The following is a 244,326-nucleotide window of genomic DNA, read 5'->3' as shown; positions in this document are numbered from 1 at the left end:
GTCTGGACATTGTGGCTAAATCACTTCTAGCATGTTTATTTGCTGGGAGCTGTTTTCTGGGCACTGCAGCAGGTTCATTAAGAAGACATACTGTATTAGGATTCAAGGAAACAACCAGCTCCCATTCTCCCCTTCTCTGTTTTATATTTATTAAAAAAAAATCTACAAATAATGAAGTAAAATACAGAATTCCTTTTATAAGGAAAACAATTTCTCTCATGGCCCTGAAATAGCTTAAAAATAAATCTTGTATTGAATATCTCACTACACAGCATTAGACCACCTTTAATGACTGTAACTGGCTTTTAATATCTAGTGTGTACATGGCAATCTATTTCTGACTAAGAGTAAATTACAGCAGAATATTAGGGAAACTCTTCCTTCACCCTTCAAAGAAAAAAACCTCTTGAAAAACAAAATTTTAAAAGTAGTATTTGTTTTAGATGAGAGACTTTTCAATGTGTTTTGAAAGAGAAAAACCTCGTTTAGAGAGAAATATCTCTCTTAAGCAGTCTCAAACCAGATTAATGGATTAAAATTGCACACTTGAATAATTTGACCAAATTTAAAATCTCTACATGGCTCTCTTCCATTAATTTTTTATCCTTCATACTAATCTTTAATGTGTTGCTCTGATATGGTTTCATATTTCCAAACTGAGCTAAAATGGAAATGACAGATTTTCAGCTATATAAAAATAGCAATGAAGTGCCAGGAAAAATACATTGTGAACAAAATAATCTTTAGAAAAGATATGAAAGGAGAATATTTTTCAAAGCATGATATGGATCCAATAATAGAAGCATATTTGTGGCAGTTATATAAATTTTTAAAATTTGAAAACTGCTTAAAAATTAAGGCACTAAATGCTAAGCTATAGTGTGTTTTCAGCCTTAGTATACTTCCATTAGAATTAAACTGTAATCAATATAGAGTATTTATTGCTATAATTCACAGCCTCAGAGGAAGTAAAGGATGGTATGCTTAGAACTCAAAATTCTCTCCTATCTTTTAGGAAAAGGGGAAAAAGTTTTAGGAATGGACTGATCTTTACTTTAATCACAGTTACTACACTGTACCATATTCCTTTACCAAAAGAGTATAGTAATGAAAATACATTATGAAAGCAATAATTTTCTAGTAAAGTTTAAGATGGCAAAATAAACTTCCATTATAGGAAACAAATAATAACAGGTATGTAATATGACTATTTTTAAGTTAATGGAACTGATTAATGGCTCAAAAGAATCAAGGACTATTACAAAGCACTATTTTAAAGAGAAGTGCTAAAAATTAACTCTATACCATAATGACATTATCAAATACACTATTGGAATTATATATAGCATAACATTACAGATGGTAATTGCTAGGCTAAATAATGGAATCATTCATGATGCTGTATGATAACAAATATATTTAATAATCTTAAATAAACTCAAACTTACTCTGATATCCATACTTCTAAGTAATTCAAGACATGAGAAATGAATTTTTAAAAAATCAGATCATGAAAGCCATTATTATTTGAAGGAATATGCTCAATTTTTTTAGATAATTTAAATTATTTAAGAGTCCTTTGCATTTTTCATTAGCTTTGCCTAAAGTTATAACATTAAAGCATTAAGGTTATATGTAATGAGGTTTCTGCTTTGCCCTTATTTCTAAGTCCTATATTTTCACAAACTACAAATGAAAATTAGTGCTAAATTACAAGGCTAATTTGATCAAACAAAATTGTCTCATTCTTAGATATGCATCTGAAGAAAATATTTAACCACAAAGTATGTGGTTAACAATCAGGCAAACAATCACAGATAACATCTGGGAGAAACAGTTCATAGAGAGAGTGGATATGGGTCTAATGTACAAACATTTTCCTTAAGGTGTCTGTTAAAAAAAATTCTCTGCTAATTCCAACCAACTACACACAATACTTAACCAAAGTCTATGATTCAGATGGATGGTTTTAAACAGCAAAAGTTCATTTAAAAAATTCACAAACAGAAGTAACATCTTTGCTTTAGAAACCTCCAGTAAAGAAAATGACCATAGAGAGTTTGGAAACCAATCAATGGCTTGATTCAAAAATGTATTTAATATTATAGAGGAATTTAATCCCAAACTCCTCTAGGATGTCTGACATTAATGCTCATTAGAAAGTAACAAAACCAACAGCTCACTAACATTACTCCAAGCAGCATTATAGCTAATACTGAGCATTAAAAAAAAAACTTTTTTTCCTTGCTTGCTTTTGGTGTGAGGGAGAAATTTTTATTTCCACCAGTCGTTGCATATCTGTTCTCATATCCTCCAATTCAGAAAAGCCATGTTTACACTGTTTTGGGGTTTTTAAGGCACCTTCAAATATAATCTCACTTAAGCAGAACCACAGCCTGTGAGGGAGACAGAACAACGCTGCTGGCATCTTGCAGGCGAGGAAACTTATTCTAGAGCACAATGTATCCGAGAACTGAAACTAGAAATTTTGCTTGACTTCAATTCCAGTGATCTTCTCCTACCCACTCTCAGTTGAACACCGCTGGTACAGCCCTACTCCTGACTAAAGGTAAAGGGTACTTTCTCCTAAAGGGATAGGGATATAATTTCTCCTAAAGAGATAGAATATAATTCCAGAATTATATTTACTATGATTGGCAGCAACTCTGTGAATACGCTCACATTACTCATGCCCACCTCTTTGGTTCCCCTCGCAATTCGGTAGCTATAAGCATTTCAGAAAATTTCAAAAAATGTATTTTTTCATCTGAACTAGCATTGAAACCCTTGCACTGGCCCTCCCTTCTGCACATTAAAATATATGAGAAGGGATCCCAGTTTGCTTCCCAGGTAGTCTCCTACGTTCAGACGTAACAAAGTCAGAAAGTATTTCCTTTTATGTCTTGGGACACTGGTACTGACCGAACTTGCTAAGCATCATACAAGGAGGAGGCTACCTGGGGCTATTTCTTTCCTGAGTTTATGTCCTGTCTATTTCTCTTAGGCTAACAGTCTGCCTGGGAACGACTGTGTCGAAGTCTATGCTTAAAATGCTCCTAGCATACTGTTGGCACTTAAATGTAATTATTCAAAATGGAATCATTTAATTAGATAGGAAGAGAAATAGCAAGCCTTGAGATAATAATAAAGAATAAAGCAAATATGCTGACCAACTGAAGCAAAGCAACAGATACATACCAACACACACTCACAAAATAGTTACATTTCAGCTTTTCAATTCAAGGTGCAGGTAACGGGATACACATACGGTTATATGCCTTGCTTTTGCTGGGTTCATAGAAAACAGAGACCACGACTGATATCCATAACTTCCTAGAGGGATAAGAATTACCTGTCTCATGCCTCATATGACTTGGGAAAGCTGGGGGAGGAGGAAAGTGGTAGAAGGCAATGGAAGCAGGGAGCGATGGAGACTCCACAGGCCATAGATGCTTGAACAGGGAATTAGGGATGAGTCATGTATCCATCTAGATGGGACAGGTTACTTTACACCAGCAAAATCTACTTGGTGGGAGACCAGGACAATGTGAAGTCATTTACTCCCTGTCCTTTAGAAGCATGGTATTATGGGTACCAAGCATGGAAACATTTCAGAGTACTCTATAGAGTCAAATACACCCTGGAAACTGACCCTCAGTGCACCCTCTTCTTTGGGGCTATGAAACGGCCAACACCTCAGGGTGCACTTTAGATGATGAGAAAGTCCAGTCTTATCTTCCTCTGGCTAAATTCCAGAGCCCGCTAATGAATGTTAGTTCTTAACTTATCTTCTGCCCTCCCACTTCCAGCCCCCAACCACTGAGGTACAAAGACTTAAATTTTTTTGTTGTTCACAAAACACAACAGAACACTATCATGTTATGAAGGCTTGCGCAAGGCACCATGTAGATGCCTAAGGGATTAGACTTCATACTCAGGTGCCAGATATTCCAATAAAAGTTCTCCTTAAATAAATTCACATCTCAACAAGTAAAAAATGTCTTAGGTCAGACACTGCCAGCATCTCTTACAAAATTACTTAAGTTTTATCATGAAGTTTGCTTATTGATTGTAAAGGGCTGAACAATTTAATATTTTTTAAACTGGTTTTTAGAAAACCTTATCCATTTAAACACCACCCCACAAAAAGCAACTAACTGAAAACTTTGAGACAGAAGCTGCCAGCTTTGAAGTCCTCTCCAAGGCTTCCTTGCCTGCTCAGTGTCCTTGGGCTTGACTTGAGGAGATGGAAAGAATAGAAAAGATTGCTCAAAAAGGGTCTCTTTCGCATTGTGTCCTCTCTCAACTCTCTGCTGCCTTGACTTTCTATTTTCTAGACTGAAGGCTCACAGACAGAAATGATTTAGCACTGAAGTTTCTTCTCCATTGTGGACTAACTGCTGGGGGTTCAACAGAGTCACCACGGTCTGCTTTACAACTACAGAAGATAAATTCCGGCTGTCCAATTCTTGAACTATTCTTTTCACACTCCAGACTATTTTATAAGAATGGTGCCGTCATCAGTGGTCAATAGGTTTTAATGAGTGCCTACTATATGCAAAGATTAGAATTAAGTATTTGGTCTGAAGTCACTACAGTATTGGGAAGCAGAATGGCACTGAATTCAAGTGGGGGAGGCTGGGTAACTTGTTAGCCCTGGACCTTGGGACAAATTGCTTAACCTCAGTTTTCTAATCAGGAAAATTGGAATAAACAACAGAATTTGCCTTCTAGGGTTTTTAGAAGGACTGAATGAAAAGGACACAGCATAACAAGTAGTAAACCCTCAGTTTATATTAGTTGTTGCTATTACTATCTTAAATTATTTTCATCATTTTGACGTGACAGTGAAAGAACACAAGGTTTTCTAAGTGGGCTCCTAAGGGAGCTGGGGAGGGGGAGACAGTGAATGGGAATCTGCTTATTTGCTGGAATTTTCTCTTCCTCCAAAGCAGTCACGTTTAATTGGCATACATTGGTAGCATTAATTTTCTCCTTTGAGAGTACCTGCGTAACACTTTCCTCAAACAAGAGCTAAATTGCTGCTCAAGCCTCAAAACGGCACCTGCTTTTACTCCAGCAGGAATGATGTTTTTCTATTACAAAGCTGAGGTCAATAAACAGAAAACACAAGTGCTGTTCTATATTACCTCTCTGAGTAATGGATAATAAAAAAACGGAGTGAAAATAGAAGAGAAACCTAAGGAAACACTTTCCAAGGTTCCAATATTAAGAAACACACTTACCAGATAGGCTTTTGGGGCAATTTATATTTTCACATCTTTGCACATATTCACAAGATTTTTGACTGCTCAACTTCCACCCCCTTTCCCAACCTTACAGACCTAAGCTGAGCACTGGTACGGCTACAGCGACTCTCTGCACCTGCGGATCCTTTCATCTTGGGACTCAGAGCACTCAAGTTAACATAACCATACAACTTAAAAGAAATAGGAAATCAAAGTTTTTTAAAAAGACAAAAATTGAATTATGGTTGGAGTTGGCAACAACTGTGAAACTTCCCACTTTCACAAATTCCTTTTTGATTCATTCAACGCAACAGCTAGAATGCTTCCAAGATCAGAAAGCTTCTCTGATATTGCCCAAGTGGATGCAGGGCGGCAGTGATATGGGGAGTCTAACTAGATCACTTGCCCCACACTGCCTATGCTGCCTGTAACTTCTCTGAAAGAGTGAAAACGCTGAATCTAGGAAAGGAACGGAAGAAACATCTCAAAGCTGGCTGCCACGTTCAACTTTCCTGTTACTCACCATCTCGCTCAATTCTGTTACCAACAATCTAATCCAATTCACTTATTGATGGTATAATGAGGACAATGAAATTGCTTTTAAAGAATCAGTACACGGGACTGATTTTTTTTTTTATTAAAAGAACGCTGTCAGTCAGAAAGTGGATGAACTAAATGATAAAAGGATTTTTCTCCACCAGGTATAAAGAAGTCAAGCTCTTTTCTTCTTAAATCTCAGATACTGTGGGATGGCACACCAGTTAATTAACAAACATTTACTGGATACACACCATATACTCTGAAGTACCATGCCAGCAATAAATCATGTTTCTGATCAAGCAATGATAGAGCAGATTCTGCTAAGGAAAACAAGAAAAAGCCCCTGGAAAGTAGTGTTAATGAAATGTCATTGCAGGTTACAAAATTACAAATAGTTGTGTAAATATTTATTTCATCATAAGCAAAATGTTACATTATCAGAGGTCCTAACAAATATTCTCAAAGAGTTCAACTACAAGGCAGTGGATGACGATGTTGGCTGAAGCTGAGGATGTCCAGAAATTGCTTGTTCCCAATCCAGAGGATCAACTGTTTAAGTTATGCATCTGAATGTAGGTTACGTTCGTAGAGAGATAATTTAAAAATATATACCACTTATTTCTCTGAATTTCAGAATACTCAGGATTTTTCAAACTAAGCCATTTTAACAAATGTTTTTATGTTATATATCGATTACATTCCTTCAAGTTCTGAGTGAACCTATGTTTTCTATGGTATGGTCATATTTTAATCTTCACCACCTCTTTCTTTACCATATGGATTGCTCTTCAATATCCTTGAGTCTACTGAACTCGAGAAGTAAAAGTGACCTCTATGCAGTTTGTGTCTATAAATTTGTTCAATAACTGAAATATAAATAACTGATTTATCTGAAATGTAGAGGTACTTTGCATGATTCAAAAATTCGTACAATGCTTTACTCAGTCTCACTGATGAAGTTCAACATTTTAAACTACATGTATGTTAGGGTAAGTTTTCTTATAGTGGCTGAACTACAAATCTGGATCTTTAATATATAACATATATAACTCAGCTCTGGGTTCTATTTTTAATCATGACCCTGGCTGGGGGTAGGAACCAGACTCTATGAAGTGAGTAGCAATAGCTTACACTGAAGAAATCATAGGAAAAGTGGAATCATAAGAACTACAAGAGTTTTGTCTAGAAATATTTAGAAACAACTGAATGGAATCTCTAAGACTATATTCAATACCAATAGCAAAAAAACCCTCCATATACAGAGATTTCACCTACAGATGGTTGAAAAGTGATTTTCTATGATCCCATAATACTTTATATAATTATCTGTAATTAAATTAGCACAAGATAAAAATAATCTACTTAAAATAATATAAAGTATTCAAAACAATTGCTAGGCGAAACAACATTCTTTTTCATAAAAGGAACTGTCATATATAACCAAGTGGCAAAACAGAATGGAGTGAGCTGTGGTTAAATGTAAATCCTATAGCAATGAAGTCATTTGTATTATCCCTACTTCTTTGAATAAATTCAGATGACAGTCCTATTTCATTTCTTCATTCAGTTTGGAGGCCAGATGGCATTAGAATCATTTACTTCACCTTGTTGTGCTTAATTACTACAATCAACACACTATTTTCCAAATTAATCATAACAAAGTAATTTCATTAGTAACACAGCAGGCTGTTGAATTATTAGCATCATAACAGTTTGCAAACAATTAAACTTTATTTGAACCTTAAAAATTTGCAGAGTGGAACATTATTGTAAGATCTAATGGCAATAGAGTACAAATTCAGTACAGAGCAAATAATCAAGCAAAATGCTATGTAAAATATGACTTACAATCACCTTTGAAAAAAATTAGCTCTCTAAATGTTCATAGAAAAACAAATAAAAGCTAAGCAAACATAATGGGAACATAGCAATTAGCATATTTTCTAACAAGCAATGTTGTTTAAATTCACATTAATGATATTATGATGATCTTAGAAAGTGTGTGATATATTGTCAAGGGTGTAAAGAAAACTTTCTCCCTCCTACGATACAAACGATTTCACCAGATGAATTTAAAGGAGTCACGAGTTGAAAGTAATGATTGTTTTTCCTGTCATTCCAATTAAAATTTTTTTGTTTCTTTTCTTATCTCCCACCTGTATGCAACTAAAAAGGAACAAAGGGCAGAGGAGCTCTGGACACAACTTAACACTTTTTTTTTCTGTATTGTCACCATTCACAGAGACTGTCTGGCATCAGTTGGCAAAGGACTCCCTCTCCTGGATTAACTGTAAAAGGAGGCAGTAATCTTCTAAATACTTTACATTTGGAGTGAGTCCGTGCCGGAGTGGGGGAGGGGTTTCCAAGTGGGTTCCTATGCAATGAAAAGCTGCTGCCATCTACTGGCCCAGGACTAAAATCTTCACTTGGATCAGAAGCACAAAACGTATACCTTACAAGGAAGTCTACATTTACAGTGGAACCCACAATTGCTTTCACTTTTCAATCTCTCAGGTCTTGAAAACAATCCACTACATTCATCCTTGGTTGTCTCACTTTTGCCAAGACGATTTCAATCTATTCCAATGGTTCTATATTAGAACAAGATTAACAAGTGCACAAATTAATTTCTGAAAGCTTTAACTTGATAATGTCTAATTAATTGATATAAACTAGAATTTACCTACAATCTCCCAAATTAATAGATATATTTTTATATGTGAAATCAGATAATCACATGAAGGTGATAATCACATGGGTTAGGGAGGGGCTAACAGTAAAATATAAACTCTGAAATATTATTTGTAGATAATTTTTATAAATAATAGAGGTTTTTAAATATTATCAACTCGTTTGCATGTTTAGAATCTTTATCTTTAAAGCAAAGATCTGAAAAGTTCCATAAAAGTAGTATCTTCTAATCAATGATTCATTATTAGCAGATTATATTTACTCCAAATAATTATCCAATCAGTAGTATATTTTGATATATATACATCACAGTGGTACCTTGTAGACATTTAAAATACCTTTGATTTCAACCATACATAAAAAAGTAATACTATAATTCCACAAACCTTGCTCTGGAGTACAATTTACACCTCCTGTGTCAGACTGACACCAACCTTCCACTCACCTGTTGGTACATGTTCCCACCATGATTTCCACACCCTCCTCTCTGAGCCTTCCTTCTCTTCTCATTGCTTTGAGAAGTTCAGAGCTGTACTTCTCAAGTCTGTACTAGTAGTTTCGTGGTAGGACTTCAATAGCATAGGAAGGATCAGGCAAAGTAAAAGTACTCGGTTATGCCTTCTGATTTTGACAATACATTGAGATTCTTTATGCCATTTCATTCGTGGCAGAATGGGGCCTCAGGTAAATTTTTTGTTTTATTAAATTTAAAGAAAACTACAGTAGAAAATGTTGGCAAGCCCATTATATAACCAGGGTATTTATTACTGGTAAAGGGCTTTGTACAAACCATGATTCTGGTCTGCACATGTGTTGCAGAAGGTGACAGAATTTGCAATTCTACCATTTTTCTTTCTCATGGCTATATTCAACATAAAGTAAACTTGCCAATCAGTAAAAATTCTTCCATGAAAACATGTTACTACTATGTGAAAAATAAATACTAAGATGACTCATCTACAAAGTTTTAACAAAGCTACATTCTTTAGATAGCATTTATCAAAAACTTGTGAGATATATTCTATCAAAGTTTCTTGAAATTATATTTTACATTATAAAAACATTGATATCCAGTATTAAGAGAAATTACAACTCATACTAGTAGTAGCAATGACTGTGATACATACAAAACAGTGCTGAATTCCTCACATCAATCAAATGAGTAAATAAAAACTATTGATTTATTTCTTTGCAAAATAGCAACAGGTACAACTTTACTGCTTACTTCTAATTTACATTAATATCCTTCATTTAATTTCACATCAGAGGAATATTATAATGAACGCATAAAACAACAAAGACAAATGATGCTCAACAAAACAAAGAAAGGTTATGAACTGTCATTCATGCTTTTACAGTGATTCTCAATCCAAAAGATTTGCAGACTAGCAGAGGAATCTTCCTTTTTTGCGAGCAGAAAGAGAAAGCTGCATTTTAATTTTTCTCTTCAGACAAAATGTTGATTTTTCCCTGCCTAGAAAAAAATGACATGTTTAGCCAAGGAAAGAAAATGAATGTTTACTCAATATTTTGTCAGTTCAGCTCCTCAGAAAGACCATGAGTGGTATTTTACTAAAGAGGCGGAGGTTGTGAAAACAGCTGGTTATTAACAAAGGGACTCTAAGTAATCTATTTCCAAAGTAAATTCTATGAAGTTATTTTAAAAAAACTAAACCAGATTTTGTAAAACAAGATAATGATTTGGGAGTATAATCTTTGTGTTATCAGAAAACTACAAAGACTTTTTAAAAAGCAAAGACTCATAACGCAGAGACCAAGAGAACATATGAGCTATTACAGAATATTGGATTAAAATGTACTTACCCAGGACTCTCAAATATCATACATCTCCATTATGTAGGCTTTCGGCACCAAGCCAATGGCTCCCTTCATTTCTCCTACCCACCAGCCATATCTATTGTATTCCTAATTGAAAACAATATGCAATATTAACCTTTAGACTGTTGTAAGTACAATGTCCTTTGTATGCAACTTCTTAGAAATGTTATTTCTTTTTATAAAGTTATAAGAGCTTTAGCTGCAAATTCAAACATTTTAATCTTTTTTGTTTCCGGACACTTTAAAAATGCTGTTAGGCAAAGATTTAAATTAACATATAAGACAAAGCCTGTTTATTTCATGGTGTAGAATAGAAACAGTCACTTAGGATAGGAACCTGGTAAATGAAACTACATAAGGAAATGGGCTCTCTGGGCCCCTTTCCCTTCTCTCTCCCCATGTCTGTCTGTCTATCTGTCTGTCTGTCTGTCTCTCTCTCTCTCTCTCTCACACACACACACACACACACACACACACACACACACACAGAGCCTGGGGGACACCTTTTTATATGCAAACCACAGTGTTAGAGGCTCCTAGATCACTGCCAGGATCCTTGGGAAACTATCTTTGCCTTCAAGGAGCTTATCATCTAGCAAGGACAGCATTTATTTTTTTTCTCTCACAATAAATGACTTAATTCCTAGTTAAACTCATACGACCAAAAATTATTTAGAATGCAGAAGTATGCTCTTTCTCAGGAAAATGTAATACATGAGTGTAGCCATTTTAAACAGATAAATTAGAGAATTAGGAAACACTAATAAGATATCTCCAAACCGGCTTTCCAACAGAATTTACAAAAGGGTTCCTTTTCAGAAGCTTCCTGAAGGCATTTATTGTTCCTCTGATTGATCACAAACTACATTAGGTAAAGGATGAGTAGAAGGAATTTAAAGGTGGTGTTAGATTCACCCTTATGGGGAGGATCAATAGGAAATAAAAGTATCTCAAGTTATAATGGCAAAATATTAATCCAGCTGTAAAAAAACGTGACTGATGAGTCACTTTCACATTTATTTTGCTTGTGAGCTGAACCTGGGCCTCCTTTTCTTCCCTTTGCTCCACTGAAGACACACCACTGGCTCCAGGCATCGTGAAAACTGTACCTAATGTTCATTTGTCTGCCAGATTGACTAATGTATTTTTATCTGAAATTTATTTATGTTTAGTGAGATACAAACAAAGTAAAATGAATTACAAGTTTCAAGAATAATATCTTCCAAAAGCAATACTCTGAAAAGGCACCACAGGACCCAAATTTAATTTTTCATAGAAGATAAATTTTTAAAATCAATCCCCAAAGTAATTCAATAGGCTATGATTTCCAACATCTGAGTCACAGATAAATGTGCATATGCATATCAAGTTATATGTGGGGAGGGAATGTTAATACCCAGGACAGACTTAATATTTGTATTGATGACTAACTATTGTATTGTATTGATGACTAACTATGCTATTGACCATCAGAAAGGACAACCATACAATTCTTCCATACAAATGTAGAAATTCCTAGGTGTGTACTGATATGTAGTCTATCAGTAAAGAGATTACAGGATTAAAATCTATAAGTACTTTTAAAACAATGGGATGTATCAGAATTAGGTTTTTTCTGTAACAATAAGATGGAAGGAAAAGGCTGGGGAGAGGAAGGGAAGACCTGATTCTAATGAGGGCACAGTTCTGGTTTATGAAACAGTAGACTCAAGATTTTAAGTTCAAAAGTTTCCTGATAAGTGTGAACTTAGTTGACAAAATTCTCTAAACAATGAAAATAGTCTTAAGCCCGGAACTCAATGATAATGACTATAATCTGTGCAGAATATATTTATCAGAAGAAAATACCAACTTACTGAAAGCTATGATTAGCAACCATTATATCCTAATAGGTACCTAATAAAACTGCCCTTTTCAATTTTTAAGGCAATGAATACAATTAGAGCCTAATGCTTAACAAAACAAATGTATTTCACCTTGCAGAGGCCAAAGGCCCACAGTGTAAGATTTCAAAATGAATACTTAACAGAGTAAGTCTAAGTGTGAAAGCTCTTATCCAATGCCTATCTAAGTTTTTCCCAACTGATTATTTGGAAAGTGTAAAGGAACTAGGCCCCCAAAGGGTAGAAACAGAAAAAGAATACATTTAGTGAGACGGTACAGTATGACTCAATCCTGCCTTCAGAGAATAGCCTGCAATCTGGATTTCAATGTTTAGATTCAAGTTATAAACCAGAAAATTCATATTACTATATAATTGAAATTGCTTTGAAATTATAATCTGTACTCTCAATTAAGTATGTATTATTGTTCTCAAAAAACTCACTCGCATTCAAATTTAAGAAACTGATTTCCAACAAATCACTTCAACAAAGGACTTCACACATGAGAGAATTTTACATGACAGTAACTGAGAAGATTCATTAAATAGAGTATAGTAGTAAACATCAGAGGAGTTTATTCAGCTGTAAACACATCCCTTAAAAGTCACATTCTAGGAAAAATGTAAGTTTTAGGCTAAAATAATCCTAAATGCTTCACTTAATTAATTTAAAATAATTGAAAAGCCTATGAAATACACACCTTGTAGAAGTACTCTAAAATATCACAGGTTTAAATCAGAAAAGAGTAAAAATAAAAAACCAGAATGTTTATTACTCTACATTTGTAAAGAATTCCATATAGCACTCCTGTGTGGAATTAAGAGGTAAGATAAAATATAGTGAGGTAAAAATCTAGTAGGCAAATTTATGGATTTACACTGCAGCCATTAAGGTATGTCAGTGAGACTGCAAACACAGACGCTTTTACTTTTATCATTACCATCCTCTGTATGAGCCTCCTGAGCAACATGAATCCCAATTAAACCATTTGCAGCCTATAAACTGGAATGAAGATGCTTCTTGGAGTATGGTATCCTAAACTTCAGCCTGCAGATTCAATAGCACACACGATTTTCTTGGGAGGAAGAAAATATGCCTTCCTCTGCCTTCCCTGTTTGCTGCCCCCGAACAAATGTGATTATGAATGATATATTACTTACAGTGGAAAATAATGCAATCCATACAATGTTGTCCTGCTGTCCACATACTAACTGAAGTACTGGTTTAAAAGTCACAGGTGGGTCATGAAAAAAAAACAACAACAACAACAAAAACCAGCCCTCAAACCTCATCTTGTTAATAAACAAAAAATAAAGAGACAAAAATCATACCAGGCTGCCATCTAAATCTCTGAAAGGTTAGGGAGCATCATGTCATCTTGATGGCACATGAACGAGATCTCAGGTACAAGAAGGTCTGCCATCTGGTATCCTTCACCCTCTGCGGCTCTTAACATCAACTGAAATGCTAACATAGGCAAGTGACTGTACTTCAGGAGGACTGATAAAATAATGAAGAGTCCTTTAATCTACAGGAAACCATTCTAGTCAATTTATAAGAAATATTGCATCCCTTTGTAGGACGTGTAATTATTTTCTATTAATCATGTGCTATAAAGCTACATTATGCGGTTATTCTGTTATCACTAGAAAGAGGCCTGCAGTCAGCTTCTGACAATGTTAGGTAATTACTAACACAAAGCTTCTTTCTCCTCCCGCGGTAATGCTATCAAGATCCAGAGGTGTAGTGATGCTTAGTGTATAAAAATAGTACTCAAAAGAAATTCAATATCTGTAAAATGGATGGCTTCAAGGCAAAAATGTAATGTGGCAGTCACAGAAGCAAAAGCACCAAACTTGCCCAGTAATTCGAGAAAATAATGAGAAAGCAACACTGAACAGTTGGGATCCAATGCCTCCATTTTCAGTTTTCACATCATTAAAAGAGTTTTTATTTTGTAGTTAAAATTTTATGCCCCAAATAATCATTTTAAGCAATAAATTAAGGTGATTATGTAAAAAGGTAGGAAAAAAGGACTAGTTTTGATAAAAAATAGAGACTTTATCCAACACAATAGCAAAGGTATGTCTGTCTGTGTTTAATTATTAACTAAATCTTCTCTCTCTGCTGTTTTATTTTACACTTACATAAGAACCCCCCTGCCCCAATAAGACCCCAGCATTTCCTTAAATCCTTTTCAGCACCATGATTCTCATTTCTCAAGCATGCTAATCCACTTTCTACAAACCATATGGTAAAAGAATGCTGCCTTTAACAGAAACTTGGAACATTAATAAGATTTTGTGATGTACCACCCCTTTCAGAAAGGAGTTACCAATCTATCTGAAAGCAACAGGTGTTAGAAAGGTTAAAAGACTATATTCCTTTCTCCAAACATATATCTGTGCTTAAAAGCATGCCAGTCTTGTGCAGAAATAAAGGTAATTTTATTCACAAAATATAAACTACACTGAGTTTCAGAACGAGTGGACTTTACCATTGTTTTCCAACTATTCACTGTGATACTTTCAATTTTTCAAATTGTTTGTGAACACTGTGGTATCATGAAAACTAGGTAACTATTCAAAATATGGAAATATTTTTTCTTCAAGGCTACCTCTTCAATCTCTTCCTTTTTACTGTTTCCGATTAGAAACTTTATAAGAATCATTTCTTGTACATCCATCATTTCAAAAGTTCTCTTAAAATGCACAACAGGAACTTAACAACCTCGACATTTTACTATTATTACCTACACATTAATTGCTTGACTCTTAGTCTCCTAACCTCATTCCTTAAATGAGGAAATGGACACTAACAATCTCTAAGCTCCTCCATTATGTTTGAAAATCACCATTCATGAACCTGCTTTAACACCCTAAGTCTCTCAGCAACTTACAGAAACCAACCTCATTACTTAATAATTTACTATGCAGCTGTGAGTCTGAGTTACTCTAATTCAAGGAATTCCTATTTTTTTTCTCCAGGCACAGCAAATCCATTTTTAAAGCAAGAGAGATAGAAGACAAGCAAGAAAGGTGATAGTAAGGACTTAATTCCTGTGATCAATTTTAGTTTATGTTCCAGAGTCAAGACACATTTAATTCAAATTTCTACCCAGTCAACATTTACAATACCATAAAGTAAAAACTGATATGCAGACTGATGATTTGTAGATACCGTTAGGCAAAGAAAGAGCACATCGCGCTCGCAGATGGCCTGGGAACTCAGTGTATACACCAACCAATACACGACTCTGTAACTCTTCTAGTTCAGACCTCCATCACCTTCCCTGGATTACTGTGTCGACGACTCTGCTTCTCTATTCTTCCTAGAAATTGCTTTTGTCAGCTTACCTGGCTGCTCAAGAATGTATACTAACCACTGCCCCATCCAGTGCGTTAACTACAAACCCCTCAGCTTGCTTTCTTCCTACCCTGTGGGATGAAAGGGTATGGATGTGCAGGCAGCCACATCCTCCTCCCATCGCTCTGGTCCTGAGGCCCAACCTTGCACGCTGTACGCAGTCCCACCTCTGTATGAGTTGCTCCCTTCCCAGGTGATGTCTCCCCTCCCTCATCCAAAACCTATCTAGTGACTAAAGCCTGACTCAGGTTATCCAGATTTCATCAACTTTTCTTTGAATTATCTAACCCATACTTATATCCCCCATTTCAAGCTGAGTATGTATTCGTCAGTGGAGTTTATGTACTTTAGCTTTGTCCCTTCAACTAATAAGTACGAATTCACTGAGATCATGGCAATGTTTAACACTTCGCCTGTGTGCCCCACACTCCAGGACATGTAAATGATGTTCAATAAATATTTCCTGCATGATGAAACATGCTTTCTCTTCATTTTGGATGACACACCAGTTGACTGTTCTACATGTTTTCTTAAGACGTGTCATTTCCAATAGGAGTATCGTTTCTTTGTGTACACGGGACATACTTGAAGAATTTTAGTGATGACTAAACAAATATTTGTTCTGAAGTATGTTTAGCTTCACAGTTTGTTGTTTCTACTTATGGCTGGTTGTTGCCTATCACATTTTCCAACATGCTGTATAGGATATCTTGTCTAAAGAGCCTAAATTTCACTTACAGAAAGAAAGACACCCATTCCCCTGCAGAACTGAGACCACAATTCTAATTCTTTGAAGAAATAGCTTCAGTTGAATTTACTGTAAGTACTGAAGAGGTTAAGACAGAAGCCTAAAAGGCAGAAACAGTTTGGCATATCTGATGGAAAGCCTGCTGTTTTTTCAGTTTCTTTTTCTTGTGATTATTTTTTCAGAAAATATAGTCTCCAGCTTGTTACTAACCAGGTATGTGACCTTAGGCAATCTCCAGGTTCTTTAAGGGAAGATTGTTTTCACATATATATCACTTTTGAGACTCCACAATAATTCAGTTAGATACTTAATATAAATTAATGTCTATTTATTATACACTTTGGAGAAGGCAATGGCACCCCACTCCAGTACTCTTGCCTGGAAAATCCCATGGACGGAGGAGGCTGGTGGGCTGCGGTCTATGGGGTCTCGAAGAGTCAGACACGACTGAGCGACTTCACTTTCACTTTCATGCATTGGAGAAGGAAATGGCAACCCACTCCAGTGTTCTTGCCTGGAGAATCCCAGGGACTGGGGAGCCTGGTGGGCTGCTGTCTATGGGGTCACACAGAGTCGGACATGACTGAAGTGACTTAGCAGCAGCAGCAGCAGCATTATACACTTGCACCCTCACAGAATTTTTTTTGGTTGCTAACTCATGTCCAACTCTTTTGCAACCCCATGAACTGTAGCTCCCCAGGCTCCTCTGTCCATGGGATTTCCCAGGCAAGAATATTGAAATGGGTTGCTGTTTCCTTCTCCAAGGGATCTTACCGAGCTAGGGATCGAACTCGCATCTCCTACACTAGCAGGCGGATTCTTTATCACTGAGTCACCTGGGAAGCCCTTCACAGAATTACCTCTATGGAATCTCTTGTTATATTATATTTACTATAAATTTTTTTGTCTGAGGGTAATCTGACACTGTCATTCTTATTACATAAAGTTGTTGTGGTCAGATAATCAGTGAAGATTCTAGAAATTCATCTCATTTTTTTTTTTAAGTAGCCAGTGCTGGGAAAAGCCAAGCTTCCTCCTTTACAATTAACATTAGCTCCTTGTCTCTCCCCTTTCCAGTCTGACTGCCAAGAAGCTCAGGAAGTTCAAGTGCAGAAACTCCATTGTCTTTTAAGATCTCCACAGAGGCAGTCTTTTTTCCATTCGTCTTTTATTTATTTTCCTCCAATTATGTGGAGCCTTAAGATCTATAAAGTTAGCACTAAGGTTCCCCCATCTCTATGATTCTAAATTCTTTCAAGAAGTTCAGGATTACCTCCTATTTTTAACTATATTTTCATAAACATGTATTAAACATCTATCTGTCATGATGTTAGATATTGGGATTCAAAAATACTTAAGACACAGTATCAACCTCAAGGAATGGAGAGAGGGAAATGAATAATCCCAGTCACGGCCCACTTACTGAGGTGGAGCAAAACGGAAAGAGCAAAGCCTTCAGAGTCAGATCTGCACTGATTCCAGGAGAAGGTACTCCCTAGCTGGTATCCTCGGGTGATCTACATAATAAGCTTACTGAGCATTAGTTTTCTCATCTGCAAAATTATAATACTTTACCCTTCACAGGGTTATCATAGGAATCAGAGAAGCGAAAACATATTGAGTGCCTAGAACAGGGCACTGGAGGTATGCAACGAGTATTTTTTAATCCCCTCCCTCTGCCTTCCCACTAACTGGTACAGCAAAATACCAGGACAATAAAAAACAGCATTTTGGAGCACGCTCTAAGCAACCTAGGTTTCCCTGGTGGCTCAGACGGTAAAGAATCCGCCTGCAATGCAGGAGACCTGGGTTCTATCCCTGGGTTGGGAAGATCCCCTTGGAGGAGGGCATGGCAACCCACTGCAGTATTCTTGCCTGGAGAATCCTCATGGACAGAGGAGCCTGGTGGGCTGCAGTCCATGGGGTTGCAAAGGGTCGGACACGACTGAGCACAGCACACATAAGGCAACCTGATTACAACGGGCTGTTCCAAAGGGAATCTGACCTTTAAAGGGGTACGGTGGGAGATGTCTTAAAGAATAAGAGTGTGCCATATAGACATTGAGTGGGCTCTTGATTTTTTTGTGTGCGGACAACAGAAGTGTATAACAAATCATGGATTTTTCCATTTAAGTTTTTTTTAAATTAACAACACGGTACTTTGCTTTACTGTTGTTCTGTTTTGTTCCTGAAAAGCCTTTGCTTATTCCATGCAGCATTAAAGCACGACAGCCCCTCCACTGCCATCTCTGGGCACCCTGCCTCTCTGACATGGCCCTCTGGTTTCTCCTTTACCCCTCAAACCACTACTGGGGCCTGATGGCCTACCTCCCGTAGGCACCTTCCCCTTTCATCTGTCAACATTTTCCTGGAATGAAGGATGAGAGAACATTAGGAAGTACTGGGGCATGGTTTTTGTGAGTGGGTCACAAGAGGAGTCCCATGAGTGGGATGAGAACATCTGACGTAGTGTGTTTCCATACCCTGCTGACCACCACTAGGGAGAGCTGGGCCTGCCCATGAGACAGCGCCGTGCCCCGGCCCACAAGATGCCCAGGTGGACAGCACAGAAACTAAATGCCATCAGATCTAAACAACCAGCAACAAGTACAAATGCTTCTCCTCCTTCCCCAAAGACCGTAACATATGATAACATTGGGGAGCTAGCTCAACATCACCACGAATATCCTATATTGAGATGTCCTAGTTACTCTTCTGCAGGAGTTTGCTATTTATGGCACACCCGGGTCAGACAGTCACAAAGGAAAAAACTAACTAAAGCCAAAAAGTAACTCTGCATTTCCCTCCGCCAGTAGAGCTCAGCAAGACTTTCATTTTATTTATTTTTCTGGTACATCTAAAGCCAAAATAGCCCTAGTAACAGAATCTTTACATTTTCACAATGCATAGCAAAAGATCAGTGACAGTTACAGTTCACCAATCACTGGAAAAAGTCATAGATACAAAGGGAGGCAATGCTTGAAACTCTAAACAATGCACACTAAAAAATGCCCTTTTACTGTATATTAGTGAACACTGACAATCTACATTTCCTGTTTTGACTTAATAAAAAAAAGTCTCAAAAAGCCCAAGTCACATTTGTCGTAAACAAGATGAAATTTTCCAGGATTCTTAACTCTCTTTATTTTTCTGTTAATAGCAGACAAAGCAGCATGCCTCTTTCCTGCTGAAGCATAGCTCTTCTGTCATTAAGTCTCCAAAAATAATTTATTGCCTTAAAAGTAAGAATAGGAATGTGGTTAGCAATTTACTGGTGAGTACAGATTGAAAGATAAACTAACAGCGATGTAAATCCAGAACAGCAAGTAGAATAACATAACCCAAGAGGTATGTAGCATGGAATATGCCTACAGCTATATAACCTGGATCCTGCTATCAAAATTATAAAACTTTATACATAAATACAGTTTTAGGATAAAACTATTAATTATAATATTATGTCTATTTAAGGTGATAACAAAATTGAAATGCAAACCAGTAGAAGGATTTAGCACAATTTTAAACAAACTGATTCATAAAAATAATAAAAAATAAAAAGATTTTCAACCTCCAATATTATTTTCCCCATCTAATAAATCTGAAACTAGGTTTTGTGTTTCAGAATAACTTCACTAACAAGGCAGTTGTCACTGTCGTTCAGTCGCTAAGTCATGTCCTACTCTTTGCGACCCACGGACTATAGCACACCAGGCTCCTTGTCCCCCACTATCTCCCAGAGTTTGTTCAAGTTCATGTCCATTGAGTTGGTCATGCTACCTAACCATCTCATAAAAATACGTACTTCACTTTAATTCATCCCTATAAATATCTTTCACTTTAGGGAGGAGGGAAAAAGACTTCAAAATCTCCACTGAACTACTGAAGTATATAAAATGTTTTAACACATTAAAAAAACAGCAGTGATGTTACATGAAAAGAATTGTAAGCAACACAGTCTTGTGTTTTTAGGCAAGCAGTATTTGAATTTATTATTAGCGAGGTTCAAAGGTTAAAACTAAGAAAATGCCAGACACTTTGAAGGAGGGCTGGCTCAGCCAGGGGTCACGGGACAGCTACTAATTGGAAAATGTTAAAAAGGGAAGGGGGAAGGGCAGAGTATCTGCCTTCTCTGCCTTCTTTATTGTAACATTTGATTTTTACCAGAAGAAAAAAAGAAAGCTAAGATTTGCATAACTCTCAAAAGAGGCTTGAAATAAATAAATCACCCACAGCAGACACCCCATCAAGGCTTCCTTGCAGTAATAGGAAAAACAAAAACCCGAAAAGGCTGAATTTTAAAATCAAACTATACTGGAGAATTTTAATAAAGCAAGCCTGATTGTCAAAGTAGCTAAACTGTTTTGTCATTATATTTACAAAATTAAAATACTCTTGATTATAGTACATGCCATTTTATTTCTTGATTTGTCTAAATATTTATATTGAAAAGAATGAATCTTTTAAACTATCTTGTGCGCCTTTTTTAAAAGACTGTTTTCAGAACTGACAATCTTCCAGAAGGTAAGTCAAATCAATGATAATTATATACTGCAAACTACAGATCAGTTAATCATAGAAAGCAACTTATATTTCTTTGAAATCTTTTAAATGATATTTTTTATTAGACAAGTCATGGAACTAATTTTTTTAACTAAGTACACATTTTTTATGTCTCTATAAATATTGTCAGACTCCTTAAAATGCATTCTTCCTTAAGTATACAATTTTTACATTTAATTCAGAATGATGAAAAGAATTTTCATGATTAATGCTTATACTTTATTGACATGAGATAGGAAAGTAATAACCCATAGCTAGATTTAAAGTTGGATTTATGACATCATTTTGCTTGTGCACATTAGCTGCAATTACCTGCACCACTCATTCTGAGCCACTAGATGGTGTAAAAAATAAATTTAAATGGTAAAATTTCATTTCATCACCATGAAATCTAAATATAACTGAGAAAGATTAAACAAATTTCTAGGTATATAATAATGCTAGTGATTTGTATTATCTACTGTACTTTAAAAAAAAACTACTAATACACAGCATCAGCTCCACCTTGATCTAGAAACAAGTCCTTTTGAGCAATTTCTCTCTCTACTAAGGACCTTGAGATCTGAATTTATAATGATACTCAGTACTCAAACTGCTGTCATCATTCATGTATTAAATAAATTTATTATATTAAACTATGGTCTACGTTTGCCGAAATTTTGATAAAAACTGAAAGACAAAGCAAATATAAAATTAGAGAATCACCAGAGGTTCCTATCTGAACTCACCCAAAGCCAAATGGGGAAGTAAAAGTCTTCACAAATATATCCTGAACCTCAAGGCAACCTGACAACAAATAGCTAAGATGCTCATTAATAGCCCTGAATGTGTTCAAATTCCACTGAGAGAAAACTAAGTGTCCTTTCTTTCACCCTCACTAAGACCAACCTGGTTGATTCTACGAGGTCCACAGCTGGGTAAATATGGGTATTTACTCATCCAGCCAATGGTGACAATGTGCTAGCTAACAAAGTCTTGTCTCTTCTTTCAAAAGAGTTCCAGAAAATGAGTTCCAGAAAAAATGCCCACCTCCAGAAGGCATCTCAGAAAATGCTGACGGTGGCACTTTAAACTGTGTGAAAGGTTGATAAAGGAAGTATTTTTGGTCAGCCCAAATAACAGCATTTAGAAATTTTAGATGGGAGAATATTCTCGCTATGCATGAGTTTGAGCAAACTCCAGGAGATAGTGAAGGACAGGGAAGCCTGGAGTGCTGCAGTCCATGAGGTCACAAAGAGCTGGACACGACTGAGCAACTGGACAACAACATTCTTATGAGCTGGACTTTAACCACCTAACTTAGCCTTACGACGTGCATGCGTGTGTGTGCTAAGTCGCTTCAGTCGTGTCCAACTCTCTGCGACCCTGTGGACTGTAGCCCACCAGGCTCCTCCGTCCACAGGATTCTCCAGGCAAGAATACTGGAGTGGGTTGCTGGGTCCTCCTCCGGGGGAGTCTTCCCAACCCAGGGATGGAAACTGCGCCTCTTATGTCTCCCGCATTGGCAGGCAAGGCTCATTACCACGAGCACTACCTAAAATTACCATCTCCACAGAACAGGTTTGGGAGAACAGGAATGACTTCCCCCAGAATCCTAAATATATGATACACACCCATAAGTGTATTTTCAATTTCACATTCACAGAAAATGATTTTCTGAGGCAATGGCAGAAATAAGACAAGCCTATGGGGGCACTGCTTGCTTCACAGCCTGTCCCAGAGGCTGGTACTCGGAGGCTTTCAGCAACAAAGACAACTTGATTCATAAAGAAACCTTCAAGAACAAACCCACATGGGCTTTTAAGTTTCATATTTTACCACACAAATATAATGGCTGCATGCCATTTATCCCTACAGTCTGAAATTCCAAGTGGAAGCTCATCAACCTTTTAATTTTATATGCAATTTTACACACAATTGAATTTTATGCAGCTAAATTGGTGAAAGAAAACTGTGAGCTAAGTAAATTTGAGGAATGATTCCAAGAAAGTTTCTTGTCAAGAACTGAAACTAATCAGTTTGCTTTCTATATTAAGTAACTGACTCAAAAAGCTGTCATTTTAACACGAACTATTGAAAGCTCTGTAGTAGGCTTAATCCAACAGTTGTGACATGGCTGTTTATAGCTTCCAAGAACTGAAAACATCCTTCTAAAAAAAACAAAAAACTTACACTACTGAGCAGAGGACTGTGAGAAATAAGAAACAGGTCTTACTTGGGCACCTGAGCTAGCAATGATCACAGCTGTCTGTATTTACTTAATATTTTCACCCAGTAATCTATAAGTGTTTATATCTCATTTCTTTTGGATTCCTGGTGCCTAGAATGGGCCCTTGCATATTTTAGGTACTTTATGATGGTTACAAATTAAATACAAGTAAGGATAGAAGGGGAGTGGGGGAGAAGGGAGGGGGAAAGGTAGGAAGATTGAAGCACAAGACAAAAAGCAAGAGCAGAAAGCCCTGGTCTGGGAGTCAAGACGCCTGGTTAAAGGACTGGCTCTGGTACTTCCCTGATACAAGTTCACTTATCGGTGAAACCGAGGACAGACAGATGAGCCCAAAGGCCTCTCACGCCTATGTTCTGATTCTCTGTGTATGATTTTACACACCAGTCAACTAGTGTTTAAATTCAATAAGTGATCTTATTTCCAAACTCTCCTCTGTATCTAATAAGTCATACTACCTTGCCAAAAGGTTAAAAATATTTCTCTAATGGGGACTGATGTTGAAGCTGAAACTCCAATACTTTGGCCACCTGATGCAAAGAGCTGACTCATTTGAAAAGACCCTGATGCTGGGAAAGATTGAGGGCAGGAGGAGAAGGGGACGGCAGAGGATGAGATGGTTGGATGGCATCACTGACTCAATGGACATGAGTTTGGGTGAACTCCGGGAGTTGGTGATGGACAGGGAGGAATGGCATGCTGCAGTTCATGGGGTCGCAGAGTCAGACACGACTGAGCGACTGAACTGAACTGAACTGAATCAACAAAGAACACTAAACTTCTAAACTTGTAATTTATATAATATTTCTCTATCTATATTTAAATAGTTTCTATATATTGTTTGTTTCTAAAGTGGCCTCATGAAGCAGACTGAGGGAGATATTTTTAATTCCCATATTATAGCAGGCAAAGTTAAAATATGGAAAACTAAAGTAACCCATTCATGTCTTTAGAAGTGTAATCAATTAAGAAACTCGGCTTTTAGATAGATCTAAGGACAGAAAGATTTTGAATAATCCAGTGTCTTAAGAGGCAGAAACAATGATTTTTTTTTTTTAATATATGAGGATGAGTTCATAGCAATACACTTTGCTATTATGTTTACAAATACAATTATGCTAAACTTAAAAAAATTACCTATACCTGTCTGAATAGAAGAGTATTGCTTTTAAATTGTCGGAACACCCGATGTATTTACATAAAGATGAAAAACTTGTTCTATAAACACAGTGTTTCCAGTAGTGAATGGCAGACAAAATCAGAATAAGCACACAGAAGAATAAAAAGGAAGAGGAAAGAAAAACATAATAAATAACCCAATACCTTACAATGTTAACTTTCACATAAGTATATTGTTTCTGGAGAAGGCAGTATGTGGATTGGAGCCAAAGGCTGAAGTGATAGGTAAACACACTGTTAAGTTGAATCCTGTTATCTGATTGTGTTTAAAATTTGATTATATTTCACTTGACAAAATAATTAATTATGGTGAACTCCCAATTGTTAACAGGGATCTAGAAGAATTCCAGTTGGCATTTTTCCCCAGTGTCCTCGATCCAAATAGATAAAAATCCAGCTCTGTAGTCACCCTTTACAGTTGTCATACTGGGGTATCTGCTTACCTTGCTAAGAATGTAAATCACATCACCACGTTTAAATGACAATTCATCAGAAAGAGCTCCTGTGCAGTCCCACAAACCCTGGTAAAAATTAGCATAATCGGTGCTTTTATCTCCTGGGAAGAAGAAAGAGAAAACAAGAGTTAGTTTTCCTGTAATGGGCCCCCATTTTTAAATGAACCAATAGTAATTAAAGGGCCAAAACGGCCTTAAGAAAAAAAAAATCTGTCCTCATTCAAAGAACACTTCATTACATCCACAAAAGAATCCTACTTCTTGCTCTCATCTAAGAATCCTTTTCAAAAAGATCTGATTTTGAATGTCTCTTTTTTCCTCTCTCCCTCTCTTGTTCTTACCTAAAACTTGCAACTGCAGTAAGCTTCTTCAAACCAGCACCTAAGTTACTTCCCACCTATTTTCCATAACAAACAAGCCCACTTGCAATATGTTTTGAAGGTAAGTCAGTTTTCCTGCATAATGAACAATACGCATGAGATATGATAAACAGGCTGTAAAATAAGCATTGGACAGAATTTGTACTGAAACTACAGAACTAAGCACAGGGCATAATAATAATAATAAAGAGATAAGATACAAATATAAACAAACAAGATAACACACAAAAACAATTTTTTTAAGTTTTTTAAAATGCAAAACTAGTTAAAGGAAGAGAATAAACTGAAAGTGATCTAACAGATAATTCCAGCTCTTATCTTTGAGGACTTTTGTACCCAAAGCCTCTCAAAGTTATTTCCAAACTATTTTAGCAACTTTGAAATTGCCAGTGCTGAAGGTGCATTTTTCAAGATTTCTGTTAGCCCTAGTTTAGGACATTAGACTCTGAATAAACACGCGACATACACTGGAGTTATCAGCTCATCCTTCTCACAGCATAAGCACAATGGATGCGATGTGCTCAAACTGCCATACAGACCATTAACTGATTGATTATTTAGCGCTCTCCATTCTGTAATACCACAATAAACTGGGTAATAAATGCTTTTCACTTATACAATGTGGGTTGCCTGAAACAGCGCAGAGTTAAACACACTGGCTGCTTTTGTTACACTGAGAACTGTTTCCTGTTTTTAATTTCATGATAATTGAGTTTTGATGAGTTAACGCAAGAAGAATGCAAGTAATATCAATAAGATGTCCGTGTATTCACTAACCAGGCAGAACATACATGTGCTGACAACTTCCCTCACTGGAATGTCATCTTTGAATTCTGAGGGGATAACTGTGGAGATGCATGGTGGATCGGGGTTGTCATCTTAGTTTTGTTATATGACTCTCAGACAGCAGGCTCCTTGGCAATTCCAACACAGTCGGTCATATTAGCGTGTCATGAAGGCATTCATCTTATTACACATAGTTTTGTGATTTACACAAAGTCTTAGGTTTATTAGAAATTTAAAAAATTCTTTTTAGTATTGGAAACATTTTTTTAAGCCCCAAAGAAAACCTGAATAATACGGAGTCTATTTAGGAAGTAAGACACTACTTTTTCATTATATTTATATTATAAATAAGGACCAGAATACACAACCAGAAAAAAATCCTCTTATTAAATTTTTCCCCTTGTTTTTTAAGGATTAAAAAAAGGAGAAAAGGAAAGGTGGGAGAGAAGGAAGAAGGGAGACAGAGAGACAGACACCTTACTGACTTCGCTCTTGCATGTGGGCACTCATCACTGAAGCCAGCAGGGGCGTACACCTGCCCAGGAATCCAACCAAGAACTAACAATGCTCTGTGGCCACCCTTATTGCATTTTTCCCCTCAAAGCATGTATTAAGGAAATTCTATGAATGGACACTAGAGGGCACTCTGGCTGGACAGATCACTCCAAACATTGTCAAAATGTTTTTTAGAAAAAAATTACTTAATAATAAAGTGACTGATTTCCTTTAAAAACCACTTATTTAGACAAATAGGGATTTAGAAGTTGAAACATTCTAGTCAGATTAAATCAACTGCTAACTGGGTCAAATGTTGCGCCCCGTGCCGTCCGTCAGTGTCAGTTTAAAAGTCAAGGAATTAGAGCAAAGACAGGATGACATCATTTCACAGGCGAGGCCCTCCCCGACAGCCACTGGCCAGGAGGTAAAAGGACTAAATAGCTGGTTGCCCCCGTGGAGGGTTCTGTGTGTTCCCCATGCTGCTCAGCCTTAGGCTCGATCCCAAAAGGTTGAAGAAAGAAAACTTGGGCTAAAAACAAGAGAAGTTTTGGCTTAGCTGGCACATCTCAGTGGGTTCTTCAGCTGTTCAGCCTGCTGCCTAATCTTTCCTTTTTCAGATTTTCTCAGAACAATTTTTCATTCAGTAGATTTTCAAAAGGTGGGGTGATGGGGAGAAGGAGGGGAAAAAAAGTATATGGTGATTTCTAACACATAATCCTTATCACTTTGGGGTCTTTCTTCCCCTCGATGCACTTGGTGAAACCCCCATTAACACTAATGGGAGTTACAGGAGCGCAGGAGGAGAAGAGAGACCCCCACCGTGCGCAAGATGCATTGCTCCCGAGATGTGCATCACGGGCATTTCATTAAATCTCACTGCTGTAAAGAGGCAACAGAGCCAGCGATCTGGCAATCCTGCGAACAAGAGGCATTTTCTACTTTGCTTTCTGTAATCTTTATGATGTTATCCAAAGACCAATCTCATTTCTGTGTCCCATATGTGAGCTCTGTTAAAGAATAATAAGTTGTTTATGTCACATGGCTACATGTATACACAATTGACTATTCTTTCTATTTCAGCATGCAATATTAGTTATGATGTAGAAGAATCCACAACTGGGGAGATAACCTGGCAGTGTGTGTTAATTAGCCTTAGTCTCTTTAGGAAAGCAATGTCAAAATTCTTAGTATGAATTCTAGACATAAAAATTAAGAACTATCTTGCTCCTTAGAGAGCAGCAAGCTCTCTAATTTTTTTTCTGTACTAGATTTTTATTCATTTCCTCTTCAGTGTATTTTTTTCTCTTTATAATTTATTTATTTTTAATTGGAGGATAATTGCTTTACAACATTGTATTGGTTTCTGCCTACTATTCTAAATTTTAAGTGTGGCTAAACATACACAAAAAATTGCACATCGATATCCTTGGAAGCACTGTGGGTTCACAAAGGTTAACACCACTTGTACATTGAAAAAAATAACGCATGTGAGATGTGTTTTTTGCAAACAACAACAAAAAATGGAATGGAGTACAATGTCATAAACCACCACCAATAAGCTTACTTTCTGAATACAACTTAAATCTGTTTAGTTTTTACTGCATACATTAATTTTTATATTCTAAATTAGTTTTCTGATTCTATCCACGTCATGATCAACATCTTCAAAATTACCAAAAATAATCACCTCCTTATGTTTCTTGTCTTGAGAGGCATATATGGTTAAAAGAAGAAGGTAAAGAAAGAAAATAACATTCTAAACTAGCCAGCTTGTGAAAGATTTAAACAATGTACTTGCACCTGTAAGTTAAACTAGCAAAAACAGAACACTGGGTAATAAAAACAGAAGTGTTACGAAAGTACAAGCTAAATATTGGAGATATTTAGTTTTGCAAAAATGAAAGGATTTTTAAAACATGATGACAATAGGTGGAACACACAATGATAGATAATGAAGAATGTCTTCTTGAGTAGTGGTAAAGGTTTAAAAACTATTTTAGAAAAATAAGCATATTATACAAAGTTCAAAAAAATCACATGGAATCTTTTTTCATATATATAAAAATAAATGCAAGCTTAAGCATGAAAGAACTTGTAAGAAATATAAGATTAATTCTGTTTTTGCTTACATATTTCACATTAGTCTGAATTTTTTTTTTTTTTTTACTAAAATCAGTCAATGTGAAAAATATATAACATTCTTGAGTAAGGTTAGAAGTTCACATCATGTGATGCTCAGCAAGATAGTAATACCCTTGTCAACTCACTGCCCTGCACGGCAAACAAACTTCTAGTGTTACGTCTTTGACAGCCTGGGGAGAGCAAAGGTCACTGCTATGCAAAAGCATTAAAACTGTTGCTTGAAAAGAATTTCGTGTCACTAAAGATAAGAATTATTGCAGTGCTTTATAGCTATTGCATGAAAAGCTAGATCTCCTTATTGCATTCCTTTGAGAAAAAACATTTGTTTTTCCTTCCCTCAAAGGCAAAAATTTGGGAGAGAGTTACTTTAAAAGGATTTTTGAAAAATACAATTGCTTTAAACCAAAACACTTATATTTATGGGAAAAATATCTGTATGTGTCCAGTTTCCACACCTGCACTGAAATTTAAAAAAAGAAAATGACATGCTTTTAGCAGAAGCTTCATGACAGCAAAACATATGTACTTCCACTGCCATTGAATGCTGTCCTCAAGGTTTTGCTCAGACATGATGTTTATAGCTGCATTTTGCAGGAACAGAGGACTCCCATCTAATGACTTCGTCCTCACTTCCTTTCTGAAAAAAGCACACCCAAACCTCATGCACCAACCTGTTCCTGCTTTCCTGTCCAGGTCCGGAAGTCAGGCCTGTTTCCTTTCCACATGTCACAGTAGGAAGGACTCTGGAAAGCTACTTCCTGAACACACACTTCTTGTCCACCCTGCCCCTGACAGCTTGAAAGAGTGATGTATGGCCATATCAGCAAGGGGAGGCGACCCCCATCTACAGCTCTTTGCAGGACATGGGATGATATGGCAGACCTTGCCCCAGCTGACATGTGGCTATGAAGAGGTGTAAAGTCCTGATAAGAAGGCAGTCCTTCTCTTCTTTCCGTGTAAAATAATTGCTGATTTATCAAAACTAACCTCATGCCTGCACTACAGATATGGTTTATCTCCTGCTATTTGGAAATAACAACCAGCAAGAAAAGTTGCTTGTATCATGTGATTCTGTACAGAGCATATATAGCTATTTTTCCAGTCTCAGTCATAATTAGCACTTGGGGCCACGTGCCAAGTGGAAATGGATAAGTGGAATATCCTTCCTAGCCTTCTAGGCCACCAGTGTCCTTTTCCCATTTTTAAGCTGCTGTCACTGGACTCTGGCATTTCTTACCCAATTCATTTGCTTTCTGTGTTAATCATATGCAATGAAGATATGCATGGCCAACATTTAAACAGGCTGCAGATCAATTAGCGGTCTTAAGTTTATCTGATTTTTATCAAAGAAGACAGAGCTGTGGGTCGATTGTCAGAGCCTGTGTCAAGTTGACCTTTTCAGAGATGTCTACATTGCTAGTCCCCTGGGCAACTTGTTGTCCCCTGTTAGTCTCTGAATGGCAGAAGTCTGTTCTGCTCAAGCACAAAGTATACACAGATGTCTATATTACATTCTTATAGGTTTGACAGCAACTGCATGTTGTATCTATAAACTGTCCTTTAGCAGTGACACTTCCTCAATGATGATAAGCTAATTTATGCAACTAAATCTCCTTTGTGCAGAAATGAAAGCTAATTGAGTCATTACAAAGTAATTCAGGAAGGAATACCTTGTATAAATTGGCTTACTTTATAAATCCTTCTCAAGTGGTTTTCATGCATCCTAAATGGGTCTAAGCAGCTTATCAGCTATAAGAGATCCAGACCCAAGGACCCAACCTCAGGGAGCTGAGGACACATCTTTAGAGTAGGGAGAAAGTGATGAAAAGGAAAGTGAACAAGACCAAAACAAGCTTTTCCCAACTCATTACCTGTGGTGTAGTGAACACTGTCCTGACTCATCTTCCTTTGTTCCTCCACTTTGATCAGAGCTCCGTCCTCCTCCTCTTCTGTAAATAAACAACAAATGGAACGCTGAAGTCCAGTATGAACAACACAGTACTCACTCCATCTTAAGAGCAAAACTAAAAGTTTAAAACACATAAATAATCCTTTTCAAAGAATGAAACCACTCAACATCCACATTCCTTTTTCAATAACCTAAAGTTGAACAAATGAATCTATAGCTATATCCAAATAGCAACCTGACCAGTTGACTTGATAAAATTTAAGGTGTGTACTAACGTTTCACAATTTTGTTTTAAATGCTCACAGAAATTCATCTGGAACAATCTTAAATCCAGAAAAGCCCTAAAAATCCAGTAAAATGATACCCAGAATTATATGGATTAACCACATTATGCTGTGGCATGAATACATAATAAAATCACTGTCCCTAAAATATCAACAGAACAGAGAAAATGTGTGATATAAAATAGTTAACCTGTAAGTCATTTATGGAGTATCAGATACTTCCTATTTCAGATACTTACAGAGAGATACTAGAATGATCCTCACCATTCAAGGTAATTCCCCCCAAATTATACTCAGGACCTACTATGTGTCATACACTATAACAGATGTCAAGATTTTATAGATAAACCATTTTAAATCCTTATTTTACAGAGAAATAAGTTGAGGTTCAAAAAGGTAAAGAAACTTCCAATGTTTGTTATTCAAATTTAGATTGTGATTCCAAAGTCCATACTCTTTATCTTGATATGTTCATATGTATCCTTATATCATTTCTACACTCCCCACCACACTCCTTCTTCAAGTAATAGGAGAAAGAAAATGATATGATTAAATACTGCTGCTGCTGCTAAGTTGCTTCAGTCATGTCTGACTCTGTGCGACCCCACAGACGGCAGCCCACCAGGCTCCCCCGTCCCTGGGATTCTCCAGGCAAGAACACTGGAGTGGGTTGCCATTTCCTTCTCCAATGCAGGAAAGTGAAAGGTGAAAGTAAATTTGCTCAGTCGTGTCCGACTCTTAGTGACCCCATGGACTGCAGCCCACCAGGCTCCTCCATCCATGGGATTTTCCAGGTAAGAGTACTGCAGTGGGTTGCCATTGCCTTCTCCGAAAATTAAATGAGAAGAGTTTTAAACAAAGTCAATAGACTATTCAATTCTTTAACTCACAAAGGAATATTTATTACATGACCACTTCCTTCACTGAAAGATTTATATGAAATTTAGAAATATTTAAGGCAGGACATAGGAACAAAATGGCATGTCAAGGAAAAAGCTGGGTTCAAAAAGAATCACAATTTCAAGAAAAATCATAATTTTAAAGAAAAATATGCAAAAAATACAAATATAGTCTATCACTATTAAATAATTTAGCAAATAAATCTTCATTGAGCATTAACTACTTGTAAGAGAGAGGGTCTACCAGACAGGAGGAGAGGCATGGACAAGAGGACAAGGCACAGGCATATTCATTTTGGATAAAGAATGTGGTGCTGGCAGAGGAAGAGCAGGATAGGAAATAATGGTAGTCGTTTGGGCAAATTGTTGATAAGTCGTGAACATTCGGCTAGGGACTTCAGACGCTTCCATGTTTGGTGAGGAGTAAGAGCTCCCCGCCACCACCACCACCACCCCCCACCACCCCCAAATTTCTGAAGTGAGAAAGGGCAGGACTGAAATTGCTCGAGCAATGTCCATCTGATCTCATTGTTCCAGTCAACGGAGAGAAGGGGCACGGAAGCCAGTCCCAGTCTGGCTAAAGGGGAAGTCAGTCCTGAGCTGGAGGGGCAGAGAACATGGAGCGGAGATGATTACAAGGGGGGAAGGAGCTAGGATAGACAAACTCTGCCTGACTGGATGTGGAGGGCTAAGGGAAAAGAACAAGCAACGAAGGATGACTCACGTTGTGAGTTTAGTTAACTGAGAAGTGGAAACATCATTACTAAAAAGAGTAGAGCCAAGATAACTGTTGTCCTGGGTGGCGGGGAGGGGGAAACCACAAGCAGTTGTGTTTCTGGCACTAGAGATTTAACATAGGGGCGGGGCAGCCCAGGGGAGACTGGAAAGTTTGGTAAAGAGATCAACAATGCATATGTGAATTGAGACATCTCATGCAGATTTTAAAGTGGTGATAAATAAAAACCAGCATTTAAATCAAGCTTGAGAGTTTACAATTATAACTGTTTCAAATTTTTGTAACTCAATTCCAACTAAAGAATGAAAGGTCCAATACGGAACAGCTGGAAACCATTGGCACATTATACGGATTAACTTAAACCTAAAATTGTCAATTTAATATAGTCAGTCAAATAGTAATGAGTACACAGAAGACCTAACAAAAACTCTAATACTAAATCCTGTCTCTTTTCAACAATTGCCTCATTTATGCTAACCCTCAAGGACTAGCTAACATAAATGGGTTAATAGGGTGTTTTAATATAAAATTTAAAGGTTTTAGGGACATTTACAGTCATGTAGTCCAAGCATCTCATTTTACAAATCATTCATGTTTTTAAGGTGAAGGAGAAGGCTTTCTGTACTTTTCACACTTTCTCTCCCCAGTACTCTCTCTCTTCCAATTTGGTCACAAATTCAATGTTGCTGCTGCTGCTGCTAAATCACTTCAGTCGTGTCCGACTCTGTGTGACCCCATAGACTGCAGCCCACCAGGCTCTGCTGTCCCTAGGATTCTCCAGGCAAGAACACTGGAGTGGGTTGCCATTTCCTTCTCCAGTGCATGAAAGTGAAAAGTGAAAGTGAAGTCGCTCAGTTGTGTCTGACTCTTAACGACCCCATGGACTGCAGCCCATAGGCTCCTCCGTCCATGGGATTTTCCAGGCAAGAGTACTGGAGTGGGGTGCCATTGCCTTCTCCACACAAATTCAATAGTAAGAAGTAAATTGAAAAACAGTTAAGGGTGCTTATCCTGAAGTCAAAAGCTATAACCACATCAGTATACAAAGTACTATTCCTGGCTCTTAAGAAGACACTATGGGATTTAGACTCACCACCCAAAGTCAGGGTCAAGATATTATAAAAACTAATTATAATAATTTAGCGGGAAAATCTCTGCTCTTGGCAAAGTTGTCAATGAATTTAGAATTTACTCCTAAGAACTGTTCTTATTTTATTAAAATGTGTCTATAATGTGTACAATATATTCTTAAATTATCAGAATGATATTCAAAATATTTACTTAACTATCAATATTTTCTGTGAGGTATCCAAATTGAAATCCATGTGAGATGTTTAATAAGAAGTATTTTAGAGGATAGGATCAGGATTAAAAACATTTCCTTTCTCCTTTTCAAACCTAGTACTGATATCTTCAGGGCAGAGCCTTCTGTGTTTCATATGTCAATTTTTCTTAACAACAGTCAAGCAACTCATTTTATCTTGGGCTAACAGTACGGTTTCCACATAAAAGACAACAAAATCAAATTTGGGGAGTATGTGTTCTTTTCTAGCCTTACAAAAAAACAACTCAGACTGAATCTTGAATAGAATCTGGTACAAGGGAGATATTCAATAAATATCAAGTAAAAAAAATGGGTTCCAAAATCATGAAAATAAATCTTATTACTATAATCATTTACTAACAGAGCAAAACTCTCCACATAATCCAAAAAATATATATGGACAAGTGACCAAATTCTAGGTTATAATCAACTTTATAATATATTAGATATATACATGTTTTATTGAGGTTTGTTATTAAACATATTTTATTTGGGGGTTGAGGCACAATGTCATTATACAATACTAATTAATATCTCAAATAGTCAATGTTTGTGGGTTAATATATTCCATTCAACATTTTAATAACAGTAAACAAAAACAGCTCAGCTATGCACTAAAATCCATCAAACCACACAGATGGTTATAAGGTTTTCATTAAGTGGTTTCCATAGCAATCATATTGCAAATCTGGAAGCTTCTTGCAAATAAGCAGCTTGTATTTACATGCCTCTCAGCTGCAGCACAAAACTCTTCAGCATGTGAAGTTATTATTCCAACCACACATTGTTAGGAGAATCATTGGGAGATTTTTTTTTTTTTATCAGACAGGATGAAAATAATAATAAAGTGAACTAATTGCAGAAGATAACTCAAGCATAGTTATACATTTACTAAACTAACCAATGAGTCTTAAAAATATTCTGATATTGCTTCTCAGCCTTTTGGCTAAGATCACATGTAAAAACGTTCTGATAGTCACTGAAAGGTTTTAACATTAAACCCTGTCAAAAACATGAGACCTCCGGGAACAACCAGACCCTGCTGAATCTAAAAGCTTGAACTCTACTCTCTCTCTTTTTTTTTTTTTTTTGGATAGATATTTAGTCTTTTTTCTGAGGTGAGCAAAAAGAGAAGGAATAGCAGAGAACTGAGTTTTCCCAAATCTTTTTTTCAGGATGACTACCATTTGAGGAAATGCTTACTGTGGGAAAAGTCAAGAGCCTTTTTTTCCCCTGCTAGATTAATCAATTTAATTTACAAATTGATCCAGTTCCATAACAGATGGATTATTACCCTAATAAGGATCAAAGATATGTCTAGCTATGCAGTTTTTACAAAATGGGCTATTTCTGGCTTGCTAATGTTCTTTTTTAAGGTTAAATAACCAAAAAAGAAAAGTGATAAGCCAATGACATGTTTATCTGACAATGCTTGAAAAAGGCTAAAGACAATTTGTCAGAACCAAAACAGGGTGCGTGATGTTCACAGCAGGGCTAAAGAATGATATTATAATGTTTTCCAGGAAGAAGAGGGTAAGTCGACTTATCCTCTGAGTTAGTCCCTCAGTCCTGTCTGACTTTGCAATCCCATGGACTGTAGCCTGCAAGCGCCTCTGTCCATGGGAGTTCCCAGGCAAGAATACTGGAGTGGGTTGCCATTCCCTTCTCCAGGGAATGTTGCCGGCCCAGGGATCAAACCCAGGTTGCCTGCACTGCAGGCAGATTCTTTACTGTCTGAGCCACCAGGGAACATTATATACATTTATATTCATCATGTAACTAAATCCTCCTAACAATTCTAAGAGGCAACAATAGGAACTTTCATCCTCTTTATGTATGCAAAAGTGACAAGTACAGAGCTTAATTAACTTGTCCAGGTTCACACAACCAGTTAGAACAAGAGTTGGGATTTAAACTTCCACATCTGTCACTGAAGCCCCAGCTCTAAGCCATGGGACCACTGCCTTGATTTTCATTAAAATCTTTAGTTTATAGATACATTTTTTTTGCTAAAATTTCATTTGAATATTGGCTGCTTGTAGACTTGGAAAACATTTTCACAAAAGTGGGTAGCTTCTCTCCTACCATAGCACTGTATTTGAGGTACATCTTAGGTTAAGCAGTTCTCTCAGTGATGATTTAGAAACCCAATTTCAAGTTGGGATGCCCCAAACATGTATCTTTTCCATTCTCTTCCCCACTCCTTTCTAACCTTTAACATTCTACACACTCAACTGCCCCTAAAGCCAGCACACAGTATTTGATACTTTGTAAAGGTCTCTAAGGCAACTCACATATTTAGAATGCTGGAGTGGGTAGTCTTTTCCTTCTCCAGAGGATCTTCCCAACCCAGGGATCAAACCCAGGTCTCCCGCATTGCAGGAGGATTCTTTACCAGCTGAGCCACAAGGGAAGCCCCGTGTGCTTATTTAACTTATATGCAGAGTACATCATGCAAAATGCTGGGCTGGATGAAGCACAAGCTGGAATCAAGATTTCCGGGAGAAATATCAATAACCTCAGACATGCAGATGACACTACCCTTATGGCAGAAAGTGAAGAAGAACTAAAGAGCCTCTTGTTGAAAGTGAAAGAGGAGAGTGAAAAAGTTGGCTTAAAGCTCAACATTTAGAAAACTAAGATCATGGCATCTGGTCCCATCACTTCATGGCAAATAGATGGGGGAACAATGAAAACAGTGACAGACTTTATTATTTTGAGCTCCAAAATCACTGCAGATGGTGACTGCAGCCATGAAATTAAAAGACACTTGCTCCTTGGAAGAAAAGTTATGACAAACCTAGACAGCATATTAAAACACAGAGACATTATTTTGCCAGCAAAGGTCCATCTACGCAAAGCCTTGGTTTTTCCAGTAGTCATGTACAGACGTGAGATTTGGACTATAAAGAAAGCTGAGCACCAAAGAATTGATGCTTTTGAATTGTGGTGTTGAAGAAGACTCTTGAGAGTCACTTGCACTGCAAGATCAAACCAGTCAATCCTAAAGGAAATCAATCCTGAATATTCATTGGAAGGACTGATGCTGAAGCTGAAACTCCAACACTTTGGCCACCTGATGTGAAGAACTGGTCCATTAGAAAAGACCCTGATGCTGGGCAAGATTGAAGGCAGGAGGAGAAGAGGATGACAGAGGATGAGAGAGTTGGATGGTATCACCAATTCGATGGACATGAGTTTGAGCAAGCTCTGAGAGTTGTTGATGGACAGGGAAGCCTGGCATGCTGCTGCCCACGGGGTCACAGAGTTGGACGTGACTGAACTGAACTGAACTGAACTGAAGGCAACTCACAAATGAAAATGGATTTATTTCTGAGGGCAGTCAGCTTTTCTTTTTCAATTTATTTCAGTAAGAAAAACATGGTTAAATGTAGATGGTAAAGGTAAGCCTTTCTACATAGATCGGAAAGAGGTTCACCTACATTTCAGAGCAACAGACTACCCATCACATTTCATCAATGGCTCAGGTTCCAGGGAGTTGCAAGCAAGATGCCCCAAAGTAGGAGGAGATGGAGCAGATGGGATGGGGAACTGGAGTCTAGTCCTGGCAGTAAGATGAAAATGCAGGAAGGATTTATACAAATGGCCCCTTACCCCGTCTTCTCTCTCAAGACTTGAGCCAAGTTCTGAAGTTGGTGGAAGGGCCAGGGAAGTAGAAGAAGAATCCCAAAGGGATATCAGTGAGGGAATTAAAAATTATGACAATGCAGAAAAGTGAGTTCCTTAAGGGCTTATAGATCCTGGACTACTGAGAGCTTAAAATATGGTACTTCTAAAGGACTCTTCTATCTATTTAATAATCTGACATCTAGTTTATAGCAATAAAAGATATACTTTGATAAAGACATAAGCAAGTGCCTTTTAGTAGTATCAGTCAGTTAAATGAACAGAAAGATAAAGATGCTTGAAATGGCATAGAATCATGTTTACTACCCTGGATATTAGGCAAACTAGGTCCTATGCTTAAATGTCTAGTTATTTATGCAACCTTGACACTGTTTCTTAATTCTCAATGTCTTCTCTATAAAGTAGAAAGAATAACGTCTATCCTATAGCACCCTGACAAGATTTGGGGAGGACAATGGGATAATCGAATTTCTCAAGGAAAAAAAATGCACAGTCAGCATGCAGTATCAAGTTCATTACCTGAGGAGGTAGGTGTTTTGCATCCACTTATTAATTTAGGAATATGATTAATTATGCTTATGGTTAATATGGTTAATATCATATAGGGTTACTATGATATAAAAGACAATAAAATAATCAATGGTTGTCTAATCATACAACCTAATTTTCAACTCTGACATTCTATTCTCATGGTTTAATATGAAAAAGGTTATCAAAAGTTACTGATATCAAAGGTTATTCAAAAGCAAAAAGAAATACCATTAGAGTACCGGGAATTTCTTTACTATAATATTGAAATTCACAATTTATACACAAACCTGAAAATGCAAAAATAATGATTTTTTTCACAGACATTAAACTTGTTAACATCATGGTTGGGATGTTGGGGGGAAAACCTCAAATTCAGGCAAGGATCTCTTTTGACAGAATTGGGGGAACTCTTAGAAAGGAAAGGTACCTTAGCTACCATCTAGTTCAATTTCGTTCTTTCATTCAAGGGGAACTGAACTGGAGTGCTGAATGAGTGGACCAAGGTCATGGCACTTCCTCCCTGCTCTTCTCTTCCTGCACTGCCTTCTCTGCAACATGCACTTCTCTGCAACTTCTGCTGCTCTAGACGTACTTCTCTACTCAGGAGCAGAAGCAGTCTTACAGAGACTTGACCATCTACAGGCAACTACGACAGGCAAAGAAAGCAAGTAGGTTAAATATTAAGCTTTACTAGGCCAGATTCCATGTCAGAAGTGACTGTGAGTAGGAAAATGACTGTGCTCCTAAAGCGTACCAGACATGGCAAAATTACGTGACTCTGCCTTTTACTATAGTCAGTGATATTCTTCTATTCCAAATCCTTAGCTTTTTAATTGAAGTGTATAATAAATTCTGCAACATTAAAATTCTTTTAATCCACAAAAGGTCCAAATTAAATTATTTCTCAGTTGTAGTAACCTCTACCTGGTTGTGGATTTCTGGTACAATAAAGTTTGTGACATGTAAGTTCTTCTTTTACTTTAGATTAGATTTTTTTCTTATTATTCTTGCTACTAAAGCACTATCTGTTCATGGCTAGAAGCCAGAAAGTAGACATAAGCAAAAAAGAAAAAAAATTTTAAGTCACTGAAGACCTATCCATAAATATTATAGGCATCTCCTTTTAGACAACCTTTATTCAGTTTCTGCTTTTTCTTTATTCTCATTTTTAATAAGAATATGCCAAATGTATATATATTCATTATAAACTGTTTTGAAGCCATCCCATTTTTAGAAATTAAAATTTTTCATCTCAACTTAGATTTTGGTTTTAAATTTTATTCTGTAAAAAATACTATCTAATATACATAAACTGGTGTTAAGATCACTCAATTGTAACATGACTGTTTTATTAGGAACGGTTCCCCATAGCCTCAGGAGAAAGGCAGATCTACGAATGCAGAGCTCATTTGTTACAGGCTTGGCTCTGTTTCCACCGCCTGCTTATGCAAATACACTCCTCCTCTTCAAGTGTGGTGCACCTTAACCTCATTTTCAAGAATCCAAGAAAGAAAAATCACAGGCCTGTAAGAGGAACCATCACCCAGTTGACTTATTGGTTCTATAATCCCTTATACCAGCAGAGGTTTTCAAGACCCTTTCAGGGCATAGAGGATCTATGAGGTCAAAACTATTTTCATAATAAAATTAAGATATTTGCTTTTTTTTATTGTGTTAACATTTGCACTGATGCTGCAGAGCAATGATGGGTGGTAAACTGCTGACATCTCAGCATAAATCAACACAGTGGCACCAAGCTGTCACTGCCCTGCACTAGCATTAAAAACAAACAAAAAAACCAGTTTCACCTAAGAATGTCCTTGATGATCAATTATTATTTTCATTTAATGTCAACCTTGAGTACATGTCTCTTTAATATTCTGTGAGACAAAATCAGAAGACTGCATGAAACACGGCTGCTGCATCTCCAGATGGACGAGTTTGAGTGGTAAATGCAACTAGCTGTTTTTAACACCATCTTTACTTGAAAGAACGAACGACTGACAGACAAACTATGGTTACTCAGACTTCAGAATCTGGCAGACATTTTCCCAAAACTGAAATAAGTGAGTTTGCTATTTTAATAAAAACAACTGACATTTATTGCCGATGATAAAGCTTGAGCTTTCAAGCAAAAATTAAAATTTTAGAAACTTCTATCTTGGGATATAGTTTGACCACTCCTCAGTATTTAAGGAAACTTTTCTAATGAGATCAGTGGTGATATTAATGAATGTGGTGTTTTAATTGTACCATAATTGTGTCAATATTTGGAAGTTTTGCATAATGTAATAAATCAGTATTTTCTAGCTGATCAATGCATGATGTTACAAAAGCACACATGGGTAAAAGATCCATTCAAAGTACAAGACAGTCCTCTGAATTTTGCTGTAACACTGTATGAAAAGTTCATTGATACAGTTTTGGATTCTGCATTGCAACTAATCTTTACCATCTGTCAAGTTTGGGTATAGTAACAAGAAAGAATCTCTACAATTACCTGCAAGGACTATTAAAATACTTCCTTTTCCCACTAGTATACATCTGTATGAGGCTGGATTTTCTTCACAGACTGATTGTACTTAAATTAAACAACATATAACAACAGAGTAAAGATAGAAGCAGATATGATTGTCTAGACATCTCCTATTAAGACAGACATTGAAAAGATCTGCAAAAACGTAAACCATGCCACTTTTCACACTCGTATTTGGGAAAAATATCTATTTTTCAAATAAAATATGGTATTTATGTTCACAGGTAATGGGTTTATCATTATAACTTTTAAATTCATTAATAAACATTTTTAACATTTCTAAGTTTTAATTTCTAACATACGAAATATTAAGAGGCATAATCCTCATAAACAAAAGTTTTTGGGAATCCTCAATAATTTTCAAGATTGAAAAGGGTTCCTCATTATAGGGGGCTTGAGTTCAATCCCTGGTTAAGGAACTAAGATCCTCCAGGCTGTGGCATGGCAAAAAAAAAAATACCACCTAAACAAACAAATGAAAAAACAAACAGAAAAGGCCTCTCGAGATTAAAAAGTGTGAGAATCATTGTCTTGTACTTTCTAGGGCAGTTTTAGTTAAAAACCTAAATATTATTGATACACAACATGAAAGATTGGCATCTTGCTAACCCAGAACACTGGTTGCTAATTATCTTATATTTCCAAAGCACACAGTCTAAGAATTGAATCTAATTACTGTTGACTCATATTGAGCTGCTGACAGAAATTCCTATGTGTTTTACCCATTTTTTGTGGAGCCAAGTCTTTCGAATACTTCTGCAGTTAGATTTTTAGAGCAAGTAGGACATCCTATTTTATCTTGTTAGATTTGATCCACCATTTTGGTCTGCTGAGAGTATAGCCTGTTTATATTTACCGAAGGCATTCATGAACATGGGGGCTTCTCTGGTGGCTCAGACAGTAAAGAATCTGCCTGTGATGCCAGTGACTGGGGTTCAATTCTTGGGTCAAGAAGGTCCCCTGGAGAAGGGTATGGCAACTCACTCCAGTATTCTTGCCTGGGAAATCCCATGGACAGAGGAGCCTGGCAGGCAACAGACCATGGGGTTGCAAAGAGTTGGACACGACTGAGTGACTAACACTTCATGAAAATGATCGTATGATGATGTTGAGAACTAAGCCATAAGGTATTTACAAAATCAACTGGTCAACACCCTATGGCCACTGCGGACTATATAGTCAGTTATCCAGTGGTCTTTAAACTACAAAGACTTCATAAGAATCCTGGCCAAATGCCTCACCGAAAGTATTATCTTTGTTATATGTCTGTCATTTCCTTGCAACCATGTTGGGTTTGAGTCTATAATCATTATTTCATCTTCTAGATGGCATAGAAGATTCTCTTTGATACCTTATTTTAAAAGCTTCTCTGGAGTCCACTTTAAAATATTTTCTGGGTCAGAAGACAAACTAAATTCCTACTTATCTTGAAGACAGGGCTGAAGTGTGTCCCCCAATTTAGAATGCTCTTCCCAACCCCTCCAGACAGCTGGCCACTGTCCCTTGTCTGCTCTCTCAGCCTTGGTTAGTACAGAGCACTACATATAAATATTTGTCACTCGTCTACTTTCCCCTAAGTGTGAACTCCCCAAGGGCATATTTACACTACAGCAGCCTAACACAGGGGCTGGAACAAAAAAAAAAAATGTTTTCCATGAATATTTGTTGAATAAAAAACAACTGATTTTGGTTAGTTATTCTAATAGAATCTCTTTGTATTATAGTAGGATCTCTTTGCCCATCCTGGACTTCTGCTATCTCTTACCAATATCATCAATTAGAGGATATTTCTTGACAGAAAGGGAACAAATAAAATAGAAATTAAATTGTTTTCCCTGAATGACTGCCTGCCCCTAATAAATTCCAAAAGCAGCAAAACCAGACAGCAATTATACACCTTTTGTTGTCTTTAGTATAATTTATACATTTTAACTATTTTCATATTTTCTTTGGTTATTTAGCCATTTCAATGGCTAATATATGTCCCTTTAAAAGTTATATTTGTTGGATAGATTCTAGCACAAGAACATGACATAGTTTAGTTTCTCTCCCTTCTTTTCCTCATTGGGATCCCTTGAGATTAAATGGTATTTTAAAATACTTATCTTTTTTAATATTTATTTGGTTGCATCAGTCTTAGTTGTGGCACAAGGGCCCTTTGATCTCTGTTGCAGCATAAAGAATCTTTTTAGAAGCATGTGATGTGAGATCTAGTTCCCTGACCAAGGATCAAACCCAGGCCCCCTCCATTGGGAGTGTTGAGTCTTAGCCATTGGACCATAAGAGAAGTCCCTAAAATACTTGTCTTTAATACCATACATTGTGTCTATTCTTTTCTCCGAGTTTTCTGAAATATGCCTTTCAAAATTGCAGCCAAATATGTCTAGCAGAGGCCAGATTTTTCCCTCACTGGCTGTGATGAATTCAAAGATGACAACTACTTTTGTCTAATTTTTCCCCACAATGAAATCTGAGTATAGTAGCAGTTTCCCTATTTACTTCCTAAGTCCTTCAGTCTTACTCATTTTTTAATGTACTACTTCCACACTTAAACTATATCTGAAGAAAGAAAAAGAGGCAATGGTAATGACTGTTTATTGATTTTCCTCCCTCTCCATATTCTTGGTCAGTCCCTCTTAGTTGAAGAGTCCTTGTTAAATACTAAAAATAAAACTAACCACCCTGACCCCTGGCTCAGTGGGTCCCAGACCTAAGAAGCAGAGAGGCTGGGAAGAGAACCATCCTCAATCCCCCTCATCACTTGTCTTCAAATACCACTTGCCTTTTAAACTTCTAAATATAGGCATATTTCACTAAATAATAATGTAATTAATAAAATGAATTATAATGGAATCAGAAATTAACCCCATATTAATCCCAAAAGATACAATGGAACTACAGAAATGCAAATAAAATTACTATGCCAGAAGGTTATATTCTCCTCTTTCACCAGCTATATAAACTGAGACAAGCTAATTAAACTCTGAGCCTCAATTCTCAATCTGGAAAATACAAAGATAAAATATACTTTAAATAATTATTGTGAGAATGAAAAGCTGAAGTGACCAATACAATACTCATTGCATACTGATTTTTAATAACAATGATTAGAATATAAATCTAAGAGTTTACTGTGTATTTAGCACCATGCTAGCCATGACACTATACACAGAAATCCCACTCATCCTCAAAAACCTATGAGGAAGGTATTGCTGTTATTCCCATTTTCAGATGAAGAAACACAGTCATAGAAATGTTTAAGTTAATTTGCACAGCATAGCACAGATATAAGAAGTTGCATCAGGGAATTTCCCTGGTGGTCCAGTGGTTAAGACTTTACTTTCCAATGCAGGGAGATGGGGTTTGATCCCTAGTTGGAAAACTGGGATCCCACATGCCTTGTGGCCAAAAACCCAAACATAAACGACAGAAGTAATACTGTCAGAAAACTAAGATCATGGCATCTGGTCCCATCACTTCATGGCAAATAAATGGAGAAAAAATGGAAACAGTGACAGACTTTATTTTGGGGGCTCCAAAATCATTGCAGATGGTGACTGCAGCCATGAAATTAAAAGCCACTTGCTCCTTGGAAGAAAAGTTATGACAAACCTAAATGGCATATTAAAATGCAGAGACATTACTTTGCCAACAAAGGTCCGTCTAGGCAAAGCTTTGGTTTTTTTCCAGTAGTCATGTATGGATGTGAGATTTGGACTATGAAGAAAGCTGAGCACCGAAGAACTGATGCTTTTGAACTGTGGTGTTAGGGAAGACTCTTGAGAGTCCCTTGGACTGCAAGGAGATTCAACCAGTCCATCCTAACGGAGATCAGTCCTAAATATTCATTGGAAGGACTGATACTAAAGCTGAAACTGCAATCCTTTGGCCACCTGATGCGAAGAACTGACTTATTTGAAAAGACCCTGATGCTGGGAATGACTGAAGGCGGGAGAAGAAGGGGACGACAAAGGATGAGACGGTTGGATGGCATCACCAACTCAATGGACATGAGTTTGAGTAAACTCTGGGAATTGGTAATAGACAGGGAAGCCTGGCGTACTGCAGTCTATGGGGTCACAAAGAGTCAGACACAACTGAGCGACTGAACTGAACTGAACTGAAATAAAAACCTTAAAAAAAAACAAAAAAGAATTAGTGTCAGGATGACACTTTGGATCCAGGCCGTCTTCTTCCAGAGCCCAAGTTCAGAAGCATCCTGAATGAGAAAAAGCACACTTTTTCTTCTCATTCAACGAACACCTTGCATAGATCACTTCTTTCTGTATTTGTTAAATAGCACTTTAATATACTGCCATAACATGCAACTTCTGAGAAAGTTAATATTCATGATGTCATACAGACATATATGTTTAGATCAATGACAAAATAACTTGGCTAAGTCTAACATCCTAAAAAAAAAATAGTTCTCTTGAAAAATAGTATACACTGCTGAAAAACAGGAGAAGAGTCATGTTTGTAATGGCCACAGAAAGTAAAAGCTTAGCATCTGCCCCCTCCATTTTTCTTTCAGTTGGAAGGCAGCTTGCAAATGGAAAAATCATTTCCCATCACCTCCCTCTCAGAGACTGAATATGATGAAAAAACAGAATAAGGCCAACCCCTGAAGCAAGCAGAGCTGAGAGTCGCTTCTGTCCTAGCCAGGAGCCCAAGAAGATTGATTAATCCTGAATAAGATAGTTATAGCTCCTCACCAGATCTGACTGTGATAATGCATGAAAAATGCAGCAAATTAAAGCACTTTACATACTACAGACAGAATGACACTCTCAAAATACAAATTTTCATGTACCCATGAGGGGCTGTGCACTGACATTCAGAATTATGTTTTTAAAGCATTTTCAATTCTGAGGTCAGAGGTTTTTTTGACACACAAATTTATGATAAAATATGTTACAGGGTCTAGAAAAGAAGATATCTTCTAGAACTAGGATGTTTCTATAGAGAGGAGTCACCAGAAGAAGCAAGGTAGAACCTGCAGGGGAAAGCGAGGCGAGGCACACAAAGTTCCAGTGATGGAGGTCTTGACGTTCATTACTGCAAAATATTGATAGTATTTGGTGTTCCTCAAAGTACATAAGAATAAAAACTTGAGCTTAAAAAAACAACACATTTGCTCAGTCTGGGCCTCCTAAAGGTATGAATGAACTCTCATTTGCAAAGTGTCTCTTTGACACTTTGAGATTGCAAACCTAAGCCAGCATAAACAAGATGCCTGCTCTTGTGAACAAGAGTCAGGGTGTTTTTAATGCACTTGGCAGACAAACCAGATCTTACTCTTTTAAGGTCTCACCCAACAGCATCCCAGCATAGCAGACAGAGTAACTATATCCATTCTGAAAAGACAAATCCCTGTCACTATAGAGGCCTAGAGGCCAGGCAGTGTCACTGCTCCAAGACTAACTCCTCCTAGCCTATTCTCCATATGACAAAGTATTCTTGTTTTCTCATCTCCAATCTGCAACTACTCAGATTTTTTTAAAGTTAAATATGACATTTTATAAACTTTCCCTGGTGATTGTTAGTTAAGACTGATGTTATGCTGTAATTGTATATATTAATAATGCAATTTAGGATTTATTTCTATCTAATTAAATAATGCAATCAAACATGTAAATTTAATGGCATACTCATCTATAGTACTTAAAGCGTCACTCAACGTCTGTTGTGCTTCCTTAAGAGTAAATCATTGATTTAAAGAGAGACTACAAAAAAATAACTAAATAAATAAAGAGAGACTACATGAAATGACATGTGAACTTTCCTGAATGGTCTAACTAGGAGAATAATGTTAACTATCTAAATGAAGTTTAACTAAATGACTTATTTACATCTACTCTAACTAAACAGAAGTAATTCTCAATCAGCTATTATAGAATTCAGGTAGTTATAAACAATTTTATCATATGATCCTCCCTTAGCTTTGAAAATAATTTCTGAATTTGAAAAATTCAAGAAGAAAAATTATCTCAATATAGTTCTCTTCAGTGAGGAAATACAATACACTACTTGGCATGTGTCCACAGGAAAAGTCTGGCTCCCAGATGCTCCTTGCCAGACCACAGTGGATTCAATAATGTTTAAACAACTGACAATGTGCACTCATAGCGCTGCTGACACAGTGACCAGAAACTCAGCAGGAGCCTGTCTCATGGGCGTATTCACAAATCGAAAAGTAATATCAAACAAAACAAATCCTTGACATACTTCACAAATATAAAAGATTCAACTCAATTCAGTTAGGTTTTTTTAAAAATACATGTCACCAAAATCACATAAAAATGTGTAAATAAGACTTTTTATGCCTCTGCAAGAGATATAAATAAACAGATATCAATTTTTTATTGGTGTTCTTGAAAATGAGGAATGTAAACTCTAATTTGCTTCCTACATCTAAAGTCCAACAACTCTTTCCAGCAATCAATTAGCTATATCCAAAGCTCATTCATTATAATCACACAATTTAAATTAATATCCATGATTTCCTAAACCCATATTTGTTGGTAACAATTGTCTCCATTAGTTTGGTACCAAATGAAATTTCCAATAATTTACCACTTCTGATCTCCAGAAACAATAACTTTATAGGATTCAGGGGAGAAATAAAACTTCAAAATTTTGACACCAAAGTGGTAGCTCAATTTTCTTAGATACACAGCATCTATTGTCTTTACAACTGGCCTGCAAGTGTATCATTTATTGCAATGATACACTTTCTAACCAGAAAGGTTCTGAGTAAAATCTACATCCTACTGTAGCACATTCAAGCATAAACAAAATACTGTTAATATTTAATATGAAATCAGCTGTCACAAATGTAGCCAACAGTGAAAAAGCCAGGATACAAATAAAATTACTTTGTGTGATTTTCCCTATTTCCAGATGACAAGTTACTGTGAGGTGATATCCTCTCTCTTAATAACAAACAACTTCTGTCACATAATGTTTATGTCATGTAAGTTTTGTAAATCAATAGTGTAAAAACTGGTTTGACTTTCTGGGAGAGAAAATGATTGATTGGCACAGGGAATAAAATACATTATTTAAATTAGAAGGACTTCATTTGATTGGAATGCCAACCCCATTTTTAAGTAATACCCTCATATAACCACATTAACCTCACTTGACATGACCTCAAATGCAAATATGTATTATTGTTGGCTTATAAAACCAAAGTCTACATTTGGATCTTGATGGATCTCTACCTTGAGTACTTCTCCACATATACAATCGTCATTTTTTCCCTAAATAAGAATAGGATCATTAACTTCATAGATTCAGGAGCCATTTAAAATCTCTTCTGTCATATATTCAACAAAATTTCTTGTCAAGAAGTAATTAATATTAAGTATAAAGCCCAGAAGGCAGGATATTAGACTCCAGCATGGAATCTTGCCTACAGTGTATACTCAGATTTTTGTTTATTCGACCTGAATTAGTTGATAAGTCAAACACTTAAAATTAAGCCAAGTCTCTACTGTAGTGGTTTTGGAGTAACTGATTACTTATAACTGAGAATTCAACCTCTAACAACATGGCCAACCAGGCTGAAACAGACCTGTCTGTCCCACTTGGTCAAAGAGGAATACTGATCCTCTATAGGGTGCAGGGGAGGCTGGAGTTTTAACCACTTCACAGATACAGGAGACACGGCCTTGGGCCCACGGAAAGCAAGGAGCTCGAAGTAAGACCTCCACCAGCTTGGAGGAGCCACAAGGAAGCTTTTTGTCTTCCCAGGGCACTGGATGACAGTGGTCAGAGCGGGAGGGGGAAGAGGAGGGTTTCCTGTGAGAAACCAAACCTCACAGCCTGTACAATGTGAGATCCAAACATATACTATCCTCAAGTAGTATTTTCAAGTCAAGAAATTTAACATGAAAACTGTGAAACTCCTGGGGCTCTGCAAAACCACTGTGTAGGAACATTTCCACAACCCAGAGCACAGGGCATTCCTGCAGGGGCAGGAAGAAAAGCCGATAGGCTCGTGATACTCGGAGTTGGCAGCAAAGACGCCCGAGTAAACAGGTAATCCCGCAGTCGCCGGCCCTAACACGGGTCAACACAGTGCTGCCAGAGCCCAGGGGAGCTAAGAAATTAAGGGAAAGTTCAGAGAAAAGTAAATCTTTATTCTCCTAGCGCTGCTAAGCTAGAGGTTCAAAACACAAACCACAGTGGTCTGGTTCCTTCGCTTTCACCCAGTGAAGGATTAATCCCGCGTGAATGTTTTCCAGGGCTTTGGACCATCTGGTTTTTAATGTCTCAAGCAATGGGGTTTCTTCTACCACTTCCTTTGAAAAGTCTTTTTTTGTTGTGGTGAGGTGAAAAAAAAAAAAGTTTAAATGCTAGGGGAACTTGGCAATTGTTAAAGTTCTTTTTATTTCTTGTTATCTCTTTCTAAATCCTTTCATGAATATAAACTCTCCTCTTTCCCTATGACATGAATATACTATAATCTGTCCTCTTCCCAATAAACCAAGTTACCCACCTGAACATTTTTTAAGGGTTTGTTTACAGTCTCCCTTACCGTAATCATTTTACTTTCATCTTCAGAATGTTCTTTAGGTGGTGTTCAAACCACGTTTTGTTCCTTGAATTTGATAGCAATGAATAAAGGGGTAGGTCTTTTCTGATATTTCTTCTATTAGCATAGAATTTGATCTTTGCTTCTCATCAGTCTCTTTTTAGTCTCTGATTACTTTTCAAAATTAGCCTTTATTGAATATTAGCTATATTTTATATTTCTATTTAACAAACTCTGAGTTATATTGGTCAACACTGCACTCCCCAGCGCCAAGCACAGTGCCTAACATATAATAGCTGCTTAATTAATATCGGATGTATAAATAATTAATAATTTCTTGAAAGAATAATGACTACTTACATGAAAGTTGGGGTGTTTTTTCTCATTTCATGTTGCATTTTCTTCACCCCTTTCAGTTCTTTCATTAAAAATTTAAATGATTTGAAAGCTTCAGAATATCTCCAAATTAATGCTGGACTCCCAAGAAATATTAAATAAACAACTAGGCTAAAAATGCACATATTTTAAAGTGTCTACACATGTATATCTACATGCTTGGGGGTTACTCTCTTACAGTTATGTCTTAAGCCATATAGGGAGAGAGAATGTTTTATTATGAGTATAGATGACCTTCACCTTGACCCATGTAATCAAGCTAGGTTTCCAGGAAGAACTGAGATGTAAAGTAATTTGTGAAAGAAAACATAAGCTGCCCAGGGAAGTGAAATGAGGTTATCTGGTGTATGAGAGAGTGTAATAGGCAATGTGAAATCGGGAGCAGGACATGTAAACAGTGGGCTGAGGAAAGGAGCTTGCTTAATTGAAGGAAAGGGTGTGGAATGGAGAAGGAAACAAGGGTAATATAAGTCACAGCTGGGACTAGAAGTGAGCAAGCTGAATCCTGACCACAGCCTTCCTCTGTCCTAGATCAGTGACTCCTCCAAATGCCCACTGAATCCAAGTAGGGGCTTGAAAGATAATTTTTAAACACTTTCCCCAAGCACCTGCCTAATCATTAATTCTTAACTTTTGTTCCCCCATCCTTTAAGCTGCTAGTGCAACTTTCCAGATGTGAGATTATTTTTAAACATGAAGCTCCTCATTTTTTTTTTACCAGTTACTCTGGTTACCAGCTTTTTGTCCTTGTGGATGTCAGCTTTAAAAAAAATCATAGTTATGATCCTGTGCTCTTTAGACCTACTTTACCTGTGGTCTTCAATGAATGAGTGCAAGCAAAGGAGAATGTCATTTCCTGGGAAATGTCTTGCTTAAGATGACTAACCTACCATAGGGAACTGGTAACTCAAGTTGGTCCTATTGCTTACAGTAGATGATCTATCTTTAATAGCACAAAAGATGGATGATATTAGAGCTTTTCATCACTCAATGTATTACATTTCACAAGTTTATTTATTTGAGACCATGCTCACTGGAAAAGTAATGTTAGATTTTAATGAGGTTTTGTAAGATTGGTCATACTTCAATATACCACTGATAGTATTCCAAGTATAATCACTCTTTTAGGATTCTGTAGTCACTGGTGTTATTAGGAAAAGAATCATCATAGAGCAAGAATTTCTCTGACTTTAACTAATGGGCCCCTCTAACTGAAGACTACATTATTCAGGTATTATTTATTGACTTTGAAAGAAGAAAACACTGGCCTAAGTACTCTGGGGGATGTCAAGAAACAAGAGATTTGATCCCTGCCCTCAAGGAGTTTGTAAAGGTAAGTTATAATGATCCATCCATTTGCTTGTTTGCCGAATAAATAATCCCATGAAAAGTAAAATATGAATATAAGATTTACAGAACAGTAGATAACAACTTTGGGTAAACTCTGAGAGTTGGTGATGGACAGGGAGGCCTGGCATGCTGTGGGTCAATGGGGTTGCTCAGACACGACTGAGCGACTGAACTGAACTGAACTGAAGTAACAAGACCGTCACAAAGTTTTATGTCATTAATTTTCAAACGCATGGTGCTACAGAAATTCAGGGAAGCAGAGATAACTTCATGCTGAGATGGACAGAAGAGGCTTTCTGGGGAGACAGGATTTGACATGGACGTGGAATGTAGCAAGGAACTAGTTCAAAACTGAACTAAGACCACTTCATACAGATGAAGTATAAGAACAGAAACATGAGGCTGGAAAAGTAGCGGATGTTTGGGAGAATGAAGAGTAAGTTGTCTGTTGAAATAGGAGAGTTGGTGCAGTGTAATAGAGGCTGACCTAGAATGTTCCAGTGAGCCTGTAGAAGACCTTTCTTTGAATGTCCAGGTATGGAGCTTGGGCCTTATCTATCCTACAGGAAGTGAAGAGCTATTCAACATTTTGAAACAGTGGAACTATATGACTTAAGAAACTTCTGAAATCTGTTTTTTTGAAAAATATTTTCTTCACTAAATGAAAAAGGTATTAATTAGCTTAAAAAGGAGGTTTTGGATTCTTTTATATACATTGTCTCTTATATCAAATGAGATATTCCTGATAAAAGTATTAATGCTCAAAAAGGTGGAGGACATGATAATACTATACTGTGTTTAGTAATATACCACTCTATGCTTATAAAAATACTGTACTGTGTCCAATAGATAGACATAACCTTCAAGTGTATTTTAATTGTTTCTAATGGAATAACTACAAATAATTCACCTAAACAAGTTTAGAGAAAATACTATATAAACCAATACTGTACAATGGTGTAAGGGATAAACAGAATTAACAAATTAATATTTTCATTGTTTCTGATGGGGGACTACAAAGGTTCTACATGTGTGGCTAGGAAAAATATGGCGAAGGTATACAGCAATACTATTGTACTCTGGGATTGGTCGAGTATGGGGTGGGTAGATGTAGATATATAGACAGATAGACGGACAGACAGGTAATGTTGATAGATCTTTCTATTTATATATGTTTAGCTTTTTTGTTTTTTTATAGTTAAATATTCATATACCGATTTCTCTGATTAAATCACCACATATTTGAGGACGGGGTGTTCATCATCTCACTATCCACTCTGTATCTTGTAGATAACGAAATATACTAGAAAATATGTTAGAGTTGATCATGGACTCTATGAATGGAAAAATGAGAAACTTAACCAAAAGTTTTGTCTATATGTTATTTTTGTCCTTTAATTACTTCATTAGTTCAGCATATTGATTTAGACAAGGCATCGAGTGCAATGTAGGTAATGAAGGCACTAAGATGAAGCACAGAGCATTAATAAGTATGGTTAAGAGTTCAGTTTGCCTGGAGCATACGGAGTCTGAGCAGCACTGAAAAGGTAAACGTGAATCAGATGAGAGAAGCGGTCTGGGGCTGACCAAACTTGGCAGTGGAGACCCATAACGGTTATTGAACAAGGGATTAATTTGACTATGCTGCGTTTTAGGAAGATCAATATGCTGGCAGGGCACAGAATCGATTATTGGGTTAGTTGATGAGAAAGAGAGACACTCACAGGAAGTGGGGAGAGCACTTCGGAGCTTTATAACACTGCACGGAAGAAATCATCAGAGCCTGACTGAGTGAAAAACAGAGGATGAATGTGGCTTTAGAGAGAGAATCACTAGCTACTGAGTGAAGATGTTTTACTTTGCTCCAACCATACGCCTATAAGTGTAGTCATACTTGAAGGTATAAAGTTGCCCAGGGAGAGAGTGTGAAGAGAGAAAGAACTTCCAAATCCAAATTTTTCATCATACAGGACCATTAAATGGCATTTGATGTACATGGACAACCTCATATAATTAAACACTGCAGCCTCACGTGAGTAACTCAGCACACATCTTCCAGGTGCTATTTGTGCACATAAGATCACAAGAAACGTCAATTCTGGTATGCAGAGGTCCTGCTTACCAGAGACCTGGCTTTTGCCTAGCTCTCCAATTTCATTCTAACCTCTCTCCACATAGCTACCTATGGCCTTCCTTTCTGGTTCCGGAATATCCCAGCACTCTCCAGCTCAGGGTCTTGGCACTGTGTCCCTTGTGCCTAGAAGGTGCTTCGTTCTGCTTTTTGCATTAACGTTTACCAGTTTCAGCCAAGAGTTTTCAGCTTAAATGTTACCTCTTCGTTGACCACGGAGTATTAAATACCTGCTCTTCTCACATGATCCACTTATCTTTGTAGCATCTGTAATTATCTTACTAGAAACCAGGTCTGTCCTTTTTATGCCTAAACTCTCAACAGCCAGAACAGAATTGAACATGTATTGGGCTTTCAAAAAATATTTCTTCAATCAATTAATTAAATGCATAATAATAAGAACTTACAATGAGAAAATAAGATAAGGTAGAAACAAAAAGCTCCTCCATTAAAGAAATAAAGGGTAAACAGGAAAACAATTTGAAATAATCAGCAAGCATTAGGAAATGAGAAAATCTAAAATAGGGCCAAGAAGCTTAATTATAAATATTATATGTAACAAGAAAATATAATTATATTTTATTTATGTTTATATAACAAGAAATTATGTAAGAAAAGAATGGGAAAGGCCAAAGGACAAAACAGTTTCCAAAAGAAAGGGGTTTCCAGTCAAACAAAATTTCCAGTGATGCATTTGAGGACAGAGATTGATGACTGGGAGAGACTAGTGACTCTGAGGGAGCTGTTTAAGTTAAGGGACCAGGGCACGTGCACTCAGTCCCTCAGTTGTGTGACTCTTTGTGACCCCATGGACTGTAGCCCACCAGGCTCCTCTGTCCATGGAATTCTCTAGGCAAGAATATTAGAGCAGGTTACCATTTCCTACTCCAGGGGATCTTCCTGATCCAGGGATTGAACCCATGTCTCATGTGTCTCCTCCACTGGCAGGAAGAGAAAGAGAATAGAAATTAAGCTGTGGCTCCTTGAACTGTGATCAGGAATGTGGAAACAGGCCCAGACTAGGAGGCAGGAGACTTGGGATCCAGTTCCAACAAGAGCTCCACAATACCACTCTGCAAATGCATTTTCTTATTCATCTATGAGAAAAGTTTTCTCAATTCCTGTAATAGGGGATAAACGGGTTAATGGATAAATAGGTAAAAGGAGTGGTCATTTCTTGGTAAGAATTTTAGTGAAGTTCTAAAAAGGAGGAAAAAATCTATAGAGGACTGTTTTATTTGAAACAAAATCAAGGTCAAATTTCACTTGAGCTTAATAAACTCAGACTGGATTTCCCCACCCCTACCCCCCTGCCTCAACCCTCCCGCTTTGTTAAAGGCCTTGCATTGCTCAACTGCAGAACTTGTGAGGCCAGATATGAAGAGTGCTTATATTTACCACTGACATTTTGTTGAATCCTGTCCATACTTATTAATCATTGCTTTAAACTAAGCAGCTGAGGACTCTTAGGAAGTTGATTTCCCCAGCTGACCTATCTGCAAAAATAGTGAAGCCTGATGCTCTCCTGCAACAGACTGTCTCTACAGATGTCTGTCCATGGAGAAATACACTTACATGTGTATAGTTCCCTAGGCAATGGAAATATAAATAGATGAGTCTGAAAATTTGGTTGTTAAATATTCTAAAACATCAAGAATTTCTAGTAATTCTATTTGGTTCTTTAAAAAAGAAATCTGATCTTTTTTAATAGGGTCGTCTCTTGTTAAAGTTTCTATTCCTTCCTTTATTTCTTTAATATTAATAATTTTAAATGATTAATTTTATATTCTTTGTTTTTCAAATTGTTCTCTCATCTCCAATTCACTAGGGATTTACCCTCTCATTTGTCTTATTCCTCATCATATTCCTCCAAATATGTTTTAAAGCACTATGCCACAAGTTTTTATCTGTACTATTTTCATCCTTTCTGAACTATATATTTTGTAATTTCCTCTGTGATTCTCTCTTTTAACTCAAGAGCTATTTAGAAGTTAATTTTTTCACCTTCAAACACAGGAACTTGGGTATTTTAAACTATCTTTTCAGTGTCTAATTAAATTTCATTGTAGTTAAAGAACATAGTCTATATGATACAGATTCATTGAAATTTCTTGAGATTTCAACTACAGACTTATATACTATAGTCAATTTCTATGAATATTCTATGTGCACTGAAAAAAACATATATCTTTGCAGATAGATAAGTCAATCAAAATATTTTTTTGATTCAAATCTTCCATATAGTTACTAACTTTTTGCCTCCTTGGTCTACCAGTTTCTAAGAGTGGTAAGTTAAAATCTCCCACAGTCATTTAGGATTTGTCAAGTCAGCTTTTTATTTATAGATTTCAAAATTATGTAGTTAGAGATGCATTTAAACTTTATCTTCTTTTACTATTATTATACACTGACATTTGCAGTCCTAATATTGCTTTATGGCTTACATTCTATATTATCTGATGTTAACACTACTGTAGTAGCTTTCTTTCACTAGGATTATCTGGTATATTCATTTTCATTCCCTTACTCTGAAAATTTTATGTGGTTTGTTTCAGGAATATCTTCTCTAAAAATGCTGCTATATTTTTTTAAAAAATTCGATGTGATAATTTCTTTTAATAGATTAGTTTAATCAAGCTATGCTTTTGTTGTAATTATTCTTATATTTGGGCTTTTTATATTTTATAAAATATACAAATTTTATTTTTATATTTTCTCTTTGCTCCTTTATTTCCTGCCTTCTTCTGAATTAAAATGTTTTTCTGTGATCACCTTTTATTTCCCTTCTGTTGCTTTGGAAACCCTAAGATTGTATTCCTAGGCTTCCCTGGTAGGTCAGCTGGTAAAGAATCCACCTGCAATGCAGGAGACCCCAGTTCAATTCCTGTGTCAAGAAGATCCCCTGGAGAAAGGACAGGCTACTCACTCCAGTATTCCTGGGCTTCCCTGGTGGCTCAGATGGTAAAGAATCCACCTGCAATGCGGGAGACCTGGGTTCAATCCCTGGGTTGGAAAGATCTCCTGGAGGAGGGCAAGGCAACCCACTCCAGTATTCATGCCTGGAGAATCCCCATAAACAGAGGAGCCTGGCAAAGATGTTCATGGGGCTGCAGAGTCAGGCATGACTGAGGCACTAAGCAGAGCATACTGTATTCCTACTTGTTTAGCACTTACTCTGAAATTTTAACACACACTTCCTAACAAGGACTACCACTACTCAGTATTTATCTCCTCATTCCTCCTGAATAAAAGAACACTCCTCTGTTGGCTCAGATGGTAAAGAATCTGCCTGCAATGTGGGAGACCCGGGTTCGATCCCTGGATCAGGAAGATCCCTGGAGGAGGGAATGGCAACCCACTCCAGTATACTTGCCTAGATAATTCCAGGGACAGAGGAGCCTGGTGGCCTACAGTCCATAGGGTCTCAAAGAGTCAGACACGACTGAGCGACTAACACACTGGCACATTTTCACTACCTCACATCTCTATCTTGCCCCAGATAATTGCAAGCTAAATTTAGTTTTAACTCTTTTTAAATTAAAATACACTCATTTAAAAATAATAGTTAATTAGTATTACTGGTACATTTTACCTATTGCTACGTTCACTGCTGTTTCCTGGACTCTCCACCTTACCATTGTGTTCACTTTTATTTTGGCTAAAGTTCATAGCAAGGAGCAGAGCCAGGATTCAAATCAATGTGTGTCCTCCAAAGTCCTTGCTCAACCACAACAATTTACTTTTCACAGATCCAGAGAAAGATATTCTGTGTGTATGGGGCAAGGAGTGGAGCCAGCAGATAAGAGATGGATGGAGAGGAAGAGGGGAAGTGAAGGATGCCTTAAGAGAAGGTGTCATGATAGTTTTGACACTGCCGGAAGACAGGATTCATATATCAGAAAAGCAAAGACAACTAACTCATGAGACTTGAATAATATATATATGTATACATACATAGGATTTCCCTGGTGACTCAAATGGTAAAGAATCTGCCTGCAATGCAGGAGACCCAGGTTCAATCCCTGAGTTGGGTAGATTGCCTGAAGGGAATGGCAACCCACTCCAGTATTCTTGCCTGGAGAAATACATATAAATGTGTATGTATATGATATAAATAAACATGGGGAATTAGGGTATAGTCATATGTCAAGGGGCTTGGGCTAGAATGGGAAGGTATAGCTGCACCCATTTAAGGCCTGTGTAAGAATCCATAAGGATTTCGAGGACCTAGGTACAGTACCTGCCACAAAACAGGTGCTCACGGATGTTTATGGAATGAAAGAAATAAAGCAAGGAGGAAAAAAATGTAAACCCAAAAGGGAAGGCAGGAAAATAAAAGGATGAGAAAAGGAAGAAGGTAAGGAGGAAGCAAGAAGAAAATGAAAGGAAAGCAATTAAAAGAAAAGGTAGAAGAAAGTAAATAAAAAGGAGGATCTCTTTTTTTAAAGCGTAAGCATTGTATATTTATAAATGGGCTAAAAAATAAAAGACAAAAGATTTGTATCAAGCTGTTAACAATGTGTACTTAGGGTAGAAGGTGAATGATTTCTACTTATTAACTTTATGTCCATCAGAAATATTTAAGGTTTTTTCAGCGAGCATATACTGTCTGTAAGCAAAGATTTAAAAATTAAGGGAAATGTGCAGAGACTAATAAAGAGCCACCTGAGGTGGCGTGGTGTGACTCACCCCCAGGGGAGTGCACCTCCCTGATTCCCCCAGCAGTCTTCCTCAGTGACTGCCTGATGACCTCCAGGAGCAGACAACATGCTTCCTGCCATCTCAAGCCCATTAATCTCCTCAAAGTCCAGGCCCCAAAAGGGAGAGAAATCCCATTATTAGACTTCCTCTCCTCTAAAGCCACCTGTCAAATTCCAGGTGGCCTTGGAATTGCTTAGCCCTGCATTCTCCCAGGTGGCCTGACTCCCTTTAAAGAGATGCAGTCCTTTCCCCACAGGTCTTTCACTTCAGGCTCAAATGATAATAACCCTATCAGAACAGGATAAGCCAAGTGTCTATACAAGAAAGACACATATTTACAATATCAAAAAAGCCTCTCCCGTCACAGACTGCAGTTCATGATAATAGAGAAAATGCTTCATTTTTTTTTTTTTTTAAATCTTTCACAGTCTTCTCATTTTTCTAAGACTGAAAGTCTTGAAGACAATTCAGTCCCTTGATGAAAACTGTTAACAGACAAGTCCGGTCCCTTATAACCTAGAACCATTCTATGTAATCCTAGTTTTTTTACTTTTATGAGAAAACCTGTGTTTTGTTCATAAAAATAAACGCATGTGAAGCATGGGTGATGGGTTTTTACAACTCATGAGACACAGATAAAAAAGGTGATAAACCAAAAGCCATCTATTATACAGAGTTTTTCAACCTCAGCACTATTGACATTTTGGGCCAGATAATTCTTTGTTGTGGAGGATGGCTGTCCTGTGCTTTGTAGGATGTTAAGCAGCATCCCTGGCACCTGCCCACTAGATGCCTGTAACACACACACACACACACACACACACACACACACACCCTAGTTGTGGCAACCAAAACTGCCTCCAGGAATTCAATCATTAAATGCACCCATGGGGCCAAAGTCTCCCCTGGTTGAGAACCACAGATGAAGTGCCAAGTTGCAAAAATAGGTTAATTTATTTCTCTACAATTAGAAATACATGTTTTTCACGCACACAGGTATTTGGGGTTTTAATATGTGTTAAAGAATCTCTTGTAATGAAAAGAATTTGTTTGCAATGCCAACGGCAAAGTAGAAAAGCAACATGACAGACAAAATTATATCCCAAAGCTTCATGCTGTATTATGAAATAGGCAACATGAAGAATCCTAAAGTCACATTTATATTCAGCAAAGATAAAAATACAATTAGATGTGTGCAGTGACCTTAATTTCTGGATGTTTAGCTTATATTCTATAACTTCAAATAATCCTCTCAGCAGAGTTCAGAGCTTAAACAACTCTAAAATTTGACCTTAGTTATCTATCACACCATATAACAGGACATTATATCACCATACTTTGTAATTCAGTACCATAGTTTAAGGAAAAAGAATGCCAGCAGGCTGTCTGGACTAATGATATTAAAATGCTGAATATATGTGATTCTATGAAAGTCAACTGGCATTTTTCCATTGCATTCCAAAGGAATAAGAAAAAATTATTTGGTGAAATCAGGAATGATGTTAATACCAGAGACTCTAAGGTCCTCTATAACCTTATTAACTTGGTAATATGAGTAATAATTACTCAACAAGGAAAGAAAGCTAAAATGTATTTGGGGGGAATAGGTTGTAATTAATTGATTAAGTTGCCTCTCACTTCATTTGCTGGCGATTCCTTCAAATTTAAATACTCAAACACTTCTTTTTTATGTATATACATTAGCTTCATGGGGAAAAATTTATAGCTGCATTTCACTTTATATTCCATTTTAGATGCAGATAGTTGGATTGGATAAATTTAAAATGTAATTGAATGACTAAAGAATAAAAACACCCTTTTCTGGCTTGGAATAGTTCAATCTATCATTACAATATTAAAAAATGAATGAAGTTTTAAGAAAAAAATAGGTTAATGGGATTAGAAATTTATCTTCCTATTTTATGCTACCCTCTCTCCTCCAGTTCACTTGCCAGAAGAATTTCAAATGCAATTCTCCTGAAATCTACAAATTTAATAGGCTAACAGCAGTTATCATTCTTGTTACTAAGTGATTCTATTTAGTCTACATCTTAAAAAGTCTTTTTGTTGTGCTGTTTTTGCAGAATGTCTTGATGTTTACAGAAAAAAAATCCGATTACATGGTAACTAGAAGAGAAGAGCAAGCTGGACTGATTTCTGCAGGAGTTTCCCAAGTATTGTTTTCCCCTTTCGAGATTCAAATTAAAAGAAAAACATTCTATATTTCTAATGAAAAAATGAACAATAACTTCTGGAATTTGTGCTAAGCCAAATGAACTCATTACTGTGTTATGAAACAGTTTAACACACTTTGATCAAATAATAACTTTGCAAATACAAAGATGCTATCATAATATCATCACATAGTTAACATGATTGGCCTATGCTAATAGGTACTAGGACATAAACGATGTCAAAGCATTAGGATATTTAAAGAAAAGCAAAATGTCTTTAATATTCCCCAGAAATGGCATTGTCTCAATTCTTGTCTACATATGTATAAATACCCTAAATGCAAGAAAAAGCTTACAAATTTATTCTTATTTTTTTGTGAAGTTAGTTAAAATTTAATGAACAAGAAATTAAACAAAAGCTGCTGTAATAAAGTTAGAATATTCTAACTGAAAAACAATTACAATGAAACTATTTACATTCCCATAAAATTATAAACATTTTTCAAGGGATATTTTGCAATATAATTTTTAAACATGTTTCTTATTATGATTCTTGAGACTTAAACACTGCAGGTTTATTTCACATTTTAAAAAGACATTATTACTCAGCCATTAAAAAGAATTCATTTGAACGGATGAAGCTGGAGCCCCTTATACAGAGTGAAGTAAGCCAGAAAGATAAAGAACATTACAGCATACTGACACATGTATATGGAATTTAGAAAGGTGATAACGATAACCCTATATGCAGAACAGAAAAAGAGACACAGAAATACAGAACAGACTTTTGAACTTTGTGGGAGAATGTGAGGGTGGGATATTTCAAAAGAACAGCATGTATACTATCTATGGTGAAACAGATCACCAGCCCAGGTGGGATGCACGAGACAAGTGCTCGGGCCTGGTGCACTGGGAAGACCCAGAGGAATCGGGTGGAGAGGGAGGTGGGAGGGGGGATCGGGATTGGGAATACATGTAAATCCATGGCTGATTCATATCAATGTATGACAAAACCCACTGGAAAAAAAAATAATAATAAAAAAAAAAAGACATTTGAGCAAGAGTTTTACTTTCTCAAAGGACCCTGTGCTTTAAAGTAACATGTTGAATGCTTAGATTTTTCTCCAAACATATTTTATGCTTCATCTTTCAACTAAGAGGATTAATTTCAACTATATGTAATTGACAGAAAATTGTGTTGAAATGGTGAAAAGAAAGTGAAAGTCACTCAGCTGTGTCCAACTCTTTGAGACCCCATGGACTATATAGTCCATGGAATTCTCCAGGCCAGAATGCTGGAGTGGGTAGCCTTTCCCTTCTCCAGGGGATCTTCCCAACCCAGAGACTGAACCCAGGTCTCCCGCATTGCGGGCAGATTCTTTACCAGCTGAGCTATCAGGGAAGCCCATTGAAATGGTGGTATTAATTAATTCTGGGAATTTACCAGTCAGATTTCAGATATATACAGCTCTTAGTACAGAGCTGGAAAAATACTAACAGTTTGTAAGTATGCTCACTGCTTTTCCACTGTTTTAAACCTCCTCTCAAAATTATATTCATAATTCACAGAAGTGAAAGCAATTAGCTTAACTCTTCTCCTGAAAGAGACAGCATTTTTGAAAGGAAAAAAAAAGTTACCTTCCTAGTTTTAGATATTTAATCCAACGAAAACTCTAGGAGCCAACTTTAGGGTTTTCACTTAAAAAAAAAAAAGAGAGAATTCCCTCTGTAGCGGCTGGCTCAAGCCTGACAAACTTGAACTGTGTGGACACTACGGTGGCCCTCGGTTCACCAGGGAAGAAAGAACTAGACATTCCACAGCTGCTGGCCCCAGCTTCTTCCCAGGGGTACAGTTGCAGTCTCTATAACACTCAATCACTTCGTACAGCCACTGGGATCCCAGGCAGGGGCGAGGAATCCTAGAGCAGCTTAGATTTCTTCTAGCACCACAGCAAGAAGTAAGACTACTTCAAAAGTAACCTGTTATTTCCAATGATTGTGTGGCCCCAGGCCAACAAAAAAAATGTGATGAAGACCATCTGCAGTGAGGGAAAATAAAAGATGTTTCATATTTTTAGGATTTCAAGCTACTTACAGGTGATCTTCCTGGGATCTTTAGCATGAAAATGCTATAAATATGTGTCCTTTATTCCTGACCAATTTTTTATTTGAGGTGTGGGGAGAGGATGATCAACTTGAAGAAACCCAGAACTTAACTGACAGTCATTGTGGCATTTGTAATGAGACCCACTCACTGCAGGGTTTTAAAGAATGAAGTATATATGACAGTAGTATCATGTTTAAAGGTACAAGTCTTCCATTTTATGTCAGTACACATTCTCACTCACTTTTCTGAACCTTTTAAAGACTAATATGACAGTAATAGTGATATGGTGTGACTGAAAAAAAGTAGTCAGAGAATAAATATTCTCTCCTACTTGAGGATAGCTGATGCTATGGCAGATGCCATTTCCTTGGGATAAATCAGAAAGGGAGGAGCTATAACCATGTAGTTCTATTAAAATAATAGAAATGTACAAATTATCACTGCCCACAAAATCATGCTTTTATACTAATCATCTTCTTCTAAGGTAGTAAAAGACAATACACAGATGCATATTTTGGTAATTTTTGTAGTATCTTGGATTTATAATCCCATTACAATCATTAATTCTTACTTGGTCAGAAAACCATTATTGTAACTCCATATAAGCATTTGTAGAATTTACCCAATATAATAATGAAAACAATAATGATCATGTTATATTATGGGCATGCTATGACTCAAGCACTGTGCTGAGAGCTTTTAGATACATGACCTCGTTTACCACCATCCCCCTCATGAAATTATCCTTATTTTATAGATGAAGAAATTGACTTTTAAGGTAACTGAGCTAGAAAATGGTATAGGCAGAACTTAAACTTTTGACTCTAAAGTCTATGTGCTAGTTATTGAAAATCACATTCGTATATTAATTTTGAACATTTTAGGTATTTTTAAAGTTTATACTGTTGTTAAATTGTTCGAGTTAAAGAAAAATAGCTTTTCTATATGTGATGTCAGTTAAATATCACTTATATTGCTTATAATCTCTTTTTATTCTCCAATGGCTGATTTTTTAAATAACCAGAAAAAGGCTGATTTCAACCTAGAGTATTAGTAATGCAATAATTCCCTAAGTGTTTTCATACTCTAAGTATCTAAAGTTCCATATGCCTATCTTTCTGTTTGAGGTTGTCAGAACTGCAAGTCAAATTAAGACAATTAAACTTATATTACATAACAGATACTGAGGCATATAAACACTAAATCATGCCTGAAAATGTAGAATGATAAAATATCAAGTAAGAAAACTTCAAGCCTCAAAAGGCCTTTGTTTACAGTTCAACAATATTCCTCCAAGACAATGCAATACACTACAGCAAGGAGGAATACATGAGGCAGAAGTTGTTGACATATGGGGTATGCATAGAACTTCTGGTTAATGGAAGTTCCAAGATGTATAAATAAAAAATGATGTGTGAGTTGCTGGAAAAAACTGTAAGGCAAGTCAATTTTTTAATTAAAAAATTATGTAGCATAAACAATGCTAATGAGCCAAACGTCCCATGAGATTAGGACTGTATCTGCTTCATTTTAACATTCCATTCACTTTTCATAAATGTACATCCACTCACTTGAAACACTTCAAGCAGAACCTTTTGTAATATAGAGTTTTGAAGATTTTCTTTGTCCTCATTTTTAATATTAATAGTTCACCACTTTCTTCTCAAGTTGTCAACTTGATGATATATGGCATTTTTTTTAAAGCCCTAAAATCCTTAAATGAATCACCATAAATAAATACCTGGAAGTTCTTCATAAATTTCATCATCATTTGGCAGACTCCTTGTTGGTGAACTGCCTGGGAGAGGATGATCGACATCATCGTACAGCTCTCCTCTCTCCTCATCATCCTCAGGAATAACATCAGACCCCATATCTACAAAACATGTTTCAGGAAGTAAAATGTTAAAGAATGCAAAAGTGCTTTTCCAAACCTCATTACCTAAATTAATGCAGCCCTACAGAGTCATCATATTGTTATATGTTACATCCTTAACTTGAACATTTTAGAAATTGATTGATGTATAAATATGTGAATTTAAAAGTTACTAAATGGTACTTGCAGAAAAGATGCTTTTATTAATATGAAGTGAATGGTATGTATTACCAGTCATGTCCTGCCGGTCATTTCTCACAGAAGTCAATAAGCTTCTGTATATGAAACTCCAGCTTATTCAGTTATTCAGTACTCAAAGATTGTGATACCTTGTTCAATGGGTTGCTCTTACCTTGTAACACAAATTTCAGCTGCTGCACCCATTCTTCGGCATCTTTGGGAGAAGCTGCTGTGAACTAAGGAAAAACAAGCAATAACAATAAAAAAAAATCACCATTGTAATGAAAACTATGTTGCCTCCTTTTCGTTTCTATAAGACCATTAGTAATTCTTTTCATGTCTAGTACTACTTTTCTTGCAAGGATGCTTCTTATAATGTACAGTTAATTTTGACAAATTTATGTAATTGAAGCAGAGGATGATGGATTTGAAACTCTGATCAGCAGCTGGCAGCTGTGCAAGAAAAAAAGCTGCTTCTCTTCATCAATGTCAAAGACAGAACTGATGAACAAAATTTGCCCTTGACAATTAGAAGACACCCATGAATTTCTTTAGACTGCTGGGTACAGCTTTCTTAAAAATGTTCTTGTCAGATTCCAACACACTAACTGACAACTTAATTAACTGGCTTTCAACTGCAATCTCAGATATTTAAAACTTATTAAACATACATTCCATATTGATGTTAGCTGATAGCTCTTGACTTGCAGAGCTGATACGTGTCTTTACCTTCATTTTCTCCCACAACTCTAAGCAATACAATATGCATTAACACTCTGATATTTTTCTTTTGATAATTTCACTCTTTCTGCCATGTAATTCTTTTAAAAAACCACTCAGTTCTATTAAAATAGGTATAAAATGCAACATGTGAAGTAATTGATAAATTACATATTCTCCTGTTCTCTTTCAAGATATCACTTGAACTAATCTGAATTTTTTTTAAAAAATCTATTTCCTCTTATATGAATCTTTAATGTTTAAAACCCAGTGTTCTATTATTATTATTAACATGTCAGGAAGAGTTGTTTTAACAAAATGTTAATGTCCTCAAAAACGAAATCAGGAAGTCTTATCAACTTAATTTCAAGGCAACATAAAAACTCCAACCTGATAGATACGTTTATCAGGAGCAGAGATTTCAAAACAGCAATCTTTCTTTCCATCCTTCCTAAGAGTGTTATTCATCCTGACATTGTAGCCGTCTATTGCAAATTCGCCTTTCTGCTGTTTGTCTGTTTAAGATGAAACAAAAGTTAGAATTTCATTTACTATAGTGAATATAAATGTCTAGTTGATTAACTTTTATTTAGATTTTTTGATAAATTCTTGGAAAGAATATTTGTGGTCACACTGCTTTCATAGTATAATGCTTAAGTAACATTTCTAGCTATCGCTTTTAATTTTCGAGGTATTTGGAATGGTTGAGTTTAAAAAGGACATCTTAGGGAACCAAAAGAAGATGTCTGTAGACAGTGGTCTTATTCAAAAGGAAGCAAGCAAATATGACAATTTCATGTAGGGAAAAGCCAAGATTGGAACTCAGAACTTACTAGACAAGCCCACTATAAATCCATGGCTTTTTCAGATTTAGTATACCAGTGGGAAAACTTGCCTAGTTGAAAACCTGCTGGGCTTTTATTTACTATTAACTCTTTTGATCACCACCCTCCAATTCCCCCCACCCCCAAAAGCTTTTAAAACACACCTTTTCTGTTTTAGAAAAAAAACCTAACTTGGAACAAATCAAATTCTAATTTTAAAAAGCAAAACAAAACAAAACTACTAATTATAAAAATATGTGAGGGAAACAAATATTTGAATGGAGAGGAGTGATGAAGCAAGTACAGAAGCATTTCTTACCAAAACAAAAGTAGATTTCATAACCAGTCAGTGAACAGTTAAACTAGTAAAGCATATTTGAATCCCATATGATGAAAAGTCAAAAGAAAAGATGACTTCAGTTTTAGCCAGATATTACTATAAAGACAAATAAAGTAGGAATACAACAAAGGATTTAATACTGAAACTGAAAATAAAATTAGTCACCTTTCCCACTTTATCCAGTTATATGATTTTGAGAGAAAAGAGGCATTGCTATAGGGTTACTTTCTAGGGTAACGTACAATATTAAAATCCTGAATAAGGACAACTGTCACTTTCACTGAGCTCAGAGGAAATACAGAAATACTCTCATATCATACGGAACAGGGCTCTCTCAGCTTACGGCACCAGTAAAATATGTATCTCCTTTTCTTAAGTATACTAATATAATGCCTGAAGTAAGAAGCATTTTCAAAAGGTCACTGAGATCCTATTTTGTTCAAAACATCAAAGGAAACAAAGATATCTAAATTAGTAACTCCTGACTTAAATCTGGACATTCTAATCATATTTGTCATAATTTACATCCCTTTAGATAATTGAAAAGCAATTCAAATTCAAAAATTTGAAGTTCGCTTTGTAGAAAAAGTCTGCATTAAACTCTATGAGGTGAAAACTATAAAAATCAGAGTAAAGCATTTCCCAAAGCATGTTTTATTCGATATTAACAGGTTTCTATGACCCAATAAATTTGGGAAGTGCTGAATTAAACAAAGTTATACAGGTTTTGTTAGTCCAGGCCTTCTTGAGACCTTTAATATACTTATATATTGTTCAAATTTCTATGAGAAAAATTTAGTATGCAGCATTTCCCAAAATTATTTATCAATGGACCCGTTTTTTCACAGAGTATTTTATGGAACCGGTACTCCCAGAACATAATTTGCAAAATGCCTAACTAGAAAAATACTATTGGAGAAAGGGTATTAAAATAATAATTACTGGTTAAGTACTGTTGGTTCTTCTGAAATTCTCAAAGAAAAATAAATCATTTATTCACTCATTCAACAAATGTATACTGAGCACTTAAAACAAGCAAGGGAGCATTATAAGCATGTGAAACAAAAGTTGGCAACACTGTACCAGACCTTCCCTCCTTCTCACTGAAACACACACCCCAACACTTTCCCACACACCAGATACAAATGTAAGTGCTCCTGGAATATTAGTCAATGATCCACCGCAATGAAAAAGGATTTACTTTTTGCTATAAAAAAATGGAAGTTGCTGGAAGCAAAATATCAAAGACTTGCAAGACAGTTCTGAGAGATTTCCTTAAACTTCCCAGGGAGCGGGGTGGGGGGAGGGGGGCAGGTTGTGGGGAACATAGGATTTTTCAAGGACCAGTTGGAGGAAAGAGGCTCCAGGACCGCACAGTCTCAATCACTCTACTCACCTAGTCCATCTGATCGAAAGTCCAGGCTTCCCACTCCAACCTGGGTCTAAAATTCTTAGCAATATAACATGAGTGGGGATGGAAAAGCACATGGAGTGGGAGTTTATGTCTGGAGATGCAAAATCAGCACTACAAAGACCGAGTTTGGAAGAGCTGTGATGAGCAGGATACCTTCTTGTGCTAGATTGTTTTTAGACAACCCCCACCCAAAAATATGCTATGGGCCATGTATCAGATGTTCTGTTTGAGTCTAAGAGGAGGTCATGAGCAACCTCTACTCAGATGAGCCAGAGAAAAGTCACTAACCCAATTGAGAGGTAAGCATCCGGATTATAGAGACTAGAATATCTATTATAGTATATCCTTGGCCAAGGATAAATAAAAGAGGAAAAAATCAACAAGTGAAGACAGGTGTTATAAAAATGTTATGTAATACAAAACCATAACACAGCACTGAAGATGGAGAAAGCAAGCACAAATGAGAAACTGTAACAAACTTTAGACAATTGCTTTGCATCTTTTATAAAGTTAAAAAAAGATTCTGAATAAAATGAAATAATGTAATATAAGATAAAAAGAGGAATGACTGAGACATGGAAATTGGAATGGAGCTGGTAAAATAAGGGGAAAATGCTGTGTAAGGGAATAGAAAATGCAGCAGCCAAATTCATAATGTATTAAGGTGAAAAAATTTGGAAGTTGTGAACACTGTTGAAAAATAAGATCAGGTATATGTTTTAAAAACTTCTTCAGTAGGTAGGGGGATAAAAGAATAAGGGGAAAGATGAACAAAGGGAATATGATGAACATGGAAGACTGACAAAAATACAACATAAGAATAATGGGTGTTCCAGAAGAAGGGTAGCATATAAAACAGTGCCAATAATCAAAGATATAACAGAAGAAAATTACACTCCATCAAAGAAAGACTTAAGTCTACAGAACAAAAATTATTGCTTAAACAAGTAAAAATAATAAGAAACTAATACCTAGACTTAGTCAGCTGATTATTGAGGATTTGAGGATAAATAATCATATAAATCAAATAAATAAAAACCCATGGACTGAGGAGCATGGTAGGCTGCAATCCATGGGGTCGCAAAGAGTCGGACATGAATGAGCAACTTCACTTCACTTAATCATATAAATATCCAAGTGGGGGGGTAGGAGCATGATAACAGAAAATGAAGAAAGATTCTTAACTCTTTCTCAGCTTTTTCAAATCCTTAACAATAAAGTAGCCATATTTCCAATTAGTCAACATGAGCTAGGAAGTTCAAGACACAAAGTGGGTAGACATGGCTATGCTAAGACTCCACTCTTCTCCATTTACATTAGAATCTCTTCAAAACAGAGAAAAAAGAGAAAACCTTACCATCATATGGCACCACAGCAATTTACATATAGGCTAGTTCCACAATACTTTCTGGGACAGTTTCAAAGATACTTATTAACTTAAAAATAGTTACATGCCAATCAAATAGGAAGCAAGGGCATAGAAGCTCATTTATACATAACTGTAATAGATTAATCAGATATTTTACCCAAGTAAACTTCCCAACTAGCAGAAGTTTTAGTTTAGCACTTAAAAGTGCCAAAACTTCATAAACTGTTGGATTTTGTAATGGAAATCATCTTGAAATATATGACAATTCTGTTAAACATAATTTAACATTTTCTTGATGATCTAGTAATACTAATTTGAGTATTAGTTTGTATAGTATGTTACAATATGTTCATGCCCCCAGGATTTCTGAGGTGTCTCTCCTGCTATTAAATTTCTCTCAGCTTCTGTTTCACACTTTAACCTCGCCTGTATTATGCTGTTCAAATTTAATGTAAACAGAACTGAAGACTGCCAGGAGAAACTGTTACCTAAATTTGGTAACAATTCTAAAACAGTAGGTTCAAGGTAAAAAAGCAGTTGGCTCTGATCTCTTACAATACAAAATGCATGATGTTAATGATAGCTATTTCCTCCTACTTCTTCACTGACTTTTAGGTTTACAGCTGTGTTCTGGTGGGGGGCGGGGGGTGGGGCGGTGTGTGGTTAAGGGCCAAAAAGACATATCATATTTCCTGAGCTCCTTCTATATGCCAGAAATTTAATATAGCTTATCTCCTATATATCTTGAAATAATTCTAAGACAGAGAAGGTGTTTATTATATCCCCAGCACTGATGAAGGGGGGAAAAAAACCTTAAAATAACCAACTGGTTCTCAGTCACACAACCAAAGCAGTAAAATTCAGGACTGTAACGTAAGTCTGATTCCAAAACCTTGCTTTTTCAACCATTTCACACTGTCTCCTCGAAAGTGTTTCTCAAAATATATTTCAAGAATTCCCTATCATAAAATCATCTCAGATGCCTGTTAAAAATGTAGAAATGGCTATCCCCCTGCACCTCCTGTACCAGATTCCCTGGGGGGTATGCCCAGGAAAGCGAGTTTTTAGCAAATAACCCAGGTGATTTCTGATACACGTTAGTGTTTGCAAAACCACTGTTCGAGGAGATATAATTTATGAAGTCTCAGTTGATATGATAAGTGTTACAGCTTGCATTTCCTCCTGCAACATGGGCCCAGCTTTCTCAGCTTGCTTTGCCCCTCTCTTAAACAGCTATGATGGTTATGCTCTAAATTCTGTTCTTTTCCTGCCTTACAGTACTCACTGGGCAACCTCACCCAATCCCAGGGATTAAATTCCTATCAATATGCTTGTGACTCATAATTCTCTATTTTTAGCCCAGCTTCAGAACTGAATATCCAAATGTTCACCTTCTCACTATCCATGTTTTATCTCTTGAATTCCTATAGGCACAATGTATATACCGTGCCCACAACAGGGATCACCTTATCCTCATTCATGCTTTACTTGTGATCTTTCCTTTTGTGTCCTCCTACTCCATAGGCAGTACCTCCATTAAGTGATGCCTCCAAACCAGAAAAGTGAGCATCATTCTTAATTTCTCCTTTTTCTTCAACTGTTGCCATGTTATCTCCCTCAACCCCACTGCCACCTCCCAAAAGCTAGCCAGTCCTATTTTTCTAGCAAATATGCTTGCTTTTTCTTTTTTGCTGGCTCTCTAGAATATATGCTCAAAACACCAACCACTCTCCTACCATTTAAAATACAGTATAAATATAGCAACTAAATAATTCTACATCATTTAGCACCCCTCTGAGTTGTGAGCATTTGTCATTTGAGGATCTCCAGCATCTAAGTATCTTTCCTATTTTTAGTCCTGAGATCTTTAGGGGGCAGAGCCCACTTTCCACCATAGAAGCTGGAGGGAGGTTAGATCTTCCCTCTTTCAGATCAGTCAGGCAGATGTGCCAGCCTGGATCCTAAATCTGAACTGAATAATAAAAGAATCAGGGAGGAGCTCAGAATCTATTTCCATCAGCAGCGCCTTCATCGATTGGCAGCAGTGTACAACAGCAACATCACAAGTCCTGGCTTGGCCGGGCCAGCAGTGTGTCCCAATCAACTTGTCCCTGGAGGTGCGGTTTGGGCTGGAATTCCAGCCACCTCCCCTCATTTAGTCCCTGCCTGGTTTTCCGAGCCCTGTTGTTTAGCCTTCTCATCAACTCTGTCTGAGAGCTGATATTCTCCCAGTAACTTCTTTTCTTGTGTAAACAGAGTTGGTTTCCGTTGTTCATACCAAGAATGCTACTTTGGTACAAATGGTTAGCAAACAGAAAGATATGACATGTGTTCAGAAATTTTTGATAATATCTGCTTGTTACGTTTAACAAGCCCTTTCCCTCTTACTGAATAACTCATGCTATTTCCATATGTATTAATGCTCACTAGTAAGAAAGAGGGAAATGTGCCCCTTAATACTGTGGAATTACGCCCACTAAACTTTATCCAACTGATTAGTAAGTTGTTCTCCGCCCTCAGTTAAAGATACATGAACATTTTCTCTGTTTACATAGCTCACATAAATGAGTTATACCATGAAGAAATATCAAAATTATACTATTTGAAGTGAAAAATACTATATGACATATATATTTTTCACTTAAGGGCCCCAAATGGCTCTGAAAAACAAACACAGGCAATATGTATAGGTCCAAAGGGAAGCACTTTAGTTAGAATTATAAGCTTGACTCTGGTCTGGTGGCAGGAAATTTTAGATATGTCTAAAACCTTTTTTTTCCTTTAAAATAAAAGTACATTATAAGCATAAAAATCAAGTGGTTTTTGTATGCAGCCATATACTTTCAACCATAGCAATAAACCTGATTAAAAAACAGTGCAGTATGAGGTAGCTGTTAATTGAGAATAAATAAATTACAGGCATTCTTGTAGACTGGAATTTAAATGTTTCTACTTTTGGGGGGGCTATTCCTACTTTCCCTCTACGGCTTCCCTGGTGGCTCAGTGGTAAAGAACCTGCCTGCCAAGGAGGACACGTGGGTTCCATCCCTGGGTCAGAAATATCCCCTGGTGAAGGAAATGGGAATCCACTACAGTATCCTTGCCTGGGAAACCCCATGGACAGAGGAGCCTGGCAGCCTCCATGGGGTCACAAAGAGTCGGATACAACACTTTTCCTCTACAACTGAAATTCATGTAATAATTATAGTCTATTAGACTATTATAATATATAGGTATAAATGTTATATAGGGAATATCTTAATATCCTAAACATGTTATCCTCTTAGAGCCTTCTATGATAGAGAGTTAATGACACTGCTGCTACACAGGCAACATGAAAATGGCTAAGAACACCTGAGATAACCTGTGTCTCCTTCATGCACTTACAGTGGGAAACAACTCTCTGGATTCTCAGCCACTCTCAGCTTCAAAGCACACCTTGCCTCCAGTCTCACCTTCTTCTGACAGCTGCCAACATGATCTTTCTAACATCCAGTCAAAGTCTGTCATACCATCTACTCACCTGCAAGGCTTAGAAACATTAACTGTCCCTTAGATAAAAAAGGCCAAACTCCTGACTAGGGGATTCACCAACTTGGTCCCACCCCTTCCCGGCTCATCAGCCCACGTGTACACACTCACGTCTACCTTCAGTCTATGTACAGATGAATGTGCTCAAACGCTCATTTGTGTCCAACTCTTTGTGACCCCATGAACTGTAGTTCCTGTGTCCATGATATTATCATGGCAAGAATACTGCCGTGGTTGCCATTTCCTCCTCCAGATATACAGATGTATTGATATATTTTAAATCAAACGATGTCCTATTTCACTGCAGACTGACCCATCATCATCAGACCTTTAAGAAGACTTAATTTGTACATGAATATTTCCTCATGTTGAAGAAGTCTTACTAAATATCAGATGTACATTTTAACTTCTCTGTATTGCTATAGGGTAATAAAGGTCTTTTATTTAACACTTATTTGATAGATTTTAAGTTAGTATTGTATATCAAAAATATTTCACTTCTATCAGGTCAAATTATTTCTATTTCTTAAGGAACAACAAAGATACCATCTTTCCTTATACAAACAACACTATAATATGAATTTTTTAAATGCAAGATTTGATTTACACATTTTATATATATTCAGTTCAGTTCACTCGCTCAGTTGTGTCCGACTTTTTGTGACCCCGTGAATTGTAGCATGCCAGGCCTCCCTGTCCATCACCAACTCCTGGAGTTGACTCAAACTCACGCCCATCGAGTCGGTGATGCCATCCAACCATTTCATCCTCTGTTGTCCCCTCCTCCTCCTGCCCCCAATTCCTCCCAGCATCAGGGTCTTTTCCAATGAGTCAACTCTTTGCATGAGGTTGCCAAAGTACTGGAGTTTCAGCTTCAGCATCAGTCCTTCCAATGAACACCCAGGACTGATCTCCTTTAGGATGGACTGGTTGGATCTCCTTGCAGTCCCAGGGACTCTCAAGAGTCTTCTCCAACACCACAGTTCAAAAGCATCAATTTTTCAGCACTCAGCTTTCTTCACAGTCCAACTCTCACATCCATACATGACCACTGGAAAAACCATAGCCTTGACCAGATGGACTTTTGTTGGCAAAGTAACGTCTCTGCTTTTTAACATGCTATCTAGGTTAGTCATAACTTTCCTTCCAAGGAGTAAGCGTCTTTTAATTTCATGGCTGCAATCACCATCTGCCATGATTTTGGACCCCAAAAAAATAAAGTCTGACACTGTTTCCACTGTCTCCCCATCTATTTCCCATGAAGTGATGGGACCAGATGCTATGATCTTAGTTTTCTGAATGTTAGGCTTTAAGCCAACTTTTTCACTCTCCTCTTTCACTTTCATCAAGAGGCTTTTTAGTTCCTCTTCACTCTCTGCCATAAGGGTGGTGTCATCTGCTTATCTGAGGTTATTGATATTTCTCCCGGCAATCTTGATTCCAGCTTGTGCTTCTTCCAGCCCAGCGTTTCTCATGACGTACTCTGCATAAAAGTTAAATAAGCAGGGTGACAATATACAGCCTTGACGTACTCCTTTTCCTATTTGGAACCAGTCTGTTGTTCCATGTCCAGTTCTAACTGTTGCTTCCTGACCTGCATACAGGTTTCTCAAGAAGCAGGTCAGGTGGTCTGGTATTCCCATCTCTTTCAGAATTTTCCACAGTTTATTGTGATCCACACAGTCAAAGGCTTTGGTGTAGTCAATAAAGCAGAAATAGATGTTTTTCTGGAACTCTCTTGCTTTTTCGATGATCCAGTGAATATTGGCAATTTGATCTCTGGTTCCTCTGCCTTTTCTAAAACCAGCTTGAACATCTGGAAGTTCTCGGTTCAAGTATTGCTGAAGCCTGGCTTGGAGAATTTTGAGCACTACTTTACTAGCCTGAGAGATGAGTGCAATTGTGCGATAGTTTGAGCATTCTTTGGGATTGCCTTTCTTAGGGAATGGAATGAAAACTGACCTTTTCCAGTCCTGTGGCCACTGCTGAGTTCTCCAAATTTGCTGGCATATTGAGTGCAGCACTTTCACAGCATCATCTTTCAGGATTTGAAATAGCTCAACTGGAATTCCATCACATCCACTAGCTTTGTTCGTAGTGATGCTTTCTAAGGCCCACCTGACTTCACATTCCAGGATGTCTGGCTCTAGGTCAGTGATCACACCATTGTGATTATCTGGGTCATGAAGATCTTTTTTGTACAGTTCTTCTGTATATTCTTGCCACCTCTTCTTAATATCTTCTGCTTCTGTTAGGTCCATACCATTTCTGTCCTTTATCGAGCCCATCTTTGCCTGAAATGTTCCCTTGATATCTCTAATTTTCTTGAAGAGATCTCTAGTCTTTCCCATTCTGTTGTTTTCCTCTATTTCTTTGCATTGATCGCTGAGGAAGGCTTTATATTCATGATATAGTTATAAAATGCTAATGCCCTGACTCAACAATTGGCCTCTATCAAATGAATCAGGAAGAAAGGTAAGCTTTTACAGCTGTTACTAAAGATGTTGTTATAAAACAACAGAACTTCCAATTATACAAATAATATTATCATTCTAGCAATATTTTGTAAGTACTAAAAGAGAACTACAAGGCTATTTCAACATCAAAACACTTTATAACTGTCATTCACACTGATTGAACAGCTATGTCCTATTTTTCCTATCAATGGTTAATATTTAAGAGAAGTAAGAGAGCAGAGAGGTCAATTTCAATGGAAAATTTTATTTCCCTGCCAAGATAAAAACTTTGTTATTTTAAATTATCTGTTAAAAGCCTGATCATTTTATATTGAAAAGATACTATAATAAAAAAGTTAAAGCTACTGACACACTAAATAATTTTTGATGAACATTTAGAATAACTCTTGTTTGAACCACGGCTACCTGCAGCTGCCATATACTATATGGCGCTAGGGTTTTCTTTAACTGGGGAATGGGGGCAGAGACAGCAAAGCCCCTTAGGTGGAAAGAAAAGAGATACTTTGTACAAACTAACTACTACCCCCTTAAAAGTGGGAGGAGATAGGTTCATAATACTGATCCATGATGTTATAGAGGTTAAACAGAAATATATGAGTTAGTAACAGGTTCCTAAATGAGCCATCATTTACAGGCATGTTGGAAGGGCTGGTAACTACCAAGTTAAGGGAAAGAGCATGGCTTTGGAGTGATAGGGACCTGCACTAAATCCTCAATGTGCCTCTGAGCAGCCTGTGATAACCTCTCTTGCCTCTACTAGTTCAGTGCCCCCCACTAAAACCAATTCTGGTCATAGAGCCCTATGCTTAAAAGTCATATTCAAGATAAAACACTTAGCAGGGCCCTTATTCTCATAAGGCTCTTGTCAATCTCATCCTAACCCACTTTTTTCAGTCTTTTGTACTCCCTCCTTTCACTGTGAGAGTCTTGATAAATGAGCTGAGCCATGACAATCAAATGAAGAGGAAAGAGATGAAAACAAGGATATGATTTCACAAAGTGAGAAAGTATGTTACACGAAAGTATGTTTTATATATATATATATATATATGTATCTTAAACATGTATATATGTATATATACCTCATAAAGGCCCCAAATGATCATGAATGATAAATACAGATAATATTTATGGGTACAAACATAATAATATTATTCACCCTAGAGGCTGGAACTAGTCTTTCTAAGTCATGATTATCTTGATGGGTCCAAATGTTTTTTGGCACACAGTGAGTTAGATAATGTGAACCACATAACTGTCAAAGAGTAACAAAGTACAGTTTAACCCAGTAAGTGGTATCAACTTCTCTGCGCCTCTGTAATCCATTTATCTAAATCCTACTTAGCTGGAGGATCATAGTTCTCATATATCTAAATAGCTCTTTCCAAAGTTTAGATTAATGGTTCAAACATACAGTAAACACTGATGTACAAATTAGCTATCTGATGTCACATATAAAAATAAAAATTTCTTGTGACATACACATTTTCTTGGGATGAAAACAACACTAAGGAAATTAGGATCATGTCAAACAAGTAACTAAAAACTGTCTGAAGATAGATACCCACCTCCCAAGTCCCTAAAAGCCAGAAGTGGCCAAGAATTCCAACGAACCACTAAAAACAGATCTGAAATCTCAGTGGAAACAGGAGGCTTCATAGTGACAGACAGGGAAGAGCTTAAGGAAATATAAACCAAATCTTCATAGATCCACATAAAAAGGGAATGAGAGAATAGTAATTTTTAAAAAGCTGTGGTAGTGGCTAGATGGATCACAAAGTACTTAAAATACAAATGAAAAAGAATGTTATTACCTCAGGCCTCATAAAATAATAATAGAAATGGGAATTTAACTAACCTGGGTTTGATCCCCGGGTTGGGAATATCCCCTGGAGAAGGGAAAGGCTACCCACTCCAGTATTCTGGCCTAGAGAATTCCATGGACTGTATAGTCCATGGGGTCACAAAGAGTTGGACATGATTGAGTGATTTTCACTATCACTTTCCCCTCAAATAACTAGAATTTATTTAGAGTATTAGCTTTTGAAATAAATATAAACATGTCTTGGGGATTATATTTGGGAATAAATTATATTAGATTTGGGGAAGACTCTTTCTAATCTTTGACCTAACAGTTAGTATACACCAGTTAGGACTATGAGTGATGGAAGCAGGTATTAGCATTCATTGATTTTTACAGAAATTAGAAATGAGAAGCCTAACTAACCAAAATCACAAGGATTTGAAACCTCTTTCTCCTGGTCTTATGAAATAGAAAACATTTCTTCACAGAAAAGTAAAATCATGATCTAAGTTCACAGTACTGTACAAAATTACATTTCTATAACAGCAATACATTTATTATCTATGATAATCATAATTTAACATGGACTCTAAATTTTCTGATAAAATCATCTACTTAATTAAGACTTAGCAGAGGAAAGAAGAATGTTGATAGTTGTTTATAGTTTATATTTCATGGATACCATTATTACATATGAACATGTAAATTAGTAACAGAATGCAAACTAGCCACCAAATTAATTTCCAACTTGATAATACTACTAACCAAAAGGTAGGACCAGTTTCTAGCATCATGCATTTATTTCAAATTTATCTGAAATATAATAATCATATCTGCCAATTTGATAATATGGAAAAACCCTAAAAATTGCAAATAATGTCAAATGAAACATAAACTTTCAAACAACACTGATAAGTAACAATTGCACGACAAAGTTTATATTCAGTGATATTGGACTTTAATGCCTTTTTTTCTCCTTAAGTGTTCTTTCTGGAAATGAATGCTAGCTATTTATATATAACCCTTACTTTGTAATATTCAACTTCTGACTTGTTTTTCCTAGATAAAAGCAAAACTAAGAAAGCTTACATTCTTTAAATTTTAGTATTTAATGGCTTTATTTCTTCAAGTAATGAACTTAAAATTATGCTAACTATGACTAAGATAGTTATTAATTAGCAAATGAAGTTACAGAATGTTATTTTATTGTTTCTAAATTAATGCAGTGATAATAGTGGTTAAGAGCATGGACTCTAAACATTAAGCTTTATGTTCAAATTTCAAAACTGCCATTACCATATCTGGGACCTTGAACAAGTTACTTAATCTCTCTCTTCTCGGTTTTCCAAAAACTAAAATAAGTGGGACTAATAATGGTAGCTACCTCACAGAGTTGTAGTTAAATGAGTTAAAATAACTTAAGTGCTTAGACAGCTAAGGTGCTTAGAACAGTAACACACCAACGTTTGTTGTCACTTTAATCTGTAAAAGAAGCTGAGAAAGGAGCTGCACAGGTTTCATTGTTATCTAAATTTTTCTTTAAAATATTTGAAGGACAAAACATATTTTCCTCCCTTCAAAACTTGCACAATCCTAATGGTCTTAACTTTTCAGATATTTTATAATTATAGCCTGGAGGTAAACAATTCCTGAGGTAAAAGGCCACACAGATGAAAGTTTTCTCTTTCCTAATTCGATAAAACACAGTTGTGTTACTTTAAAGGCACTATGAAATTTAGAGCATTTGTCAAGTAATAGAATTAATTACTCTTAGGCTGTAATATTACAACTCTCAGTTATATTTTCTCTATTTGTCTTCAGCTTGTTCTGTACCAAAAAAGGGAGGTGGCATACAATGCCCCCCCAAACCCTCATGCAATAGAAGTTTATATAACTGAACACCAATACTACCTTTATCACTTCCATAATAATAGAACACCGTTTTACTGAGAGCACACCACCGTTTCTGCCATTCAAATCCCAGAAAACTGTGATCTACAATAAAGGGAGAAAAGAAACAGTTTAGATGATATACATTACTTTTATAAATATAATGTGATTTCCCTATTGTAAAAGGAAAAGTTAGTATGATTTCTAAGGTTCCTTTTAGCTGTAAAATTCTATGACTAATTAGTTTGTGTCTTCTTTTCCAAGACACGAACAAAACATAAAGCAAAGCTAAAAGGAATACACTGAAGCAGAGATGGGGCTGCTATATTTGTGGGATCAACTACATGGCTAACAAACTTTCCTGACAGGAATAGTCAAAAAGGCATTTGACTACAAGGTCTTAAGATAATTAATTCATCTGGGTCACATTTTCTCATCTGTCATAAAAAGGAGGGAGGAGGAGTTGACCTAGATTATTTCTGTTATCTCTTTCGGCTTTAAAATTCAGCTAGGAAAGCTAAGAAAAGCAAATGGAATATATATAGGAGGCCCAAAGGGACTTCCTGAGAGATAAACTGAATAGTAATGAAGAGGCTTTCTGCTTTTCATTTCTTATATCATAATACTACCTCCATATTTCGTTTCTATTACATATTGGGGTTGAAAGAGTGGGACCATATGGTCAACTCTCAATTATCATAGCCAATAGAGAGGAACACTGAATGAATAATAGAAAATGGCAGAAAATATGCTAAGCTTAATCTGAACCATAGCAAACATGGCGTATGCCAGGTCAGAAAAAACATAACCCTCTGCTCAGCCAAGTGGGATAACAGTGAGAAGTCCCATCCTGGAGATACAGTCAAGGCAGGAATAGGCAGGAAACAGCTCCTGAATCACCTACAAATACCAAAGGTTGACAACAATAAACTTGATCAAATGTTTTATTTTGTTCTTAGAAAGTACTCTGAGCTGAAAGCTGTATTTTTTAGTTGGGACAATGTCATTAGATTTTCTTAAAGTCTTAGATTTTTAGGTTTTTCATTAGAATCATATAATTTACCTTTTCTGCGTTTTTCAAGGTAGCCAGCCTTTAACACAAAAGGAAGGTCCTGGGCTGCAATTGGAGGAAACTGGTTTCCTATGGAAGGCAGGGAGCAAAAAGAGCAGTGAGTAATCCCTTTTAGAAAAATCAAGTATCAGATCTCATTAAATTCAGTATACTTTTAATTACTCAAATTAATTAAATCCAAGTCTATTAGTTTTATTTCATATGCATTCCATAGACTAGTCCCTCTCCACCTCCTGTGAATCTCAAGAGCAAAAAATGTTCTTTACTATTACATCTTAATATATTATGCTCCCAAATACACAATAATATTATGTAACTGAATGATCTCTAAAGGGTGATACTTTTTGACTTGCATTCTATAAGGAATGGACTAGGACACTGTTATAAATAATAGTGTTCAATATCTTTATAAATTCATTGGAAATATACCACAGTTGCTTCAGCATTTTACTAAAGAATCTAACAAGTGAAAATAACCAGTTCAATGACAGTTTCCATGGAATATACCAATAAAAATAGTCTTAAAATAGTTTATGATAAATAATGTTTTGATAGGAAGCTTATTATATAGAAATTAATCACAGAATTACCAACTGGGTTTTTAAAAAATATCCAGTAGCTATAAAATCATGTTATTTTTCCTTAAGAAACAAAAATTCAAATTAAAGTACTAATTTCAGTTCCCTGGTGGATCAATTTTGTTCAGTAAACACAAAACAATTATCATTAAAATATATTTAAAATGGAGTAATAATTTTGAAATACATGTTAAATTTTAAGGAAAGCCAGTGCAACAGTTTGAACAACTGTCCAATCAATGTATCCATTTAATCCATTGAAGGTAAAAGTTATTTAGTATAGTATTTTTGTACATAAAATAAAACAAACATAAAGGAATCTTATCTATGTGAGTAAGTTCTGGTTAACCCCTAAATTAAAGAAGGTGACTATAGTTTGACTTGCTTTTTTAACAGAAAACAAAAAATGATTGACAGCATCTTTTAAATTAAACTAGGTTACACCAACAGAAATATTGTATCACATAGAAATATGAAATTTTAGCTAATATAAAACCATTTAGGAAAATCTTCTTTCTAAATAAGATTCATGAAAACAAAGTATTTATTTACCTCTTCAACTAAGCAAGATGATAGTTTAGTTTTTGTGGAAGTATGCTTGGACTCAGTCTTTTATGTAACTGGCACATAGAGTTCTTAAGTGAACTATACAAAATCCCTTTGTAGGAAGCATCATTTGGATGATATTTCAGAATGAGAAAGCAAATATATTCATTAAATATTTAATATGATTATTGTATGTCATGAAAAAACTTCTAAGTGGTTTGTGCACAGTGGTAAAAAATAGAAAATTCACTGCAAACATCCCGTAAATAATTGTGAGTCTTTCCGATGATGGAAACAAACTCTTAAGCACTCATTTATGGATGAAATTAAGGCACCCAAGCAAGAGGCAACTTTTCAGTCTTAAGGTCTAATACAAAAGGGCACAGGGAGGGCTTAATTATCTCTACTTGGCTAGAAAAGGCTCATTGAGAAGTAGTGCCATGACCCTCTCATATACATTGGGGCATAAAATAAATGTTCTTTACATATAAAACAAATGCTCTAAATCTTAAGAAGAAACTTTATATTCTGAAGAGAAATGGGTACCTTTAGCATAGCTTTCAACTTTAAAAAGTTACTGGTCCAGACAAAAGGAGGGGAAGAAGCAGGAGAGAAGAAAGGGAATTAGAATTTACAAAGGTGAATGTATATAACCTGAAGCTCTTGCTTTAAGAAAAATGTTGATTAAATTTCCATCTGGCAAATCAATAAAATTTGATGTCACAAGCAACACTTATTCCGAATTCTAAATTCATGTCTCTAATATAAAATCTTTCATTTCATTCCTAAACGGGAAAAACAAATTTTCTGACTAAAATTTCATTTTTCTAAACTCCTTTTGTTATTTGCCCAACACCTAGGTTTTGTTTAATATGAGTTTTTTAAAAAGTAAAAGTAAAGTAATAGTAATCCCTTTAGATACTTCAGATTTTAAGTTCTTAGAAGAACCATTTCATGTCAATGTATGACAAAAACTACTACAATATTGTAAAGTAATTAGCCTCCAACTAATAAAAATAAATGAAAAAAAAGAAAAAGAAGAACCATTTGACTGGTAGAACACCATGAACATATAAACACTTAATACTTTTTGATTGTAGAAATTGAAAATTTGTAACAAGATATAAAAAGTAGTCATTTCTCTTTAAAAAAATATGAACTCTCACATCATTTAGACCTCATATCACTGTACCTACAATGATCAACAGTATGCCACCATTTAAGGAGATACTCACTGATTCAAATAATTATTATTGTTGTACAGTTGCTCAGTTGTGTCCAACTCTTTGCGACCCCACAGACTACAACACACTAGGCTCCCCTATCCTTCACTATCTCCCAGAGTATGCTCATGTCCATTGAGTTGGTGATGCCATCCAATCATCTCATTCTCTGTTGCCCCCTTCTCCTCCTGCCTTCAATCCTTTCCAGCATCAGGGCCTTTTCCAATGAGTCAGCTCTTTGCATCAGCTCAGTTCAGTTCAGTTCAATCACTCAGTCATGTCCGACTCTTTGCAACCCCATGAACCGCAGCATGCCAGGCCTCCCTGTCCATCACCAACTCCCAGAGTCCACCCAAACCCATGTCCATTGAGTAGGTGATGCCATCCAACCATCTCATCCTCTGTCATCCCCTTCTCCTCCCGCCCTCAATCTTTCCCAGCATCAGGGTCTTTTCAAATGAGTCAGCTCTTCGCATCAGGTGGCCAAAGTATTGGAGCTTCAGCTTCAGCATCAGTCCTTCCAATAAATACTCAGGACTGATTTCCTTTAGATTGACTGGTTTGATCTCCTTGCAGTCCAGGGGACTCGAAAGAGTCTTCTCCAGCACCACAGTTTAGAAGCATCAGTTCTTCGGTACTCAGCTTTCTTTATGGTCCAAATAATTATTAATAAGACTACCATAGACAGAGGTGCCTGGCGGGCTATAGCCCATGGGATTGCAAAGAGTCAGACAATCACTGAGCAACTAACACACACACACACACACACACAAATGCAGGTATGCTGACACATGAAGAAAAGATAGGTAAAGCTAACAGAAACCTATCTGGCAGGTATCAACAGAGTTGCTGAAAATCTGCCAAACACAATTACATTATCTCACCAAAAGAAATTATGCATCACAGCAAATTACAACATTCCAACAAACTCACAATTGTATTATCAACTCTGTTTCATTACCAAAATTCACACCCTTGTCTCAAAAATAATTTTAGCACTGAGCTTTAATCCTTTGGCAGAGGATTAGGCATTCAGTAAATGTTGGCTTTTATTAATTATAGTTAAATATTATTATTATGCTTAATATAACTATTAATTCAAATGAATGGTTACCAATGTGAATATAAGACAATTTAATGTTGCCTAGGGAATTTTAATCAGAGAAATGAAAAAAGCATGATTTGGTAACTGTATGAGTTAAGCATTACAGTTATTTTAAAAGCAACTTGAAGATTTCTTTCTGAATATATGAAAGTGGTTGATGGAGAAATTATATCCTAACTCAAAGGAGAAAAAATAATTAACCTATACTTCAGGGCAGCTTATTTATACCGCAGACTATTACCTCCTAGCTTTCTAAAGTGGCCAAAAATTTTCACTACCCTGACAAAATAAACATATACTGACAAAGACAAGTCTTCTTTTTATAATATGGGCATGTATTTCTTATATAATAGCCCAACTTTTCTAAAGACGATCAATATTAGATATTAAAACTAATACCCTGCAAGAGCAGGCAAGGAATGGGTCTTCTTCCAATTTGGCATTTTGGAATCTGATGTATGCAAAATGGTAACAATGTCACAAAAAATTCAAAGAAACAAGTATCATGTACCTAATATATCCTACTAACTCAGTGGTAAAAAGGAAGCAATGGAATCCAAATTTTCTTATAGTTAGGTAGGTATCAATATTTTATTCACAAGGCCACTGTTTTTAAAAGATAACTCAAGAATTCTAGATTGTGTCTTGAAACTTTTGTCTTAAAATCAAACTGTGTTATACAGTGGACATAGTCTACCAGCAAGCTAAAGGAATGGATTCTAGAATAGAGAAGAGTTCCAAAGCATGAAGATATTTAAAAAAAAAAAAAAAATTACCTAAAACCTAAGTAAGGTATTACCCAATTTTAGTAATTTTATTAATCTGCAGTTTTAATTTTTTCCCTGAAACTAGGAGGAAAACTACTGAAATCTTTAAATATAGTCATGTATTTAAGAAATAAGTTCTATCTTTTAAAATGCTTTAAATATTAAAATATTTAGCCACAATATTTAATAAAATATTAAATAATACCCCCATTCTAAGATTCCACGAAATAGATACACACCGATATTTTTCTTGCACTTTCAATAACAAATGGCCAAGAATCAAGATGGATTTAACTTTCAAAAATATCTAAAGTGAAAACTGTTCACAATATATTTTGGTAGAACAATGGATAACTGCCTTTAGATCTAGCATAGAACTGTTTTATGTCATTTCAAAGGTTTAATTTCTAACTAGAATCGTGGCCTGGAGTATCTGTGAAAGAAAATAAATACATAAATATTTTTCATATTCTACTAACTCAATTCACACAGAAAATTTGGAATCTCAAATCTTTTCATCAGTTTTTTTTTCAGTGGCAACACGAAAATTATGTATTCAAAGGACACATGAAACAACAGTAACACTTAAGAACTATTACCGTAACTAAAAGATTACTACTTGTGTTTCCTTAGCATAGTCCTTTCATAGAGTTTTTTCCTCACTTATCACTACTACTCTCTTCAGAAAGGATTAACCAATGAATATACTACTGGTGATCCCTAAATCTATCATGATACTTACTTTAAAAAAAAAAAAAAGGCTCATATTTGGTTAGACACAAAGATGGTCAGCTTCCAATTAGCAGGACCATAGAATCCCCAGAGGTAGTTAAGCCTTGGCTACCAGATTCAAAGACTGATAAGGTCCCTGTGATGACACCAGGGGCAAAAATAGAGGTTGCAACTCACAGGTTTGCCATCTGTTAGTCTCTCCACCCCCTCTATAAAGTGGCAAGTCATTGTGAAAGCTATTCAGCAAAAACTGAATAACTATTAGGGTACTTCACATTTGCCCTTATTAACTCTGTTTCTTGATATGGAAATTCCAATAGCCTCATGAGAATCATCAATAAGTCTATCTGAAACCAAAGAAGATAATAATTCAATATTACAGCTCTGTGCTCACAGGAAACACTTCATGAATATGGTCCAAAAGATATATTAAATGCTTGTTCAGAGTCTAATCAAAAGCTATATTATATCAAATATATATATGTAACTGTGGCTGATACTGATTTTCATGGAAATCTGTCAGTACTGTAAAATTCAAGTGGCAATAATAGAAAAATTAAGAATCAGAATTAAGAGAAATCTGAAATCATGGGGGTTCATCAATAACCACTAAAATAGCAGTCAAAAAGCCATAGATTGAAAGAATGTGTGGATTATGTTATCCATAAAATTATATTATCTTCATTCACTTAAAACTGCTTCTTTTACTTAAGAAGTATGGCCAGGATTTGAACTATCGAATTACATATCTGAAGACTATTTTTTTAAATAAATTTTTAGTATAGGACTGCTGTCCTTAGCTCATAAATTTAGATGTAAAAATAATATCTCCTGAAGATTTCTGATTCTTTGGTCCAGTGATAGGCCTTAAGCTGTCACATTTTTTAATACATTAAAATTGTTGCTTACAGAATTTAAAAAATGCTTTTATCCAAAAATTCCAGATACATCAATTTGTGGAAATGCCTTATAAGCCTCCTTCAGTTATTTATAGGGATAAAAGCATATCAATGTACTGAATCCATCATTTTAAAATAAGGTTCAACATGAGTAATTTCACTTTATAAACAAGACTTCTTTTTCATATATTTATAATACTGGGCACTCTTTATACTTTTATATTTTGGTAAAAGCTACTTTTTAATAATACATCATTAGATTCTACAGAAATAAGGTAAATCAAATTTCATCTCCTATATACAGTTACTTCTCAGCTACTTTGTGTCTAACTATATCTTTTTTTTTTTTTTTTTTTTTTAGTGGTTAAAAACAACACAAATGTTTAATCTTCCAGTTCTGGAGGTCAGAACTCCAGAAAGTGTCTCATGGGCTAAAATCAAGGTGTCAGCAGGACTGTGTTCCTTCTGGAGCCTGGAGGACAGACTCTATTTCCTTCCCTTTTCAGCCCCTAAAGGCAGACCTATTTCACTGGCTATTGGCCTCCTTCCATCTTTAAAGCCAGCAATAGTCATTTAAGTCTTTTTCACAAAGGCCTCTTTCTGGTTCCAATTCTTTTGTCTCCTTCTGGTCATTTAAAGTGAAAAGTGAAAGTGAGGTCACTCGTGTCTGACTCCCATGGACTGTAGCCTACCACACTCCTCTGTCCATAGAATTTTCCAGGCAAGAGTACTGGAGTGGGTTGCTGTTTCCTTCTCCAGCTTCTCATTTAAAGGTTCTTGTATTTACATTATGGGCTTCCCTTGTAGCTCAGTTGGTAAAGAATCTGCCTGCAATGCAGGAGACCCAGGTTCAATTCCTGGGTTGGGAAGATTCCCTGGAGAAGGAAATGACAACCCACTCCAGTATTCTGTGGCCCACCTGGATAATCTCCTTATTTTAAGGTCCGCTGATAAGCAATCTGACTCCAAAGGATTCGGATGTGGACTTCTCTGAGGCACTATTATTGTGCCTACTGTACCCCTCATTATCATATCAATTGGCTACTGATTTGTGCATATATTTGTAACATATGTATCTGTCCACATCTTCTCTGTAACAAGAAAAATACTTAGCTAAATTCAGAAAAGCAATATTTTTTTAAAGTTTATGGTACACAAACACAGAGAAACTGTTGTACAAGCTTAAAATGGAATATATTTTTTCCTTAAATTAAAAACAAAATTATAACTATATCAAAAATTTAAGATATTCTAAATAATTAAGTATATATGGTTATGAATTGGATTTTAATTTAATGTTTTACTTTAACACAAAAATGTGCCCCAACCTGACTTTTTTTTAATTGAATTATAGTTGATTAAGGGCTTCTCTGGTGGTTCAGATGGTAAAGAATCTGCCTACAATGCAGGAGACCTGGGTTTCATCCCCAGGTCTGGAAGATCCCCTGAAGAAGAAATGGCAACCCACTCCAATATGCTTGCCTAGAGAATCCCACGGACAGATGAGCCTGGTGGGCTACAGTCATAGGGTCGCAAAGAGTCAGACTCAACTGAGTGACTGTCACTTTCACTTTTTCACACATAGTTGGTCTACAACGCTATTGTAAGTTTAAGGTATACAGCAAAGTGATTCAGTGATTCAGATACATATATATATATATATATATGTGTATATATATGTATATATATATATATATATATATATATATATATTTCCCGCCCCCCCCCCCAGATCCTTTTTCCTTACAGGCTATTACAAAATATTGAGTATCTTCCCTGTGCTATATAGTTGGTTTGTGTTTGCCATCTGATTTGTATTTTAGGATTGTGGTTAAAACTTTGAGTCTTAAACTCAAATTGTAGCTTAACTATTAGTTCTGTGACTTAGGCAAGTTGCTTGATTTCATTGAATTTAATTTTCAAATCTTTGAATGTAGGTATTAAGAGGGCACACTATGGAGAATTATTGTGGAGATTTAGAAATATAATATTTGAGATAACTCTAAAATGTTACTACTTCTTTTTAAGTAGCAACGTAAATTTGCCAAGTCCATTGCTCCACACATAAGAAAACAAGAAAGCTGAAAAGAAAAACCACTACAATAAAATCTGAAAGCCTTTTAATAATACAAATTTCTCTCCAGCTATAACTATTTGGCTGTGGTTTTTCCAGTGGTCATGCATGGATGTGACAGCTGGACTATAAAGAAAGCTGAGTGCCAAAGAATTGATGCTTTTGAAGTGTAGTGTTGGAGAAGACTCTTGAGAGTCCCTTGGACTGCAAGGAGATCCAACCAGTCCATCCTAAAGGAGATCAGTCCTGGGTGTTCACTGGAAGGACTGATGTTGAAGCTGAAACTCCAATACTTTGGCCACCTGATGTGAAGAACTGACTCATTTGAAAAGACCCTGATGCTGGGAAAGATTGAGTGCAGGCGGAGAAGGAGATGACAGAGGATGAGATGGTTGGATGGCATCACTGACTCAATGGACATGAGTTTGGGTAAACTCTGGGTGTTGGTGATGGACAGGGAGTCCTGGCGTACTGCAGTCCATGGGGTCACAAAGAGTTGGACATGACTGAGAGACTAAACTGAACTGAACTGAACTCCTTCCTTACTTATATTATCTCTGTATCAAACACAACCTTTACCATACTGACAGACTGTAAGTTTTAAGCATCTTTTAAAAAAAGTATCATCAAATATAAATAACAAATATATATATAAACAAATATCAGCATGGTTCAATAAGGTAATAATAATTGCAACAGATAACACTTATTATGTCTTTAAGGCTTTACCATGAGTTAAGCATGTTATATTCTTCATCCCATTTTATTCTCTTACATCCCCAAAGGTTACCAATGGAAAATTAAGGTCACAGGTAAGCGGTGCAGCCAGGACCCCAAGTCTGTCCAATGAAGCCCATTCTCTGAAATGCTATGTCCTACTGTTGATGAAACAAGTGAATGTCATCTACAGAATGGAGAAGGAAATGGCAACCTACTCCAGTATTCTTGCCTGGAAAATCCCATGGACAGAGGAGCCTGGCAGGCTATAGTCCACGGGGTCTCAAAGAGTCAAATATGACATAGTGACTGAGGGCATCTACAGAAACTCTATAAGACAATATCATTGAATTACTGTTCTGTTGTATTAATCAAAATTATGCATTTAAAATCCTAGAACATTTGTTTTATTTTCTACAAGATTTTAGAGAAATAAATTTCACCTTCCTAAAAATGTCGTTTAAAAGATTTCCATTTTGGTTTAAAAACACATTCACACAAACATGAGACAAATTAGTAATGAGAAAACTGACAGCTACAGAAGGAAAAAGAGGCTCTTTTTGTATGCAGATTCCTCTAGCAAACTATATTAAATACAAAATAAATATAATTTAGGCTGAATTCTTAAGCTCCTTTCCATTCAACTATGTTTTACTTTAGCATAGGCTATACAGCAATCTTATTTTTTTCTCTTTTGTACTGCCTTATGTTTTAAATTTAAGCTATAAATTTTTATAATTATTTTTCAGAATAAAAGTAACATTTTTCTAATTTAAAATATTCTTTAAGTTCATTTTCATTGATTCTGTGTATAAAAAGTTTAGACCCATTAACAATATAAGATCATATTTGAAGTATCTGAAATAGGAATCCACAGAATGTCTGCTCTATTGTATAATATAATAAAAGATACACTTTTTGTTTCTGCCTTCAAGAAAGAACAGATACATAAACATACATACATACATAAACATTCTATTCCCATCTCCCCAAAGAATCTATTATTGAGGGGTGGTTAAAATAAGTGAAAAATATTTAGTATGAAAATATCAACTGTGAAATCATTTTATGACTAACCTAAACTATTGAGTTGGGATTGATTCTGCCATTCAAAGTGTCACAAGGATCCTCTTGAAATGCATGCATGCTATCTCTCTTTTCTCCCTCTCTCACTCAGACACATAACACACACACACACACAATTTATCTTCCTCTCATTTGAAACATATTTTTCTATTAAGTCTCTTTTTTCAATATAAGTATGAAATTAACACATCCTTACCTACTAATTTAGTAATACACTGCTTTATTTCCCCCACAAAGCATTTCACAAGCATTTTTTTTACCATGTTGTATGAATTCTTTTTTAAACTAATTTATTTTAATTGGAGACTAACCATAATATTGTAGTGGTTTTGCCATACACTGACATGAATCAGCCATGGGTGTACATGTGTTCCCCATCCTGAACCCCCCTCCCACTTCCCTTCCCTTCATAGGCACTTGTATAGATATATTTGGTAAAGAAATTAAAAGCAAACAGGAGAAATTTGTATGTGTGTGTGTGTGTGTGTGTGTGTGTGTGTGTGTATAAAATAAGTACCTGTATAGAAAAAGTTAACATTAAGGGAATATGAGTAAAGGGTATATTTGGAATTCTTTGCACTATTCTTTTGACTTTTCTATAAATGACATTATTTCAAACTAAAAAAAAAAAAAAAAGTAAAAAATTATGACAAAACTAGGAGTCAGGGTAGAACACAAAAGTTGGAAATGCAAAACTACTACTTATCAGGAGTGGGGCAAAAATTCAGTTAAGAGCTTTATAATAATCAACACAAAGCAAGAAACAATAAATTATGTGATTCACTGCCCATAAGATGAATACAGATCATTGCTGAGGGAGGAACAAGCAGCAACTGTTCCTGGTTCCCAGCACTGAAGTAAGAAAGAAATTTCTCCCATGTGGTCACAATGTCCTCAATAATATTTTTACAGTAAGTAAAATAAAAGTTTCATAGGGTTGCTTTGTAAACATCAGTCATATTGAGCCAACAGCATAATGCCAAAGTAAGATTCAATGAAAGCAATTCTACAGAGTACAAAACCAGGTAGCCCAAGTATATAACTACCAAACAGCTTTGTTAAACTTAAGGATAAAATCACAGAATGCCTATAGGAATAAGCACCCTGAACATTTTTCAGACAATCCCTCTAAAACACTACTTGTCTTGATCAAACTTTTGGTAAATATTATATCCCAGGCAGAAGATACGACCCCTGCAAGAAGCTAAGACAGCTCTTTTCTGTTACTGCCTAAGAGTCATATCACTTAACAAGTAGCCAAGCTGGAAGTAATGTTGATGTATACTCTTATTTATAAATTTACATATAAATTTGTAAGGTTTAATAGCTTTGCAGGGCCTGGATGAAGATAACCTTAACACAAAAACAAATCAGCAGCTGTCCTTAAAGTTCTCCATGCCAGAATAATTCTAGCTTGCAAAACATTTGCACATGCCCACTTAACCTAAATAAAACATCCAGAGAACAACATGTTACTGAGAATAAGAGTATGAGTCTACTCTACAATATGAACTGGTAATCTCAGACACACGGGTAACTGAAAGAATTAGAAAACATTGCTATTTATGTAACTGAGTAAATTACTACAGAATACAAATTGAAACTTCAATATTAGAACAGTTAATGCATAGCATGTTTTTTTCCTCTAGTACCTGAAAATAAAAGCATACCCTATGCGTAATCATCTTTCTGGTCATCAACTTCTGAGTAACTTTTAACAGTCAAATGTGGTACTGGCTCAGGAGAGAGACATTCAGAAGGTACCTACAGTATTAGCCTAAAATAATGTGTTCATAAGTTTTGTTTTTTCTACTAGGCTTTGAGCAAGGGATCATGACAGTGATTCTTAAACTTGAGTGTGCACCAAAATCACCAAGGGTACGTATTTAAAATATAGAAGCACAACATTGAATTAAATGACATTGTTCTTGATGGTATATTTTAAAACCACATCTAGTACTAGTTTATAGGATTTATAAAATATGTTCTAAAGATGTTTAATATAAAATTAAAAGAACATCAATAAGTAGATAAAATACACTTCCGCAGCCACAACACTGAAAACAGAGGGAAAATGCCAGACGTACAAATGATCATGAGGATAGTGATTTTGTTTACAGTGTATCTAACTTTTGAGTCATTAAAATAATTCTATAAACATTTTATATGTGCTAACCATTGCCCATGTGGTCCCCCACTGCTAAAAAGAAGAAGAGAAAACTGACAGGAAACACAAGAGTGAGGGGCAAGATAGCAGGTAAAGGGCTTTTATAACTGAATAGCAAAAAGGGCATTCCATCTTAACACCCACTTTCACAGTTAATAACACTCCAATTCAGTTCTACACTTTGTAACAACCAACATAAAGTAAGAGATACAGTGCAAAGAAAAAAAAAATTGGAACTGCACATATAGTATTAAAATTGCCCATTTTTAACCATGTGATTTTAGCATATTTTTCAAAAATTAGTATCCGTGATATAAAAAGTCAACTGCCAAATATTCTGACATTGACCATGAGTTACACATCATAATGCAATCTAGTAATCTGTTCACTGTGTGGACTATCTCAGCCCCAGGTTCACAAGGTGACACAGTCCAACTGTCCATGGTCTCCTTTTCTCCTAATTAAGAGCTGTCATTACCAGAACAAAGTCACTACTAAAGTTTTTGTTCAAAGTAAAACTCAAAATTAAAACTTCAAAAAGAAGTTCATTGAATATTAAATGAAATAAAATGTTTGCCAGCAACATGCAACTATGGATTCAACTTCACGTGACAGACAGTGCCTTTTAGCCACACGTGAACATCCACCAAGACAGTTCAGGTGTGGTATCTCACTGCAATGTAAGGTGCTGGCAGATACCTCAGGGGAGTTTGGGCAGTGAAACTGTCTGAACTCAGAACCTTAGTTTGCTCATGAATATTTAAAACACACAATGACCTCTTAAAAACATGGAAAAGACTTAAAGTCCAAAGGATATACATCCTACTCCATGTGAATAAATGATAAAACATAAAACAAAACTTATTCAAAATAAATGCAGATATGGTAAGCTCTTGTGGTAAGATATTCCATTACATGTCTTTCTACACAAATTCAGTCTGTAATTAAATCATATCTGAATAGACCATAATGCATATTCTCACTGAAAAAATTTACATATATAATATTTTATATATATATATATAAATATATCTCTCTCCAGGAATACAATTACAGTTAGTAACTAATTCGATTAAGTTCCCTTCATCTGGATAGCCTCATCCGCAAGATTCAAAGTTCTACTTTACTTTTCAAAATGATCAAAATACATTAAATTAGAGAAAAGAAATAACTCATAAACCCCTCAGACGATAGAACCCTATGGTAATTTGATACTTGGTCTGGTGATCTCTTACCAATCAAAGAAATCAGGTATGATATTAGAAATCTTTTTTGCCTTCAATCTTTTCCAGCATCAGACAAAATAAGAAGAGGGCAGCAGAGGATGAGATGGTTAGACAGCACTACTGACTTAATGGACATGAACTTGAGCAAACTCTGGGAGACAATCGAGGATATGGAAGCCTGGCGTGTTGCCGTCCATGGGTTCACAAAGAGTCAGACCTGACTTACCAACTGGAACAACAACTAAAAATTACAAATCCATACATGGATAAGAATTAGTATAATCACTAATTTGTCAAAGAATGACTTTCTCACAGGGTGAATAGGAAAAAATATTTGCATGGATGCCATAACAATGAACTCCTGCATATCACCAAGAAAAAGTTAACAGTTTAACAGAAAAACAGGTGAAAAATATGAACCAGGCATTCACAGAATAAGTACAAAAGCCAATAAACATGAGAAAAGATGAATGTTTACTGATTTATTGTCTTTTCCCAGCTGTCCTTACCTCCCCTAGAATGTGAAATCAGAGACTACACTGTCTTACCCACTGTGTATCTCCAGGGCCTAGATTAGCACCTGGGACACAGTAATACTCACCAAATTTTGCTGAATAAATAAACAAACCTTACTAAAAATGAAAAATAACAAACTAACCCACCGACTCAATGTACATGAGTTGCGTAAACTCCGGGAGTTGGTGATGAACAGGGAGGCCTGGCGTGCTGCAGTCCATGGGGTAGAAAAGTCAGACACAATTGAGCAACTGAACTGAACTGAACTGAACTGAACTGAATGCAGGACAGAATTTTTAAATGAAAAACAAAAAAGAATGTCTCCAGATTTTTAAACAATTTAAATTAAGTCAATTTATATTATTAAATCACAGCCAGAAAAATTTCAACCACTGATCTAGAAGATTTCATTTAATCAATACAAGCGTACAACTTGAAAACAAACCCCTCAGTATGAAGATATACCCTTTCGAATGTGCAAACAGGCCAAGTCTCCTGTATCCACACTAGCGTTCACTCTGCCTGGAATGTGTTACTCTTTACACCTTTCCTCACTTCATCATCTCTCTCTCTATCCTCACTGCCTAGAAAGCGTCCAGTTCATCCTTCAGGATAAAGCTCAGCTCTTTGAAATGCCTTTCTACAGTGACATAATAAAAACATTTGTAAGAAAGAAGATCAATTTCTCAAAAAGATTAAAGGAAGCTATCTTTGCTGATACAATTCTAATTATCACTGATTTTTTTAGTATTCTAAAAAAGTCACTTCAGTGAAACAAAATTGTCATTGATTTTTAATTATCCAGATATTTCTATATTTTCCAAAACTCTTCACCTGATTACAGAAGCAATCAAAGGATTCAAGATAAACCATATTCTGGGAAAAATACTGATGAAAAAAAAAATTACTGATGAATTTCTAGAAATTCACAAGGGCTAGACATGTTCTTGGTCGCAAAAACAAGCATTTATGATAAATGCATTTTTTTAAAATGAAATAAATCTAAAAAACATTACAATACTAACAATGCATTTTTGTTTCAGGCCAACTTAGATGTTTTTAGACTGATTCATATTAAAATATGCACAAAAATAATTGTGCCAGGCTATAACTGGTATTCCAAATTCCACCTGGGAAATAAATTTTATGGCTACACTATAAACTTCCAAAATCCTGAAGTTTTAATAGATATGCTGACACAACCTTAACCATAACATTTCTAGCAACTGCTGCTATAATAAATCTGTCAGTTTCTACAATGCCTATGACAAATCCATTAATATGAATGATGTTCACTTCAGATAGCACACCACACAGCAACTGCACAAGTATGTCATCTCCATTCCGAGTAGCAAATCAGTAATCAATATTTGTAAAAGCAGCAGCTAATCCTTTGTAAAATCACTGGTTCAGTGATTGAAGAGTTTGCTCAATCCACATAGTTAATCCCTCTTCATCTGCTTGAGCCCTCTATTTATCCCAGCCTCTTAGAGTGCTAGCTATGGCAGATTAATACATCTCCACACATTAAACATGACCTGACAATTGACACAGGATACTGCTGACAGGATAAGCTCTACAAACAGTGGCCTTCTAAAAAGGAAGCTGAAAATTAACATTCAGAAACTCAAAGTTTACAAACAGGCCCCCACTACCCCTTCCCAACTCTAGTCACTACTGATTTATTGAGCCCCTGTTTATGAAATGTATCCTTATTTTTGGTTTGAAAAGTCTTCTGGCAGATTCTAGAATGCTTGTTCATAAAGTCTGCTTTATTATTAATTTAAGTCAAGGTAAATAGAAGTTTTGTGGCCAAGAGAAGAAGGTCATTTGTATAAAACCATTTGGAGAATTCTTACACATAAAGTAAAATTCTTATATGTAAAGTAGAATTCTTACATATAAAGTTCTCAGCTAATGGTACTTCAAAGTTCTACGTTTGAAGAAAATTTCAAAAAAGGATTATATTTAAGGCTTTGAATAGAAAGAAAAAGATTCATTTTTCATTCTAAAAAGTGATTGACAATATTACAAGTAAAGTGCTCTGTGCTAACAGGAACTGATACTATACAGTTATAAAATGAAAAGTTTAATCATCCTTAACAATTAGATGATATGACATTCCTCTCTAGGAAAAGATTAAATTTTATTTAAAGACATAACAGAAATTTCCTTAATGAAGTTTATTGCAATTTAGATACTCTTTATGCACCCTTGAGACTACTTATGAAAAAGCAAATGCAAATTTTCATGTCAAATTAGGAATAAAGAACAGACATTAAAAAAAATTCTTTCCTCACTATGTTGAATAAAATTAATTTTTTAAAAGACAACATGCACTCCTGTACATATACAACTTCTGGTTAGTTGTATCTAAAAAGGAATATCAAACAAACTATTAAATCTTGCATTTCTCATTCCTCCTGGGAGGAAGAGGAGGCCACAGAAAGACTGAGAAGAAACAATATGAGAAGACCAGGAGAGAATAGTTTCACCAAAAGCCAAGAGAGAACAGGATTTTAAGAGAAGAATGGAAGACCAGTAGTATCAATTATTTCAGAAAAGCCAAGAAGGAGAAATGCTAAAACTTACTCACTGAAGATGCATATTTGGAGGCTGCAGTGATCCTGCTGAGATATCAGGGAGCAGGTATTGTTGGCAGAAACCATGAGTAATTAAGAAATTAAATGGGAGAAAGGGGAGCCAGGAAAAGATAAGTGGTCTTTTAAAAAACTCAGTGGTGAAGGAGGAGATGAGAGGGAACAATAACAAGGAAGAAACAGATTTCCAAGTTCACTTTCTAATTCAATATTTGTAGAAATAATCCTTTCTCCATATAAAATTCCACTTTAGTGCAACATCTAGTCTTCAAAGTAACTAAAAGCCAATACTGTAATTTTAAGAGTCTGATCATTTTAAACTTAAGTATAATACATTCATATGTAATGTTTAAAAATAAATGATAATAGGTTAAAAATGATAACTAGCATTTGAAAATTTAGGATAACATTTGTAATGCAAAAATGTTTCATATGGTATACTGCATATTTTAAGAATGCAATCTTAAAATCTAACAGTTTCTCAGATAGTAAGCAAAATAATTTCTTACTTAGCTGCATTTGCTACACAAAGAACTATACACATCACCAAATCTTATAACTGGTTCTAATTAGCCTTACTGAAAGAAGCTGATGCACAGTGTAAATAAAACGACAGCAATACTAGCTCAACATTATACGTGATCTGTCCAAGTCAGGAATACAGCACATTAGGTAAGTAGAGAAGTTTGCCAACAGCTAAGAAAAATAAATTTCAAAACTCATTTAAACCACAAAAATTACTTAAAGACCAGAGTCATCAATGCCATTTCATACCATCTTGAAATAGTGGTATTTCTCTAGTACATTTAAACTGTGATATTGCAAAGCTCACTTACAGTAACTTTTAAAAATCTACTGTGCAAGCAAACTATACATTTACTCATATTGAAATCTTTTATGTCTACTATCAGTTGTCTTTAAAAATACTAAAGACATTCCTTAAGACTCTAAATGTGATTATTTTAATGAAATTTTAATGTAAAATGTGTGTATATGTGTGTATGCATGTATGCAAAATATATACACACAGAGTACTGCCCAATATATCCCAGAAAAGTTATTAATAATATCTGACTTATTTTTTAAGTCATAATAAAATGACTTGTTCATAGTTCATAAGTAGCTTATACGTTTAATACAACTAAAATAATCTAAGAAACAGTACTTTTTTTTTAAACTATTTTAAGGTGAAGGTAACTGAATATTTCAAAGGAAGGCAACTTATAATCCCTTTCAAAGATCTTTCATACTTATTTAACACATCCAAGTAACTAAAGTCTTAAACTTGCAAGCCAATTTGCCAATGTTACATGCACAGCCAGAGAAAAAAAATATACCCACATAAGATCAAACCTGTAACAGTGGCCTCTTAACAATGAATTTTAACTGAATTAACTTGCTAGTCAAGCATTAGTTGCTTCTTTAGGATATAATGAGGTGGCAGCAGTATGTCATTGAGCAACTGAAGTCACATGTTTTGAAGAAATTGTTATCTGAGACTTCAGATTTCTTTAAATATTTTATTTCCTAGAGAAATATTTAAATATTGAAATATAAATATTTCACTTATATTTTAATAATAGCAAGTATTTACTTTCACTTCACTTCACTTTCTAGAATGTTAATAAAGCCATTTTCTTGTATTTTTTAGTCACATTAATAAAATCATATAAGAAAACCTCAAAGAAAGAAAATTAGTGGTCACACTGAAAGTGATCTAGTAACACCATACACTTCTCTGTAGATTCAGACATAACAGATATAAAGCCTGGGTTTTTTTATTCTAAGGAATTCCAAAAATACAAAGGTAGTAAGGATTATTTTTTTCAAAACTTAGCTTAGTTTTCTGGCTTAGCACACATATTAGGAGGTGCCTGACATCAATTTGTCCCATTACACATGATGTTACTTTCTACTGCCTATGGAAGGTGATATCGGCCACATTTCTCCACCCTGTGACATTACTGCTTTTCACTTTACAGTTAATAAGTATTTTATGGGGAGGCTTCCTGCGATGATAGTAATGTCCTGTTCTTCCTCAAGCTTTCCACTCATAAGTTTTCATATTCTTTTATGATTCTTGCCTGAGTTAATTATTTCTATCATGACTGCAAATGGTGATTTTCTAACTTTTTCCCAATATTTCTAATAAGTGAAAATGTTGACTACTCTTCATATGAATATAGTTGAAAGCCAGACAAAGGACTACAATTTGGGGATTGAATATTTAGTATAGAGAAATAGCTGCTCTGCCAACATGTGTGTGTGTGTTTTGTAACTTTACAGAAACCAGGTATAGTACCTTGTATAATGCACATAAACTGTGCAATAAAAAAAACAGCAATACCATAGTAATCCTTAGTAGAAGAAGAAGAAAAAAATAAATTAGGAGTCAGAAAACTACTCCTGTCAGCCTCTGAACTTCACTGTGGGTACCCAGAAGATTCAACCTTCCTAGACTTGTGGAATGACGGGCATAGACTGGATCATTTGTAAGCTTCAACTCTAGTGTTCTACATTCTAATAATCCTCAAATACATAGATTTGTTCAAAGGTGTTTTATAAAATCTTTACCACATACATTTTATACCCCATCAAAAAAATAAATAAATAACACTAAAACTGGAGGAAAGTATAATGACTGTTTAGGTAAGGCTTACCTAATAATATTCTAAAGGAAATAAAATCTTTTTTTTTTTTTAGGAAATAAAATCTTAACTCCTTTCAGGAACCTTCTGGTTACAACTTATAGCAAAACAGTCATTATTCTATTGTTTATATTAGATGGTATAAATTTCCTACAACAAAGAGAAAGAGGGAATTGTTTCTGCAAGATAAGTTTTAAGACTTACTAATATGCCAACTTATCCCTAGGTATAGCTAGTGATAGTAAGAGTTTTAAACAATAATCAGTCTGGGACCTGAGGCCTCAAACCAAAAGATTCACCAACTTATTCTAATTAAGCAGCCTGGTTTCTACATCTCTTCCGTGAGACTTGTCACAGAAAACAAATCTGAACTCTTGACCAAACTTTTGTCTAAACTTGCCTGATGGTTTAAAGGGAAGAGAAAGTAACCAATAGAGTTCAACAATAAAACAGACCTCCTATATATCTAATGACAACTAGGTGATGTAACTGATATTCACAAATTACAGTGAACTTGTGATATCAGTGACAGGTACAAATCTAGGCTTGAGCTGGATAGGCATATGTACATTTTATACAGAATTTATACGAATATGCATGCTTGTGTCTCTGGGCTTCCCAGATGGCTCAGTAGGTGAAGAATTTGTATGCCATGAAGGAGATGTGGGTTCAATCCCTGGGTTGGAGAGATCCCTGGGAAGAATGCATGACAACCCACTCCAGTATTCTTGCCTGGAGAATCCCATGGACAGAGGAGCCTGGCAGGCCACAGTCCATAGGGTCACAAAATGTTGGACACAACTGATGTGACTGAGCATAGCACAGCACATGCTTGTGTATTAGTAAAAAACATATAGATATTTAGAGAATAAATATTTATTTACCAAAATGGAATAAATATTTATGTAGCTGGCTTCTTTATATTTATAACTTAGTATTTACTATCTTCAGTTATAAAGTGAAAATTAGCAAGCTGGTTGTCACTAAATGTACAGATCTGACAAAAGTAGCATAGATTTAGTTCATTCTGAAAACAATGCATAAATACTACACATAAAGCAAAAATAAGTATTTTTATTAAAATAATTTAAATAATCAAGGTAAAAGTTGAATTACTTTCATGCAGGTTATTCTTTCAATGTGTGGCTAAAAGATGACATCATTAAAAAATGACATCATAAAACCAGCAAAAAGAAAGCTACATTTGAAAACAAACAGGTTTGGGAAGATGCAGGTTTAGGCAAAAGCTACTTGAGGGCTGGACCACTCAAGTTTTATACATCTTCTTTTTCCCACTGCACAGTGCTTGAAACATAATCATTTAATAAATGCAGGTTGAATAAATAAGATTTTAAAGTAAAGATTTTAATTCTTCCATATTATGGAAGCATTCTTTATATCTTTATATAAGGATTAACTTTACTTTTTATGTTGAAACTGAGTAACCACATGGGCCATAAAGTCAAATTATGCCCTCCAAAAGAAATAAAACTCTAATTTAAGTCACTAAGCACTATATAAATATCAGAAAAACCAAGGCCTATTGAATTTTTTCTATGTGGTACTTCACAAAGCAGTTGGCAAACATTCAGCTAGCCAGAGGAAATTCCAAGTGAAACTAAATCCATGTGCATGTTTGTTTTGTGGGAGCTGATTATTTTCATGGCATGTAAGTTTAATTGGTGTCAGATATAAAATGTCACTTTATAGTTACACTACATGCTCATTCAGTTACACACAGAGCCTAGAAAGATTGATGAAAAAACTTTCAACACTAATCAGAAACTTCACTTCCTTTGGCTAATGCTGGATGCAGTGAAAATGCTTTGCCTGTATGTACTTTTTAGGGAAATCCACTTAAGGCTTCCCCGGTGGTTCAGATGGTAAAGCGTCTGCCTACAATGCGGTAGACCCGGGTTTGATCCCTGGGTCGGAAGATTCTCTGGAGAAGTAAATGGCAATCCACTTCAGTACTCTTGTCTGGAAAATCGCCTGGACAGAGGAACGTGGTAGGCTATCATCCGTGGGGTCACAAAAAGTCGGACACGACTGAGCTACTTCACTTTCTCACTTTTTCACTGATGGTCTTGGTGACTGTCTGTCACCCATCAAACACATCCCTGTTGGATAAGAATGCTATTCTCCAGAAGTACCCATGGTGTGATATGAAGATGAGACTCACCTTAAGCTCCCCCAAACAGAGGGGCTAATTCAGGTATGTAACCAAACAAGCCCACAATTAGCAGCCACAAACATAACCTCCTGCACCCTCATATGGCTGTTCCTTACAGACTGGCCGAGAACACTAGAAGAATGGGATGAGGTGCCATTTTACATTTCTCTCTTCCTGTCTCCCCACTGAGGATATAAAGGCCAAAACTCTCCTTTTCTTTTATTTCAGGTTATATGAATTGAGATTTATTGACCTCCTGAAGCAATTTATTGACCTCTCTGAAGGCAAGATCATTTGTATTAAGTGAGCATTCTCCTTAAGCATTTCTTGGCATGCTACAGGCTCTTCTCAGTTCCATGCACTCTGTCTCTTCAAGTTAAATCATTTTCAAAGGAGCATAAACAAACACCAGTTTAACACAGTGATTCTGCAGGTGGACAGCAGGCTGCAGCGCTGGGCACTTCCCAACAATTTCTCCCCTTTGCTTCTCCCTCTAAACCTCTTAACTTCAATTTTGAACTTTATTTCAAAGGAAAATATTTTTCACATAGTCTATATTCCATATTGATAATGTATGATAGTCATTATTCAATGAACCATAAACATTTATTATGAATCTGGTATACATCAAGAATCAAGTTATACCCTGAAAAGACATAAAAAACAGCACAGATTCTGCCTGTAAAGGTCTCATGTTCTGCACCTGGAAAACAACATGTGATAAAACAGTAAGTTAGTGTATAATCTTAAAACACAAACCAAATCAAGGGCATTGAAGCACACTTCTCCTCTTTCTCCTACATGCCAATCTTTTTTACAGGCACAAGTTTTTAAAAGTCCATCAGGAGCAACTCTGAAGAGAGAAAGTCTTCAAAAAGAGCAATATGTATCTTGAAAGGCAGGAAGGAGGAGAGAAATTGTTGTGGCTTCATCTTGCTGAAATGCACGTTGGTGGAGAAAAGGACAAGATGGCTTGTGGAGAGGTAGATGTGTATATACATGCCTACATATGCTACCCATCAAGGAGTTCTCTGCCAGTGAGTAGCCAGCCAATCCCTTAACATCTCAAAGCCTCCTCATTTCAGGGTTACCATCCTGATTCACTCTTTCTCTACATGAATGTGCATCATTCCACTGCTTCTTTTGCCAATGCCTTGTCAGCTAGCAATACCATTTTAAAACTTTGGATTTCAAGATATGCTATAAATAGTAACACATGTATGTAGTACTGATTTAAATTACAGCTCAAAAAGAATATGGATAGCACCTAGAATCAGTATAAAATTTTTTTAACACTGTTGGAAATATTTTGGGTTAAATTAGACTGCAACTGCAAAAAAAAAAAAAAAAAAGCAGAGTACTAGTAACATAAGTTAACAAACTCCTTTTTTTTTTTAATTGCCTCTAATGGATAAATGGAGAAGGCACTGGCTACCCACTCTAGTATTCTTGCCTGGAGGATTCAATGGACAGAGGAACACGGTGGGCTACAGTCCATGGGGTCGTAAAGAGTCGGATATGACTGAGGGCACCTAACACTTTCACTTTCATGTCAATGGATAAATGGCATCACATCACACATGTTGGTTTAGAATAAGGAGTTACTAAATTAAAAGATGCTTACTCCTTGGAAGGAAAGTTATGACCAACCTAGATAGCATATTTAAAAGCAGAGACATTACTTTGCCAACAAAGGTCTGTCTAGTCAAGGTTATGGTTTTTCCAGTAGTCATGTATGGATGTGAGAGTTGCATGGTGAAGAAAGCTGAGCGCTGAAGAATTGATGCTTTTGAACTGTGGTGTTGGAGAAGACTCTTGAGAGTCCCTTGAACTGCAAGGAGATCCAACCAGTCCATCCTAAAGAAGATCAGCCCTGGGTGTTCACTGGAAGGACTGATGCTGAAGCTGAAACTCCAGTACTTTGGCCACCTCATGCAAAGAGCTGACTCATTGGAAAAGACCCTGACGCTGGGAGGGATTGGGGGCAGGAGGAGAAGGGGACAACAGAGGATGAGATGGCTGGATGGCATCACCAACTCGATAGGCATGAGTTTGAGTCAACTCCAGGAGTTGGTGATGGACAGGGAGGCCTGGAGTGCTGTGATTCATGGGGTTGCAAAGAGTTGGACACGACTGAGCAACTGTACTGAACTGAAATACTATTCCAAAGGGAACTTTTGAAAGATAAGGAGCCCAAACGTCACAGCTATTGAATAAATAATTTGCAATAATTAGAGTCATTTTTAAGAATTACATAGAGAAAAGGGGAAGAAAGACAGACAGACAGACACTATCAAGAAGGAACTTTCTCAGCTTTCCAAATACACACACATTTATATTCATACCCATTCTTATACTTTCCCTCCTGATCCAGAGAAAGTTCTCTCTTCCTTGAATCTTGAATCTATCCCTCTCCACTGCTGCCTCCTCTGCAACACCTAAACATGATCAAGTCCCACCATAAACTTTGCAATCCCTTTCCCTCACTATATGAACATTTAAAATTTTTAACTGAGAAAATTACAGATTCACACACAGTCATAAGAAATAATGTAGAGAATCCCTTAAACACTTTGCCCAGTTCCCCCCTATGGTAACATTTCACAAAACTAGTATAATGTCACAGCCTTATTGACATTGATACAACTCACCAATCTCATTCAGATATTCCCAGTTTTACTTATGTTCATTTGAGTGTGTGTATTAAGTTTTATACAACTTTATCATCCATGTACATTAACATATATACTACAATCAAAATACTGAACAGGTCCAACACCACAAAAATGCCTCATGTCATCCATTCTTATAACTGCATCCTCCTCTATCTCTGAATTCTGGCAGCCACTACTCTGTCCACCATTTCTATGACTCTGTCATTTCTAAACTGTTATATAAATGGATCATACAGTAGGTAGCCTTAAGGGATTGGCTTTTTTCATTTAAAAGAATTGCCTGAAGATTCAACTAAGTTGCCATTTGTATCAACAGTTCATTTCTTCGTACTGCTGAGTCCTTTTCCAGGGTAGGTATGTACCACAGTTTGTCACTCCCTAGATTTTTAAAAGGCTTCCCTGGTGGCTCAGAGGTAAAGAATCCACCTGCAATTAATGCAGGAGGCCCAAGTTCGATTGCTGGGTGGGAAAGATCCCCTGGAGGAAGAAATGGCACCCCACTCCAGTATTCTTGCCTGGGAAATCCCATGGACAGAGGAGCCTGGCAGGCTACACAGTGTCACAAAAGAATCAGACATGACTTAGCAACTAAACAATAGTAAGCCTTTTTTTAAAAGAAGTTTGCTTCTCTAATTCTCACTTCTTAATCCTCAGTCCACTACAATTTGAACTCTGCCCATATTGTTGCACAGTTATCTCATAAAATCACCACACCTTCCTCATTTTTATTCAATAGACAGTTTTTGGCATTTATCTCTCTTGGTCTTTCTGAAGCAACTGATACTACTGACCACTCAGCCCTCCTCTAAAAATCTCTTCTCCCTTTGCTTCTAGTCAAACCATTCCCTCTCATTCCTCTTATACCGGTTATTTTCAGTCTACTTCTTTGGATTCTAATTCTCTTCACAACAGTCCTTAATGTCAATATTCCCCCAGAAGTCCATTTCAGTATTATTACTTCTAAAATTCTACACATCCTCCTTGTATAATTTTAATCACACATATAACTCCCACAGATTCCTATATGTTGAAGACTCTAGTGAAGATCTATCTCCTAAATTCCAAATCCATATCTCCAGCTGACAATGTTTCACCTTCTAAATTTAACGTGTCCAAAACTGAACTAGCGCATTACTCACTTTATGGTCACTATGACTGACGCAATCCTAACCATTCCCTCTCCTTATAACCTCTATCTCAATGAATGTTCCCACATTTATTTGGTCACAACAAAACTTCAAACTCATTTCAACTTCTTTTCCTTCACTTTCACATCACTAAATTTTATCAACTCTATACCTGAAATATCTCTTTAATTTATTCCCCCCTCTTCTTCCCACACCATTTCTTTAGTTTAGGCTCATCATTTCTCACTTGAATCATCACAACAGCTTCTCCCTACTTTTGGTCTTTCCATTCTCTAAACTTCTGTTAAGTGTTCTTGCATGTGCATGTGCTAACTCAGTTCAGTTGTGTCTGACTCTTTGCGACTCTATGGACTGTAGCCCACCAGACTCCTCTATCCGTGGGATTCTCCAGGCAAGAATACTAGACTGGGTTGCCCTCCTCCAGGGGATCAGCCTGACCCAGGGATCAAAATCCAGTCTCTTAGTCTCCTGCATTGGCAGGCAGGTTCTTGACCACCAGCGCCACCTGGAAAGCCTGCTAAGTGCTCTTGAAGTGAAAGTGAAAGTCGCTCAGTTGTGTCCGACTCTTTGCGACCCCATGGACTATACAGTCCATGGAATTCTCTAGGCCAGATTACTGGAGTGGGTAGCCATTCACTTCTCTAGGGGATCTTCCCAACCCAGGGTTTAAACCCAGGTCTCCCTCAATGCAGGCGGATTCTTTACCAGTTGAGCCACATACCTAGATACAAATCTGATATGTCATTCCTGCACTAAGATCTTACAATGGTTCCATGATGTCCATACGGTAAAGCCTAAGTTCTTAGCATAATACATCAGTGCTTCAAAATCTATCTCTTGCCTATCGCTCCATCTTCTTTCACCTTTCACACATCTGCAGTCTATGCTCTCATCATGCCAAACTACTTACTGTTCCCAAACGTTCTGTCTCACAAACCAGTGATTCTGGTCTCCAAAGAATCTGGAAAGTTCTACAGGGGAACCGAAATGGTAGCAGGAACTTTTAGGAGGTCAAAAACCTTGAAATTACTAATTGATTTGCTATTCAGAGAAAAGAAAATTTTAAATGTTTGGAAATGTTCTATACTTAAAGAAAAGAACAAACACTTTAAACATTTAACATGAAATATATTCTCTAGAGATGGTGGCTATTTGTTCCTTTAGCTCCAGAGGGTGAAATTCAAATACCTTCCCAAACAAGCCAGAAGAAGAAGTGAGGCAGTTGATAAAATCTTTCTAGATACTGGAATATAATACAAAATCAAGTCTAAATTACACATTTTTCAGAGATAAAATGAGATAGTTTGCTCTCCAATGAAATAAAATAACAGAAAAAAAAACTTGCTTCTGATAAAATTTGCTAATATTAAATTGTGCATATTAACAGTTCTTTGACTATTTAACATTTCCTCAGATGAGCAGGACTCCCAATGATTTAGTTTTAATTTTCTTTCATTATTCTTGAGACACCTTTTTAAGCACCAAGAACAGACTGATCGATCCACACACCCCCAGGAGTGTATTCTTCTGCTTATCCACAGGGTAGCAGTATGTTTCCAAGTGAGGTCACCACTAGGAATATAAATGAGTACACAAATGTCTGCAGAAAGCAGTTGTTCCTTTTTTTGTACACACACAAACATACAAATGCTAAATAACAAGAGTAACAGGCTGTCACAACAGTCCAGAGTGTGGTGCTGAGACCAGCAAACAACAACAAAACATGTACTTGTAGGAATGAGTAATAAAGATGTCAAAGAGACACATGAATGGTATTTTGGGGGTAAAAACAGGAAAATAGACTAAGTTCTTGGTAAAATAATACATACATACCCATTGCTTTACAACTCCATGTCTATAAATGAACTGATTTGTATGTATTTAAACTAATAAAATACTGGAAATATACAACTGTATGAGCTACCAATTTTGACATAGCAATCCCATTAATTACATTTTACATAAGTTCCACGGTAACAAAAGATAGTACAGAATCCATCTGATGACCCTGAATTGATCTCTGAACACAGAGAGACCTAAGCAATAACACTGCCACGCTGTAAGAATTGTAGTGACAAGTGTAAAGTTGTTTGTTACAGAAAAGTCACTACTGGTGAATAAGAAAGCCTTATTTTAAGTGCTGGGGAAAAAAGCCTTTCAGGGAAGTAGAGTTCACAGTGCTTATAAGAAAAGTAATTAGCTTCCAATTAAAATAAATTAATTAATTTTTTTAAAAAAGTAGAGGGCTGGGTGGAGTGTAGGCTCCCTGAGAACAGTTATTTAACCTATATTTAGCCTCAGTTTCCTAAGCTGCAGAAGTAAACAGTAAGAGCACAGATCTCACAGAATTGTTTTGAATATTAAATAAGATAATCTTTGTAGAACACTTAGAACAATATTTGACAGTTTTCCAAGCCCTTCTGGCTCCATATTCTATGATTCTGCTAACAATCAGTGCTATACACACACTCAGACTTTTAAGTTCATAAAAAGGACATTAAGACCAGCAAATAACTTTAAGTCAACGGGCATATTTCTATCACTGCATTCATTATTTTGCACTGTGATCAACTGTATGTCTGTGAAGAGCACATTGGTCAAAGTCATGACTCAGCAGTCAGACAGCATTGTGTTTCCCAGTTCAAGTTCTTCCACTCAATAGATGGATGACTTTAGGCAAGTTACTTTACTGGGAAAGTAGGTAACACTTCATATCAAACATATATATTTCTTAATGGCTCTAAACATAATACATTTTGTGCTTACATAATATAAACATCGGAGAAGGCAATGGCACCCCACTCCAGTACTCTTTCCTGGAAAATCCCATGGACGCAGGAGCCTGGCAGGCTGCGGTCCATGGGGTGGCTGAGGGTCGGACACGACTGAGCGACTTCACTTTCACTTTTCACTTTCACGCATTGGAGAAGGAAATGGCAACCCACTCCAGTGTTCTTGCCTGGAGAATCCCAGGGATGGGGGAGCCTGGTGGGCTGCTGTCTATGGGGTCGCACAGAGTCGGACATGACTGAAGTGACTTAGCAGCAGCAGCAATATAAACATAAATCAAGTACTACATATATAAAATGTATTATTATATATATATTATAAATTAATTTATATTATATTTATATATTACACATATATTTTATTATAAATGTATTATATACTACCATATATAAAATAAATGCAAAACAAGAAGAAATTTATTTCATCTCTTTCAAATATGTGATATGATAAGAAAAGCAAGCAATGATTTGTCTTGTCAATGTTAAAAGCAGTTTTTTAGCTTTCAAGACTTATTAAGACTGTGTAATATCTGCCTTAATAGTTAAGACATTCTAAATTTAAGCCTAGAATTTAAAAAATACTCAGAAGGTTAAATACACTAATTGAAATTATTTAAGAGGCAATAAATTTAAAAGGATAACAAAACTGAATTTTTAAAAATCTTTATAAAACAGTGATGTTAACTGTTCTTAATTTTATTGACTAGAAATTTGAATCTATCAATTACTCCAAATAAAATTCTGATGGGGACATCCTGCTTTTAAAAAGCTATTCAGAGTTATTTGTAATTGCTGTCATTAGATATCTGTTTATAAAGTATAAGGATGATTCTAATAATAACAAAGTTTTGTAATAATTTATACTATATTATATAAATATACATTATAATTTTATAATAATAGTTTTCTCTTCAATGTTTTTGCATAGTGAATAAACTCACTTTTCCTTACAGAGAGAACACAACCTACTGTCTTTATTACCAAACAAATTCTGAATTAATGGAATGGAATACCATTAATTACATGAGCAGTTCTCTATACAACATAGATCAGAAAAATCTGAAGCCCAACTATACTCAAATAAATTTAATAAAGATAAATGTGACTTTGTTCATTGACGTCAAATATCCTAATTAGTATCCAAGATAGAAATTATGTAAGTTTTGGATTTCTCTATCCTCAAATCAACAACCATACAACAAAGTACCTCCATTCATATCATTTTATAAAATATACTCTGAAGTTAGAATTAGCTTCTTATTAGATGTTGAGGCAAAACTTTCACAAAGGATTTTCAATATCATTATACAACCAAGATTTACATTGGAGAATCAATTAAAGGGCATGATCAAAATCTAAGTGTAGGTCAGGCAATAGTTACAATGGAATTTTAGGGATGAAGGACTGGGTTTACTGGAGGAGGCATGGAAGCTGTAGGGCTTCTTCTATGAGTGTTGCAGACAGCAGCATTAAGGACAAATGCTGGTCTTATAAAAGAAGCCAGCCTAATAAACACAAAGGGTTATGGGAAAGAGAAATCAAAGATTATGACTATGAAGAGTCTTAAAACACAAGCAAAGGAATTTGGACTTGATTCAGAAGGTAATCTGCAACTACTGTAGGATCCTGAAGAAGGGAATGAGTCTATCAAAATAGCATTTTGACAAAATCAAACTGGCAGGATGGAACTGGGAACATAAAAGGAACTTAAGATTTTTTAGCTTAGGAGACAACCACAGTAATTCTTTGTGATGATGTCTCAGACTAAACAGTAGCACTGACAGTAGATCTCTTTCATTAATTCCTTTCACAGAGAGAGATTGTTATATGTTGGGGACTACACAGAAATTACAATGGTAAATAAGATTCATGGTCCCTTCTTTTACAAAGCTTACAATACAGTGAAGGAGGTGAACCAAAAAACAAGCAATAAAAAGTCACAAACATTACAAATTGTGATAAGTGCTCTTAGGAAACAAACAGGGATAGAAAATAATGCAGAGGGCAAGAAGGGAGACTTATTTTAGAAAGGATGCTCAAGGAAGCCTCTCTAAGATGACTTTTAAGCTGAAACTGAACAATGCAGAGGAACAAAGAACAGCAGAAATCAAGGCAGAAAGAAGAACGTTTGTCCAAGGCGCTGATGTGAGACCAGCGCAGCTCCAGCAGACTGAGGGGAGGGAAGCCTGACACAAGAAGAGACTGGGGAGCAGGCAGAGACAGAGCATGCAAAACATGATGTGAGCCTTGTTAAGAAACTAAAACTTGACTTAAGTGCAATGGGAAACCACTGGAGGATTCTGATCAGGAAAGTAACATAAAATGTTTTTTTCAAAAAAGAGAGAGAGAGAGAGAAAATATGGTCATAAATTTGATATAAACACAGGAAAAAAACATGTAACATAGTCCATTTTTTAAAAAACAAGTATTTGTATTTTAAGACTAGAGAACCTATTATACAATAACCCAATCTACTACAATCACTGAGAGCAGGTTGAAAAGATCTCAATTTGAAGTTAGATCAACTACACTGACTAAGCTTTTACTAGTACTGTAAAATATTTATATTTATTTTACTGTAATATATTTATATTACAGCCCAGGAGTGCCCTGAGTGACAAGAAAGAATGGGCATCAACCTAAGGAAAATATCTCTTAGTTAAGAAATTTAATATCAAAGGAAAATACTTATAATATACATACTGGTAAGAAAACCACCGAGATAAATTTGAAAGCACGCAACTAGCCTGTTTTCAGCGCTGACTCTGGACAAGTTGCTTAATCTCTCTGTGATGTTTCCTATAAAATGAGACAGACGAACAGTCTGGAGAGGAGTCAATGCAACATATATAAAGTAATTAAAAGAGTATTTGGCTCAAAGCAAATGCTCTGCTGCAACTATCATTATTGTAGAGACATTTTATACTACTCAGCTCAATTCATACTTCTGCCATCCCTCTTTCAAAACCAAGCAATTTGTTTTGAATTGCCTAAATAATTTCAATTTTTGCATAAAGAGCTATCTATACTAGGGTGGACAGTAAATATTTTTGGCTTTTCAGGCCAGAGAGGATCTGTCACAGCTACTCAATCTACTGCTGCAGCTCAAACGTAGCCATAGATACCATGCAAATTAGTGAGCATGGCTGTGTCCCACAAACTGGGCACCTAAATTTGAATTTCATATTATTTTCATGTGTCACAAAATATTACCCATTTGATTTTTTCACTCATTAAAAAATTTAAAAACCACTCTCAGCCTACAGATTATATAAAAACAGGTGGCAGGCCACAGTTTGCCAATCTAAGACACATATAATATAAATATATGACCCTTTCAGTCATAATTTCTCCATATATAAAACCAAAGTGAATATAATCAACTTTCCTAACTTCTCAATGTTGAAATAACAAAATTTATTTCCACATGAGGAATAATATCTAGCTCCTGGGCTCAATTTTTTTCTCCAGTTTGCTCCAGGGCAACATAATACATAAAAAAATCATGGCTAAAAGAGTGCAAAAGGCTATTATGCTAAGTTTTCTTTTGAGTTTGAAGATGAACTGTATTAAGGATATAGATACATATTGAAAGCTTATAGAGATCATTGTAACATAAAAATTTCTATTATGATGTTAAGTTTATCAATGCTTATTTTACAAGATAACTAGAGCTGTTGCCAGTTTTAACACAACAAAATAAGTTATTTATCCAGTCTCACTAAATCCCTGCCAACAGAAATACTTTTAATAAAAGAGGAAGACAGAAGCTTATTCCTCAGCAATATACAGTCAATAAAAATGTGATTCTCTTACAGTGTGTAAAATAGTATATCTTACATATTACCATCAGCTCTGAACAGAGTAAGATACATCAAATGGAAAAATAATGTTTTGTGGGGGTTTCTCCTTAAAAAAGATACAATCTTTCTGGGAAAAAAATAAAAACACATGTATTTGTTCATTCTGCATATAATTACAATTCGTATCAGTAAAAATTCCATGTAACTCTCAAAAGAAGAAGGAACTGTAAATGCCAACCTGGGTGCTACTGCTCCTGGTAGAGATATTTGCATATTTGCCTGCTACTAAAATAGTCAATGAGTCAATTTTGCAACAAATCCTTAGTTCAAAAGATTTTATTAGTGAGGCCCTTTTAAAAGGAAGTTATACGGATCCCTAGGCTTTGTGTAGCTGTCATTTTTATTTCATTTAAATACTGAATCAGTGGCAACTCTTAAATAAAACACAGGATTTTAAATCAAAAGCTAAGACTCAACTTCTGACACCTTCCTCTCTGCTCATCCATCACCAAGTCCCAAAACTTGACCACATAAGGATCTCCATCTCTTCTGCCTTGGTCATCATCTTCTCTAGATTGAGCTAATGTCATCTCTTTCCCAAACCTCTGAAACAACTCTTAACAGTAAAGACCCTTGACTATTCTCCTCCACACTGGGCTTCATTCACACTCTTTAAACCTGAGCCCAACTGTCTCTTTCTCAGGGAAGCCCTCCTGGCCTCTCTGACGAGGTCAGGTTCTCCTGTGAGCATCATGTACCTCTCCTTTGGACTTCCCTTGAGGCTCAGCTGGTAAAGAATCTGCCTGCAACGTGGGAGACCTGGGTTCAATCCCTGAGTTAGGAAGATCCCCTGGAAAAGGGAAAGGCTACCCATTCCAGTATTCTGTCCTGGAGAATTTCATGGACTGTTGGCTTAAAACTCAACATTCAGAAAACTAAGATCATAGCATCTGGTCCCATCACTTTATGGCAAATAGATGGGGAAACAATAGAAACAGTGAGAGACTTCATTTTTGGGGGGCTCCAAAATCATTGCAGATAGTGACTAAAGCCATGAAATTAAAAGACACTTGCTCCTGGAAGAAAAGCTATTACTAACCTAGACAGCATATTAAAAAGCAAAGACATTACTTTGCCAATAAAGGTTTGTCTAGTCAAGGCTATGGTTTTTCCAGTAGTTATGAATGGATGTGAGAGTTGGACTATATAGAAAGCTGAGCACTGAAGAATTGATGCTTTTGAGCTGTGGTGTTGGAGAAGACTCTAGACAGTCCCTTGGATAGCAAGAAGATCCAACCAGTCCATCCTAAAGGAAATTAATCCTGTATATTCATTGGAAGCACTGATGCTGAAGCTGAAACTCCAATACTTTGGCCACCTGATGAGAACAGCTGACTCATTTGAAAAGACCCTGATGCTGGGAAAGATTGAAGGCAGGAGGAGAAGGGGACGACAGAGGATGAGATGGTTGGATGGCATCACTGACGCGATGGACATGAGTTTGAGTAGGCTCTGGGAATTGGTGATGGACAGGGAAGCCTGGCGTGCTGCAGTCCATGTGGTCACAAAGAGTTGGACACGACTGAGTGACTGAACTGACTGACCTTTCCTTTATGGCATGTGAACTTATAGTTAACATTTTTATATGTTTCTATCCTTGTATGATAAATGTCTATTTTCTCCACTAGATTTTAAGCTTCACAGGTGGGGTTGATGAATTCTCAATACTTGGCACAATCCTGGCACATAACAGGACTCTGATGATTTTACTGACAACTATATATGCTGCAAGACATTATATCATTTGTACATATGTTGAGGAACTTTTTGTTGGCACTGAAGAATCACTTTAACCTGGTAGCATGTGTCTAAATATTCAGAAGTTCCACCTGCCAAGCTAATAAAACTATTATCTAAAACACAGTATATTCTTCAAACTTGACAAATACACATCATGATAACATAAAAGAGCAGGGTTGAATATAGAATCTTGATTCCTAAGAGATATATATATATTTTTTCCCACCCCTGATTCCATACTGCACCCTCAAGGAGGCTTGTGCATATACCCACCTTTTCATGCTCTGCCCACACTCCTTGAACAAAACCTATAGCTACTCCTTATGGGTGTCCACACTGATAATACGGCCACATACCAGAGGACAGATCCAGAGAAGAGGCCCACACAGGCCCTGGGAGCAAGCCTGGGGCCATCTAGGCATAGATTTCAGGGACCATGTGTATCCAGACCTTGGTTTAGAAGGTAAGGTAGGGTGAAATGAGATATATTTAAGAGTTGGGTAGTTCCCCTTGAGCCCAATGACTGGACCTGTGGGGATGGGTACAATCAAAAGGGCTGAGTTAGGGTCCTCTGGAGTACAGGATCCAAAGCAGGGTCTCCTCTTGCCTGAGTCCAGCGGCTGCACTGGCAATACCATATACACTATCCAGTAATCATGATGGGAGAATCTTTCCCCAAAGTGACAGTTCTAGAACATCTATTTCCATGATCATATAATTCTTTGACTTTATTATTGCTACAGAGTTCTCTTTTTTTAAGGTTAAGAAAATAATCTCCTTCTACAGATCATGATTTTTAGAGAACCATTATCTAATATGTATTTAACTGTATCTCTTTTTCCCATAACTAATTAATTTTTAATCATGTGAACACTTACTATATATGTGCACATGGGGCAGGGAAATGAAGTAAAGGTAGAATCCAAGGCCTTCAAGTAATCAATTATGCCCATTTTTAGTTTTTAGTTGTCAAGTACTCAATGTCCACTATCCCAGATTGCTGCTGCGTGTGCTCAGTCGTGCCCAACTCTTGACGACCCCATTGCCTGGAGCCTACCAGGATCCTCTATCCATGGCATTTCCCAGGCAAGAATACTGGAGGGGGTTGCCATTTCTTACTCCAGGGGATCTTCCTGACCCAGGGATTAAACCCATGTTTCTTAGGTCTCCTGCATTGGCAGACTGGATCTTTACCACTAGCATCACCTGGAAAACCCAAGATGAGTGTCCCAGATTAGTGTACATGTTAGAATGAAGCCAAGGTCCTTGGTTTGTGCTCAGAATTTTGATCTAATTTACAACCATAAATAACTTTTAACCACCTCTTTTCAAATGCATAATAACTGAAAGTTTTGTATTAATCAAGAAAGATTACTATGTATAGACAGATAAAAACAGAATCATCATAGCTTCAAGGAACAAAAAAAAGAAAATGGTCTGAATATATATATTATTAAAGATGTTCCATCAGATTTCATTAAATCTGACTGTGACCATCTTATATTGTTAAAAAGTTATAGTAATAGAAGAGTAGGCAGATAATTAGACACAAGTCCTGCTTTCTGACATCTGTGTCACTAGCTGTGCCCCTGAAAAAGCCACAGAACCTTTATACCCCTCAGTCTTCCCAGGGGTTAAGAGAAGAAAGGAAAAGAAAAAATGTTATAGGAAAAACAACAAGCACTTAGAATTCTTAAGGGAAAAAAAGTTGTTATATAAATCCAGGTAATAATTAACATATCTTTCTTTCACTACAAATTAAGAAAAGAAATGTAGATGTATCATAAATTAAATGATTAACCCCAAACTTACAGCATATAAATTGGCCCAATCTGCTCTAACTGTAAATAAAGGAGCACAGAAATACCAAACTGCATATTAGTCTTAGATCACTTTTTACCGATTTAGAAATAAGAAAAATCAGGTAAGAAAATTGACTTATTATTACCATGAGCACAAAATGCAACTCTAGCTCCAATCAAGTGTGTAAGTTGGAGAAAAAATTGTATTCATACAAATTTCTTGGAGTTTCTTCCAAATCTTAAATTCTCACATCCCTAAACAATATTCTTAATGCCATATATACATACATACACACATACATATATATGTAGATATACTCTGGAAATAATTATAAAGTTACATAGTATACTCAAGGACCTTGACAGCTTTATGAATGCAGCCTCTTTGGAGTAATTATGAACAGAATGTACAATGACTCAGCACAGCTAACACTCATGTAGAAATTGTAAAATAACTACACTGTGAACCAAATGCCAGTATGCAAATACAATATGAACCACTATTAGTTAAGTAGTGTTATGAAATCCAAAGATCACCATATATACATGAAAGAGTTGGAAAGTTGGGGGACGATTTTTTTTACAGTAGGCTGACATAATTAACATAAGGAAGCCTAATTTACATATTAACAATTTCAAGGTAATTTTAGAGAAAAAATGTTTAAACACACTTTTTTCTATATAGTTAAATTCTTAATAATAGTTGATGTTGACAAACCTTTTAGTTTAGCAGGATTTATAAGAGGCACTAAAAGCAGATGAGGCCCAATATACATCACAAAGTAAGAACAGAACTTCAAGTAACCAATTTTGTTTTAAACAGGAGCTACTTTAAATGGATATATATATTGTACTACTAATAAAGATCATTCACATAGAGATATTCAATTGTTTGTGTTACAGGTATTTATTGAGTTGTCACGCTGAATATTCTAACGGACTGGTGTACTTTAAATGTGCATTTTACATCATATTAACGAATCTTTTTTTTTTTTTTTTAAGTAGTCACTGTTCACTTTCAAGCTTTTTCATTTTCTCAGCAAAATAATAACTCTTGGTCATCATAGGAAGCCAAATATCAGGCCTTAACCATCTGTCAACTGGCTTGAATTCAGCAAGCATGCTCCTGTAGTTTTAGTTCTAATTGTGTTTAATGCTGCACTAATTATTTCAATGGGGAATAATTTTGTACAGTCAAAGTTGACTCATTTTATAAACTGAAAGCTCCTCAGCTATAAATTGGCAGGTCTCATCCTTCATTCCTCCTAAGCGTTGTGCCAAAGGGGAATAAGTATATGGTTGCTCTGTGACCAAATGTCATGTGCTGGGCAGAAACATTGATCCTGGCTATTAATCACTCTGCAAGCCCTCCCAGTAATCAAAGGGCACAGCTGCAATGATATATGACCAGTGTCAGAGTAGAAAGCCCTCTACAAGACTGCATGCTTACCAGCTGATGGCCAGTATGTACTACTGCATGCACACTGGCCAGCCCAAAGTGCCCAGGCTAATTAATCATCACTTCTAACTGTTCATTCTATCATTAAACACCTTTATTGGCTGAATTATCGGAGGATTCTTACCACCTCCCCCCCCCCCAATTACTTAGGTCTGGAAGTGAAGAACCTTCTCACCTGGATATAAAAAGCTTGCCTATTACCTGTTTCAGGCCAGTATGCCCTTTCATTCTCTTCTCCATAACTTTGCTGACCTAGCAGTGAACTAGAGACCAGGAGAAAATTGGCTGTTATTGAGACTGATTTTGGTGAGGTTCACCTCAAATGACTGATAGAAGAGCTACATAACATGAAATCATCTAAATTTAATAAGGTGAACTTTTAGAAATCTCACATGTGAATTTTACAACAGAAGTTACAAAGCATTTTGATTCTGTTAACAATGAAGCACAGCTATTTAAGAGCAAACCAGTTTCCAGGAGAAATACTAAGAAAAAGTTTTACCAATTATAATTCAATTACTGATGTGATTTAATATATTGTTCTATTTGGTACTATCCAACATAAAACAATCAATGCTATGGTGACTGTAAAACTCTTATTGTTATGTAAATAATTATCTTTTCCCTTTCCAAACAGGGCCAATTCAAATAGAGAAGCAGGAATCATTATCAGCAAGACCTAAATAGTGATGTTATATATTATAAAAAGCATTGAGTAATAACACTTTCAATTATGCTAAGATATCAAGAGACTTCAAAACAGAGAATTATCAGTATTTTAATAATCAAATATGGTAAAAGTCTTCCTTAAAGATTTTTAAAAAATTTTCCTTAAAGAGATTTAAGCTGTAGGACAGTGTAACTCTTGAACATTACCTTGAGATTTTTAAAAAACATTATCTTACTTTTAAAAATTTTCAGCATATATATAGTTGCCAAGGAAATTCAATAAAACATTTCTTAACAGGACAAAATCCAAGAGGTGAAGAGTCATGTGCTGCTTTAACCAACAATATCATGTCACATGTTTAGGAATATGAACAATATACCTGATAATAAAGGCTTTATTTCTATAATAACATAAGTGATTAGAATGCATTGAGCTCAATACAAGATTCTTTTTGACTAAGATGATTATAGTTGGTTTTAGAAGAATCAAACTCATCTAGTATTTTTTAAATAGATTTATATAATAAGCAGGTAGATGCTATGTTTTGGGCTTCCCAGGTGGCTTTGTGGTAAAGAATCCACCTGCCAATACAGGAGATGCAGATACAATCCCCTGGATAAGGAAATGGCAACCCACTCCAGTATTCTTGCCTGGTAAATCCCATAGGCAGAGGAGACTGGCGGGCTACAGTTCACGGAGTCGCAGAAGAGTTGGACACAACTTAGTGACTAAACAACAACAAGATGCAGTGTTTTACTTGTTTCTGATTTTAAATTCTTGGAATTCAAGAATTAAAATAAAGACAAGTAGGTGGAAGAATTAAAAGGCAGTACAATCATTAACACATCTACTTGAAGGACTAAAATGAAAGGTGGACAATATCAAGTGCTGGTGAGGATGCAAAGCAACTGCTACTCTCATTGTTGTGGGACTGCAAAATGACATGGCAACTACTGAAAGCAACTTGGGAGTTTCCTGTAAAGTTAAACATACACATATCAGAGGATAAAAATATGTCACAAAAACATCACAAACATTTATAGTAGTTTTATTCATATCAGTCAAAACTGAAAAGAATCAAAATATCCATAATTAGTGAACGGATAAACAAGTTGTAGTACATTCATACAGTGGACTATTTTTCAATAATAAAAAAGAATGAACTACAGATACTTGTAACAACATAGATACATTATAAAAGCACTGTAAGTATAAGAAGTCAAACTCTCCTGGTTTCATATTGTATTATTTCATTTATATGACCTTCTGGAAAAGACAAAACTATAGGAGCAGAAATTGGATTAGTGATTGCCAGGAGCTGGAAATGTAGGCAAGGTATTGATTGCAAAGGAGGGTGACACGACTCTCTGATATGATGGAAATGTTCCATATCTTACCTGAACTGTGACTGGTTGTGGTTACCCAGACACATAGAACTGTCAAAACTTGTCAAACTATTACACTTAAAAATGAAATTTAGTGTATGTATATTATACCTCAATAAATCTGACTTAAAAATAAAACAAAAAGGAGTGAAAGTGGAGAAAGATATCAGGAGTAAATTAGGTGACTCATTTCTACAGAAGTCACAAACATTTATTTTGGAACCACTGACCTGTACAACCCAAATACCTTAATAATTTAGACTAGTGAACTAAAGCCTTTTCATTTGAAAATAAGACTTTAGCCTACTTTTAAAGAACCATCCATTCTAACTCTGATAAAAATGGAAAACTATGAAACACCAAAATACCTTAAAAGGGAGATTACTTTTCTTAACATTTTATCATTCATAGAGTTGAAAAAATTATCTGATATAAATTATATAATCTGAAGATAAGAGTGAGTGAGCTGCTCCAAGATCTACAGAAATAAGGCACTTTAGTTCAATTAAATGATTTCCCTGCAGGCAATGTCTTTTCAATCTGAGCTAATGACATCATTTAAGGAGGATGGTCCATTTAACTAAAAGGATCTTTTACAAGGCAGACAGACAGAAGGCAATCTAAGAATATTTGCAAGGACTTTCCATATTTCAAAATCATAATGGTGAAATGTCTACATAAAATTCTTAAAGTTAGATATTAATCAATACGCTGCAGAAATAATTTCATGAAAAAGAATGTAATAAAGCTCTTAGGAAGTTTTCCCATTATTTTTCCCTTTAAAGAAACCAATTCTTTTCTAATGGCAATTAGGCTACTCCAGACTAGCAATGACATGAAGTTTCTAGAAATTAGAACCTTATTTCTGAAATGCTAAACTTCTTTACCTACCTGCTGTTTCTAGGATAATCTTCCCTAGGTCCTATTCGCTTACTTTCATCTGACTTTATACTTCTGCATGTGAAATAAGCAGAAGCACAACTGTCAACCATCTTGAATTAAACCAGGTTGACCAGAAATTAGACTGTTCTCCAAGATGAGAAACGGTTTCAGGAACCCTCCAGAGGGCTCTTTCCTTAACCCTGTGCCCTAGAATCAGAAATTGAAAGTCTTAACTGAACTACCCTAACAAAAAAATTCCCCACAGCTCAGGATCCAGATAAGAGAAAGAACTTTGCCACCAAAGCCTGGGGAGAAGACTGAAATCACACAGTGGATGAAATCCATCAAGTTCCCTAGGAAAGATTTCTTTTTCATAATTCTGGGTTTTAAAATTATTTTTCTCTCAACAGTATAAACAGTGATTACTATCCTGTATGCCTTGGCAAGGAAGTTAGACCAATAAGGGCAAGAGATAGAACGTCTTAACCCTAAATGAAGGACATATAATCTAAGTTATAGAAGCATTTCTGCCACTAACATGTGTGACCTTGGATGAGTCATTAACACTCATTTAGTTTCCTCATCTGTAAAATAATCGCTGAGGACACTACCAACTCATAGAGTTGATAATTCTCTCATATATCAGAATAAAAATGGTTCATTTTTCAAAGCAGGTGAATAAAATACAGAGCTAGTAAATGAGTCAAATTTTACACTTGCAAATATTGAAAGAAATAATAATAATATTGGAAAACCAAAAATACTATTATTTTAAAAATAAATAATAATAATATTGGAAAACTACTAGACCATTCAGGTATGACCTAAATCAAATCACTTACAATTATACAGTGGAAGTGAGAAATAGATTTAAGGGACTAGATCTGATAGAGTACCTGATGAACTATGGAAAGAGGTTCGTGGCATGGTACAGGAGACAGGAATCAAGACCATTCCCCAAGAAAAAGAAATGCAAAATAGCAAAATGGCTGTCTAAGGAGGCCTTACAAATAGCTGTGAAAAGAAGAGAAGCGAAAAGCAAAGGAGAAAAGAAAAGATACACCCATTTGAATGCAGAGTTTCAAAGAACAGCAAGGAGAGATAAGAAAGCCTTCCTCAGTGATCAGTGCGTAGAAACAGAGGAAAACAATAGAATGGGAAAGACTAGAGATCTCTTCAAGAAAATGAGAGATACCAAGGGAACATTTCACGCAAAGATGGGCTCAATAAAGGACAGAAATGGTATGGACATAAGAGAAGCAGAAGATATTAAGAAGAGGTGGCAAGAATACACAGAAAGTGAAAGAAAGTGAAGTCGCTCAGTCATGTTTGACTCTTTGCAACCCCATGGACTGTGGCCTACCAGGTTCCTCTGTCCATGGGATTTTCGAGGCAAGAATACTGGAGTGGGTTGCCATTTCCTTCTCCAGGAGATCTTCCCAACCCAGGGATTAAACCCGGATCTCCCGCATTGTAGGCAGACACTTTACTGTCTGAGGAAGAACTATACAAAAAAGATCTTCACAACCCAGATAATCACGATGTTGTGATCACTCACCTAGAGCCAGACATTCTGCAATATGAAGTCAAGCGGGCCTTAGGAAGCTTCACTACAAACAAAGCTAGTGGAGGTGATGGAATTCCAGTTGAGCTGTTTCAAATCCTGAAAGATGATGCTGTGAAAGTGCTGCACTCAATATGCCAGCAAATTTGGAAAACTCAGCAGTGGCCACAGGACTGGAAAAGGTCAGTTTTCATTCCAATCCCAAAGAAAGGCAATCCCAAAGAATGCTCAAACTATCGCACAATTGCACTCATCTCACACTTCAGTAAAGTAATGCTCAAAATTCTCCAAGCCAGGCTTCAGCAATACTTGAACCATGAATTTCCAGATGTTCCAGCTGGTTTTAGAAAAGGCAGAGGAACCAGAGATCAAATTGCCAACATCCGCTGGATCATCGAAAAAGCAAGAGAGTTCCAGAAAAACATCTATTTCTGCTTTATTGACTATGCCAAAGCCTTCAACTGTGTGGATCACAATAAACTGTGGAAAATTCTGAAAGAGATGGGAATACCAGACCACCTGATCTGCCTCTTGAGAAATCTATATGCAGGTCAGGAAGCAACAGTTAGAACTGGACATGGAACAACAGACTAGGTTCCAAATAGGAAAAGGAGTACGTCAAGGCTATATATTGTCACCCTGTTTATTTAACTTATATGCAGAGTATATCATAAGAAATGCTGGGCTAGATGAAGCACAAGTTGGAATCAAGACTGCTGGGAGAAATATCAATAAGCTCAGATGTGCAGATGACATTGCCCTTATAGCAGAAAGCGAAGAAGAACTAAAGAGCCTCTTGATGAAAGTGAAAGAAGAGATGGGAAAAGTTGGCTTCAAGTTCAACATTCAGAAAACTAGGATCATGGCATCTGGTCCCATCACTTCAAGGCAAATAGAATGCAAAACAGTGGAAACAGTGGCTGACTTTATTTTTTTGGACTCCAAAATCACTGCAGATGGTGATTGCAGCCATGAAATTAAAAGACACTTACTTCTTGAAAGAAAAGTTATGACCAACCTTGGCAGTATATTAAAAAGCAGAGACATTACTTGGCCAACAAAGGTCCATCTAGTCAAGGGTATGGTTTCTCCAGAAGTCATGTATAGATGTGAGAGTTGGACTATAAAGAAAGCTGAGCGCCGAAGAAATGATGCTTTTGAACTGTGGTGTTGGAGAAGACTCTTGAGAGTCCCTTGGACAGCAAGGAGATCCAATCAGTCCATCCTAAAGGAAATCAGTCCTGAATATTCATTGGAAGAACTGATGCTGAAGCTGAAACTCCAATATTTTGGCCATCTGATGCGAAGAACTGACTCATTTGAAAAGACCCTGACGCTGGGAAAGATTGAAGGTGGGAGGAGAAGGGGATGACAGAGGATGAGATGGTTGGATGGCATCACCGACTCAATGGACGTGAGTTTGAGTAAACTCTGGGAGTTGGTGATGGACAAGGAGGCCTGGTGTGCTGCAGTCCATGGGGTCGCAAAGAATAGGACAGGACTGTGCAACTGAACTAACTAATATTGACAGAATTTTCAAGTCAGCAAAATCTAGGCTTTAAAAACTATTAGTTTGCCTGGCTGTCAGGAAATGTTCCTGATCTAGGAAAATAGAAACCTAGAACAAAATTAAGAGATTGGTTAAGTGTCTAAGAAGAATTTGATGTATTAACTGATGCTATTTCATCCAATCCTTCTATCCAGAAATGATCATAATAAGTTAAAAGCAAAGAAGAAAATTTTCCAAAGTCATCTGGTTCTATAATCAATTGAGCTGCTATCCCTTCAAAAGCCCAATTTTTTAAAGTTGACCATATTTTTCTTTGGGGGGGGGCTATGGTATAATTCATATTCTTCTCTATTTTTTGATACAGGCATTACTAAAATCTGTATTTTCATTTATAGAAACTACAGAACCAATACATATTATCTATAATAATTTGCTCACCCAATCCTAGGTGTAGGGAGAAATAGGTAAAAGAGTAGACAAAACAAGTTGATCATAAGTAGATAAATGTTTGTGTCCAAATTAAAGATATTTTACCATACAAACAGAAAAAGTCCTAAAGGCTTATGAGAACCACAGAAACTCAGTGCTATAGGATTTGAAATCAAATTTCCCCATCTTTGAAACTTGGGCCGAGTTCCTTATCCCTTGTGATAGATACACTTCAGTAATTATATACAGCCACAGAGGAAGACTGTAAAAGATTCAGATGCTGGTCCTTTCCAGTAAATAATTTATTCCTTTTGATGAATATTCTAATAGCAAGTCATACCACTTTTTCCCACCATAAAGCTCTAAGCTTTTTAATAAGATTAAATTATCTAAGTATTCAATATTTTAACCTTATCTTAGGTCACAAAGTGGATAAATTCATAAGGAGCCTTCTGAATTTTTCTTCATAAGTACCTTATTTCAATAACTTTAGAAGTAGCATGATTCAATCAACATTTATTAGCAAGATACAATTCCCAGTTCTCTAAGTGAAATAAGAAAATTCTAATCACCTCAAATCCATTTTGGAAAGAAATGAAGTATTAACAATGTTGTGTCATTTATGCCCCCATCTTCTGTTGAGATTTACTAAGTAACAACCAGATAATCAAGATATGACCCCATAAAAAGACAGAGGGAGCAGTCATCTATAGAGTACCACTGGAGAAACCTAGGAAGCTATTTAACTCATCAAACCAAAATCTCTCCCACTACCCAATGGCTCTTACGTCATCAGTCCTTCATTGTTCAGGGTTATTAAGGAATGCTCCTTTGTTAAATGCAAACAGTAACTAAACAACCTTATTCTTTATTCATTTACCATGAGCAGAACATAAAATATGTGGGCCAGTGAGATAATAGGATAAGATTCAGTGAAGGAGGTTAGAAAAAGGTCTGGAGAGATGGAGAGAAAATGAGACATTTTCATGAATAAGTCAGAAGTGTTAAACCAGATTTCCTTTGCTCCTTTCCAACTCTGAAATTCGATCATTTATTTTTCTTAAATCAACACTACAAATGATTAACAAGGAAGAAATTTTTATAACATACATGATGATGTTTTAGAATCCTTAAAATATAATCAATGTTTAATAAAGAAAAGACCATGCCAATGTTAAAAATGAGCAAATACATGACAAGTCAACTTATAAAACATACAAATAATTAGAAATAAATGAAAATATCATAACTAGTTTTCATAACTAGTTATGAAAACATCATAACTATCATAAAAGAAATACAATAAAGTTATATATGTCAATGATACCTAACAAAACTGGAAAAAGAAGAAATGCAAATTAAAACAACAATTAAATACCATTTTGGCAAATACTTTAAAAACTGACAACTAAAAACCTACAATATCATGGAAAGATGTTTCCAGTATATAATATGGAAAAGTCAGGTTATAAAACAGTACATTGACTATGAAGTCAGATGTGTACAGAAAATGTCTCTAGACTGATATCTACCAGAATTTTAGCAGGGATTATTTCTATTACTGATGATTTTCTTCTTCTTATGCTTACCAGATGTGGTGATTTTAAAATATGTTCACAAATCCTTTGACAAGCCTCCCTTCAAAATGTAGACTCTAATCCCTTCCCCACCCCCAATGCAAGTCAACTTCAATGTTTCGTTTCTAATGAGTAGAATGTAGCTGAAGCGATACTATATGACTATAGCTTCCACTTGACTCTTTCTTTAATCACTGGTTCTGGGGGAAGAAGTCTACCATGTCATGAGGATACTCAAAACAGCCAATGGAAAGATCTACACGAGAAAGAACTAAGCCTTCTGACAACAGTCAGCACCAACTTGTAGCCACATGAGTGAGTTCCCTTGAAAATGGATTCTCTACCATCAGTCAAACTTTCAGATGACTGTGCCCTAGTTAACCTTTTGACTATAATGTTGTTGAGACCCCAAGCCAAAAAGCACAGTGTTAAACTGTTCCCACATTCCTGACCCACAGAGGATGTGAGAATAATAAAGTGTTTATTGTTTAATAATAAACAAAAGGCCAGTTTTATTTCCAATCCCAAAGAAAGGCAATGCCAAAGAATGTTCAAACTACCACACAAATGCACTCATTTCACATGCTAGCAAAATAATGCTCAAAATTCTCCAAGTTAGGCTTCAACAGCACACGAACTGAGAACTTCCAGATGTTCAAGCTGGATTTAGAAAAGTAGAGGAACCAGAGATCATATTGCCAACATCTGCTGGATCACAGAAAAAGCAAGACAATTAGAGAAAAACATCTACTTCTGCTTCACTGACTATGCTAAAGCCTTTGACTATGTGGATCACAGCAATCTGTGGAAAATTCTTAAAGAGATGGGAATACCAGACCACCTTACCTGCCTCCAGAGAAACCTGTATGCAGGTTAAGAAGCAACAGTTAGAACTGAACATGGAACAATAGACTGGTTCCAAATTGGGAAAGGAGTGCATCAAGGCTGTATATTGTCACCCTGCTGATTTAACTTATATGCAGAGCATATCATGAGAAATGCCAGGATGGATGAAGCATAAGCTAAAATCAAGATTGCCTGGAGAAATATCAATAACCTCAGATATGCAGATGACACCACTCTTATGGGAGAAAGCGAAGAGGAACTAAAGAGCCTCTTGATGAAGGTAAAAGAGGAGAGTGAAAAAACTGGCTTAAAACGACATTTAAAAAATTAAGATCATAGCATCCAGTCCCATCACTTCATGGCAAATAGATGGGGAAACAATGGAAAGAGTGACAGACTTTATTTTCTTGGGCTCCAAAATCACTGCAGGTGGTGACTGCAGTCATGAAAGTAAAAGACATTTGCTCCTTGGAAGAAAAGCTGTGACAAACCTATACAGCATATTAAAAAGCAGAGACATTACTTTGCCAACAAAGGTTCGTATAGCCAAAGCTATGGTTTTTCCAGTAGTCATGTACAGATGTGAGAGTTGGACCATAAAGAAAGCTGAGTGGTGAAGAATTGATGCTTTTGATGTTGGAGAAGACTCTTTGAGAGTTCCTTAGACTGCAAGAAGATCAAACCACTCCATCCTAAAGGAAATCAGTCCTGAATACTTATTGGAAGCACTGATGCTGAAGCTGAAACTCCAATACTTTGGCCACCTGCTATGAAGAGCTGACTCATTTGAAAAGACCCTGATGCTGAGAAACATTAAGGCAGGAGGATATGGGGATGACAGAGAATGAGATGGTTGGATGGCATCACCAGCTCAATGGACATGAGTTAGAGCAGGCTCCAGGGGATAGTGAAGGATAGGGAAGCCTGGCGTGCTGCAGTCCACGGGGTCATAAAGAACCAGACACGACTAAGCAGCTGAACAACAACAAAAACAACATATATGTTTTAGGTAATTTTCTGGTGGTGATGGCTTAAGTTGTGTCTGACTCCTGTGGTCCCATGGACTGTAACTGTCCAGGTTCTTCTGTCCCTGGGATTTTCCAGGCAAGAATACAGGAGTGGGTTGCCATTTCCTTCTCCAAAGAGGTAATCTGCTATGTAGCAATAAATAACTACACATCTCTATAGGGTTGTGATTAAAATTGCAGACTTTGCATTATTCATAAAAATTCAAAAATATAGAAACAACTCAAGAGTCTATCAATAAGTGGATAAGCATTTATTGGCATAGGTTAGCAATTCCAAACCTACTTTCTTTGAATTATAGGCTTGAGCAAATGAGTAAATACACTAAGATTGATGGAAGCTTCGTTTCTTACTACTAGAGAAGGGAGTTACAAATACGTAAAGGAAGAAGACCAGAATGTGGCCTGTGGTGTTGGATTGGAATTGGGGTTACCAGAGTGAATTAATGGTTACTGGTAGGTAAACAGGTAAGTAGACGGATCAGTGAATAGGTGCATGGATAGATAAATGAATGTTTCAGATACCTACTGTGTACAGCAAGCTACCTCAAAATTTAGTAGCTTAAAACAGCAACCATTTCATTATCTCTCTTAATGTGTTAATCTCATAGTTGTCTGTTTTGACATCTGAGGCATTACTGATTTTAGAAAGAGTGTCCCTCAGCACTAGCCAATTCCATTGATGACTGGCTAATTCACATTGGTAGCACCTTATATCTCAAGCTTTACTGAACCCCCTTATTACATGAATAACTCCAAGCTTTGGTTCATGTTGTTATATCTCCACATAAGTCTACCAGCACACTTCATTTTTATATTTCTAGATCTTATAGTATCTGTGAGTTCTGATTATGAATACAAATGCACGTGTGCTCATTCAGTCATCTCCGACTCTTTTGTGACCCCATGGACTACAGCCTAATAGGCTCTTCTATCCATGGGATTTTCCCAGCAAGAATATTGGAGCAGGTTGCCATTTCCTCCTTCAGGGCATTTTCCTGACCCAGGGATCAAACCCGCAACTCCTATGTCTCCTGCATTGGCAGGCAAATTCTTTACCTCTGAGCCATCTGGGAAGGCCATAAATACAAATATTCTATTATATAGTTAGCTATTGAGCTGACTATACACAAATTCCAGGCTAGACCCAAAGAGAGCTTTTTAAACAATGTACTTAAATGAATTTGTCTTTTTACCTAAAAGTGGTATTGAAAAGAGAAACCGGTCAGTTGACTTCTGGTTTAAAAAAAGCTAACCATATATTTTATAGTTTACATTACTTCACTATTAGCCTTTGTTCTATAGTTTCTAATGTATATGACCACAAGCAGAGAATTTGTCTTACTTTGTGGTCCCCTTACATGATAAACATTAATAGTTATTATATCCTTATGGGAACATTTTCCTTGAAATATTCACATATTCTAGGTTTTCTTATATTTTCTTAATTTATCTCAAAATATTGTTACTTAAAAACTCTACTATAAGCCATTAAAAAGAATTCATTTGAATCAGTTCTAATGAGATGGATGAAACTGGAGCCCATTATACAGAGTGAAGTAAGCCAGAAAGATAAAGACCAATACAGTATACTAATGCATATATATGGAATTTAGAAAGATGGTAATGATAACCCTATATGCAAAACAGAAAAAGAGACACAGATGTACAGAACAGACTTTTGGACTCTGTGGGAGAAGGCGAGGGTGGGATATTTTGAGAGAACAGCATTGAAACATGCATCAAACAGCATCAAAACATATATTATCAAGGGTGAAACATGCATCGAACAGCATCGAAACATAAACATATATTATCAAGGGTGAAACAGATCACCAGCCCAGGTTGGATGCATGAGACAAGTGCTCGGGCCTGGTGCACTGGGAAGACCCAGAGGGATCGGGTGGGGAGGGAGGTGGGAGGGGCGATCAGGATGGGGAATACATGTAAATCCATGGCTGATTCATGTCAATGTATGGCAAAAACCACTACAATATTGTAAAGTAATTAGCCTCCAACCAATAAAAATAAATGGAAAAAAAAACTCTACTATATAATAATAAAATGTCTACCATAAAAGTACAACTCTATATGCCAATTATATAATATTGTACCCTTATTAAAACACTATTAACTATAAAATAAAATTCAACCATTAAAAGGTAGATGATGTTAAACACCAGAAAAAGAGATTTAGTTACTGAAGCAACAAAAGAACATCTAATAAAGTAATCTCACTATAAGGTAGCCCCATTGTATAGACACCTAAAGACTACACACTGTATAGGCATTTCCATAAGATACCACTTTCCTATTTTTGAAGGAGGAATTATAATGCCATTTTAGAAAAATAAATCAACTCAAAATTAGGTGTTTATTGTCTTATCCATTTTTGAAATATTTTATACTGGCCAGTTTCTCCCAATGAACTTTGAAGTTGCTATCCCCTATTCCCCAGGCATTTTGTACTTTTCGTATACAAACTGATTTCACTATTAATCTAAGCAAAATTATATTAAGAAGAGAAATCTTCCATGGAGAAAATAAAAATTATCTACTTTATCCTACTAGTTTTAATAGTCTACTGTATAGATTACCACTATTCTCTTCTTAAAAAAAATAATAAATAGGTGATTATAGCTTTAAAATAAAATTTATTTTACTAATATCTATGTTAAGTACTATGTTTTCATACCTATCCTTCCAGAAGAACTACATGAAATAAAATGATTCCTATCACTTTAAAATTCTCTCACATAACTGAAAAAAATTCTTTTTTTTCTAAAGCAGATAAATAAAAGGCTCTTAAATGATTCAAATTTTACAGTTGCTAATACTAACAGACTCATTACAGAAAATATAGATGTGTGAGGAGATTACATTTCATTAATTGGAGTGAGGAGGCTAAAGTTAGAGATCTGGTATTTGGTTTGGTCACTCAGTCGGGTCTGACTCTTTGTGACCCCATAGTCTGTAGCCCTCCAGGCTCCTCTGTCCATGGTATTTTCCAGACAAGAATACTGGAGTGTGATGCTATAGCCTTCTCCAGGGGAACTTCCCGATTCAGGGATTGAACCTGGGTCTCCTGCATAGCAGACAGATTCTTTACTGACTGAGCCACCAGGGAAGCCTCAATACTAACAGACTCTTTACAGAAAATATAGATGTGTAAGGAGATCACATTTCATTAATTGGAGTGAGGAGGCTAAAGTTTGGGACTTGATTTTACAGAGGCAGATGACATTTTTCTAGGAACACAGAGTCTGGAGTCAGAGAGATTCTGGTGTGAATTCTGGTATTCCCACTTCCTAGCAATGTGATCATCCTAAATTCGTCTCTTTATCAGCAAAATGGGTATAATACTTCCTACACAAGGATGTTGTGAGGATTCAAAATAAAACATGGGAAATACCCAACATAGTGCCTGGTACATAGAAGTCCAATAAAAGTGCCAGATGAGACATCCGACCTTGAGAAGCCAACTAACCATAAGTGTTTACCTGCAAGATGAGGAAGTAGCATGCTACATGACTTTCTAAGTCCCTCAAGGAACTAAAAGGCTATATACTTCTCATGGTTAAAAATCAAGACATATGAATTTGACTTCTTCAAACCATCTGGACATCAGATGTGCCATTAGATTAGGGAAACAATAATTCTTCAAAGTATTTTCAGATTTATAAAGAAAATTCACATAGATTATCTCATTTGGGCTCCAAATAACTCCATCAGCTTCAAATAACCCCATGATATTATTACCCTTCAGTTCAGTTCAGTTCAGTTGCTCAGTAGTGTCTGACTCTTTGCAATCCCATAGACTGCAGCACACCAGGCCTCCCTGTCCATCACCAACTCCCAGAGCCTACTCAAACTCATGTCCAGTGAGTCGGTGATGCCATCCAACCATCTCATCCTCTGTCGTCCCCTTCTCCTCCTGCCTTCAATCTTTCCCAGCATCAGGGTCTTTTCAAATGAGTCAGCTCTTCTCATCAGGTGGCCAAAGTATTGGAGTTTCAGCTTCAGCATCAGTCCTTCCAATGAACACCCAGGACTGATCTCCTTTAGGATGGACTGGTTGGATCTCCTTGCAGTCCCAGGGACTCTCAAGAGTCTTCTCCAACATCACCATTCAAAAGCATCAATTCTTCGGCGCTCAGCTTTCTTTATAGTCCAACTCTCACATCCATTCATAACTACTGGAAAAACCATGGCTTTGACTAGATGGGCCTGTGTTGGCAAAGTAATATCTCTGCTTTTTAATATGCTGTCTAGGTTGGTCGTAACTTTTCTTCCAAGGAATGAACTTTAAAAAAGCCAACTGGTTTGGTCCAGTCACAAAGCTAATATCAGAGATTTCATTCCTTGTCTGTCAGCAACCAAAGTACATGTTCATAAACACTACTGGCCTGTAGGTATTAGTGCCCCACGAGAGAAAGATCATATGTTTTGGAGGAAAAAGCACCTAAATTTCCTCACTAGCTTCACCATTACTTGCTGTGTGGTGATGAGTCGCTTAGTCATGTCCAACTCTTTGCAACCCCATGAACGGTAGCCAATGGGATTCTCTAGACAAGAATACTGGAGTGAGCAATCATTCCCTTCTCCAGGGGATCTTCCCAAACCAGGGAGAACCTATGTCTCCTGCATTGCAGGTAGATTCTTTACTGTCTGAGCTACTACAGAAGCCCCTACTTGCTGTGTGGTATTGGACAAATCACCTAATCTCTCTGGGCCATAGTTTCTTCAATAATAAAATAATAATTCACCACACATGTCATCAAAATTTATTGATATATTTCTTAAGAGATTTTACCTTAAAGATAGATCTAAGGAAGCCACATGAACATGAAAATTTCTGCTGAGCTGATGATAAAATTCCACCATTTTCCTCAATTCTACCAACTTGCTCCTTCACCACTCCTATATCCTCCTAAGCTAGAAGAGCCAGAAACCTCTATTTGTCCCTGTTTATCTTCTTCACCAAGAAATGAACCTATGTGTAAAACCTGAAGTCCAAAAAACTATCACTTTGTACTGCTCATATTTGCAATGGTAGATGGAGGGACGAACCTAGTTAATAGTACAACTGATGCCCCTATCTGCAGGTGACAATTGTTACAACGTCCCACTAAGAAAACTAACTTTTACTACGTACCCTCAAATAAGTAATTGTTAATAGGGGAAGGACACTTGGCAATAAATGCCACCTAATGATATAAGTTAATACATACAAGTAATTTTAGTGTAGTAGATTAGAGTTTTAAAATCCCGTTTTTGAAACTAGTATTTGCAAGAGAGTTTAGTGATTTAAAGAACATTTTCCTTATCACATTAAAGTATAAATTTATAAATAAAATGTTCATAAAAGCCATAATCTTAATTTATATAACACCAAACTCACGTCCTAACTTTGGCAATTTTACTTGCAGACATGTTAATTTTTAACCAATTTAAAACCATTCTTAAAAGTATTTTCCATTTCTTCCTAGAGCTCCAATTTGTTTTTAAAGAAATCGTTTCAAAGATGTTCACTGAAATAGCAAAGGGACAGCTGCTTCATACAATGGGGCATATTACTGCTTTGCAATATCAAATCCTTCAGCCTCACTCCTTTTCCCGTTTGCCACTAAAGTGGCTGTTTAGTAGTAAGTAAATACAGCGATGGTCATATTATGCATGCTGATACACCCTCAGGTCCTTTTATGGGGAAATAAGAGTATTAACCCACATACACTTAATGTATATGTTAATGTTTGCATTTGCTTTAACTTTCCCTAAATCCCAAAATCAAGATTTGTTAACTGGAAATTTTCACACCAATGCACTTTTTTGTTGTTCATTTTAAACTACAGAAGTTTTCATATCTGTCAAGAACCTTAGGAGACAAAAACAGAAACTTAAGTTGGAAAAAAATAATATGGTCTAACCATATCACAGAATATAATCTTATATTAACCTTAAAATGTTAATCTTATATTAATCCTAATATGTATTTTCATTTTACCATGAATTATGTCAACAATTTATACAAAATAATGGATTTAATTTGTGTATGTCAAAGTATACAGGCTCAAATGTTTTTTGCATTATTTCTTTAAGGTATATAGGTATTTTTTAATTATCAAAAAATAATACAAGAGTAAAACTAATATCATCTATGGTCATGTCACCATTTATATCATCCTCTTTAAAATCTTAAAACTTAAGTCCTAACCATATAGTTTGAATGAGAAAAATCATGTTTTTAAAAAAGGATTTTCTGGTCCTGGTTTCCCAGGATCATAAAACTCAGACTGCCCTTCCCAAATTTATCTTGTCTCACTTGTTTCTTAACTGCTGGTTCATAAATACCTCTGTTCACTCTTAAAGACACATTTTGTTCTGCAGATTCATTGCTATGAGAAATATGTTCCAAATTCTATACCTATATTTCATTAGAATTTTAAATTTGACTTCTAACCTTATATAAACACTAGTTTTTAAATTTTACAAAGCCTTTAAAACTCTACTAACAATTTATCTTTCAACATTATTTGTTCAATTTTTCTGAAGCATTAATTGTATTTGGAAGATATAAACACCCAGAGTACAGATACATGTAAACACATATATTAGGGTCAGAACTGATTTCCTATCACTGAACCTGCTGGGCAAAAAAAAAAAAAAAGTAACAGTATGCAATTGTACTCATGCTGTGCAAACCTCCATGCTAATATGCATATTAAAATTCTAACACATTGGGGTTTTCCATGCTTATTTATACTATGCATACAATCTATTCTATACTTATTCAAAAAATGTTATGTGCAGGTGAAAATTTTTAAAGCCATCAACAACAAAAATGGCTATGAGCTTGCCTTGTATTAGAATCTCTTTTGTCCGTCAATCAACAATAAAGTATTATTCTACCATCACAAAAGGAAAACCTTTGGAGGCAGTAGAGGACTATGGGTTGCGCAAATGTGCAGTTGCTAAGAAGCAAATATGCCTCTCTTCTAATCAAATAGCCCAGCTCAGCAATGCCGCTGGCTTGGGGCAAGAAGCAAATTCCACCAGCCACAAACTTAGAAACAGTCTTGAATTATTTGTTGCTGACCGCTGGCTGAACCCTTCCTGATGAGCACCATCACCATTAGCCACTACTCAGGGTATTCCATCAACCAATGGCAATAGCAGCATGCTACAGCTCAGGCTACAAGAAATTGATCAAACAGGGTAATGAGACTATTTCTTCACGGAGGTTATTTTAAATGAATATAAATATTTTCTTTCTACATAATTTGCCACAGAAAGGTCACTGAACTCCCTGTGATTCCAAAGAAAAATGCTTTACTGTCCCCTTTACATATTTGAGTTAAGATAAAGCCAACAAACAATTCAGGGCATTTTTTGATATTAGGGGCAAATTCTAATGAGCTGGCATTTGTGACAGCAGATTAGCTGCAATATTTTAGCTTCACATTAAATTATAGCTAAAAACTGATCAAATAATGCTACTCTATAAAGATAAAATTGATCATGATTTAACAATTAAAAACATTTATAAGAGTACATTTTTGTTTGAAGAAAGACAATTAATCTCTAATGTAGGTGATTGTGAGAACATGAATCATATATATGTCTTCTTAGCCGAAGTTATTAAAATTTGATATAATTGTTGTAAATAATTTAGTGAAGAATTCATTTTTCTATAGCCCACCTCCTCCTGCTAGACGGTAGAATAAGATGCATGTTAACTATCCCAGTTAGCACATGAATCATTTCACTGACATCTGATTAAGCTCTTTTTACAGAGTGACATTTATTGCTCTTTTTCTCTATATACTTTAAACTAAAACAATTATAAACAACTGAATTTAATATTACATGACCAAATTACAGCAATTTAGCTGTATATTTTCTCTAACATAAAATGAAAATGTTCTGCAAAGTCCAATTTTCAGTTAGTAGACCTCCACCTATGTTGGTATTATAATAATCCCAGCTGAATCACTATTTAAGAACTTTATAAACACCCACATGCCATCAACAGTAAGAATGTGAAGCAAATACTTCTAACATATCAGCATTCTGTAATTATTGTAACCAACATAGATTACATAATATCTAATTACAAGTTTAAACTCAGTAGAAACATTTTTATATGAATGGACACCTCTAAAAACTCTCTAAAACATATCTTGTGCCATTAAAAATGAATGCAATCTAATACAATACAGTAAATACTTGTCAAAATGAACTGCTTTATATGCAGATTCTTTAAGAGTTTCAGCAATAATTTTTGTTTATGATCTTTACATCACAAACAAATAGGTCAGATAATTCTTTGCCTTCATCAAAAATATTTAGTTTACTATGTTATATGAAAAAAATGTTTCAGGGTATGGAAATGTGTGCTTAGGCAATTTTTTTTAATTATTGAAATGCAAATGTGCTTTCAATACTATTTTAAAAAATCATTTATAGATGTTATTAGAGATGAGAGTAAAACTACCTCATCTACCAAAATATACAAAATGTACATAAATGGCCATTTTTTAAAGAGGATAAAGCATTGATGGATGGAGTAAAACTATCTCATCTACCAAAATATACACAAAATATACAAAATGTACATAAACGGCAATTTTTTAAAAAGACGATAAAGCATCACTGGATGTTAGAAGGTTATTTATGCCACTGATAGGGATTTCTAAATATTCATTATTAGGAAATGATGGCAATTATAACAGGATTTTCAAGACACATTCAAGTAATTTTTAACCAGAGATACAAGGCTTTGAATGAAACAGAAAACCTCCACAATTAAGTTTAAATTAATCTCTCTTGAAAGGGAGGGCCACTGAAGAACTAGATAGAATACAATACAGACAGGAGAGGCTCAAGGCTTACACATAATATTTGCTTAGGTGCATCCTCTTCTCAATAAAATTTTGCCATGCTCTAAGAAATGGCTAAAGAAGATTCTCTAAATAAAAATCAATAATTATTTAAAAGAAAATTAGGATCAAATAGCATGAAACACCCTATCAGCTGTCTAGCAATATGACAAATTCAGCAGCAACCACAAAGAACCAATATAACTTCTGGTGCCAAGGAGCCAGATGGTACTGCTGGAAAAAATTAAGTCTACAGATTGGCAGCTCGACTCTGTGATTATTGCCCAAGGGAGGACAAAGTGGAAGAAGAGCGGGAGGTTCAGTATGATGGGGATAAATCAATTACCACTAACTCACCACATCCTTCCTATCATACCCTAACAACGGATTCTAAATACCAAACCAGCAAACTGTTCAAAAGTTTAGAGTCTCAACCTTAGTTGGGAATGATAAACTAATTTATAGTAAAAAGTAAAACATAATCTCAGATTTTCATCATAGACTCTAGAAAAGTACACCAATAACCTGATCCACAGACAACAAACACTAAAGTATTTTAGTTACAGCTTTGTTGTGAAAAATAAGGCTATTTTTTCTATTTTTTTATTTTGTGTTACATTCAATGATGACATTTGTTAAAATTCTGTATGTTTTCCAAAAATAGAATTATGGATAATGGTGACATATGATTGTCTCATGACTAAATAACTGACCTACCTGTTTTGTAAAAAATTATTTATTTTTCATATATACCCAAAAAAAGTACTTCCCACTTTGTGATATCTAAAGAATGCTAAAGAAACAGTAACATCTCAAGACATGTTCGAAGTCAAATCATGACAGGGAAAAGATAATGTACATTGTCAATTTATGTAATTACTCAGTTAAGTCATACTTTTGAAATGTAAGACAGTTATACACTCAGTAACGTCTGGCAAAGCTTATGTTGAGGGAGCTTTTTTTGCTTTTTTTATTACTATCTTTCCTTGGCCTTTCATCACCTAATATATACAGCTGCTTTTTATTACTCCAGCCCGAGTAAGTAAAAAAACATAGATAAGAAAACTAAGAATATTAAAACAGTAAAAATAAAAAATTGAGTATTGCTATTTTTAAATCCTAAGAATATACAATTTTATAATATAAATATGTGTTGATTCATTTAATATATATTAGCAATGGCATAGATAGATGGCCTTTGGATTTAGTCTCAAAACCCAATCAGACACAGATCAATTAGATTTCATTAATAAATAAATTTAATAAAGCAAAAACACTTTTCGGTTAGTTAGTTTCTAAGTATGAAAGCAAGGACTGAATTTACACAGCTTCTAGAAAAGGATTAGTCAAATCACCGGTATACACTAATTTGATCGATGTTCACTGAAACCTTTCTAACACATTTTCTAGCATATTGCAGAAGGATAGAGAATGAATTGCTAACATGAGTTGCCCAATGCACTATCTGAATCCCTGTTGTGGGCACTGACAGCCACAGTGATAGAAAAATTAATCTCAAAGGACATACCCTACCTAAACTATACCTAATTGATGTTTCCTATCTAACTAAACTTGTCTATATATACTTCCAATAGCTTGTTTGAAATATTGTTATAAAACTTAAAATGGACATCACCATTTCAACTTCTGAGGACACATTCCATTGATATAATTTTGGAATAAATAGCTATTCAACCTTCATATTTCTGTACTAAATAACAGACTAGCAACGTTTATATAGCCTCAGAGGAATACAGCTAGTTCACAGAAGTGTCTGCACTTACACCGATCAATGGGTTCCTATACCTTTAAAGATTCCTAAAAATACATTAAAATGTATTTCAAAGTTAGTAAAAAGAATGTCAACAGAAAAAATAGTTCATGATGAGAGACATCGCATAAAAGCTCAATGGATAGCAAAAGCAAGAAATTTATTGTAAAAATTTTTTAAAGAAGTTACTAGTAAATAAAATCCAAATATTTTACATATAATAGCAACACTAACTTTTATTTCATATATTTTTATCACCCAAAGGATAACTTTACAAATATCAGTTATCAATCCCAGTTGATACAGTTCAAGACAACAATATTTCAACTTTAATTGTATTTAATTATGAAATGTAGCTATATGATAAGGTTTATTTTTTTTTAATAAGCTGATTTTAAAAATAGAGAACAACTGTCACAAAAATATTACTTATCCACTTACAAAACAGGATCCACTAACAGGTATTCTTAAAAGTTACCTCCTGGTACATTTACAACATAATTTTATTTATAAAATTTGGTCTTAGTTTTACTTTGTAGTAACCATGTTATCTGTTTTTTGGTCACCAAGTATGCAAATATCAAGCCAAAGAAGGAGCCATTTGGAATGTCAAAAGAATCCACAGTTTGACTGCACTGGCATCTGTCTGACAAAACAATCCAGTTAATGGTTCTCAAGGTCAAGGTTTATTTTGGTCAAATTCATATGCTACTGTTTCATTACTTTCCTATTGTCTGAAAATAGGAAGCTACATGCAATTTCACTCAAATAAAAAAGAAATGGATCACTGAAATTTAACATAGGTTGTAACAAGTGCCTGCCATATTTATTTTTAAAAATTGAATACTAAATTACTAAGACAACCTTAGTTATCTACTCATTTTTTAGCTATTGAACAATACAACATGATTAATGAAATATCATCTAACATAATTAAACTATCAAATTTTAATTCAAACATGAGCTAAAATTCCAGAGAATTTCACAATATATACAAACATCAGGTCATTAAGTTGAACTCCTGAAACTACTATGATGTTGTGTGCCAGTTACACCTCAATTAGGAAAACTTCCAGAGAAATTAGAAAAGAAACATGCATCTCAATGTTCACAGCAGCACTATTTAATACAACAGCCAAGACATGGAGGCAAACTAACAGTCCATCAACTGATGAATGGATAAAGATGTGGTGGGTGTGTATATATATATGTATGTATACATATATAATATTGGTGAAAAGTCACTCAGTCACGTCCGGCTCTTTGCGATCCCATGGACTGTACAGCCTACCAGGCTCTTCCTCCATGGGATTTTCCAGGCAAGAATACTGGAGTGGGTTGCTATTTCCTTCTCCAGGAAAGTCACTCAGTCATGTCTGACTCTTTGCAACCCCATGGACTGTATAGTCCCTGGAATTTTACAGGTCAGATTACTGGAGTGGGTAACCTTTCCCTTCTCCAGGGGATCTTCCCAACCCAGGGATCGAAACCAGGTCTCCCACATTGCAGGCAGATTCTTTACCAGCTGAATACTCGGCCATAAAAAAATGAAATAATGCCATCTGAAGCAACATAAATGAACCTAGAGATTATCAAGATAATCATACTATGTGAAGTAAGTCAGAGAGAGAGAAAGACAAATATCATATAAGATCATTTATATGTGTAATCTAAAAAATAATAAAAACTCATTTACAAAACAGAAATAGACTCAAAGACAAAGAAAAACTTATGATTACCAAGGGGGAAAGGAAAGGAGGGTTAAATTAGGACTATGGGATTTTCAGATACAAACTACTATTAGGTGTAAAACAGATAAACAGCAAGGTCTTACTGTATAGCACAGGGAACTATGTCAGTATCTTATAATAAACTATAATGGAAAAGAAAATTTCCAGAGAAAATACATACTAAAACAAAGTTATTCATCTAATCATTTGGTCATCTTGTGACATTACAGTAACTAACAATGGGAATCTGAAGCTCCAATATTTTGGCCACCTAATGCGAAGAGCTGATTCATTGGAAAAGACCCTGAAGCTGGAAAGACTGAGGGCAAGAGGATAAGGGGGCAACAGAGGATGAGATAGATGGATGTCATCATTGACTCAATGGACATGAGTTTGAGCAAACTCTAGGAGACAGTGAAGGACAGGGAAGCCTGGTGTGCTGCAGTCAATGGGTGCTGCAGTCCAAAGAGTTGGACACAACTGAGCAACTGAACAACAAGAGTGGGAAAGTCCTATGTTGCAGGTACTTACCCTGACAACAATCCTATGAGATACTACAACTGTCCCTATTTTCATAAACCAAGAAACCAAGGCTTAGAGCAAAAATAATTTTTCTAAAGTCAAAATGTCAAACTGGGACTGAACCTAAATACATGTGATACTATAGTCAGTGCACTTCACTACAACACAATTTTGATCCTTGATACGATAATGTACAAATTTTATCCTCTCTAAAGCCCTTCAAAATCTTGTTTTGTAATACCAGAAATATATCTCATCTACCTTGAATAATGCTTACCACTGTTTAGGCTGCCAAGGCAAAACATAGTTAATAAATATGGTTCCTTAATTACAAGGAGAAATATAATTAGACAATAAAAATAAAGAGAAAAGAAACGCCTAAGAACATACCAGGATTCAAATGAATGGCAAAGAAAACTCAAAATAAAAATGTATCCTCATATCTATATAATCACATGAAGGAATGAAAGTAATTAATGATGTCTAATATTCTATAAATTAAGATCATATGTTTAGAAGCAAAAGCAACAATTTTTCTGGTTTACCGGGGAGGAAACCTGGGGCAGATGACTCTATTCTGAACCCCCTAGTCTATCTCTTTCTACAATCTCAGGCAAGTCTTATCTTTCTCATGACATTCAACATGTTAAGGCAAATAAATCAATGAGTCTCCATATCTCTATCCCATATCTCAAACTCTCTCTTACATTTCTTTGAACAAATTTCTCAATACTCCTTCAAGTTTAACAGACTTCATCTTTACAGATGGCATTATACGTCCTTGAGAAAAGAATGTAAGTGTCAGGACTCACCTCAGGTCTAACGATGAAACCCACTGCCGGTTCTTCCCCATACTGCCTCTGAGTACTTCCTCTCCCTTGCGCCTTGCCTCCATCATCAAAGTGACCAACACGCCTCTAGTCAGGTCCTTCCCAGGCATGTACTCCCCAGAAGGGTATACACTCCTGTCTCTCCTCTCCACTTCCAGCCCCGCCCCTCACAACAAGCCAAATTTTTATTTGTCTTCTGATACATTCTTTATGGGCTTCCTTGGTGGGTCAGTGGTAAAGAATCCACGTGCCAAGGAGGGGACACTGGTTCAATCTCTAGGTCAGGAAGATCCCCTGGAGAAGGGAATGGCTACCCAATCCAATATGCTTGCCTGAAGAATTCCATAGACAAAGAAACCTGGCGGGCTACAGTCCATGGGGTCACAAAGAGTCAGACATGACTGAATGACAGATACTTTCACTTTCAAATATGGAGAGACTTCCAAGATACATTAAATTTTAAAAGGAAGATACAGCATCTGCTTGCAATGGAGGAGACCTGGGTTTGATCCCTGGATGGGGAAGATCCCCTGGAGAAGGGAAAATGGCTACCCACCCCAGTATTCTTGCCTGGAGAATTCCATGGACAGAGGAGCCGGGCAGGCTACAGTCCGTGGGGCTGCAAACAGTTGGATACAACTGAGCAACTAAACAACAACAACAATCCATAATCTACTTTCTTTATACATTAATACCTTTGTTAAGTATGACAACTGGTGACCCAAAGAAGCAGTAAATTGGTCCTCAACTATCCAACTGTCTTTGTATTAGGGTAGAACTAGAATTATTTTCAGAGGGAAACTCAAGTAAACTCGTCATGAAACCCTTAGCCTACTTTCATGTGTAGGTGTACTGATCTTCTACATAAGTACACAACTCCATAGGGATGGCAAACCTTTTCAGTAAATGTTCTGGGCTTTGAGAGATATAGTCTCTGTTTTAACTTACTGCTGCTACTGAAGCAAAGAATGGCCATAGACAATCAGTAAACAAATGGGTGTGACAGCATTTCAACAAAAAATTATTTTTAAAAACAGTAGTAGGCCCATTTTGGCATATGAGCCATAGATCACCAATCCTTAATCTAGGCCTACTGGAATAGCACTCCTTCATCCCTTTACCCACCCCCACTTTCCTTGACCAGACCAAAGTGATTATTCAGAGTAAGCACATGACCTAAGCCAAGGACTTGTGCTACAACTATAGAGAGATCTCTCCACTGGGGTTGCTAAGCTGGTAGAAAATATCTAAGCAGCTGCTAGTGGCTGGGAGCCATCTAAAAGGAAGCCAAAGAAAGGAAAGCAGGATACTCTTGCAATTTGAACACTCACCTGAGTCCAAGCGAGTACAAGCAAGACTCCAACTCTGTTCTCCTTCAATAGGCAAATCAATCAATTCCCCTTTCTGCTTTTTGCTTAAACTGGTCTCAACTGGGTTTCTTCTCTGTACCACGCACTGAAAGAGTCCAAGCTAATACATCCTTTTACCAAGTTGTTTCACAAATCTCAAACGCTATTCCCTCTGTGTTTCACAAATCAGAAGCCTTCATATTCTCCCAGACCTGGCTCAGATGCCACCTCCACTATCAAGATTGTCTTCATTCCAACCATAATTATCATCCTCTTTCTCCCTGTATATGTCCTGCAGTAGTGATTATACCAATCTGCCTTGAATCAAAATTGTATTTATATCTCTTTCCTCTACTAATTTGAAAAGCAGTGACCATGTCTTAATAATCCCCCAATCTAACAAAATAAACTGTAAAATCTGTTGAATTAAACTTTTGTTCCATGTAGCAGTCTACCTAAAATATATAACATTGTTACTCTTTCATTACCTGTATTTTAAAAAAATCAATTCTTCATTTCTTAAAAGACACATTTTATTTTACAAAGAAGTCCTACTGTAAGCATATTAGAAGTTTATAGCATACATTTATCCCATGACAAAGGCCCCAGGATACCAATACCAAAACAAGTCCTATTCAATGAAAGAAATGTATGTGTATTTCTTTTTCCCTATGGTAAGACATTTTACTATTTTTTGATATTATATATTATTTTTTATTAACTTCCTTTGATGTTAAAAAAAGTGATGGGTATGTTCAAAACAGCATGGTTTACAGGTGGTATTAGAAAGTGAGAGGAGCTTTTGAGGGCATTTAAATAAACTGACACAAGAGCACTTTTCTGAGAGTCTTTAAATATCACACTATCTTTTTCTGCTTTTTAGGCACGGAAAAGAACTAGACGGTATCCAATCTACATTAACATTTTCTCTAGACATTCCAAATGAAAAGCTTTGAGGCAGCAGCTTTGCTTCATGATAGCCAAACTTGGAGACTGCTCTCAGAACTCTCATATGAAAATATAATTAAATATTTAATTATGACATTGGAGCTTAAAAGTAGATCAAGAAAAATAGAATTAGAATCCCTAAAATTTCCCCACAGTGAAAACAGACCTGATATATAAACTAAAATATGACCGTGATGATGGATGAAGATACAAAGAAAGATATAAGATATAAAACTTTCAAAAAAGTAACTAAAAATCAGAAGGATAGGAAATGAAGAGACTGAGATGGCTGTAATTCTCTCTAGTTCAATGCTTCTAACTGTGATAAAGGATCAGTCTCGCCCCCATCCCAAACGTTACAACACCACAAATTAATACTTAGGTTAAAAAAATGTATATACATGTAGGTATATATGTATGTGGAGAAGGAAATGGCAACCCACTCCAGTGTTCTTGCCTGGAGAATCCCATGGATGGGGGAGCCTGGTGGGCTGCTGTCTATGGGATCGCACAGAGCCGGACATGACTGAAGCAGCTTAGCAGCAGCAGCAGCATATATGTATGTATTTTATACATAACATGGATTGCAAGAAAAAATAATGATCACATATTTGGATGATGTGGGAATATCAAAATGCTATAAACATTCCCAAGTGCTTAATCTCTGTTTCTGTTCTTATATTGTTGCAGACCAGTAAGAAACATCACAGACTCAGACCCGTCTGCAGATTACACATTGAATACCACTGCTTAGATATGAAATAATTCACGTTGCTTCCATATGTCTCGGTTTCCTTATCTGGCAAGACTACTAAGTTTGATGACTGACACATGGGAAGGAAAAAAAAACCACACAATACACACACACATCAGTACAAAGGAGAAGAAACAAATCAACTTTTTTGAAACCTAAAAACAGTGACCATTTTTCTGTTTCTTTTTTTAAAAACGTTTCATTTTCTATTGGGATATAGCCGATTGACAGACAATGTTGCAATAGTTTCCAGTGAACAGCAAAGGGCCTTGGCCATACATACACATGTATCCACTCTTCCCCAAACAATGCTATGCGGCAGCATGGATGAGAGGGGAGAGTGGGTGACCATTTTTCTAAGATGATCACCCCAGTAACCCTTAGATCCTACCACAATAACTATATACTGACAAAATCTAGCCCAAAAAAGTCAGAATATCAACAAAATAATCTACTTGGACTACATGTCCCCTGAAATAATCCGTTAAAATAAAACTGATGTGAAAGAAGCATCATGTGAGTATTCATTTATATGTGTAAGGCAATAAACCTTATTGCATTTACATTTTAAAAGGCACAGATGATATTGCTAAATGAGGGGAGTGATACCTAACTACACAAAGCAAGAATTCTTTTTTAAAAGTTATGTTAAAGTTCACTGAGCTGCAAAAGGCACATGAAGAAAAATTACTTTTTGCCATTTGCACAGTTTTTAAAGTATCCACTAAGCAACAATAACGTTAAAGGTAGGCTAGGATATGTCCCTAAATGCAGAGAACAAGGAAAGGAAAGATATACTCATCTGAATGGAGAGTTCCAAAGAATAGCAAGGAGAGATAAGAAAGCCTTCCTCAGCGATCAATGCAAAGAAATAGAGGAAAACAATAGACTGTGAAAGACTAAAGATCTCTTCAAGAAAATTAGAGCTACCAAGCGGACATTTCATTCAAAGATGAGCACAATAAAGGACAGAAATGTTATAGACCTAACAGAAGCAGAAGATATTAAGAAGAGGAGGCAAGAACACATAGAAGAACTGTACAAAAAAGATCTTCGCAACCCAGATAATCACGATGGTGTGATCACCAACCTAGAGCCAGACATCCTGGAACGTGAAGTCAAGTGGGCCTTAGGAAGCTTCACTATGAACAAAGCTAATGGAGGTTATGGAATTCCAGCTGAGCTATTTCAAATCCTAAAAGATGATCCTGTGAAAGTGCTGCACTCAATATGCCAGCAAATTTAGAAAACTCAGCAGTGGCCACAGGACTGGAAAAGGTCAGTTTTCTTTCCAATCCCAAAGAAAGTCAAGGCCAAAGAATGTTAAAACTACCACCCAATTGCACTCATCTCACATGCTAGTAAAGTAATGCTCAAAATTCTCCAAGTCAGGGTTCAACAGTACGTGAACCAAGAACTCCCAGATGTTCAAACTGGATTGAGAAAGGGCAAAGGAACCAGAGATCAAATGGCCAACATCCATTGGATCATTGAAAAAGCGAGAGAGTTCCAGAAAAACATCTATTTCTGCTTTATTGACTATGCCAAAGCCTTTGACTGTATGGATCACAACAAACTATGGAAAATTCTTAAAGAGATGGGAATACCAGACCTCCTGAACTGCCTCCTGAGAAATCTGTATGCAGGTCAAGGAGCAACAATTAGAACCGGACATGGAACAACAGACTGGTTCCAAATTGGGAAAGGAGTACATTCAAAGTTGATCAGACAAGAACTAGAAGTAGTGTGACCGAAGTTATTATGGTAACTGGCATGTGTGTGTTAGTAGCTCAGTTGTGTCCGACTCCTCGTGACTGCATGGACTGTGGCCTGCCAGGCTGCTCTGTACATGCAATTCACTAGGCAAGAACACTGGAATGGATTGCCATTCCCGTCTCCAGGGGATCTTCCTGACTCAGGGATCAAACCTGGGTCTCCTGCATTGCAGGCAGATTCTTTATCATCTGAGCCACCAGGGAAGAAAAGACACTAGTAAGTGGCTGCCTCTGGGGTTTGGGCAGGGTGGAAAAGGAGACTTATACCTTTTATTGTATACCCTTCTGATCATTTTTATTTTTAACCAAATGCATGTCTCTTGTAAGTAGAAAAAAAACTAGTCCAATTTTTTAAGTAGCATGGCATAAAAGGATCAAAGGAACTGAAGTTGCCATTTCTAAGTTGGATATGACAGTCAAGAGACCTAAAACTTTTGAGTCTCAGTTTCCACAACAGCAAAATAGAGAAAATGTCTCCCACATGAGGCAGTTCTGAGTCAACTAAAGTAAATAATGTACATGAAGGAATCGGTTCAGTGCCAGACTTCAGTTCAGTTCAGTCACTTAGTCATGTCTGACTCTTTGAAACCCCATGGACTGTAGCATGCCAGGCCTCCCTGTCCATCACCAACTCCTGGAGTTTACTCAAACTCACGTCCATTGAGTCAGTGATGCCATCCAACCATCTCATCCTCCGTCATCCCCTTCTCCTCCCATCTTCAATCTTTCCCAGCCAGGCTTATTTCTCAATAAATATTAATTAAAGGATCTTCTTGACCCAGGGATCAAACCCAAGTCTCCTGCACTGCAGGCAGATTCTTTACCATCTGAGCCACCAGGGAAGCCCATGACTAACACACAAAGATGGCTTAATCCTGTTTCCTTCCTAAAGATGCTACCCCAACCACCAGAACAGTCACCTCTAATGAATCTGTCTCAGAGGAAGGGAGCTCTCTTTGGAATTCTGTGCCAGGCTAGAACGCCTTCCCCTAAAATCAAGTGGGCCAGTCTATGGTCTTAACCTTTGCTTTTCAATGTTGAAACTATTATTAATTCACACTTTGGGACAGGTTGCAAAAAGGAGACACGACTGAAAACAGGAAGCTGTACATTGCGACTTCAACCAAAGACTGCAGACCAAATTCAAATATATATATATATATATATATATATATATATATATATATATATAACACACATCAAGGAAGATAAGTCTGGTATGTGCCTAAATCTTTTAAGATACAGTATTCTGCAATAGCCAAAAATATCTTTACCACGGCCAAGTGCTGGTATCTAAAGATCTGTGAGTGGGACACATGCATATGGAATTTAGAAAGGTGATAACGATAACCCTATATGCAGAACAGAAAAAGAGACACAGAAATACAGAACAGACTTTTGAACTTTGTGGGAGAATGTGAGGGTGGGATATTTCAAAAGAACAGCATGTATACTATCTATGGTGAAACAGATCACCAGCCCAGGTGGGATGCACGAGACGAGTGCTCCGGCCTGGTGCACTGGGAAGACCCAGAGGAATCGGGTGGAGAGGGAGGTGGGAGGGGGGATCGGGATTGGGAATACATGTAAATCCATGGCTGATTCATAACAATGTATGACAAAACCCACTGGAAAAAAAAAATAGTAATAATAAAAAAAAAAGAAAAAAAAAAAAAAAAGATCTGTGAGTGGGAACTGACCTCCCCTGGGTTAAGCTATTCCTCTATTAACATGCAAACATTCCTGGGGGTAATTTATCAGAGCCTTTTCAATGTACTTAACTGAGAGTTTGATTTGAGAGGGAAACATACTCAGAAATGGGACAGCTACCCACAGACAGTAGTGTTGGGAAGGGGCCCTGTACAGCGAGTTCAGGGACCACAGAAGAGTGCAGGAAGTAAAGAATATTTTTACCTACTTCTAGGGATTGTTCGGTGCCATGCCTACTACACACCTGCATATTCAGCCCAAGTACAATGGCTCACCTTTCTTTCCAGCCACAAAGGCCAATGTAATCAATGCAATTAGAAGAGAGCTTCTCAAACTTTCCTGGTACCTAGGGCTCTTGTTTAAATGCTAACTCAGATTCAGTAGGTGTTGGTGGGGACAGGGACTGAGCATTTCTAACAAGCTCCCAGGTGACACTGTTGTAGTTGGTCTGCAGTCCATTGTTTGGGTAGGGAGGGGTTAAGAGAAACCCTTCCTTTTCAATGCAATGTCTATTACACTAACCCTGGCTCTTATCAACACCCTCTGAACCAAGAGCAACAATATTTTAGTAGGAGAAGAGGCAAAATATAGTGGTTTTGAGAGTAGAGCCTGGTTCTTTAAGTCAGACATGAATTCAAATTTCAGTTCTGCCACTTATGTGACCTTCACTTAATCTATCCATGGTCAAACAGTGATAATATCTACCTCACAAAGACACTGTCAAAGTTAAAAATAACATTAACAGCTTACAGAAAAATCCAAACGAACTTTTTGGGCAATCCAATAGCAAAGCATTTAGCTTGCTACCTCCATGAGACCGTCTCTTTACCTTAATTCATCCAACAATTAACCGCCAGGACAATCTCCCTCAAATATGCACTCATTACATCAGTCTATTGCTTCAGGCCTCTCTTAATTTGGGACTATCAAAGGTGAACTCCTTAATTTGTTATTTGGCTTTTACTGCCCACCATTTGCTTACCTCTAAGACCCCCTCTGGAGAAGGCAATGGCACCCCACTCCAGTACTCTTGCCTGGAAAATCCCATGGATGGAGGAACCTGGTAGGCTGCAGTCCATGGGGTCGCTAAGAGTTGGACACGACTAAGCAACTTGACTTTCACTTTTCACTTTCCTGCACGGGAGAAGGAAATGGCAACCCACTCCAGTGTTCTTGCCTGGAGAATCCCAGGGACGGGGGTGGGGGGGTGGGCTGCCATCTATGGGGTCACACAGAGTCGGACACGACTGCAGTGACTCAGCAGCAGCAGCAGCAGCAAGACCCCCTCCACTCCTTCCTATTCAACATCACTTCTGGTTATTACCTCCTCAAGGAAATCATCTCTGTGCCATCATTACATTTACTAATTCTGAAATGTGGACACAAGCATTTGGAGATTCAGGGAACTTCTAAATAATCATCTAGTCCAAACTCTTCATTTCACAACTCAGAAAATAAAAAGCCAAAGAGGCTGAGTGACTTCACCTTGACAACAAAATGATTATCAGTCAGTATGAAAACCTGGTTTTTAGACTTCTACTCTGAATGTTCTCCCACTTTCTCTCTAGCAAACTTTAGGAACCATGTAAAGCTCAATCAAAAAAGAAAAAAAAAGCCCTCAGTTTACAATTGACTCCACAACCTCTCAGAATAAAAGCATAAAGTTTATGTTTTGGTTTATTCAACATAATGCCAAAACATATAACTGATTTAATCAACAAATAAGGGAAGAAAATCAATGAAACCAATTATTTGCCCTGGCACAGACCAGATCAAATAGATATTTTAACACATACTAGTTACCACTTTTGGAATCTTCCTTGTTAGAACTTAATGATTCTTAAAGAGATGGGAATACCAGACCACCTTACCTGCCTCCTGAGAAATCTGTATACAGGACAAGAAGCAACAGTTAGAACCGGACATGGAACAACAGACTGGTTCCAAATTGGGAAAGGAGTATGCCAAGGCTGTATATTGTCACCCTGCTTCTTTAACTTACATGCAGAGTACATCATGCAAAATGCCAGGCTGGACAAAGCACAAGCTGGAATCAAGATTGCTGGGAGAAATATCAATAACCTCAGATACGCAGATGACACCACTCTTATGGCAGAAAGCCAAGAACTAAAGAGCCTCTTGATGAAAGTGAAAGAGGAGACTGAAAAAGTTGGCTTAAAACTCAACATTTGAAAAACTAAGATCATGGCATCCGGTCCCATCACTTCATGGCAAATAGATGGAGAAACAATGGAAACGGTGAGAGACTTTATTTTGGGGGGCTCCACAATCACTGCAGATGGTGACTGCAGCCATGAAAGTAAAAGACTGCTCCTTGGCAGAAAACCTATGACAAACCTAGACAGCATATTAAAAATCAGAGACATCACTTTGCCAACAAAGGTCTGTATAATCAAAGCTATGGTTTTTCCAGTAGCTATGTATGGATATGAGAGTTGGACCATAAAGAAGACTGAGTGCTGAATCACTGATCCTTTTGAACTGTGGTGTTGGAGAAGACTCTGGAGAGTCCCTTGGACTGCAAGGAGATCCAACCAGTCCATCCTAAAGGAAATCAGTCCTGAATATTCACTGGAAAGACTGATGCCGAATCTGAAGCTCCAATGCTTTGCCTACCTGATGTGAAGAGCCGACTCACTGGAAAAAGACCCTGATACTGGAAAGATTGAAGGCAAGAAGAGAAGGGGATAACAGAGGATGAGATGGTTATATGGCATTACTGACTCAATGGACATGAATTTGAGCAAGCTCCAGGAGACGGTAAAGGACAGGGTAGCCTGGCATGCCACAGTCCATGGGGTCGCAAAGAGTCAGATACAACTGAGTGACCGAACAACAATACTTTATATCTCCAAACACACAATATTGAGTGTAAAAATATGTTTTCTACTTTTTGTCATTTCCCCAAACTATAACCCCTAACTTCTACCAAAGTACTTGAAGTTAGACTATCCATATTACAGAAGGACTAAAATAAGCACTGTTCTCATACTACTATAACACAAGCTAGCAAATGGTATATTAAAGGAACGCCCAGGGCTTCTCTGGTGGCTCAGTGGTAAAGAATCCACTTGAGCGTGCAGGAGACAAGAGTTTAATTCTGGGAGAGCCCACATGCCAAGGAGCAGCCAGGCCCACTGGCCACAACTATTGTGCCTGTGTTCTAGAGCCCAGGAATTACAACTCCTGAGCCCACATGCCACAACCACTGAAGCCTTCATGCCCGAGAGCCCATGCTGCACAACAAGGGAACAGCATGCAAGGAGTAGCCCATGCACCACAACTAGAGAACAGCCATGAAGACTCAGCACAGTCAAAAACAGATAAATAAATTCAATTGTAAAAAAAAGAAAGCAAAAAATAAAAATAAAAACACAAGTGCAACAATAGGTTATGTATACAAAGAAATGTGTAAGTTGCAAATTAATCTAAATTCTCAAAATTTAGATTAAATTACATAGCATGATTTTTACTATCAAAAGCCACATGACACTGTGGTTGGAAAACATTTACCCTAAAAGGCCAGTTACTGAAAGAAACTTGTTGGACTTCGTTGGTGGTCCAGTGGTTAAAACTGCACTCCCACTGAAGCGGGTATGGATTCCATCCCTGGTTGGGCAGGATCCCATAGGCTTCTTGGCCATAGAAAAGAACCTTGCTTTTCCTGGTTTTAAACATTACTTACATTCTACTGGAACACAGAGAAAAATAACACAACTATTGCTTGGCTTTTATAAGAACTGACTAGTGCTATACCTAAACTTTACATTAAAAAGAAAAATCTTCCTCAAAAGATGGTGTATAATGTGTAAAAACGGACACATTAAATCTAGATTGTGCACACAGAAGTGTATATATCTAAACTGGCTGTAGATGCATTAAGAGAGTTCATTATTTATAGGCATCATAGAGATAATCAAAGTAATCAATTGGAATTAATGATTTATATGCTTTATAAATTCAAATTTTCATATAGTGATTTTTCTTCAGAACTATACCAAAAAACGAGAAAACATATTCTACTATTATAAATGATGATCAAAACAGCATAGCCTTTTTTCTTAATCCCAAACTTTTAAAATAGTTGCATACCTAAACAAGTATTTTTTCATACAAACTTATGTTCTTGTAATGTCCACAGTTTTTAGTAACCTCTATTACTTGGAAATTTTTAGTTAAGAAAATACCAGGACAACGAATGACTCTCTTCTATCTTAAGCTTCATTTTGTCTCTCTATATGCATGCCCTAGAGGTTCCAGATTCTATCCACAAAGTGATTATGGTCTAGGACTGAATCAGATTTGTAACAAATGTCCACTGGGATTCTTCGACCTAACATCGATGGGCGAGCCAATACACGTCTTCTAGCTCACTGAATCCTTTCACCTTACCTTAGGGACTTTCCACGCTACACAGTGAGAAGCTTTCTTTCACAAATAATGGAAATGAATGAAAAATGGTTTCAGAATAGAAAAACAGAAACCCAAGTCATTATATGGTATCTAAAAGCTACCCTGCATCTACTGTCTTAGTGCCTAAACAAACATTGTAACATGTATGATAAGGGATATTCTTCAAGGTCTTAAGTTTTATTATCTCTAATTTTATATGATTACTGACATGCATCATTTCTATTAACACTTCAATATATCCAGCCATATGATAGCATTAAACTAACAGTGACCTACAAAAGCCTAGAAACCATTATGATTTAAGTTTTTCAAAAAAAATAAGAGCATAAAGTTAATAAAATGAAATTTCTAATAAACATAATTTTTGTGTTACCAAATCAAAATGTAACTAACAGCAGTCATGAAATCATTTATGAAATGTATTTCCCTCAAAAATTAAAAAGTGTTTCCAAAGAGAGAGAAGAAAAATTACAAAGTACAATATTTTTAAGCTACAAGCTTTACGAAAATCTGTCACCATTTATGTTACAATTCTGCTCATCAATAAGGTACTTTTTTTCAAAGAACCATTCGAAAATCAATTTTATCAACTCTTTTGTATAGGGAAGCAGCACACCTTTCAGGCAACTAGTATTAATGAGTAGACATGACTATAGAATCTCCATTTGTTTCTCTGACAAAGCTGTGGCTACTCTAGTCGCTCATTGAAATTCCATTAATCCAGCGCACCAAGGTCCAATGCGAAAATCAAAACTCCATCTAACCCTTTATCAGTTCACAATAACCTACAAGTGAACTCTGCCTGTTAGCATGCAGCAAGTTATGATTTTGCTATCAATCAGGCAATTGGCCAATAAAAAAAAAAAAAAGGCAGGCTGGAAACAGTGTGTCTGGCAGGGTTTGAAGACTTTGTTTTTGTTTTCTATTTTCATTCCCTTTCAATTTCTATAGGGCGTCTGGACCTTGTGAGAATATGCATTATTCTCCTTGGCTGTGATTTAATTGCTATCAGCAATCAAGTCGAAGCATCACTGAAGTGTGCTTGAATTTCATTAGAAGATATAACTTATGCTACTTTCCTACAGTACCTAATAAACCATAAAGAAACCAAAACACATATGGCTTGAGGGAATAACTGGAAAATTAGGTAGCCATTTGGGAACTGAGTGAACTTTTGAACCAGAGGAACAGAGAAAAAGAAATATTAAAGGAAAAGACAGACTTAGAATGCACAGAGATGTGCAGGTTTGACCTTTTCAGTACCTTGAAAATTACATTAGCATTATGAAAAATACATATCATGTTTGGAGTTTATAATCCATCAAAGTTGAAATACTTTGTTTAGTGCCTACCATAAGGTAAAAGTCAAAAGGACAAAACAACAATCTGATTTGACAAAAGGCCTTTTGGTGACCCATGCTAATTTAGTTACACTTATTGTTAAATGCATTATCATTTTATAATTAATATATCATTAGACTGAGGTCACACAATGAAGGAAACTTCATTCAGCAAAGGAAAGAGAACACATACGAAATCTAACTTGCAGGGAGGAAACACCAATACGATTAGATAATACTTCAGAGTGGAAATTAAAAGTTCAAGTAGTAGTTTTAAATTAACTTATAACATTCTTAGGAGAAAATATAAAATTATCAAAAATTGCGCTGCTTATATACCAAAAATGAATAATACCAGAGGTTAAAATTTCAATCTAGGAATTGCTTAAACACTGATGAAAATGCAATATTTAACAAGTTAAAATTTAAATGTTACACACAAATATAGTTTATTAAACAATATTCAAATATTGACAATGCTTTAACAATAAATCTTCTTGTGCTATTAATATATTTCCTGTATATCTGGTTATGAAAACAAACATATGATACATTATTTACCCATAAAAAAAATCATGTAAATGCACTATACAATAGCAATTCACTTTTCCTAACAAATCACTGGCTCTCACAGATATTTAATTGTTGGATTTCTTAGGTTGTGATTTTTTCAAGAAGGTACATAATGCTCTCTTGTACATAAAAATATTTATGCTATTTTGAGAAAGCCTGAGCATATATATTCTATGAATATATTTGTATGTATGTATATGTATATATATTTTCATAAGATAAATATTCTTCATACATGTATACATATAAACAAACTCACTGCTGTATACTAACATTTTACAGACAAGCAAAACAAAACATTGTAATGTGTCTGAAAAATAGTTCAACCCAAACAATAATTTATTGTTTTGCCTGAAAATATTACTTCATCAATGATAAAACATTTTCTAGTAGAAATGCTTTTGAAGATAAGTTAGAAAGGGTAATGCTCTGTTTCATATACTAAGTGTAACTGAAGAGAAATAGGCATTTTTTTAAAAAAAATAGAGCCTATAAGAGAAATTCTTTCCTTTTAAAAGTAGATATTAAATGTTTGCCAAAATGTAAAATTCAACACAAAATGGATATGATTATTGTTGCTACACATTGTACAAAGTTCTGAATATAAAAAAAAAAGATTGTGTTGTTCTGAATCAGTGGTTAGAATGTTTATCACTTATGCATGTACTTGACTTATCCCTGTTCTGCAATAGACATAATTTTATACCTCATAAAAGCAATTTATGTTTCCAAAGGGAATAATCTGGATAACATAAAATGTGGAGTGCTCTGTTGCAGGAAGCATATTTTCATTCAGCAATTGTATTTAGAGATGGAACTGCACAGTTTGATCATCATATAGTGGCAGAAGGCATTATTCATTTCTATGTCTATGTGAAACTTTGAGTGCCACAAATTAATATGCATGGCTAATTTATCAATATGCATTCTTAATTTGTAACTATATATCACCCTCATAGGTCTCTATAGTTCAGATGCACTCAACTGGGTGGCACAACAAAGTACATGCTACAGTAAAAACAAGTTTCATTAACTTTGGAAGTTTTTAAAAATTACTAAGAGATAAAGAATCAATTTTATTACCATTTCAATTAATACAAAATACCATAATATTATTGTATAATGTGGGATATTTTTAGATGACAATTAGAAAAATTAAAATGTATATAAAAGAAGCATTTGATGAAAACTTGTCTCGATGAGAGAAGGCAATGTAGGAATAATTAATTTAATATTTTATGAACTCATTTTGTATGAAGTTTTCAGGAAAAAAGAGATCAAAAACCTTTTTCATTATTTATAAAATAAATAATACAACAAGCCATTAAGCAGCCCAATAAAATTAAGCAAGAATCTGATAATATTAAATTAACCAACAAGTATACTAATAATATTTATATGATCATATGATACAAGTACTGTCCTCAAAATTCAAGTAAAGAAAATTTTCTAGGAGAGGAAGGAACTACATACTTAGGAAAACCACTAGAGAGAGCTCTTCTGTTCCTTAAAAGGTTCTGGTAAAGGTAAGTTAACTGAAGCTTCTTTATCTGCTTTCTGACAAGATCACCACCTTTACATATTCCATTGTTCTGTGTTAAGAGTGTCAAGAGGTATATTCTATGGGAAAATGTAACATACCATCAGAGGGAGCTTCATCATCTTTATCATATCTTTCTGAGGCTAATGAAATAGTGTCTGGAGGCCCAGCAAAAGGGTCATCATATTCTTCGCCATCTTCTGCATCACCTATAAAAGAATCAGAGATAAAAGAATGGATACACATTATAACTGAACCACTCTGCAGTACACCTGAAACTAACATAACATTGTAAATCAACTACACCCCAATATAAAATAAAAAGTAAATTTAAAAATACTATTTAAAAAAACAAACAGAAAAGAATCAGAGAAAAGTCTTTTATAATTTAGCCATCTTTAAAAAGTGTTACTTTGTCAAAGAGGTAAATTGTACTATTAAATTCAGTCGCTTTCATGGAAGAAGAAAACTTTTTGAACTAGGTAAAAACAGATCCTATTTTAAAGTATATCTGTTGTAATTTAGATAAAAGTAATAGTTTTTGAAAGTCAGTATACAACTGCTTCTTTCTGTTACAAAAGGAAGGGTACAAGTTACAAAATTATTATGGTCTCTACAAAGATGAATATAAAATAGTAGAAGCAGGTTAAAACATGGTGTGTATCCAAAACAAACAAAACCAAAATAACAGTAAGAGCAACCAAAAAAAATCATGGCAAGCACAAGAAAAAATAATTCTAGTTAATTCCATTTACCTACTCAATAACTGGAAAAATGATGATGAGAAATTGATAAATCAAAGCCATATGAACATTTTACATTTTCAGTAAAAATCACACAATTACACTTGAACAAATTAAAGATACTCAGTTTCAATTTTAAGAGCAGGAATCTTTTACAGAAAAACTGCTTTAAAATCCATATAAACCTTTTAAATTCAGACAAGGTGATTTACAAACTAGACACTTTCAACTTTTCATTCAGTGATATGCTATTTTTTTATATTCTAGCTAATTTTCTAGATGATTTCCAAACCTTAGGCTGATTGGGTGAAGTCATTTAATCTCCACAATAAAATCTTGTGGTTTGGGTTTTTCCATATACTCATTTAGAATAATTGTTTAAAAGAGTGATTCAAACATTTGCTATATACTAGCCATACCTAATCACTCGTTCTTCATCTATATTCAACAAGAAAGAAAAAGGTATGCTTAATACATATCAATGATTTGTTAACAATTCAAGCTACTTGTTAGAAATTCAAGAGAAAACCAGCCGCCTGAGGTATTACCTAAAAAACTAAAAACGTTAGTGAAAAATCTCCGTAGGAACCCTTGAGTGCCTCAATATCACTTTTTAGATCACAGTTGTTGGGCAGATCCAGATTAAAGCTACTGGGCTCTCCAAAAGGATGTCTGTAATTCTCTGACATCCTTCTGATGGGTTGCACCCTACTTTCACCATATTTTGGTAGAGAAAATAGCATCTTTCAAGACAATACTTTCAAAATAATAAAAATCAATATTCGTACCTATTTTCTTAAAATTCTGACATTTTATCAACATTTATCATCCCTACCCTGGAAGTAAAGATAAGGACATCTCCCACCAAGCCAATGAGAGCAGACTATAGAGATGACTACCTTATCATCCTTAGTGATCACACCATTACGTGCACCATACTTGCTGATGCTTTTTTCCCAATTAAAATTCCAAGAAACATGTACAAATATTGCTCTTTCTTCAGATCTTAATTTATCTTTTTTTCAAGATGATCAAAGTACTTCTCAGAACATTCAGTGATTCTTTGTAATATTTCTCTTATGGAATGAAGAGTGGTCTGATTTAAAATATGAGGTAAGACAGAACCTCACAAAATTCTAGTAAAAATATGTTTGAACATGAAATAATAGCTCATGGGATACACAGTTGTAAAGACCACAAAATTCCCAACTGTTCAAGATTGTTAGCATATCCTTCTATCCCTAACAAAGTAAGAAGTTTTATCTTATAAATTTTCTAAGGTATATCATGAACTATAAATCTTGCTGTGAAAAAAAGTATTAGGACATTTCAACCACACCACCATAACTTAGCAGTTAGCACATTATACTATTAAGACTATATAAACATGACAATAAAGCTAATGATTCATGGAAAGAATCTTTTTAAAAATTCAGGTGCTCAGGCTTAAATCTATTAAACTCTATGTGGAAATAAACAAAAAATTTTTTAATTTAAAAAAATCAGAATTAGTTTATTACCCTTGGATAACATCTATTGTATATTTTGTGTATATATCCATGTATATACACATACACAGCAAAAAGATCACTATTAAAGCTATAAATACAATAATATTTAATATAAGGGAAGAATATTCTACACAAATTAGTCACTGACATGTTAAAGACCTCTGTGGGTTTTATATTTGTTTTTGTGCTTTTAAAAAAAAAAAAAAAAAGAACAGTTTGGATTGTAAAGTGAAATTATCTTCAATTTCCCCGTTCTAAGAACTGTAGTTCATTTCATAGATTGGTTTTTTAAATTACTATGGCATTTATATTTATCTAAGACAAAAATACATTACATACTGCTATTGGCCTTATTTCTTCCCTCCCAGCCTCCTCCCCCCGCCTTTTTAAGCTTCCCTTGAATTTAATTCAGAAAGTAAAGAAGATGAATCTCTGTGGTATCTGTACAGGGTTATTCCCTTTTTAACTTGCATGAAGTTGAAAAAACACATCATTTTTCAAAATGGTCTTCATGTTACTGTTGTTCAGTGATGATTTACCCCTTTTCCCTGACTCTTTAATTTTTTTTCAACTCAACAAAGAGCAGCTATATTATAAGGGGCCTTAATTGAACACAGGGGTCGCTGTTGAGTAGTACAAAGCATTTTTTCTCCCCAGGGGCTGAGTACTTGCAGCTAGCTATACCTACAAAGATTTCGATAAATTAAAAGGAAAATGTTCAACTTGTGTATGTGTAATAGAAAGCTGAACTCCAAAGCAACAATGAGCATCAGGTAAACGTATCCAATACAATTTACAGACATAATTGAAAGCATTACAGCTAATCAGACATCTAAAGGAAAAGCTTGCTCAAATGAAATGTCTACAGAATCATTAGTTGGCAGCCATTCTATTACAATCACACATAATGTCAGTGGTGCCTTGAGCCTGTGCCAATGACAACAGCATAAATTTTGCATCTCATTTCTATGGTCATAAAATTAATGATCAGTTTAAAAATACTTCTTTGTAAAAGTTATTGCGCAAAGAAAAGACATGAATGTGTCCCTGTTATGTACTCAGAAGGATAATTATAGGGTTGTTGCTCATTAATACTGTTTCTTGTTTCCCTAGAAAAGCATTTGATTTATCCCACAACTTTCAAAAGTTTAATTAACGATACAAAGTTAACAATCTAAAAGACAATGATCCAAGACTTCTCATCCTATAATTTCATTGGCGAGTTAAACAACACAGCAAAATCAAGGCTTAATCGTACCACAGCAACATATTTCTTTGAAAAACATTTTTAAATTTTTAATAGTTGGTTTCAAATCACTATTATCCCTTCTTTTTCACATAGCTCCATGATCAATTAATGTTTTCCTAAATGCCTGGAGATAAAAGCCCAATAGCAATTGAACAGTGATGAGCTCTCCCACTACGAAAGGTGATTTAACCAATCTACTGCTTGTTTTAGCAAATATAGTCCTGGTTTAGATGCAATCAGGTAAACATTAAACTAAATAACATATCTAAAATTCAGATGATAACCATTCCCTTTCACAGAAAATGAAAGACAAACTCGGTGGGGGAAATTATTTGAATGAAAAATATTAATTCCTAATTTTCTACTTAGTTTATGTGTCCAAAATAATTTCTTAAGTAATAATACACAGCTAAATAGACATAATTAAGCATTTAACTTGTCACTTCTTAATGGAATCTGTAGTTTAACTCTTAAAAATTTGGAAGATTTGATTCACCACAAGTAAGATTCTCTCCACAACTCTCCTACCACACAAGGGCTAATTTATAGCATGCAAATATGAAGCAGTTTTAAAGGAAGGATACCATTCCTCAAGCACTATCTTTGAAATACACTTCTACTGCTATAGCCCCCAAACTCAAATATGCTTAACCCATTTGTATAAGGCCAGAGATGGGGTGGAGGAGCTGCAAGTTATTTGTGCAGATTTCACTGGGGAGCTAACTTTCAACGGAACATATACTATGTTAGGAAGGGTAAAAGAAAGGAAATTTAACATGATCCAAAATGACTTTTCTGCTGCTCTCAAGGATTCCATCAGAACCAACTAAAATGGGTCCCTTCTTACCTAACCACCTTGTTACTCAAAAAAGCAGTTTATTAATAAACTTAATAATACCAATGAGGTCAAAGGAAGTTGCTTTCTCAGTAAATCTATTCATATTCAACATCAATGGAGTTTTAGGACAAAATCCACTAAATAGTTTTAATTTAAGGAAAAATATTTTAAAGGAGAAAGCGTTTTTAGTTATGACATCTAAAGGGAACTGTAATATGTTCACATTTTTTAAAGCTGTAGACATCAATATTTGAAAAATATTCTCTTGAAAATATTTGTCTCATGCTAATAATGCATGCCCTTCTTTTAGTAATTTATGGTTTCCTTGAAGTTTATTTGAAGATTGAATTATAAATCAAGATTTACTAAATCTTCTTGATAATGAAGTTGAATCTGAGAATACACATTAATATAACACTGAACACTATGTGCCATGCATAGCTATCTTCACATTATCTTAATCATTCTGTAAAGAAAATAATAATACCAAAGTCATCACTGGAGTAAAACAAGCCTGATATAAGGACAAGATACAACTACAAGTAAATTTTTTTATTATATACCTAATATGTATTAGAAAATTATATTTCATACTCAGTCAACAACACTGTTTACTCAAGTAGTAATGTATTTCAAGTCACATTTAAGAGTGCTATGACCTTATCATGTGACAGAGAACAAATTCTAAAACAATCACAATCCTAAAATTAATATAATTCTAGGGCATGAAGCCTATATTTAGGAGTACACTTTATATTATGAGGCTATATTGCAACTAACAATAAAAAACTATGGTTAGATAGTTATGTCACGTACAATATCTAACGGTTATAAGAAGAGATGTGAGAGGAAAGCAAGGAAGGATGACAGACATCTGTGTACATTAGAGAAAGTAACAAGTCATTTATTCAAGATGAATAAATGTGAATTAATTCACTTTATTTAAGAACGCTCTTCCAGGTCCTTTTTTCTCCCAATATTATTAAAATGGTACTTAACCATCATGTAAAAAACAGTACTTGAAACAAATAGGAATATAAAGGTAAAAAGGAGGAAAACAGCCTCTGGTCACTTCACTGTGACCCCATATTGACCTGAGAGAGAGGAAACAGCCGAAAGGAATTCTGCCCAGGTCTCCTTGGATAAAGACATTCCAAAAACTCCAAGAAGAAAATGTAAGGAAAAAGAAGAAAAGCAGCATTATCAAAATATATTTAGATGAACTAAATTTATTCAATATAGGATCTATTAATAAATTCTTATTTTTTAAAAAAAGATGTATTTTGAACAACTGCTTATTCAACAACTAAGTCTGTACTAATATCCCTATAATATTTCTAACAAACGACATGAGTAGTCTTTTTAGAACAGCTGAATTATACTTTAAGGGTAGAATGGCATACAATTACTTAGCTTCTCATATTTCTCCAAGGTATAGATCTAATTTATCCACAGGCTTACTTTTGAACAGGCACTCTTGGTGATTAGTTAACTCAATACAGCAGTATTGAACTACAAATGACTTATTCAGAGGAAAACGATTACGGGGAATCTCTGAATTCTGTGTTATCTGAACTCGTATTCTAGGCTCATTTTTCAATTTTTATCAAATACTATATAAACCTCCATTCTCTTTAGAGACAAAGAATGTATCTCAGTAATGTAATTTTAATATCCACACACCTGAACAAGTCCTAAACCAGAATACCAAAGGGAAAATTCCTATCCCATTATTGAATCATATGCAATTCTGCAATGACTTTATACTCTCACATTTTCTTATCTTAAAAATGTTTAATGTACAAATAATGAAGTCACAATGAGAGTCCAACAGTCACTAGAACAAAATCTATGTTTTAGGAAAAAAGGCAGAATCTGACATGTAATATTCCCCTATAAACAGTGCTTTGTATAAAAGTTATCATAATTAAAATGCATAAATGCATTATTTCTATACTCAACTAAGCAAAATGCAACATGATTAAACCCACAGTTCAGGATTCATTGTAGAGTACAAATAAGTAGGCATTTGTGGAGAGGAGAAGTTTCCTGCTCTTCCCTTTATTTAATAGTGTCTAAAAATTTAACATGGAAAAAAAAACTCTTATTTCCTCCAATCACAACAATCTAGATGACAATGTGAAAAGAAACTGTGGCTTCCTTTTAACTGTTTGATTTTAGGTTTGTCTGCTTAAGTACTTGGTTTACTGAAACTGTCATTACTCTCTCACTTATCAGTTAGCAGAGATACGAGTTACTCTGTGGTATCTGCTAACTAACCCCAGTTAGAAGATGCTACACGACTCCTCCCAAACCCAGAGCCTAGCTCCACAAAGTTAACTGACCTCATGTTTTGACCCTCATACCAGCATCCACAGGCTTCAGGTCATGACCCATGAATTAGCATCATGGGAGTAAGGGCCATCCCAAGTTTCTCTTACAAAACTGAAGACGTCCCAGGTGGAGACTTCCTACGCCTTTCTAAACTTGGTTTTCAGTACACTCAGCAGCTGTCTCTCAAATCTAAAGGAAGACAATCAGCTTACCAGCACTCTCACATATCTCCAAAAAAGGAAACTGAATTACCTTCTCTGAAAATGTCTACTGCATACATTTATTCATCTCAAAAGAAACACAAGAATAATAAAAACTAGCACGTGAAACAGATTTTACTCACATTCGCAAACAAAAATTCATAGTTTTCAAAACAATTATCCTTTAGAAATGTCATCTATGAGCACTCAGTCACAGGCCCTCCTGCTCCCATCACCACTATAAAGTAATCTCTGCAGGATTAAAGGGTGTTGCGTTGGTATCTTCCCTCTGGCTCACCAAAGTCTTCCATGTATAACTGCAGGTATATACCTTTCTTAACAAATTTCTGCCACCGTGAACTCTAAGAACCACAAAACCTAAGAATGTTAAACACAGATTTCTGTATCAAAAGACGGTGCAGGGTTTTTAACTAATTTGTCTCCTAACTCACACTGATAAAAAGATGCTATCAAAAAGCTAGATAAGCTTTTTAATTTTATTCTCAGCAGGGGGAGCTAGCACTCTCATCTTGAAAGTCTAGGTATACAACACTGAAATTTAAATTTTGATTCCAACTATCAAATTTCAGCATGTGTCAGATTTTCCTATTGAAAATCTCTGCAAGGGAAAAAAAAATGACAGGTTTACCAAAACTTGAAAATTTACCTTTGTATTGAGATTCCTGAAGATAACTGTAAAAGAAAGCAAGAACATTATATTTTAAAATAAAGGTTAACAAATCAAAACAAGATTTAATCAGTGGCAATGATTCAAATCTATTTAAAAATCTATACTATGAATATATATTTAGAGAAAAAAACTACTTCCTACCCTGAAATGGTAATTCCAAAAGGCTAACGAATTTATACTAAAGGTATTTTTAAAGACTCAAGTTATGGTAGTAAAATTAGAATATATTGCTAATGTACAACTTAAATTACATTTATTCATTTGAGTATCTGGAGGTATTTTCCATATTCATGTTAAAATTCTCAACCTACCTAAGCCTTATTAGTGAAACCAAATATTTTCGCAAGTAACCAAAATAAACAGTTGGATTTTGCAGAAATACTTAGAAAAATAGATAATCAAGAGCCTTCACAAAAAAGGGTTTTATGATAAGGATGTCTGTTTTTAAAAATTATTATAGTAGAAATAGTTTGTCCTTTAAAATACTTCAATTAGATTAGAATCTAAAAAATTTAATTCCACAATTATCAGTCCTTCATTAAAATGTTAATTACACCTCTTCTGAGTAAGAAATAAGTAATAAAAGGCAAGTAAGTGACTTACATAGACTTTACATCTTTTATCTTCTTAACAAGAGAGTCTCTCTTTTCCTTTGCTTTCTTGGATAAATTTTCCCCTCTCAGTATGTCTGCTACAAATGTTTCAACATCTAAACCATGAAATATAAGAAAAAGGACACAAATTATAGGAAAGAATCATTTTTTTGTGAAGACAAATAGGATAATGATTGTTTCTACCCATAAGTATTAATATCTGTACAATTTGTTACAGTTATTTATCAATCCAAAGCATAACAGTTGAAGTATGTTTCAAACACTAAATTGGATAAATCTGTTCACCACTTAGCTAATAAAATGTGTATGTTCTACTTATGCTTAGCACAGCGAATGCTATTTGAATGTTTGGCATCATTAAACCAGGAAGAAATATGCAAGTTTTAATAAACTATGGTGCCCCATAAACAAATTCTCTTGTATAAAAGCAAGCACAGAGTTTACATGCATATGTTACTATTATTTTATAGTACTTTGTAAGTTCCTATACGAACAGGTCATTCACAATATTATATCAATAAAAGCTAATGTCTCTGGCAAAGGCTGCTTTTCCCAGTGTAATCAACTTTCAGTCATATGTCATGCTTAACTGCTTTAAAGGAAAAAAAAAAAAATCCCTTATTCTAGCCAAGATTTCCAAATTAAACCCTCTTCTTTCCTACCTGCCCCACCCACTCTGGCCAGCTATTCTCAAATAAAAAAGATAATCAGTTGTGTGGTTTTGTGTGCTCCTGTATCCTGTCTTGGCATTACTACCTGGAAATACTTCTTAAAATAAAGGGAAAAGTGGCAAAAATAGATTTATCCACTATTTTAAAATATAGTAACCAACAGAAAACATATTTCTATGGCCTCATGCACAATTTCACATAGCCTTCTTTTTTAATTTAATAAACTTTTATGCTGCTTTTTAATTCTAATGTGCAATGCCATCAAATTCTTACTGGTTTGATTTTATAATAGCCCCACTCTTATTGTTCATGAAATAATGTACAATTTTAATTTTATAATCAGAATTTCAAATCTCAATGAGATATTTATATATATAGAGGATACTATTAAAATTTTTTCAGTAGGTATGCCTATAAACCACCCATATTTCATATTGAAGAGATGTGTATATGTTCTATTTTCTTTTTATTTAACTAATTTGTCTCCTAACTCACACTGATAAAAGGATGGTATCAAAATATACAATAATGTTATATTTAATTAACTCAAAGCATTATAAATTGTACTTATAATTACCAAGTTAAAACCTAGTATTTGAAGCAGATGTTATAATTGATTTTAAATTCTCGATTACAAAAGTACCTTGATCCAATGAGCAAAGCTGATTAAACTGTTATTCTACACACTCTAAATAAATTATGTAAAGGTGAGTTTTCAATAAATCAATATGACAAGTGAAATCATTAAAATTTAGTCTTGGAATAATTTTTTTAAATAGCTCTCTGGTTTGAAGTCCATTACTGACATGTTAAAAGTATCTAAAAAACCAAAGGAAAATGTCACAGCTTCTCTTTCCTTGAGCTGTCCATGTTTTGAAGAGGGGGACACAGAGACATAATCCAGTACCAGTGCAAATTAGACCCACACCTCTAAATGAGTTCAAAACATCCAGACTTATTTTTTAAAAAGCACTCTCTTCCCAACTCTAAATTTTGTACCCAGAGGAGTAAGCAACCTCTGGACATTCAGATTATTAGCTGAAATGGAAAAAATCACTGGCTTCTTGAGATGACTCCAATAAATCGACTAAGAAAGTGAAGTAAGAGGAGTAGCACCTCTTACTCCAAGTACACTCAGTACTTGGGAGAATCACTGGCATAATGACTGGTAAATAGTGTGCTTAATTTAACTCTCACTCCGTATTTGTCTTTAATTCCCTCATCCACACAAGTATTTAATTGCCTATTTTACATTTTCATTATACAATCCAAGTTAAAACAAACGGGATCTATTTTCTATCTCCGGAAGCAATAACAGAACGAATTGCAGCCCAAGAGTTATTCCTTTACAAGGTCTTTTCAGTTCTATAAAAACTCAGAAAACAAAAAGCTTAACGTTCTATATAGTGTTTCCTAACAGTGCCAAAAAACATTTTTAAATTATTGAGGCTATGCTATTTTATGAGGAAATACTTGTTGAAAGAGTGTGAGACTTCAGGAAGAATCTGCAGTTTGTTTTCTTAGGGGGAGGCGCTTCAGAGATTGCTCAAGAGGAAAATTCTGTATTTTTAGAGTAGTCAGTGTATTTATTCCTAAACTTATCCCAGAAAAGCGGTTTAAGGCAACAAAAAAGGTTAATAAACATTGATTATTTTTTAAGATTACTTCACAAAGGAGATATGAAAAGCATAGAACCTGCTTTGGGTCCCACCCCCCCCTTTTTTTTCTATTTTTTTTAAAAACAAGAACTTCAAAGTGGAAGTGATTCTTGAAATATTCTTAGTTTGTTGGTGCCCACAGACTCAACTGGTCTTCAAGTTTTTGAAAAAAAAAAAAATTTTTTTTTTGTCTTTCTTTCTGAAAATCCATACAGTGCCCATTTATTTTGAAATCGAACTAAACCAGCCTCTCGCAGACACAGGAGACCCCGTGGACGTGCCCGCGGCTTTCGCCGAACACCGACCGGCTCCCACGGCGCAAAGATAGAGTGGGTGCTGAGAAGTTACTCCAGCTTCACCGTAAGATGCTTGAGCTCCGCAGTCCGAGACACTTGGAATGTTAAGCCCCAGGGTTCCCGCCATCAGAGCTGGGAGCAGAGAGCACTGGTTTGGGGCAGCGCCCTAGCTAGACAAATGGGATGGATCTGTGACTTTGTAGCTCAGAGCCAGGGTTATATTTCAAAAGCAAGCAATAAAAGTCCTAGGCGAATCAAGCACTTCCCTGGCAGGTTGGAAAAGAGATCTGAAGCTTTTTATTGTGCTCTGAATAGCCTTGCAAACGGTAAACTAGCAAGCCCTCTCCTGCCTTCCTTTAGTGGTCGTGTCCCTCTGTTAATATGTAGATTTCACTGACTCCAGACTGCCTGTAATTCGGGGAACAGCCGTAATTAGATTACAAGAAAAGGTCAGCCTGCGTCTTCGTTGGCCTCTTGGCCTGGTGAGTTCGATAGAATTCCTCGTTCTCGGAGGAGGAAATCTCGGCTCACTCGCGTACTCCGCGGGAGAGGAGAAGCTTAGGGACCCACCCGGCCACGTGGAGAAAGCGCAGTTCCGGCGCCCCCAAACAGCGGGTCAACCCCTAAACACCGCCGCTCACCTAGACCGCAGGTCAGAGCCACCAGCATTTAACCCCATCTCCATCCGCTTCTGTCCCCAAGTCATCATCAAGGAAAAAGTTACTCAGCGAGTACCAATGTGGTGGTGATTTTTGCTCCTGTTACACCTTAACACTGTCAAGAGTAAACCTGATCTAGTGTAACTGTAAAGATAGGGGGAGAGGGCCACTGAAAATAATCTGATTTGCGACTGCTCTGTAGATAAATGTTAAGGTCTGAAAACAGAATTAAAAGATGATATCATGTCTTGGCTCAGCAATCTCAAACAGTTTAAGTAAGAAAACTCTCAATAATCATCTCAATCCCTAACAGGCAAATACTTAACACACACCACATCACCGCATGGTACTCCAATTTTCCTTTTTTTTTTTTCTTTCTTTTCTTGTACATACGACCCCCTAGAAAAACTGCCACTCATCTCCTCCCTAGAGCCCCAAAGGCTAGGACAGGTATCTAACACATACACACACACACAGGCGCACGCGCTAACAGTTTACTACCAATTTCCATACTGATTACAGAGTGAAAAAGTGAAACCACACGAGGTTATAACCGTTTTTAAATTCTTGCAGACTATAAACTGTCAGCTTCTCCAAGCTGAGTACATAGCACAGGTTCCTACTTTTAAACAAAGCCAGGCTTTGACCACTTGCCTTCATATCCTCCACCAGCAAACAGCCTGGAATATGACTTCCAGACTGGTGAGTGTAAACAAGTCACAGAGATAACACCTGGTGTGTCTTCTGCCTAGTCCCCCAATCAGCCAATACTTCACCTCCCTGGGCAGGCATGCAAGTGTGCAGACACACACACAAAACCTCTGTGATGGCCTGAATTGTATAGAAGAGAGAGGCAAGAATTAAAGTGAATCCACTACCATGTACTCAGCCCTATATCAACAAAATGAGTGTAAAACCAATCAAACCATACTCCCATACCCCAAATGGCTTTACTACTTAATTCCACAACTTTCTCTACTTTATGAATTGGGCCAAATTTCACTTTGTATTCACTGAGGTGCTATCACTAAACTTAAGGTGGTAAGAATTCCAGCCTAGAATTGAAGTTGGCACCAAAACAAAAAGAGAAGCTTTTCATCTCTGGTAAAGGAGGGTATGGTCTCACCAAACAGGCACTGGTGAAAACATAAAATCTGTTATGTTTATGAAAACATAAAATCTACATGTACACTGGGTACATGTAGACCAGTTAAGCTCAATGCCCAAAGTTGGGAAACGGCTAATTGAAAAGTTACTGATTTTTCTAATAAATGTCTTTCTCTTGATTACTCAAGCACTTTTATAGGTCATGGTTGAATGTGGACTTTTCAAACATGGAAAAAGGGACATGAGCAAGCACAAGAAGTTCTCACAGTATGATAAGTAAAACATACCTGGGTCTTACCATCCATTCATCTGACAAAATTTTCAAAATGGGCTTTGGAGGCTAAATGATTTATTTTGATAGGAAACTGGACTGTTGAAGAATAGAGATGAACATTTTTCGCCTCTAAAAGATGACTCTTGATAAATAGCACTTTAAAATGATCAAAATCTTATTTTCAAAGAAGCCACAGTGAATAAAACATTAATCTGAGATTTACACTATATTCACTGTTAGGTAGCATCTATTGTAATGTATTCACCATGTGATTGAAAAAGAAATGTAAACTCAGTGGAATGAAAAAGATAGACTTGGCTTTAATTGAAAAAGACAAACTAAGTGAATAATGAGTATATAAAAACTAGCCTATGCCACTTTTATCACCCATATATGACACTTAATCTTAAATTTATGAGAGACAACTGAACTGTGTTTCAAATCACCAGAGGCTTTTCCCACTCTGTTGTTTCTACCTTCTTTCCAGTAATGCTGGATAAAGTAGAGCTAAACTCATTTAGAAATTTTTAAATTTTTATACTTCTCCTTTTTAGTATATTTAAATTTCTTTTTAAAAAGAAAACCAGTGATAATTTGGATTGAGTAACTATAAAATTATGCATACACGCATACTATCAAGAGCTTTGTTTAGTAATCTGAGATGAAAATACTTTAAAAGGAAAGTCATGAAAAAAAAAAAGCCAATCAGAAATTCCTGCCAAGAAAAAGTAGGCTATTGTATGCTGGGCAAGTAATTTTCCTAATATCCCATCTTAAGTCATCTATGTTATTTGACCCATATAAGAAACTACCAGTTTCTCGTCCCTTGATTTACAAACATATATTCCTACTTCTAGAAGAGAAAATCTTAGAAGTGTCATGGACTGATTTCACTGTAAGATCTAATATTCTCCTATCAACTTTAAACTTATTAGTTATTACTGTCAAAATGGGGCAGGCTTGTTCTTGCTCTGTAGGAAAGCCAGGTGCTAAGGAAGTAGGTGACCATTGGTGACTCAGTAGGTGGCACTCTTCCCTTTATGTACTTGCCCAATGCCCCAGAAGGAAGTTACGGGGCACTAGATACACTACCAATGATTCTCAGAAGACAAACAAAACCAAAATGTTGACCAAATTTTAAATGGAACTTGAAAGGTAGAAATCAAACCATACTATTCTTAGCATTCAAAAAAAAAAAAAAAAAAAAGGGTCTCCTCTATCTCAGCTGAATTGCATTACTTATCTAGTGCCCCTAAAGGGATTATCAATTATGTGTGAAGGTTTTTAAAAATGTCCTAGAAATTCCCAATAGAGGAAAATGCAATATTTCTAATCAAGACTGCCAAGTGAACAAACTCTCAGGATCACTTTGCAGACACACTCTCGTTATTGTTTGTTTTGGGTTTGATATTTTTCAGAGTACATACTGACAACCACCATTTTCTTCCTTCAACATTGGTTTCATTTTCTATCTCAATAAAAAGAAACTGGCATTTTCCTACAGCTTTCTTTTTTAAATGTGCTGTCCTAATACAAATGAATGAGAACATCAGACTACAAACCTCGAACAGACCAGTATTCAAAGGGAGATTAAACAAGATTGGGGGGGGGGGGGGCGGTTAATTCCTCTCACTTTCTTGCCTGCCTGGAGGAAAAACTCACATAAATCAAGATTATTCTTGCTGTTCATCCTAGTCAAAATATTTGGACGTGGGAGAAGATTATAGGGACAAAATTTCGGATTATCCTTTGTTTCTATTTATCCAAGCTAAACTTGTTCTTCCATTGCTGTGAAAAAAAAATTAAAGGTTGCCTGTATTGCATGTGGCAGTTTGCAACGTGCTTTTAACAAAAATCTGTAAATCTTTTTCTACTCATAGGACAAGAAAATAATTCAATACTTTTTATAAAAAGTATAGGTTTTCAACATTGAATATACTGATTCCATGGAAATATAAATAACTACAAACTATATAGCCAGTTTCTAAAGCGCATCATCAAATATGAGTTAAGAATGACAACCTCTATGGATTTTTGCATTTCTACAGCATGTTTTTAAGCAAAGGAATAGGAAGGAGGGGGAACAAACATTGAAAAGAAAGACTAAAATTACTATTATCAAAAGGAAAAATAAAAGAGAAAGAAAATAATAAAAAATTGATAAGAATACATTTGAGCACCTACCTCTATCAAGCAGTTGAAATGTCAAACATTTAATACATCTGAGTGACATAATAATTTGGATAAAGGGGACAAAGAACATAATGGGAGCTATCCAAACTTTTTTTTGATAGGCATATCTTTTGACTTTGATTCTTTCTTTCTGAAGGGATTTTAAATGCTTGAAAAGTTTAGTTCTTTATCTTTCCTGCCTTGGAATTCTAGCATAGTGCCATGCATTCTAAGAGCACTCAACTGTTAACTACAAGCACCACTGCCAACATGTCCTTAGTTTCAAAGAACAAACCAGGTAAGCCAGCAATATCTTTAAAATTCAAACCAATGCCAACTCTTCTTCTATAGTTTTAATAATTTTAAATCTAACCATATCCTATTAGTCAAACACTTAAATAAAACAAAATGTGAGCAAAACTGCTGATCTCACTTATTCTTTAAAACTTCTCTACAAAAAAAGATTTTAATTAAAGTCAGCCATAAAACATTAACTATTTTTCTTCAAATGGCTAGTTTAAAAAGAAAACTGAAAAACACTGGTTCACTTGTTTCAATTCTTTAAAGTATATCTCATCATAGACATTTATATTTCCTCATAGCCATACCTCTTGAAAATGCCCTCTGAAAATACAGTATAAGCCAAATTTGTAATTGCTGGAACTTTAATGTTTTAATATTTGTTCTTAATATTTCATGTGTTTTAAAATGTGATTTACTTCAATAATGTGAAATACTAAAAATGTCAAGATTATTTTTGAAACGCTAATTTCAGATATTATTGGCTAAAGTATATACGAAGTTAGCAACGGCAGATAACCTAAATATTATTTAATTCTGAGCTTTCAATTAAATTACACAAATAAGGGCTACATCAAATACTTGTAACCCATGGGGATCAGAGAATAAAGAATCTCATAACCTATATATCATACTATCTTCAAATTCTGCCTGTGGATCCAGATTACAAACTGTTTACTGTGGAGCTGTCAAGCTTTAAAAGCATGTATCCAGGGGCCTATGCTTTACTTCTTAAACTCAAAAATTCAGACCTAAAATATCCTGAAAATGGTGACTTCTCTTTTTAGAGTTATCATCAACAGTTCTCTAACCTGGTAAAATAATATTCTAAGCAAGGAATCCCAGCATGGTAACAACACACGTGTAACTGTAGTCAAACAAAGTCAGCGCTTACTTGAAACTCTCATAGAATGGAATAAAAGCTGCCTTGACTCAGCCCCTACAGTTCTTTCAGTATATCCCATAATGGTGCCCATTAACAGGAGGCATCTCTTAGAGTAAAACACTGCCCCACCACAAATGCACTCATAGCACTGCAATCATGTTCACAAAACATGTCTGCATTCATACACTATTCGTTTTATTTTCTCTAACAGCATATTAAGAGATTTAGTCTCGCAGTGCTCTAACTACATATAATGCCACATTTTAAATATTGCTTTGAGTTAAAATAAGCAAATTCTATCACAGGCATCTAAGAGAAACTTTTAACCCAGTACTTCATGACCAATATTGAAAGATACTCAAAGTAAAAATTTTAGATCAAAATTCAATATTCAGAATTCTAATGGACATATGACAAAGTGAATAATGGGAAGAATTCCAGAGCATCAGGATAGGTAAAATTTTTGCTACCCCAGAAAAGGATGTATTTTCTACGTTGTGCAGAAATATAAGTTTTTATTGGCCCCCAGCGAAAACACACATCTCCCATCCTAGATAACGAACTAGCAGTGGATTTGTAACAGCCTTGAAGAATGCATCTTTAATTCCTAAGTTCCTACAAACGGTGACTTAAGACTGAAAAGGGGAAGATGGGGGTGCAAATACGAAATACTGTACATTCATCGTCACAGGAAGCTGGACTTTAACACATCCTTCCTTTTTTGCTGTAACATGTTCCTCAGGCTGAAGACAAGTGGTCATTTGAGAGTCAGGCCCCCTTTGAAAGTCTCAAATATGGGTGGGCTGAATGTTCAAGAAAAACGGGAGTTTTAGAAATGACAAACCCTATGGTCCCATAACGCCTAACTCCTAACCCCTGTAGCTCAGAAATCTCTTTCTCTTCCATCGGCCAGGGGACCAAAGAACTAGTTCTTTGACTTCTCTCTCCTTCCCCATCTCTTTCTGTGACACACACAAACACACACACACAGTCTTCACGATACCCTGATCGCGCGCGCACACACACACACACACACACACAATCTTCACGATACCCTGATCGCGTTAGTAAAGCCCACCAAGAAGGGCTTCCCCCATCCTCGCACCAAATTTCAACACACACGCCCACTCCCATTCTCACATCCCACTTCCCCACTCCCAGTCCCGCTCCCACGGGGCAGGAGGCGTGGGGAGAGCCAGGCGGGAGGGTAGAGACTCCGAATGCTTCTGTCCCCACCGGCTCGCCGTCCCCGCGCCCGCGCCCCCGCCCCCGCCACGTTACCCGCCCCCTTCCCGCTTTTTACCTGCCAACAGGTTCCTAATTTCCTCGGGGAGGGGGTAGGGAGAGGACGTGCTGCTGGGGTTGGGCATGTTAGGGAGCTCGGGGCGTGAGGGGGAAGGATCTGTGCTGAAAGGGGAACCGACCCGCTAGGGTTGCGGCTGCGATCTAGACTCGGACTATCCCGGTAAGGACAGCGGGGCCAAGAGTCCGGACACTGCCAAGCCGAGGCTCATAACAAGGAAGTCACTGAAGCCCCAGCCACAGCTGCTGGACTCTCGGCCCAGCCCCGCCCGGCAATTCGGGGCGGGGAGGTGGGAGGGGCGGGGGGCGGGAGGCGGGGGAGGAAGCCCGAAGGGCCAGAGGGGCCTTAACTGCGCATGTGTAATCCCTAGGTTTTCCTGGCCTCGGAAAAGAGCCTCAGGGCAGGCCACACCCACCGCTACGTGGACCGGGAGGAGGAGCGGCTGGTGGGAAAGAGCGGACTGGGGCTGCATCAACTGATCCAGCGCCTGAAGCGCTTTGCGGCCATTTTGGTCACTGGTAGCGGCGCAAGTGCTGACCATTTCTGCACGGTCCCGGAAAATAAGGACTCTTTGGTGAGTCCAGGTTTTCCGATTGAGAGACTTTCTGGTCTTAATCAGTCCCACCAAGGTTTAACACTTTGTGCATTACCCCAGATGAAATTTTCGACCGCCCTAAACTACTGAGGCCTTCTTTGTCCGATTGCATGATGGCATCAAAATCTCATCTTCCGCCAGTCCTCCCTGAGAGGCCAGTCCGGAGCTGCTCCAGAGAGCGCTCCGATTGGCTCTTACACTACTCTTCTACGTAATTCGGGTTTGGAGGGCGACCGATCTCCCCTACTAGGAAGCGCAGAGAGTTCTAGTTACAAGCAGAAATAGATAGCACTGTCCACCTATAAGCATCAAAGAGAAAATTGCCATAATTCCATTAAAACGGAATTATAAAATTTGTTCACTGCAACCTGATCGTTTAATCATCAGATACTTACTGAGTGTCTCCTAGCTCTAAATCTTTTTACAGATTTTCTCTAAACGCAAGAAGACACGTTCTGGTGCCTTTATATTGTGTGTGTGTGTGTGTGTGTGTGTGTGTGTGTGGTACGCAAGAAGACACGTTCTGGTGCCTTTATAGTGTGTGTGTGTAGAAGAAAATATTTTTTTTTTCAGACAGGAAACGGAAAATTTTATTGTGGCTCCATTCGCAATATAAATTGTTTATTTCTCTACCGTCCAACCTTCACTAGATCAATGGTCCTTAAACTTTAGTTTGCGTTAGAATCACAGACAGAACCTATTACAATGCAGTCTCTAAAGTCCCACTCCCAGAAATTCTAATTCTGTTTAGGATGGAACTTGACTGATTGCATTTTAAACAAGCCCCATTGGTGATTCTGCTGCTAGGCACCCTGAGATTTTATTTTGAGAATCACTTTACTGCCTTTGAGCTCCTATAGGACACAAAATTTGTCGTAACTTACCTTTCATCCCCACCAGGAACCCACAACCTGATACAGAGTAATGGCTCTATTAATATTTCACACCAAATAAATCTCACACAGTAATAAAAAATTAAGTAGTCAAATACAAGTCATTTGTGTATAATTCTCTAGAAATACACCAAACAATAACTGTGAAAAGTGAAAGTTGCTCAGTCGTGTCCGACTCTTTGCAACCCCATATAGTCTAGGCCAGAATACTGGAGTGGGTAGCCTTTCCTTTCTCCAGGGGATCTTCCCAACCCAGGAATCAAACTGGGGTCTCCTGCATTGCAGGTGGATTCTTTACCAACTGAGCTATCAAACACTAACTGTACAAGGAAAAATTAAAACATTTTGGAGTTCTCTCAAAACAAAAACCAAGACAAAAACTTTAGAATTGAAGTATAACATGCAAAACAACAAAAAGACACCCCAAAACAGAACCTGAAATTCCTACTCAGAACTGTGATGAACTATAGAAAAACTGTTGAAAATCAGAACTCTTTTTGGTGGAGGTAAAAGTGAACAAAAAGTCATTTTACAACCTAAGTCCTCCAACTTCAAAGAATTGAGAATTATTATTCTTAAACTACCAAATTATCTTCCTAAAGAAGAAAAAGCAATTTTATTGACATATATTAGGATTCTTCCTCCTTATACAGCTATCACACACAAGTCTTTGTCTTGTCCCATTTTTTTTTCATTAAACCAGGCCTCCAAATGTTCTTATCCTTTGTTTCTTTCTGATAGAACTGACCAGATTTTTTTTTTTTATTCTTGGGTCTCATTTATTTATTTACACTCTATTCATTGCACAAAGGAATTGAGGTGATTTACTCTTGTATCAAATAGACAGCTTTCTGGAGTGGATCAAATGGACACTGTCTACACTACTCATTATGACAAGTCATTCTTGTTAGTGAGAGACAGGAAACTATTAAGACTGCCTTAAAATATATAGCATCTAGCAGTCCAAATAAAAAAGGCAATAACAGAAAATGGACTCTTCATATAAAACACATTTTCCCTATTTAGGAAACCATTCTCAGATACAGCTTTGTGATGGATTCACTTGGGCAATGCTTTGTATACTCTATCATCTTTACTGTTTATTGTTAAAGTTACTGGAATTGATTATAAGACACAAAGAAAAATAAAGAGAGGCTAGAAGAAATATATTCTTATTTCTCCTTTCCAAATGTTTCCCCAACAAAAAATAGGAAGGAAATCAAATTATACTTTACATTTTATTTATTTATTTTTAAATCTTTATTTATTTGGCTGTGTTGGGTCTTAGTTGTAGCATGCTCAGTCTTCATTGCGGCATGTGGGATCTTGTTCCCTGACCAGGGATCGAACCCAGGCCCCCTGCATTGGGAGCTCTGAGTCTGATCCACTGGACCACCAGGGAAATCCCCTATACTTTACATTTTAAACTAGTCATATTAGGTAAAAAGGAATAATAAATGAAATTTTAAGTCTCAACCTGAGATTCAACAGCTTCTCTACCATTCTGCAGAAGCTAGATTCTGGAAAAATCTCATGATTTGACTTCTCAAAAGTACATCCTTTAGTTCAAAGAAGATGCGCGTGTGTGTGTGTCTGTGTGTGTACATACATAGTTCCTCATTACTAAAGCTAACCCCCTTCCTTACATCTTTCAAATTTAGCTTAGCTGAATAAGTATTTGTCCACAGGCTTAGTTTTAAAAGAATATAAATGAACAATGAAGAAAAAACAGTGAGCTAAAACAATTTACGTTTCCCTGCATCTCATCTTAATCTGGCTTTCACAGGCATGTGGAAGAAAAATTATAATTTGTAAGAAAAGGGACAGAGAAAGCTTCTGACACAGACATCAGAAGGGGGATGAGGAATGCCCCCCTAGCTAGTCTTATCAAGGCCTTATATACTTTTTTCAGACCCACTCCCACAACATACATCTTAAATTCACAAGATTAGAATGAAAAATAGAAAGATCTTACCAGACCCACTCCCATAATATACATTTTAAGATGACAGGATTAGTCAGAAGGTTCTTGTTAAGGAGAAACATGTTCTCGAGAAAGATACATTGTTATATCGACTGCTGCTGCTGCTAAGTCATTTCAGTTGTGTCTGACTCTGTGCGACCCCACAGACAGCAGCCCACCAGGCTCCCGCGTCCCTGGGATTCTCCAGGCAAGAACACTGGAGTGGGTTGCCATTTCCTTCTCTAATGCGTGAAAGTGAAGTCACTCAGTCCTGTCTGACTCTGTGCGACCCAATGGACTGTAGCCCACCAGGCTCCTCTGTCCATGGGATTTTCCAGGCAAGAGTACTGGAGTGGGGTGCCATTACCTTCTCCGCTGCAGCTGCTAAGTCACCTCAATTGTGTCTGACTCTGTGCAATCCCATAGACTGCAGCCCACCAGGCTCCTCTGTCCACAGGATTCTCTAGGCAAGAATACTGGAGTGAGTTGCTATTTCCTTCTCCAAAGTTATATTGACCAAGACAAAGCAATGTAGAAAAGAATGTTTGTCCTTTTCTCCTTGAGAACAGGACAGACCCCTTTCTCCTTCTTGGGGCTCTGGACCCCTTTCTCCTCCTTGGGGGCTCCGGACCCCTTTCTCCTCCTCAAGAACCCTGGACTTTTTATCAACCTACCTAGGAATTGACTCTCTCAGCACTGTATTAGTTATCTGTTGCTACATAACAAAACTTAGCTTAAAACAAACATTTAGTATCTCACACAGTTTTTGATGGTCAGGAATCTGTGATCAGTAAAGCTGGATGGCTCTAGTGACAGTCAAGCTGGTTGCAGTTATTTAAAGACTTGTCAATAGCCAGATTAGCTTTGAAGAAGGTTCACCCACAGTACTATTGGTTGGAGCCCTTCATTCCTCTTTGATGTTGACAAACGGCATCAGTTCATCACTACATGGACCTTACGGGGCTGGTTGAGTGTCTTCTTGACCTGGTAAGTGGCTTCCCCCCAGAGCAAGTGATCCAAAAGGTAGCACAACCAAGACAGAATCTGCAATGTGTTTATAAATTAATATCAGAAGAGGCATAATTGACTACTGCCACATCCTATTGATCACAGAGACCACGCCTGGTATGGAAGAAAAGGCTGTGAACACCAGGAGCCAAGAATCACTGAAGCCACATTGGAAGCTGGCTACCATAATCAGCCCTTTGGTTCCCAATGATTCACATCTGTCCCAGTGTAAAATACACCCACCCCTTCCCAAAGCCCTGTGCGGGGTCTCTTCCGATTACTGTATCAGCTCAAAGTCCAGAATCTCATCTAAACCAAGTTCAGGTGTGGATGATGCTTCTAAAATAAAGCTCTTTGAGCACAGTTTTCTCGATCTAAAGACCTATCAAGTAAAATGATAAGTTATTTCCTCCCCACATAACATACAACAATGGGATAGGCGTAGGATAACCACTATAGACATACCTGTTCAAAGAGGGTGGGAATGATAAGAAATATACAGAGATTACTGGTGCATAGCAATTCTGAAGTCACAAGTTCTTTCATTAGGACAAAATCTACTCCCACCTGGATTAACTTCTTCACAGATCTCAGTTCTGCCCTCTGAATCATTCTTTTTTCATAAAAGGTAGTCTAGTCTTCATCTGAATAGTTTTTTCAACCTGCCTCCTGCCAGTGGCCTTAGTGAATCCAAAGACCTCTTTTCATTTTATACTGTCACTATCCCAGTTTCTACCAGGGTTCCATCAGAGAAGCAAAACCACTAGAATGGAAATAGAGATAGATAGATGGATAGATAGATAGATAGACAGATAATATAAAGCAATTTGTTACAGAGATTTGACCCTACACAATTGTGGAAGGTGGTTAAACTGCCTTTGTAAGGCTGTTATTTTTGCATCTAATGCTGGAGCTTGAACCTAAAGTCCAACAGGGCAGAGTCAGGAAAGGAACATGAAGGCAAGTCACAACAAACTGGAATGCAGAAGCATGGTTTATGAGGACAACTTAAACCCCCAAGTTAGCTGCCTCTGACCTTTGTAGTACTTACGCCCTGCAGAAGATGGGGTCCTTCATTGCAGAGTTAAACACACTGGACTTCTGAGGCAGAGAGCTGACAGAAGGATCCAGCAGAAGGTGGAGCAATTGCAGATCTGGCTATGGCCTCAAGGCAATGAAGTGAGCCAGAAGATAAGCAACAATGTCTGTGAGCCACATAATAATATATGTGTTGCTTCCCTTCTGCAAGTCTCACACAAGAATCTCTTTTCTGGTGCATCCTAACCAGAAATACACAGAAAAAGGAATCCCAGGAAATAGAGGTGGACAGATTGCAAAGCCACCAAGCATACACTTGTATTTATAAGAGTGGATTAGATAAAAGCAGCAATTGGAATTTTGCATTTATTTTGCAGCCTAATAACATTTTTTAAACTTTTTAAACCTTTTATGTCTTTTAAATAGTAAGAGCTTTTTCAAAGTTTTTAGAAATGAAGACTTGCTTTTTACTTTATAAATTTTTAATTTTTGTCTTCATGAATATTCTAGGACTGATAGGTATGAGTTTATCATTGTGAGGCAGGCAGCATGGAAAAAAATCATATTCTCACGGGAATTCTAGAATATGAAGTCAGGAAACAGTGGAAACAGTGTCAGACCTTATTTTGGGGGGCTCCAAAATCACTGCAGATGGTGACTGCAGCCATGAAATTAAAAGATGCTTGCTCCTTGGAAGGAAAGTTATGACCAACCTAGATAGCATATTAAAAAGCAGAGACATTACTTTGCCAACAAAGGTCCGTCTAGTCAAGGCTATGGTTTTTCCAGTGGTCATGTATAGATGTGAGAGTTGGACTGTGAAGAAAACTGAGAGCAGAAGAATTGATGCTTTTGAACTATGGTGTTGGAGAAGACTCTTGAAAGCCCCTTGGACTGCAAGGAGATCCAACCAGTCCATCCTAAAGCAGGTCAGTCCTGGGTTTTCACTGGAAGGACTGATGCTGAAGCTGGAACTCCAATACTTTGGCCACCTCATGCGAAGAGTTGACTCATTGGGAAAGACCTTAATGCTGGGAGGGGTTGGGGGCAGGAGGAGAAGGGGATGACAGAGGATGAGATGGCTGGATGGCATCACCAACTCAATGGACATGAGTTTGGGTAAACTCCAGGAGTTGGTGATGAACAGGGAGGCCTGGCGTGCTGCGATTCATGGGGTCGGAAAGAGTCGGACACGACTGAGCAACTGAACTGAACTGAACTGAACCTTTAAAAGATGTGGGGACTTCCCTGGCAGCCTAGTGGTTAGGGCTCTGTGGTTCCACTGCTTGGGACATCAGTTTGATCCACGGACATGGGACACCAGTCAAGGACTAAGGTCCCACAAGTCACAAGGCGCAGCCAAATAAATAAAATAAAATAAATTTTTTAAAACAAGTGTGATACAGAACCTGACCTGAACCAATAGGTTCTGATAGATATGACTCACTAACTTGTCTTTTGAATTTTTAGGTCACAGTCACTAGTATACTAGTATAATTTATGAATTTAACAAGATAACGAAACTCATTCTCTTTTGCTTTCCATCTCATTTGCATACACACCAACATACACTGAGGCATTTTGCTACTCCAGTCAATCATTTTAATATAAGAAAAATAAGCAATTTTATGTAGATTGGATTTGAGTCCTTAATAAAATGCTGCATATCTTTAGGTTTCTACAAATTAGGAATAAGGTAAGAGAACCGTCCATCACTTTTCAGACTTGTCAGAGGCTACCCAATTCTCTGCCCAGGTAAAAGCCCTCTTTTCTCCTTTTAACTGAAATTGGTTTCCCTTATCCGGACTCTCAACACTCAGATACCTTATGATTGTAAGGTCAGTCCTGATAATCTCACTCTGATCTTATATCCTATCTAGTAACTGAGTTTCTCCTGTCTGGGTTCTGAAACCAAGTCTTTTACCTTGCCTACTTTTAGTAAAAGGACATACTTGTTTTGATTCCTTCTAGCCCTCATAGACTATGGATTCTGCCTTACTCTGACAGTGTTGATTCGTAGGCTGGAATTATATTCCAGGTGGATCTCCAAAGAAGTTCAGTTCAGTTGCTCAGTCATGTCCGATTCTTTGCGACCCATGGACTGCAGCATGCCAGAGAAGAGATAGACACAAATCCCTCTCTGGCCTTCTACTGATCAGGCTTGACCCCAGAGTATGGTCACTAGGAGCATGCTAAGAAAATGCTTATTCTTTTTTACTATGTAAAACATGTGAACTGTTTTACTACTCTGTGGTTCGTTAAGGTTATCATGAACTCTGAGCAGGTACATAAGAAGACAAGAACTTTTGATTCTCCCCTTAATTCTTGGCATCAAAATCTCTAAATTTCTACCTCAGAGGCCCAATTGAGTGACCTTGAAGAGAGTTATGCTCAACCTGAGATGTAGTATGCCAAGTCACTGGTGAAATTGAAGCATCCCCAGTTCACCCTGTTCTCAGGCATGATCCTGATGTGCACTCCCTGAAATTCTACCAGTTAGAGACTTGGCAGAGTTAACTGTTCACTCTCTAGATTGGTTTTAGAAGTCGTCTTATATACTACATGAATTAAGCACAATGTGGTTAGTATGAACAATAACAGTATTTTAGAATTCAAAACATCCTGAGAGAGGGCAGGCTGCATAGTCTTCCCGAGGAGTAGTTTCAGGACTAGCCATGTAAAGCAAGCAATGTTTTCATGGGCATGTTTTAGGCTGTATGCCCTCCACTTTCTTTAGGATAGCTCTGGCCCCCACCACATCCTTACCAACATTTAATGAGAAGACAGTCTTCTAGAAGAATGAAACTGAAGAGCATAACTGCCTTATTCTTAACTTTGATGGATTCAACATTTGAACTCTGAGGTAATCAGAATGCAGTCATTGACTCCATATGAACTATTTACTCAATTTTCTTTATGCTTACCTATAATAATTATTTTTGTTACAGGAATTTTATTTTATTTTTGTTTTGTTATTGCATCCATTAAAAACATGACTTTAGATGAAGCATAATTTTCTAATACATTTCTAGAAATCATAGCTAAGTTGGCAGAAACTTTAGGACATTAAATAATTAGAAACAAGTCTAGGTTTCTTTCTATATGTAAAGACAAAATAGTACATAGTGATCACAGTCTTTCCTCTTATTATAGTACATTTATTCTCACTAGGCAATTTTAAAATACCAAGCTGTCTTCAGCAACAGTAATTCAGTGGGTTTGTGCCTAACATATTCATGAAGGGCTTTGATGGATTTGATAACCATAAGCAGCTGTTAACATTAAATTGCCATTTAATTTTTTCAGTGACTTTCAAAGTTGTCAATATTAAACAGGCATGTTTTATCAATGATTATTTTAAGATCAATAAGAACATTAAATAAAATTTAAAAGGCTCAAACAAATTCTCCCTTTTTTCTATAGTGTTCCACTACTAGTAAACAAATAACAATTTTTTTACAGAATTTTAAGCACTACCTTATCATAGTTACCAAGGATTTATATTGTATATCACTGTATTCAGATATTCTTTCATTCTTTCCCACCTCGTCCTCTCCCATTTAATTTTTGTCCCACTTTCATAAATCTCAACTTTGGTTGGAAAAAAATAACCTGGAAAACTACTGGGTAGGTCCACATAAGTATAAATGACCTTAACTGTAGTGACAAAAAAAATTAAGTACATTTGTGCTCATTCTCCTACAAGCAGGTAAACAAAACTTGTGGAGTTTTGCTGTTATTGTTGTTTTAACTTTTCCAACTTTAATCAGATATAATTGACATATAACATTGGGTAGGTTTAAGGTGTACAATGTTATGATTTGACATAAGTATATAGTGCAAAATATTCACCACAATAAGTTTAGTTAACATATCAAGGGATGTGCTTCTTAATGATCTAGACACATTGAAAAAGCAATAATTTATTTATATATAATTGCAAAACAGCCAGTAAAATAAACATAGGTGAAAAAAATAAAATAAACATAGGTGGAGAATAAGAACAGGAAAGAGGAAAACCGAAGATCTCTATTGTAGCAGTTAGCTATTGCCACAAAAATGAAGCATAAATTCTCAAAATTCACTGACTTAACAATAATTCTCAGAGATCTGTTGAGTGGCCAATGGTTAGATGAAGGTTACTTAATCTAGGCTGAGTTCAGCTAGGACTATTCAGCACTGCTCCACTTGAATCAGGCTTGGGCACGTTCTTCTTATAACAATAACAGAGGCATAAGACAGCATGCCCAGAAACATAAGTACTTTTCAAGCCTTTGACTGAATCACAACTGCTAAGATCTCATTGGCCAAAGAAAGTCACATGGTCAGTCCCAGAGCCAAGAGATGGGGAAATACTCCTTAACCACAAGTGAGAAGACAGTGCAAAATTACTGCAAAGGATATGGATGTACAGTCCTACTTGGGGGTGGGAATGAAGAGCTGGAATAGTAATCCATTCTACCATAATGAAGTAGGCAGAATAAGGGCTGTCCCCTAAAGACATCCACATCATAATCCTTAGAACCTGTAAGTACGTTACCTTACATGGCCAAAAAGGGATTTTGTATAGGTGAATAAATAAGGATCTTGAAATGAGATTATCCAGTGGACCCAATGTAGTCTCAAAGGGAGGTAGAAGGGTGAGAGTAAGAGAAAGAGATGTGATGTCAGAAGCATAGAGATTTTAAGAAGCTTTGAAGAGGGAGGGGCCACAAACAAGGAATGCAGGTGGCCTCTAGAAGCTAAAAAAGGCAAGGAAACGGATTCTCTTTTGGAGCCTCTAGAAGGAATACAACCCTGCTGACACCTCCATTTTAGCCTAGTGAAAGCCGTTTCAAACATCTGACCTCCAGAACTGCAAGATAATACATTTGTGTTATTCCTAAATCCCAGGCTTGAATAATAAATCCTGCCTGACAACATCACACTTACAAAGGCAGTAACTATGGCAGTCCAGCCTTGATGAAACTCCCTGGGTTTCTTTCCAGTTTCAAATTCATGCCAGTCTGCCTTCCAGTCAGTCTGCTTCTTAGATCTCACCACCCATTCACCAAACTTTTTTCAGTGTAGCATTCATATTCATTCCCTTACTGAGAATCTGAGGTCAGAGGGCACTAATTCCTTTATTAGAGGTACAGAAATCTCCGAAGTTCTCCCTGATTGCCGAAATGGCTTCATCTTTCCTTATTTATACTTTGAGTAAAATCTCTGTAGGTGAGGTTTCAGCTTCAGTGTTCAAGATGGCAGCATCTGTGTTCCAGACAGAAAGATGGGGGAGTGTCAAAGAAGAGTGACAAGACACGTACTAGCCTTCTCCTTAGGAAGGCACTCAGGCTGCCACAGGACAGTGCCACGTACACCTCACTGTCCAGAACTTGGTTACGTGACAACACTGGCTGAAAGGGTTCGGAAAAGTGTTTATTCGGGGTGATCGCATGCTAAGCTCAGAATTCTATTAGTCTGTAAGAAGCCATTAAAAACTGACAAGTAGTCTGCCACAAATGTTGCCTATGATTCTTCTTACTGAATAACAGCAGAACAAAATTTACATCAGCACTACGCTTTGAAATCTTACAGAATTTGTTTTAAAAAAAAACACTATTAGGGAATAGCTCTCCTTTCCACTTGTCACATGCTGCTAGCACCTTGCTCATCTTCCCTCATGTGTATTAAAGTCTAGTACCTTGTTTCTCCATTTCTTCACAAATGTAATTGTGGCATTTTCTGAACTTGAAAGATTAGCAAACTGTTTCAAGCGCCAGATAATGAGAAAGTTAATCTACAACTGGTTGAATGTTGTTTTGTTTTTTTTTCTATTTGCCAGGAAGCTCAGAAATAGGTTTGCAATATTTAAAAAACTAAATAGTTAAATTATTACTACTGCATTTTCTTAGAGGGTCTTAAGTGTAGAATCTATTCTCTTTTAGCTAAAAGCAGAGCATTAGCTGATCAACTAACCAAAGAAAATCTATTAATCGTAAATTTAACTGCAATTGATTTGAACTTTCACCTTTTCTTAATAGAATTTAGCTTTGCATTTTTGAATGTATTATGCAAAATGACTGGATAAAAGTGTTTGTAAAAATATTTTTATTTACTTGTTTATCGGCTGAGCCACATAGCTCTCAGGTTCTCAGTTCTCTGACCAGGGAATGAACCAGGGCCATGGCAGTGAAAGCTCGGAATCCTAACCACTAGGCCACCAGGGAACTCCTAACAAAACATTTTCTTTAAAACTAGAAAACAAAGTTATAAAGTTTTTTACATGAAAATTTAATTCAGTGCTACTGATGAGGTACAATTTAGGCCTTTAGTATACTCAAAGTTTAAGTGGAATTTTCCAGCATGAAGTATTTTCAGAGAACAAAACTGAAGCAGAGATTTGAAACATCTTATTACTGCCATATTGCTAAGGCTGGCCTTTTGTTAGATTGGTTTTAATTTCTTCTTTTTTTCCGCCTTTCCCCTCATGATTTTCCAAAAATTCCTGTAATAATAGATACTTTTGGAAGGTTATTTATCACTGTGCTAATGAAGATTTGGAAGCAGTTTTTGCTCTGGTTCTCTTGTTGCCCTCCCTGGCATTAGCAGCTAGAGTGCAACTTGAAGAAATCTGAGATGGAAAGATGTAGACATTCGAAGATTTCTTTTAGCATTCATAGCACTATTAGGCTGACCAGAGGCATTTTTATTTGAACTTTCACATCCTATGCTCAGAATACAAAATATGATGGTCTATGTTGAAACTGTTCTCATGGGACACTGAGTCCATTTAGAATAGGTTACATTCTAAAATAAAAAATTAAGACTGAACTATGTAACTGATTGGTCAACACTTGCTCTTAGGAATAAAGACAAACATTAATGATTCACTTCCCTTTAAGTATTCCTCCTTCAAAAAGAACACAGATTTCTTTATTTTAAATTATTTAATTAGAAATGATAATGCAACATTCTCAAGCAAAAATTATCAGACTGGTATAAAGTGAAAAGTAAAAGTACCTTTCCCTAACACTACCATTCTGAATTTTAATAGGGATTTCCAAAATGCCTTCTAAAAGGTTTGTACTAATCTACATTCCAGTATTCCTTAAATATTACAGCATACTAACACATATATATGGAATTTAGAAAGATGGTAACGATAACCCCATATGCAAAACAGAAAAAGAGGCACAGAAATACAGAACAGACTTTTGAACTCTGTGGGAGAATGTGAGGGTGGGATATTTCAAAAGAACAGCATGTATACTATCTATGGTGAAAGAGATCACCAGCCCAGGTGGGATGCATGAGACAAGTGCTCGGACCTGGTGCACTGGGAAGACCCAGAGGAATTGGGTGGAGAGGGAGGTGGGAGGGGGGATCGGGATGGGGAATACGTGTAAATCTATGGCTGATTCATATCAATGTATGACCAAAAAAAAATAATAATAATAAAAAAAAATAATTAAAAAAAATAAAAATAAAATCAAGGTCATAAAACTAAAAAAAAAACAAATATACTTAATAATTCTTTATTCACTTGCTCAGACCCTTTCCATATTTACTGGTTATTAAACTAATTTAGTTTCACAGCTTTCCTATGAGATCAACATATTAATCTCCCAGTTTTACAAATCAAAAGACAAAAATAAAGAGACTCTAAGTTGCTCAACAGTAACTTTATGGTGTGTTAGGAACTGAACTTAAACTTCCTACTTTGTGATAACATTATCTAGCCACTGACTCTCCAGCCAATTGGGAAAGAAAAAAAAGAAAAGTCTACAGAAAATTATTTTTAAATGTTTGAACATTGAGACCCTGATAAATATCAAATATCACCCAACTAATCTGGTCACCTAATATTTTTCTCTGACTTTGAGTAAAAGTCATATTTATGACCATTTTGGTATCCTTTCTATATATGTGTCAACTGGGACTCATTAGCTCACAGTTATGAAGATTAATAAAGGTACTCACTAATAAAAGTCATATCATCCTGGAAAAAATGCAGTTCCTATATTTTAGAGATTCTAGGAAATGCTTTATCTTTAGTTTCGTATCTTACCACAAAATCTCTGTGGTACCTGGGCAAGCACTCGGCCTAGTTGTGTATTATTACTTGAGAGAGAAAAAAGCAACCGTGGTGCAGGGCAGTTCTGACTCTGCAAATCTTAGTCCTGAACTCAAGTGTGACAGTCACTCTAGAGTATCCCAAAACTAGCTGAAGTTTATATGAGAATTGAAGTTACTTCTCTGCTCTCTCATACAAAGCTGATGGCCAAAACTATCTCTCCTAACTTCCCTTAGGCTGTCAAATCAAATTGGACCCATAGTTCTCACTCAAGGGCTTTAAAAGAGGCTTTTTCCCTGCTGCTATTACTGCTTAAATTCACACTTGGCCTTCACAAAAGTGACTTAGGACAGGAATTCATAGTACAGGGACACCTTTGAGTAAGAAAAATGGATGTCCTCTTTGTTAAACTAAATAATAATCCTGTTCGAGTAACAGCTTTAGAACTAGGTTGTCAGATTCCCATTAAATTTAATCCTCTAGGTCTAAACCTCCAGGACTGGAATTGTCTTTGTTCAACTGATGTTCATAGTTTTCTGCAAGGCTATCTGTGGATGAGAAATGAAAATGTTAGGTAAACCTCTTGAAGGCTAAAAATAAATCTGGTTATTTTGGGAATATTCAGGTAACAAATTCAAATTCACTTTGAAAGTTTGAGGTCATGAAGACACAACCTCTACATACTATGAATATGTAAGAAGCAAGAAAAAGACTGAATTTAGAGACTGAGCTTTCATATCAATTTTGTTTACCTTATGAGATTTCATTTTTCATTAACAGCTCTGTATTCTCTCATTTTGATGCCTCTCAATCGCTTTTACTAAATCCTGATGGTTTCTGATGGTTTCTGCAGAATTTGATTAGGCTGGATTCAAGGTATCCAATGTAGATTTAGCTTTTCTGGTTTAATTGTACATCTGGATAAAAAGTAGCTTTCCTGGCAGAACTTGGAATAAAGTCAGAACAGACTGATGTGTAGATGAGCAGGTGGGAATCTGACCTTGTCTGGATGAACTGGGGGGAAAAACCCAGTACTCTGATATCAAGCCTTCTTGATGATATCAAGTATTTTCAACCTTAACCCTGTCCTGTATGGCCTTGGATAAAAACAGCAAGTCTGGAATTTCAGTGCTGTCAATTTATGGAGGAATTTGGGCAAGTTATTTACCCTGAGTAGTGGTTTACTCTTCCTTTCTAAGAATGAGATGATTGTTGAAGGAGTTGCAAGTTGTAATTGTTTATCTGGCACATGACAGGTATTCAGTACAGTTATACCTCACATTATTGTGTTTTGCTGTATTTCACTTCACAGAAAATGGGTTTTTCCTTTTTACAACAAACTGAGGGTTTGTGGCAATCCTATAATAAGCAAGTCTGTCAGCACAATTTTTCCAGCAGCATTCACTCATTTCATGTCTCTGGATCACATTTTGGTAATTCTCACAATATTTCAAATTTCTTCATTATTATTATATTTATTTTGGTGACCTGTCATCAGTGATCTTTGATGTTACTATTGCAAAAAGATTACAACTTGTTTAAGGCTCAGATGATGGTTAACATTTTTAGCAGTAAAGGATTTTTAAATTAATGTATATACATTGTTTTTTAAGACCTAATGATATTGCACACTTAATAGACTATAGTATAATGTAGACATAACTTTTATATGCCCTGGGAAACCAAAGAGTTCATGTCACTCACTTTACTGTGACACTTACTTTATCATGGTGGTCTGGAACCGAACTCAAAATATCTCCCAAGGTATGCCTGTAAATCATGAGTTTGATCAAACTCCAGGAGATAATGAATGACAGGGAAGCCTGGCATGCTACAGTCCATGGGGTCGCAATGAGTTGGATACAACTGAGCAGCTGAATAACAACAAAAATGCCTGTAAATAGTAACTGTGGAACTAGTCAAAAAATAGTTAAACATTATCACACTGCCAGCTGAGACATGAGACAGACATTTTATCACTAAGTCTCTCCTATTAAACTTTTTCAAGTGGTCTGGAATCATAGAAACATGTGAACTGGTCTAAAGTTCATAAGGAGAAGAAACTGGGAAGTTCATTCATCCATTCAACAAATAAAAGCAAAGAGAAGAAGGCAAAGATGTCAGTCTATAAAGTCTCATACATACATCACCATATTGCACAGTAGAACAAAATATATGCCACATGATAAAGTGAGTTAAAGTTCTACGGAACTTTGAGAAACAGAGTATTTCTTCTAGCTGAATTATGAGAAAATATTACAGGATTTCACCACTACCCTAGAGTAGAGTATTCCTATGAAAGCTTTTCTAAGCCACAGTTGTGTAAAGCAAAGACGCAATTATCTTAGGACACATCTTGCTAATGGAAGCAAAAAAATAAACTGAGATAAAGCACAAATGTTCACAGACACAGTTCAAAGCTATGGCGGCCTGATGCTGAGATGTTGAGTGTTGTTCCTGGGAAACTCTCACTGCCTAGGGTATGCACTGCCTCCATAAAGGGTGACTGTGAAACACACGACACACATTATTTTTGATTTTTGCCTTTTTTCTTCAGTAAAATGTAAAAATCCTCTTTGAATTTCTTTTGGTTAGCAAAACTGGTCCTAATGTAAACCTTTCATAAAAAGTGTCATAATGTGAATTTTCAAAAAGTAGGAGAGATATACTTGTATTTGCAAAAGGTAAGTAAGCAGGATGGTGGTTTAGTCGCTAAGTCGTATCCAACTCTTGTGATCCCATGGACTATAGCAAGCTCGGCTCCTCTGTCCATGGGATTTTCCAGGCAACCATACTAGAGTGGTTTGCCATTTCCTTCTCCTGGGAATCTTCCCAACCCAGGGATCGAACCCAAGTCTTCTGCACTGCAGGCAGATTCTTTACCAAGTGAACTACCAGGGAAGTCCTTTAAGCAGGATGTTAATGAGTAAATAGACAAAGTGTGTATATGAAGTATCATGATATTCAATTTGGTTAAAGCATGGCGTGAATAAAAGACAGTGTGAAATAAGACAAAAAAGGCAGATTTGGCCCATACTGAAGAGGCATTAGAATTTGAGATTTTTCTAGCAAAGGAATTTGAGATTTTTCTTCTTTTGAGCAAAGGGAGAATATTACTGATATGGTAATAGCTTTACTAGGAGACAGTTCATTTGGAAGTTTTGTGAAAGAAAGTGCAAGGAAGAAATATCAAATGCAGCTAGGAGACTCGGCAGGGATACTGGTGAAAGATTGTGATGTGCCGATTTAAGGTAAAAACAGTGGGATAGAGGGAAAGGAGTGGATTCAAGAGTTGGGGCAACTAGAAAGTACAAAGACTGGTAAATATGCTGTTAATTAGTAAAGAAAGGAGGATAACATAGTATTAGGTATTTCTCATTCCTTATTTTTGTTATCACTGTAAAAATGTATGTTGTCTGATTTTGCCTTTTCATTTAAAAAATATTTTAACCTTATGTTAATTAAAGTGCTTAATAAACATGAGATGTTTATGATCATGATGATGATTATCTCATTAGGAATTAAAATAAAACTTACTCTTATGTTTGACTTCTCTGTTTTATTCTTCCTAAGAGTACTGGACTTCTTTCAATCCTATAAGATGGTTCTCAGTTCTCGCTACTCATTAGAATAGACTCTCCTGAGGAACATTTTTTTTTTGCCATTTATTTTTATTAGTTGGAGGCTAATTACTTTACAATATTGTAGTGGTTTTTGCCATACTTTGACATGAATCAGCCATGGATTTACATGTGTTCCCCATCCCGATCCCCTCTCCCACCTCCCTCTCCATCCCATCCCTCTGGGTCTTCCCAGTGCACCAGCCCTGAGCACTTGTCTCATGCATCCAACCTGGGCTGGTGATCTGTTTCACCCTTGATAGTATATTTGTTTCAATGCTGTTCTCTCAGAACATCCCACCCTCGCCTTCTCCCACAGAGTCCAAAAGTCTGTTCTGTATGTCTGTGTCTCTTTTTCTGGTTTGCATATAGGGTTATCATTACCATCTTTTTTAATTCCATATATATGTGTTAGTATACTGTATTGGTCTTTATCTTTCTGGCTTACTTCACTCTGTATAATGGGCTCCAGTTTCATCTATCTCATTAGAACTGATTCAAATGAATTCTTTTTAATTGGCTGAGTAATATTCCATTGTGTATATGTACCACAGCTTCCTTATCCATTCGTCTGCTGATGGGCATCTAGGTTGCTAAAAATATGGAACGCTTCACGAATTTGCATGTCATCCTTGTGCAGGGGCCATGCTAATCTTCTCGGTATCGTTCCAATTTTAGTATATGTGCTGCCGAAGCGAGCACCTGAGGAACATTTTTGAAATTCTAATATCTGTGTTCCAACCCTGGACAAATGAATCAAAATCACTGGGAATTAGACTCAGGCATCAACATTTTAAATTTTAACCTCCCCACTGTTTCCAATATGCAGCTTCAATTGACCTTGCACCCCTGATTTTGTGTAAGATACACTGTAGTTTCTAAACAGACACACTTGCTCACATTGCTCTTTACCCATTCATTATAAAGCTTATCAAGGGCACACATTCCTGAATCTCAACTGAAGGGAGTTACCCAGAATCCCCTGATGCTCAGTATTCCTTGCTGGCCTTCTCCCACTCCACGTCACTCCATCTCAGAAAAGTGAATAATCCCAATTCCTACGGGAAATACAGATGTGAGAAAAATCAATCTGAAGTTAACGTCGACACCATTGATAGCAGAGTGCAAAGACAGAAAGAACATGCATCCTTGGTGAATTGAATTATTATATCAACCCAGAAACCTAATCTACCAACTGGACTTCAGGTTATATAAACCAAGAAATTTTATGTGTCATTCAGACTACTTCGTGTTGGGTTGTCTATTACTGGCAAGAGTACCATATTATACTATCAGTCCTTTAAGCTCTTAAATGATTTTAGACCTTAACTGTTGATATCCGATTTGAAAGAAATGACAAAGTACAAGCCTGAAATGTGAAATCTTTCATACGGTAGCCAGCAAGACTGTTCATACATTAGTGACAAACACTTGGGCTGTAAGTACTGCACAGCTGTGAAAACCTGGGCTTTGAAATCTGATATATGTTTCAGCTGTATCCTGACCATTTGACTCTGTTCTTTTGTTTTAGCAGCATAAAGTATATTAAATGAAATTTTCTTACAGTGTTATTTCAGTGAATTTTCAAAGAAAAAAAATTTCAAATACTAGGCTCTGAATATGCCCTTGAAATGTAATCACACCTATACTATTATCAGAAACTACTATTATCTATTAAACCTAACTTGTTGAGAGTACATCGAAAATCTGTTTCTTCAAAAGATGCTTCTAAAGATACAGGGAAGCATGAAAAAACAGAGAAAATATATTTATATTTGCTTACACATACATCAAGAAACTCTGTGAGCAAGAAAAGTTATGAATGAACAATGGTTTATTCCAAGGGGAATTGGGGAACTAGACAAATGAGGATGTTGGGAGGAGACATAGCTATATACATTTTTATACTCTTTAGTCTTTGAAATAGTGTGATTGTATTACCTATGAACAATATTAATTATTGTCCATATCACTTGAATAAAAATTAATTTTAAAATTCTAAAATATACATTTTACCATAAGTACCCCTAAATTAATTGATTATTCTGCCATCAAGAGCCCACCAACATGAGAAATTCTACCATCTGCATTCAACGCCATATTAGACTTTTGGCTAAAACAAAACTAAAGTAAGAAATTAAAAAGTTTTCCTGTGAAATGCTCTTCTTAGTGATACAGATCCATTTCTATTCAGTTCAGTTCAGTCGCTCAGTCGTGTCTGACTCTTTTTCGACCTAATGAAGCACAGCACGCCAGGCCTCCCTGTCCATCACCAACTCCCAGAGTTTACTCAAACTCATGTCCATTGGGTCAGTGATGACATCCAACCATCTCATCCTCTGTCATCCCCTTCTCCTCAGCCTTCAATCTTTCCCAACATTAGGGTGTTATCCAATGAGTTAGCTCTTCGCATCAGGTGGCCAAGGTGTTGGAGTTTCAGCTTCAGCATCAGTCCTTCCAATGTACACCCAGGACTGATTTCTTTAAGGATGGACTGGTTGGATCTCCTTGCAGTCCAAGGGACTCTCAAGAGTCTTCTCTAACACCACAGTTCAAAAGCATCAATTCTTCTGCGCTTAGCTTTCTTTATAGTCCAACTCTCACATCCATACATGACTACTGGAAAAGCCATAGCCTTGATGAGACAGACCTTTGTCGGCAAAGTAATGTCTCTGCTTTTTAATATGCTGTCTAAGTTGGTCATAACTTTCCTTCCAAGGAGTAAGCATCTTTTAATTTCATGGCTGCAATCACCATCTGCCATGATTTTGGAGCCCAAAAAAATAAAGTCAGCCACTGTTTCCACTGTTTCCCCATCTATTTGCCATGAAGTGATGGGACTGGATATCATGATCTTAGTTTTCTGAAGGTTGAGCTTTAAGCCAACTTTTCACTCTCCTCTTTCACTTTCATCAAGAGGCTCTTTAGCTCTTCTTCACTTTCTGCCATAAGGATGGTGTCATCTGCATATCTGAGGTTATTGATATTTCTCCCAGCAATCTTGATTCCAGCTTGTGCTTCATCCAGCCCAGCGTTTCTCATGATGTACTCTGCATAGAAGTTAAATAAGCAGGGTGACAATATACAGCCTTAATGTACTCCTTTTCCTATTTGGAACCAGTCTGTTGTTCCATGTCCAGTTCTAACTGTTGCTTCCTGACCTGCATACAGATTTCTCAAGAAGCAGTTCAGGTGGTCTGGTATTTCCATCTCTTTCAGAATTTTCCACAATTTATTGTAATCCACACATTCAAAGGCCTTGGCATTGTCGATAAAGCAGAAGTAGATATTTTTCTGGAACTCTCTTGCTTTTTCAATGATCCAGCGGATGTTGGCAATTTGATCTCTGGTTCCTCAGCCTTTTCTAAAACCAGCTTGAACATCTGGAAGTTCACGGTTCACATATTGCTGAAGCCTGGCTTGGAGAATTTTGAGCATTACTTTACTAGCTTGTGAGATGAGTGCAATTGTGTGGTAGCTTGAGCATTCTTTGGCATTGCATTTCTTTGGGATTGGAATGAAAACTGAGCTTTTCCAGTCCTGTGGCCACTGCTGAGTATTCCAAATTTGGGGGCATATTGAGTGCAGCAATTTCACAGCATCATCTTTTAGGATTTGAAATAGCTCAACTGGAATTCCATCATCTCCACTAGCTTTGTTCATAGTGATGCCTCCTAAGGCCCACTTGACTTCACATTCCAGGATGTCTGGCTCTAGGTGAGTGATCACACCATCATGATTATCTGGGTCATGAAGATCTTTTTTTGTATAGTTCTGTGTATTCTTGCCACCTCTTCTTAATATCTTCTGCTTCTGTTAGGTCCATACCATTTCTGTCCTTTATTGAGCCCAACTTTGCATGAAATGTTCCCTTGGTATCTTTAATTTTCTTAAAGATATCTCTAGTCTTTCCTATTCTATTGTTTTCCTCTATTTCTTTGCATTGATCCCTGAGGAAGGCTTTCTTGCTTGTCTCTCCTTGCTATTCTTTGGAACTCTGCATTCAAATGGGTATATCTTTCCTTTTCTCCTTTGCTTTTCACTTCTCTTCTTTTCACAGCTATTTATAAGGCCTCCTCAGACAACCATTTTGCTTTTTTGCATTTCTTTTTCTTGGGGATGGTCTTGATCCCTGTACAATGTCACGAACCTCCGTCCATAGTTCATGAGGCACCCTGTCTATCAGATCTAGTCCCTTGAATCTATTTCTCACTTCCACTGTATAATCATACATTTCTATTAGGACAACTAATACATTAAGCAAGCTCACAAGTGTCCTAAAACCACACAGAGGAAACACCAAATGTTCAAGATGGTGCAAAGCAATCTGAGTAAAGGGAAGGGAGACATGGTTAAAGATGAACACAAGGAGGTTGAGTTGGCACTCTGGCCTAGAATATCTGAAGAATGAGCACAATAGACAAATCTTCCAATTAACAGCTAGATGTCTTACAAATGGCACACAAGTATTGACTGCATACAGCTCATTAAAGGTTGTTTGCATCATTGTCCTCCAACTTGCCCCAACTGCCATTTCAAACCAGATCTTGTTCTTGACTTTCCCATCTCTAGGGATAGATAATGGAGTCCAATTCTAATAACAATAATAACAATGCCAGAAAAACGTGGTCCACTGGAGAAGGGACTGGCAAGCCACTTCAGTATTCTTGCCTTGAGAACCCCATGAACAGTACAAAAAGGCAGAAAGATAGGACACTGGAAGATGAACTCCCCAGGTTGGTAGGTGCCCAATATGCTACTGGAGATAGTGGAGAAATAACCAGAAAGAATAAAGATATGGAGCCAAAGCAAAAACAACACCCAGTTGTGGATGTGACTGGTGATGGAAATAAAGTCTGATGTTGTAAAGAACAATATTGCATAGGAACCTGGAATGTTATGTCCATGAATCAAGGCAAATTGAAAGCAGTCAAATAGGAGATGGCAAGAGTGAACATTGACATTCTAGGAATCAAAGAACTAAAATGGACTGGAATGGGGGAATTTAACTCAGATGACCAATATATCTACTACTGTGGGCAAGAATCCCTTTGAAGAAATGCAGTAGCTATCATAGTCAACAAAAGAGTCCAAAATGCAGTACTTGGATGCAGTCTCAAAAATGACAGAATGATCTCTGTTCGTTTCCAAGGCAAGCCATTTAATATCACGGGAATCCAAGTCTATCCCCCAACCAGTAATGCTGAAGAAGCTGAAGTTGAACAGTTCTATGAAGACCTGCAAGACCTTTTAGAACTAACACCTCAAAAAGATGTCCTTTTCATTATAGGGGACTGGAGTGCAAAAGTAGGAAGTCAAGAAACACCTGGAGTAACAGGCAAATTTGGCATTGGAGTACAGAATGAAGCAGGGCAAAGGCTAATAGAGTTTTGCCAAGAGAACTCACTGGTCATAGCAAACACCCTCTTCCAACAAGACAAGAGAAGACTCTACACATGGCCATCACCAGATGGCCAACACTGAAATCAGATTGGTTATATTCTTTGCAGCCAAAGATGAAGAAGCTCTATACAGTTAACAAAAACAAGACCAGGAGCTGACTGTGGCTCAGATCATGAACTCCTTATTGCCAATTCAGACTTAAATTGAAGAAAGTAGGGAAAACCACTAACCCATTCAGGTATGACCTAAATCATATCCCTTACAATTATACAGTGGAAGTGAGAAATAGATTCAAGGGACTAGATCTGATAGACAGGGTGCCTGATGAACTATGGATGGAGGTTTGTAACACTGTATAGGAGACAGAGAGCAAGACCATTCCCAAGAAAAAGAAATGCAAAAAAGCAAAATGGCTGTCTGAGGAGGCAAAATGATGCTCAAAATACTCCAAGCCAGGCTTTAACAATGCATGAACTGTGAACTTCCAGATGTTCAAGCTGATTTTAGAAAAGGCTGAGGAACCAGAGATCAAATTGCCAACATCCGCTGGATCATTGAAAAAGCAAGAGAGTTCCAGAAAAATATCTACTTCTGCTTTATTGACAATGCCAAGGCCTTTGAATGTGTGGATTACAATAAATTGTGGAAAATTCTGAAAGAGATGGAAATACCAGACCACCTGAACTGCTTCTTGAGAAATCTGTATGCAGGTCAGGAAGCAACAGTTAGAACTGGACATGGAACAACAGACTGGTTCCAAATAGGAAAAGGAGTACATTAAGGCTGTATATTGTCACCCTGCTTATTTAACTTCTATGCAGAGTACATCATGAGAAACGCTGGGCTGGATGAAGCACAAGCTGGAATCAAGATTGCTGGGAGAAATATCAATAACCTCAGATATGCAGATGACACCATCCTTATGGCAGAAAGTGAAGAAGAGCTAAAGAGCCTCTTGATGAAAGTGAAAGAGGAGAGTGAAAAGTTGGCTTAAAGCTCAACCTTCAGAAAACTAAGATCATGATATCCAGTCCCATCACTTCATGGCAAATAGATGGGGAAACAGTAGAAAGTGGCTGACTTTATTTTTTTGGGCTCCAAAATCATGGCAGATGGTGATTGCAGCCATGAAATTAAAAGATGCTTACTCCTTGGAAGGAAAGTTATGACCAACTTAGACAGCATATTAAAAAGCGGAGACATTACTTTGCCGACAAAGGTCTGTCTCATCAAGGCTATGGCTTTTCCAGTAGTCATGTATGGATGTGAGAGTTGGACTATAAAGAAAGCTGAGCACGGAAGAATTGATGCTTTTGAACTGTGGTGTTGGAGAAGACTCTTGAGAGTCCCTTGGACTGCAAGGAGATCCAACCAGTCCACCCTAAAGGAGATCAGTCCTGAGTGTTTGTTGGAAGGACTGATGCTAAAGCTGAAACTCCAATATTTGGCCACTTGAAGCAAAAAACTGACTCATTGGATAAGACCCTGATGCTGGGAAAGATTGAGGGCAAGAGGAGAAGGGGACGATAGAGGATCAGATGATTGGATGGCATCACTGACTCAATGGAGATGAGTTTGAATAAACTCCGCGAGCTGGTGATGGACAGGTGCACAGCACCCCATGGCATGCTGTGTCCATGGGGTCGCGAAGAGCAGACATGACTGAGCAACTGAACTGAACTTAACTGAACAATGCCAGCTAATTGTTTATTATACTTATCTCCTACTAAGTATATATTTCAGACCCAAGTTAAGCATTTAAGAGACTCTCACAGATCATCAAAAAATCAACAGCTAGATTACCAATAAATCTAATTTTTAAAAATGTATTCCATGAATGGATTTGTAATTTCTAGTACAGTTACACTTTGTAATAGCATAAAGCTGCTAAAAATAAGTATGACATCCATGTTAAAACAGAATAATATGTATGTAACATACAACATTAAATATGAAAAAGCAGAATGTCAAATGGTATGTAAATTCATTACAATTGTGTTAAAATGTGCGTGCAGATGAGCCTTGGAAGATAATATACAAGTTTTAAGATAGTTGTATGTTAAAAGTTGGATGACAAGTGGGTTTTTTCCCTTTCCTCTAGGTTTCTTTCAATCTTATCTTTACCCCATGCATTATTTTAACATATACTAGTATATAGATCGTATGCATAACAAGATTCAACATATTGGCAAATTAAACAAGATTGCAGTTTGTTTATCTCTCATATTATAGTCCAAATATAAGCCATGCAGAATAGAATGATATGCTGGTTCTGGAACTGATATCATATTTGCAACTGATATGCTGGTTCCAAACTATGTTTCTACCTAGAAATTCTATGACTAAGAATAGGAGAAAGGGATGTTTTTTACTTCACTACTCCATATTTTCCCTGAGGGCATGGAAACAGTTGCCTTTAGGTAGTTTATGTTTTCACACACACACACACACACACACACACACCCATGCTCAGTCATGTCTGATTCTGAGACCTCATGGACTGTAACCTGCCAGGCTCCTCTGTCCATGGAATTTCTCAGGCAAGAATACTGGAGTGGGTTGCCATTTCCTCCTCCAGGGGACCTTCATGACCCAGGATCGAACCTGTGTCTACTGTGTATTCTGCATTGCAGGCGGACGCTTTACTGCTGAGCCACTGGGGAAACTCGTATTAAATGCAAGCTCTCTACGCATCCTTATCTAGTAACTAGTTCCTTAAATTGATGATGCACTGCTTCTTAACCAAGCAGATACTACTGCTCCTGTCACCAAATTAAGTTTTATATTTTTCCAAATTCACAGGTGGTGCTGGTGGTAAAGAACCTGCCTCCCAGCGCAGGAGGCATAAGAGACAGTGGTTTGACCCCTGGGTCAGGAAGATCCCCTGGAGGAGGGCATGGCAATCCATTCCAGCATTCTTGTCTGGAGAATCCCACGGACAGAGGAACCTGGCAGGCTACAGAACATGGGATTGCAAAGAGTCAGACACGACTGAAGCGACTTAGCACACAGCGGCACAAATGCTCATGTAACCGGCTCTTACGAGAGATCTTATTCAGGTCTCTACTCACATGCTGCCACCTAGGATAATGTCATTCGTGAACTTCCCTATCTAAAGCAGCCTCTTATCCAATCACTCTTACTTTGTTTTATTTTTTTTCACAGTCTTTAAAAGCATTTATTTGATTTTATCATTTGCCTTCCCCCAGTGAATTTAAGTTCCATGAGAGCAGAGATCATTTTATTTTATTTTATTTTTTCAAATGAAAGAAATTTTATTTCAAAATATTTCATATTCATATTTTAAATGTTCTGTTTTGCATGCTTTATAATGCATATATTAGTAAGGCAGTACACAAATATCACATTAATTTTTTAAGATAAATGTATTGTATATTTTAATGCATTTTTACATAATTGCATACAGAAAAATGTTCTCTAAGATCTTGTTATTATTTTTTTTTAATTAGTTGGAGGCTCATTACTTCACAACATTTCAGTGGGTTTTTTCATACATTGATATGAATCAGCCATGGATTTACACGTATTCCCCATCCCTATCCCCCCTCCCACCTCCCTCTCCACCCGATTCCTCTGGGTCTTCCCAGTGCACCAGGCCGGAGCACTTGTCTCATGCATCCCACCTGGGCTGGTGATCTGTTTCACCATAGATAGTATACATGCTGTTCTTTTGAAATATCCCACCCTCACATTCTCCCACAAAGTTCAAAAGTCTGTTCTGTATTTCTGTGTCTCTTTTTCTGTTTTGCATATAGGGTTATCATTACCATCTTTCTAAATTCCATATATATGTGTTAGTATGTTGTAATGTTCTTTATCTTTCTGGCTTACTTCACTCTGTATAAGGGGCTCCAGCTTCATCCATCTCATTAGGACTGGTTCAAATGAATTCTTTTTAATGGCTGAGTAATATTCCATGGTGTATATGTACCACAGCTTCCTTATCCATTCATCTGCTGATGGGCATCTAAGACAGCCCTCAGATTGGGAGAAAATAATAGCAAATGAAGAAACAGACAAAGGATTAATCTCAGAAATATACAAGCAACTCCTGCAGCTCAATTCCAGAAAAATAAATGACCCAATCAAAAAATGGGCCAAAGAACTAAACAGACATTTCTCCAAAGAAGACATACAGATGGCTAACAAACACATGAAAAGATGCTCAACATCACTCATTATCAGAGAAATGCAAATCAAAACCACAATGAGGTACCATTACACGCCAGTCAGGATGGCTGCTATCCAAAAGTCTACAAGCAATAAATGCTGGAGAGGGTGTGGAGAAAAGGGAACCCTATTACGCTGTTGGTGGGAATGCAAACTAGTACAGCCGCTATGGAAAACAGTGTGGAGATTTCTTAAAAAACTGGAAATAGAACTGCCATATGACCCAGCAATCCCACTTCTGGGCATACACACTGAGGAAACCAGATCTGAAAGAGACACGTGCACCCCAATGTTCATCGCAGCACTGTTTATAATAGCCAGAGATCATTTTAAACTCTGTATCCTTAGAAACTGGTTTATAGTACCTATCACAGTGCCTGACTTACAGAAAGAGGACAAAAAATGTTGAATGAAAGAATGAATGAATGAATGAATGGCAAACACTGAAGTAACTCTACTGTTGAAAGGGCCCAGCAGGGAAACAAAAGATAATTGATAATTACCAGATATAGGTCTCTGACATTTTCTTTCTTTTTTTTGACATTTTCTTATTAACCTTAGAAAATACTGGGTGGGAAGTAAGTTGTTTTGCAAGCTAATGGGGAAATATTTGATTATTATCTAAACTCATTTAATCCTGGAGGACTGATTCAAGGTGCAGGCAAATGCTTCTCAAAAGGAATGGTGTACCCCTCAGATCCATTAAATCCCTTCATCCAAAGTCCTGGCCAGCTTGTCTTTTTTTAGCCCTCAGAGTTCTAGGTCATAGCTGATGGTTTTAACAGAACTCATCAACTGGGGCCATAATAATGAATATCAAAAAGAATTTTAAGTGAATTGTTATTTCCCCTTCTTACAGCCTGAGTACAATACCCACTGAATTCAAGGGTACATCCCAAAGGTAAATCTATGAATGAGAATAAAAGTGCTGCCATCCAAAAGGGAGATCTTATTTTAAATTCAATTCGCTGACTTTCAACCAAATTTAGCATTATGCGAATGTATAACAACAGCTCTTGATGCCTGCGTTATAGATAAGCCAATAACAAATTCTTTAAATATGTATAGGAGGTTACCCTAGCAAATGTAAAGCTAAATGAACACAACTATGAAGAGATATTCTTCCTGCTAAATGATCAGCAATCAAATCTAAGATGCTATACTTCCTGCTAAAGTGTGAGGGGATCTTGGGAGTTGCAGAGAGTATCTAACGTTAATATTGCTAATGGATTCTTGTGCTGAAAGCATGTAACATAATTCATTACACATTATATGACTTCCTGGCATGGCACATGGGCCACCTGAAAGTCGAATTATTCATATGTTATTGCCTCTGAGGCTACACAAAACTTTAGCTTTTATATAATCATTGATTTAAGCAATCTTTTCTTGAGAAAATAATTTTTAAAAAAGTTTGAGGACTAAACCAACCACCAGTTTCAAAAACAGAAGTCATTATTTTCCTTATAAACCAGATGTTCCTCTTGGGTTCCACCTTAGCTAACGGCAGGACAGTCCTCCCAGGCAGTTAGTGGTACCCATGGTTTTTCCCACATTCCCAATGTCCACAGAGACGCTCACAAGTGCCCTTCTCTTCTTTCAACTAGGTAACGACTAACAGCTTCTTCTCTCTCTACCAACAGCATACAATTTGAATCCCTTTCCTATGGCATTCCAGGTACAGCCCAATCTAGATTCATTTCACTTTCCAGCATTGCCTCTCACTACAAATCCCCCATGCGAACCTGATTCCTAGATAAGTTAAAAATATTAGGATCTCTGTGTCATTGTTCACACCGTTTCCTGATTGTCCAAATGCTGAAGTACTATCCCCTTCCATCTGTTCCTTTTTCCCTTTCATCCTCTTGTGCTCAGCTCAGTTGCCACTTTCTTAGTAAATTATCCCAATAGGAACTCCTTCACAGGAGTTGGAACTTGTTTCCGTGACATTTTGCGTGCTGTCATTTTAGTCGTGTCTGACTCTTTGTGACCCTGCAGATTGTAGCCTGCCAGGCTCCTCTGTCTATGGGATTCTCCAAGCAAGAATACTAGAGTGGGTTGCCATGCCCTCCTCCAGGGTATCTTCCCAACCCAGGGATCGCACGGCAGGCAGATTCTTAACCACTGAGCTGATATTTTGCTTCTTTATAATAAAATTTTAAATATTACTATCAAGACCTCACTATGTGCCAGACACTTTGCTAAGCAAGCATTAACTCATTCAATCATCAGTTTCCCAGGTGGTGCTTGTGGTAAAGAATTCACCTGCCAATGCAGGAGATGTAAGAGACGCCTGTCTTGGGAAGATCCCCTGGATGAGGGCATGGCAACTCACTCCAGTATTCTGGACACAACTGAAGCAACTTAGCGTGCATTATTATCCTACGTTATAGAGGCCTCTACAAGGTTAACTTGTTTAAAGCCAGGCAGTTAGCAAGTGGGGAATTGGAATCTAGCTCCTCTAACCCTAGAGACATGCTCTTTTTGAGCATTCTGACTGATACTATAATTAGTATTCATAACTCTGTCTCTCCATTAAAACTGTACACTCGTTGAAATGTGGGGCTGTGTCTTTGCAGCTGTGTAGTTCCAATCTAGCATTGTGTTTTGTGCATAATAGCTGCTCAAGTTCCTTAATGAATTAACAGAAAAAAGGATGCGGAAGTCTGACAACTAATAGAGTATAGTTTTCTTACATCACTCCTTCTTTCCGACTACTCACGCCCCCAGCTCATTAGTACAGATTACAAAAACTGCATATAATTCATAGAGCAAAAACTGTAGCTATCTCAGAGCTCTGAAACCCACATCAGCTGAACTGTCCTGAGATGCAAAGTGGTAGAAGCACTACACAATGAGCCGCCTGACGCAGGTTCAGGACTTGAGAGTTAGCTAGAAATACAACCACAGTTTGAGCTCATTTCCACACATCTGGCAACGGTTTTATCTAAGCTGCAAGTATCCCAGCCCTCCAAGCATTACTACTATAATGTTTATTGAGCAATAACAATTGCTAGATGCAATTCAGAATGTTGAATTGAACATCATCTTTACCCAGGAGGCTGGTAATTTAAATTCAACAGACCTACAGAAACATCTCCCGCCGGTACATGTATTCAATAAGCAATGCAGCAGTATTCCTCCAGTGAGTCAAAGCATCCCTCGATACTGAGTGAGAAACTCAGCAAGGATGCATTAACTCACCCAGGCTGAGAAAAGAGCATTTCGTGTGCTAGAGAAGTGACTTGTTATACAGACCTTAGCCCCATAGAAGTTAGTACAGTTTCTCAATGTGATTAATGCTCTGACTAACACAGTTTATGATGTGAGATCAAAGATGTAGCCAAGACTGGCCCTAGGAAAAAAATGCGAAAGAACCAGAAATATAAATCTCACCTCTCCTAATAGCATCACCTTCTGCTTTCTGGTATGTGCCTTTATTCCACAAGGTCCATCCCATTTCTAGTTTAACTAATCTCTGCTAAACATTTAACTGGCAAAGGGCCAATCAATGCATTATGTTTTAAAGTTAAATTTAATTTTGATCAAAGTAATTCACACACATCATTTTAAAAGTAAAACATGACAAAAAGCAGTCCTCTAGCCCACTCTTTCCCAATCCCTACTTCTGTTTCCTTGTGGTAACCACTTTCAGTCCTTTTAGCCATTTCTTTTGGTGTTTACATCAACTCTTATAAAAAAAAAAAAATGTGTTTATACAGTTATTTCTTGATTTTTAAAACTTAAACATTATTTGCTTCTTTCTGTAGGAGAAATCACCTGTCAACATATCCCATGCACCGCCCCCCCCCCAAATATACATGTATTTCCCTTTTGCCATCTTCCCAACAAAAGTACAACATACTTTTAGGTTAAATTTATAATTGAAGCTTACCTAATTATGCATCTATTAATATTGTTCACAAGCTCAGTCATGTAATATGATTATAGTTCTTGATCAACATTTTATTTCCTAAATGTTTATACTTTCCTCTGTTTTTGGTTGCTTACTTTTCTATACACCTATCAACAGCTCATTCTCAAATGCTCCATTAGAACAGAAAATTCCTCTCAGTGTAGTCAAACACCTCATGTAAGCTGTGAGTTTAATTTGTTTCTTGGAGACCTCCCTATAGACTCCTCTGGCCTTCCATTATAATCTAGACTAATTGTTTTTGACACTGCTGGACACGTACCACGTACCACACGTAGCACTGGGGCTTCCCTGTGCCATCATCGAGAGAATTCTGTTTGCCTCCCCGCTGTGTCATTAGACTCATCTTTTTTTTATTTCACGACTTCCTCTCTCTTATTTTACTTATTCTTTCATAGAGCATATTCTTCCTTTTTTTTTTTTTTAAAAAAAAAAGGTACAGTGGCAGTAACTCTGTGGAGACTTCACATATCTGTTAATGCATTTACCCTCATGTTTACAAGGCTATAGAACTTTAGTTTGGCGAACATTTTCTCTGAGAATTTTTATAGCATTTCTCCACTGCTTTCTAGTTTCAATATTTAATAGAGAAACTGAGGGCCAGTGTAGTTAGTCAATGGTAAAACCAGGTCTCAAGATTACATCTCTCTAATTCTAAGCCCAGGAATATTTATCCCCTATAATACCCAGTCTCCATTTACTAAAGTATGGAGGGAGAAAATGGAACTACTTCCAACTATTTGAAACTAGATATAGGGCTCCTTTGTATACCTAAAGCTTGAGCCAAAGGAGTGAAGTTTTAATGGTAAAACAATAATGATACATACTTTATTTGAGGGACTTGCAGATGTGCGTGTCAAGTCACGTCAGTTGTGTCTGACTCTTTGTGACCCCCATGGGCTGTAGCCCACCAGGCTCCTCTGTCCATGGAATTCGCCAGACAAGAATAGTAGAGTGGGTTGTCATACCCTCCTCCAGGGGATCTTCCTGACTCAGGGATCAAACCCATGTCTCCTGCAGCTCCTGTATTACAGGCGGATTCTTTATCACTGAGCCACCAGGGAAGCCCTATTTGAAAGACAGGATCCCTCAAATTACAGGGCACAACTTCTAATTCTACCCAATGTGCCAAGCTGGTAGCATGCTCTAAAGTTTCTGGAGACTCCAGAAATTAAGCTTTGGAAGGCAATTCTACATGGGTCTCTCACATTTCTACCCATTTATAAGTAGAAGCACTGACTGCCTTTGTTCCCAACTACATTTTTCAGAAGATATGTGCAGCAAATAGCCATGGGAGATATAGATTACATATCACTCTGAAGCAAAGGGCAGGTTTGCTTTCAGCCCTGGAAGACAGAAACAATGTCTCCTGGAGGAAGAGGCAGACATGCTTACTACTATTATAAACAGTTTGGGTTCCTAAACTCACGATACTTCTCATTGCATGTGTAGATATCACCAGTACCTCTTCACATTGCCCAGCAAGAGTCAACGCTCAGGCAACAGACACAAATGCTGATACTCTGGCTACTGCTAGTGCTATGAGTCATAAATTGTCCTTGGTTTCTGACCCAAGAATATCATATCTTCTGCTAGTACCCAAGAAACTGGCAGACTCAATTGTTAGTTTCCAAGTAGGAGAAAATTCAGACCCTTTTCAGTTCTTGAGAGAGAGATATCCAAAATATATAGGAGAAATATTTGGGGGAATATATGAATTTAAAAGAATTTCCTATAAAAAAAATTTTGGCTTGGGAATATAGAATTCAAATCCAACTATAGTATTCAGTTCAGTTCAGTTCAGTCACTCAGTCGTGTCCGACTCTTTGCGATCCCATGGACTGCAGCAGGCTGGGCCTCCCTGTCCATCATCAACTCCCAAAGTTTACTCAAATTCATCTCCATTGAGTCAGTGATGCCATCCAACTATCTCATCCTCTGTCGTCCCCTTCTCTTCCTGCCCTCAATCTTTCCCAGCATCAGGGTCTTTTCAAATGAGTCAGTTCTTCACATCAGGTGGCCAAAGTAAACTATAGTGTAGGAGTCTAGAAATTAAATATACTTGCAATTTGGCTTCAACAAGCTACATATTTTTGCAGTGCACCTAAAATGCCTCTGTGTTTTTTATTAGTATTTGATATTTCTATGGTCAAGTGTTCTCTATTTTTTTTTTTTTTTTTTGCAGAGTTCTTCACAAAATATTTATTCCCTAAGACATGACCATTTGGGAAGTAGCAGGAAAAAGGATCTCTTACAATTAACTAAAGTCTTTAAGGGCTATTTTTATTATTTCTGTAGACCCAAAACACAATAAAATCTCTCAAATGTCTTAGAAACCCTTAACTTAAGCTAAACTGTAATACCAAGAAATATTTGCTGAATACATGGCCTGATCTGCTTTTGGGATCATTAGCAACACATATTGAATGCATTAAAGAATGTGAATTGAACTCTGACCTTATAAAGTGCTTTATGATCAGTATTAACTGCAAGTTAATCCTCATCATCACATCACATGAAAACTACCCAGAATAAAACACAGTGTCAAGAAGAAAATACCTCTTTGCCGTCATGCAATATGCAGTTCTGATCCAATGAGAAAGAACAGCTCAGAGTCTAGTGTATATGAAAGTAAATCCCTAAAACTCTGTAATTCTAAGAAGTTCATTTATTGTGCTGTCAGCTCCCAAAGTCATCCTGGTATACAGATCACCTAAGAGAACCATAGTAAGTCTGATGGTCTATGATGGACCAAAAAAGCATTATGATGAACTTCTGCCAGAGCTGCAGAAAAAGGGGAAGAACACAGACTGCAGATTTAGAAGAATGCTATTCAAATTCTGGCTCCACTCTGACCAGTCATGAAGCTTGGGGTATATATATTTTTCTGAGCTCAACTTCCTTGTCTGAAAACTCGCTTTGCTTATAGCCAACACCATCATTTTGAGGATCACAAAATAATGGTATGCACAAATGTCTGGCACATAAAAGCCTCCTAATAAATATTCATTGAATCCAAATTGCAGAGTAGACCTGGAGCAGTCCTAGGTTTTCCAGATTAAAATGATATAGGATCCTCAGACTCTGTCTACTTAAAATAAGAGACAATTTTTCCTTATATCAAGTGTTTCCTTAAGTAGGCTATGAGGAAACAGTTAATGTTTCTAAATTAGGGAATGACAGCATAAGGAAAATCACTCTAATGGCAAAGAATAAAACAACTTGGTGGCAGATAGAAAATGCAGCAAGAAAGACCAGTTAGGGGCCGATTTAAATATTTCAGAGCATAGGCATCAGACATTCAAGTAATGAGGATAGTATTGCTGGACCTGATAAGAAGTAAAAATTAAATATCTGACTGGTTAACCGCTCAGGGAAAGAGAGTGTACCCTTAAGATGATAATGTGTTTATTATACATTAGTCCCAGTAACCAGCTCACAAAATAATTCTTTCAGGTAGGTAAGTTGATATTTTTACCTTCTGTTCCTAATAACATGTATCTAAAAATGCATCTTGGTTTAAAACAGACACTTTTAAGTAAAGTTTATTTATTTATTATAACACAAACTCCTCAGTTCTGAGGGAGGTGAATAGAAAGGACAAGATATGGAGTTGAGTGAAACAAAGTCAATGTTTTGGCTTCAGGTTTTAGTTAATAAACATGGTTTAGTTTATAAGCATGTTAATATAGGAAATGGACTAAGAATAGGAATGCAATGAGTTTTCTGTTACAGGTTTGTATGACAGCTCACCAGTTGCAGGGAATCATGGCTAACGTTTCAGGTTATACAGAACAGAAGAAATCAGCTCATTATTTGTCCCACTTATTACTGGAAACTCATCCTCTCAAATATTGCCATGATTTTCAGAAAGCAAGACCATTTAGGTTTGCCATCTCAGGGGCTATTAAGAAACATTGGGTGGATATTACTAGACTCAAGTGCTTGTTTACTTCTTTCATTTTTCTCTTTGCTGACCAAGGGAAATTACAAATCATTATGTGCAACTGTGCCATCATTACAGATTTATGAGAGAAATAAATGACTTCTTTGATGGGTTTAAGAATATAGAAGCCTTAAGTAGATGCTTTCTACAAAACTTTATTCCATTTCTCACTCCCAAATCTGATCTCTAGCAAACTCTCTCTTTCCTTTGGAACAACTAATCCTGATGCAGAGAAAGGAACTCTTTTAAAAAGTTCTTTTCGTACAACCTACTACTACAATATAAAATTCTTCAAAGAAATCATAACTGTATTTGATATTCATTTTCTTAAGGGCAAAGTAAGTTTCATGGAAACTGCCAGCTCCCTAATGATAAAACAAGGAGTACAAAAACTCATGAATGGTAAACCATGCCCCCCAGAGTATGACAGTTTTAATCAGGTATATCTCAAACAGTGAGGAATAACTAAACATTTTAAAATATGGAATTCTCAAACAGAAACTGGGAAGAGTTCCACCTAACAAGATCCAAAGAAACATATTTCAACTGAATGACTATTACGCATGGTTGTAGTACATTTTTACACAGTCTTGATCATGTAGCTTAAGAAAGCCAGTAATTGGTAAGGCAACCAATCAAGCTTGCCAACAAAGCCAAGTCTTCTCAATACTAGAATAAAGATGAGAGAAACTGATATGAAAAGAGGAGGAGTATGGTAGATTGTTCCTTTCTGCTGGGTCCTGTTTCTGACCCAGAACACACACAGTTCTGTTTGTGCCCTCCAAGGGTCTGTTTCCCCACTCCTGTGTAAGTTCTGGTGGCTCTATGGTGGGGTTAATGGTGATCTCCTCCAAGAGGGCTTATGCCATACCCAGGTCTGCTGCACCCAGAGGCCCTGACCCTGCCCCTCCCCCTGCAGCAGTCCACTGCTGACCTGCACCTCCTCAGGAGACACTCAGACACAGTTCTGTCTCAGTCTCTGTGGGGTTGCTGGGTCCCGGTGCACACAAGTTATGTTTGAGCCCTCTGAGCATCTCTGGCGGGTATGGGGTTTGATTCTAAAGGTGATTTTGCCCCTACAACCATCTTGCTGGGGCTTCTCCTTTGCCCTTGCATGTGAGGTATCTCCTCAAAGTTGCTCCAGCACTGCGCAGCTTCGACTCCAGCGCCTACCATCTTGCTGAGGTTTCTCTGTCTCTGGACGTAGGGTATGAACAAAGCAGGGCAAAGGCTGACAGAGTTCTGCCAAGAAATCGCACTGGTCATAGCAAACACCCTCTTCCAACAACACAAGAGAAGACTTCACACTTGCACCAGATGGTCAATACCAAAATCAGATTGATTACATTCTTTGTAGCCAAAGATGGAGAAGCTATATACAGTTAACAAAAACAAGACCAGGTGCTGACTGTGGCTCAGATCATGAACTCCTTATTGCCAAATTCAGACTTAAATTGAAGAAAGTAGGGAAAACTACTAGACCATTCAGGTATGACCTAAATCAAATCCCTTATGATTATACAGTGGAAATGAGAAATAGGTTCAAATGATTAGATCTGATAGACAGAGTGCCTGAAGAACTATGGACATGTTCATAGTTCATGACATTGTACAGGAGGCAGTGATCAAGACCAAAACCCCAAGGAAAAGAAATGCAAAAGGCAAAATGGTTGTTCATGACATTGTACAGGAGGCAGTGATCAAGACCAAGATCCCAAGGAAAAGAAATGCAAAAAGGCAAAATGGTTGTCTGAGGAGGCCTTACAAATAGCTGTGAAGAGAAGAGAAGCCAAAAGCAAAGGAGAAAAGGAAAGATATACCCATTTGAATGCAGAGTTCCAAAGAATAGCAAGAAGAGATAAGAAAGCCTTCCTCAGTGATCAGTGCAAGGAAATAGAGGAAAACAATAGAACGGGAAAGACTAGAGATCTCTTCAAGAAAATTAGAGATACCAAGGGAATATTTCAGGCAAAGATGGTCAGAACAAAGGACAGAAATGGTATGGACCTAACAGAAGCAGAAGATATTAAGAAAAGGTGGCAAGAATACACAGAAGAACTATACAAAAAAGATCTTCATGACCCAGATAATCATGATGGAGTGATCACTCACCTAGAGCCAGACATCCTGGAATGTGAAGTCAAGTGGGCTTTAGGAAGTATCACCATGAACAAAGCTAGTGGAGATGATGGAATTCCAGTTGAGCTATTTCAAATCCTAAAAGATGATGCTGTGAAAGTGCTGCACTCAATACGCCAGCAAATTTGGAAAACTCAGCAGTGGCCACGGGACTGGAAAAGCTCAGTTTTCATTCCAATCCCCAAGAAAGGCAGTGCCAAAGAATGCTCAAACTACCGCACAATTGCACTCATCTCACGTGTTAGCAAAGTGATGCTCAAAATTCTCTAAGCCAGGCTTCAATAGTACATGAAGCATGAACTTCCAGATGTTCAAGCTGGGTTTAGAAAAGGCAGAGGAAGCAGAGATCAAATTGCCAACATTCATTGGATAATCTTGATCCATTGGATCAAGAGAGTTCCAGAAAAACATCTATTTCTGCTTTATCGACTATGCCAAAGCCTTTGAATGTGTGGATCAGCACAAACTATGGAAAGTTCTGAAAGAGACTGGAGTAGCAGACCACCTGACCTGCCTCTTGAGAAATCTGTATGCAGGTCAGTAAGCAACAGTTAGAACTGGACATGGAACAACAGACTGATTCCAAACAGGGAAAGGAGAACATCAAGGCTGTATATTGTCACCCTGCTTATTTAACCTATATGCAGAGTACATCATGAGAAATGTTGGGCTGGATGATACACAAACTGGAATCAAGATTGTCAGGAGAAATATCAATAACCTCAGATATGCAGATGACACCACACTTACAGCAGAAAGCCAAGAAGAACTAAAGAGCATCTTGATGAAAGTGAAAGAGGAGAGTGAAAAGTTGGCTTAAAGCTCAACATTCAGAAAACTAAGATCATGGCATCTGGTCCCATCACTTCATGGCAAATAGATGGGGAAACAGTGGAAACAGTGACAAATTTTATTTTGGGGGGCTCCAAAATCACTGCAGATGGTGACTGCAGCCATGAAATTAAAAGATGCTTGCTCCTTGGAAGAAAAGTTATGACCAACCTAGACAGTATATTAAAAAGCAGAGACATTACTTTGCCAACAAAGTTCCATCTAGTCAAAGCTACGGTTTTTCCAGTATTCTTGTATGGATGTGAGAGTTGAATCATAAAGAAAGCTAAGCGCCAAATAATTGATGCTTTTGAACTGTGGTGTTGGAGAAGACTCTTGAGAACCCCTTGGAAAGCAAGGAGATCCAACCAGTCCATCCTAAAGGAAATCAATCCTGACAATTCATTGGAAGGACTGATACTGAAGCTGAAATTCCAATATTTTGGTCATAGGATGAGAAGAACTGACTCATTGGAAAAGACGCTGATTCTGGGAAAGATTGAAGGCGGGAGGAGAAGGGGACAACAGAGGATGAGATGGTTGGATGACATCACTGACTCAACGGACATGAGTGTGAGTAAACTCTGCAAGTTGGTGATGGACAAGGAGGCCTGGTGTGCTGCAGTCCATGAGGTTGCAAAGAGTCTGTAACGACTGAGCGACTGAACTGAACTAAACTGAACTGACAGTAGATTGTAAAAGGTGGCACACAAACTCCTCTCATTCCTGTACATGTGCCCCTGTGCGCTAAGACTTTGTATCATGTGAGTGAGCCTGGGCAAGCCTAGTGATGATGATAGAAGTGTGGCTATTGCTCCCAACAGATGCAGAGTCAGCAGACATGTGTAGAGCTATCCTAGACCTACTAGCTGAGCAAATTTTTATGAGAAAGAAACACCCAGCCAACCCACAAAACTGTGAAAAATATGGGTATTACTGTTTCAATCCAAAGCTTTGGACAGTTTTGTTATATGCAAAAGCTGATACAGAAAGTGGTGCTCGGATGGAAGCGATGATGTAATAGCAACTTAAAATATGCAGCATTGGCTTTAGGACAAGCTGGTAGACAGAGGCTGGAAAAGCGGCAAAAAAAAAAAAGAAGAAGTTAGCCAAAACTCAAAGTGTAAACATGTTAGTCACTCAGTCATGTCCGACTCTTTGTGACTCCATGGACTGTACCCCACTAGGCTCCTCTGTCCATGGGATTTCCCAGGCAAGAATACTGAAGTGGGTTGCCATTCCCTTCTCCAGGGGATCTTCCTGACTCAGGGATAGAACCCAGGTCTCCTGCATTGCAGACAGATTCTTTACCATCTGAGCTACCAGGAAAATCAGAATTGGGAAATAATAAATAAGTTGGTAGCAGAGGCTAGAACATGGTTGAAGACATGGCTGCAGCACCCTGGAAAAATGGTCATCTCTGTTATGTAACAGCGGAATAATGGCCAAACTGTTGTCTATGATAATTTATAAGACAGAAAATTTACCTAAAGAATTTGTTGATTTACCCCGGCAGAGTCTTAGGAAAAATATTAAACTCATAGGCAATATAAAGAAACCAGGACTTGAGAGCCTGGAAAATAGAACAATTTCATATTGCTGGTCCCTCTGGACATTAAAAGATTCTCAAAGTGAGAACCAACAAAGATCCAAATCAAGGGTGTGGCTGAGGAACTCTTTGTTAAACCACTGAACAGTGTAAGGTGGTGCCTAGAAGCATAAGGATGTTTGATCACAGCAGGTTGACAGGCCAACCAAAGTCAAAAGCAGGCTTCTAAAAAGAGTTTGGGGGCATTTAGGGGAGAAGGGGTACGTACATATGTGTGGCTGAGTCCCTTCACTGTTTGCCTGAAGCTATCACAACATTGTTAATCAGCTATACCCCAACACAAAATTAAAAGTTAAAAAAAATAAATAAAAAGAGTTGGGCATAGAGTGGGCCCAACCTAGGTTCACAGAAAGCCCACATGGTTTTAAGAGTTGGACTAATAAAATCCCAGACAGCTTGAACTAAAACAGAAAGAATTTATCTGGGCCCCCAACTTTCTACATGCAAGAAGCAGACTGAGAAAGTAACCCAGCTACAAACAGGAGCTGTAGAGGAGGGAGGAAAGGGCTCAGAAGGCAGTAAATTCCCTTCCTCTGAGAAGAATCTCAAAGGACAATAAGCCAGGGAGACAATCCTATGAAGAAGAACTGGGCCCGCATCAAGAAACCTTACATGCTTCTTGAGTAGAGGGAATCTGGCAACAGGTGCCAGGCTACACTTCAGAATTGTTATGGACAATTATGTTTCAGGTTTTAGAAAAAATTTATTATTCTGACTATTGCTTCCTCAAGAACTTTGGTATATAAAGTGTTCTAGGACCGATGGCTTTGCTCCCCAGTGACTGAAGCTAGAACCACAAAAAACAGTACAGCCAAAACAGCAGTTATATTCTTTCTTGGATCTTAGGAAGGTGGCAATTTCCACATCAGAAACCATGTCAACTTACTCATTTTAATCAGCAACCTTTGAATTACAGATTATCAGAATGATAAGTTTTGATGAAAATCTTCCATAGTTTCACTTCTTCCCTGAGCACAGCACAGCACACAAATTTTACTAAAGTTTATAATAAACTGCACGTGTTTAAAGTGTACAATTTTTACACGTTGTACACACCCATGAAATCATCACTACAATCAAAATAGTGAAAATATCAATCACCTTCAAGAATTTTCACTGTGTTTTGTAATCCCTCCCTCCCAGGTAGTCACCAATTCCCTTTCTATCACTATGTGCTGCGCTTAGTCGCTCAGCTGTGTCTGACTCTTTGCGACCCCATGCACTGCAGCCCACCAGGCTCCTCTGTCCCTGGGGATTCTCCAGGCAAGACTACTGGAGTGGGTTGCCATGCCCTCCTCCAGGGGATCTTCCCAAACCAGGGATCAAACCCAGGTTTCCCACATTGCAGGTATATTCTTTACCAACTAAGCCACCAGGGAAGCCCTTTCTATCACTATAGATTAGTTTTGAATTTTCTAGTTCAATCATATAGTATATAATCTTTTTTTTTTGGCTGGCTTCTTTCACTCCACATGATAATTTTAAGATTCATCCATGTTATTATATGTTCAATTTTTACAACTGCTGTGTAGTACTGCATTTTGTGGACATGCCATAGTTACTTTATCTTTTATATAGACTAGAAAGGGATTTGTGCAAGTAGTTTCTTGGGTGGGGGCATTAGGGGGTGAATAGGCTCTCTTAAAACTAATATTTACTAACTAAAAAACGAAATGTCTCAGTTCTTCCTGAAATTGTACCTCCCTAATTTGTTCAAAGTCACTCTATTGTACACTTTAAAGGGCCACTGAGAAAAAAGAAGTAAATCATGTTGGTCTGGCCTCCCAGTGCAGGGGGTGTGGGCTGGGGAGCTAAAATCCCACAGGCCTCATGGCTAAAAGACCAAAACCCATAAAACAGAAACAATGCTGTAACAAATTCAATAAAGCCTTTAAAAATGGTCCACATAAAAAAAATTTTTTTTAAAAAGGATATATTTTAATTAATAGATTACTTTCAACAGGCCTTGGGACCTTTCTACTTGCTCTTCTGTCTGTCTGGAACACTCTTCTCTCACACATTCCCAAGCTTTCGATGTCCCCTTTTGGTGACGCCCTTCCTGAGCACTTTTATTAAAATATAAGTTGTTTCCTTTTCCCTTCCCTGCTTTATTTTTCTCCATACTTAAAATCTTCAAGGGTACTACAAAAATACTTCTTCAGCTTACTACCTCCAACTCCCTATTAGAATGTAAGTTTCCTAAAAGCAGACATTTTCCTCTGTTTTTCTCATTGCTGTATCCAAACTCTCAAAAGAATGACAGGTTCATGTTAGGCCCTCAATAAATATATTCACTGAATGGAGGAAGAAATTATTTTGTTGTTTCACTGTTCTTTGGTATCATATTAGCAGACACTTGTGGTTTTCATTGCCAAAAAACAAACAGAAAATGTGACCTAAGTGTGGTATCTTGTTCACAACAGTATTCAGTACTGCCAAGCAGAGGTAAAACTTCCATATAGTCACTTGCTCAGAGCATCTTAAGGAAATAAGAGAACTCCTGCAAAGCTCCTAATATGACCAACTTGAGTCCCGAAGCATAAGATACCATTACCTTTATCTTAGTATTCATAACCACAGTATTACAACTGGGCCATAAGATTATCTATCTTCCTAATTCATCCCTTGACTAAATCTATCACCTCCCAGCATACAGAGTGGTAAATTCCACAGGTTGGCTATACACTGGGTGAAGAACTCTTTTTCTTTGCACTTTTTTAATTCTAAATTCATATCGGCCACTAATTCTGCAGAATGAGTGACCCTTGTCATAATAGTTGGAAGAAATAAAATTAAGTAAACTGAGCTTTTGATAAGGATGCTAGTCATTTTGTATGGTCATGCTCCATTTGTCATGTGAACATGTGGCTGTGTCAGAAAGTAAGAATAGCTAGCTAATTATTCTCATTTTAGGTTTTTACCTCATGGGAGGATAAAGATTGAGGAGAAAGGAAGAAAAGATAAACAGACAAGGGACACCTGAGACTGTCCAGATCATGGACTGCCATCATTCTACTTGAGTTTTGTTTTTTTAATTGCTATGGTCTAAGATAATAACATTTGGACTATAAAGAAAGCTCAGTGCCAAAGAATTGATGCTTTTGAACTGTGGTGTTGGAGAAGACTCTTGAGAGCCCCTTGGACTGCAAAGAGATCCAACCAGTCCATCCTAAAGGAGATCAATCCTGAGTGTTCATTGGAAGGACTGATGTTGAAGCTGAAACTCCAATATTTTGGCCACCTGATGCAAAGAGCTGACTCATTTGAAAAGACCCTGATGCTGGGGAAGACTGAGGGCAGGAGGAGAAGGGGAAAACAGGGGATGAGATGGTTGGATGGCATCACCAACTCAATGGAGATGAGTTTGAGTAAACTCTGGGAGTTGGTGATGGACAGGGAGGCCTGGCATGCTGTGGTCCATGGGGTTGCAAAGAGTTGGACACATCTGAGCGACTGAACTGAACTGAACTGAAGATAATAACATAAAGGAAATTGATTCAGTCAGTTTTAAGGCTGAATTTTTCCTGGGTAACCATAACAAGCATTTGACTACTTCTATTCCTTAGGTTAGAAGCCAATGAAAGAAGAAGGGATTTGCTCTTGACAGAATCTTATTCTTAAGGCTAAGATCATCTTTAAAACCTGTTAACAAAGTATTTTCCAATATCATTACTGCATGGAATTTAGGCGTGTGTATCACTTTTCACAGGCTGTAGTCCATTTCATTGAAGTGCCTAAGGTCAGCCAATAAGGGCAGTTTGCTGCGTGCTGCATGATTAATCAGGTTGGAGGCTTCAGTAGAATTAAGCCTTGGAATAAACTCGGATTGTCTGTTTAACTTCAGTAATTCCGGAGAGTGTTACTCACTGTACTAATTACAAATTTTGGTATGAGCACAAAATGCTCCATTAAGGTTAGACTTCCATTTAACTCTTTTAAGGAGAATACACAATTTTAATACACAGCAAGAAATGATGGACATAAGGTGTCAAAAAGAAAAGCCTTTTCCACCTATGGTTTTTAGGGAATGAAAAGTATGCAGGCTGATAAGCAATTAATATTGCAAATGGCAGACTGCAATTCATAGGGTCACAAAGAGTTGGACATGACTGAAGCAACTTAGCATACATGCATAATACATGTATCAGTATCTATGTATGCTGACACACATGCATTAGGAAAAAAATCATCATAGCTGGGAAGGATTTTAAAATAATACCGTACATCATGAACATTTTGCAGAAGAAGAAATGTGGCCCTGAGAAGTGATACATTCAAGACAATTGAGCTACTCAGTGGAAGACAGGTCGGCAATCGGGCTGGGTTTCATCAATGGCCAACAATTCTGCCTAGGTTACAACATTCTGAAAGAGGAGGACCCTCTAATATGTGACCAAAGGCTGGTCATTTTAAGATTTCATTCCAGGCTTTATTTTCCCAAGCCCGGAGAAATCTGTTTCTCTTTTTCCAGGTCTGGAAAACTAGAAAGACTATTTCACCTTGGGTTTGATCAAGGGAAAGCAACCTAACAAATTTACAAGGAAAGAGTGGCAGGGGTGCTGTTTCCCCTGTGATTCCCCTACTGAGAGATGAGTAGAATAAAATATTTTCAGCAGTGTACCCTTTGAAGCCTGACAACACTGAAGAGGATGTTGATCTAATATATACGATTATAAAATATTATTTCCCCAAACATATGATTCTAGCTTTCTTTATATTATGGAACATAATTATAACTTTAGGTCACATATTATGGGTCTGGCCTGAGGCATGGAATCATGCCACTACAATTCTACAATTACTAATTCTCTATTCTTTAGAGATATTTTTATACTTTGTGTGTCATTCTGTCACATGGAGTATGTTATAATGAGTATATTTATGAGTCCAGCCATTGGCAGTAGGAACTGATATATTATGTAGCCTTGCACCTCATGTGTAGCTGAATTATAAAGGAGACCTTAGAAGCCAAGAAGTCTGTGTTCAGAGAAAAAAAGAATTTCAAACATAAACCATGTTCTTGGCACTAGCCTCGAATACTGGACATTCATAACCCACAAATGCCCAGACTATAAATTTGCAAGTTGCATTAATATGGCAGTAAAAGTCACTCTTCTGAAAGCTGCACTTGTAAAATATTTATAAATTCACATGGTTGTTCCTAGCAAATAACTACATCTGTCAGTTCTGTCTTTTTGTTCCCAAAGCAGCAGGGTTGGTTGTCCTATGTAATTCACAATATGTTCATAAAAAATTATTTTGGAAAAAGTAAGATGGAAGATATTTTGTTCTAAGGGGAAATATATCTGCTCCTCCAACAGTTTGGTGTTACTATTGGATCTCCTGAGATTTTTTTCTCATTAAGGCTTTTTCTCTGAACAAGTTTTCCTTTTATTGGTTTCTCTAGTTTCCAAATTAGCAAGCTAACTCCTATGGAGCTGTCTCAAAAATTCCACATTAATATGTACAACATAGTGGACTTTGCCAGTCTCAAGGTCAATATGTATCAATGTCATACCATGAAGGAATTTTCAATGTATATTGCTATCTCCCTATAATATTTAGGAGACCCTTTCCATAGGGGGCTCTTAAGATAGACCTGTCTAGACTGTTTATTTTTTAAGATGGGAGAAAAATAAAATGAGATGACACCTGATTACATTTTCTTATAGGTCTATATCACCTATCTGAAAAACACAGACACACAAAACAATTGCCCCCCAAAATCATACCTACTAGCAAAGAGGCTGAGTACTTGACAACAAAATGTGCTATTTTATTTGTGCTTTTATTTATAATTTTTACTGTTCTCTAGATGTTTCTTCCCTTCCCCCACCCCCACAAAAATGACTTGGATTATTTATAATTGAAATGTACTTGCTATCTAGATAGAAGAGTTATAGGTGAGACCAAAGATGTAAAACACCACAAAGTACTATGGGCCTTAACTTTTTCTGAGTAATCAGACCCTTGAGAATCTGATGAAAACTTTGGGCTCTTTACCCAGAAAAGTGAAAGTAAGTACACATACACATACAATACATACTTTTGCAAGCACACCCAAGTGTTCAGAGACCACCAATACCATTTCACAGACCACCACAGAGGAAGGGGAAAGAAAATGTGTGTCAAGAAACTGGAATAAAATTATCAGTATAATTAAGCATGGAATTTAGCTCTAATCTTTGTAATCAAAGGACAAGAGAGACCCCATGAGTTGTATGGATCTTAATGTTTAATAGACAAACACACACCAGGTTTTCAGGAGACATATTTTAAAAGAAATTTTAAGGTGGATGGATCTCTGATTAATTATTAAATATTCAATGAAAACTGTCTTTAACAGCAGTTTTGCAAAGGTGCAAAACTATTTCTCACATAGCCATTTTTACATTGGTCCCTTAATAAATCTTGAGGATGTTCTTATTAAATAGTAATTTTTATGAGCAGTTCCACCAATTGAGAACCTAGGTGTCTAACCAGATGTAGTAGCAAATGATTTTCCTCTAGAGGAAGCTCCAATATTCATAAGGCACAATGTGCCTAGCAGGCCTTGTCTGAGCTACAACTTCGAAGTTGCAACATCAGTGGGGACTCCTGGGAAACTGTGTGGACTTACCAACCCACCCACCTGGTGGGCTTCATGTAGAAAAAAGGGGACTATAAGCAAGGCACCAAGAAATACATGACTTTAAGAGGCAGAACTATAAACTATAAATAGATTACACTGGGACTGAAGTCTCGCCTGATTTGATTTCCACTGACTGTAAAGAATCCTTTGGTTTATGTGTTGATCTTTTTCAACCATCAGGTTGCTCTGGTCAGGCATATCGCCTGAAAATGGGAAGAAACTGATTGCATACCAACTAGCCCATAACAAAGGAAAAGAAGAACTGACTGGGGAAACCCAAAGCTAAGGAAGGAAGAGGATTATTAGATCACTAGATGGAAATGAACTGCGTATTATTTTGATCCACAAAATGTTATTCTGGTGATTAGCAACCCAAATCATATACTTTTTTTTTTCTTCAAAGAAACTGTCATATAAGCTTCTTTAAAGCACTATGGAATGATGTCTTACTAAGCCAAAAGAGCAAAATTTCTTGTTAAGATGTTCAGGGCTTGGAATCATTTGTATAAATAATGTTAAAATAGCCATTTTTTTCCCCACAAGTGGAAGAGGGAGATTGGGGATTTACGTCTGGGATTCAGTTAATTTTGCACTTGGCATACATAGTATATGAAAAGAGTTTCCAACATTTAGGCTTGTTAGAATATATGTCCCACACTGCCTGGGACATATTCAGTGGCTAGAAAATTCTAAGCATGGCAGGCTTTCTCCAGAACTTTCTTTGGAGTGACATCTGGGGTGAATTAAGTTTCTGTTCAGTCCTGGCTTTAGCTACAGATGTGGAGGTGTAAATGTGCTTTCCGGGAACTGTCGATTATATGGTCATGATGTAGACCACTTTTATTAGGAGCTCAAGTACCGCATTTCCAGAAATATGAAGAATGACAGCAAGGAAAAAAGCCTTTAGAGCTTAAATTACAACCACATCTAATGAACTCAGAGGTGTTTTTCACTTACTAGGGTATTGCTTTTCAACTCCTATAGCTTAAATGAATCTAGTGATCATAACAGTAAATATGGGTTCCAAAGGTATCCCAAGAGGTATCATTAGTCACATATTACATCCTTTTCTAATTTGTACACTTTCCATGTTTCAGGGTTTCACAGGACTGCTGAAACCTCCAGAATTTCATGTTTCCCTCAGCAGTCTACAATAACCCTTAGTCTGAATGACATGTATTATTTCCTCAGCAAACATGTGATGTGGGGAGCTTAGTAAAAGATTTATTATACGAAACGGCTCAATGTTTTATTTCCTCCCTTAATTGAATACATTATTGCTCTGTGTTTAGAAATGCTGTGTTGATGTATTACACCCCAGAACAACTATGCACATGCCATCTGCAGCAAGAAGGTTTATTAGACTACAAATCAGGATACAGATGTTGGAGGGAAAGCTATGGATTCTAAGTCATAATACATTACAGCACATTTTAAATCTATAAATCACGATGTTCCAGTAGGTTTTTACTCTTAAAAAAATTAGATATCGGTACTTATGAAAATGAAGGAACTAGAAGCCCTCTCTTTTATCATATGTGTATGATAGGTAAAGTGAGAAGCTACTAAGGTGGTAGTTATGTCCCTGTAGATGGGGAAAAGGACTACATAACTTCAAAAGAAAAATCTCACCTTCTTATTCCTTAATACTAGTGTAACAGATCCATATTTAAAGTCAACATTCTGAAGCAAATAAGCAGATAAATCTGCTGGGATTGCAAATGAACATATCTTTATTGATTTATTTCGCAAAGTTAGATTTTCATCTATTTATTCAAAGAGCACTTATTGAGTACCTGCTACTTACTAAGTGATACTATGCTCCAGAGTTTTATTAAAATAAGACCCGCTTGTATTATTTTGATGCAGGAGCTGTTGAATTTCCCTTTCTTTCTCCAGCTATTTCAAATTCAGGCCTAATAGTGGACAAATTGTCTACAGAAAGTTTCCAAGAATAAACTAACTACTTCATTGGTCAAAAGGATTAACAGATGAAGCTTAGCCAGTGCAACTGAGATGATTGCTTTCCTGAAAGATGATGTGATTTTCTTCCATTAGATTCTCAAAAATATAACTCAGTTGTGTCAATCTTAAATAAATAAAATCCAGGATGTTCACACTTTCAGGAAAGATTATTGTTCTGCAGATCTATTGATCTTCTGCACATCTTAAAGCATCAGGGGGAATCATTAGCCACACTTTGTTCTGGTCTACTCGCTTGTCATCCAAGGCTCTCCCCGCTCTCTACAAATACATTTGCACTGTATTCATCGTGCTTATTCCATAGATAATAAAGAACTAACATTACTGGCATTCACAACTGGGAGGCTTATGATTTTTAAAAATTAGATTAGTTATGCCTTTTAAATAGTGTGTAGATTTTCAAGACAAAGTATTCTTCTCTTTCCCTGAAAATATTCCGAAAAGAGTCTGCCTTTGATAGAGTGCCTGTGCCCTTTGCACAGGCAAGGGCAATGATTCAAGAAACTGCCGTAAAAATACATGTCACCAGGAAAAGGAAAACATCTTTCTTCCTATTAAGCAGAGTTGAACAGGTAAATTTTATTAACTATATATCATATTTGTATGACAATTAAGTTGCATGGCATGATCACATACACTGTCTCATTTGCCATATGAAGGAGTTATGTACTCACTCATTCATCAAATATTTCAGGAATGCCTGAAATGCCTGGGTGCCAGGCAGCTTACTCTGTACCAAGGACATGACGTAAATAAGACACATTCTCAGCAAGCTTACTATCTAGTTGAAGAGTAAGATGGAAGCTACTAGATCATTCTGACATGTTGTAATGCAAACATGATGAAGTACTGGGGCAATATGGGGTTGCTCAGATAACTGGTATCAAAGCCTCATTATGTTCAATAGTATTAATATTAAGAGTATAGGGTATATACTATGTTACTTCAGTCATGTCAGACTCTGCGACCCTATGGACTGTGGCACACCAGGTCCTCTGTCCATGCGATTCTCCAGGAAAGAATATTCAAATCGGTTGCCTCGCCCTTCTCCAGAGGATCTTCCCAGCCTAGGGATGGAACCCACATAGTTTTAACAATTAAGTCAAAAACTGTTAAAATTCTTAGTCAGCCCATAGTAAGACTTCCATAAATATATTACTGAATAGAAGCAGAGCAACAGTTAGGAGCATGGACTCTATCAAACTTTTGGCCCAGATCCCAGCTGTAAAACTTCTTAGCTGTGTGGCCTCGGGAGAGTAATATGATCAAGCTAAATCTCAGCTTCCCCAGGGCTAAAATGCTAACATCAATTGTAACCATTTCCTAGAGTTGTTATTGTGAGAATTTATTTGTTTTACATATTCAAAAAAACCATTTTTCCAACCATTATCACACATATTCAAAATACCATTTATCTATGGTAAAGAGCAAAGCTGTGAAGAAGTTCAAGAACTTTTTTTTATTGACTATCCCCTGCAGGCTGTGGGATCTTAGTTCCCCAACCAAGGATCAAACCTGGGCCTATGGCAGTGACAGCACTGAGCCCTAACCAGTGGATTGCAAGAGAATTACCTGAAAACTTTAAATCATGCCAAACTTCTAGTTGACTTCTCATAAAACAGAGATATTGTAGCCTAAAGAGTGAGATACCCTTAATTCTCACTATGGGGAAGAGAGCTGCCTGTGAAGAGTTCAAGGTAGGAGAAGACAGACAAGGATATCTGGCATCTTGAATAGGTGGAACCAGACCAAAAGGAGGCCCAGAAGAGAGGGAGATATGGAGCCTGGTGATGTGGGAGAACGGGGCTTGGATAGGGTTTGGAGTGGACAGTGGCTTCAGAAGAGAAGAGGGATATGTCATCCACATTTCTTGTACTTTTTCTAGCACTAAATGAGAGATAATCTTTTCAATATATTTGATCCACATTTTGCTAAATGGAGGGATTACTTTTTTATTAAATAATTCTTAAAATGTTATTAATAGAACCTAAGTAAGTAAGAGTACCCTAAAGAGCTCAATAACGACCTTTGGAGATGTCTAGTAGAAATATATGCTTTTCTTACTCGTTCAGATTCTCACAAGGAAACTGCTGGGCATGAAACTGAGGCAGCTATTGCTCCACATTAAGTCTTATGATACTGAGAGGGTTTTCATATCTGTTGTTTTTCATTCATTTTTTTAAAATGAGTGATTTAAATGTTTCTTCTCTACATAATGGGATAGGAAGTAGCTGAAAACAGAGTCCATATATGGTCCTAAAAGTGAACATGACCTAAGGATATTACTAATAAGAGCAGTACTAATGTAATTATGAGAATTCCAATGTCTGCTCAACAGTGGCTACTATAATAATCCCTCAAAACACCTTGCTCTGTTATTTTTGAAATATGTCTTCTTTTGATCGGGAAGCAATAAAGAAACACGGTTTAGGGGTTGAAAGGGAAGTTCAAGTAATTTAATCCAATCCCGTCCTTTTAGAGTTGGCAAAACTAAGACCTTTAAACACTTATTGCCTTGACAGTATTTAACAGTCAGATATAGTAAGGGCATTTCTGCCTTAATTCAGAAACAAGAGAACAATAACAATTATTGTAAACTGTGATTGAACATTTACAATGGGTCAAACACTAGTTGTTTCATATGTATTATTTCTTTCCTCCCTCGCAACAACCCTGTAAGAAAAGTTCTACTGTAAGAAATTCCTATGGTAAGAAAAGTCCCTGTTTTGCCAAGAAGGAAACATGAGCTCTAGAGATGTTATTTTACTCACCCTAGATCACACAGATAAAAGAGCCAAAAATTAATAAAAATCCTAATGAAATCAAGTCTGCATGAAGTCAAAGCCCAAGTCCATAATTACTAACACTGCCTGTGGTGACTCAGTGGAAAGGGTGCTTGGGTTCTAGTGCCAACTTCATTAATAACTTGAAATTCAGTCTTACAAAGTCATTGCTTTCTAGTTCTCAATTCCTAATACTAGAAAGAGGAGTTATTTCTGTTCTGTCTGTCCCATAATTATATGAGTAAGATGAGATAATAGATATTAGAGTTATTTTTTAAGTATTTTACAAATGTAAGGAGACATCTAAAGCTGGAGAATAAAACAGTGGTGTACAAAGAAACATTTAGCTCTCTACAAGCAAAAAGTATAGATTAAAAATAGACAAATGGCTCATACAACTCAACAACAGAAAAACAAACAACTCAATTGAAAAATGGGCAGGAGACCTAAAGAGACATTTCTCCAAAGAAGAAATACATATGGCCAACAGGAACATGGAAAGATGTTCAACATCACTAATTACTAGCAAGAAATGCAAATCAAAATCACAGTGAGGTACCACCTAATGCCTGTCAGAATGGCCATCAAGTCTACAAATAACAAATTCTAGAGAGGGTGCGGAGAAAGGGGAACCATCCTACACTGTTGGTAGGAACGTAAGCTGGTGTAGCCACTACAGAAGAGAGTGTGGAGGTTTCTCAGAAAACTAAAAATAGAGCTACCATATGGTCCAGCAATCCCACCCCAGACATATATCCAGACAAAACTGTGATTCAAAAAGATATATGCCACTAAGCACAGCATAGAACAGCAGCATTCACAGCATCACTGTCCACAGCAGCCAAGACATGGAAACAACTTAAATATCCACCAACAGACGAACGCATAAAGAAGATATGGTACATATATACAATGGAGTAGCACTCAGCCATAAAAAAGAATGAAATAATGCCCCTGGCAGCAACATGGATGAAACGAGAGACTATATGCTCAGTGAAGTAAATCAGAGAAAGAAAGACAAGTACCTTATGATATCACTTATGTTTCTGATCTAAAATATGACACAAATGAACTTATTTATAAAATAAACAGACTTAAAGCCGTAGAGAACAGACAGGTGGTTGCCAAGGAAAGCGGGTGTGGGAGAGGAATCAATTAGGAGTTTGGAATAACATATACACACTATTATATATAAAATAGATAAACAAAAAGCTCCTGCTGATAGCACAGGGAACTATATCCAATACTCTGTGATAAACCATAATGGAAAAGAATATTGAAAAGAATGTATATATAGGTATAACTGAGTCACGTTGCTGTACAGTAGCAATTAATACAATATTGTAAATCAACTAATACTTCAACTTTTTAAAAAAGAAAAAAAAGAAGTATAGGTTAACAGGAGAAAGTCAATCCATTTACCTATTAACATTTTTACTCATGAGTGGGCATGGAAATGTCACCTGTGACCCCAGTATGAAAGCTGTTGTCATGTAAGAACAGGGAGTTTGGTCTTTTGGATAACTAAGATACATCATGATGGAATTCAAAATTAGACCTCAGTTTATCCACAACACAAATAGCTCCAGCTAGCTTCCCTACAGTAGGATTTGTCAACCTCAGCACTTCTGACGTTTTGGACTAGATAATGCTTAATGTGGGAAGCTGTTCTGTGCATCAGAGGATGTTTAGCAGTATCTCTAACCTATGCCCACTCCATTACAGTAGCATCCCACACACAAATTCCAACAGCCAAAAATACCTTCACATAATGGCACTGCCCTTACCCTGCTCAACAGAGATCATGGCATGAGAACATTATCTCAAGGTAACTCCACACTAATGAATGTGAACTGAAGAGGTAAAACAAATAAGCATGCAGTTTTAAATACAAGGAAATGAAAAAATAAATAAATAAATACAAGGAAATGATGACTAGGAAAAAATATGCCCAAACAGCCAATTAACACATAATCAACTTCCAAGGTGAAATCAGTCAGTACAAAATTACAGTGTTGCACAGTAGCAATATTAATAAGCAGAGAGAAAAAAGAGACTAGGAGACAGAGAATAGTCCAACAAAAAACAATGACTTTCATTTTGTGAAAATGAAAGAGGTTTTAAACAGATTTATTAATGTACAATTACATATCATACAACTAACTCATTTGAAATGTATAATTCATAGAGTTGTACAACTAACACCACAATTCAATTTTAGAACAGTTTCAGAGAATGAAGGAGTTTTAACCTGTGATTACATGCTGCCAGCATAGTGGGACTCTATCCTTATATTAGAGATTAACAAAGCATCTCCCCAGAAGTAAACATCCTAACCAACAATCACCAAGTGGCTGTTTAAAACATGAGCATTGTTTCCTCTTTGAGTGGGTAACTTCCTGTGAAAGAATATATACATTGCCTCTCCCCTTTTATTACCCATCTAATAATAATGATTATAGTGTAGGCTGATTTAATGCATTTGAGAATACTTAGAGTAAAAAGTTCTTTAAATTAAGGCTCTTTGTCTCTAATTGCTTCTGTACATTATCAATGAAATGACTCATAACTGTAGCAGCATGTCCCTGATAGCTCATTTGGTAAACAATCCGCCTGCAATGCAGGAGACTCTGGTTCAATGCCTGGGTCGGGAAGATCTGCTGGAAAAGGGATAGGCTACCCACTCCAGTATTCTTGGACTTCCCCTGTGGTTCAGCAGGTAAAGAATCTGCCCGCAATGTGGGAGACCTGGGTTCTATCCCTGGGTTGGGAAGATCCCCTGGAGAAAGGAAAGACTACCCACTCCAGTATTCTGGCCTGGAGAATTCCATGGACTATATCGTCCCTGGGGTCGCAAAAAGTCAGACATGACTGAGTGACTTTCACTTTTCACTTTCATAGTAGCATGTCTAAGCTAGTTCAGATCTTTGGCAGTAATAACACAATTCTTTTAATGCCCAAGTTCCAATAGGTAACCCTTAGAAAAAGGCATTTACTGTTTGTTCTGCTAGCAACTGAACCAGTCTTTGCATACTTGGATGCATAAGCATGCAAAATGGAAATTTTTATTCTAAGTTATGTGCTAAACTTTGCATACAGAACAAAAGTTGTTTAAATATATGTGGGGAATTCAAATGTATTTCCTCCATGAAGAAAATAATTTTAAACAAGGGTCTAATTTGAGATTGTATAGAAAAAATAAGACATCCTTCTCATAGGCTGTTCAGTCCTATCCCCCACTGCACCCCATCCCAATCCCCTCATTAACAAAATGTTGTCACAGTACTTGAACTTGATGCAATAAGCAATAAGAATGGCATTTCAACAAATAATGAAACACTAAGAAATTCCCTCCATGAGAACACGTTATTCATTTATTCCTAAATCAATAAGCCAGTAAAAGCAAGATCATATTTGATCTGGCAAAACCTCCTGAGCTTTTAGTGTCTATGAAAAAGGAACAGGAAAAAAGAATTCTTCTATATGTTTTACCTATAATAAGAACACTCACTAAAAGATGTTTATGTATGATGATGACAGAGTAGATTGGTTCATTGCTTGGCATTGGAAGGGCAGTGCCCTCCAGTCTTCCCGCAGTTCAACCTTAAATAAACAACAGCCCTTTTAGTTTTCAATGTACAACTTGGCTCACATCACACCAGGAATTACTTTTGTATGAAGGCTGCCACAAAACAATTACTATGGAACGCTCCACTGGCAGTTAGAGCCAGTACAAGCTATTGCAAGCAAGTTACGCAATTTAAAATAAACAGCAAAATATTGAGTGTGAAAAAATGTTAATCAGGTATGTCCATCTGACTGCTGTAACTTTAAAACATGCAGAGTAAAGCCAGTTTTTTTTGTCAAAGTCACTTACTATTCAGAAAAAGCTTTTCAGCTTCAACAAAAATATCCAAGAAATAAAATGAGAGCAAAAGTAACATTCAAGTAAATGTATTTTAATTTATGCCACTTGTAAGAGACTTAAAAAAAAAAGCAGGGTTTTCAGTCTACTGTGATTCCTAAGTCTTTATTCTTCTCTATGAGCTTCCCTGGTGGCTCAGTGGTAAAGAATCTGCCTGCCAATGCAGAAGATGTGGGTTCAATTCCTGGGTCGGGAAGATTCCTTAGAGGAGGAAATGGCAACCCACTCCAGTATTCGTGCCTGAAAAATTCCATGGACAGAGAAGCTTGGAGGGTTACAGTCCATGAGGTCTCACAGAGTTGGACATGACTGAGCACACACGCACAGAGGCACTGTACTGATAAGTTCAAGGGCTTCAGAGAAGGAAGACACAGGACTCCCCCACTGTCCAAAAGGAGTGCATCCCTATGAAACCATTCTTAAGCTGAAATGGCATAAATGAAAGCAGCAATTACATTAAGACACATCATGCCAACAGAGGTACAAAATAAATTGAGATCAAGCACAGATGCTCACAGACACAGTTTGAAGCTATCGCAGTTTGATGCTGAGTGTGGTTCCAGGGGAAGGAGCTTGGCAGTGCTGCTCTCACTTAGGATGTGCGCTGCCTCTGTAATGGTTCACTACAAGACAAATGCTGACTCCTATTCTTGTTTTTCACTTTTCTTGTAAAAGCAGAAATCCTCTCAGATTTCTTTTGATTAGCAAAAACAGGTGCTCATGTATGTCTTTCATAAAAGTGAAGTGGTATAAAGCAAACTTTCAACAGCAGGGCATACCTGTATTTAGAAAATGAATGCTTACCCATATCATCAACATTTCTTTGAGAACTAATGGGCTATTATTGGAAGACATCACTTGTCCCCCAGACAGTCGTTCCATGAGAATGCTTCAGAATATGGGAACTCTTCAATTTGTATTAAACTGGGGCATTAGGCAAATCAAAACTATAATGAGGTACCATCTCATGTCAGTCAGAATGGTCATCGTTAAAAAAGTCTACAGATAACAAATGCTGGAAATGGTGTGGAGAGAGGGAACACTCCTTCCTACACTGTTGATGCTAATGTAAGTTGGCTCAGTCACTGTGGAAAACAGAATGGAAGTTTCTCTAAAGACTAAAAACAAAACTACCATATGATCTAGCAACCCAACTCCTGGGCATATATCCAGGCAAAACTATAATTCAAAGATATATGCACCCCAATGTTCATGCCAGCACTAATTACAATAGCCAAGATATAGAAACAACCTAAACGTCCATTGACAGATGAATGGATAAAGAATATGTGGTACATATATACAATGGAATACTACTCGGCCATAAAAAAGAATGAAATAATGCCATTTTCAGCAACATGGATGGACCTAGAGACTATCGTACGTACTAAATGAAGTCAGACAGAGAAAGACAAGCACCATATGATATCACTTATATGTGGAATCTAAAATATGACACAAATGAACTTATCTACAAAGCAGAAACATGCAGACATACAAAACAACCTATGGTTACCAAAGGCTGGTGTGGAGGAGGGAAGGAGTAGGAGTTTGAGTTTAGCAAAAAAGTGGATAAACAAAAAGGTCCTACTGTATAGCACAGGGAACTATATTCAATTTCATGTGACAAATCATAATGGAAAAAATATAAAAAAGAAAGTGTAGGGAATTCCCTGGTGGTCCAGTGGTTAAGACTCTATGCTTCCACTTCAGGGGACATGGATTTGATCTCTGGTCTGGGAACTAAGATCCCACATGCTCTCCCCCAAAAAAGGGAAAAAAAAGAATGTGTGTGTGTGTGTGTATCTGAACTACTTACTACACACCAGAAATCAACACAACATTGTAAACCACCTACACTTTAATAAAAAAAAAAAAAAAGCCCTAAATAAACTGGGCATTATATCTTCAGAAAGCCCTTGTTAAATATACATATGCTAATCTGTAAGGATTAATACCACATGCTAGATATTTAGTTGAGCCCTCGCAGTCTCCATTATATTCATCTTCTATTTGGGGAGATTAGAGAGCTAATCACATTTCTTGAGCACAGACTCTGGAGTCAGAACCTGGCCTTGACACTTACTAACTGTGTCACTCTGATCAGTTTATACTTACACGGTAGCCTTTCCCAGGACACTGTGAGAAATACTTAGCAATGACAGACACAGAAGTCAAGTTTATTAGAAATGTAAGAACAAGATGACGGGCTGGTAAACTCTAACAGGGAATTGGAGCAGTCTGCAGTTTCCAGGTATCTGTGGCCCTAGGCAAGGAAGGTCAACTTACAGTTTCTCAACTACAAAATAAAGATGATACTAATAGTACATACTTCAAAGGACTTTTAGGAGGATTCATTTAGATTTAAATTAATTGGGAGGATTAAAGAATATAAACTGCTCAGCACAAGCCTGGCACACAGGAAGACCCTAAGAGCAAATTTTCCCCCTTTAGGTGCCTATGAGGCTCTGACAGCAGAGAGACAATGAAAAAGGGATAGGAGGCCACCCAAAGCAGTGGGGCATTTACTGGTTGAAGAATGCTTTACCTCTAATTTACAGTGAGAAGAAAAAGAACCACATAAGACTCTGCAGTGAAGGCACCAGAGCACAAGATTGTCCAGGGACATCTCTCTAATTTAATGTGACAAAGTTTTGTGGATCATGTTGCATTAAGTTTCCAGGAGTGCCCCTTCTCCCTGACCCCCCCACCACCAATCTGGGTGTGTGGTCACTTTTGGATCCACTGGCACATGGGCCAGGTACTGAGTTGTTGTTTATACTACAACTATGTCTTCTCTGGTAACAAAGCTACCACTTGTATTCAGGTTGTTAGCAGAAATCCTTTGATTTCAGGAAGTTTAGGCCCCTACCTCAACCACAAGGAATGAGCTGAAATTGTCTACGTCACTCACAGCAACATCCTTCCCTTTCTTCAGAGATTGGTCAAAAAGTGGTCACATGATCCAACCCTGGCCAATGAGACACTGTTTAAGTCCACTAGGGAAGACTTTTTTACTAAAAGACAAGACTTCACAAGGAGAAAGTCTCCACCTGTCCACCCTTTTCTGTCCTAAACATGGATGTGGTGGTTAAAGCCACAGCATTTATATTCTGCCAGGAAAATGACAAAGAAGTTTGCTCAGAAATCATTGGATAACACAGTCAACTGCCTATCTCCAGACTTTTTGTTAGGTAAAAAAATATGAAATCCTATCAGTTTAGGCCTCCACAGATGAGTTTTCTTTTTTTTTTTAATTTTTATTTTTTTTATTAGTTGGAGGCTAATTACTTCACAACATTTCAGTGGGTTTTGTCATACATTGATATGAATCAGCCATAGAGTTAGACGTATTCCACAGATGAGTTTTCTATCTCTTACAGCCAGATGCATTCTGATACAGTGTTTCCTCTGCTTATTTCTTAACTCTTGCTCAAACACCTGAGAGATGAGACCCACAGTCCCTCAAAATGTTGAACAGAGACTTACCATATGACCCAGAAATTCCACTCCTAGGCATATACTCAAGAGAAATGAAAACATCTGTCCATGCAAACTTTGCATAAATGCTTACAGCAGCATTATTCATAATTGTCTGTAAGTGGAAACAATGAAAATGTCTATCAACTGAGGGACAGATAAACAAAACGAGGTATACCCATAAATGGGATGTTACTCAGCAATAAAAAGGAATGACAGAGTAGGAGGCACCAGACACCTGTCTCCCCACCTAGATAACAATTAAAGTGGCACAGTCTACCTGATATAACTACTTTGGAACTCTGGAGTCTATTGAAGGCTTGTAACACCCAGGGGAAGACTGGAATTACTTGGAGGGTAATTTGCAGTTAATTTCAGGTCTTAGCACAGTAGTAGCTACCCCTCCAACACCTCTCAGCCCAGTGGCAGGCAGCTGTGCAAGTGTTACTAGAGCAACTGACCTACAGCTTGTTGGATGCAAGACTGGCCAAAGAACCTTGTCCTCCAAATATCAGGGATCTGTGCTCCACTCACTAATCGTTGCTTCTGATCACAGAGGTGCAAAGAGGTGGTTATCACTGTTGCTGCACCTTCCCCCACTGTTATAAGCCCCTCTTCCCTGGCTGATGTGACTTCCAGAGGGGTGGGAGGGCAGTTAAAGCCAACGCCTGTTTCCCCCTTCATTTTTCTTTTTCCCTTTCTGGGAGTCGAACATCGAAGAGTAGGATATTCAAAACAGAGCTGCATACACAGGTAAAATTAGGAACTCACTGTGCATGCCCAGGGGAAGGCTTAGTCTCTGAAAAGATCTGAGAAAACCTTAAGTTTACACCTCAGGCTCATCATGGAACAGACACAGATGAAAACAATTAAAAAAAAAAAAAAAAAAAAGAATACCCTTGGGATGGGAGAGACTCTGATTTCCAGAATCGTCTCATTATTAGGTTTAAAAAATCAGTTTTCATTTAAAAACCACAAGGCATACAAAGGAAACAAGAAAGTATGGCCCACTCAGAGGAAAAAATAAACCAACAGAAACTCTTCCTGCAAGAAGACAGCAGATCTACTAGACAAAGATTTCTAAAACAAGATAACTATCTTAAAAATGCTCAAAACTAAAAGAAGACATGGAGAAAATCTAGAAAACAATATATAAACAAAATGGAGATATCAATAAAGCTGTAGAAAACCTAAAAAGAAACCAAAAATAAAATTTGAAGCTAAACAGTAAAATAAACTGAAATGAAAACTTCACTGGAGGGACTCAAAGGCAGATTCGAGCAGGCCAAAGAACCAGTGAACTTCAAGATAGGAGAATGAGAATTATAAAATCTGAATAACAGAAAGAACAAAAAATGAAGAAAAGTCAAGACAGCCCCTGGTTGTGGGGGGCATCAACCAGAGCAACATACTTATTGTGGGAGCCCAAGAGGAGAAGAGAGAGAGAAAGGAGCAGAGAGAGTATCTGAAGAAATAATGGTTAAAAACTTCCCAAATTTGATGAAATACATGAATATAAGTATCTGAGAAACTCAACAAATTCCAAGTAGAATGAATTCAAAAGGACCCACACTGAGACATTATAATCAGGCTGTTGAAAGATAAAGAGAGAATTTTAAAAGCAAGAGAAGAAACTCATCACATAAAAGGGGTCCTCAATAAGATTATCAGCATATTTCTTATCAGAAGCTCTGGAGACCTGAAGTCTAATATACTCAGGAGGCTAATATACCAGAAGGCTAATATACTCAAAGTGCTAAAAGGAAAAAAAAAAACAACAAACAAACAAACAAAAAACTGGTAACCAAGAATCCTATATCTGGCAAACTGAAAAGTGTCAGTCACTCAGTCGTGTCCGACTCTTCATAACCCTGTGGACTTTGTCTCTGTCCCTAGAATTCTCCAGGCAGGAATACTGGAGTGGGTAGCTATTCCCTTCTCCAGGGGATCTTCCTGACCCAGGGATAAAACCCAGGTTTCCCACATTGCAGGCAGATTCTTTACTGTCTGAGCCATCAGGGAAGCCCATATTTGGCAAAACTATTGTTTAAAAGTGATGGAGAAATTAGAACATTCTCAGATAAACAGATGGAGAAGGCAATGGCACCCCACTCCAGTACTCTTGCTTGGAAAATCCCATGGACGGAGGAGCCTGGTGGGCTGCAGTCCATGAGGTCGAGAAGAGTCGGACATGACTGGGTGACTTCACTTTCACTTTTCACTTTCATGCATTAGAGAAGGAAATGGCAACCCGCTCAGGTGTTCTTGCCTGGAGAATCCCAGGGACGGGGGAGCCTGACGGGCTGCTGTCTATGGGGTTGCACAGAGTCGGACACGACTGAAGCGACTTAGCAGCAACAGATAAACAGCAACTGACGGAGTTTGTTACCATTAGACCTGCCCTGCAAGAAATACTAAAGAAAGTCCTGCAGGGCTAAATGAAAGGACATTAGACAGTAACTCAAAGCTGTATGAAGAAATAAAGATCTCAGTAAAGGTAAACACAAAGACAATTATAAAAGCTAGTATTATTGTAACAATGATATGTGATTCCACTTTTTGTCTTCTACATGATTTAAGAAACTAATATTTTTTTAAAAAAATTATTAGCCTGAAACTGAAAGTGATAGTAGCTCAGTTGTGTCCAATTCTTTGCCACCCAATGGAGTGTAGCCTACCAGGCTCCTCTGTCCATGGAATAGGCAAGAATACTGGAGTAGGTAGCCATTCCCTTCTCCAGGGGATCTTCCCAACCCAGAAATCAAACCCAGGTCTCCTGCATTGCAGGCAAATTCCTTACCATCTGAGTCACCAGGGAAGCCCAATTATTAGCCAAAAAATTAGTATTATTGTAACTTCAATTCATACCTCCACATATTGTTTTCTACGTAATTTAGGAGACTGATGCATTAGAAAAATACTGGTTTATGTTTTTTGTCACATAAAAGATGTATTTTATGACATCAACAACCAACAGGGGTGGTGATAAATATGTTAAAGAAGTATAGGTTTTGTACAAGATTGAAGTTAAGCTGTTATAAATTCAAATTAGAATGTTATAAATATAGGATGTTAAATGTACTCCCCTGGGTGTCCACAAAGAAAATAGCTAGAGAATATACACAAATGAAAATCAGAAAGTAATTTAAACATCTCACTACAAAAATTCAACTAAACACAAAAGAAGACCGTAATACAGAAAATGAAAGCCAAAAAAGTTACAAGGAAGACATACAAAAAACAAACAGCAAAATGATAGAAATCCCTCCATATTAGTAATTACTTTAAATGTAAATAAGCTCTTTAATCAACGCAGATTAGCAGAATAGATTAAGAACAAAACATAGCAAAACAAACGTGATTCAACTCTATGATGTGTACAAGAGACAAAGCAGTTACAGCTAAATGGGTTTAGAGTTTCAGTTTTGAAGATGAAGAGTTCTGGTGTGGATGGTGGCAACCGTTGCATAGCAATAAGTGGTACTTAATACCATTGAAATGTAAACTTTAAAATGGGTAAGATAGTAAATTTTATGTTATGTGTATTTTACCACAATAAAAAAAAATTGGGGGAAAAAGAAACAAAATACTGATACATAATACTGCAACATGGATGAACCCTGAAAACATCGTGCTAAGTGGAAAAAAGTCAAACACAATCAACAACAGCTTGTATGATTCTGTTCATAGGAAATGTCTAAAACAGGCAACATAGAGGCAAAAAATAAATTAGGGGTTGTCAGGGGCTGGAGGGAGGAGGAATGGAGAACGACTACTAATGGGTACAAGATTTCTTCTCAGGGTGACAGAAATGATCTAAAATTAGATAGTGACGATCATTGCACAACTCTGTAAATGTACTGAACACTACTAACTGTGCCCTTTAAAAGGATGAATTTTATGATATGTGAATTAGAGCTCAACAAGTCTGTTATATTAATACAACAACAACAACACAAAACCTGCTCCCTCTACAATTTTTTCAGGGTTAGAAGACTGTTATAAGATGAGGCTGAGATGAAAACTCGGGTCTTCTTCCTCCCCCAGTGATTTTCCTACTACTTAGCCACTCTGTCACTGCTGCTCCCAGGCACTCACATGCTCCATCAACCCTCAGAAAGAGTAACAGATACAAAAGCAGCAGAAAATCAAGTACCCTCTAGAGACCAAGTCTGCCTGCTTCCAGAACAGCTGCCTCTGCCTTGGCTTTGTCTTAGGACAGTGCGCTCCTCATAAGTTACAGTAAGGCAAATATGAAATATAAAATTTTTTCATCTTATCCATGAACTAAAACAAACAAAAAAATTTTTTCCTTTGACATTTAAGACATCCTTAAAGACAAAGGCATTCTGAATTATGTTTCACTTTTTTACCATTCGAACCATATCACTCCCATTGTCTTCTTCTTATTACTGAACAGAGAAAATTCCTTTCTTACAAAATATAAATGTGTCATTGCCATGTTCCTTTTATATCCTAACTTTCAGAGCAGCTATACACTCCATCTTTGCTTTTCAACAACTAATCCTCAGTCTAAAGGAGGGAAACAAGATAATCCCTTATTTAAATGATCAATAGGAGGGAATTAGTCCAGAATAGCAGACAACTCTCACAACTCTATCATTCCGAGTTTGCACAGTTTTTAAAATAATACTTCAGAAATAGAAGAGCTTCCAAGGTGGCACTAGCGGTAAAGAACCCGCCTGCCAATGCAGGAGATTTAAGAAATGTGGGTTCTATCCCTGGGTGGGAAAGATCCCCTGGAGGAGGGCCTGGCAACCCACTCTGGTATTCTTGCCTGGAGAATCCCATGGACAGAGAAGCCTGGCGGGCTGCAGTCCATAGGGTTGCTAACAGTCAGACACGACTAAGCACACATGCACCTCAGAAACAGAAATATGTTATTTTTTTAAAAGCAAGTTTTCTTACCTTTCCTAGGCTTCTGGCATGTATACATCTGTTGTTGAACCCGTGCAGGCACTTCACAATACATTTTCTCATTTCATTCTCATTATGCTTCTCTCTGTCACCTTAGGAGACTTCTAGTCTGGGACAAGGGTCAACCAAATAAAAAGAGGGTGGTCAACTGAAGAATTAAGTAAAACATGACTGCTCCAAAATATCTTACTTTTGGTTGTTACACTTCCTTTTGGTTTGTTACAGGATTTTGGGAAATCCTACCATTAGGTTTTAAAGACTCTTCTGTCTGGTTTTAGAAAGTACATCCTCCTGAATCCATAATCAAACATGACCTCAGTCCATAGATTCTGAGAGCTCAGACTTAACAGAAGTGGGGTAAGGATAGGCAGGTAAAACCAGAGAAACCAATGCTGAATCCAGCATGTTGGCCCAAGACATTGGCCCCATGTGCCACTATATGATCATGGGTCACAACTAACTCCTAGAAGGCCCCATCAGGTCTGCACTCTACAAGAACAAAGTGGCTTTTTTCAGGGTTCCTGGTTTTTCAGCTAGTTCATCTCCTACCTGCTAGAAGTTCATTCACTGACTTCTGACAATAGACTATCTTATGTAAAAAATACCATCCATCCCCTCAGAAGGCTCAGAATGTTTAAGTAACTTCCCAGTATCACAGAGTAAGTGGCAAACCAGGATCTGAAATCTCACAAAGTTGTTGTTCTTAATTACTATTCAGTATTTTCCCCTCTCTACTAATACAATTCCAAGCAGAGTTAGGAGGTAACCCCAATAATGTTTTGTGTTCAGTACTCTCAACCACTTATTTACTTTGCTTTCCAAATAACATTTCTACAATGCCTTCTCAAACCTGACTTTCAGACAGCTTTCTTTATACTAGGGTAAAAAGTGGCTAAGTTGCTGGCTTTCCCAGAATAACTTCAGTTTAACAGAAACTGGTAATTTAAACTAAAACAATGAAAATTTCATCTTAGAATTTCAAGTATCACTGAGGATTTAGGCTAGTCCTAAGAATGACTAATTAGATTTAGAAAAAACAGCTTAAGCTTGGAAAATATGAAAGACCCTACAGCAAACCAAAACATATTTTCAGCATTATATTACTATAAATAGAACTGTGGCTCAAAGAGGATCCTAACTTAAATCAGCAAATGAATGGTTTCAAGAACTCATAACACAAACAAACCCATTTGGTGGGATATTTTATCAAAAATGTGAAAAAAACAATATTGCTATGATTCTTCAGAGGAGGATATAAAAAGAATGGTTGCTAGCTGAAGGTTTTATTCTTGATTTAAAGAAAGGAAAAGGGAAAAAAGCCCTGCGTTTTAAATTATTCTTAGTCTACTTCCCTGACAAACCTGTTTGATGGGCATCAGGGACCTGAAGCAGAGCTTCCAGGGAAAAAGTAGCCATCATTCATGCTTCATTGGATTTCTATGACAGAATGATCACATTCTGTAGAACCTGGCATAAGCACATCATTATTAAGCCTTGCTTTAGCATTTCTTAACTGATCATGGATGCTGTCGTCCTTGGTGGCTCCTCTCTGCTGGCACTGTTTGTAGTTATTTGACCTTTTCTCAGTGGATAATCCACACAAAAAGCCCTAATTACTTCCCCAGCTTTGACCAGCCAGCAGTGTGAATAATCAATGACACTCATTTAGGTATTGCACAATCAGATGCTTATGGTGTTTAAAGAACATTTTTCCATTGACCTGCACAGCTGTAGGACAATTACAAGGAGTAAAGCTGCTGTTGTAATCACAAGATGACCAAGTGACCTTGGGGTTTAAAGTTGATGACTGGGGCCCTGACTAGGGCACAGTCGTGATACAGAACACACTTTGGGAGAGAACGGAGGCTTCATTGTATGCTAATGTGACATGCTAAGCCCCAAGAGCAATGTTCTGAAGTATTGACAAATCAGAAGACTCATATTGGCAGGTAAAACTCAGTATTTGTATCCATGGCTTCAGTTACTTCTTCCTATTGTACATAAAATAGTAAATATATAATACTAGGAAAAAAATTGAATTCTAGTCATACTGTTTTCCCACACTTTTCCTTAAAGTAAACATGAAAATAAAACTGAAGCAAAAAGATTTCCTATTTAATTAGGTATTTAAAGAGTCTTAGGATATTAAAAACTTTTAACATATTAAAGTTACCATAAATCCTTATCTACTCTCAGGCCAAATTTCCCACAGCAAAATCACTAATAAAATTTCACTATTAAAAAGTCTGTAGTTCTTTGAAATTATGATTAGTTACTAAATTACATATAAAGCTGAATTATAAAATAAGTTGCAGGAAAATGGAACATGACATTTCCAACAGTGTATTCTTGGAAACACTTACTCCATTGAAAATCCTTTGTAAACAAGGATTCATCATCTAGTAAATTCAGGAAATGCAGTTTACAGTCTTCTCTTGAAGGTTTAAAATGCATGTTAGCATATCAAAGTTTCTGGAATGTGCTTCTCAAAACAACTTTGGGTAATTTTAACATATAGGGGTCTTTTTCCTTATCAACATCTTATACAAAAATTGAATTTGTAAATACTGGTTCTTGGCTCAGAATGTCAACAAATAGACTTTTACTTTACTTTTGAAACTTTCATAAGATTTCATACTTATTTGTTAAAAGGAACAGGAAGTAAAATCAGTAAAAAACAATAAGGAAACAAATTGGCAGGGCAATGTAACAGTTATGTTCCTGACAGAAAATAGGAAGGAAAGAAAGTATCTTAAACTGAGGACATAACAGAAGAGAGTTTGGTTGTGGAAAGAGTCCCAGATAAGAGAAGAAAGGAAAGGTCAGAAGTAATGGCAAGACCATCCTCTCCTTTTCCAAACTTGAAGGCTGTCCTGATTTAATCTGGCAAAAGAAGGGAAACCAGCTCATCAGCATGCAACTGATGGTTTACTCAGCCTGCTGTCAGCGACAGCACTGTCTAAAGACACGGTGGAGAATGAGGAAAAACAGGCAAAACCCAGTGGGTAAGCCAAGAAGGCAAATCACTGAAAAAACATACACAGCAAAAGGACTGCACATTTGATGGTGTGATCTCAATTAATTCCAAAATTGCGAACGCTTTCATGTTTGGGGCTCCTGGGATGTATGATTCAAGTTTTTACTGATATTGGCAGAATTCAATTCAAAACGTTTGTAGAGAATGAGCTGTTGTTTTAAACTTACTTATAGTTTCAGCAGGCATCTCTGCATTTTCCTTTAATGGGAGGCATGCTGGGGTAATATTTAAAACTCTTTCCTCATTCATGTTTATTGCATGGTTAGAAATGGAGACCTATATTTTTCTGGGTTTGGCAGTATCACAGGATTAAGGCAGGTCTTGTTCCTTACTCTGCAGTACTTTCAAGGACCTAGTAACTCTGTGCAACTTGTTCCAGCTTTTATTTTGTCTGGGATTTTTTCAGGCTTTCAAGATCCACTGATTTTCTTAAGAATTAACATGTTAAAACAGTAACATTTTTACCCGTTTCTAAATTGTCGAGGATGTGTTGTTTTTGTTCAGTTGTTAAGTCGTGCCTGACTCTTTTCGACCCCCTGGACTACAGCACGCCAGGCTTCCCTGTCCTTCACTATCTCCCAGAGTTTGCTGAAACGCACGTCCATGGAGTCAGTGATGCCATCCAACCATCTCATCCTCCCACACCAGGCAGCTTGCCAGATCTTATTTCTCCAACCAGCAATTGAACCGAGGCCCTCAGCAGTGTAAGCATGGAGTCTTCATCACTAGACTGCCAGGGAATTTCCTGAAAGTAATCCTCTAAATTGAGCGCTTTGTATTTTCACTGTATCATATTCCTCTTTAAAAACTGTCTATTCAATATAGGTTATATAAATATGTTGGGCGCCCCAGAATCCACCTGCAGTGCAGGGGAAACAGGAGACGTGGGTTCAATTCCTGAGTCGAGAGGATCCCCCAGAGGAGGGCATGGCAACCTACTCTAGTTTCTTGCCTGGGGAATCCCCATGGACAGAGGATCCTGGGGGCTACAGTCCATCACAAAGAGTTGGACATGACTGAAGTGACTGAGCATGTACGCAGACATATAAACATGTTAAATATGTAACAAGATATCTGCAGATAAATCAATTAAATGTTCATATCATTCTCTTTAGCACAAGACAATATCAGGTTTACTATAAGTATCAAAATAGATATCTCAGGAAAAATTAAAGTTATAAGTGAGAAACATCATCTGAACCCCATTAATGTGAGAAACATCATCTGAACCCCATTAATGTATAATAAAAATTAATCTTACCTACATTCATTCAGCTGAGAAAAGAATTTCAGCCCAGAATCAAAACTGCAGGATGGTCATGTTGAAAGAATTTGCCCTACATTTGTGTCTTCTTAGTGTTGCACCATCCAAATCTGCTGGACATTATTTGGAAAATCTGGTAAAGGACACCTAATTTCATTTTTTCTTCTTTGATTAAACTACTCTATACAACAGAGCAGCTTCTACATTCAGGATGAGTTACTGCATGATTAAGAAATCAATTCAAAGGAATGCTTCTTAAACTGAGAGCAACTTAGCAACTCATTATTGTTAATATTCTCAACAAACCATTCAAAACTTTCTTGACATAAACAAAATTTCCTTTTTCTAATCAGTCAGCATATCTGAACATTAAAGCCTGTTTTATTTTCCCAGAGTTTTGATTGGTTGTTTGCTCTGGGGATTTGGCCACTTTTATAAAGTTAATAGAGTTTGGGAAAGCTGCTGAAAGAAAGCTTCTGATGATGCTATAAGTTTGTTTACCAAGTATTTCCAAGGAAAGATTTTCATCAGTCACTTGGGTGTTTTATCTACAGGATACCAAAAATCTGAAAGTCACAAATATATTCTTGCATATTTGATAAATACTAAAATTGGATTGGTTAAACTATACAAAAGATTCACAACATTGTTTCCTATAAAACTGAATTCCGAGTTCCACTTCAGCTTGCCAAAAACAAATCTCTGCTCATCCTTTTGGCTGAGAGTCTATCTCATTACCCAGTAAGACAGTTCCTTCAACAAGAGACAGGTATTCTTAAAAGCTAGTAACCTAACTCTAAATTTGAAAAAGAGAAGGAAAATCTTTAAGGCATGTACTCTCCTAAGATAATACAAAAAAGAGTAGATAATAGCCTCATTTATTAAGTAGTTAGACCCAAACACTTAATAAGTATTTATTTCCTTAAAATTAGTAGTTTCATTAAATACACAAATTAAAAGAAAATCACATTTTTATTTAATTATTAACCAACCGCAATTACTTCCTAATGAGTGTACCTGTTCACTACTGCACATCTCAAACCTTGGAATCAAACTGGACACCACCACCCTCCTTCCCTATTCTACACTGATTTTCACATGGGACTGGCTTCTTATTACAACAATGTACAAAAGCCCAGCTTTACAAAGCTATGACATCAAAAGAAATGTAGCATGAGCTAATGTGTCAACTATCTCAAGCTAGCATTTTGCCTGGTATCCAAAAGATGGATGTCAAGTAGCCCTGGACTGCCCTTAAAAATGTAAGATATCCTGCAACTCTCCTGGGAGTTTACTGTACACCCCAAGGCACTGCGGTGCCTAGTTTGGGAACTGCGAGACTAGACTAATAACTCATTTTATGAATTACCAAAGTGAGGTCAAAAGTAATTAAAGAATTTTCCCAAGATTATATATCTAATTATAAACTAAGTCAAAACAAGAAGTTGAGTTTAAAATACTAAGAATTTAGCCCATGTTATGAGATTTAATTAAATGCCACAGATCTTGAATCTGAGGAGTAAGCCCATGTATATGGAACTCATTCCCAGGACATTCCTATCTTTGCTTTTACTGCTAAATAGTCTCCAACATATAGAGAAAGAAACAAGGTCTGAAGAGGTAAGGGACTTGCCTAAGAGAATAGAATTAATTAAAGGATCAAAAGTAGCACCTTGTCTTCAGACCTGTTGTCTGGGGCTTTTTTATTGGGTTATCTAAAATGAGGGTTACATTTTCCAGACTCCTCTGCAACTAGATATAACCATATGATTAATTTCTGGCCAATGGACATAATTAGAAGCAATGCATGTAATTTCTGGAAAGTGTCCTTAAAGAGACAGTGTGTGCTCTTCTACCTGATGAGTAAAATGAAAATAAATTGATAAAACTGCTTGAATATACTGAAAGGAGATTTATACAACTTGGGAAGGATTAGGGGATTAATTGACTATCACACACAGAAAATTAAATGAAAAATGAGCATTTTTTAAAAACTGGGGTGTAATTGTGCTACAATGCTGTATTAGTTTCTGGTGTATAATAAAGTAAATAAGCTATATGTATACATATACCTGTCTGTGTCTCTATTCCTGCCCTGCAAATAGGTCCACCTGTACCACTTTTCTAGATTACACATAAATGTGTTAATATACTGTATTTGTTTTTCTCTTTCTGACTTACTTCACTACAGAGTGACATATTCAAGGCCCATCCATGTCTCTACAAATGACTTAATTTCATTCCTTTTTATGATGAGCATTATTAAAATAAATTACTTTTAACAGTGGTACAGGAAAAAAACTACTATAGTTTTTACTACATGGTTCAGCTGTGTGAACAGCATTTTTAGTCATAATAATGTAGGCACTGCATTCAACAAAATTACATTATAATTATATGAAGAAAACAGGGAAAGTAGAAAGGTATCAAACAGGAATGAGAATACTGATGACAAAAGGAGAGAAAAATAAATTCTTATCTTCCACAATGGGATGTCAATAGATAGGGGCTAAAAATTAAGTCAAGAAGTATCAGCATAAAAATAAGTGACATGAGGTAAATACCAAGAGAAACAGCCAATAGAGTTAAAAGTGCTTGACTCTGGTAATTGGGAAATGGAGTCATAGCAGGAGAAAGGGAGGGACAGATCTGCCGTTAATCAAAGTAAGGTTTGCAGAACTACTTAAGTTTTTAAACCATGTGCATGTATAACCTAGATTCAAATAAGAACTAAGTCTGATATATAAATCCCTAAAAGAAAATTTTTCACATAGATTTCTGATTGTTTGGCTTGCTTTACCAGCTATGTTTTTCAAATAATGTTTATAGACACACCAGATTTGAAAATTTTAAACTGTTTAAGAAATAAATATTTTATCTTACTTACCAACACAAGATTGATAAGTAAAAGTGAAGGGATTTTTAAAAATTATTTTTTAAGTGCTCCAACTTCCTTCATGCCGCTCTACACTGTTTAGATCATTACTACTGAAAACTTATCTAAATACTAACCACTTCACTTGATTCACATAAAAGTACTTAAAAGATCTAATGGAAGGATGTTTATATTGTGAAAGATAATATGGTAAGATAGTTAATGTAAGAATAGGCTATCTTATTAAATAGTTATCCCAAAGAAGGGCATGTACTAAGTACTTCTGGGTACTAGCTAAAAATGTAAACAAATATAAAATGAACACATTAATGTTATAAATAAATAAAGCAATGAAAATATTGCTAGTAATTAGATACTCAACATATCCCAAATTTGTTTTTCAGTATTATCATTCAAAGTTAGTCAAATCTGGCAATTACCTTTTAAATGTCCTAGATCTTATATGAATTGTAGAAATGACTTTTGAGAATTTATACTGATGCTTGAGAGCCAATTTAAAGCTGGCTTAATTCACAATTTTATTCCTTAATATACTTACACTTACTCTGTTTTTCAGTTTTAACATTCTTCATCCAAATGATAATCAGTTTGTGGGAACTAGCATTTTAGTCAGGGAAATGCCTTACAAACTATTCCCTGTGCAGCTACTTTCTAAAGAGGAAAAAAATGCTATTGAGTTTAATACTAACTGTAGTTTAAAATTATGCCTTGAATTCATTTAGAAAGTAACTTTGAAAAGTCAGAATGGCTAGGAGTATTTACCTGCATCCCTAATTAGACTAGAATGGCTTTCTCTAAGACTGCAGACAGTTCTCCCTGTTCTAAATGAAATGTAGCAACTGCTTCTCAAATCACCGTCATGAGAGCATTACGCAATTTTATCTGTCTATATTCTATTCCTGTTTTATGTTATTGTTATATGGGAGCTCTACAGAAGTATTCTATCACTGCAAAGGCCAGATAAAATAGTTTAACTACTACATTAAATTGGGGAATTATACATATAAATTGTTTGCTGCTGTCTGTAGATTGTGTGTAAAAGATAAAAGCATTTTTCTCCTTTTAGAGAGAACACTCCCAATGCCTTCTTTGCCCCACAAATAAATTATCTTTTAAGGGACCAGGTGCAATAGGCAAAGAATTGGCTGTCTTCCCAATGCAGCTTTGAGTTTTGATTTCTAAATGTACTTGTCGAGTTAGGAATCACAGAAATGCAGAATTTAAAGACCCAGTCATGAATTACCTCCTTGCACCTTTTGCCTTAGAGGGTAGAAAAGGTGGGGTTAGTGCTTTAGGAGAAGTCACCTGCATGGAAATGAATTTAATTGCTTTTAGAGTGACTCTCTCTGCCAGAGCAGGTGGCTCTGAGAATCCTCAGTTGTCCCCACTGATCCACATCAGTGTGAACATAAGAGAAAACTATAATCTGGAAATCAGGTTAGACACGCAGGGAGCTTTCCAGCTTTGATCCAAATTCAGGATGAACATGATTCCATTGGAAGCATTTGTGTGGTGTGATTATTAATATCTGGCAGATGACCAGTGCGATAATGGCCCATACTTCTCCAATCAGTTAGGAGGCAATCCCTGAAAAGTGTAGGTCCACATTGGTGTGGGACCTTTAGGTAGAGCTGACACTCCAGAAGTATTTTTTCGTTGATTTAGTTTTTAATTGAGAGGCCGGCTCCAGAATACTCTAAGGAGGAGAATAAATTTTTAACCAACTAGGAAGTGGGTAATAGTGGAGGAGTATTGCTCAGAGAAAGTAAAACTACACTTTACTCTGGTTTGTGTGCTTCCCACCATTATCTCTTCTACACTCCTATGCCTAGCATGCTATAATTCAATGAGAAAATGCTTTTTAGATTCTGCTTACTTAAGGAAGGCAGTACAATCCCATGCTTTACTGATGGCTTAAACTCAGGTCTATCTCCTGAAGTGACTTATAGCACAGTCTCTCAGAAAGCTATTATCTTTTAGATACCGGTCAAGCTGGAAGTTGAAGAATGAGACAGAGCCTTTGCATTTGTTGTTCCCTGACCCAGAATGCTCTTCCTATAGTGAGTTTCTCATTCTTCAGGTCTTTGTTTAAATGTCACTTTCTTAAAAATGTCTATCATGACCACACTTTATAAAGTAGATTCCTTCAACCTCCATCTCTACTTGTTATTTCATAGCACTTGGTTTATCTCCTGTATGAAATTATTACAGCCATAGTTATTTTAATTGTGTGCTTTTATCTCTTGTCTCTCTCCCACTCTGAAACTTCCCCTACCGGAAGCATCATGAAGCACTGTATTTCCAGCACGTAGCAAGTACCTGGAACACAGAAGGTCCTGAATAAAATTTATGAATGGCTACTGAAGATTACAAAAGGAACTTTACTTAAAGTTTAACATATTTAAAGTATTTTATTTTTGATCAGTTAATCAGTTAGCTTTTACCATATTATTCACCTATAACAACTCCAAAAAAAGCCTCAGGATTTAAAAAAAGAAAAAGTGTTTCTTGCTCCCTTATTTATTTATTTATATATTTTTTGGTGGGTCATCTCATTTTCATGGCAGAGGGAAAAGAGCAACAGCTACTAGAAATATAGTGTGGCTTTTTTTTTTTTTTTTTTTTGCTTTATTTTATTGAAGTATAGTTGATTTACAATATTGCGTTAGTTTCAGGTGTATAGCAAAGTGATTCAGTTTTATAACATATATTTTTTTCAGATTCTTTTCCTTTATAGGTTTCTACAAGATATTGAATATAATTCCCTGTGCTT

General features: G+C 36.7%; 1 protein-coding gene and 1 non-coding gene across 2 annotated transcripts; both read right to left on the bottom strand.

Moving 5' to 3' along the window:
• Window positions 1-6,174: 6,174 nt before the first annotated feature.
• SKAP2 (src kinase associated phosphoprotein 2) lies at window positions 6,175-171,642 on the bottom strand. Its single transcript, XM_061165484.1, has 13 exons — window positions 171,391-171,642; window positions 162,054-162,159; window positions 161,427-161,452; window positions 153,986-154,093; window positions 79,300-79,377; window positions 78,258-78,341; window positions 64,978-65,102; window positions 64,040-64,103; window positions 63,553-63,687; window positions 30,415-30,492; window positions 24,726-24,838; window positions 10,305-10,406; window positions 6,175-9,954 (listed from the first exon to the last, which is right to left on the bottom strand). The coding sequence occupies exons 1-12, from the start codon at window positions 171,455-171,457 to the stop codon at window positions 10,314-10,316; spliced, it is 1,077 nt and encodes a 358-aa protein (XP_061021467.1). The 5' UTR covers window positions 171,458-171,642; the 3' UTR covers window positions 6,175-9,954; window positions 10,305-10,313.
• Window positions 171,643-189,158: 17,516 nt separating this feature from the next.
• Window positions 189,159-189,265, bottom strand: LOC133073139 (U6 spliceosomal RNA). Its single transcript, XR_009696849.1, has one exon. It is a non-coding gene; the product is annotated as a U6 spliceosomal RNA (small nuclear RNA).
• Between the last annotated feature and the right edge of the window lie 55,061 nt (window positions 189,266-244,326).

The sequence above is a fragment of the Dama dama genome, chromosome 18 (genome assembly GCF_033118175.1).
Source record: "Dama dama isolate Ldn47 chromosome 18, ASM3311817v1, whole genome shotgun sequence".
Lineage (NCBI taxonomy): Eukaryota > Metazoa > Chordata > Mammalia > Artiodactyla > Cervidae > Dama > Dama dama.
Note: the sequence above shows the minus strand (reverse complement) of the source record. Positions and strands in the feature narration are given on the sequence as shown.

Coding starts and splice junctions, on each gene's coding strand:
- SKAP2 (XM_061165484.1), bottom strand. CDS start 171,457: ATGCCCAACCCCAGCAGCACGTCCTCTCCCTACCCCCTCCCCGAGGAA. Junction 79,378..153,985: donor TGATGAAGCTCCCTCTGATG/GTATGTTACATT, acceptor TGCCTTCCATAG/GAAACCAGTTTCCTCCAATT. Junction 24,839..30,414: donor CAGTGTTCACTACACCACAG/GTAATGAGTTGG, acceptor TCTTCTTCCCAG/GAGATAAAAGCACCGATTAT.